We start from the raw sequence: 258,547 nt of genomic DNA on the forward strand, positions 1-258,547 counted from the left end.
TGTAGATCAGATACCCTCCTATTAAAATGCCTGAAGTCATTTTGATACACTGTTTATATACACAGAAGCAACCCCCCCCTTTCCCTCCTGATCTCACTAGATTTACTTCAGATTCAGTCCAAGTTAAAGGGGGGAGAACCTGAAGCCAATATTAATGTTCAAAGTAAGCAATGAACATCTGGCAGAGCCTGGGCTCTATGGCAGGCAAATACCATTTAGCATTGGTCTCCGGAGACGCACTCTGAGGGAAATTGCTCTTACCATTAAAAAAAGAAAAGAAAAAAGTGACTCAAATGGAAGATTTGACTATGCTGCTGCACAGAAACTATCCAGGCAGTAGAACATTTTATGGAGACTAAAGAGGTATTAAAATCCACAGTACTGTGTAATTCTCTCTATATGGAGTCTTGAGATTTAAATTCCAGTACATTTAACTTCATAATGTTTTCTCAAGACAGGGTCTCAATGATTTAGATAGAATGTGTGTCCCCATTGGCAACATACTACTAATTTCCTGCTGGGGTTTACCCCTGGGTAGTATCCTCTGTACTCTAGGGCAGAGGTTCTCACACATTTAGCACCTGGACCCACTTTTTAGAATGAGAATCTATCAGGACCCACCGGAAGTGATGTCATGCCCGGAAGTGACATAATCAAGCAGGAACATTTTAAAAAAACCTAGGCTGCAATTCTACCCACACTGACCCAGGAGTAAGTCCCATTTACTATGGTTGTTAAAAGAATATACATAGTAGCTTGTTAAAAGTACAAGTCTGTAACATTTCCCCAAATGCAGTCACATACCATGGTAGCATCCAGTCTAATATACTAAAAATAAAATATTGAAAAGAATGGGGACCCACCTGAAATTGACTCGCGACCCATCTAGTGGGTCCCAACCCACAGTTTGAGAAACACTGCTCTAGGGTGTTAATCCTGAAAGCTGTGTACTAGGCTAAGCTAGTGCGCTGTGATGTAACCCTACCATGCTGTGAAAAATGCATTAACAAAATAGTTTAAGTCCCCTGTGTACCCAAAGAAGCAATCTACAGAAGATACTGTCCACTATGATTGACTGATTAATTGCTTTGATTTGATTTCTTTCTAATCTAATCTTTCTAATCCAATTGTGTATTATTGTTTTTATGGTTTTAATTGTTTTATATTAATGTTTTTAGAATTGTTTTTTATTGAAATATTATTTTGTAAACTACCTTGAGGGCCCTTAGCAGGGTGGAAAAGCAGGATATAAATTTCTTAAATAAATAAATAAAATAAATAAATTATCTGTAACTGTTGGCTATGGAAAATTCTGCCATGTCTCTGCATCCTTCAATCTCTCATGATGAGAACAGCCAGCAGAATTTCCTGCCCCCAGAGAAGATATACTCAGACCAGTATTTCATACAGAAATGCAAGTGATTGACCCCTGAGAATTAGGTAGTTTGTACTCTTCCACACTCTAAAAGTTAATATTTCACATGTTTTAATTCAGAAAAAAGATGTACCTTAGCTGTCATAAGTTTGGGAAGCAGTGCTATAGAGTTTATACTCTTCCAGTGCTAATTCTCAGTGTTAAATCCATTTTAGATTCAGTTCATATAGTATTTCAGTACCAGGCTGGGACATGGTTTATAGCTCAGTGGTAGAGTACATATTTTGCCTGCAGAATAGCATCTCCTGGTAGAGCTGGGAAATTCTCCTAATTGAAACCCTGGAGAGTCACTCTAGCTGGTGATGCTGTTCTGTGGGCAAAACATGTGCTCTACCACTGAGCTATAATCCATGTTCTAGAAATGTAGCCTAGTACTCAGATGGTTAAAAGGGAAATTTACATATGTTGGTCTGCAGGTTTATTCATTGTTCTGCTCCTTGCCAGAATGTTAAACTGTGGTCAATGCCAGAATCCACATATCTGTTTGGCTTGTGGTATGTTGCGCCTCCAACACCCAGTATTTTAATATATCTCACGCTGTAGAACATTATGGTAAAGGATTGTGCCACAAATTTTCAGGGGTGGGTATGGGTGGGCAAGGGCAAAATGTGTGAATGCTGCTGAGGTAATCTATAAAATAAAATGCTTATTTCATCTTGATGTATCTTGTAGGTAAGCCTGTAAGGAAAGGATCTGGCTTGAATGAATTACTGAATATTGAAAATTCTGCAAAGGTAGTGAACATAAAAGATCCAGGGTCTGGAACATGGACAATTAAGGTAATTTTATTATAGTAAAAATCCAGTAAATTTTCTAAATGTATAATAGACTTCTATGTGAAAGGTATGTAGCAAATTTCATATACTAACATTTGCTCAGGTGTAAATCCTTATTATCATTCAGAGTAAAGTTTTTTTTGTTTTTTTTTTTTTGTTTTTACTTTCATGCACTGGATTGGGAACTAATGGGTAATGATTAAACAGAATTATTTTAGAATCTCATTTTGGGGAAGGCTGTGGTTGTTCTGACAGTAGACACATGAATATGTGTACCTTCTTGGTTTCTGAGCTATTCCAGGGCTAAAGCCAACACATTCTGGCTTTGAAGAGAGGTAGCTACTCTACTATTGGCAGCTTTCCTTAAGAAAAAGGACTAAACCACTGACAATCAAAGATGTCCAAACTTTTATGTGCTTAGCAAGGAGAATAGGAGATTAACTTAAGCTAATGAAGGCTTAGGACAAGAATTCTGATTCCATGCCACTTCAGTTTCTTTGACAAATAAAAACAGAAGTGTGGTCCTTCATCACCACAATGAAATAGTAACGATATATCTGAAGTGGGTATTCAATGAATCTGTATGTACTTTGCAAATGAGATATCCGCTACTATGTGTTGCTGAACAGTGTGGAGTCTTCTCCAGACAATAACTGTGGCTAGTGCAGGTCTCCAAAGGTGTGGTACAGCCATGATCAAATTATTTCAAGCTCCACTGTCAGGACATACAGCTTCACCAGCCAACTCTTGCAAACCATAATTACTTAAAAGCTCTTGTCACTATGCCTCCTGGCTTTCCCTTCTCTACACTTATCATGCTTGTTATTTGAAACATTCCTTTAGAAATCACTGCCACTTCCATAATAAACTGTGTACCTGGAGGATCTCATGTACATTTTAGAGGCAGTTTTTGCCACTGCTGAACATTTTTTTGTGAACTCATCCCCATGCGTAGATACTGGGAGTCTAGCCTTCTTCTCTTGCATGGGTCACAGAGCTGTGCCCTCTGCCTGTGTGCACCAGCTGTTGACCTCATGGACACTGGATTGGGGGACGTACACTCCTGGTCTGAGTATAGTACCACTCATGTTTGGCAGCCATTTTCTGTGTTTTTTCTGATGGCCATTATGGCTATTTTCTTTCTGAACTGTAAAAGTATTTAGCACCAGTGATCTGTAAGCAGCACACTGGCTAGATGCTTCACATGGAAGAATTATGCCACAGAGAATTATGGTAAAGCAAGAATCTGCTCACTTCCTGACTTTATAACTTCTGTAAATCTACCCTAATCAAGATCATGCATATGAAGGCTAATTACAAAATTTGTATTTAAAATTGTGGTCCTTGCAGGATTGAAAACAGTGTGTATATAGCGGTGGACATTTGACTATAGCCAAATTTTGCAAATGGTTAAGAATAAATGGTGCAAATTATTTCATGATTTGTAGCATGATTGTGCCACTATAGCAGCCTCACAAATTTCACATAATTATTCATCTCCTTCACCCTTGTTAGAACATCAAAATGAGTAAAGGGGTAGAATAAGCTTGTTACCATGGAACTACAAATGAACTCAATCCCTGAATGGCAAATATTGTAAATCAGAAAAGCTTTGCTTTTATTCTGTGAAAGATGATGCCGAAATCTTCCAGCCAGTTAAGTTTAAATGGAGCATCTGTTTAAGGACAGAAAAAAAGTAGGGAAAAAGAATTGAATCAGAAATCAACAGGAAGTTTTTGCGATTATTGGATACAGTTCAACACATAGTAACCATGTCCCTTTGATTTAAGTGGGAATTAGCCTTTGCAATTGTCTGTAGTTTTGTAATCATAATGACTAGTAGAGTTCTGTTAGATGTTGTATTTATTCAGATGGTGATTGTGATGGTAATGGTTCCTATTTCACACACAACCCTCCAAGCCAGTTCCAGATGGCTAGATGAGTATTAAGCAAGACCAAATCAATCCAATGTAATGAGCACATTCTTTGAAACTTCCTAGTAATATAAAGCCACTTGTAACTATAGTAACATATAACAAAATATACATATATTCTTGTAAGTAAGCACCCCCTGAAGTCAGATTGCAATTCTATAATAATTCAGCGTATCCAGGAAAACTTTAAAAAAAAAAACAGCCAGTAATTTAATTGCATATTTGTAGTTATTTAAAAACTCTACATTTCATTATAAAGAGGTGGGTTGCTGGTTTGTAAGACTGTTTTCAAGTCTTACATTCATGCATTATCAGTACTTACTTTGGAAAGAAACTTGAAAGGATTTAATTTCAAGCCAAGCATATTTCTCTGTCTGGTGCAATCAAGTTCAAGCTAAACTGAAATTAGCCTGACATTAGTTAAAGTAACAGTGTTCACATGAGGTCTGAATAAATTGAAATCTGCATCCACTGTTGAACATGGTCTCAGTTCAGACACTTTAAACCATGGTTAAGGAATCTTTAACTATGACTTGGCATGATGTCTCAACTGTTTGTATTGGCAACCTTCAGTCTCGAAAGACTATGGTATCGCGCTCTGAAAGGTGGTTCTGGCACAGCGTCTAGTGTGGCTGAAAAGGCCAATCCGGGAGTGACAATCCCTTCCACACCGGGAGCAAGTGCAGTCTGTCCCTGGTCTGTCTCCCCGGCTATGGGCCTTCCTTCTTTGCCTCTTAGCCTCAGACTGTTGGCAAAGTGTCTCTTCAAACTGGGAAAGGCCATGCTGCACAGCCTGCCTCCAAGCGGGCCGCTCAGAGGCCAGGGTTTCCCACTTGTTGAGGTCCATCCCTAAGGCCTTCAGATCCCTCTTGCAGATGTCCTTGTATCGCACTGTCTCAACTGACAGGCTGTCTCAACTGACAGCCTGTCTCAACTGACAGGCTAGTTATTGTTATTGCTTTAGCTCACCCCGGTACTGCTGCACCATGAAGACCTTTTGAAACTGACAGTGCAGTCCTAAAAAGATGACCCACCAGTGCAGTAGCTCCTGCATTGGCTGACGGTGTCACAAATGTGCCCTGAGACGTGTTCGTGACACTGTACAAGTAGGTAGTGCTGGCAGGGAGGCCTGTGGTGCCCCATTGGCACTGTATCCAGAGACCTGGCCACTGGTGGAAGTAAGTATGCTGCTGATCAGAACAGGGGCTGAGAGGGGGTGGTGGGAGGGCATTCTGGAAGTGAGGAGGGGGTATTCAGTGGAGGGAGGATGGAACGGGGGTGGTACAGACCTGGGAAGGGGGTGGGAATGACAGAGCAGGCCACAGCTGGCACAGACCTGAGGAGCTCCATAGGGTTGGGGCAGGTTGGGGCTTTACCCGGTGTAAGGGGATAAATATCCCATTACCCCAAGTAGACCTCCAGCCTCCTACTAACCAACGCTGGATACAGTGCAGGACATGTAGCATGGCTGCAGCCGTGCAGTTTAGGATTGCTCTGTGAGACTGAAAAGAAAAGCAGACTATCATCTGTCTAACCAGAGTTTCTTAACTGGTGGTACAAATAAAATGGATGGTACTTGAGGTGGCGTCTGGTGGTATGTGCTGGCCCCCTGCCACCTGCAGCGAGCCTAGCGATGTAACATGATAAAGAGTAGGCATGCTCCAAAGCATGCTTTTCTGCACTTGAAAAAGCCCTCCCATTCAAAGCCCTTCCTGAGCCTCTTACTGGTGTTTTTTGTGTTGTATCTGGCCTGCCAACCCAGAATTAACTGACAATGACATCATTGCAAGTTACTTCTGGACGGTGGTACTTCCAATAGGTGGACAGTACAAAGTGGTACGACAGAGGACAAATGTTGAGAAACACTGATCTAATTTGGAGATGGTATGTAATTCCTGTTAAATTTAATTAAACCAGTTATCCCAGCTCAATGTTGGAGATGTAAACAAGATTTAGGTACTTATCTGCATATGTGGCGGGGATGTAAAAATGTGAAGGAAATATGGACAGAGGTGTTTAAGGAAATTAGTGAAGTTGTTAGACAGGAGGTGAAAACAAATCCTAGAATTGCATTATTAAACGGTTTTGGGGATACATGTTTGAGCTGGGGGGAAAAAGGAATTGGTAATAATTATGGTGGCGGCAACAAGAATGATGATAGCAAAAAATTGGAAAGTTACGTTTAAGTTTAGTTGGGAGGGGAAATATGGGATATTGCAGTGAATGATAAATTAATGAATGAGATGAAATTGAAGGGATTTTGAAAATAAATTATTTTAAGGATGTTTGGAATGTATTTGTTAAACATGTTTTTGAAAAAGGAAAAGGGAAATACCCAAAAAGGGATTCATTATTTTTTTGGAGGGAAAGGGGATATGTGGATTTGGATGGATGATAGGAGTAAAAGAAAGAAAAGGAAATATGAATTATTTATTAATGAGTGATATCCCAAAGGTGGTGGATGCACAACTGTAAATATGTGTGTGTTGTAGTTGTTAGTAAAATAAAAAATTAAAATATAAAAAAATATTTAAAAAAAGAGAAACGCTGATCTAAACCAAAGTTTTCCCTTTTATTAATTTGGCAGCTCAAGCCCTAGTTGGGGTTGTAAACAATAGGGCAAACCATGGTTTGACATTATTTCTGAAGTGTCACTGTTTTACAAAGTATGCGAGTAAGGATTTTGTGAGCATCACTTTAATGAAAGGGATAGACAATAGAGTTGATATGATCAGGACATTGCTCTGCCATTTGCAAGGGTCAGGGGCAAGGTTGGACTTTGAAATCTCCTATACCTGAGCAGTCTGCACATGCCTCCCATGTGTTTATTCATAAAAGAAGAATCATGAATGGCCAACCTGTGTAAGGACACAAGTGGAATTTTGTGACAAGTCTGGTTAGGAGTAGCTTGTCCCACAGTTCTGACTGTGGCATAAGATTCAGGACTGCACTCTCACCTGCCTTTTCAGTGCTGCCCTTGTGTCTGTGCTTGGGCTCACTGTCACATCAAGGCAAGGCATGGCATGTGTACTATAGTGTGTTGTAGAGTGGCTCTATTTCACACTTTGTGTGACTTTTGTTGCACATGTCAAAGCAGTTGGTCATCAGTGCCACAAAGCCTATGGCATCACTCACCAAATGTGATGATAAATTTCAATCTGTTCATTTGTGTCCTAGTATTATAATACTAATAGTGTTATTTCCGTTATGTTGCACCTCTTAATTGGTGCTTTGAGAGTTTTATATGAGAAAAACTGTACACACATTGCTAGAATGACAAACAGGTTACTGAGGCAGAAATAATCAGTAGTCACAATACAATGTTGTTTTGTTTTTTTAAACTTGAATGGTTCTACAGAAGGGATATTTTAAATAACTAGTAATGCAATCCAATGCATGTCTATTCAAAAGTAAGCTTCAATGGGTTCGTTATTATTATGAATATTTATATACTGCTTTTCAGCAAAAAAACTCACAAAGCTGGGGTGAGGAGGGACAGTAACTGTTCCCCTGCTAAATATAAGGAGCATCACTTGAAAAAGTAACTCTCTGCCTAATTTCCAGGGGTGAAGTGGTAACACTGGGACTCACTCCTTGATAAGTGTATAATGGATTGGAGCCTTACAGCCCAATCCTGTGGTCCGCAGCACGGCTCCGTGCAGCGGACCACAGTCGCAAACGTGCCATAAGGCATGTTTGTGGGACTCACTGCTGGGCTCCCACCGGGGCTAGCCCAGCACTGGCCGGAGCTGGGCTGGTGTGCGGCGGTCGCCTGGGTTCCACAGCTTGGCGGTCTCCTGGACCGCCGGGCTGCGGAACTGGAGGTGGGGGCATGGCCAGGGGCGTGGGGCGTGGGGGAGGTGTTCCACAGAGGGGAGAGGCGTGCTGGGGTGGGCAGGAGGTGTGTCGGGGGGAGGGAGAGAGGCGGATCTGCGGAGCTGTGCTCTGCAGGATGCAGGGTGCTTGTGGAGGGCTGTGCACCCTGCGCAAGCGCCTTTACTTTAGCGCTGACCTTTTGGTCGGTGCTAAAGAGAGTAGCCCCATTGCGGGGCTGCTTCCCTTATTTGGGGGAAGGGGACGAACGTCCCATTCTCCCGAGGTGCCACCCACAGTAGCGCGGGAGGGGCAGGATCCGGCGGGAGCCCTCCACGGAGCCTCCACGGGCAGCTCAGGATTGGGCTGTTAGTCCTGACATTCATTCATTCGATTTATATTCTGCTTTTCTCCCCGAAGGGCACCCAAGGCGGCTTAACCTGAGTGACACTTTTTAAGTGCCCAGTCCTATCCAACTTGCCAGCACCAGTGCAGCTGCCATGCAGCCCCGAAGTAAGGGAACAAACATTCCTTTACCTTGAGGAGGCCTCTGCTATTCTCCCTGCCCCACTGCAGGATGCAGTGCATACGCTGTTGGGATGGCTGCATCGATGTTTGAAAGTTGGTTAGGATGGACTGTAAATGACATGTGCAGTAATGTGAAAAATTGATTTTTATATTTTCAAACAGCCACTTGGAGTTTCCTTTAAATATCCAAGCGTTTCCATAATATAATGATGAGAAAAAAATTGCCAAAATTGAAAAGAAGTTTGGTTGGGAACACACTTCACTGGTAATCTACTGTTGGAGTTGTTTCAATATTCACCACTTTAGGTATATCTACATGCACCGCTGAATCGGGGTGGTGGAAGTGCTGTGGTTCTTAGCGTGTGTCATATGCCCCCCCCCCCCAGGAGCCACACCAGACTTAGTTAAATAAAATGCCAATTATTGGACTAAAAGGTGCAGATGGAAAAGTACCTTTTCCCCCAACTAACAGTGGCTGGCGGAGTACAGATGTAAATTAGGCTCAGAATGGGACCAGGAACAGAAAAAGGGGTGAGAAATTCTGCCTTAGACTATTGAATGACTTATCATACAAAAAGTTTCCTGCAAGAAAGAAAGTAGCATGTTTGGAAGAGAAGTTCTCTTTCCGCAGGCTCTGTTATGCTTGGTTTCTGCCAACAGGGAGTACTTAAAAGAATCTGAAAGCAAGCATAACAGAGCAGGGAGCATTAAAAAAATACACCCCACTTGCTGCCTGAAGTAATACAGTCCATTCTACCACCTCAGGTTTCTGTCTCTCCTCATGTTCCTTACTCATTTCATTCCACTGCCATGTGTATACCTCAACCTGATAACAGAGAAATATGGGTGAGGACCCAAAGAGTTACTTTAGGTATGCCCAGTTACTTACATTCTAAAAAATTTGAAGAATGGATCCTGACCCACCAACTCCTGTCATATCACAAACTGTTTGGAAGTGATTTGCTTTGTGGCATAGCAACAGGTTGGATGATGGGTAGGGGCTAGTGTTTGAGAAATTATTGTAAATGACATGTAAATGGGTCCAAAACCCTCATGGGTATGAGGAAACAGTTGCATAGTTCTTTGGATCTTGGCCATTCTATCCAGGCTTCTTTCTCTGGTTTGTTTGCGATGAAACTGTACAGCTGCTGATGAAGAAAAAGGAAAGTTCTTCAAAATGTCGTAAATTTCCTATGCAGATGCTATAAAAAGTGATCTGTTCTAACTGTGTTTGCTCAACTCACTTTTAACAGTCAATTATCACTTGATAACAGAAGTCTTTTTGGCACTCTGTTAAAAAAGAAATAATTCTCTTTAATCCATTGATCTTGACAGCAGCTGGGCTTTGCCAGAAAGCCCTCTGTGGTGATTTTACAGAGGTGAAAGGTTAAGCAATAGAAACAAATAGCGGCCTTTCCAATAATGACACACTGATATTACAGGGAGAGGGTTGCCTAAGCAGTAATTCTATGGAAAACTGTTTGTTTTAATACCTTTGCTGAGCACAGTTTTTGCTAGACAAAACAAATTACGTATATGTGAACCCATGTGTTCTTTCTATGACTGAATAACACAGCCATCAGTGTTTGTCTATCTGTAAGAACTAGATAGGGATTTGTAGATTCAAATTTAATCTTAGCATGTCTTATTGGTTTTTCCTCTGTTCTTTCTTTGCTTGTAGCAAGTGAATATGCATTGATTAGTCTGTTAATTCTGGATGTTTCTTTTTTCAATTTAACTGTTCAGCTCAAGCTCTCAACAGTGGTTCCCATTGTGTAGTGCAGACCTGGATTTATATGATATTGTGATATTTACAGTCCTAGAGGTTGGCATAATTAAACATTCTTGTGAGCAAAATCGAGTGTTGCAGAAATATTGAGTGTTGCCACGCAGTGCTGCTTTTGGGACTGAAAATGTGAGCTGAATTGCTGGATCATCATACGATCTAGCTGTGGAGATCTGTGTGCATAAAGTCTTTCTGATTACCATGAGCAGAAAACATTGCAGGATACTGGATAACTCAATTTCTAAAGAACTACATGCAGAAAGCCTACAAGCTATCAAAATAGCTCCTTGATAAAATATGGGACATATTGCACATTTTAAATTTCTGATAATAGTAGGTCATAATGTTTGAAACCTGTGTAGTTGTGCTTACACCAAGTGTGCATCATTATATCAGTGGAACTTGCTTGTATGTTTAGGATCGCAGCCTTAATGTTTAGTGGGTCATTTGCTGACTGATGAAAATGCTCTCCTATACTGTTTTTCAGACGTCAAGTGGTGGGCGTCACTCTGTTCGTATCACAGGTCTCAGTACAATCGACTTCCGAGCTGGTTTTTCCAGAAAGCCAACATTAGACTTCAAAATGACTTCTAGTAGACCAGTGCAAGGTAAGTTGCTGCTTTACAGACAAATATTTTTTTAATGAAGTACACTAGTAGGAAGTACACAGTAAGGAAGGTCAGGTAACACTTCCTGCTCTGTTAAAAATCTTCTGGGTCAGACATCCTTGCTTGACTAAGCAACTAGGAGACTGTTTATGTTGGCTCCAGGACCATGTTTGTCTCTACTTTACTTCTGCTTTGCCTTGTCCCCCCTGAACTCAGCAGGAGCAGTAGTCATACAACCAAGGAAGTAGTGTATCTGAACAAAGCAAGGTGATTTCTCTAAGGATGCCCAGTTCAGACAAATCAGCACAATGGCACATAGGGAAGGATGCGTACCAAAAACGTGCAAAGTTATCTGTGCAAATGTGACTTTCGCTTCTTTGTATGAGAATATATCGAAGTGTTCTCCAATGTCAAAAGTGTCTCAGGTGTTCCTGTTTCTTAAAAAATGTAGACTTTGTATATCAAAATCTCTGGGTTATGTCCAGTCTCTTGCATGATGCTTGTTCGAAGCAATGTGGTGGAAAACAATATTACCATTTCTTTTCTCAGAGCAACCAAATTAAACTATGGTCTAAAAGGGACACTGAAAGTACTTGTGCTGCCTAGGACAACTGTCTGTTTTGAAAGGACTCAGTTTTATACTCCTATAATTTTCAATTTGTATTTTGTTAATAGGAATACCTACCTACATTCTACTAAATACTACAGGAATTCATCTTCCTGCTAGAGTCGACCGTCTAGAGCTGCTCAGTATCACTGGAGATCTTCTGAAGACCATTCCTGTGAAATATTTCCCTCATAGAAAACCTTATGGGATCTGGAATATTACAGAGTTTATTCCACCTAATGAAGCCTTCTTTATTAAAATAACTGGTTATGACAAAGATGACTATCTCTTCCAGAGAGTATCAAGTGTTTCATTTTCTAATATTATTCCCGGTAATTTATTTGAAGTTTAGTTTTCTTTGTGAATTATCTTTTCCTATTTATTTAGGTCCACTGGTGGGTGGGGAGGGGAGAGAATTTTTTGATCTCCACACCCCACCCCCAACCCTGTGGTTAATAAAGCACAGCATTTGTTTACTATTTACATGCATTATTTATGTTTCATCTCAGTGGATCCCAAGGTAGCTAACAAAATATATTTCAAATAATAAAAACAAGTTCCACTACCGGCACTCCTGGTCTTCCCATCGCCTCACAGTAATTAACTCATCCAAATTAGTTGTCCAGGCTATAACCCGCTTTTTCTTTTCTTGGGGTAACTCATTTATTCCAGCTGCTCTCCAAGCTTTTAATGCTAAAGTTGCACCTCAAATTTTGTATGGCATTCCTATATGGATGCCAGCATTAAATGATTTGATTGAAAAGATCCATTCAAATTTTCTATACAAAATCTTAGGTGTTCTGCATTGCGTTCCCTATGTGGCACTCTGCCTGGAGACAGGCCAATATAGGCTGGAGTTTCTAGCATGGTCCCGTTTCTTAAAATACTGGGCCAAAGTGTGCTTCAGGGCTGATCAAAACCCATTGCTAAAAGGGATACTGACTGACCCACTGTTATCTCCCTGCTTAGCTCTTTTCTATAAGAAAATCAGACAAATGGGCCTCGAGGCAGATCTACAAGGAGCTGCTACACCTGAGGTTTCTATTAGGCTCCTGATAACAAGATTAACTGATATAGAAAGGCAAGAGATTTTGGGTGCAGCACAAAAAAAAATGTTCGCCCCTGAATTTCCACCTAAGTAATACATTTGGTCAACAACCAAAGTATCTGACCTTCTTGGAGTGCCCCTTTGCAAGGAGGGCTTTTACATTAGCTCGCTGCAATGTGTTACCTTCTAAAGACCTACTTGGCAGGTTTAGAAATGCCCCGAAGGAAGAACGAGTCTGTAACTGTGGCCTTAGAGAGGTAGACTCTCTTTTACACATTGTTTTGCACTGTGTTAGCAATCAAGTGCCTAGAGACCAGTACCTTCTCCCATTATTAAGAACTAAAAAAGGTCTCTCTGAGAATGTTTGCCTACAATTTTTGTTAGCGGGAGATTCTAAACTTGTGACCCTTCCAGTTGCGAAATTTTTACACCTGAGTAACTTGAAGAGGGCTAATCTGTTGGTCCTAAGTAACCTGGAGTTACCGCACAAGTAAATTGTTGTGTTTTAACCTTTATCTTTATTCGCTTTTTAACATATATTTATTTATTGGATTGTTTAGAGATATTATGTGTTAATTTTTATGCCTAATAAAGGTTTGATTGAAAAAAAATTGAATAATAAAAACAATTCAGTAAAATTAAGAACAGTTTCAAATATCAGGGAAATAAAATACTCAGTGCTCTCATATTAGATTCATAATAACTTCATTTTTATTCACTTTTATTCTAGATGCACCTAAAGTAAGCATGCTCAAGAAAACCCCAGGATACTATCTGCAGCCAGGGAACATTCCTTGCCACATAGCCAGCCTCATCCCCTTTACTGTACGTTTTAGCAGAAATGGAATTAGACTGGGAATGGATCAGTTTTTCACGTAAGCAATCATTTCTCAATAGTATTGTTGAGTTTCTCTTTGTGTGCTTGTACCTGTGCACTTATGTGTGACGCAGAGAAAGCATATTGTGCGTTCATCTTCATTATACAATGGTGAAATTAGGGTGATAAAGGCCAGTGTTTCTCATATAGTTCATAGAGCAACTTGGGCTTTGCTTACATGGAAAGGAAGGACTGTGGATATCTGCAGAAAATACACATTTGGGTCCTTGTTCATTTTGATTAAAGCAATCTAATAATCTCAATGTAATTAGTAATATTTGTGAAAACGCTGGGTTGGGGGTTGTTTAACAGGCACTTCCATGAAACTCTAAATCTGGTTGAGTGAAAAATGATGTCAGTATCATCTGTGTGTAAACCTGTTTGTCTTCCAAGGCAATTTAATCTCTTTGTTGGATTGCATTTTATTGCAGTTTTTATACAGTGCTTTTTCAATCTAGGGAACTTGATTGAAACTTTAGAAGTTTTAATAGAATTTCTTCGAAAGCAAGGTCAATAATAAATATTCTTGATACACTGTACTGCTTTTCCACCACTACCGGTTTTGCACCTAACATGCACTGCCACAGGGGGATGCTGATTATGCTCTAAGGCAGGAGTAAGGAAACTTTTTATATAATGGAAGGCCCCTTTTTTATTTTACTTTTTTATATAATTCATTATTACTTTCCTTAACCAGAAAAGGCACACTTTTATTTTACATGTTACAATTTTTCCCCCTAAGAAGGTCTCAGGCCTATTACACGAGTCACTGGGCAATTGCCAGTTCACCAGTTGCTGAGTTCCCACTGACAGGAAAGAATAAATAGAAGTTACTGGGAAAAAAATACCCTGGCATTAGATCGTGAAATAAAAGGTGGATTTAGTATTTGTAGACTTAAGGCTGCAGGTTCCCCACTCTTGCTCTAGGGCAGGGGTGTCCAAAGATTTTGGCAGGAGGGCCACATCAGCTCTCTGACACTGTGTCGGGGGCTGGGGAAAAAAAAGAATTAATTTACATTTCAAATTTGAATAAATTTACATAAGTTTACATAAATGAATATATTAAAGATGAACTTATATGAATGAATGAAGGTCTTACAATAGCTCAAGGCCTATAAAAGGCCTTGCACCAAGCAAGGCTGACCTTTCCTTTGCTGCTGCTGCTGCATCACAGATGTGAAAGAGCAAGCAGTGGAGGGAGCTCTCATCCCACAGCTCACACGAGAGGTCAAACAGTCGCCCTCACGCTGACAGCAGTTGTGTTGGGCCAGTGTGGGCTTCAACAAATCTCCAGAGGGCCAGAGGCTCATTGGAGACTGGGGGCTCCCTGAGGGCCGCATTGAGAGGCCTTGAGGGCCGCAAGTGGCCCCAGGGCCGGGGTTTGGGCACCCCTGCTCTAGGGTATGCATTCAGTTCATAGAGTAAGGAATGAACTGGAGAACACAGCATAAGCTGAGTATGCAGCTGATAACACTTTTTAGACTCCTGCACAATGCATAAGGGTTTCTCTGAAGATAAACCAACATGGAAAATATTCCCTGAAACTAGATGCTTTAAAAATTAAGGGGACTGTATCTAATAATACCTCATGAAGAGCTCAATCCTCTCCTCTCCTCCCCCACACTGGTGTTGGCACTCTTAAAACAGGTGCCCTGTATCCAGTGGGGGAGTGGGTGGCATGGATCAGGAGGCTTCAAAGGAGAAAGGGAATTTAAATCTCCTTATATCTCTGTAAGCCTCCTGCTCTGCATTGGGTCTCCTTGGACTTGTGCTAGCAATTTTGCTAGTTCAAGTCCATGGAGAGAGAGGTGGTGGGGAGGTAAGAAGGGATAGAATCTGATGTGTGCTGTCACTGCTGGATTCACCCTCCTGCAGCCTCCTTCTTACATACCCCTCCCCACCCAGTTTACCCCCTCCCACCCTCATTTTGCACTCCCACACCCCTTCAGTCTCTCCCATTGACACTTGCTCCAGTGGTCAGCAGGAGAGCCAACAATGCACATGGGAAGGCTCTAGGCTTCCCACCAGTGTCCCTGGCAGTGTGCTACTCAGCTTGCCTCCAGAGATCCTTTTACTACTGGTGCTACTTCATGGTGGAAGAGGGGCTGCGACAACAGCCAACTTGGATAGGATTGGGCCATTAATTTGTTAACTGTATTTTATACAGTATTATTTAAAATGTAACAACATGAATGGGAAAGTGGCTTGCATACATACGCTTTATACATACCAAATGCAGATAGTATGCAGCCAAGATTCTGTAGTAAAGACATGTTAATGGGCAACCCAATCCTAACTTGCATTGGAACAGGCAGGCCAACCTCCTGTATCCAGCTCAGGTTAGAAGGTGTTTGCAGTACAACTCGGAGTGAGGGAATATTTATTCCCTTACCCCATGTCGCATGCCAGCCACTCCTATGGGGCTACTTGGGTCTGTGCCAGCAAAATCGCTGATGCAAATCTGAGTAGCAAGGAGTAATGCTGGGATGGCTGGGAGGGTGTAGGATCTGACCTAAGTTGCCGAGACCAGTCCCACCCCCTCCCAGGCCCAGTCTGCCTCTGTTCTGCCCTTCTGCCACCCTCTCCCACTGCCATGCTGCCTTCCCTTGGCTGACATGAGCTAACCTGCTGTGGTGGCATGGAGGCTGGATCATACCTCCAGGAACTGTTGTGGGCCTCTTTGCTGGACCAGCCAGCTCACGAGGAGGTGCAAATGTGCATTACCTTACAGGGGCCTGTGCCAACTCACAGCCCAATCCTGAGCTTCCTGGGTCCCTCAGCCTTGGTGGCACCGGGAACAGCTGCCAGCAGATCCTGTGTGCCTCGGGCTACTACTACAGGCAGTGCCTCAGGAGAAGGGAACCTTTGTCCCCTTCCCCCAGGTAAGGGAAGCAGCCCCGCAATGGGTCTACTCACTTTACCAAAGGCGTTCATGTAAGGTGCCGACCCCCTCATGACACCTTGGATCCGGTGGAGCAGAACTCCACAGACCCACCTCCCTCCCGCCCCCCTTCCCCCTCCCCATCCTGCCTCCCCCCCGCTGGCCTCCCTCCTCCCTGGAATGCCTCATCCCCGCCCCCACCCCGCCCCCGCTTACCGTGCCGCGGCTCAGCAGCCCGTGAGACTGCTGAGTGACGGCGGCTGGGCGCCTGTCCCGCACTAGCCTGGCGCTAGCCCGGCACTGACCGGTTTGCAACAGTGCACAGCGGCACGAAGCCACAGCGCCGAGCCCAGGATTGGGCTCTCAGCTGGCACTCAAAATTGCACTCAAAATTTAAATTAAATTTTGACTGCTATTAATTTAAAAATTGCCACAGTCTTTTAATCATTTCATAAAGGTTATACTAGTTCTGTAATCCCACTCAGACTTTAATGATCAAGCTGCTTGCTTTTTTTCTCCTGGTTTTCCTTTTATTTTGTTACACGTCTGTTAAACAGAGGAGAATATGTTGATGATTTCATAAATACTCTTCTAGCCAAGGGTTGCTGACTGAGCGCTTCATTTAATGAGATTTACCTTGGCTTCTCTCCTGTTGCCTAAAGAGTGTGTAGTTGTGTATGTGTTTAAAAGGACAGATCAAATTTCATTCTCTATTAATCTCTCTTGATTCAAACTGAAGGCAGACATAATACTTTAGTAGTGTGGTAATTGTGGGTCTTGCACAAATTATATAATGTGTATATATAAGCACTTTGGTCATTAAATAGATGTACCAAGTGGTATCATTAAATGTTATGTAAGATGTGAAAAATAGCATAACTGATCTTTAGTTCTGTAGTAGATCAGGCTAGGGTGTGCTTGACTGCTTGATAACACTTAAAGTATCGTGCATAGCTGGTGTATTTTGCTGTTTATGAAAGTTGCCTGAAAATGTTGGTGGAGGTTTCTCAGCTAGAAGGAATACGGCCATGACAATAGAGTAAAAGATCTTTGGTGGTGGAAAATGTGGATCTAGGCCATGAGTGTCAAACATAAGGACCACTGGCCTTAACAGGTCTGCGGAAGCTCTTTATTTGGCCCTTGTGACAATTGTGCTCTCTTAATTATTGGGGCATTATCTGCTCTCAGCTGATGAGCTTTAAAGTTGTAATAAGAATGCTGAAAGAAGTTGCCTGCTCTTACCTTGTTTTATTGTTCTCTAAGGAGAAGCCAGGCAGTGTGTGCAGATTTCTGACAAGTGATACTTGGTAGCCAGACATCAGTGCACTGATAGAAGTGGTGTAGGAATGTGTGCCATGCAGATAGAGTTGCACTTTTATTTGCCCCATCTCCAAAAAGTTTCATGGGAAAAGGTAAAAATAATCCTTTACCTTGTACAGAGGTGCAAAGAAGGGCTACCAAAATGATCAGGGGATCATTTTTTTAGCTTGGGGAAAAAAGGACTGGGAGAAGGCATGGTGAGGAAGAAGGCAGAGATTTATGGTTTGGACTGAGAAGCAGAAAGAGAGAAATGTCAATATAGTCATATCTCTATTAATACCTCCCAGAAAGACCCTCCATCTTAAAGAGTTTAATAGGTATAAAGTCCCACTCCCAGTTTCAATCGTTGGCATGCCCAGGTAGACTGGAATTTCTGGTAACGGACCCTGATTTATGATCTAAGAGCCCAATCCTGTGCCCCCCCCACCAATGCAGAGCATCAAAATGGCTACCACTGCATCCTGTGGGGGGACAGTTGCAGAAGTCTCCTCTGAGTAAGGGAACAATTATTCCCTTACAGCAGTCAGTGCCAGTGGAAGAGACACACTGCCATCACCTGGCTCAGGTAGGATTGGGCCGTAAGGCTGCAATCCTATACACATTTTAATAGGACTATTGTTCACAGTTGGGCTTAGTTTTGAGAAGACTGGTTTTGATAGTTTTGGTAGACTTAGTTTTGAGGTCTGTTACCTGATGTGTGAATAAGGAGTGGCTGTTTAGCAGTCAAAAGGAGCCTAAGACCTAGCTATTTCTCTTATCTTTCATGTAAACCCTCTGAAGAGTCTTTAAATTTTTTATTGCAGAGAATCAGCTAGTGTGAACTGGGAGATTGCGAAGGTCTCACTGCGGGATGAAGGTTACTATGAGTGTATTGCCACTAGTAGTGCAGGAACTGGACGCGCACAGACATTTCTTGATGTATCAGGTTAGTTCCGTTTATCATGCCCTGCCTAAAATGATCCATTTTACTTAAAACTGTGGAGATTTTGTTCTGTAAAATAAGCCAAATGATCCATTTTAGCACGTCCCCATTTGTGGAGTTATGATTCAAAGATATATCTGTCAACGGCTGTTAGCCATGTTAGCTGCATGTAGCCTTCGTGTCCAGAGGCATGGTGCATTTGAATGCCTGTTTTCTGGATGCAAAAAGATACTTGTTTCTCGGATCATCTGGCTGGCTGCAGTTTTAACCCACATGTGGAATGATCTTGGTGTGAGGAAGTGATGTCACCCATGATGGCTGTCATCTGTATTATAGTTATTGGCAGGGAATAGGCTTGAAAAACCATCTTATGACCCAGTCAAGAATAAAATTCACACAACGTCCCCTGGACTTCCTTGATGAGGTAGCTTCTCTGTTTGAGAACTAATGAACCAATCTGTTTGCTGGAAAACACAGTAATTATTTGAAGGGAAATTTCTTTAGTCAGCGTTCAGAAGTATCATCAGTGTGGAGTGATTTGCTAATTGTGATTTAAAATTATTTTCTTATTTCACATAAAATAGCAGATTAGTTTGGTGAAAGTGACCATAGAGTTCCACAGACAAATGGGAAAATTTGGAAACAATGATAGTATTGAAGTTTTCATTATTGATGAGATGAAGAAAAACATTTTTAAAACCATAGTGTGTTTTTTATTAACACATTTCCTTCAAACAGTCAAACAAAAAAACAGAGATAATTTAACGTTCTTTAACAGGAGCTTTAGCATGTGCTCAAAAATAGCTATAAATGTCTTGAAACCATCCAACAGTAAATGGAACTCCCCTACACCATGATAAATGGAAATGTGTAAATCAACTTTGGGATGAAAGTGTAGTGCCATTATGGGGCTTGTTTAATTTACAAATTGTAAATATTTCTAAAGGTAACTCATAAGGAACAATGATTGTGAAATAATAAAGGTTTTACAAAACAGGGTTCCTCTCATACCTATAATTTAGACATTGAGCTGTTAGTTGTGTTAAACAGATGTTAAATGGTGGGAATGTGGCGGATATGGTTCCATTTTATCAGAAAATATCCTTGGTGATACTCTGTTCAGGAGAGCAACAGGCATTTTCTCTGTAGTTTTAATAACCTGGTGAGAGTGGGATATTTTGACTAAAGGGAACAGGTCAACAAAAGGTCTGTTTTCATGGCTGCCTTGGTTTTAATTCCCACTACAATACCAGAACATGCACATAACCACTGTATTAAAAGACCCATTTGTCTGGGATCTTGCTGTGTGGTACACTCAATCCAGCCCTAAGGGTTGTGCTATGCATGAACATTTTGAGGTGAAAGCAAGTAGATACTGAGACTTCTCCTTTGCTTTCCTGGTGTGTTGATCTTGTAAATAATGTCTGTGTGTGTTCTTGTTTTTTCTTTTTGACAGAACCTCCACCTATCGTACAGGTCCCTAATAATGTTACTGTCACTCCTGGTGATCGAGCCATATTGACATGCTTAACTGTGAGCACAGTACGTTACAATCTCACCTGGTATAGAAACAGCAGAGATCTGAAACTTGTGGAGCCATCCCGGATACGGATGATGAGCAACCTCTCTCTGGAAGTCAAACTGGTAAAACTCTCAGATGCTGGAGAGTACAGTTGTATGGCTTCTAATGAAGGTGGTTCCACTGTGTCATCTGTATTCCTTACGGTGCAAGGTAACGTGGAAAGGAAATTTTCATTTCTACAAACAGCATTCTATTTAGTTTCCCTTCCTTTTGATTTCTTCTCTTTGTCCAGAAGATGAAGTGCTTTTGTGGACTTGTACAAATTCAGACATTGTTCTTCTGCATTGCTCCCATTTATTTGTATGACTTAGGGCCCAATCCCATACTTACCTTCTGATATCATGGTCGTACTCCACTGGTGCTGACTGCCGTAAAGCAGGTTCAGTGGCAGCTGTTTAGCTAGCACAGGTCCAAGTAGACCCCCTGCACCGCTGAGGCTTACCCAATTGTTCCCTTACCTTAGAAGAGGTCCCTTAGAGGAGACCTCTACCACTCCCCCTCCCACCATAGGATTCTGCGGTGGGATGGTGGAAATGAATAGGATTGGGCTGTTAGTTTTTTTGAATATGTATACATTGGGTTGGATGCCAGTTAGTACTTCTGTGAATGCAAACAGTTCCATTTGCACAAGGTCGGGAGAGACAATTCACACCTTGGTTCGTAGAAGTACTGGATAGAATCACACCCATTGCCTTTCTACTATTAAAGCTGTAATGGTGACATACAAAGCATAAAAAATGCACAGAAAAATTTCCTGAAAAATAATTAGGTAAAATCTGGAATCATTTTTCTATGAAGGAGTATGGCAAGGAAATGAGGATGTTTACAGAATGAATGATTGCCATTATTGCTCTTCCATTTCTTTTTTGTGATTACCCAGAATTCAGTGTGTCTGCCTTTCAAAAGAATGCTGTGTTGTCAAACTAGCACTGTAGTTTAGAACTGTTCATCACAATTGTATCCTACCCTTCTTCCAAAGATCCCAGGATGGGATACTTGGGGCCCCTCATATCCTTGGATCCTGAATCCCCAGATTCATTTATCCACGGATCGGGTCTGTGGGCCCCCCCTGCACACCTCGTCCAGAGGCAAAGGGAACTCCCTTGCCTCTGGAGGGTCCTCTGAGCCCATCAGAAGCCATGCATGTCTGTCCACAGCCTTTGCCAGTCTCAGACTGAACCTTAGATTTAAAAAAAAAACTCAATTCCATTTTCTTTGTAAAACCAGAAGTGATGTTTTTAATGCTTTATAAAGCATCGGTATGCCTGGGGAAGCTATCAGGATCACAGTCTCTGCTGGGCTCAGAGGTAAGGGAAGCACTTCTGGAGGGTGGGGGCATTCCCTGGTATCTGCAGTTTCAGTTAACCACGGGGGGGGGGGTTTCTGGAATGGAACCCCTGCAGATACCAGGGCATGCCTATACTTAGGTTTATCTACCACTATCCATTTTATTTTACAAAATAAAAGACCTGGCAATCAAAAGGCAATACAGCTGCCTTTGTTGTTGGAAGCTTGAAAGGACTTTAAAAAGAGTAATAATTGACTGAAAAAAGAGAGAGAATCTTGATAGCATATCCCTTCTTTCTTTTTAACTGGGAGCAAGGAAGATGGGATGAATCTTTTGCCAAACTGCTGCATTGTATGTAGAATCTTCATAAAGCTGTGTTGCCTGACAAAAAGTGATAAATATTGCAACAAAAATATTTGACATATTAATTATGATCCATGTTAGCACAAGCCAGATGCCATTTTTTATTAGTAACATATACAGTACTGCAACTGTAAGTGTCAGTACTTGTTGTCCTAGAAACGAGTTCAGTCGGGGTTTCATTACAGGAACTCAATTCAAAGCAGAAATCAGGAGGGAATGTATTGTATTGGCCTGGTGTTTTCTTTCTTGGCTCTCTGTCTGCAGTCTATGGAATTAAAATCACAGTTGTTGTGTTTTGCTCTTGTGGTTTGTTTTCCTCATATGCAATCCTAGGTACTAATGTATCACAGCACTCTTTAATGTCAGAGCTATTTTGAAGTCTCCTCTTATCCAAGAGTCAAACCAATGATGAATTAAAGAACTTTTAATAACCTCATGGCCTCACAAGATATCAGAATCATGATTCTGTGCCAAAATGCAGCTGCAGAACAACCTTTTTATTAGTTAGGGTGAGCCTTATGCTCCATGTGTAGGTTCTGCTCTCTGCTGGAACGTGGATATAGGTTTGACTTGGTTTTAGGCATGGCTAGTGGGACACAGTAACATCTGTTCATCATCCTTTTTTGATGATGCTATAGTGTTGTGTCCAGTCCATTGTGAATAGTGGTATTTCTCTAATAGTGATGAATGGCACATCAGGCTGGTGTTTCACTAATGATCAAACTCAGGTGGTTGACACAGAATATATTTTAATAGGATCTGTGTTTTGTTTTTTTTAAGTATTAGTAGCAGCTATATGAGGGAGGGATTTGGATTGCAGGAAAGGAAAGCTCAGAGGTGCTCAGGGAGTCTGTGCTACATATGGCCAGCATTTGCTCACTACCATTGCCAAAGGTTGTTGGTGTCAAGGCACCTCTGCTGAGCAGAGTTAAGCCCTATCCTGCTTCAGAGCAGAAGAGAAAAGCACTGGATCCAGGATGCCTTGGCTGAGTGCAGCCATTACAACCCCCTTCTTCACAAAAGGATTGAGCAGGGTTTGGTTGCATTTAGTGGAGGTGGCCAGGGCACCTCCTCTGAGTCTAACCAACATCTGCTCACTGTAATTGTCAAAAGTTGCCAGCCCACTTGCCATGGTGAGGGTGGAAACTGGAATTGTGGAAACCTGCTATTACCAGATGACCCATATGGAGACAACTGCATGGGAAGTGGTTTATGTGAAGCAACTGCCATATGGGGAAGATGATTTATCTTGGTTAATACACCACTTCATTTTTTAGAGTGGTGATGGGTGCGGGATATGAGTTATTAATTGCCTAAGCCACATGAAATCTATTTCACCCAAACGGCTTCCCACATACTTCCTGTTTGCATGTTGTTGTTGTTAAGAATATATATTGCATTTCAGTGACAACAACAAATTCACAGAGTGGTTTAAATAGCTAAACAAATAAGTAAGTGGTTCCCTGTACAAAGGGGCTCATAATCTAAAACGATGGAGAAGGAAGACCAGCAAACAGGCCCTAGAAGTGCTTCTGTGGTTTAGTTTCTTTTTCTCTATTATATGTAAAAGGAGATATAAAAAGACTTCTTTAACTTGTTATCAGGCAGTGAAAATTTTCATTTAGTAAAATGTCTCAAGTGTTGGTTCTAGGGACAGTTTGCTGGTCTGTTTGCTTCGAAAGGAAGATGACAGATTGGGGGTCCCCAGTGTTGTGGAGTCTGTGAGTACTGCTGGGATTCTGCAAAGAGGTTGCAGGTGTTAGCGCAGAATGGCTGCCCAGGGGTAGGGGACTCTGCCCAAATGCTTCTGAAGGGTTGAGGGGCTAGGCACACCAGGAGACTTCACACACAAAGATTGCTGATTTTAGAAGCTTTGCTTGGCTAAGTGTGTGCTTGTGTTTTGATGGTGAGGGAGCAGAAGAAGTGCAGATGGGAGAAGGCAGAGATGCTCTGCCGTCTGTTCTCGTTCTTAATTCAAGCCCATGGGTCAGGCAGTGACAGCAGTAGCAGGTGGGTGCCATGGGCACGGCCAGCTTTAGGCCAGTTTGGTGAAATTGGGCCCCACATCTAAGGAGGCTCCATGCTTGGCCAGCGGATCATGGCACTTGCCCAAGTCTGAGAGATCATTTCCAGGCAACACCACACCAAGCTGGCAGAAGATATTCTACCTGGACTGAACGAGCACTTGCAAAGCACGTGTATCCTGTCTGGCTCCAGAGTCAGGGCCGACTTTAGGGCAATTTGACCAAAGTGGTCCCTGAACTGGGGCAGTGAGCAGAGTGCCTGCAGACGGCACCTTGCTTTGTAGCCAATGCTCGGTCATGAAATCTTCCATACCAGGGTGTCAGGAGGAGAGCACAGTGAGCAGAACACTGCTGCCGGTTGGCCTGCCCATCTGCCCTTGAGTTCAGTTGGCTTGAAATAGGCCCCCTGGAAGCAGTTGGTGGTGATTTCACATCACCACCACCTATTTCTGAGTGCCATGCTTTGCATGGGGCACTATCAGGCCTGGTCTCGCAGCTGCCACTCATTCTTCTGAGTGGGGGGGGGTGCATTCAAAAATGTTTTGCATTGGGCCCTGCAGTTCCTAAGACTGGCCATGGGTACCACCTTGAGGACCATTGCCATAGACCAATGATACAATTTGAGGCTTCTCCATTGCTTCCTCTGTTCCAAAATCTTGGATCTTTGATGGGGAGGGGGAGGAGTTGTTGCTGGGATTGTGACCTGGGTAAAGAGCAATTAAAAACAAATAGCTCAAAGGTGTGTTTAAACATTTGGAGTAGTCCGTTTTGTGCTGTAGAATGTGTGATTAGAAAGCAAAATTACATGGGGATAAAATCATCCCCAATGGTTCTTAGTCCTTGTTGTGTCACGCTTTCTGCTGGGACAGAAAACAAAGCCAGTAAATGCTGCCAGATGTAGCTGCACTGGATTTTGCAGTACCTTCTCTTGACTTTTCCACAGGGCAATCCGCTATAATGTGCAAAGTATGTATCTTAATCAAAGACCGTTATTTCTGAGTGTCTCTTTTACTGTGTAATAAAATAACACTGAATTGTCAGAGAGGTGCTATTCAGGCACAGTGTGTCCTCCCATATGAGCCAATCTCAGTTTCCTCATGTCAACAGATGAGTAGATCCTCCTCAAAACCACAAAGCATTTAAAACATCCCCCGCTCTGTTTTGGCAGTGTTTGAAACAGAATAAAAATAGTCCAGGCAGCTGTGCACATGGCAGATCACTTCAGAACAATTCTGCCATATGCATTGAAATTTTTTTTTTAAAGTCTGGATTTGAGGCCTTTCCTTCCACAAGAACTGCATAGCCTATCAGATTTGCTGTCCTTTCCTGTCCTAGAGCAGTTTTATAACTACTTCATGTTTTACACGGTAATCCTGTGGGCTGCAGCTGTGCTGGAGTTCCATAGGTGTCTTCTCTATCAAATGTACAGAGTATGTGGAGCAGCCACATTCTCTGAAACACTTGGGGACATGGACAGCAATCTGAGGATTAGTGGATTCTCTTAGTATGGACTTATTTCTAGAAATGTGTGTTCGTGTTCGCTTCAGACATTTTGCTTCAGAAGAGCCCAGTATAATACCAGAGTTGCTGTGGTGTCTCTAACACTAAGAAGGCTTCATTTTGAACAGATCAGAATATATTTAGAAAGCTGGAGGCGGGGCTAAAAGCAACAGGAAATTAAAGTACATCACATTGGGCATTCTCCCTTGTTGCCTTGTTGCCTCATTTGCACCCTGCAACTTCAATTCTGGAACAACATAATAATGTTTCCATCAGATGCATGTTGGCTTGAAGTATATAAATTCATCAATGAATCAAAATTTTTTTGCATTGTTTAGTTAAAGACCATACTAATAAAAATTACAAGATTAAATAGGAAACATCCATACATATTGAATTATGTTGTCATAAGCATAATCACATCAACCTTACTTCTCATTAAAGTGCTTACTAGACTATCTGGGGGTCTATTTAACTGAAATTATCAGACAAGCATTGTTCAGTGGTGTAAAACACTTCAGTTAATCAAAGCCTTCAGCTAATTCATTATTCCAATAACATATCATTTTAATGGAATGTTTACTTAAATCTGTTATCCACCTTCAGCCAGAAGAATGGGACATGCTTAAAGTAAATATATGTAAAAGAAGAAAAATATAGTAAAAGAAGTAAATATATGTTCCTATCTTCGTAATCATGGATTGACTGGGCTTTCGCTTGAGTGACGTAATGGTTCATGGGCTCCTTAAATTGCTTTGTGTATTTCTCATCCTCAGCTGCCAATATGTGATATGGAAAACAATGATAGTGATCTGTTTTATAGCAAATTATTATTACCCCATTTGGCCCCACTGAATGAGAAACACAGAATATGAGAGAATATACCTTTAGATCAGCTAGTCTATAAAAATGCTGGAAACACGCTTTTGCATTTATCTGCCAATGGTTTTGTAATTTCATCATACCAGTGTTGCTGTTGAGGACGAAAGACTACATTCTCTTAAAATACGAGGCTGAGTGTTGGGAAGTTGATACTCCAGTGTCCTAAATGTAGGCTCCCAAGGAAGAGCCGTTTGAAGCTTAAGGAGAGACAACTCTTTCTATGACTTGTTTCTTTTGGCATTAGCACCGGCTAATTGTGGATGGAACCCTCAAGTGATTCTCAAGATGGAAAGCGTAGTTCAAGATGCCGAATTACAATATTCTGAATATGTGTGTTTTCAGAGATGAATATTTTGTTGCAAGTTGCTACCCAGAGAGATGTCCTAGAGAAAGTCAGGAAGTCTTGTCCCAGAAAGACTGGGACAGAAATGTTCACATTTGCCCTCCCCATTTCCCTATCCAAAAATTATGAGTTTGAATTGCAATCTTGTTCTGCCCCTGTGCCCATTTGCCACGTCGCTGAGCAGGGGACTGTGCTGGGCTGCAACTTCTGAAAGTAGATGGTACAGGCTGGATGTGTCTTGGATAAACATTTTTCTATTCCCCCTGGTAGGTGTGTGCCTTATACCAGTTCAGTTGTAGACTCATCCCACCTTTTAGACATCTCGGTCTTTGGCTGACTCCCATTAGGTTCCAGTGCTCTTCTGAACAACGAATAGTCACATACATAGGCAGACCCATAGGCCTTGCTCCTTTTTGCAATTGGCTGCCCTCCTTCATACAATCAGTGGACTGTTTACAGTTATACCTATGGGGCAATTGATGTGTTGCACGATTCCAGCAACTCTACCCAACTAGTGGCCCAATCCTAACCAACATTCCAGCACCAATGCACCTGCAGTGCAGCCCCAAGGTCAGGAAACAAACATTCCTTTACCTTGAGGAGGCCTCCATGACTGCCAACCCCCAACGCAGGGTGCGGGTAAGCCCCATTGGCATGGCTGCATTGGCGCTGGAAAGTTGGATAGGATTAGGATTACACAAGTTTCAGGGTATCCTTTTACACGATCAACTGACCAGTGTGGGACATCCATCTTTCCTTTTCCTTCTTTCTCTCAGACTCAGCTAGTCTTTTGGATGTCCTTGTACTTACACTGAGCTAATCCTAAATTGCATCATGCCATATTTATTTATTTATTTATTTGACTATTTGATTTGTTTGATTTCACCATATCATCTGTTTATAACTTCAGTAAGATGGTGTGTTTGAAAACTGTAGCAACTGACTTGTAATCTGTTTTACAGAACCACCCAAAGCTGTCGTCTCACCCAAGAATCAGTCATTTACTGAAGGATCTGATGTGTCTATAAGTTGTTCTGCAACTGGTCATCCGAAACCAATGATAGTGTGGACACACAATGATATGTTTATCATGGGCTCCCACAGGTATCCTGTCTTTGTCTTCTGTTGGTGAAAATGTTCAAGAGGTATAGTGAAAATGCCTTTGAGTGAAAAGATGGTATTGGATCCCAATGTCTGCTGTGAGATTTAGCAAACTGTGGTTTCCATTTCATAATTTCAAGCAGTGGAGACTCATCAAGGATCAACAACAGCACTACATACGTCAGTTGCATTTAATTATATTCCTTTTGATTAGCAAGAGCTCTGTCTGAGCACATCTTTGCCATCTTTTGTGGTAATAGTCTGTTCATCAGTGGTGGAAGGACAGAGAAGGGAGGGACCAAGAGTATTGGACAGAAGCAAAGACAGAATGGAAATGATCCCCATGTTAATACATTGTGTTTGTCAATATTACAGGCTCCACATGATTGTGGATAATTAGAACCAGCTTAGTGCTTGTGTTTTCTGAGGATTGCACTGAAAGACTATGGAAAAAGAAATTGCTTAGAGTTTCCTTTTTAAGACATGTGAATTTAATTTCTTCTTTTATCATGTATGAAAGGAAGTGCTGTTGAAAATCTAAATAGCAAATACACTGAGGGCCCTATCCTACCCAACTTTCCAGCACCGATGCAGCCGCAGTGCAGCCCCGAGATAAGGGAACAAATGTTCCCTGACCTTGAGGAATTCTCTATGACTGCCCTTCCCAACACAGGATGTAGTGCACACCACATTGGCATGGCTGCATCTGCACTGGAAAGTTGGATAGATTGGACCCTGAGTTCTCTTAAAATACTTTGACATTCTCTGAAGTTGCTTGTGTGAGTAATTTCCTATGTGAAAATGGGGGTTGTGCGTTCTTTGTATGTTGAAACTGCATGTGTACAATGAAGCCTCCTTTTATTATGTTCTTGTGGTGTACAACTCTTTCAAGAATGATGTTGTGAATGACAGGTACCGGTTGACATCTGAAGGCACTTTGATTATAAAAAATGCAATCCCCAAAGATATGGGAGCCTATGGCTGTTTGGCTAGTAATGCTGCTGGAACAGTTAAAGAGACATCTATTCTCACATACATTGGTAAGTCTTTTAAGAAACAGCATTTAGTTCCTTGTTCCATTAATATCTGATAAACATTATTAATCACAATGTTGAATATCAACCTATGAATACTTGAACAGAGAAGCTTGCTTTATATTGATTCAGGCTATTTGTTTTGGTAACTCAGTATTGTTTACAGTGCTGATAGGCAGCACTGAGTCATGCTGAATCTTGAGCAGGGGCAATATAACCTGGAACGTTGCCTAGTGCTGCTGCCTCTGCTACAGCACACCCTAGATCACAGATTTGAATATCTGCAAATGTGGAACCCATGGCTGGAGGGCTACAGGGACCTTGTGGATGCAACAGGAGGTGCCTTTCATAAGTGTCAGAGAGGCCTTCTGAGGTGCAGGGAAGGCCTCCTGGAGACTTCTGAAAGGCACTTCTGGTTTGCTAGGGTGTACCCCTATGAATTTCACTATCTTCAGAATTTGGTATCCCTGGGGGTCCTGGAACAGATTCCCTGTGGATACCAAGGGCACACTGTATTCATAATTATCTTTTACTGGGTTATTTAACTCTGATAACACTTATAAACCATAATTTGAACTGTGGTTTGATGGGGGTTTGGCTATAAAGTATCTTAGCTGACATCAAAACATGACTACTTTCACTGTACATGCAACTAACCTGTACCTAACATGTACCTATCAGTGAACATGGGTCTAAAATATGGTTAATGCCAACAAGGGACAGGAAGGGAGAATTTATTATAGAAAGGGGAGGAGAATGAGGGGAAGGAGTGTGTGTTCTTAGGGATACATCTTACTATGTTTGATTCATGGGGAACCAGCACCACGGATCTTAGGGGCAACCACTGCACTGGATCTTAGTGTTTCTCTACTTGTTCCCTTTCAGAGGTCCCGAAATTGACAGTAGTTCAGAATGAACTTCTCATTGCTCTTGGAGACACAACTTTAATGGAATGCAGAAGTACTGGAGTCCCACCTCCACAGGTTAAATGGTTTAAAGGTAGCTTTTAGCCAAAACCATTTATTGTTTTACTTGGTGGTGTGTTTTTTTTTTAAAGTTCTGCAACTCTTCTACAAGATTTTGTCTTGGTACCTGACTAACAGTGCAGTCCTATTCTTATCTACCCAGAAGATAAGCAGCTCTAAGTTTGATTAACCTGTGCATTTTTCCTGTGAAATAAAACTGTAATATTTTTGGACAACTTGAAATGGATTTTACATATTAGTTAAAAGAGTTAACTGGCTTAAAAAAAAACAGGAATGAAGAAGGAATGAGGGAGTGAGAAAATCCAGGACAACAGGGGAATATTAGACCAAATGGTTCTGTAAGAGACACTGAAATCCAAATGCAGCTGACCCTTTAAAGGAAACCAAATACTACACTCTACTGTCCCTTGAAAGATTCCTAAAGCCCAGTGCAAGGGATGCTAGCCCTTTAAGACGAACCAGCCCTGAAAAGCCTCTGGAAATAGGGGCTGCGGGGACCCAAGGTGGCTGCCCACACTGCAAAGGTAAGGGGAAACGGAAGCCCCAGAGACCCCTTCTTTTGCCCCTAAAGGGGGGGCCTCAGTGAAAGGAAGGAAGGGCACCCCCAGGGATATTCTATAAAGTTTCCTTGATGACTTCGACACTGCAATTGCTAGTGCTCAGCCAGGTGCCCCCCAACTGAGCACAGAACCCACAGAGCAGCTGACAGGCAGACCTTTCAGCTCCTCATGGGCTCTGAAACAGCTCAGTGAAGCTGCACCTGCCCTCCCAGCTCACAGTGAAGGCACGGACTGATGCTGGGCAGCCAAAATGGCCCCACCAACAGTCGCACCCCATTCCTACAATTCTGGGAAGCCAATAGGCAACCTGGATTTTCCCGCTTCTGCCCTAAGTGCTACCCTGGAGGGCAGTGTAAGTAGCACCAGGGCTCTAAGTACCCCAGCACCATTACAGTAGTCCACAGGTATCCTGCATGCCACTCCACACACCTCAGCTTGCCACTAAGTGGCACACGTGCTGCAGGTTGGCCACCTCTGGTTTAAAGCAACACACACACAAACACAGAGGGAATAAGGAGAGCTGCCAGTCATCCCAGGCGCTATGGTGGTTTGCAAGGGGAAAAATATATAGGAATGCCTATGCATTTAAACACTGAAGAGAAAGGGTATCAGGAAGAGCTGCTTCCATTTTCCCTGTAATAAATAAGGCAATGCTCGTGCCATCAGTCTCTGGGGAGGCATTAGGAAGCTACATTCTTAGCTAGTAGTCATCTGGAAGTTTACAATGTAATATTATGATTGCGGTTTCTCAAAAAGACATAAGACTTGAATAGGTTTGATTTTTAAAGATTCCCTCTTCCCTGTTGCTCCTTGCTTGTATCTAGGTGACTTAGAACTAAGGGCATCAGAATTCCTTATTATTGACTTACACCGGGGCCTATTGAAGATTCAGGAAACACAGGATCTTGATGCTGGTGACTACATGTGTGTTGCAACAAATGTTGCAGGAAGTGCATCTGGCAAAATAACTCTCGACGTTGGCTGTAAGCATAAGAACTTCAGATAAGGCGTGCAAATTGTATGAGCTTCTATTAAATAAATGCATTGGTGTACATTTTTGGTTTAGTATTAGTATTATTCATTAGAACAGTGGTTTCCAAACTGGTGGGTTTTGACCCACCAGCTAGAGAAGCATTTGTCCCTGCCCCTTTAAGGGGTGAGGGGAGGCAACAATGCAATCCCCAGGATTGAGCTGATACTGGGGGGGGGGCAGTTTAACCTTACCCGAGGGAATGCCGGCTTCTGGGGGATGCGGGGCACTGTGCAGATGCCTCTGCAAGGCTCCCTAAGCCTCTGTAACAGTAAAAAACACAACCAAAAACCATTTCCAGTTTTTGATCCTGGGGATCATGTTGCTACCATAGCCCCTCCCCTGCACACAGGTATAGTGCTCCCAGCTCCCCTATAGGAGTTTGGGAAGCATTGCATTAGAACATAATGAAAAAGCTCTGCTGTGTCAGGGCAAAGGCCCATCTACTCCAGCGTCCTGTTTCCCATAGTGGCCTCCCCTTTGTGTCCAAAAGGTCCACAAGCTAGAGAGAATAATATATTTTTCTCCTCATTGCTTCACTGCAGCTGATATTCAGTTGTATTACTGGGTTTTTTCTTTTCTACTATCTGATTTATGTTTTTCCTGTACTCCACTCATAGCATCTCCAGTTTTCACACAAGAGCCTAGTGATGAATCTGTGGATATTGGCTCCAACGTGACATTGGCTTGCTATGTTCAGGGTTACCCAGAACCGAAGGTGAAGTGGCAACGGTTGGATGGTGCCCCACTTTTCGCAAGACCATTTGCAGTTAGCTCCATCAGTCAACTCAAAACAGGCGCCCTTTCGATTAACAGTAGGTGGATAAAAATGTGTGTATAACTAGAAGCCAAGAAAGAAATCTGACAGATTTTTGTGCAAAGCTGATGTGCTAATTCTGTTCCTGTTTTTGTTTTTACCTTACAACAAATTTTAGATTTGTGGGTTAATGATGAAGGAACCTATACCTGCGAAGCTGAAAACCAGTTTGGGAAGATTGTTTCACGGTCAGCTACACTTACAGTGACAGGACTTGGTAATTAATTGATTATGTGGGTTTTCTAATAGTTGACTTATCTGGCTTCAAACTAGCTGTAATATTGTATCTTGAACAGGATTAAAATTGTGTTTGTGTGGGCCTTCTGCACACTGTAGGTTGAGATCTCCAAATCAAAACACATGCTAATAATTCTGTGCTCAAAGACCACACCTGTGCTAAATCCATTTAGGAGTTTATTTCTTAGTTGACAAGACTTTGGAAAAGCAAAACCAAAAAAAGTATCACAGTTAATTAGATTTCTCTCCTGCCATCTCCCTAGTGTTAAATCATTTTCTTTTTCCAAAGGATAAAATCCTTTGATAGATAACTTATAGACAATAGCAAGATCAAAAAGAACAAATCCTGTAACAGAAAGATTAAAATCTGAATCATAAAATGAAATAACTTAGTGCTAAGTAGTTGTTTAATGTTGGGTTTCTTTACAAGATGGGCTTGTGCATAAATTAATACATATTTTTGATAAAAAGCCTGGAAGAAATCATTGTAACACATAAGGACAAATATTTCCTTGGGCTTTCCTATTCCAGGATATTGCAAGTTTTATCAACTTTTCAGTGACTGTATATATTTGTAATCCATAAATGAAGTTAACTGTGATGTCAGAGCCGTTGACCAGATCTTCTTCAATGACAGGCAGAGCTCCCACCTTTTTATAGCTGAGCATTCTTTTTTGCCTTTTCATATGACCATGCACTATTATGTTATGCTTTCTTTGTTCCCACTCTTTGATATAGTCTCACCTCTAATTGGAATGAGCCCAGCTGTGACTAATGTCATTGAAGGTCAGCAGCTTACTTTGCCATGTGTGCTGCTGGCAGGGAACCCTATTCCAGAGCGAAAATGGATTAAAAACAGTATCATGGTAAGAGATTGTTGAATTATCTTGCATAAGGCCCAATCTTATACTTACCATGTGTCTGTGGTGAGCAGAGTGACCAGATGTCCTCTTCTTCCAGGACCTGTCCTCTTTTTTTAGTCTAGTGTCCTGGAAAAGAACTTAAATGTCCTACTTTTCCCTGAGTGGCCCCTGCAGAGGCAGCGCATAGCCTTCTTGTAATTATGAAATTATATGTAATAAATTGTATATAATGTAGTTTTCAATTTAATAGTAAGTAATCTAGTGTTTAAATTAACCACAATAAATTAATATATGAGTGTTTTTAGCTGTTACTTTGTCATGTCCTATGTTTTGGGGTATCTTATCCTCTTTTGTGGTTATGACATCTGGTCACCCTGGTGGTGAGGATCCTCCGTTGGTGCTGACTGCCATAAAGCAGTCATTGCCAGTTGCAAAAGGTGCTCTTTCAGCATGCTACAGAGCATGCTGGCAGGAAAGTCTGCATCTTTCCACCTGTGTTGGAGCTTCTCCTGCCAACTGATGTAGGTAAGTCAGCAGGAGATGCTGGAAGGGGTGGTAGGGGTGTGGAACAGAGGTGCGGAGAGGCCAAAATAGGACAGGGGAGGGGGCAGTGGCCAGGAAAGGCCAGGATAGGCGTATTGGGCCCAGGAGAGGGGCTGGATTACCAGTGCCACTGATATCCTAACTGTTTTCCTGGCCTGATCCTGTGGCACAGACTTGTGACAGTTGTTTAGCAGTTGTAGATTCAAGTAGACCCACCAGTGCTTCAGACTTACCCCCAGATAAGGGAAGATTATTCCCTTACCCAGAAGACCCCACCACATGATGCAGTGGCTGCCATTTTGGCACTACTGCATTGTTGGGGGGAGGGTAGTGGATAGAATTGGGCTGATAGTCTTCTGCTTGTTATGAGAGAGAAAAAATTGTGAAAGATGCAACATTGTAATAGAAAGCTTTCAAAAAGTTGTTGTCATCAATGTTCTTATTGTGAAATTTTTTTTGTTGGTTCTTCAAGTTCTAGGCAAAATTGGAGACAAAATTTTGAGGCATATTTCTATCCTGATGTGGGTGTCTGAGGATAATCAAGGTGATGTTTAGGAGGAGAAGGAGTGGGGAAGGGGACAGGGACTAACACCTCCTTCTGAAGTGTGTTAATTACCCTATGTTAAAAAAAAAAAGCCAAATGAACAAGGAAAAAAGTTGATCAGGTGGAATAAAAACCTGGCAACTGTGAATTTAAGGCAGCCCAAGTTTATTTCCAACTGTACCAGCCTTACCATGGGAGGGAGTTATATAATGCTCATCACCGAAATAATACCAATAAAAAGTAAGCAATAATGGTTATTTTTAATGCCAAAAAACTCAAGACACTGTACAATACAAAACATAAAACATTAAAAAGCAGAGAATTAAAAAAAACAAACTTAGAATCTTGCCTGTGGGCTGTACAGTAAATAGGTGTGAAAAGGGAAGGAATAAAGAAAGTCAATGGAGAGAGGCACTACATTAAAATACCTCAGGCGATTGAAGAAGACATGTGAACCTAAATACTGTATGTTTTGAAGCATTTCTTAGGACAGTATGAGTACCAGCGGCAAGAGATAAGAAGCTGCCAAATAAAATGGATACAGGCACGAAACAACAGATGTAATTATTTGATATCAAACAATGATTGATTGATATCAGACTTGAGAAGGAATATGAAAAGAAAATAGACTAAAGATGACTTACGTTATAATGCGGTTTCCAGTACTTAATGCCATCTTCCATGTATTATACTGAATCCCTCCGTAAGGCAGGAATAATGTTTTGGCGGCCATCGAGAGATGCTACCTGTTTGCTCGTGACCCTTGACAATTTCTTTGGCTTCTGTGGCTGTAGTATTGGCAGTAAAGTTCCTTTCACTTCCCCTCCATTTTGCTCAGAGGGAGGTGTTAATCTCCTTGGAAAGCAGTTCTTAAGTGCCTGTAGCTACAAAGCAGGTGACACATTTTGCACTCCAGAGGAAAAATTCATCATGGATTCTGTTTGGACAGAGTGCACCACTGGCTTGTGAGCTGCAGAACACAGCTTCCTAAGGACTTTAATCTATAATCATATGGATGTGTTGCAAGTGTGGAAGTGGGGCTTGGTGAAATTCAAACGCCATCCAGAAACCATGGGGACAGCCCCCTAAAATATCCTTCCTCATCACTAATAAAAACAGAGTAAATTATGCAAAATATGTATTTATTATTATTATTATTATTATTAACAGTATTTATATACTGCTTTTCAACTAAAAGTTCACAAAGCGGTTTACAGAGAAAAATCAAATAACTAAATGGCTCCCTGTCCCAAAAGGGCTCACAATCTAAAAAGATGCAAATGAATACCAGCAGACAGCCACTAGAACAGACAGTGCTGGGGTGAGGTGGGCCAGTTACTCTCCCCCTGCTAAAAGAAGGAGCACCCACTTGAAAAAGTGCTTCTTACCCAATTAGCAGGGGTAAAATTATTTAAAAAAAAATTGTTTTCCACCCTCTTAGAGTCTACTAGGGCAGCTTACAGAAATTAAAACAATAAATCCATTTAAAACAAAGGCAATTTAAACAAAAATATTTTTTTAAAACATGACAATAAAAACCAGGCAATAAAAACACGCCATCAAATGTGGGTTACCTTTATGTAGAACTTTGATTTTTGTTTGAAGTGAAAAGTACATGCACTCCTAGCCATCAATATCCAAGCTAGATCCAGAAGATAAATCTAATTTGTTTCTCATTTCCCGTTCAGGTGGTTCAGAATCCATATATAGGCATTCGTAGTGATGGAAGTCTTCACTTGGAAAGGGTTAGACTTCAGGATGCCGGAGACTACACTTGCATGGCAAGCAATGTTGCTGGGACAAGCAACAAAACAACCACCATCAATGTTTTTGGTGAGAGAAATATGCAAAAGTCAAAGATTGTTTATTGTATTAGCTAATAGCCATCACAATAAGATAAAACATGTAAATCCAAGAATACATCAAAGATACAAACAATGATAAAATGATAAAATGAGGTCAAAATCAAGCACAAAAGGCACCTACACCCATCATATTAAGGAATCTCCTTTACAATCTACCGCTATTTCCCCCGGTAGTTGACACGAATAGTTCTGGCAGCTTTGGCAAACAGCGCCACGCTATAGGTGACCGATGGGTCATAATCGGAAAGTAACCAATACAATTTCGTAAGTGTGTTCTCCCCTTGAAGGGTAGCCAAAATAGGCTCCAAAAATCTTATCCTAAGATTTTGATAAAGCTGACAATGAAGCAGGTAATGTACAATATCTTCAATCTGTCCTGCTCCGCAAATACAAAGCCTCAAATGCCTGGGAATGGACATATATCTGCCATCTAGAACTGCAGTTGGCATGGTTTGAAAACGCAGTTCAGTGAACGCCTTTCTCAAAGAGGCAAAGGTTAGTGAATATAAATATTGCACTCTTGAGTGACTTGGTTTCAAGAAACAGTACAACTGGGAGAAATTTGAAGATCTTACTATATCTAAATCCTGATCATTATCCAGTTTAAACATCCATTCCCTTAGCATTTGTTTTATTTCAGAAAAGACAAAAATGTCAGTAGAAAGGGCTTTAGATTTTAGGAGCATTTGCACCTGAGTGGCCCAGCCTCCTCTTCTCCACTGCTCAGCCAAACAGAGTTTAGGAAGACGATTTTCCAACATGTCCAGGACTCTCTTGTAATAAGAAATTATAGCCACGGCAGCCCTGGCCTTAATAGATACCATACCTGTCTCCATTCTAAGAAAAGCTGCCGGAGTAGATGGTGGAACAGATGAGAGAAATATGCAGCATTTTCATAGTCTTTCACTATTAGAATATATTGGAACTGGGAGAAAAGATGGAATAGTGTACTGTATTGTGTATTAAAAAAAAGATATGAGTTGTGAGTCATTGGGAAGTTTTTCCTGCTCATGCCCCATTATTTTCAATGGAGCTCACACACTGTCAATGAAGTTAGTGGGACTTGTGCCATAGAATCTCCTAGTGGGTTGTAGTTTCTGCCTTTATTGTATAAAAAGTTATACAGTAACTTGGTCTTGGAATAAAATGGGATGAGTGTTTTTTGTCAAACTGTGATGTGACCAAGAAAACAGATTCCAGGGTGGCTCTCAAATGCTAACATTGATTGTATGGGATAAAGAAAACAGGCTGCAATCTGAGACACATGTGATTGACAGGGGAAGCAAAATCTCCCTTTTCCCAGATGCTGGAGCATTGCTGATTCAGTTATGCCCCTGATTACAGTCTCTGTATTTTCTTGATTGCTTGGTGTCACAAATTGTACAAGAGTATGGGGATGAGGCTAAACTTACCACTGGCTCCAGGCTCTGAAGTCACCAGGGCCAGAGGGGAGGTTCCATTCTCCAGTAGAACTTTCAGATGAAACCCTTTTCTTTCACCTATATTGAACAATGACCTTCACTTCTCTGGGGGAAGTATGGCACTTGGGAACACCCAAGTCCTGTGTTGGGATCAAAATGTAATCTTGCTCCCGATTATTGGGTGGCCTGGCCTTTGTTGTCAAGGATTCTGCAGTGCACTGCAGTTCATCTGGGTGTACAGAGTACATGAGATGCATTGTGCTCCACCAAGGGGAGGTACAATGTATGTTCACCCATTCTGCTACCTTTCTGTCACAGTGTTGGGCACTTTGCTAATTAATAAATAAACATGAATCAACGTAGAGCACAATTCTATGCACTTGCTCAACTGAGAGTGCCGTGATTGTACCGTAAAGGACTTTTGCAGCACTTACAGAGTAGTCTGGGCTGGCAGGGAGGCCTGCACTGCTGTATCCTAACCCCCTTTCTGGGACAGGCAAACTTACATGGGGCTCCTTGGATTTCTGTCAGCTAAATAGCTGGCAGAGTTCCGAGGAGCCGCATAGGCTAGGCTGAGGTGTTACTCAGGGTAAGGGGAAAGAGAGAATGCTGCTTGTGCAGTTCGGAACATGGAAGTGAATGACTTTGCCAACACAATGTGTGTTAATTAACTACATGAAAGAGATTCTCTGAAAGTAGTTTGGATTTTCACATTCAGGGTTCATTGCATGAACTAGTCACACAAGAAAAGTAGTTGCTTCATATGTGGGAAAGGATCCTTGGATCTCAAACAAATGTTACAAATCCATTAAGATTTGTGAAGTGTTCTGGTTACAGGGTGGTATGGGTAGTGATGTGAAAAAAATGAACAGTATGAGTAAAAAAATTTATGGCTTCCAAAAATAATTTTCCCTGTGTAAATGTCTACAAGCAATGATAGTTTTTGCAGACTGTCTCACTTTATTAACAAAACAGACATGTGGGAGTTCTCAGCACACTGTTCTAAGAAGCCTGATAACGGTTAGGAAGCGACAGCCATAGGAGTATGGAGCATAAAAGAAGTGAATGTTTGGCAGAGGTCTGGCTGTTTCTGTTTTAATACTGGTACCATGACACGTGGCATGCCTGCTCACAGAAGGTGAAGAAGAATTGGCCTTTTAGCAATCCATCTATATTTCAGCAGCTTCAGCTATGTGTGAGGTCATGATTGCACTGTTGTTCACAAGCTGATAATTCCCTTGCATGTAAAATTAATCAGGGGACTCATGTTCGAAACTTCTCTACAAAATTGCTGAAACATCCCTTTTCTGCTTTACAAAAGAAGCCTTGTGCAGGTTTGTGTGTGCTGTGTTTTTGCAGGCCAAATTTCTCTCTGAAGTAGCACTTTGGGGTTATATGCCATCATGAGGAACTGATGAAAGAAAAAGCTGTGTTAGATGAGTGACTCAATGCTTCTGTGGAGCAAAAGATTTAGAAAAAGGAATGGAGAGTAAATGCATGCCTAATAAAAATGTGCACTGAAGAACACACTCTGCAAGGATGGGGCAATTCATGAAAGTGTTTTCTCAAACCCACTTGAAAATGTGTACATTTGGGGCAACAGCTCCTACAAAATTCAGACTGTCCTGCTTGACAGCGATGCTGCTGTATCAATGCTAAGTGATGTTGTCTTTCCCAGGCATTTTTCATGCTCTATGGAGGAATTGTGATGAATTAAAATGATTCTTTAAAAGAATGTGAACACATGCACATACACTTCACTGATACCACTAGTAATAAATTCTTAGAGTCCATGTTATAAAAGCAGTATCGATTACACAGGCCTACAAAGTTGAGGGTCAGAAAAGTTTTTCCCAAATTTTATGGTGGTTTGATATGAATTTGGGGTTCTGATTCAAAAAATGGCATCCGTTTTGCCCTATCACGTCTAGTTTGGGAGATATAGTATATATCTCTCTGTCACTCACTCTCACTCACACAGGGGTAGATGTGGTAGCAACAGAGGGGATTGCTTTAAAAAACCCAGGGAGTGTTTGCCAAACTCCTTCCCCCCATTGAGATGGTGCAGGCAATCACCTACACAAGCAAGCCTTCCCACCAAGCAAAGCATGAGATTTAGCCTACAATCCTCTCCACACTTTCCTGGGAGTAAGCCATTGACTACAATGGGGCTTACTTCGGAGTAGAAACGCATAGGGCTGGACTCTTAAAAGACTAGCGTCCCAACTGTGAAAGAAGCCGGGCAGCTGGCAACGGGGAGGGCTGAGTACAGAGGGGAGGGGATTGATAACAGCTGCCTTAGTTTCCTTCCATCCAGAAGTGTCAGGCTGCAGTGTATTTGCGTAACTCTATGGAATTTAGCACAACACGTTTTTTGTTAATCAAGCCAAGTCACGGAACAGAGCTAACGTGGATAAACAGGCTCCACCCGTACTTGCTTATAAGATAATGGAAGGCATGTTAACAGGCTTGTAGGCATCTGTGAACTGCGGTTTTTCATGCATATGGCCAAAGTATTATATAATATGTCATAATTCCTGTGTGTGTTTTTTCAGTTTTACCTATAATTCAGCATGGACAGCAGATATTCAGTACTATAGAAGGTGTTCCAGTTACAATACCTTGCAAAGCCAGTGGAGTTCCTAAGCCATCCATAGTCTGGTCCAAGGTAAATCTGATGTCTTAAGTTGTTTATAGTGAAAGATCAAGTGAGCATTTAGCTAAATAAGAACAATAATTATTTATTCAATTTAATTTAAATAAATGTGCATATTACCAAAATTTTAAGGCCGCCTTTAATGTTTTCCTTATACTTTCAAATACCATAACAAATCAGAACCAAAAGAGCCTAAGAAACAAATTGGACTTTACTCCCAGCCTCACTGATTCAAACTAACCCCCACCAGTGACTGGTTGTTCTTATATTGCTTTTGTTGATTTAGGGCCCAATCCTATCCAACTTTCCAGCACCAGTGCAGCCGCAATGCAGCCTTGAGACAAAGGAACAAATGTTTCCATACCTTGAGGAGGCCACTGTGGTTCCCTCCCTCACCACAGGATGCAGCGCACGTCCCATTGGCACGGCTGTACTGGCACTGGAAAACTGGATAGGATTGGGCCCTTAATCCACTAATTAAAGCAGTTCAAGTGAGCAGCCTTAATGGTATTTGGAAGTGGCTAAAGAAGTATGTAGATGAGCAGTCATGTTAGTGGCTCTTAGACAATAGCTGGAAATCAGTGTTTGTTGCTTATGATAGGGACTAACTGGGAATGAATGTCAATAATTGTGCCCTCTTCTGAACTTCCCTTGGAGCATTTGATTGACTGCCTTGGGGAGATAGAATATGGAGTAGTCAGGTCATTGTTCAAATCCAACATGTTTATTCGTGTGTGTTTTATCTAAGCAAGTTCATCATGTTGTTATTTTTACATCCTTCACAGAAAGGAGAGGTAATCTCTCCCAGCAATCCCAAATATTCTGCAGGGTCCGATGGCAGTCTGCATATAGTTTCTCCAGGAGGTGAAGAGTCTGGGGAATACATCTGCACTGCAACAAATGCGGCAGGCTATGCAACCCGGAAAGCACAACTGACTGTCTATGGTAAATAAACGTTAGAGCCCAAAATTAGTGTGTTATCAGGAGCAATGGTAGTGTACAGGAAATACCAGTACTTTGTTGTGGGGCTTGAGAGATGCTATTTCAGATTTGGCATGATGGCATTCTGCTTTCTTCATTGATCCTGCTGGCCTCCATGTGGTCTAGGTGTAGTCAACGTGCATTCAGAATGCTTGAACTGCAGGTGACTAACTGTGGGAGTCGGAGGATTGTTCACCAATGAAGTGTAAGCTTCCTTATAGGTTAGATTTAGAAGAATGAGAGATGGATGCATGGTTCATTGAAAATGCAAATGAAATCTATGGATTATGAAATGCACTTGATAATATTATGTGTCCTATTTTAGTAAAACCACGAGTGTCCAGACTTGAGGATCAGCAAGGAGCATCACTGGATAACCCACTGGAGATCTCAGTGACAGCTGGAGAAGATGTCACACTTCCCTGTGAGGTGCAGAGTTTACCACCTCCTATAATAACCTGGGCTAAAGAAATGCAGCTCATCTCTCCGTTCTCTCCAAGGTAACAGTTATTCCAATTCTTTGTTAGTTTTATCTTATATTGAAGTTGAAGTTAAATTGAATGCCTATGTTTTGTTTTTAGTAAATGTCTCTAGTGCTTGAGGGACCAGATACAAAATTAACAGAACAGCAATTTAAGTTTGCCTTTGTGTTGTCAAAATTTCAGTTTAGCAGTGTGATACTCAGTTTAAGATTCTTTTAGGATGTATCTGTGCTACAAGCCTAAACTGGTTAAACTAGCGGTATTCAGACTGGGGTGTCGCAATGCCCCAGCCTGAGGGCCCGGCCTCTGCCCCCTTAAGGGGCGGGGGCAGGGGGAAGGCAGTGATCCCTAGGATCATGTCACTGACAGGGCTGCAGGGACTAGGATGTACTCACCAGTCCCTGCAGTGGCCTACCCAGGGTGCCGGGGAGCTATGCTTGAGTGTCTGCAAGGCTCCCCAGCATGCAGAAAGTGAAAGTGGAGCGATCGCACCCCACTTCTGGTTTTGCAGAAGTGGAGCATGATGGTTCCACTTTCACTTTCTGGAGGCTGGGGAGCCCTGCAGACACTCGTGCAGGGCTCCCTGCACCCCCAGGACGCTGCTGCAGGGACGGGTGAGTCCATCCCAGTCCCTGCAGCCCCCCCCCAAGCAATGGGATCCTGGGGACCCCGTCGCTGCCTTCCCCTCGCCCCTGGTGCCTCCCCCCCCCTCCCAGCAAGGACTTGCAGTGGTTTTCAAACTCCCAGAGAGTTTGAAAACTGCTGGGTAAAAAAAATCATGCCCTCTTCATAGGGAACTCTAGTTCCAAGCAGGAAGAAGCAGGATATCTCTTATAGAGATTCCTTCACAAAACTGCGCCCAGAATTCTTTGGAGGAAGCCATGGCAGTTTAAACTGGTGTAAAAACCACTTCAAAGTTGTGCCCTTCTTGAGATCAGATGTTGTAAGTCTGCTTGTCTTCTTGTACACTTGCAGGTTTATAAAACCCAGAAGCGTGTAACATTTTATGAAAGATCTTTCTGAACTTTTTTTATAAATTTGCAAGGGTTCTGTTCTCAGAACTCATGTGGATAGCAAAAATTGCATTAAAGCGAATCCATTTAAAAAACAATGTCCCTTTGCTGGGCAATTTTAAAACAGCCTTGCTGACATTTGTGATGTAAAACAGAGACATTGCTTAATGTCTCTGTTTTACATCACAAATTGTGATTGTGATGCAGTCCATCACAATCACATCACTGCATCACATCACTGCATTGCAGACAGTCCGTCAATCAGTCTCTCTCCAGCTGCTTAGAAAGGCTACTGGGAAGGAATGCAAAGTAATTATCTTTCTTTCACATACTCAGGGGGAAGGGAGGGGTCACTTGCTTTGGAATGAAACTGTTCTGTGCCTGGAGAGAGAATGATTGATGGTCAGCTGGCTGCCCTCTCTCGAATTAATGAGGCTATTCTTAAATGACTTTTTCCCTTTAATTTAAAGGACCCCTCTCATCAGCACTGAGATAAAACTGCTGGTGAAAAATCCATGGATAATTAGGTTATACCTGTATGCTTTCTTGGCCTTTGTAACAAATGATTATTGTCTGGTCTTTATTCCTCTTGGTGTTACATATACCTTGGTTTCCCCCCCAACTCTTTTTGGTCCAAAAGCCATTTGTTGAAATTCTTAAGTTTATACTTAAATAAGCTTACACTGGTGTGTTTCATCAGGATTAACCTCCAACTGTGTGTGTTGCGGTTTGCCATGCTGAATACAGCACAGCAGTATGTATTGTCCTGCAAAATACACTTTGAACAAAACAAGAACACCTAATAGAACTAATAATGCTGTTTCCATCTTCCCTGGTTGCTTGTATTAGTAATGGTTATGTATTAGTAATGCTATGTACCCTTTTGTGGTATGTGGTTACAAGAACAAAGCAAGTTCCAAAGTTCCTTTCAAAGCTTAATTCCTCAGGGGCATATTAGCTCTGCAGAACAGCATTTAATAAAAGGACAGAAACCTAAAAGTTCCAACCCTTTATTTCCTTTGAAATGTTTCAGAGTTAGAAACATTCTAACTAGAATGTAGAGGCTTTCTGAGTCTTAGGTCCCAATCCTACCCAACTTAACGGCACTGATACAGCTGTGCCAGGGAAGCGTAGCTGCATCCTACTGTGTGGGGGGAGGTCACAGAGGCCTCCTCAAGGTAAGGGAATGTTTGTTCCCTTAACTCAGGGCTGCACTGCAGCTGCATTGGTGCAGGAAAACTGAATAGGTTTGGGTGCTTATAGTCCTACACAAGTCTACTCAGAAGTGGGTCTCATTGTATTCAGTAGGGCTTATTCCTAAGAAAGTGAGTATAGAATTGCAGCCTTGTATACTGTAGATACTCATGTATAGTACCTGCAAAGCAGGTCTGTTTTTTGAAACACCAGGATGGGACCCTCCTTCCCAGGCTACAATTCAGTGCACCATTACTTAAGAATAACACCCATGGAAAGCAGTGGGTCTACTTCTGAGTAAAAAGGGTTGCAAATATATGCAGCTGCATCTCTCTGATATGAATTGAATTGCACATTCTCAGTTATGTATGGGTTGTACGTTGTATGTAGAGCTTCTGGCTTAACACACCAGACACCTTAAGGATGTCTTTGATTCATAGTTCTCCTCATGTCCATCTTAAAGGTGGTTTTGATTCATGGATCTCCTGCAGTGGTTTCCAACCTTTTTCACTTGCATATCCCTTGGCAGCCCATTTCCATAAATTGTACCCTTCATATTAACAAAATATTTGTAATAATACAAGCCCTCATCTCCTCTCTATGAAAACCCAGACTTCATGTATTCATCACAGTGTTTTCTCTTTTTACCTGATTGAGGAACAGAAGACTGCCTTTGCACTGTTTTGCACCAGAAGTGTGCTGAGAAATTCTGGGTGATTGATCACTTTCCATATTATGTTTCAGCTTTTTTACTGTGCTGGTTTTCAATCACTGGTTCATCCATGAATTGATGACCAAAAACTAGCTATTGGTGGGGCTTTCACAGCCAACTAGCTACCTCCCTTCCTGCCTTGCTGGTCCTTGCAAGGCATTCTTGCCCTGCAAGGCATTCTGGAGCACGGCCTGCCTTTTTCTGCCATTCTTTTTCAAGTACCCCTAAAGGTCCTGTTGAGTGTCCCTGGGAGTTCATGAACCCCAGGTTGGGAACCACTGTTTTACTGGTATGTAGTTTATAGTGCTCTTACTCAGATAGTGTTTACAAAAAGGTGGTGAAGACTAGAATTTAAAAAGAATAAAAATGTATCTTATGATCTTGTACTATGTTTTTAATAAATTAGAGACTACAGTTCTTGGGTAACAATTAGTGGTAGGTTATTTTTCAGGATCTGGCCTGGGGTAAAATCAGGCAAAACTATAGTCAGACACCCCCCTAAGTTTAACTCCCGACTTGTCCGAGGGTCATAGAAAATTCCGTGACTGTTTGCTTAAAACCTGCCCTCGACTTGCCTGTGGGGTCGACTTATAGGCGAGTATCTGTGGTGGTTGCGTCCCATTCCCCCTCCCCCCCCGTAACTGAACTGGGGAAATTATTTATTTTTTTAGAAACCTACTATCTCAAACTCATGTTCAGCTATGCTAAGGCTAGGTATTATGGGCTTGTTGAAAATTTAAGTTGTACCACTGTGGTTTCCCATGTCTGAGACTCCTACCTCTTGGCCTTGTTTGTTGATGCCAGACTTGGAGTCAAAACACACTGTGAGCACGAGCCTGTGCGCATCTACTCGGAGATAAGTCCCATTGTGTTCAATGGGGCTTACTTGAAGGAAAGCGTGTATAGGATTTCAGACTGTGAGTAAAATATGGTGTAATCATACTGCTTCAGACTTGAGGTTGAAAAATCACATCTTTTGGATCACATCTACATTATCAATAATGTAACTAGGGTTAAGACATAGAGTTTGGGTACGACCTGGCAGAGGCACTAAATATATATATCAAAGGCCAGATATTTGTTAATTAACATATTTACAGTTATTAAAATAAATAAAATGTAATGGTTTTTTCTTTCAATTGAAGTAATTAGACCTGATTTTGGCTCTGGTTCTGCAGCCTAACACAGTAAACTACATTCAGTCACTAATTATCCAGGGCTAAGAGAAAAATCAAAAACATTCTCCTCAAATGTTACCAATCATTCTTCAATGGAAATGGTCTAGGTGTAAATACAGCCATAAGGATGGGAGGGGGTCCTCTTTGGGCATAGAAATGACAAGCTGTAGCACTTATTGTCCCATTTATAAAAGTACTAATATTAGTATGACTGGGAAAATGCTGGACTAGAACTTTCTCCTTGGCGTGATGTGTGTAGGAATTTTTTTTTTTAATTTCACGTGTGGGGGCACATTCAAATGTTCAGTCCCTCTTCTGCAGCCTGTAAGTGGTACACCTCAGCAACTCAGCAGATGTATAATTTTTTTTTGGGGGGGGGGGGGGGTGATTGTATAGTTTGGCTCATAGTCTCGTTTCATGCCCCAGTCCTGTTTCCTAGCCTTGTATTTTCCAGCTCTCATTCTTGTCTCTGCTTTGTCTATCAGCTGTTTAGCTTGGCTACACTCTCTCCCCACCACTTTCTGTTACTTTGATCATCTTGTTCCTCACCTGATTCAGATTATATGGCTCAGACATAGTGTCAGAATATGCAACTGGGAACCGCTGTTCAGAGATCTAGCTCTGTTTAGCCATATTTTCTAAGCCTATCTTTTCAGGACAACAGCCAGCAGTGCTGCTGGCCAAGCTCTCTGACTTTGTTTTGGCATGGTTACAAATAAGGAGACTCATTCTGACCCAGAAGAATCCCTCATTTTCAAGCATCATATTAAGTACAGAAAACTTTTTAAATACGTACTACTCTGCTTTCTGTGTCTGTCTTAGTTTTTGAATCTGTATGGCTGTATTGTACAACTCTTCTTCTGTAACATCTGTGCTTATTAATCAGTTCATCTTGATTTCTAGCCATGTTGGCATTCACTGAGCTGTTTCATGTATGGTGTTGCTTTGCACAGAAGCCTGTACAAACAAGCTTTTTGTATGTCATTCAACTGCTCAAAGACCAGCCGTTGTGATTCTGTGGTTTGTGAAGATTTTGGTGTGGTATTTGTGATCTGAAGCCTCCGCGGCTGCTGGTGTCCTGTCTGGGAATGAAGCTGGATTGGCATCAAAGCTGGTATGAAGTGGAAGCTACCACGATCCATCATCTGATGTTTTGAATTTGGTTGGCTTCAGTATGGCTTCGAAGCCATGTGGAGGGTTGGGAGCTTAACAGGCCCCCGGCCGTCCTCCTACTAGTGGTAGCCTCACAGCATTCAAAGATTGGCCTCCTTTACTTCATTTAGGACGCAATCCTATCCTGCGCTGTATCCAGTGCAAGATAGGGGCCCAAAGCAGCTCAACCAGAGGCAAGGGGAAACCCTTGCCCCTATAGGTCTCCTTGGATGACCGAGGAGAGCAAATCCGAGGAGAGCAGAGCGGCTTCAATCTGCTCCGAACACCCTGGAAACGGGGGTAGGAATCAGACATAACTGCCAGATCCCAGCCCCACATCCCGCTCCCTACCCACCCACCCCCAGGGCTGCCCACCACCCGCTCTCCCCCTACTCAGGAACACCTACTCCCCATGCACCTCAAAGCCTTGCGTTGGCCCAGCAGGGCCAATGCAAGGTTCACCTCAGCAGCCACCATGGAGGCTGGATTCAGCCTCCATGTGCCAGTGCACCTCTGTGTGCCAGCGCGGCTTACTCCCAAGGAGGCACAAATGTGCTTTATGGCACGTTTGCGACCCTCCTGGGCCAGCACAAGGGACTTGCGCCAGCCTATGTGTAGGGCAAGATTTCGCCCTTAGATTAGTAAGGAAACTCTCAGCCTCCAATATTCTCAAACAACCCTTCATCATTGGCTGGAGCTTTTAAAGCCCTTGCTATAGAGGGCACCTGCTCTGTCTGATCCTTCCTGCTCAAGGTCCTTTAGCTGTTGCCCCACCAGCACCATGGGTGCTGTGTTGGTGCGCTTAATGTGGTGCACAGGATGTCTGTTCACTGTTTCCTCTTTCAGTTGCTTTTGTGGCAAGGGCTGATGCACAAATACCCTTAACAAGGGGTGCCTGGAGCCAGGACACCCTGGGCTCACTGATGCTCTCTTATAGGGAGCTGCCTGTACCCCTTGTCTCTTGCAAGAATTTTTATTTCCATTGTTTGCTGTACATTGACATCATGTTGGGTTAGAGTTAATTTGATATTGGCACAAACAAAGTCAAAACAAACAAGATTCTCTTGTAACTATATATAAATGAAGTTGGTTTACAGGCCATGGTTTTCAGGGAATTTGAGCACAAGTGTTAGAATGCACCCTTGGCTTTGCAAACTGTTGTTTGCATCATGTCCCTGATGTCTATACTTCATATTACAATTAAAACAACTAAGTACACAATCCTAACCCCTTATGTCCTTGCTTTCCAGCACTGACTTAAGGGCAATACATCTTATCTCTGAGGTAAGGGAACAAACATTCCCTTACTTTGAGGAGGCCTCCGTGAGTGACACCCAACTGCAGGATGCAGCACACGTCCCATTGGTACCACTATGCCAGTGCTGGAAAGCCCTGACATAGGATCGCGCCCTAAGTTATATTGAATAACTAATCCATAGCACCAGGAAAATATTATGTTCTCTGAAGAACTGCAAAAGGAAGTAGACCCAGCCTTGTTTCTCATGTACAAAGACATGCAATTGCAGCCAGTGGCATCACTAGGATTTGCGTCACCTGCTGCGGGAAGCCTGCGTGTCACCCCATGCAGTGGGCAGGTTAAACACCCGAAGTGGTGGGCATGGTGTACCATCGCCCTGCCCCCACTGGTTTTTTGGCTGTACCTTTTGATAGAACACAGATATTTCAATGTAGTTTGTTTCACTTCAATGATTACGCATTGATTGATATATAACATGATGATATTATTCCTCCAAACTCTGATTTTAGTGATTTTGAAAACTTGTAGGGTCACACACACACACACACAAACCCCGTGTCAACTCACTAACACCTTATTGCAGCAGTTCTCAAACCGGGACCCACTTTTTAGAATGACAATCTGTTCAGGACCCATTAGAAGTGATGTCATGGCCAGAAGTGACATCATCAAGCAATTAAAATAAATAATTATAAATAAATAAATTAAAATAAAAGAAATAAAAGAAATATTTTAAATAAGGGGGAGCCAGTCCTGTTCCACCAAGTGAATTTTCTCTGTAGCCTGCCTGCAATAACAACCCCCCAAAAAGAATCGGTGAGATTTCCAGGCCTCACCAGTGCCCAGTTTGAAGTTCTTCTATTTCAAGCATATCAAGATAAAGACCCACCTGGCTTTACAAGTGCAAAATAGAAAACTTTCCCCTTTCCAGCTCAAGCCTTTTTTTTTTTCCTTTTTAGTGGGGGGGGGGGGGGGAAGGCTGCTTTCTGGAGCATTTGTTGTGCTCCAGTTCCATCGGATCGGGACCACTCTGGTGTCCTCACATTCCCCTTTGCCTGGCCTGATCACAAGCCAAGGCACGTCTGCGTACTTGTGAGTAAACGTGACCGTGAGACTGTTTCGATTTCCATAGGGCTCAATACTCTCGCAGCTGGGAGGGAGGGACCTCCTTCTTGGGTGTTTTTGGGGGGCTGCATTCATTGGATCAGAACCATTCTTGTGTCACTGAATTCTTCTCAGCCTGCCCTTTCCGACGGACTATGGCAAGTATGCCTACTCATGAGTAAATGTGCAGTACAGCTTGGTTAACATTCCATAGAGCTCCATGCATTTTTTTCTTTCCGGTTTTTTGGCCATAACATTTGAAAGAAAGGAGCTATTTCACTCTGGTTTTTTGCATTGCATTCCGCTGGAAATTCCACATCCAATGAGGTATGGCATGATGGGGTTGCTCCTAAAACCACGATTTTAGTGCTTCATCCCCCAGTGCGTGTCACCCCCCTTGCGCGTCACCTGGTGCGGCCCATAGCCCTTGCACCCCCTAGCAATGCCACTGATTGCAGCATTTACTTAACCAATCATATATCAAATAACAAGGGGAAAAGTCATTTGAGACTGACATGGGCGCTGTCACTCCATCTTCTGAAGACCTTATCCCAAGCATCCTTGAGTCTTCGCTCCAGAAAAAAAAACCTGTCCTCTAAAGGAAACTTTACTTCAGAAAGACTTGCAAGCCATTTGCTCATCATTTGTAACTTTTTCCATTAGCATGAATATTAAAGAAGACCAATTAAGGTCCATGGTAGAAACCTCACCTAATTAATTTGACGTACACTCTGTTTTGCTGGAAAGTCTGCAGACAAATTGGGACCTTTTTTATACCTAGAGGGAATGTCCCCACTACTCAACAGTTTTAAGGACTAGCAACTGACTTTTATTTTTTTGACAGAAACGTGTTCATTTTCAGCCAAGTGTTAACTCGAGCTTTTGAACAAAGCTGCCTTGGCTTCCTCTATGATGAACAAAGCTGCCTTGGCTTTGTTCTATGATGAAGGCTCTATGATGGCTTATTTGAAGTTCTAGAACTTCAGAGTTCCAGAACTTTTCATTGCTAAAATTGGAGGCTCCCCCACAACACATATAATATATACTGTACAACGCATATAATATATATCTGACCTCACTAGGAGAACATAATGATGACTTTTCTTCTCTTTATGAGTATATTCTTTAGCAGCCAATGAATGTAACTTTGCCAAGTAAAAAATTGTGCACTCTGTGTTTCCGATGAACATGTTTTACCTCTTGTCATCCTATCTCTTTGATTCTTTCCCTGCTCCTACTTAGCCTTGACAAAATTTACAGTAAGTAGATTCAATTCTTGTGCACGATTTTGATGATACTTTTTGTCCTTGTTTGCATTTTAGTACTCATAATGTACTTTTCATTTTGTTTCTATTCCTCCTTTTCCAGTGTATTTCTCTATTTAATTGTATAGTTTTGAATTTTTTTAAAAAATCCGTGTTAAAAGAAAACCTATTCAGCAAACTACTGAACTTAGAGGTGTATTGCAAGCTGTTATGCTATATAAAACTGCATAGAACTATGGTGTAATAGAAGATGTTACAGATGTGTTGGTATAAACTCTGTGCATTACTGGTATATATCTATGATGGAATTTGCAATGTACTGTAAGTATTTGTACATCATTTAGTTTCTCTTGTTTGATTGAACTCACCCCTACTTGGTGGGTTTCCAAATATTCATTTATTCATTCATTCAATTTATATTCCGCCTTTCTCCCCGAAGGGCACCCAAGGCAGCTAACAATCAGGTTAAAAATACAAAACAACAGATAAACATTAAAAATACAAAACAGTTAAAAACAAAATAAAATACATGGGTAAAATACATAGCACGCAGTAAAAGACAAATTTATAAAAATAGCCCTTATGGTGCCTCGAAGGCTTTCCTGAATAAAAAAGTCTTCAGGCCCCGCCGGAACGCTAATAATGAAGAAGCAGCTCTCAATTCAAAGGGGAGAGAATTCCATAGTGCAGGTGCCACCACCAAAAAGGCCCTGTTTCTGGCCGCCATTCCCTTCATCACTCTCAATGACGGCACAACCAACAGGGCCCCTTCTGATGACCTTAGAGAATGGACTGGATTATTCAGAAGAAGGCGGTCTCTCAAATACGCTGGTCCCAAGCCGTATCAAATATCAGATTATCATAAACATTTCTTATCCCCTTTGGTACTTTACTGCCTGGATAAAGCGTAAAGAAGAAATGTAAAACTGCCACAATCAATGATTTAGGCCCCAATCCTATCCAATTTTCCAATGCTGGTGTAGCTGTGCCAATGGGGTGTGCACTCCTGTGGTGGGGAGGCAGGATGCGCAAAGGCCTCCTCAAGGTATGGGAGCAAATGTTCCCTTGGGGCTGCATTACAGCTACACTGGTGCTGGAAAGTTGGATAGGATTGGGCCCATATACTCTACAAGCCCTAGCCCTTTAAGGGCTTTTAGACCTGGACTCTCAGATCTCCTTCAGGAAGGAATTTCTCAGGCAAAGGAACAACATTGAAAAGGCTGTGTTTGTAGTCCATGGCAGTCGGTCTGGTGGTGTCATCCAAAGGAGGTCTTTAATTTGAGATCTCAGGACGCATACCACATGGGCACATATGGGATAAGGTACTCCCACAGCCACACAGTAATGGTAGAATTTCAACTTTTCAGTAGATTGGATCTACTGGATGACATATCACGGAATTCTTGGGTCATTTTGAATCTCTTACTTAATTCATGAGCTGTGGCAAATGAAGAAATTGGTCAGATTACAGGCACAGCTTAAGTAAAAACCAGCCCAATTTGAGCAAGAATAATGTTGAACAGATGCTGTTTAGTACATGGTATTCATTACTAATGCTTAAGAAATGCTCATTCTCCTTGTGATAAATATTTATACAGTCATATCTGTTTCCTATTTTTCCAGACACACCTTCCTCCCTTCAGGATCAATGAGGATCATTGAGACACGGGTTTCAGACAGTGGCATGTATACATGTGTAGCCACAAACATTGCTGGGAATGCAACTCAGGCAGTGAAATTAAAAGTACATGGTAAGCTAGTTGAGCTACAATAAGAGCCTTTTTTTGTTTAGTATGGAAACAGCTTTGTCAAACTATTTTTTGTGGAAAGTAGTATATGAATATTCTTTTTTTCAAAAAAATATTTTTTTAAATTCTTTTTTTAAAAAAAATATTCTTAAAAAAAAAAATAGCACCCCCAAGCTGCTAACCTGCTCTTTCAGGGGGAGTGCAACTTCATTCAGAGCAGGGCGATAGTCCAGCACCCGCGTTGTGATTTTCCTTCCTACATTTTATAATATTGCTCCCAAATCTAGACAACCTGAAAAGAACCTGTGGTTTGGGCACAATCTATTGGGATGTTCTCCTGAAGATGTCTCATTTAATAAATGGGAGCTGCATCACAGCATGTACTCATGTACATATTTTGTACATGTACTGTGGAGACAAACATCAGCCAGGATGGGCACTTCCCAAGGACCCAATCCATCAGAGGGCCAACCTGTCCAGGCCAACCTTCACCCCCTCAGCAGTAGTGGTAGTGCCCAGTGTGCCATCAGATGGGTGAACTATTGTTGCGGGCCCAGGTTGAACTTTAGCCCTTGTCTCCCAGCAACTTGACACTTGTATTATATGTACCCTTAGGCCCTTTAATTTCCAGACAGCAAAATGTTCCAAAAATATTGGCTAATGGTCAAGATAAAGACAATACAAAAGCAGCATTAGCCACATGTACGTTAGCTGTTCAGTTTCTCTTAACAGAGCAAATTTCCTCTTATCTATTGTTCATTTTTCTTTTTGTGTAACACAGACTTCTACAGCAATAGGATCTGTTATGTGGACCCTGCCTTAGTGTATTCAGCTGTTTTAAGATCAAGATATGCTAGGAAAAAGAAAATAATTTCTGTCAGTAGACCACAGTACCTCTTTAAACCTATTCAGTTAAGAAGTCACACCAGGCAGGGTTACCACATTTTTTTTCAAGAAACCTGCCTGTATCTTTAAATAGCTGCACAGCAAACAGAAATTCAGCAGATCTTCACCAGATCTTCACCAGCATAACAATGAAGTGAAAGGAAAAGCTTCACCTGATGAATTTTCCATATCTATTAAAAGCACAGAAGCCCTCCTCTCCAAATGTTTGGCAGTCACAGGTAGAACATCAGGTTACCTCAACACATTTTTTTTGATGAAGTCAATTCACACATTTGTTATCAAGCACTGTGCAATCAAGTGGTGAGAAAACAAGAAACAAATGCATGTGGGAATTGGCTCACAGAATATTTAGATTTGCTGTTTTTGCTCAATAACAAAAATAATGGGTTCCCTCTCCCCCATGATTTCAGTCCCTCATGATTTTTTTTCCTTTCCTTTTGCTACTCCATTAAAAAAAGAAATATGAGGAATGGTTTTGAAATTTTCAATCCCTAGGGAACCAGATCCAAATTTATAACTGTTGAGGACCATTTGCTTGTTTGTTGTGGAACTCTTGGCCATTGTAGGGCCCAATCCTATCCAACTTTCCAGCACTGGTGCAACTGCAATGCAGCCCTGAGGCAAGGGAACAAATGTTCCCATACCTTCTGTGAATGCCTCCCCATCACAGGAAGCAGTGCATACCCCATTGGCACAGCAGTGCTGGCACTGGAAAATTGGAAAGGATTAGGCCCGTAGAAGTTTCTGGGTCATGTTTTAAGATGTGCAGTCTTTTCGCAAAGAGCATTGCCAGGCGTGTTGGCCCCCACTACTGACTACTACTGAGTGGTAATAGTAGTAGTGGGACCACTACTGAGTGGATTGAGTATATGGCCCAGTGCTGCCCTGTGACAGAATAAGATTGATTGTGGTGAACAAGTTGTCTTTTAAGGAAGCTTGTGCACCGTTAGTATTCTTTTCATTAAGGAATTCCTAATAAAGTTGCTGGGAACTCCAGCATTAACTGGAGCACAGTAAGAAATCCAGTGATTTAGACCAGGGGTGTCCAAAGTTTTTGGCAGGAGGGCCACATCAGCTCTTTGACACTGTGTCAGGGGCCAGGGGGGAAAAGGCTGGCCTTTCCTTTGCTGCTGCATCACAGACATGAAACAGCAAGCAGTGGAGGCAGCCCTCATCCCACAGCTCATGCGAGAGGTTAAACAGTCACCCTCACGCTGAGATCAGTTGTGTTGGGCCGGAGCGGGCTCCAACAAATCTCTGGAGGGCCAGAAGCTCATTGGAGGCTGGGGGCTCCCTGAGGACTTGAGGGACCTTGAGGGCCGCAAGTGGCCCCAGGGCCGGGGTTTGGGCACCCCTGATTTAGACAATGCCTATAGCAATGATTGTGCTGGTTATTTATCTTGCTTTTCCTCTGTGGAACCAGCAGTATCTCTTTCACCCCTGTATTATCTTTCTGGTTGAACTTCCATTAGTACCTGGAGATTTAAAAGACAGGAAGTGATAATATCAAAAAGAATAGGTAATGAACCTTCATCACAAAACATTCAGATTGTTTCACCCTGGATATGGCAAGTAACTGGAGTGTTTTTGAGAGAGTGAGAATGGAAAATAAAATGCACGCATTTCCAGTCTAGACTTGCAATATTTAATCAGCAAAAGCATTCTAAATGTCTTCACAATTGGAAGCATTCAATTCCAGTTTTAATGTTAAAGTGCACTGTATTTTGGACATACATGTATTTTCATTTGTCTCCTGCCGTCATCTTAGGATAGATAGGATAGATAGCACTTAAAAACAGGCCAGTTGGGGCTTCATTTCACACTTTAGTAGTAGGGGTTTCATTTGAAAAGTGGTAGAAAGTAGAAGGTCTGAAGACTAGCTTTTGGGTGCATTAAAGGATAAATTGCAAAATCGCAATCATTTGAAAGCATTTTTGGTGATGATCTTTCTCTCCCTTTCTCCTTTAAGCTGGTAATAATTTAAGAAACATTATCAAGAACTGGACAATTCACCTCAGTACTTTTACTTAAAACTAAAAGATTTTGACATGCATACATAGTGCATAGGTCCATCTAGTTGTTAATAGCAGTGATTTCCAAACTTTTTAGTACTGGGATCCACTTTTTTAAAATGACACCTTTTTGGGACCCACCTAGGTTTACCAGATTTTTTAAAAAGGATATTTAGAAAGAAAAATTTATTTATTTATATATAATAACCAGAAAAGACTCTCAAACATTTATTTTCCTAGATTTACACATACTTGCAAACTGTAGGAGCTGAGCTCTTTGCAGCGTAATTAGCAGCTACAGTGTCAGATTTTTGAACAGCCTCACAGCTTGGCAGTTAGTTATCTGATCTTTCCATCACCCTTTTGGTGACCCACCAAAAATCAGGTTGCTACCCACCAGTGGGTCCCGACCCATGTTTTGGGAACCACTGATTATAGTAATAGCCATTTGTTGCACTGGGAAAAATCACCTGTTCTAGATATTCCCAAGGAATAATCACAGGTGGGTTAAGAAAAGGGGGAAGGTCTTGTTCCTTCTTTCTCATCTCTAAAGATAATATAAAGGGGTTTTTTTGGGGTCTTTTTTGCAACTTACTGGTGTAATTTCAAGTAGCTCAAGAAAGATTTCAAACTACCGTAGGCACTCGCCTATTGATCCCATAGATAAGTCGAGGGCAGGCTTTGAGCCAACAATTATGGAATTTTCTATGACCCTCGGATAAGTCGGGCGTTAAACTTAGGGGAGTGTCTGACTATAGTTCCGTCTGATTTTATTCGAGGCCAGATCCTGAAAAATAACCCACCACTAATTGTTACCTAAGAACTGTAGTCTCTAATTTATTAAAAACATAGTACAAGATCATAAGATACATTTTTATTCTTTTTAAATTCTGGTCTTCATCACCTTTTTGTAAGCACTATCAGAGTAAGTGCACTGTAAACTACATACCAGTAAAACAGTGGTTTCCAACCTAGTATTCATGTACTCCCAGGGACACTCAACAGGACCTTTAGGGGTACTTGAAAAAGAATGGAATAATGGTAGAAAAAGGCAGGCCATGCTCCAGAATACCTTGCAAGGCAGGAATGCTTTGCAAGGACCAGCAAGGCAGGAAGGGAGGTAGCTAGTTGGCTGTGAAAGCCCCACCAATAGCTAGTTTTTGGTCATCAATTCATGTATGAACCAGTGATTGAAAACTAGCACAGTAAAAAAGCTGAAACATAATACGGAAAGTGCTCAATCACCCAAATTTTCTCAGCACACTTCTGTTGCAAAACAGTGCAAAGGCAGAGTCTTCTGTTCTTCAAACAGATAAAAAGAGAAAATATGTGATGAATACATGAAGTCTGAGCTTTCATATAGAGGAGATGAGGGCTTGTACTATTAATTACAAACATTTTGCTCGTACAAAGGGTACAATTTATGGAAATGGGCTGCCAAGGGATATGCAAGTGAAAGAGGTTGAACCATGAATCAAATCCACCTTTAAGGTGTCTGGTGTGTTAAGCCAGAACCTCTAAGTACAACATACAACCCATAACACATAACTGGGAGTGTGCAATTCAAGTCATATCAGAGAGATGCAGCTGCATCTATTTGCAACCCTTTTTACTCAGAAGTAGACCCACTGCTTTCAATGGGTGTTATTCTTAAGTAAGGGTGCATTGAATTGTAGCCTACTTCAGATGGAAAGGAGGATTCCCATCCTAGTGTTTCAAAAAACAGATCTGCTTTGCAAGCATTTGCCAAGCAGAACCAGGCTGTAGCAGAAGGAAGGAGAATAAAAGGTTAACAAATTGCTTCTAAGGAGCTGTGCATGCCTGCTGCTTGAGAAACTTGGTGCTTGTCTGCCCTTGAGAAAGGAAACTTTTCAGAGCTGAAAGGCTTTGCCCTCTGAGTGACCCGGAGATAAGGCAAAGTTATAATTAGAGCTTGATTACTTGGTAAAAATTTAATACAGTGTTCAAGCCATTTGCCTGGTGGTTCTCCAGCAATATAAATTTTGCCACAGTCATACCACAGTCATGTGCTGTAGCCATTAGAACTTGGGGTAGAGATTATTGCTAAAAAGAATCTTCTAGGTTCATGTTGCAGATGGCTTTGGGAATAATGGCAATGGGCAGGTGGTAGCCAGCAAAATATGTGCAAAATGCTGAATTATATGGATCATATTTTCCTGATCGACCTGCTAAACTGTTAGTGCTAATTAATTTGCTTTGCCTAGTTCCTCCAAAGATACAACGTGGGCCTCGAGTGATGAAAGCAAAAGTTGGTTATAGAATTGATATACCTTGCAATGCTCACGGGATCCCACCTCCAACAATCACTTGGTTTAAAGACCGAAATCCCATTTTGATAGACAACAGGCAGTACATCAGCTCTCCAGATGGAACTCTAATTATCAGCAAAGTCCTGGTTTCAGATTCTGGAATCTACAAATGTGTGGCAAGTAACATTGCTGGCCATGATGAAGCTGAGATAACGATACATGTCCAAGGTAACCATAGCGCTGATGTAGAATAATTTGAATCTTTTTGAGTTCTTTAATAAGGGACAATTATTTTAATTGTAGTGGAAAGCTGTTTAAGTGACACTAATTTTGAAAATTTTTTTCTGCTGTAGTGAAATATAAGTAAGAGGAGAAAAATAATCTCACTGTAGATCTCTGTGTGCTGAACCACACACACAGGCACACAGAGTGCATCAGACATGGCAAAAAACTTGGTGAGGGCATGGGGGTGCCAGAACCAATGAGTAATTAGAGAGCAACTGTTGCTAAAATGAATAGCAGCACAATCAAGGAACATGTAGGGTAAATGTGTATTAAGCTGAACTGTTTTTGCACAGGACTGGATGGTCTTTTTCAAGCCTTGCTGTTTAATAGGGTTATTTTTTCCATTCCTGCAGTGACAGAAGGGTTTATGCAACCATTCTGTGCATGATGCAGATGAAATTACTTTCTGGTGGTTCTTAACAGTATCCATTTCACTTCCTCATGGCAGGGAAGAAGATGTGTGAAAGACTGGTCAGGGGCTGCTAACAGCTGCAGGATTTCCTGTGCATTACTAACCTCGCCTTGAACAAGCATCCAGTAGTATATACATAAATGGGAAGATGACATGGCATATGGAATGGAAATAATTCTAAAAATACAAGAGGGATGTGGGTTTTTGATCAGAAAGGAAGGAGTTAAAGGCTTCAGTCATCAATTCAGTGTCTCTCTGGGCTGGGACAGTTGAATATCCCAGCAGGTGCCTTGGCCCAGCAGGTGGCAGTATTGCATTTCTAGTGCACCACTAATGCACTGAAGGTGTATTTCAGGCAAAAAGCCAAGCTTGCGCATTGGTTCATATTTTGTGCAATAAGCATGCTTGCCATGTGCACACTGATGTTTGCGATGCTGAACACTGTGAAGGAGAGGCACATATTTCCAAGTATTTGCTGGATATAGACCAAAGAGAGCTGTGTTCCACTTGGATTAATCTTGTGCATGTCTATCATGTGTCCCATTTAATTCTTGTGGTTTGTATTTAGAGAATGTATATTTTCCTCAGAACGCTCACAACAAATTCTAGCACATCATACCATCAAAGTTGTAAAAGGCAAATGTGAAACCCAAAACACAGCATCAAATTCTTGCATTTAAAAACTGTAATTGCAGCAGCACTTTGCAATTTGAATTTCGATTCACTTAGGATATTCTTGGTTTTGTTTTAGAACCTCCTACTGTAGGCGATCTTGACCCACCGTACAACACACCGTTTCAGGAAAGAGTAGCAAATCAGCGAATTGCCTTCCCATGTCCAATCAAAGGTATGGAATTGCATATTATTTGGAGAACAAGAGCCCTACTGAATCAAACCAAAGGCCTATACAGTCCAGCATCCTGTTTCCTACGGTGATCAACCAGATGCCCGGGAACTCTGCAGGAGTGCTTGAAGGCTAAATTCTTCCCCTTCTGTTATTTCTTTGCCACTGGTGTTCAGAATCTTACCTCATCTAAACCTACAGGTAGAATGTAGTCATCATCATTAGTATCCAGTACTTCATGGATTTTTATATCCTTTTAAAGCCATCCATGCCCTCACCATGCTGCATCATCTTGCAGCAGAGAATTCCAAAGAAGGAACTGGCCATCATTTTTATCTGACTGAGAACCACATAATTCCTTGTCATTTTACAACTTCACAGGAAGAGAGTCCCACTCCACAGTTTCTCAAGCTTGGCATTGTTTGCGGGCCTTGGTTTATTTGTCATCAATCCACCTAAGGAAAATAAAAAGAGAGGGGGTCATTTTGGTAAATCTAGCCTTGTGTTAGTACAATAGATTGGAATGTAGTCTATAATTAATTGAAGATTTCTGAACCTATTCTTAAATGCTACCTTCATTCTTTGAAATCACAATTCAAAAAGCATATAAATGGCCCTCAATCACTCTTTATAGGTACCCCAAAACCTGTTCTAAAGTGGTTACACAACAACAGGGAGCTAACTGGCAACGAACCCGGCATTTCAATCTTGGAAGATGGTACTCTGCTGGTCATTGCTTCAGTCACACCATACGACAATGGAGAGTATGTCTGTGTTGCAGTGAATGAAGCAGGAAGCACGGAAAAAACTTACAATCTGAAAGTTCATGGTAAATCACCAACTTGACATGATTTAATAGGAGGTATTTATGTAGGCATTTTTATGCCTTTTGGGTTTGTGCCATAGAACACTTTTCAGTGCCATTGAGCATTGAGCCATTGGCTCTTTTTTGCAAATTGGTGGTTGACTACTAGAGTCGAAGGGTTGATTGCACAAATATCAGAAACAAAAGTTTCTGAGGGTCTTTCTGAGTGGAAGTAAAGCAATGAGAAGGGCTGAGAATACTTTTTAAAAGTGAAATCAAGCATTGCACATTGTCCATAAATATTTATTGAGTATCTTTGATTGCAGTTCCACCTGAGATTAGAGATCAGGACAAAGTGACAAATGCATCTGTGACCATCAATCAGCCCATAAGTCTGTTCTGTGAGGTATCAGGCAATCCTTTTCCCATCATTACTTGGTATAAAGATGATGTCCAGGTATGTATAGCCGAGATCAAATTTTTGTCATCTTTAACCAATCGGATCTGTTCAAGTGAGAAGTCTACATTTTTTTTTGCCAGCTACTCTTTGAAGAGTGATTCAGACCACTGACGTACCTGGAGGGGGGCAAACGGGGCAAATACCCCAGGCGCCGACCCTCCAGGGGTGCCTCCTAAAGCCTCCCCCCACTGTTGCCTGCCAACCCGCCCACCTTTTTCCTTAAAGGGAGAGAAGCCAGCAGCTTCGCTGGCTTCTCTCCCTTTAAAAAAAGAGCCTCCATCCAATGGAGGAGGGACGCCTAGGAGCGCTCCTGGAAAGGCAGCAAGAAGCTACCGCTCTGGCAGCAGCTCAGCGCCAGAGTGGGCTGCCCTGAGCTCCTCCTTTATAGGAGGAGAGGGCAGGGGCGCCCTAGAGTATTGGCACAATGCCTGTCATGCTGACGCTCTAACCCAGGTGCCCCTTCCTTCTCACCTCCTCTGGAGAGGCCTCTGGAAGCAAGAGGGCAGCCTAGAGCATCAGCACTGACACTCTAGGCTTTCCGGGCCCGAATGGAGGCTTTAGCGCTGCTTGTAAGCGGCATGAAGGTCTCCTTTGGAGTGGTCTGGGGCTGCTGGAAGCCACAAACTGCTCCAATGGAGAACTCTGCGCCGCTTACAAGTGATGCAGAAGGCTCCATCAGAGCCTCGGCTGCCTCCATGTGGAGGTAGCCACATGGAAGTCCTTGTGGTGACGATGATGACAGCACATTGACTTCCGGGTCATGGGTGGGAGGGTGGAAAAGGGGTGGGGGAAGGGGTGTGGGTGCAGAAAACTGGGGGTTGCCCCAGATGCCGGGACCCCCAGGTACACCACTGATTCAGACAGATTGAGCTGGGTGTTGCAAGAGCAAAGACATTTGTTCCCAAAATGGCAGATTGTTATGTGGCCTGGTAATTTCAGTTGTTTCCTCCATGCAACCTTTTACAATGAATTGTACCTCTACTGGTACAATTGGGTTTAATTGTACCAGTAAACCCAATGTTAACGTGGCTTGCTGTTCTGCCAGGGCGCTATTGCATCACCCTGCCTACTTCCATCCTTTGCTAGCTCCTGTCCTTCAGTTGTAACTTTGCATCAGAAAGAAATGGTGGGGGTAGCAAGCAAGATATAGAATGGGCTCCTGAGGATGCAGAGTTTGTATCTGTTCATATCTGTATAATTGTAGACTCTTTCATCCAGTAAAATTTTGTCAGTTTGAAAATCTGTTTTAATTCTTTTAAAGTAAGAATCAAACTGTGCATTACATGGACGTGTGGCCGTACCACATAATATATAATGCAGTAGGTCATGTTTGCTTCTGCAGAAGATATCGCACACAGGGCGCAATCCTAACTTGCGCTGAAACCAGACAGGCCAGCGGGCCTGTGCTGCATCCAGCGCAAGTGTGGGGCCAAAAGCAGTGCAGCCAGAGGCAAGAGAAAGCCTTTCCCCTTATCCCATGTTGCGCTGCAGCGGCCCCAATGAGTCTGCTCGGATCTGCGCCACCACAAATCCAAGCAACCTGGAACCTCGCCGTGCTGCCTGGGAGTAGGGTCAGGATCCAGCATAACTGCTCAATCCTGGCCACGCCTCCTGCCTCCTGCTCCCTGCCTCCTTACCGCAGGAATGCCTGCTGCCTGCACTCCCTCTGCCCTGAAACGCCTCCTCCCCACCCTCCCCATGCTCCCCCTGACCGCTGCATCAGCTGAGCTCAACCAGTGCAACTCACCCTTCCTCTGGGAGTGTGTCGGCACAGGCAGGCCGGCACATATCTGTGTGCCAGCCTGTCTTCCCGGGAAGACACTTTCAGGCCAGCACAAGGGATTTGCGTTGGCCCAAGTGACATTTAGGATTGAGCCCTAAGTATAAAATAGGGACCAAAAATCTTTCCTAGTTTATTTAGCTATCACATTGGTTGCCGTATGGGATTACTTTCAGCCAAATTCTCAGTTTCCTACAGAAGTAGGAAGGGTTGCTACGTCTCAGAACTGCTCACTTCTCTCACAATGCTACCTGTTCCCTTCTTTTTCCAAAGGCATTTTAGGAGGATTTCCTGCTTCAGATGAGGTGGGCTAGATGATCCTGTGGATCCCTTCCAACTCTATGATTCTAGGTCCTGAAATAGGAATCTAAATTTTCCTACCCAGTGATGCTTGTGGAAGAACCTACCCCACTAAATTTGAAGGTTCATGATGATAATTTTACATATGGCAATAAAATTATCTAGTCTCTGTCCTTTCTCCTAATTGAAAGCCATGTGTTATAACTTGCAGGCGTGCTTTGAAAGCACCACTGGCCTAATTAAGGACAGGAAATTGAGTGGGTGAGTTACCCAGTTCAGATGCAGTATTTGGTGGATGTTGACATTATTTTTGGATCTTTTTCAGGTTGTGGAGAGCAGCACTCTGCAGATTTTGAACAATGGGAAGTTACTGAAGATTCTCAAAGCTGCTACTGATGATGCTGGCCAGTATTCCTGCAAAGTCACCAATATAGCAGGGAGCTCAGAGAAATTCTTCAGTGTAGATGTGCAAGGTTGGTACAGTGGTGTTACAGATTTGGTACTCTGAAAAAAGTTGCATTTGGTATTTCAAAAGCATCCTTGCCTAGACATATAATAGAAACACAAATGATAAAACAGTGAAAAGGAAATGTGATGTGATTCTACCATCTTTTACACTCTTATAAGAAGTTCTCTGTGATCCCTCAGAATTTTATCTGCACTATTCTTTTGTTGTGACCTGGTTCCATGTGAATAGACAATGGATCATGCCAGATTGTCCTATTGCAAAGTGCACTCTGTCTAACAATTTTGGATCAAGAAGACAGAAGTAGTTACTCTGAACCTGTCTGCTCTTTCTCCTAATAGCTGTTTACCTAGGAATGTTTGAATCAAGAACTGTTTTTACTATGCATTTATAAAAGTATTTTAGAGCAGCATTTCTCAAACTGTGGGTCAGGATCCACTAGGTGGGTTGCAAGTCAATTTCAGGTGGGTCCCCGTTCATTTCAATATTTTATTTTGAATATATTAGACGATGCTACCATTGTATGTGACTGCATTTGGGAAAATGTTGCAGTCCTGTACTTTTAACAGGCTACTCTTTATATGATTTTAACAATGATAGTAAATGGGACTTACTCCTGGATAAGTGTGGGTAGGATTGCAGCCTAGGATTGTTAAAAATTTTCCTACTTGATGATGTCGCTTCTGGTCATGACATCACTTTCAGTGGGTCCCAACAGATTCTCATTCTAAAAAGCGGGTCCCAGTGCTAAAAGTTTGAGAACCATTGCTTAAGTATCCAAAGCATATCATCTACATTATATCAGGGGTCTCCAAACCCCGGCCCAGAGGCCAGATGTGACCTGCAGCAAGCCTCTATCCGGTCCGTGGTCAACCTCATGTCCCCTGAAAGCCTCTGGCCCACTCAACTGAACATGACCAGAACTGGGCTCTGATTGTGTCTGGAGGGTGTTCTGAGGGCCAGAGAGGTTAAATGAATGAGCCCATTCATTCATTTATTCACTCATCTAAGTTCCATCTCTTATTTATTTAAATTTTATATTTAAATTTTTTTTCTGACCCTCAACACCACGCCAAATATTTGATGAGGCCCTCTGGTCAAAAGGTTTGGAGACCCCTGCATTATATCAACAATTCTTACTAACCCTGTGCAGTAGTTCACTCAGATGAAGAAAGAAGCTAAGAAACCTCAACTGAGGCTGAGAGAAACTAGCTTGCCCAAGGTCATGTTGAGTTCATAGCAGAGGTGAAATTTGGACAGTACCCTTTAGCTATTATCTATGCTATTATGCGGTCTCTCTCTGTAAAAATTATTGTCAGATCTTCCTGTTGAAATTAATCCCAAATAAGCATTGATCAAGTTTCAACCCTGTAGTTAAATATTTATTCTCACTGATATTCTTTTTTGCACATAGTGCCACCCACTATAAGAGGCACTGATACATCCAGTGAAGTTTCAGTCGTCCTCAACCAAAATGCAACGCTGGAATGCAAAGTCAGTGGCTCTCCCTTTCCTGTCATCCAGTGGTTCAAAGATGGCAAGTAAGTACCAGGCCTTAGGCTGAGCATGCACTTTTTACTGACCAATACAGAGATGGGAGAGCATGTTAGATTACTCTCTTTCAGTTGTTATAGTAAAATGTGTGTACATATCATGCATTAAGAATGGATTCTAGTAAGGAATGTTTGTATAACCTTTCACACTCTTTTATCTAAGTAGCTATTGCTACCAAAATGGGCCATTCTAACAAGACCCATTTAAACAAGACCCAAGTGGAGTGAGGAGGTTGTGCCCAGGGTGGTGGAAGCTGGAAGTAAGGAAAAGAGAGGGGGCTCTACCTCTTTATCTCCCAGCCCACTTGGCTGCTTTCTTAAACAGCCTGTGGGTTGGCAGATGGAGAGAGAGACACGTCATTTACCTCTCCCCTCCTCTGCTCCCTGGAGGAATAAGGAGGCTGCTTCTGCCTAGATTCTTTTTTCACTTGCTTCTTACAAGTGAAGAGGCAGACTTGGGGGCTCTGTCAGCATTGGGCCAAAAGGGGTGGTGAGAAGATCCCCCAAACTGGAAATGCAGCCTTCTGGCTGCATCACTGGTAGGCATAACCTGTACAAAGGACATTTAAACTGTTCTGAATGGAGTTTAAGGCTACAATCCTATTCATAGTTACATGGACAGAAGTCCTGTTGAATACAGTGGTACTTACTGAGCAGACATGCACCAGATTTTTTATTCCTGGGCTTTTACACTTAAGAACATAAATTAAGGGCACAGTCCTGGCTTTTGTTTAGGCCAGCGCAAGTCCCTTGCACTGGTCCAGGAGGGTTGCAGACGTAAAGCACGTTTGTGCCTCCTTGGGAGTCAACTGGGCTGGCCCGCGGAGGCTGGAAACAGCCTCCACACCGACTTGGGGAGGGAGGGTTGTGTCAGCTGAGCTCGGCCAACATAGGGGTCTAGGGAGGATGGGGAGGAGGCGGGGAATAGGCGGGAGGGAGGAGTTCCAGGGTGGGGCTGGGACCCGGCTATTATGTCGGATCCCAACCCCGTTCCCCAAGCAGTGTGGAGCGGCTTCAAGCTGCTCCATTCTCCTCTGACTCATGCCACCTCCTGAGGTGGTGCAAGTCCAATGAGACCCATTGGGGCCATAGTGGCTTACCTGGGGGTAAGGGGAAGAGTTTCCCCTTGCCTCTGGCTAAGCTACTTCTGGCCCCAATTTTGCGCTGGATACAGCACAGGCCTCCTGGCTTGCCTGTTCCAGTGCAAGACAGGATTGTGCTGTAATTTTAATAGACTTTCAGGAACCATTTCAAACTCACACCAGCAGATTGTTTGTTTGAGTTTGATGTTTCCAACGTCAGAAGTGCTATTCCATCTTAGAATATAGTAACTCTGAAAGAAAGCAAGAATCTATTCACACATACATGTTGTTTGCTTCCATCGTGTCTCAATAAATTGTGGATTGGTGGGGAAGGAACATACTCATGCTATGTAGTCACAAATGCAGTGGTGTTTTTTTCTTTGCAGACCCCTCTTCTTGGGTGATCCTAATATTGAGATTTTGGATAAAGGCCAGATCCTGCACATTAGTAATGTCCGGAGGATCGACAAAGGGCGCTATCAGTGCAGTGTAGCCAATTCTGCTGGAAAACAGATTAAGGAGCTCAAGCTCATCATCCATGGTAAGGGACTAAAAATCGTGAACCTTTTTTATTTATGACTTTGGTAATAAAATGGTGGAAAACCGTGAATTGTAGTTTGCTGTGCAGAAATCTGTGTTCTCATAGTGCAGTGCTTCTGTAAACTGACACTGTTGTCTCCGCAGGCCACTGCCAGGATCAGCACTGTCTTGCCCAGGTACTTACATCTTAGGCCAGCCTAATCATCCTCCTCCGTTATTTGAAGCTTCCTTTCTTGTCTGTTAATTACCTTTTTTTCTCCTCTCCTGTCTGGAAGTCTCTGGGGTTATACCTGCAGTTGCATTCACATTTAATTATCTTTAGTCTACTTGTAGTATCTTAGTGTGATTATATGAGTTAGACATACAGCGTAGATTTGGTCAACTTGGCCATAAATTGAATTTATGTGTGATGCAAAAGTGAGATCATGCCTTCCCATCCTGCTCACCATGTACACCTTTCCTGCCTCCCAAGCCCTGTGGATGTCCATGCATAAGGGCAAGGTTTGTATATGGTCTATGTATGTCAGATACAATGTGCTTGTACTTCATGTCATTCACATGTCAATCACATGTAGATTATTGATCACGTGGTTCAGGCCTACACATGCATTGCCCCCCCCCCCGCCAATGTTATGTGCATGCATGAATGTCCAGTAGGTGCAGCAGTCAGAGCCGGAAAGCATGGCTTTTATCTCGCTTCTATTTGTTTCCGCACTGTCCAATGAACACTCGAGACAACGGATATGGGAGAAAGGGCCACTTTATTTCACATTAGCAAGAGAAAAAGGAGGAAGAGGGCTGGGTCTCGTGCCCTTTTAAAAGGTCCGCCGTAGCTGCCAGACCCAGCCCCCTTCCCCTCCCCCTTGGGGAGGGACTCTCGTGTCCCGGCCAGGCCAAACAAACTCCGATCACCTCTTTAATTGGGCGATCGGGATTCTACTTACAGAAAATGTTATGTGAGTTAACTCAAAGGCAGATAGTTCAAGATATTGTTAAATTTTTTCTTTTTTGGGTGGAGTAGAAAGCAGTCTTGAAAGAAATGTTTAAACATGCCTGAAGAAGGCCAAATTGGTAAGGCAATTTTTAAAATTGAACCAGTTGGTCTCAGAACAGTTTCAAACTTCAAGGGGGTCTTTTTCAGGCAGAATTTTGCTGGAAGCAAAGTTTTACCTTAATTCTATACTGAAGTATAGCGTAGAGGGAATTAGCAGACATGCCGAACAAGCTAGGGCACAGATTGTGAGGATAGTACAAGGCAGGAAGATTGGTAGAAAAGAACAATGAGGATTTGTTTGGGAGTTATTATTTTTGTCTAGCCTTTACAAAAGCCAGGCCAAGCAACTTGAATCTCATATAGTAACTGAGACTGGAGAAGTTTGAAGGATGGCTGGAATACTTAAGATAAGGTCATTAGTGTCGTGGTCTTAAAGGCTAATTTGGAGTGCAGAGAGAACAAAGGCAGAAGGGCGGAAAAAAGGGGAAATATGTCTGTGGAATGAAAGTTCTAAGGATTCAAAATAAAACAGGATAGAGGGTGTAGGTTTGAACAGGGGTGGTATAGTCGATTACTTTTTCCAGCATCTTTGAAACCCAAATGCAGACAGTTCAGAGAGTGGGTGTGAGACCTAGACAAAAAAGAATCTTAATTTAGTCTGCTGTTGAGCTGTCTAACTTCTTAAAGGAAAGCAGAAGAAATAAAGAGATTCTACTTTGGAGCATGTGTGTGTACTCTTTGAATTGGTCTTGCTATCACCGTTGCTGTTATATATCAGTTTCATTTTAATGAAATTGAAAGAAAGTGTTTAAGTTCAGAAGTTTGGGAAACACCGCTTGCAGGGGCAGGGAGAAAGCAGCGACACAACCTCCAGGATTGCACTACTGCCAGAGAAAGAGGATTTTTTTCACTTACGACTATGCCAGCCTCCAGGGGGTGTGGAGAACAGGGCCTAGGAGAGGGGGCTAAAGGGGGTAATTTGTACCTGGGCCCAGGGTCAGAAAGGGGGTCCAGGAGCCAAAGGAGGGGGCCCAGAAAGTTCTTGGGGTCTGACATTTTCCTATCTTACCTGAACTCACTGCCAGCGCATAATGCTGGGGCGCAACCATGCATGCAGTATTAACTGCTGCTGCAAGCCATACGCACCAGGCCCAGGAAAGCATCCATGACCCTCCTTGACACAGTGTCAAATCTGGGAGGAAACTGGCCTGCTACAGTAGCTCTTTGGCTTGTGGATCCCATAACCATGAAGGAGTGTATAGAAGCTCAGGGACCCAGCTGTGCAGCTACAGTTGCTGCAGAAGTTCATTTTGATCCTAAAGTTCATTTTGAGCCTAAATGTGGTGATGCTAGTTTTCTGCAATGGATTTTCTACATATCAAAGATTTTAGAGAGACTTAGGAGCGTGTTTGGTTTTCCGTACTACTTTATCTAGCTGCCAATGCCACATGGTCAGGTAGACCTACGCTCTTCATCAAGCAGCCTAGTAGACCTGAGCTGTAAAGACTATTGTGGCTGTCAGCGCCCTCCCCTGTCCTATTTTGCCCCTCGTTCTGCCTGCCCCCATTGCCCCCCTTCCCCCTTGGGATGGGGCCCAGAGGAAACTTTGAACCATCTGCTAAAATTCCTCTCATAGGCCTTGGTGGAGAACCCCACACCCCCCAAGGTGTACATTGACGTGTGTGCACGTTATTTCCAATAGCAGTCAAGCGACTCATTTAGTGTTTGCTTGTTGTAGGGGTGTGTGTGGTGTCTTTTGTAAGCATCTGTAAATGATTAATTTACGTATGTTGTTGTTGGCTAGAAAAGTATATAACCTACTGTCTCCAGAGTAAGCAAAATTATTTTGCGTATTAAGGCATATTGAAGCCAGTAGGGTGTTGAAGTGATGCTTGCAATTCTCAAGGCAAGAGATAAATCTTCTGGGTAAGACACATTAGGTTTCAGGCATTCTCCCAAGCCAATCAGGGCCCAGTTAGATATATGATTTTGCAGCACCATCACTCTGTTCATCCAAGTTGAGCTGTTTAAATTTAAATTCTGTTTTAGCCCGTTTTTTTTTTTTTGCATCAATCAGATAGGGAAATGTGTAAAGCCCAGCATATCTAAGCCTCATACATACTCATACATTTATAAGTTATGTTTAGTTTCTCCCTTTAGTACGCAGTCTCCATAAACAGTAGGCAATGTGTTCCGTTTTTTCTTGGGTACCACTACAGAAAGCAAACAGGATATCACATCACTGACAATTCTCTTATGTCAAAACATTTTGCTGGTGGTGTAGAAAAAATATAGTAATCTGCCCAAATAAGGAGCACTGTTTTGTTCTCTGGTATTTTTCCCCCTTAATATTTGCTCTTGTTTGCATCTTGGTTTTACAGTTTTCTCCCCTTTTGCTTTTTTGTTAACAGTTCCACCTGCTATAAAAGGAGGAAATATGACCACTGAGGTGTCATCATTGCTAAATAGTGTAATAAAACTGGAGTGTGAGACTAGAGGAATCCCTGCTCCTGCAATAACATGGTACAAAGATGGACGCCCAGTCGTTTCTAGTCCGCAAGCACTTTATTTGGAAAGGGGACAATTTCTTCAAATTCCTCGTGCTCAAGTCTCTGACTCTGCTAAGTATACCTGCCAGGCAACCAACATAGCTGGCACTGCTGAAAAAATATTCCAAGTGGATGTCTATGGTATGAAGAGATGGGTTGCATTACCTTTTTGAATTAACTATTAGTTTTGTAACATAACAAAAGTAGGATCAGTAAGCTGGTCTGTGCAACTTGACAATGATTGAGCCTGACCAAAATGACCTTGTGCTTTCTTGACTTTAGTTCCTTTATCTCCTGCACTTCTCTCAAACCTTGAGCTGGTTTAGAGTCATGCTGGAACAACTCTGAGGTGTATTGTATGAGGGTTTTTAAACCCTCATGATGAGCATGAGGTGTGTGAGGGTGATTTAAAACACAACATGTGAGGGAGGGAGAAGAATTACAGCCCAAATCTAAGGCTCCTTGTGCCTGGAGGAACATTGGCGCCAAAATGGCAACTGCTGTATCCCATGGGTGCTGGGAAACCGCCGGACGTCTCCTCACTTTTGTCCCCTTCCCCCAAGAAAAGCCCCAGGCACCACAATGGGGCTTTTCATGTCTGCGTTGGCTATTTTGCCAAGAGAACCTCAGGCCTTGCAGCCCAATGTAGAGGATTGGATCTGGCAGAGCACGGCTCCGCCGGTCCCACCTCCTCCCACCCTGGTTCCCCCTCCCTCCCCCTATCCTGGAATGCCTCCCCCCTGCCCCGAAAGACCTCACAGCTGCCCAGAGTTCTTACCTTCCTCTGGCCAGCACCGTCTGGCACTGGGCCCAATGCTGGCACTCGCTACTCTGAGGGTTTCATAAACGTTCTTTATGGCATGTTTACGACACTCATATGGCCCGTTAGGATTGGGCTATTGAACCCTTTTCTCACCCATGCTTTTCTTCGTGAAACTACTTCTCCATAGCCATTTTTTTTTCTCCGTTTAAATGAAATCTCTTCTAGTCTCAGAGCACCATTGGGAGAGAAACAGCCAGGTGATGCATTTATTTGTGTGTGGATGTGGGGGGTGGTGGTCTTTGTTCCCTCCATTTACCCATGTTGTACTTTTAGATCTTTACCAACATCATTCACATTTTATGTGAATTGGCTGGCAATCCAACTCTTACATGCTATTGGTTTGACGCTGTGACATTTAGTTTGTCCTTAAGCAGCACTACCCCCAGGGAAAAGGCCGAAGGAAAAAGCTCAGGGAAAAGCTTCAAGTAGAGAACCATCCCTGAAAGATCTTTGTGTTGATTGTTCTCACCTGAAATGACTTAGGGTGCAATCCTAACCCCTTATGTCAGTGCTTTCCAGCACTGGCAGTGCAGCTCTGAGGTAAGGGAACAAGCATTCCTTTACTTTGAGGAGGCCTCAGTGAGTGACACCCAACTGCAGGGTGCAGCACATGTCCCGTTGGCACCGCTATGCCAGGGCTGGAAAGCACTGACATAAGGGGTTGGGATTGCGCCCTTAGGATGCTAATATGGGAAAAATCAACAACAAATGCCAGTTGAACCAGTAGAAATGCTCATTATTTTGTAGTTAGCCAGATAATGGTGATCATTGAGAAAATACATAGCATAAAATGTGGATGACTACAAAATAACGTTCCCTCAAGGTTGAGTTGGGTGGGAAAGAAGCAGATAAGATTAATTTTAGTAATACATTTTCTGGCTTGAGTTAAATCACTCAGAAAATATGTCTTTCTTCCTCTCCTCCAGTTCCTCCAGTTATTGAGGGAGACTCTGAAATAGTCCAGAACAGACAAGTGGTTGCTGGCAGTTCGCTGGTGTTGGAATGTAATGCTGCTGGCAACCCACCTCCCCTGCTGACTTGGCTAAAGGATGGGGTTCCTGTGAAAGCAAGCGACAATCTCCACATTGTGTTTGGTGGAAGGAAACTGGAGATCTTGAATGCTGGGGAGGCTGACCATGGCCAGTATGTATGTGTGGCTACCAGCATAGCAGGAGAAAAGGAAATAAAATACAATGTGGAAATTCTGGGTGCGTGAAAACAGAGGATTTATGTTGTTCTTTTTCTTTCATATACATTACCAAATCAATATTTCTACAAATAAAAAGTGAAACATTGGCATAGAGTAGACGGGATAATATTTTTTCCTGCCTCTAGTCTACAGTAAAAGTGTAACAAACCATTCCTGGCATTTTGTGTGCGCGCGTGAATGTTGCCATTGACAAAATGGACTCCAGTGGGCAATTTGGCTGGGTTTTGTCTACAACTCCCTGGAACTGGATTATCATAAATCAAACCTACTTATAGGGTTGTCAGATGCTGAAATTGGTTTTCCCAGTTTCTTATGTAAAGAGTATGTGCCAGGGGAACTGAGGTTTGGGAATCAGCTAGTTTAGAATTTTGAGGGTGGTGAAATTATGCAGCTTTGAAAAACTAGTGCTAGCTTTTATGCTTTAGTATTGCCTGTTCAGTCTGTAAATAAATGGATTCAGGCACTGTAAGTCTTGACATTGAGACACTCTGTAGAGCATGCCCCAAACTTCTTTCAAGAAAAGGATTGGGTTTTGAATTCTGGCAATATTTGGTTATTCTTCTTATGTTGACTTCCTTTCTAGTTCCACCAAATGTGGAAGGAAGTTCTGAATCTACAGGCCATATTGTGATTCTTCACAGCCCGCTAGAGTTGGACTGTCCAGCAACAGGAACACCTCCGCCGACAATCACGTAAGGGTCTGGAGGACAATTTTTCAAAAATGTATTTAAAAGACCCATTAGTTGTTTGAAATGTGATTAGGTTAAATGCAGATCTGATTATAGGCGAAACAAAATGGAAGTGTTAGAACCTTATTAGTGACCTTTTGCTTCCTTTAGGACAGCCATTTTCAACCACTGTGCCATGGCACATAGGCGTGCCATGAATGGTCCTCAGGTGTGCCATGAAAATTTGGGAGTCATTTATTAGTGGGCCACTGGGGGATGCAAGCCCCCCACGGGCAGCACAGTGTACCTTGTCAATGGTCCAAAACTTGTGGTGTGCCTTGACCATTTTAGTGCCCTGACAGTGTGCCGTGAGCTGAAAAAGGTTTAAAATCACAGCTGTAGGAGATATTGAGTAGGGGCTGTATTTTCCAATGCCTTTTTGCAAAAGGACTGGGTAAAGATAGCTTCAGGATGCAAGTCACAGATCCTGCCAAAATATCAACTGCCCCATTCTTCCAGCAGTTGTGAAATGTATGGTGCATCTTGCACTTTCAAAGATTTTTCTTTTCTTTTTTTCTTTTTCTTTCTTTACCATGGTCTAGAAAGCTAGCAACTGAAAGGGAACATTAGTTTGAATCTAGTACAACAGAAGTGTGAAGGGCATGTAGGCTAAGCAAAAGTAACGTTTCCCCATGGGGCAGGAACCTGGAATTTTCAGTCAAGTGCTAGTGTTGACCAAACACTTATACAAATCTAGCCAAATGGGAAACTTTTCATGATTCCTGCCATTCACAGGATTGAGGTAATGTACCTGTATCCCCTTCTGTGCTTGAAGAGTCTTTGAAGCCAAACACATGCACTCTAGGGTAGCTCACCTAAAATCCTAAAGTTCTCAATTCAAGCCTGGGGGCTCTTCAGTATGCAAATCAATTAACAGATGTTGTATGTTTTATGGCCTTGTGATCCCCCAGTGTATACCAGGCATTTTACAAATCTGTTTTCCATTCACTAGATGGTTGAAAAACGGCCAATCTATCGAAGGGGGATCTGGATATAAGATCTTACTGAATGGACGCAAGCTCCTCATCTCACAAGCGGAAGTATCAGACACTGGCCATTATCAATGTATAGCTACAAACAAGGCTGGCGATCACAAAAAGGAATTCAAAGTGACTGTACATGGTGTGTAATTTCTCCAGGAAGGAAAAGGATGAGATTTTTTGAGCTATTTGTTTAGCAAATATCCTTAAATAGTTGATTTGCTGAATTTCAGGATTTTGCATTGCACTAAGAAGGTTTGGGTTGTTTTATCAAACAAACATAGTGCAGCTTGTTACATGAAATACATGGGTGCAATCAAAAATGGCAAGTATATTTTTTTCCTGCTCCCTTCCCATAACATGTAGGTAGAGGGTGAGAGAAAACGAGGGCAACAAAATAAAAACATATAACACACTTTCTGCACTTCTCATTTTTGTAAAACAAACAAGAAATGAAATGTAAAAAACAAACACTCTTTTATTTATGTATTATTTAATGGGGGGGTGGTGTACCACCTACCTCAACTCCCTAGTACACTTTTAAAGTGATTATAATTATAATGTAAAATTTGAAAAAAAAAACAACAACCCACATAATACCACTTTCTGCACTTCTAACTTTCGGAAAACACAAAATATGTGAAAAAATAAAACAGTTTTCTCCCACCTCTACATAGAGGACAAGCTGCCTGTGTCTTTATAGGATTCGGTCGAGTTTCCCCATTAGTGGCAGCCAATGATGTGGAGCAGGAACAGGCAAACACACAACACTGTGATTATTTATTTAAGGGTTTTGTACTTGTCCTTTTCACCAGAAAATGGTGCCAACATGGCTTACAATAAAACTATTCAGATAAAGCACAATAAATAAGAAAACAATAGAATAAAAGCAATAAAACACAATAAAATTGCTAGAATGTGCCATTGTCTGTTTTAGTATGGGGATTAAAATACCCAGTTGTCATTTTCTGTGGCAGCTGAATGTTTAATGTATCACTGGAGTTGGCCCATCATTAAAAGACATTCTTTTTCAGTGGCTCCTTCTGAATACATCCAGGTATATAGCAGCTGGATACCACACAAGTTCTGATTTGAATGAGTGATTAGTTTAGCATGTTAATGAATCTTTTTTTAAAAAAAAAAAATTACAGTTGTGTAACTCCTTCACAAATTCTGTACTGATTTTTGCAGTCCCTCCAACAATCAAATCAACTGGGCCTTCTGAAAGATCTGTGGTGCTACACAAACCACTAACCCTGCAGTGCATTGCAAATGGCATACCCATTCCTTCTATTACATGGTTAAAAGACAGGAGGCCTGTAAACACAGCTAGAGAAAACATCAGAGTAAGTACCAAGCTTCAAATAATCCACCATTTAAAGACGGACATTTGTTACCATGTTGACATGAGGGATTCAGTGATAGGTAAGGTATTGGGATTGAATTTTATTTCTCAATGAAATGACTTAAGTTTCCAAATCACATGGAACTCTTCTGCTGCATTTAAAACAACTTTCTCAGATTTATATACACAGGGAAACCATTACTGGTGTAAATATTTGCAGACACTTTAGGTAATAGTCTCCTTTTTAAATGTATATAATACATTTTGTAGAATAACTTAAAAATGATGCACCACCAATACTATTAAATTGAAAACTTGCTATTGAGTTGTTCAATGATGAATCTGGTTGATAAGCTAGTATCTAATCTAAAGAGTGCGATCCTAACCAGCCGCGTGCCTGTGGAATGAGCACACGCACTGTCAAACATGCTGGAAAGCGTGTTGAAAAAGTGACAGGTGCTCGTGGTGCTAAGGCTTGCACTGGCCTGATAGTGCCAGATCCAAGTGGAACACCTGACAGAGAAGGTAAGCTCCGGTAGCAGCGGAGGGGGTCAGCAGGGAAAGAGCAGGATGGGGAGAATTTAATGGGGAAGGACAGGTGGGAGGGACCAGATTGGGTCTGGGAGGGTGGCAGGAACAGCAGCAGGGGCTACCACTGTATCCTATCCCCCTTCCTAGGTCTGATTTCCTAATACAGGGCTGCTTGGACTTGCACCCGTGATATTGCTGGAGCAAGCCTGAGTAGCCTCATAGCAGCTACTCAGGTGTTACCTGTGGGAGAGGACAAATGTCACCTTACCTTTGTGTGACCTCTAGCAGTCTCTCTTCCCGTGCTGGAAACAGTGAAAGCCATTTTGGCTCTGCTGCATTGCAGTGCAGAAAGTTAACTAGGATTGACCTGAACAAATCCTAATCTTTCTTCACGGAATTTGGAAGGGAGGGAAGCAAGGATCTACTGCAAGTAGTGACTGATAAGTCTGATCTAGGACTTGGAGATCCAGTTTTGATAATCAAGTGTCTCTGTCCCTGTAATAAAAGGGGCTGAAAGCCAAGAAAAATGCCCTAAATTGTCAAACTAGAGCACACCTTGCAATTATCTGCATTTATTCACTGTCTCATCATTCATCCTAACTGCTGAATTAGAATTTTGGTTGTAGAGTTTTAGATTTTTGAGCATTAAACAGTAATTCCTGGAATACTGTTGTGGCCTAGAAGGAAAATGGGATAGGACTTTTTGCAAATACATACTTTTTGCGTATGTATATTCTGTTGGAACTCTCAGCAGTTAATTAAGGATTGAATTAATCCTTTTGATGGTTTTCATGTTTGCTTTTATTTGTTGCTGCTGTTCTGGGTACAGCTGGAATCTTCAGGACGCATTCTGCAGATTGCTAGAGCCCTGATGGAAGATGCTGGCCGATATACCTGCGTAGCAACAAATGCAGCAGGAGAAGCCCAGCAGCACGTCCAGCTGCACGTGTATGGTAATGGCTTTTCTGACTTTGACTGGCAGCTGAATGTGCCCTGCTGATCATGATAACTGACCCCACGTCGCACACCCTTTTTTCTGCTCCTTCTTGTTTTTACAGACATTTCAGATGAGTGTGTTCCTAATGGAATAATTTTATTTATTTTTCACATTTTTGTACCACCCTTCCTCCAAGGAGTCCAGGGCAGTAAACATAGTTCCTCCCCTCCTCAATCCTGTGAGGTAGGTGAGATTGAGAGATAGTGACTGGCCCAAGGTCACCCAGGAAGCTTCAGGGCTGAGCGGGGATTTAAACCTGGATCTTCCAATTCTAAGTCCTACTCTCGAACCACTTCACCATCCTGGCTAATTTTTAGAGATTTTTCTGTTAATTCTTGTCATTTGTACAAGCACTGACTTTGTAGATGATGCACCAGAATTGTGTGAAGAAGATAATGAGTTGCACTTAATGAGTTGCACTTAAGTCAGATAATGAGTTGCACTTAAATAATGAGTTGCACAGATAATGAGTTAAGTGAAGAAGATAATGAGTTGCACTTAAGTCAGTTAGGGCTCAATCATAACCAACTTCCCAGCGAGGTAAGGGCAGTGCAGCTTCAAGGCAAGGGAACAAATATTCCCTTACCTTGAGGAGGCCTCCCTGACTGCCCCCCAACTGCAGGATACAATTAACCGCTTTGTGAACTTTTAGTTGAAAAGCGGTATATAAATACTGTTAATAATGATAATTTTGTACAGATTCAAGTTTTGATGTTTGCTGGACACAGGTTGTAGCAAGGAATCTTACTGGGCACAGATGCCCTTAATATAGGTGCAGATGTACCGATGCCTAATGAAGTAGTCAGTGACCTGCACGGCAGTGTAGGGGAGGAACAAGACTTTTGGAGAAGAAGGGTGTGGTTTAACAATTCATATATAATACACTGACGCTACTAGTTGAGCTTAATTCCATTATACAGGTTCTCAAAGTGTGTACTCTGACTGGAAACAGTCATGTTGAATTCTGTTCCATCAGATACTCTTGGTATGTTCTCAACCCATATTTCACACATTAGCCTTTTTTTGAGTCAGATAAATGTACCTTTGATGAGAGAACTTAATTTTTAAAAGTGCTGATCAACTCTAAAAATGCTAACAAGTCAGCTAAACTCAGAGAAGAGCCTGTATACTGTGCAGCTGAACCAGGGCCATAATTGTCCATTTCTTTGCAGAGCCACCAAGCTTGAAGGATGCAGGAAAAATGATAAATGAGACTGTGGTTGTGAACAATCCAATACAGCTAGAGTGTGAAGCATCTGGAAATCCTTTACCAGGTATGCACTCTCACAATGATCACATCTCATAAAGAAGATGGGGAAGATCAGGGATGTGCGGTCAGGGGGAGGCAGAGGAAGCAGAGCTTGTTCTGTCATATTTCAATGAAAATAGCCTCATGTGCCCGTTACTATATTAGAGCTTGTGGCAGCCAGAACTTAACCTCTGCTGTGATTGCACAGGTGGTGTGGCTTCTGGGTAGCCCCCAGATTGCTTTGTGTCGCCACAGCTAGTGCCTCCCCAACCATTCACTTCAGCACACATCACTGCCTAGCACGGTTGCACTTAAGTCAGTTAGGGCTCAGTCCTAACCAACTTTCCAGCGAAGTAAGGGCAGTGCGGCTTTGAGGCAAGGGAACAAATATTCCCTTACCTTGAGGAGGCCTCCCTGACTGCCCCCCAACTGCAGGATACAGCACGTGCCCCATTGGCACAGCTGTGTCAGTGCTGGAAAGTTGGTTAGGATTTGGGTCTTAGATTACTCCTCCATCTGATGTGTGGTATAGCTCACTTAATGCAAACCATCCACAGTGTGTTTCTTTTTGTTGTGGTGAAGCCCTTCAGGGTTTGATATTAGTTGGCTGAGCTGGTGTGGAAAGTGTGCAGATATTCCAACTTATCAGAAAGCAAACCTATCGTTATTTGCAGTCCTGCTTCTGTTGGAGAAGGGACAGTTGTGATTAAAGCCTCACATAGTTATTAGGAAGATAAGAAGTTTTGTAATGCATTCTGAAGATTAGGAAGAGTTTCCAGCAATTAGAGTAGCTAAGGGGCCCAGAGCCCAGAGGCAAGATGACAGAAAGAAGGATGCAGAGTAGGCAATGTATGCAGTCTGGCTGCATGTGAACATTTATCCTATCTTAAGCGTGCTGTTTTAACTGGGCTGGTTCCACCATGAATAGACTAGCAGAATCCCTTTTCCCCAGGAGCTTTTGTTCAGGAGCAGTTCATTTTAATTGTGGCCACTTCCTTGTGGCAAGAAACTATCCAGATTAAGTTTGCCAGCTAACTGTCTGATTTGCAAAAGGATGCTTCTTACTCACTGAAATCAAATACAGAGTTTGCAGGAATCAGCCAGAAAGGAAAGGAGAACTTTTAAAATGGCTTTCTTGATTGCCTTGGCAGAAGCTGTTGAACTGAATTTCCTTTGGAACATCCTCTGTCGACTCCTGTTCCTTATCATCCTTTCTCACTCTGTAAATGCAGAAACAGCTTTACATGAAGAGCTTGTTTACATATGTACCATCACTTGGTTACTCAACAGTTGATGACTTGCAGCTGAATTTGTGCATAGACATGATAGCATTTTGTCAGTGATGTTTCATCTGTAATGTCTCCTCACATGTGCAAGTGATCACTTCATGCTGCACTCATCAAGTGATATATACTACAAATCCTTCTCTCTCTCTTGTGTGTGTGGTATGTGTGTAAGTGAAAGCTGCTCTGAATATTGCACTGCTCCTTCAAGTTGAGAGCAAAGAAGAATTTTCATATGGTGTGAGTTTAGCTGGTATCTTGAAATTATCCCATGTAAGTAGTGTAAGCTGTCTTATGAATGGAATTCCTCAGTATCTGTGTGAGGGAATGAGCAAGTGGCTCAATGAAGATAATGTAGGAAGCTTCCTTGGACCAAGATAGATCATTGGTCCATCTAGCTAGCTCACTGTGGCCTAAATTTAAGATAGAGGTATTTCTCAGATGTATCTAGAGATGCCAGGGATTGAACCTGGGGTCATGGTGCATGTAAAGCAGGTGCTCTGCCTTTATGGTCCAAAGACTGCCTGAATAGACTCATGAGCCATTTGTCCTTGATCTTGTTTGTGTCTCAAAAGTGAGATAGAATTCCTTTTTGCCATTGTCTACTTTCTTCTCCAGTATAGGGCCAAACTAGATCATGATGCTTTGACCCTACATATTTTTTTAAAAGTTTAAATACTGTAGCGGCTGTAGGGGCTGCAATCTGAATTGGGACTGTCACAGAAATACCAGGGGTTTTATCCCTTTGCCTACGCTTAAGTTCTTACCCACATGCTCGCTCCTCGCATGCTGTTTGCCTCAAGACAGAAACTCTCATTGGCACTAATGGAAGAGTCCCTTCCTGAGCCTCATGGGCCCTGCAATATGAATCAAGACAGCAACATAGGCAAAGGGCTAAAACATCCTCCTTCCCCCTGCCATTGTCCCAATCCAGATTGCATCTCCCAAAGCTGCTTATAAAATTTTTAATGCAGCAAAAATGAAACCAAATTGCATGATTAATGTCTCACCTGGTTTGCCTTAAGAGTAGTGTAAGGGGGAACATTTTAATGTTTTCCTCATGGGCTGTCTGACTACATGATACAGAATCCCATAAAGTGTCTGTTTTACATCTGGGCTGCTATAATAACATGAGTGACATTTGAATAAAAGGTGACCAGACTTTTATGGTTTATTGTACTTCCCCTCCCCCAACATTTTTTTTTTTTTGGCATGCATTCATACAAAGTCCCTGATATTACATCTCCCGCATCCTGCACTCTCTTATTTCACTTTGCAGTTATCACATGGTACAAAGACAACCAGCTTCTTACCAACACTGTCAGAATCACTTTCTTGAATAGAGGGCAAGTTATACAGATTGATGGCACCCAGATTTCTGACACTGGTATTTATAAATGTGTCGTGGCTAACGCAGCAGGAGGAGCTGAACTGTTCTACAGTCTTCAGGTTCATGGTAAATATTGCCTCTCATAAAAAAAAAAAAAAAAGACAGCTTTGGGGGAAAACTGGTTTCTGTATTTCATCTGCTCTTTTCAAGTTTTATTGTAAGCACTTAATACCTTCCAGGTACTTGTTGAAATGATTTCCCATGGGGTTTTGGGGAAAAAGCAGAATACTCAGTTTTGTAGAGCTGACATAATTCAAAATGGGAAACCATTCAGTGCAGAAGTGTGTGCTCAACAGCACTGTGCAATGTTGTCCTGGCTGGAAGACAGATCTCAGTGTTGCTCTTTCAAGAAACTGAGATGCTATGTCTTTCATTGCTAATATGATTTCAGTTTAATAGTCTTCAATGTTTTTCAGAAATTTCCTTTAACCCCAACAAAGAATATGGGACTCAAGTTTTTAATTTCCATGTTTTTCTTAAATTCCTTGTCTTGTTTTCTTCTGTTTTCTCCTTGGCTTTTTCCCATTCTGTTAATGGAATGGGCACACTAGTACAGTGGTACCTCGCATAACAAATGCCCCGCGCAGCGAAAAACTCGCAGAACGAAAGCGTTTTGCGAAGTTTGGTAACTCGCACAACGAATTTTTATGACCGGTGCTTCGAAAGACAAATTTTTTTTTTTGTTTTGTTTTGGTTTGACTTAAGGGGCGGATCTTCATGTCAGTTTATGATCCCATTCACCCTAGTAAGGGGTGGATCTTCATGTCAGTTTATGATCCCGTTCACCCTAGTAAGGGGCGGATCTTCATGTCAGTTTATGATCCCGTTCACCCTAGTAAGGGGCGGATCTTCATGTCAGTTTATGATCCCGTTCACCCTAGTAAGGGGCGGATCTTTATGTAAGTAAGTCCCATTGTGCTTGCTCCCAGGAAAGTTTGCACAGGATTACAGCCTTCAAACTCCCCACTCAACATCCCCCCCATCGCTCATTCACCCTCTCACTGCCCCATTTCCTTCACGTTTCCCCCCATGATCATGGCAAAAGCAAGCAATTGAGTGCAGCTGCTCTGTCCTCCCCAGCTTAGAGCACAATCCTGTGCGTGTCTCCTCAGAAGTAAGTCCCATTGTGCTTACTCCCAGGAAAGTGTGCACAGGATTACAGCCTTCAAGCTCCCCACTCAGCATCCCCCCTTTTTGAAATCCTCTGTACAGTATGTATGCCTTTAAAGAGCACTTAATAAACACTTTGTAAACCAAATTTGACTTTGTTCTGACTTTTCTTGCCCATAGGAATGCATTAATTAAATTTCAATGCATTCCTATGGGAAAACGCGCTTCGCAAAACGAAAAACTCGCATAACAAAAGGACTCGCGGAACGGATTAATTTCGTTATGCGAGGCACCACTGTATTTATTCTTGCTCTCTGCTATTGGTGATTGGGTGAGGATAATGCATTGTTTTCACCATGCTCCATGAAACACCATAGTTTCTGTTCTACTTCCTGGTTTTGTTACAAGGATGATTGCTTTGTTTCAATCCCCCTTATCTTTATTACAAAACTTCTTTGTTTTTAAATTTTCTGGGTGAATTTGCAGTAAGTTCAGTATTAATCTGTAGTAGAATTGTGTGTGTATTTTACAAAAAATGTTTTTATACAGCACTGGAAAAATTAGGCTATGAATCAGACTATTTTTATGGAATCAGTGTAGTGCTTTTAAGTGCTGATTCTCTTTTATTGACTAGAGCAGTGTTTCTCAAACTGTGGGTTGGGACCCACTAGATGGGTCACGAGCCAATTTCAGGTGGGTCCCCATTCATTTCAATATTTTATTTTTTAATGTATTAGACTTGATGCTACCATAGGATGTGACTGCATTTGAGGAAATGTTACAGATCTGTACTTTTAACAGGCTACTATGTATATACTTTTAACAGTGATAGTAAAAGGGACACTCTTGGGTAAGTGTGGGTAGAATTGCAGCCTAGGATTGTTAAAATTTTCCTGCTTGATGATATCACTTCTGGTGGGTCCTGACAGATTCTCATTCTAAAAAGTGAGTCCCGGTGCTAAAAGTCTGCAAACCACTGAACTAGAGGGGATAGCAACTGTTCCTATTACTTCTAGATATATATTTCTTTCCAGGAACTGTTTGCTGGTGTCTCTTTTGAGATTGTGAGCCCCTGAGATAGGAACCGATATTTTCATTTACCTTACTTTGTAATTGAGTTGGAGAACATTTGTGCTGAAAAGTGGTATCTAAATCTCCCCCCCTCCCCGTACTTGCTTATGTTTCATTGCATTCTTATGTTGGAATTTGGCATGTTGACTTGCGAAGGCTACATTCTCCCAGTGAACTAAATAGAAACTGTATGAAGTTACTTTTAGCATTAATTGACTAATAATGACCCTAAGCAATACATTTCCTTGGGGACTGCTGATGGCCGGAGATTCAGCCAACAGCAATTAACTCCACCCAGTCATTAATTGCTTGGAAATGTTTGGTGCCAAGAATATTATCCGCAGTTTTAAGCCAGAAAAAAGAACAAATTTTTCCCAAATACTTGGAGTAAGATTTTTTTAAAGGGAAATGAAATTGATGTGCTGTTGCCAGCGTGATGTCTGTCATATCCTAGGCTTATCAAGCACAAAGGGGGGACACATCAGGACCCAGGCAACTCACCCAGTAATGTCTCTAGAGTAATGTAAAGAAACCCTGATCCATCAATCATAAAATGGCAACCTGATGTTAGTATAATGTCAGCCTGATATCAGGCCAACATCAGCCTGACATGCAGGGAGCCAGTCACCACACCTACCCATCTCCAATGCTGGTGGCCAGAGAAGTACCCTCAGGTTTAACTATGCTGGGGGTGGGAGTGCGTGCAGGGCCAATGAGCAACCATCACCACCATCCATGAGGAGATGCCCTTACACATGTTCACAGAGATGACAGAGGTATGCCACTGTACCCTCCCCCGGCCCTTACAAGAGCAACTGTGTTGTAAGCAACAAAGGGACAGAAACCAAGAACTGCTAGGAATCCCAGCACCCAAGGCTCAAGTCTCCTTATGCCACACACATGCAACTGGAAGCAACCATTTTGCCAAGGGTTGAGGGACTGGAACAAGTCACAAAGGGAGCCTCAACAGGACCCATATAAAGCAGGGTGCTGGTAGCATACTGTACAAACATGCAAGTTTGGAGCCAATCAGGACAGCTTTGAACCCAGCCAAGTAGCTTGCCCTAACCAGCAGGGCACTTACCATTTGCATGACTGACCAGAAATGCAAGAAGAGGGGGGAGGCAGAAAACCCTCATTGGCTACCCCCCAAAGCTGTTCTTTAACCACCCAGCTACATCAGGAGACAGAGGAAAAGCATCTCATGGGACATTTAACACCTTGCATCATTAGGTACATCTGGCGAAGGCTATAGCACGTGGGCCCATCCGAAGAACTGCTTTGGGCTTGCATGTGACACAGGGCACCTACTGCAACAGCAGTGCTGTGATTGTGCTGGTGTATGTGGACATATGCTGGTGTATCTCAAGTATAGGATTGGCCTATTGCAGCCCAGTCCTATCCTTTCCCTCCCTGCTGTGTGCAGCCATGCAAAAAAAAAAAAAAGGTTTGGATCAGGAGGCTTCAACAGAAAAGGGGGATTTAAATCCCTTTCCCCTTGCTATCGCATGTAGAAGCATTCATGCAGACTCCCTCTATAGGGATACCTTGCAAGTATCATGCTGATGTGTGGGTTACTCTACCACTTACTTCCTTTTAAGGTCACTCAGTGGCAGTGCCACTTTCATCTTCAGAAAGCTGCCAACCTTCCCAGGTTTGCAATAAATTATTTTCAATGAACCATTAATCTTTGATCAGCATTATCTAATGAATAAAAGAGCATGCACCTCTCCCCTCCTGCCTACAACTACAGAATGAACATTTCTTTATTTATTACATTACACTTATTCAGAAAAATGATGAATGACTAAAAAAAGTAATGTCTGGCTTTGTGTATTTAAAACACAATTAGTAGAGAAAGTTGGCTTTTCTTTTTTTTAAAAAAACCCTCAGACTTCAGACAGAAGAACTACTGGTTACTTGGAAACAACTGCAGGGAAACAACCATTGAAAACATGATTAGATTTTAACACAGTTAAGTTTTATGCAGCATGGATGTGTATTCTAATTTCATGTGAGTTTTATTAAATTATACTGGTATAAGCACTGACTTATAAGAAGCTTATCATTTTTTCTTAGTCCTATTACAACTGTCCTGTCACAAATGTACTGTATATGTCCAACATTTGTCATTATAGAAGAGAAAGAAGGTTCACACTATTAAATTAAAAAAAATCTCATTAAAATTGACATATGCACACACTTTTAAAAAAAGACATATGCCTTTACAACTCTATTTTTATTTTCACATTTGCTTCTGCTCTTAATTTTTCTTCCACTTATTTATCGTTTTTCAGTTCCACCCTCCATTTCTGGCAACAATGAAATGGTTACTGTTGTAGTAAATAACCCGGTAAGGTTGGAATGTGAAGCCCGTGGGATTCCTGTTCCCATTCTGACCTGGCTGAAAGATGGGAGTCCAGTCTCTAGTTTTTCAAATGGACTTCAGGTACTTCATGTTAATGTTTACTTGTATCTCACAGTATATTTAAACTCTTTATTTAATGGACAAATGAACTGGGCTGTCAGGTAGGCATGAACCCCACATTGGAAGTGGCCATAGGTATGTGAATGCCTATGGTGTGACTGCTGCATGGTGTGATCTGTTTGCAGCATTTTCCTTCTACTGGCGCCTTATTTTGATGAACTCAGATTAGCACTCATTGGAAATCCACATTAAGGACAAGACCATGGGTAGACAATAAGAAGTTGATCCAGGCTACCATCTTAAAGTTAGGTTAAGATTTACAGTGCTGTCGCTTATGGAAGCACCCATAGAGATACTGTGTTGCTAGTTCATAATGCACATGTTCAGGATATGAGTCTTGGCAGTTCATATTGCTTGCCTCCAAATTGTGGTGAACATCATTTGTGTCTTTACTTGGGTGTGGTAGTGGAGGTAGTGAGAGACATGTCTGTCTCCTTCTGGAGCTCTGCTGTAGCAGCATTCTATGTGGTGGGGAGGAAGCCATGTTCCTCTCTGCCTCTACTACCACTGTTGCTGGTAAGAAGAAAGGCCTGCTGTTGCCCCAGCAGCCGGGGGAGGATGTTTGAGGGGTTTGGGGCAAGGGATGGGAAGTCATGGGATCAATTGGGGCAGAGATTCTGGGCCCTCTTGCATTGCCAACCATGTCATCTGGAGTGCATTGGACTCTGAATTAGATTTGGTATAACCAAGCTATCTTCCAGCTCATTTAGCCAAGCCTAATTCCAAATTGAGTCTCAAGAGGCTTATCAATCACTAGGAATGGTTGGTTATTCAAATCTCCTATTAGTAAATGCAACGCAATAAGCCACTGAAGGGTCTTTTAGAAATGTTGACCAATACAATAATCATGAAGAACAGCTAGCATCAAAGAAGTTGCATTATGGTATCTTAGTACAGGATAATAGTTGTCAATTTTTTGATGTTCTGAATCTGAACTATTGAAGGTCATCCCTCCTATTATGACATCTACCTCTGTTTTAGATTCTTTCTGGAGGTCGCATCCTGGCACTGACGAGTGCACAAATCAGTGACACAGGAAGATATACCTGTGTTGCAATAAATGCTGCAGGAGAGAAACAAAGGGATATTGACCTCAGAGTTCATGGTGAGGACTCCTGAAAACTTCCTTAAATGTGAACATTGAAAGAAGTGTCAGGGACTGAAACACTGCTTCTTAATGGATTTTCAGCACTTTATCAGGTCTGTTAGAAGTTCCCAGTGTGGTCAATAGCAACCTAGAAATTACCAAATGATCCTTGTGTCTCGGATGGATGCACGCATTCCTCTTTTGGTAGCTGACTCTGCTGAGATTGAAGGGAGGGGAAGGAATGCTTTCTCTTGGGGTTCCCATTTCAGAGAGGCAAACTTGTGAATGCATAATAATATAATATTCATACTATACATTTTCAAATGGATAATTTGACAGAGCTATTGGATTTTTCTTTAGTGTCTAGAACTAATATTTTCATTGTGATGAAAACTAACATTTTCATTGTGGATTGTGAAGAAGGGAGTGGCTTGTGGGTATCAGCTGGATGGGTAATTTGGCTCTCATTTGGGTTTGATGGCCCTACAGTAAGAAGTCAGGTTTAAATGTCCCTTGTGCTTCTTACTATCTTAAACACATGAAACATTCAGCTGCCCTTTGAGCTATGCAATACAGATAAGCAAATGTTCCATGCAATTTATACTGTTACACAAGGAAGAATGTTAACATTATTCCACCATGTGACGCACAAGAAGGGTATCTTGATGATGAACACTTGTGGTGAGTTACATTTAAACACAGACCCTTAGTTTTCATAAATTGCAAGATTTGGAAATAAGAGGAGAAAATGTTTATATGATCGCTAAGCAATGTGTAGTAAAAGGTGTTAGCTAGAGACCTAATCTTAAACAAAGAAGAAAAAGGTGTGACTGTTTCAAAAGTGCCAGTGCCAGAATCTGGAGGGCCCTTGTGCCAAGTTGAATTTGGGGCTTCTCCTCTCCAGTGCTTGCAAGCATGCACGTGTGTGCCTGCTCCTTTCACTTGTGATGCAGTCTTGGAAGGTACTAAGTGTTGCCAGAATGCTGTGGGAGAAGTGTGCTTTCAGCAGATAACACCATTCCTTTGGTGCTCTGACAGCTCTGAAGAGCTGTCCAAGATTGTTCCTCCCTGTTTCCCTGGCCTGGTTGGCCCTGTCCTTCTTTTTCCTGCTGAGGATGCCCCTTCCTGATCACTCTGGTGGTGCTGAGGGAGGAATGCCCGAGCAGTTTCCTCTCTCACCCACTCCTATGCACAATTGGCCTCTTCAGAGATCCCAAATCACTGTGGTGTCCTCTGACAAAGTCCAGTGGCAGATGGGGAGGGCAGGGCAAGGCAGAAACAGCACAAGTTGCTCAGTTAACACGCTACTACTGCCTGCATTGGGGAACTTCAAGTTTCAGCTAGTTGGGACCTTGGGAGTCCATGGGCTCATGATCAGTGCCCAGCCTGGCCAACCTCTGGCACTAAAAGAGAACTTCATGTGGCTGGATCTCCTACTGCTCTGGTAGCATCTTTACAAAGGAACTACATAAATCTGCTAAATATGGCTCCATCTCACACAAGTACTGCCCCCCCCCACCCGGGACCCAGACAACTCTGCTGGCTGCTGACAATGTGTCATTCAGTAAATTTGTGCAGTTCCTTCCTATAGATGTTACTGGAGCAGGCCGGTACTCAGGCACACGGAAAGTTCTCACACTGTTCTGGTAATGCATGAATATTGCTTACATTTTTAGGTGATAATACATGTTATAGATGGCGGGAAGGCAAAATATTTGAAGGTTGCTACTCTATGTGGTTGTAAAGAACATAAAGACTGCAGAATGAGATGAAATTAAATTTTAAAATGTGTGTTCCTTTAGTTCCACCAAACATTATGGGAGAGGAACAGAATGTGTCTGTGCTCATGGGAGAAGTGATAGAACTGCAGTGCCAGAGCAATGCCATTCCCCCACCCACTCTGGTCTGGCTGAAGGATGGTCGGCCCTTGCTGGAGAAGCCAGGTCTCAGCGTGTCTGAAAGTGGAAGTATACTGAAGGTAAATCCATCTGGACTTCCTCCTAAGTCTTTTATCCATGTGATTCTTGACAGTAATTAAGCAAGAATCAATAGCTGTTAATGCCTGTCATTCAAACTTCCCCAGATCTCTAGAACTCTTTGGTGAGCCTTCAGTGAGCATTCCCTTATCCCTGGTTTCCAGCATGCCTCCTTGCCTCTTCTCAAAATATTATATGAATGCAGGGCTGGCCCAAGACTTCCTGACATAGTATGCCAAATGCTACCCCCCTATTTTATGATGTGTCAGCCTGCGCTGCTCCTCCCTAGTGGTCTAGTTTGGCACTCTCCTCCCCTTCACATGCCCTCTTCTCCTCTGTCTCCCTCTTCTTTTTCAATCCAGGGAGAGGAAGAAAGAAGTGGAACAGTTGAGGCAAATAGGTGGACAGACGACACCACCAATCTGCCTCCTGACACCACCATTTCAGGTGGCCTCCTGGATGGGCCAGAATGTCATTCTTCTGCTTTCTCTTTCCCCTTTAGCATGGAGATAGAGAAAGGGAAAGTTCTGGTGTCCTTTAAATGGTGCCCCATCCATCCAGAAACTACTCATCTATATGTATATCCTACCTGGCTAAGGGCTGCATTTAAATAACCCAGCTATGTGGGCAAGGGTGAAAGCATGTATCTTTACCACAAAATCAACACCTTGGGCTGGGAGAATGTTTAAAGGACACCTATGTAGTCTGCTGAAGAAGTAGAAACATCAGTTGTAGAGACTTGCAAAAGTATACTGCACTTTTGTACAAGAGTACTCTGTAAGAGACTTGGAAAAGTACTCATAACTGCTGGATTCTAACCCTGCTTCTGGTTCCCCGTTTGCCTGCCCAGGTACAGATGGGCCCACACAAACAGCGGAGGGGAAGCCGGCGCAGAGGCTTCTGTCAGCCTCCGCAGGCCGGCACTTCTTGGAGTGCCAGCCTGGTTTCCCCTTGAGGACTTGGGCCGGCTGAACTGCCGGTTTGGATTGCGCCCTTTGCCACTATATTGCACCAACGCTCTGCTTTACTTTAGGCTAAACTTTGTGGGAACTGTAATGAACTTTTGTCAGCAGTGAAATAATTACACAGGCCAACACGCATTTTGCTTCCTTAAACGTTACACCAATTCCTGGGTATATTTGGGAGTGCTGTTTCCAAAAATGGCATCTGTTTTGCCCTATCATGTCTAGTTTTGGAGACATGGCATAGCCTCTTTAGTGAATGGTTCAAGCAGCTTCCTCATGAGGAAGCCTGCACCATGGCTTCCTCATGAGGAAGCTGCTTGAACCATTCACTAATGAGGCTATACTATAGCTCCAAAACTAAATGTGATAGGGCAAAACAGATGTCATTTTTGGAATCAGCACCCCAAATTCATATCAAAACACCATAAAGTTTGGGAAAAACTTTTCTGATCCTCAATTTTGTAGGCCTGTATTATCAGGCCTGTGATGGTGGGATGGAGAGTGAGGAAAAAGAGTTTACCTCAGAACGTCAGGTACAGTGGCAACAGGATGCAGGTATCTTATTGTCTTGTGTGCTCCCAGAGGCATCTGATGGGCCACAGTGAGATACAGAAAGCTAGATGGGTCTTTGGCTTGATCCAGCAGGACTGTTCTTTTTATATACTGAATTAGGGAGGCAATGCTTTTCAAGAAGTCTACCCACTCACTAAATAATCCTTTGCTGCTCTTGCAGATATTGCGCTATAGAGTAGGGTTGTGATACCCAAAAAATTTTGTTTTCATTGCTAGATTGAAGGAGCACAAGCTCAAGATACTGGACGTTACACTTGTGAAGCCACCAATGTAGCTGGGAAAACAGAAAAGAACTACAATGTCAATGTATGGGGTAAGATTTGCAACCTCTGCAACTATTCTCATGAAGAGTGGAACTGTAGGCGTGAGTGTAAATAAATACTTCTGGAGTACCCTGACTGAATATTGGGCAAATTAATCTGCATGGCCAAAATCATACTGCAGTGAAGAGGCTTTCTTTCTCCTTTCTAAATACAGCACACAGTGATGATGGTATTTAATGCTTGATGCCCACTTTCATTGTGGTATAACCCTAGACATGGCTTGGATGTGCAAGAGAAGTGCCAGGGAAGAAGGCTGATTTAGAAGGCTGATAACAAATACCAACCTTTCACACATGTTTCTTAAATGCCTACATGACTAGGTCTCACCGATGTGAACCATTCACCCCATTTTTTTTTGCTGCAGATGGATTATTTAAAAGCTGGTTTACTCATTTAGAAATTTATTTATGGTACTACCTGTGGTGAGGGAGAGCAAATGAACCCAAGGACCAAACTTGGAGGCAATGAAATCTTTGTCATTCTCAAAAAGCAGCTGTGTAGGGGTGGATGAGTGAGTGATTTGGATGTGGGAACTGTGGATTAACCATTTGCAGCTGCACCAATTCCCATGCTTTAAACGACTCCCTGAAGCTGCTATTCACCATGGAGGAAAAAAATGTGTGGGGCATAATTTTTATCTGCATGTTTTCTCTTCCACAACTAATAACAGCTTTGGGGGAACTTGGAGTGGGACTGGGATACAGGAGGAAAAGGATTAGATGTCCTTGGTCCATGCTGAGGCCCAAGACACCCATGAGTGCTTTTTGAAAATGCAAAAGACACTGGGATTCCAGCTGTAGAATTCCTATCACAGTGAGTTTGGTCCAAAGGCTTGCTTGCATGACCTACCACAAGGGCAATTTGCATGCCGGGGCTGGGTGTGAACCGACCTGTAAATAGCACACAGTTCAGCACTTTCAGTGGCACTATATGCACCTCATTTTCTCTGTACTGCAGCCCTTGAAGATTTATTGTTTTGTAATGAGGACAAGGGGCAGTAATTGTTTCTATGACACTGTGGTGTGCTGAGTGGTGGGAATATGCATAGTGCTTGCTTGTTGTTGCTAGATCAGCACCCAGTCTAGAAAGAGGCCGTATTTAGAAGGCGGATATGATACAATTGAGGATGGAGGCAGAGGTGTCACTAGGATTTGCGTCACCCAGTGCAGGAGGCCTGCGCGTCACCCCATGCAGTGGGCGGGGCAACACCCCAGGCGGTAGGCGTGGTGATGTACCCCCACTTGTTCTTTGGCTGTACCTTTTGATAGAACACAGATATTTCAATGTGGTTTGTTTCATTCCATTCTGCATGAAATTACGCATTGATTGATATATAACATGATGGTATTATTCCTCCAAATTCTGATTTTAGTGATTTTGAAAACTTGTAGCATCACACACACCCACACACACACACACACACACACACACACACACACACACGTGTCAACTTACTAACACCTTATTGCAGCAGTTCTCATACTTTTAGCACCTGGACCCACTTTTTAGAATGACAGTCTTCCAGTACCCACTGGAAGTGATGTCATGGCCAGAAGTGACATCATCAAGCAAATTAAAATAAATAATTATAAATAGTTAAATTAAAATGAAAGAAATAATTAAATAAGGGGAAGCCAGTCCTGTTCCACCAAGTGAGTTTTCTCTGTAGCCTGCCTGCAATAACCACCCCCCAAAGAATCAGTGAGATTTCCAGCCCTCCCCAGTTCCCAGTTTAAAGTCCTTCTATTTCAAGCACATCAACACAAAGACCCACTTGGCTTTACAAGTCTGAGAGCCCAATCCTATGCCTGTCTACTCAGAAGTAAGTCCCATTAGAGTCAATGGGGCTTACTCCCAGGAAAGTGTGGGTAGGATTGGGCTGTGAGGGAAACTGCAAGTGCAAAATAGAAAACATTCCCCTTACCAGTTCAAGCCTCTTTGTTGGTCCTTTCTAGTGGGGGGGGGGGAGGCTGCCTTCTTGGGCTTTTGTTGCGCTCCAGTCCCATTGGATTGAGTAAAAGCGACTGTGAGGCTGCTTCGCTTCCCATAGGGCTTCATACACTCGCAACTGGGGGGAAGGGACCTCCTCCTCAGGTGTTTTTGGGGGTTGCATTCATTGGATTAGGACCATTCTGAATTGGAGTCCTCTCAGCCTGCCCTTTTCGACGGAGCAAGGCAAGATTGCTTACGCGTGAGTAAACACAGCCACATGGCTTCCTTTCCCTTCCCATAGAGCTGAATACACTCGCAGCTGGGAGGGGGAACCTTCTTCTCGGATGTTTTTGAGGGGCTGCACTCATTGGATCAGGAGCGTTCTGATGTCCTTGAAGTCCTTTCAGCCTGCCCATTCCAACGGACTAAGGCGAGTGCGCCTACTCATGAGTAAACGCGGCCACGTTGTTTCACTTGCTTTCCATAGGGCTGAATAGGGACCTCCTCCTTGGGTGCTTTTTGGGGGCTGCGTTTACTGGATCGGGACCATTCAGGTGTTGTTGGATTCCTCTCAGCCTGCCCTTTCTGATGTACTAAGGCATGTTCGCCTACTCGTGTGTGAACGCACGATACGGCTCACTTTCACTTTCCGTAGGGCTCCATGCATTTTTCCCTTCCGGTTTTTTGGCCATAACTTTTGAACGAAAGGAGCGATTTCAGTTCTGGTCTTTGCATTGCACTCCGCCAGCCATTCCACATCCAACAATTCATGGCACAACACGGTAGCTCCTAACGGCACGATTTTAGCGCGTCACCTCCCCTGGTGCGTCACCTCCCCTAGTGTGTCACCCGGTGCGCCTGCACCCCCTAGCTACGCCACTGGATGGATATGATACAAGTGCAAACTGATCCTTGAAAATCATTGTGAGTCAAGAGAATTATTCTTCCCAGTTGTTATGGAGACCGTGAGTTGCCTATGAAAATCATCCATGGGCAACTGTTTGTTAAAAATTATTCTTTGTTTACACACTGGGGCCAGAAGCAATGTTGGACAGCCTTTTGTGTTGCAAATCCAGGAAATCTGTCCATCTGATTTATGCTTGCAGTATCAGTCCATTCCCCTAAACTGTCTCCTGTTCCAGCAGCTGGCAGCATTCATCAGTGTGTGTTAATGGGTCTGCTCTTGGAGGATTTGAGTGAGCTTGCCAGTTTCAAACTGGAAAAACTGGAACCAACCTTTGAAATTTGTGTAACATAGTATAAGTCTTGCTGCTGCCAATGTTGAAACATACATATCTATATTGTGTTTAAAACACTGAGGCCCAAATCCTAACCAACTTTCCAGCACTGGCATAGCTGTGCCAATGGGACATGTGCTGCATCCTGCAGTTGGGTGGCACTCACAGAGGCTTCCTTAAGATAAGGGAATGTTTGTTCCTTTACATCAGAGCTGCACTGCCCTTATGTCGGTGCTAGAAAGTGGGTTAGGATTGCGCCCTATGAAAATCAGGAAGCCAAATGGGTATTTTTGAGTAAATTGAGACATTCATTTGTGTGTTGTACTTACCCCTTTTACTCTACAAAGAGTTCTTTACTTGAAATGAAGATCCATATCGGAATTTTTCTACTAAATTATTTAAGTGACTATCAGCAGTGTGTGTTTACTCCAAAGGAAGTGTCCATAGGATTGCAGCCCTAGTGTTAACCAATTTTATTCTTCTACAGGTTGTCAATTTTTTTTTTTGTATTTCTTCCCTGTAGTGCCACCAAGCATCTACAGTTCAGATATTCTTACTCAGTTGACTGTAATTGAAGGAAACCTCATTAGTATGATATGTGAATCTAGTGGAATTCCACCACCAGCTCTCAGCTGGAGAAAGAATGGTAAGTGACTGTTTTTAATGAGGGCATTTACAGGAGCATGCTACTCCTTTCCCTATTTCCTCTTGTGAGTTTAGGTATTTAACTGATTTGTTGTTGTTCTCCCCCCCCCCCCCCAAAAAAAAAAAAAAAGATTCCGGTTCTGACCTCTTAATCATGTATACTGTATTGTGGGCCCTCATTGCATTTTGACTGTCTTGAACTGACAAGGGCAGAATCAGTTTCTTTCTGTACAGTTACCTTTAAAGAACTCTGAACTATATTTAATATCTCCTTTATCATCTCTCATATATCAGTAGTATTTCTCTTGCAGGTTCTCCACTGTTGGTTGACCCTACAGGAAGGGTCAGAGTGTTATCTGGAGGAAGGCAGTTGCAAATTTCAATTGCTGAAAAATCAGATGCAGCCTCTTACATGTGTGTGGCTTCAAATGTAGCTGGAATGGCAAAGAAAGACTATAAATTGCTTGTGTACGGTAGGTCGTCATAAGAACTTAAGAACAGCCCTGCTGGATCAGGCCTTAGGCCCATCTAGTCCAGCTTCCTGTATCTCACAGTGGCCCACCAAATGTCCCAGGAGCATGTAAAATTGCATATAGACTTTATTGGTTTGGAAACCATTATCGCAAAAAGCCGTAATGAATAAAACAGTGTTTATTGTCAGAGAACTAGAGCAGACCATAAAGTTATCAAGTTCTGAAATAAGATAAACTAGTTCTCTCTTGTGAATCCCAGTTTTATTTATCTATAGATATAACTAGCATTGATGATTTTTGCTAAAGCTTAGAAAACAAACTCTAGTGCTGAAGCTTGTTATTTTGCTTCTCTGGATAGTTCATCCAACTATATTGGACAGTGGCAGCCGACAGTCAGATGTAACGGTGACCCAAGGGAATGATATTCTGTTAGAATGCAAGGCAGAAGGTACTCCGTGGCCAGCTGTAACCTGGATGAAGGATGGTCGGCCTTTAGTCAACGGGAGAGGAGTTGAAATACTCAATGAAGGACAACGTCTCCGACTTAAAAACACTCAGGTGTCAGACACTGGTCGCTATGTGTGCATTGCTGTGAATGTGGCAGGACTGACCGACAGAAAATATGACTTAAATGTTCATGGTGAGCAAGGGAAATGGAATGATATTCTTGTATTTATATTCTACATTCTATACATAAATCATGGTGTCTTAAAAGGTTTAAAATGAAGCAATTTCTAAAAGGGAAATTATGAGAAAGGACAGCATTTTATGTTTCTATTCCTAGCAACGGGAGAGGTGGTTCTGTGAAAAAGCACACAGAAAAAATGCCCTAACCCTTAATCTAACTCTAACCTATTGAATCCCCCTAATCCATGTGGACAGAGTTTGTGTGGGCTTTTTTCATGTGGGCTTTTTCTGGTTAGCGGGTAAGGTATATCATGGTCTCCTAGGCCAGTGTTTCCTAAACCTGTGAGATGTGACCCAATTTTGGTGTGTTGTGAAAAGCTTGGGTGGCGACGAGAAGAGGCAGCATAGGCTAATATCATAGGGCAAACTTTCAATTCCTGTTGTATTTGCGATCCATTCCATTCTATTTTTGATCAAGTTATAGACAAATAACTTTAACGTCAAGGGGCAAATAATGTGCAGACCTCTTATGCATCTGAGCAGCATCACAAGTTGTGGCACTGTCTCTAGATGTATGGTGGGTGATGTCATTAGGTCACCACCAAACTTCTGGGTTGCCAGGCTCTGTGCTGAAAGTGGGTCACATTGCTAACAAAGTTGGGAAGCACTGTACTAGATTGCCATAGTTATGCAAGGTCCTGAGAAGGAACCTGAAGCATTTCTGAAATGCAGATGAAAAAGCAATTCAGTAACATTTGGAACAGTTTATGGCAATATTTTATGACTTATGGCAAGCATTCAGAACTATTACAGAGCAAATGAAGCAAGCAAATGTCTGCTTTGCAAGTCCTGACTCTGCTCCTGAGAGTGCTCTCCAGGATGAGACAATGGCTGCAATCCTGCACACAGCTGTTCAAATCTCATTGTGGTCCATTGAATTTAAACAACTTTTTGAATTTAAACAACTGCGACCATAATCTTTTGTGGGTTTCAGAGGCCCTGTAATCCTCCTGTCCTATATTTGTGTCACCTCTGGAGGACATTCTAAGGGCCTTTTAAGGTCTTAAAATGTCACTTCCAGTTTTACTGTAAAACCAGAAGTGACCTGTTAAGGCCAAGGTTCTCAGGCTCCTCAGGACCAACTAACATAAGTGTATGTGTGGGGGAGAGGCTAACAGTGGCCAAAAGCAGTGGTCTGACAGAATCAAACTGCCTAGCTCCAGTAATCACCCTGGCCACTGCATTCTGCACTAATTGCAGCTTGTGAACTGTCTTCAAGGGAAGCCCCATGTAGAGCGTGTTACAGTAATCCACTTTAGCTGACCTCCTGCAATGAGAAGCACTGTTTGTTTATTGATTTTTTTAAAAAATTAATAAAATATTCTTTTTTAGGGTCATTAATAAAATATTCTTTTTTAGGGAGAGGGAGCAGGGAAACCTATGTGGCTGATCAGTATGACATTGTAGGCACTGTAAAAGCAGAGTCTCATTGTGAAGTTGTTATCCATAGAGTTGTGAAGTTGCTATCCAATGTCACAATGCAAGAACTTGCTGGTGTAGAACAAGACGCTCTCCAGCAAGCCTTAATCTCTGCACTGAGTACTGACAAAATGTGATTTCCTAGTGACAGGTGTGCACAGCTGTTGGATTGCCCCAAATAAGCAACTACTGCATTTTGTTATATAGAAAAACCCTTGTAGTGGCAGCTGATGCCTACACAGAAGAGGCAGCTCTTTCCCCATTCTTCCCTGTACTATATTCACCTTTTCTCCTGATGCTCCTCTGGATATTTCTTTTCTAGCTGTTTTTTGTTAATGCAGAAGTGGGTTTCAGCTGCTCCTAATCTAATCCAATAACTAGGAGTGGGAGAAAATGGTGATAACAAAATAAAAACAGATAACACCATTTTCTGCACTTCCCATTTTTGTAAAACAAACCAAAATTTGAGAAAAAATAAAATTGTTTTATTTGGTTTTTATTCATTTGGGGGGGGGGGTATGCATGGGTAATGACTGTGGCTGCATATGCTGACACTATACTAGGTATATCTCCTACCTAGTACATTTTTAAAGCAATTGTAATTTATAATTATAATGTAAATTTCGAGTAAGAACACCTAACACCACTTTCTGCACTTCTAACTTTGGAAAACACCGAAATCAGCAGAAAAATAAAACTGCTTTTTCCCACCTCTACTAATAACAAATTCTTGTGTTTTGCTTTTTCTGTGCGTATTTTCTTGCAGTCCCTCCAAATATTGCAGGTGAACAGTTTGTGCCTGAAAATATCAGTGTAGTAGAAAGGAATCCTGTCACCCTCATTTGTGAAGCTTCAGGAATTCCTCATCCATCAATAACATGGCTGAAGTATGGGCAGCCTGTCTCTTCAAGTAACTCTGTTAGAGTTCTGTCAGGTAAGGGGGAAACATAACTGAAGAAGAGGTTACTTTTTGTTTGAAGATAAAATGATGAAGATATTTTGCAGTGGATTTAGAATAAAATTACATAGAAGCATGTGGAAAAGCTCCTGAGGCACATGGTTGGCAAATAATGTGTAGCATCAGGAAAAAAAAAGGAGCCCTATATTCCCATAGGGACATGTTGGGCTCACATCATCATTTTATGTCAAAACTAAATATGAGCCAGTTTATGCATTTAGCAGAACTGCAATGGCTTTCTTTGACGGTGCCTTTTTGGAGGTGGGCAATATTATGTTACTGTTCAGCCTGGAGAAGAGAAGGCTGAGAGGGGATATGATAGCGCTCTTCAAATACCTGAAGGGCTGGCATATGGAAGAAGGGACAAATTTGTTCTCAGCTGCCTCTGAAGGTAGAACTAGAAGCAATGGGTACAAACTGCAAACTGTGTCAGATTGGACAACAGGAAAAAATTCCTGATGGTAAGGGCGGTTCGGTAGTGGAACAGATTGCCGAGGGAGGTGGTGGACTCTCCCTCAGTGGAGATCTTCAAGCAGAGGCTCGATAAGTACCTGTTGGAGATGCTCTAGGATGATTTCCTGCTACAGGCAGGGGGGTTGGACTAGATGATCTATTAGGCCCCTTCCAACTCATTCTATGAGTTTTAATGCCCCATCAATAGTATGACTGTCTGCACGCAGATAACTTAGCATGTCAGGGAGAAAGGTTCAGCCTGGAATTTCCCTGATGTGCTAATTTTTTTGTATGCAAGGAATTATTTTCATTGATGAAGACTTGGTGCTGATTCATATTCAAATCTTAGTTTAGCCATGGACTTGGGACCAAGCTATATGAGGTGGGTTAAAAGTCCTGATTTTTTTTTCTTTTTCAAAAAGCATCTACAGGGAGACTGGATTGCAGATGTGACTGTGGGGATCTAACTGTTTTCCTTTTCACTTTGACCCCAGCCCAGTTCATCCCTTGAAGCTGCTGTTTACGAGAAAATAAAAACATGGTGCATTGCTGGCATGCAGGAAGAGTTGGGCTTTATTGTATAATATATATTATAACGTACAAATTTATGGCTTGTCTCTTTAGGTGGCAGAATGCTGCGTTTGATGCAAGTGAATGTGGATGATGCAGGTCGGTACACCTGTGTAGTGACTAACATTGCAGGAGAGAAGAGGAAGAACTTTGACCTTTCTGTTCTAGGTAACCGTACAGGAGTTGTTAGAAGTGCCAAAAAATATAGCATTTTTCGTCCTAACATTAATAAGTAATTCCCCATGTTAAAATTCAAGCCTACTTAAAAGATGGTGGGCCATTTGGTGGCACTTCAACTGGGATTTTTCAGCAAGTAGTAGACCTAACGCACACAGGGGTGTCCCCCCCCCCCAAACAGTGTCTTGGTGTAGTAGTAGCAGTGTCAGAAACAGGAAGATGTTGTATGATCTGTTCTCTTTACAAATGTAAGAAGCTTCTAAAAACTGCTTCCCTACTAAAATTTCAAGTACCCAAGGGAATTTTAACCAGTTAATCTAGCTGACATAAATGTCATCATTCCAATGTAATCATCTAGTCATTTTAGGGTCTGTCTGGGCGAACTGTAATATAGTGACATTTTAATATTTTTTTAAGGTAGCACAAAACTGTGTGTTTATTCTATCCAAAGTGTTAGCTTTGCAAAAACTATCATTTTTTTCCATTCCAAAAAAGGATTCTTCTGGTCTCACCATGCACTTAGCCAAAGGTGTGACATTCATATCTTGTCCACTGCAGCTCAGCCTGTCAGTACAGGTGCAGCCTATTTATCCATGGATTTTTTATCTGCGGATTTGTCTCAACAAGAATGGGGTGGGGGAACTGAAAGTCACACACACCTTTGCCTCCACTGGCGTCTCGATCCATTTCCAGGCAGCCCAAAACACTGCAAAAAGGCTCTGCCTCACCCAGGCAGGGAAATAGCCCTGGAGCCCTGGAAGAGGTTCCCCTTGCAAAGGAACAGTAACACTCCTGGAGCCCCTGAGCCAGCAAAGAGACTGAGGAGTGGAAGGGGGGACTGAAAGTCTCTGTAGCCAGAACGGCTCAGCAAGGTGGAGAGCTCTCACTCACTCACTCACTCACTCACTCACTCACTCACTCACTCACTCACTCACTCACACACACACACACACACACACACACACACACAGGGGCAGGTGTGGCAGCAACAGAGGGGATTGCTTTAAAAAACCCAGGGAGTGTGCGCAAATCCCCCCCCCATAGAGATGGTGCAGGCAATCACCAACACAAGCAACCCCCCCCCCATGGTGCAGGCTATCGTGGACACAAGCAAGCCTTCCCACCAAGCAAAGCATGAGATATAGCCTACAATCCTCTCCACACTTTCCTGTAGTCCCCTTTGACTACAATGGGGCTTACTTCTGAGTAGAAATGCATAGGGCTGGAATCTTAAAAGATCAGCATCCCAACTATGAAAGAAGCCGGGTAGCTGGCAATGGGGAGGGCTGAGTACGAAGGGGGAGGCAGGAGGGGAAGGAGAGGGGATTGCTTTTAAAAACCCAGGGAGTGTTTGCCAAATCCCCCCCCCCAGATGATGCAGACTCTCCTGCTCCAGCAAGCCTTCCCAAGCAAGCCTTGGGAAGCCTTGGCAAGACAGGTGAGGGTGAGCAGAGAACCGGACTTCAAGTCCCAGAATGCTCTGGGGCAGAGGAGCTTCCATGATGGCGGTGGCCAGGGAGGGCTACAGGAGCAGCAGCAGCAAAGAGGAGGAGGAGAACCAGCTGTGCTGTCAGGAGGCTGCCTAGGACACAGAGGATGAGGCTTCCCAAGCAAGCTCAGGATCCCACCTGTGAAAGGGGAAGGAGGGGGAGGGGAAGGGTTTGATAACAGCTGCCTTAGTTTCCTTCCATCCAGAAGTGTCAGGCTGCAGTGTATTTGCGTAACTCTATGGGATTTAGCAGAATGCGTTTTTTGTTAATCGTGCCGAGTCACGGAACGGAACTAACACGGATAAACAGGCTCTACCTGTAGTCAATATGTGTTGAGAATGTGGCTGCTAACAATGGGTTACTATCTCTGATAGGAGCTGCAGTTGTCTTGTGCTTCTGCATTCTTATACTGACATATTTGTTTTGTTGTTTTGAATTTTAAAAAATACATAAGTTCCTCCAGGAATTGTGGGAGCGAATAAACTGGAAGATGTGAAAGTGAAAGAGAGACAGAGCATTATGCTAACATGTGAAGTGACAGGTAAGCCAAGGCAGGCTCTCCTTGGATGCAGTTGGCTGTGTTTCAAATGAACCTGAAGTAAGACTTGTCAGATGTTTCTGTTCACGTGCTAAGAGTCTATGTTAGGGGGGGAAACCAAAGTACTCTAGCAGGCTCCATTCCAATAATAATAATAATAATAATATTACAGGTATTTCTATACCGCCTTTCTTGGTCCTCAGATTTCTCCTTTGACTTTATTCAAGGCGGTTTACATAGGCAGGCTAATTAAATCCCTGTAGGGATTTTTTACAATTTGAAAGGTTCTATCTTTCAAGCAACCACAACATTCAGATGTTTCTTTCTGATCTGGTTTCACATTCTGGCCTCCATCCTCCCACGCTCAGAGCAGATGGAATAGCTCGGCTCAGCTTGTCAGCTGCTTCAAGGTCGCACTGTGCCTGTGGCCTTGAACTGGTGACCTGCGGATGTTATCTTCAGGCAAATGGAGGCTCTGCCCTCTAGACCAGACCTCCTGCCCACTTCCAAATACACTTCCAAAACCCTGTCCTGTCCCCGTGCTTGTACTATTTGTCTGCATTAACAAAAATTGATGGGGCGAAATCCTCTCTGTGATCTAAAATGCTGATTGTTAAAAGAGCTCCCCCTGTGTTCACAATGCACAGTCATTAATATTTATCAATATCTGTTGCTTTTTCAAAAAAGGGAACCCTATTCCAGAGATTACATGGTTAAAAGATGGGCAACCTTTCCCAGAGGATGATGGACACCAGTTAATGTCTAGTGGACGCTTTCTAGAGATTAAAAATGCACAAGTAGCGGACACAGGGAGATACACCTGTGTTGCATCCAATGCAGCTGGAGACAAGAGCAAAACCTTCAGTCTTAATGTACTTGGTAAGATTTCTGAAGTGGTAAATCAAAATCTTTTCTTTCCAAGGATGATGATGGATTAAATAACATCCCAATCGTATGCTTCCTGGTGCCCACCGGAGCAGTGGCACCAAAGCGGATACTGCTGTATCCAGCAGGTGCTGGGAAGCTGCCAGGAGTCTCTTTGGGGGAAAGGGACTCTGGGTATGAGTTTCTTCACATCTGCACTGGCTATTTTGCTTATGCAGATGCAAGAGCCTCTGTGTTGGGCCTTGTAGCCTGACACGGAGTCCAGAATCTGGCGGAGCAGCGCTCCACCAGTCCTACCGCATTCAAAACCAGTTTCCTCCCCTGCCCCGCCCTCATTCTGTTCTCATTCCACCCTCCACCCGACCCCCAGAGGCAGCACCTCTGCCCAGCAGTTTTGCTTACCCCTAGTGTGGGTACCTTCACTTACCTTCACTAGTGTGGGTCTAGCACTCCCTACTCTTCAGATGCTGTAAATGTGCTTTATGGAACATTTATGACACCCAGGGCCAGCGCTAGGTAAATATAGGATTGGGACATAGGTCAGAGGTGTATGTGATTACAGTTGTATCACCACTTGCAAGACTCCTGACAAGAGTGACGGGGCTTGGTACTGAACATCAGTGGGAGGTCAAAGGATGTGGGGCAAATATTTGAGTCTTGGCATGAAGATCTGAACAATGCAAGTTTGGAAGTTTGCAAGTGGTATACAAGTCTCCCAGGAATTCACCCCACTTAGTGGCCCACAGAAATCACAGTGTGCTCTACAGGACTTTGCAAACTACACGGGGGCACGTAGGGTCATGGTCTCATTCAGGACAGAAAGAGTACAGCTTAGCTGAAAGCAGTGTACAGCTCTATGGAATTACACCTTTAACTGGGCAGAGGCTCCTCCTTCCTGCACAGGAACAGTTTAAGGGCCCAATCCTATCCAATTTTCCAGTGCCAGTGCAGCCATACCAATGGGGCATGCACTGCATCCTATGGTGGGGACGCAGTCACAGAGGCCTCCTCAAGATATAGGAACACTTGTTCCCTTACCTTGGGGCTGTGTTGCGGTTGCACCAGTGCTGGAAAGTTGGATAGGATTGGGCCGTAAATCTCCTGTATAGGTATGTCCTTGAATCTAGCTGCAGATGTATTAGATATGCCTCCCTAGGGAAATTCATTTATTTCTTAAAGTTTGAATGTGGTCCAAGTATGCAGATTAGAAATGTGCAAATTAAATCCAGTAGGATCAGTAGCTCTTAAGTTGCCTTTTCTTTATGGTTGATTTTCTTGTTTCTCAACTTGCTCAGTGTCTCCAACTATTGTGGGTGCAGACAATGATGGGAGTCCAGAAGAAGTTACTGTAATCTTGAATAACCCCACATCTCTGGTTTGTGAAGCTTATTCATATCCCCCAGCTACAATCACATGGCTGAAAGATGGGTCTCTCATAGAACAAAATAGGAATATCAGGATTTTGCCAGGTAATTATTTATATACTTCTAACTGGCAATAAAATATTGTGCCTGTTGATTCTTACATTCATAAATCAGTTTTACTAACTATCACATTAGAGAAGCCTGGATAAAGATTTCTGTAGAATTAGGGAATGATGCGCAATAATTTTAGTAAATCACTATTTTAATATGAGCAGTGTCTAATGTGTTGTCTTCATAGATTTGCAAGCAAGGCTAATGCAGCTGGCATATGTATTGCAAACGTAGTACAAACTCATTTGTGTAAACAAGTAGGCAGAAACAAGCATTTCTATGGTTGAAAATGTAAGTTCAACTTTCAAGATGCAATTCAATTTTGGAATTGTGTTCCTATTGGGGGGGGAATCTAAATTTTCATGGAGGTGGTAAAATAAGTTTACTATTTCAGAGTGCAGGATGACTGTGAATGAACCTTCAGAAAATAAAATTGCCAGCACGTAGAGAACTAACACATTGGAGAGTAGGCTAGGCTAGAACCCTTCTCCTTAACATTCTCTGTGTGGTAGGGAAGTATTTGAAAGAGCACTGAGTCATGTAAATGCTCATGTGCACTCTGAAGCAGTAAAATCAAGTCATAAGTGTACCACTTTAGTGAGAATTTACCATGGAAAATTGGAGCTGTAATAAACAAGAGTTCCTTGTCTGATTATTTGGACAGCCTCACTTGAGATTAGGATGTTATTGTGGAATAATCTGCTCAAGACAGTTGATGATGCAGCCTACAGTTAATAGATATGTTGATTGATCTCTGCTTTGGATACCAACAACTACAGAAAGATGGTGTATCAGTTTTTTTTAAAATAAATAATAGTGTGATTCATCAAGGCAAGCTGTAAAAAAGCATAGAGGACTTTGGCAAACTGCCTTTGGAGGCCCCACAATTGGCGACATAGTTTCTAATTTTATTTGTGACATCAAAATTGGACTCCGTTGATTCATTCTGCAATGCAAAAACAATTCAGGAATGTGAAAATTCACACTTCCCAAACCATCTGATTAATTCCATCATAAGGAGATAGAACATCCCCTTATTTGGCTCAATTTCAGGGCCAATTCACATGAACACTGCAAGTGTAGTGAATGCATGGCTTGATTATTGCACATAGTAGCCTCTTGATTGTGATGTGTCAGCTTTCAACAAATGCAAAAATCTCACTTTTTCCCTGGCACTGCTAAACTCAGATTTGTGGTGGTTTATAAATTTCTCATTCCTGCTTGTGTTGGCTTCACTTGTTTGCTACAAGCAGGGAACAAAAGTCTGCAGGTGTTTTCCTTTTCTACCATTTTCCATTAATCTATAGCATGACATAGTTAGCATGCCAATTAATCAGGTCCTGTTGGTTTGTGAACATAAGAGTTCAAAATTTATTCCTGCTTTGTCAAACTAACTTGAGGATTCCCCTCATGTGCTCTATCTATTCTACAAGTTTAGCATGTGCTGAAATAAATGCAGTTGCTTCTTGCAGCCAATACATTCACATAGCAGACTATAAAATGTACAGTGTATACAGAAGCCTCTCTAACTCCAGAGAAAAATACAAAAACATCATCTTGGGGAAAAAACCTTTCGCAGGTGGTCGCACTCTACAGATTCTGAATGCACAGGAGGACAACACTGGTAGATATACTTGCATCGCTACAAATGAAGCTGGGGAAACATTAAAGCACTATGAAGTGAAAGTGTACAGTAAGTATGCTAACACCAGGTTTTACTTACCATCCCTCAAGATATTGTTTTGTTCTTGTACTCAGGGCCTAGGAGAGGGGGTTAAAGGGGGTAATTTGTACCTGGGCCCAGGATCAGAAAGGGGACCCAGTAACCAAAGGAGGGGGCACAGAAAGTTCTTGGGGTCTGACATTTTCCTATCTCACCTGAACTCGCTGCCAGTGCATAATGCTGGGGCACAACCACGGGCATGCAGTGTTAACTGCTGCTGCAAGCCATACACATCAGGCCCAGGAAATCATCCATGACCCTCCTTGACACAGTATCAAATCTTGGAGGAAACTGGCCTGCTTCAGTAGCTCTTTGGCTTGTGGATCCTATAACCATGAAGGAGTGTATAGAAGCTCAGGGACCCAACTGTGGGTCTATGGCTGCTGCAGAAGTTCATTTTGATCCATTCTGGCATGAGCCTAAATGTGATGATGCTAGTTTTCTGCAATGGATTTTCTACATTTCAAAGATTTTAGAGAGACTTAGGAGTGTGTTTGGTTTTCCATACTACTTTATCTAGCTGCCAATGCTTCATGGTCAGGTAGACCTGGGCTTTTCATCAAGCAGCCTGCCAGACCTGAGCTCTAAAGACTATTGTGGCTGTCAGTGCTCTCCCCTGCCCTGTTTTGCCCCTCATTCTGCCTGCCCCCGTTGTCTCCCTTCCCCTTTGGGATGGGGCCCAGAAGAAACTTTGTACCCCCTGCTGAAATTCCTCTCATAGACCCTGCTTGTACTTGCCTATTAAACAAAACCATGCGCTCTTTGTGTTTTTAGACATGTGCCATTTTGTGACATGTGCACCAGGATATGTTGGGGCCAAACTACTTGTGATAGGGGAGATGCCTGTAACAATCTGAGTGTGTCATGTAACTGACTTGTTTTTGTAATATGGACGACTGCTGGTGGCTGCGATTTGGAGGAGAGCAAGGACATGGGGAGGAACTGCTTAAACCTTGCCCTTCCAACAACTGTTTTTCTTCTCCTGTTTTATTATTTTCTCTCTGAACTGTCTAATTTCATTGTGCTTTTTGTTTTCCTCTATATCTACAATGGAATCTGGAAAAATGTAGTATTGTGGGCTTATTGTGTTCATGGGCAAAAACCATCTTAGAACATCTTAAAGCCAATTCTGTTGAAATGAAAGGACAAATTTGCATGATCAGAGGATAGTGTTTATCTGTAAAGACTTTGGGACATCTTGCATCCAGCACATGTCTCATTTCAATTTGCTGCACTTACTACACAATGGGCTAAGCAAGGGAGTAGTAGATACAGTGATGGCAGTGTAGAAAAGGTCACAGTTACCCTGATATCTCCACATCCCAATGTTGTGGTGCTTGTTCATATGCCCTTGATGTCTGATTTAAAGATGAAATTCTCTCAGAATCAAACATTGAATTTTTCTAGGAAATTGCTTTGTTTTCTATTAAATTAATTTAATATTAATTATTTGTTGATTTCTCCTACTTCTTCCTGATTTGAATTGTAAGCTGGTTGCATACCAAATCAGTTACGTACCATGTGCCAAATGCTTCACTCTGTGTGTAGATTCACACAACCCATCTCCCGTGACAGCAGTTTGGTTGCATGAACTGGCTACTTGAGCTCAATTGTCAGCTGCCAGATTTGTAAGACATTATATGCCAATTTTGTTAATGAAGCATAGGTAAACACACAAATGTCCCTTGGCCCTGTGACTAATAATTAATTCTTGGTATGTGCTATCATGTAGTGCAAGTCAGCTAACCTGGTTTAGCCCTATGCATGCACGTTCTCTTTCTGATAATGTTGGGGACATTAACTAAGTGAAACGAACAATCCATTTTTTGGCCTATCCAGTCCCGCCCACCATAAGCAGAGGAGACTTGTCAGGAGTGGGTTTCTCCCCTAAAGAAGTGAAGATTAGAGTGAACAACAGCCTTACCCTGGAATGTGAAGCTCATGCGGTTCCTGCTGCTGGCATCAGATGGTACAAGGATGGACAGGTCAGTCAAAAACTTAATTCCTTTCACCAAGTTGTTTTAAAGAAGCAAGCAAACTTCTTGACATTACTCTCTCTTCCCTACCCCTGCATCCCATCTTAAAACATGTGCTGATCCAGTCCAGAAAAAATCCTTTCTTCTTTCCAGGGAACAAATTAGTTGTCAACACACCACATCTCCATAATTGTGAGGTGGTATACGAGGAACTCTGTCTTTTTACTTGTCTTACAGTTCTGTAATGTGCCTCACTACTTTTTTAGTGTTTTGTACTTATGATATATTCCATATTTTTGCTACCCTAGTTTCCATTAGCACATGAAGTATTGCTCTTGGCTCCTACAGTGTTATAGGTGCTGACATAGGTGCAAATCTCATCAACACAGGATGCTCTAAATCAGTGGTTCTCACACATATAGCACTGGGACCCACTTTTTAGAATGAGAATCTGTCAGGACCAACCGGAAGTGATGTCATGACTGGAAGTGACATCATCCAGCAGGAAAATTTTTAACAATCCTAGACTGAAATTCTTCTCACACTTACCCAGGAGTAAGTCCCATTTACTATCATGGTTAAAAGCATATGCATAGTAGCCTGTTAAAAGTACAGGTCTACAACATTTTCCCAGATGCAGTCACATACCATAGTAGCATCAAGTCTAATATATTAAAAATAAAATATTGACATGAATGAAGACCCATCTGAAATTGGCTCATGACCCACCTAGTGGGTCCTGACGCACAGTTTGAGAAACACTGCTCTAAATTTTTCCAGAGCTGGTTGTTTGGTAAAAGTACTGGGAACTGCATTAATAGAGATATTGTTCTTGTTTCTGTTGGCAAAGCAGAGGAAGCTATAATACAATTGCATTTAAAACAACTTTCTGCATGTAAACAGTCAGAAATAGTGCATTTCATTTGGCTTTGGGTGAAAGTGTAAGGAAAATGTAAACAAATCAATAGTTATTTCAATCCTGCCTTCCATGTGGTCCCAGCACAGCCATGTGTGGTTTTTGATAAACTATCAGTTTTTGCTAGCATGTCAAGTTCTTGGCTGGTCATGCTATACAGTGTTTGATCTGATGGGTCACAAGTGGTGCAGGCCTGATGTATGAAATACCTTCTTTGTATATTCTTTGCAATGTTCATGTCTCTGTTTTGGAATTACATCACAGCCAGTTACATCAGATGATCACATAACAATCCAAGCCAATGGACGCATCCTACAAATAAAGGCAGCTCAGATATCTGACACTGGTCGTTATAGTTGTGTAGCTTCGAATATAGCTGGGGAGGATGAATTGGAGTTTGATGTCAACATCCAAGGTAAAGTGCATGTATAAATGTAATATATTTATTGGGGTTTAAATGTAATATAATTATCACTCCTATTAGTAAAGTGGGTAGTGAATATGCAAATGCATTGGGAGCAAAAATGGGAGGGGTGTTGCCCTTCCTCAGCCTTGGATGTCTTTGGTCCTTCTGAGCCTGGCCAACTTGACCCAAGGCACTTCTCCCCACTTTGGAGCATGGCCGACCATCTTAACTGGGCCTCACACGACACCCTCTTCTGGTGTGGCACTCAGGACAGACAGCCCCCTACCCCTGCTTGCTATGCCACTGTACTATATTGGTAGTGTCTCATTCTTTTCTCTCCATCTGTCACAGTTCCTCCTAGTTTCCGGAAAAGTTGGGAAGCTGGCAACACACTAAATATAGGAAAAGCAGGAGAAACCAAAGATGTGATCATAAACAATCCTCTTTCTCTATATTGTGAGACTAATGCTGTGCCACCCCCAGTACTCACCTGGTACAAGGATGGTCTTCCCCTGAGTTCTAGCAATAAAGTATTGATACTGCCAGGTTTGTATTAAATAGATGGGTTGATTATTTTAATTGATGAATACATTTAGGGTGCAATCCTAACCCACTTTCCAGCACTGTCATAAAGGCAATGCAGCTCTGAGATAAGGGAACAAATATTCCCTTACTTTGAGGAGGACTTGGTGAGTGCCATTCAACTGCAGGATGCAGCACACGTCCCATTGGCGCAGCTATGCCAGTGCTGGAAAGTTGGTTAGGATTTGGGCCTTAACTGATGAATTAGTTCATGTTTGAGGAATTTGTATGTAAATGCAAATAGTTCCTGGTGCAAGAAGTGCAGTGGTGTCACAGGGTCATGCCTGTGGTGGTGTCTCTGATTTTCTCACATGGAATATTCTTGGGATCATGTGTGTTCCAGTTCATGTTTAAGGAAGTTGCATGTGAACCAAGACAACTTTTTACATATTTATTTACAATCTTCAGGAGTTCTTGTTGTCATGGCAGCCCCAAAGAGCAAGGCCTAGGAGAGGGGGGTAAAGGGGGTAATTTGTACCCAGGCCCAGGGTCAAAAGGGGGGCCCAGGAGCCAAAGGAGGGGACCCATACATTTCCTGGGATCTTACGTTTTTCTATCTACTCAGACGTTGCCTGCATGGGATGCTGGGGACACTACAATGACTGGTGATGCCACATGGTTTGGTAGACTTGGGCTCCAGAGACTTTTCCAGGTGTCTCTAACCTCCCCCCACCCTGTTTTGCCCCCCTATGCCTATTTCTGCTTGCCTGTTTCACCCCTCTCCCTTTGCAAAGGGACCCAAAAGAAACTTTGCGCCCCCTGATAAAATTCCTCTCAGAGGCCCTGCCAAAGAGGTCTGTCAGAACTTGATAACCCCAACATATGTGTGAAACTGGGTGACTACTTGTACTTCTGACTCTCACCCTATTTCCTCCATAGACACACAGGCAGCCATGAGCCTGAGGACTTCCACATGCAGGAAAACAAGTTCTCAGAGCTTTTATTTTAGGTAACTAGAAGATCGACCAACCTCTTAAGAAAATGGGTCATTAGGAATACACTGTGGCAGTGCTCAAGGGCCTATGTTTCATCCCAGTTTCTTCTGAATACAGAATAAAACTAAAACTAGAACTAAGTCATAATAGTTTTGGTTCCCTATATACTTTAGCAATTCACATCTGGATTTCTCTATAGTTAACAAAAAGCATCCCCTTAGCTATGCTATCTGAGCCCCCAAACTACATAATGTTGTGACGTAGGGACATGTTTTAAAGTGGGTCCTCTTTGTTTTTCTTCCAGGTGGTCGTGTATTGCAGATTCCACGGGCTCAGAGTGAAGACGCTGGGCAGTATACGTGTGTGGCCATAAATGAAGCTGGAGAGGATTCCATCCAATATGATGTCAGCGTGCTTTGTGAGCCCACTTTAAATGGCTTCATTTTAGAAATATTCCCTTTTAGGTAGTGAAGGGGGCATCCTGTAAGTTTTAAAAAGAATAAGAAAGTTGTTTATCATTGTTGATGAAAATATAGCATATTTGTACCCCACCTTTCTAAACATAAATAGTAAGAACTAGGCCTGTGTATGCTGATTATATCATCTATGTGTGCCAGGACCTACAGACTCCCAGATAGACTGAGCAACAGGGACCAGGCTTTCTCTGCTGTTCTTGTTTTAAATTTTTGATGTAGTAGAGTTAAAGGTTAACAACCCTGAAGCTATGTTTTCAGACTGATGAGCCAATTCAGCAGAGGACTTTGTGTTTTGAAGTATTGAACAGCATTTGGTATGCCCTTAATTACTCCATAAGATAGCAGTAGTGGTAGTAGTAACAACCAGTAACACTATTTTAACAGCTCAATCCTGTATAAACTCCTTGTCCCCATTGATGGAGCTATGCATTGTGCTGAGCACACACTGCATTGTGCTGAGAGGGGGCAGTCCCAGAGGTCTTCTCTGAGTCAGGGGACATTTGTTCTCTTGCCCAAGGGTAAGCCGCTGCTTGAATGCGTCTGCGCAGAACTGTGCCTCTGATTTTGCTGGTGAAGGTCTAAGTGGACCCAGGAAGGTGGACTGAGGGTTGGAAGGGGGATGAGATATTGGTGATGCTGCTACCGTCAATATTGGCCCCTTCCTAGTCTTGTCACATACCCCTCCCTTCCCTGGTCTCCTTCCTGTTCCTCCCCTTTCCCATCCTGTTCCGGCAACTTTCTTTTATCACTGAAGAAGGAAAGGCACCCCTCTTTAAAAAACTAATCATACAAGAGTTATATATGGTAGCTTCAGTTTCGCAAATACCATTTAGCAAAACTGTTTATATTTCTTTGCAAAAAAAAAAAGTTGATGTTCATCTTTAGTTTTGCCTTCCATGCAGCAATCCACATGTAGAAAAGACTGCGTAACTTCTTGTCTTAACATTTGTATTCTCTCTAGTGCCTCCATCCATTAATGGAGCCAATGGTGACAAACCCGAAGAAGTGACGGTGCTTTTGAACAAGATGACGGTGATGGAATGTGTGGCAAATGGCAGCCCTGCTCCAAGTGTGACCTGGCAGAAAGATGGTCAGCTCTTAGTTGAAGATTCTCATCACAGATTATTAGCCAGTGGAAGAACACTTCAGGTAACAGTGAAGGTGCTTTGCTTCCAATAAGGATGGTGAACTGGTGGCCAGCAGGCTGGATTCAGCCCCTGGAGTAACTTCATCTGGCCCTGGTAGCTCTTCTTTTAGATATCTTGTAATTTAGGTATGAGGAATAAAATGTTTACTGGTGATTTTACTTGTAAGGAAAAGAGTTTAATTTTTTCAAGTTATAACTCTGAAATCATGTTATAACTTTGAAGTCAGCAAGATAGTGCTGACTCTATGAACATGACCATCTATGAAAGGATCGGTTTGTGTGGCAAAACATATTTCCAGTCTCTGGAAAATGGAGTGGCTCAAGGGAAAACAGAACTTTCATGTTTTTGCCCAAGTATGGGTGGCTTCCTTGGTCCCAGTTTATTTTCCCCTAGCCCAAACCTCTGTGGCACTTTAATTCTTATGTTCACTGTATTATGTTCACATTATTATGTGAACTGTAATCATTTTTTTTCCACTATCCTTTTTCTAATTCACTTCCCCACTAACCTGTTTATTCCAATGCATTTTTACCTTCGACATAGTGATGCCTATACTCCTTCTTATTGGCTTCTCCCAGTGGTGTAGCTAAGCCATTTGCTGCCCAGTGCAAAGAACATTTTGTAGCCCCGCCCCCCCGCAACAAAATCAAATTTAATTAATTAAATTGGGTCTTTTTTATTTGTTAAAGTGAGTGAAAAATGTGAGTTAATATTTTGAAAAAGCAAGGACGTTGAAAGCTAGGAAAGTCATAAGTTGTATGAATTAAAACTGTTATTATTTATTTATTTATTTATTTAATTAATTGACTGATTGATTGATTAATTAATTAATTAATTAATTTTTTGTCCCGCTTTTCTTCTGAGGGGCATCCAAAGTGGCTTACAACAATTTAAATATTTATACTAAAATAAAACTGTAAAATGCAAAGTGAAAAAAGCAGCAAGCAATCACAGGCATAATGGATGAACACACAAGCACATAAAATACAGTAATCAATAAATCATAAAACCATCAATAAAAGCAGCAGGTGTCAGGTGCTAAAGAAGACTAAAATCAGAAGGCTTGCTGAAATGGAAATGTTCTTAGAGATCACTGGAGGCTTCTAAAAAGGGAAAAACCAAAGGGACCCTCTGTCAAACCATCACCCCTCTTACTTCTGTAAGTGACCACTAATCTAAGAGGCTTATCTAATTTAGGCTGAAATCCTAACCTCACTTTCCTGGGAGTAAGTCCCATTGAAATCAATAGGACTTACTTCTGAGTAGACCTGGTTAGGATTGTGCCCTGAGAGCCCAATCCTGTGCCTGTCTATCAGAAGTAAGTCCCACTATAGTCAATTGAGCTTACTTCCAGGCAAGTGTGTATATACAGTTTGAGAGGTGCAGGGGACTGAAGACAATCATAAAAGACAGCAGCTTACCTTTAGGAACGGGAATAGAATAAGGATCGATGAATTACAAATAAATGATGAGATGCTGATTATTACTAAGAGGCCAGGCCAGGCCTGCTCTGGGTGCTAAGTGCTGCTCAGTGCTCCCACTGCAGCTCACCTTGCTTGCCTTGCCTGCTCCCCTCTTCAGGTTCCTGTGCAGGGAACTCATCACAGTCAGCCAGCCAGCCACCTGAGAACCCAATCCTGTATGATTATATGCCTCTGGGGCATAAGTCATGGGTGTGTCCTCGGTGCAAGGAGCTCCAGGCTCTCAGGGAACACCTCCGCTCCCTTGAAGCCTTGGTGGCCGACCTGGAGAAGCGCAGGCAGCCAGAGGAGGACCGTGGGGAGACTTCCGGGGACGATCAGGCTTCGTCCCAACCTCAGGCGTGCAGCTCCTCGGCTGCCCGGGTGGGAAGTCTCGGGACTGGAGGACGTCATCCTGGAGAGGAGGGAAACAATCCCCTAGGGGGGATCCCTTCTCCAGGGGATGGGCCCGTATCCGAGCGCACTCGGGATACTCCTCGGCGGGAGGGGGGTCGGGGGCTTCTTGTAGTGGGGGATTCGATTATTAGAAACATAGAGAGGGGGGTTTGCGACGGATGTGAGGACCGCATGGTGACTTGCCTGCCTGGTGCGAAGGTTGCGGACATCACTTCTCGTCTAGACAGGCTAGTAGACAGTGCTGGGGGAGAGGTAGCGGCTGTGGTGCATGTCGGCACCAACGACGTGGGCAAGTGTAGCTGGGAGGTCCTGGAGGCCAAATTTAGGCTTTTAGGCAGGAAGCTGAAAGCCAGGACCTCAAAGGTAGCGTTCTCTGAAGTGCTACCTGTTCCACGCGCAGGGCCAGCTAGGCAGGCGGAGATCAGGGGTCTCAATGTGTGGATGAGACGGTGGTGTAGGGAGGAGGGGTTTAGATTCGTTAGGCACTGGGGAACGTTTTGGGACAAGCGGGGCCTGTACAAGAGGGACGGGCTCCATTTGAACCAGAATGGAACCAGACTGCTGGCGCATAACATTAAAAAGGTGGCAGAGCAGCTTTTAAACTGATCCCTGGGGGAAGGCCGACAGGAGCCGAGGGGCATCCGGTTCGGGACTCCTCATCCCTATGGGATGAGGATGGGGAGGTTAGAGAACAACAAGACAAAGGCAGGGTAGGAGAAGAAATTGGGAAAGGTAGGGTGATGGGATGTGATAGACGGTTTGGCACAATGAGAGGATGCGGGGACAAAGGAGCGAATAAGCAGCCCATCCTGGGGCATTCCGTGTATAAATGCTTTTATGCGAATGCCCGAAGTCTACGAGCAAAGGTGGGAGAACTGGAATGTCTGGTGACAAGGGAAAATATTGACATAGTGGGCATAACGGAAACCTGGTGGAATGCGGAGAATCAGTGGGATACCGCAATCCCGGGCTATAAACTCTACAGGAGGGACAGGCAGGGGCGTGTTGGAGGTGGGGTGGCCCTTTATGTTAAGGAAGGGATAGAATCCAGCAAAGTAGAGATTGAAGGTGGGTCCGACTCCACCGTAGAATCTCTGTGGGTTAAATTACCAGGCTTGTGCAGCAATGTAATACTGGGGGTGTGCTATCGTCCTCCAGACCAGAAATCTGATGGGGACCTTGAAATGAGGAAACAGATCAGGGAGGTGACAAGGAAGGACAGGGTTGTAATCATGGGGGACTTCAATTATCCTCATATTGACTGGGTCAATTTGTGTTCTGGTCATGATAAGGAAACCGGATTTCTTGACGTGCTAAATGACTGTGGCTTAGATCAGCTAGTCAAGGAGCCCACCAGAGGACAGGTGACTCTGGATTTAATTTTGTGCGGTACGCAGGACCTGGTTAGAGATGTAAACGTTACTGAGCCATTGGGGAACAGTGATCATGCTGCGATACGTTTTGACGTGCACGTTGGGGGAAGAATACCAGGCAAATCTCTAACAAAAACCCTTGACTTCCGACGGGCGGACTTCCCTCAAATGAGGAGGCTGGTTAGAAGGAGGTTGAAAGGGAGGGTAAAAAGAGTCCAGTCTCTCCAGAGTGCATGGAGGCTGCTTAAAACAACAGTAATAGAGGCCCAGCAGAGGTGTATACCGCAAAGAAAGAAGGGTTCCACTAAATCCAGGAGGGTGCCCGCATGGCTAACCAGCCAAGTTAGAGAGGCTGTGAAAGGCAAGGAAGCTTCCTTCCGTAAATGGAAGTCTTGCCCTGATGAAGAGAATAAAAAGGAACATAAACTGTGGCAAAAGAAATGTAAGAAGGTGATAGGGGAGGCCAAGCGAGACTATGAGGAACGCATGGCCAGCAACATTAAGGGGAATAATAAAAGCTTCTTCAAATATGTTAGAAGCAGGAAACCCGCCAGAGAAGCGGTTGGCCCTCTGGATGGTGAGGGAGGGAAAGGGGAGATAAAAGGAGACTTAGAGATGGCAGAGAAATTAAATGAGTTCTTTGCATCTGTCTTCACGGCAGAAGACCTCGGGCAGATACCGCTGCCCGAACGGCCCCTCCTGACCGAGGAGTTAAGTCAGATAGAGGTTAAAAGAGAAGATGTTTCAGACCTCATTGATAAATTAAAGATCAATAAGTCACCGGGCCCTGATGGCATACACCCAAGGGTTATTAAGGAATTGAAGAATGAAGTTGCAGATCTCTTGACTAAGGTATGCAACTTGTCCCTCAAAACGGCCACGGTACCAGAAGATTGGAGGATAGCAAATGTCACGCCTATTTTTAAAAAGGGAAAGAGGGGGGACCCGGGAAACTATAGGCCGGTCAGCCTAACATCCATACCGGGTAAGATGGTGGAATGCCTCATCAAAGATAGGATCTCAAAACACATAGATGAACAGGCCTTGCTGAGGGAGAGTCAGCATGGCTTCTGTAAGGGTAAGTCTTGCCTCACAAACCTTATAGAATTCTTTGAAAAGGTCAACAGGCATGTGGATGCGGGAGAACCCGTGGACATTATATATCTGGACTTTCAGAAGGCATTTGACACGGTCCCTCACCAAAGGCTACTGAAAAAACTCCACAGTCAGGGAATTAGAGGACAGGTCCTCTCGTGGATTGAGAACTGGTTGGAGGCCAGGAAGCAGAGAGTGGGTGTCAATGGGCAATTTTCACAATGGAGAGAGGTGAAAAGCGGTGTGCCCCAAGGATCTGTCCTGGGACCGGTGCTTTTCAACCTCTTCATAAATGACCTGGAGACAGGGCTGAGCAGTGAAGTGGCTAAGTTTGCAGACGACACCAAACTTTTCCGAGTGGTGAAGACCAGAAGTGATTGTGAGGAGCTCCAGAAGGATCTCTCCAGACTGGCAGAATGGGCAGCAAAATGGCAGATGCGCTTCAATGTCAGTAAGTGTAAAGTCATGCACATTGGGGCAAAAAATCAAAACTTTAGATATAGGCTGATGGGTTCTGAGCTGTCTGTGACAGATCAGGAGAGAGATCTTGGGGTGGTGGTGGACAGGTCGATGAAAGTATCGACCCAATGTGCGGCGGCAGTGAAGAAGGCCAATTCTATGCTTGGGATCATTAGGAAGGGTATTGAGAACAAAACGGCTAATATTATAATGCCGTTGTACAAATCGATGGTAAGGCCACACCTGGAGTATTGTGTCCAGTTCTGGTCGCCGCATCTCAAAAAAGACATAGTGGAAATGGAAAAGGTGCAAAAGAGAGCGACTAAGCTGATTACGGGGCTGGGGCACCTTCCTTATGAGGAAAGGCTACGGCGTTTGGGCCTCTTCAGCCTAGAAAAGAGACGCTTGAGGGGGGACATGATTGAGACATACAAAATTATGCAGGGGATGGACAGAGTAGATAGGGAGATGCTCTTTACACTCTCACATAATACCAGAACCAGGGGACATCCACTAAAATTGAGTGTTGGGCGGGTTAGGACAGACAAAAGAAAATATTTCTTTACTCAGCGCGTGGTCGGTCTGTGGAACTCCTTGCCACAGGATGTGGTGCTGGCGTCTAGCCTAGACGCCTTTAAAAGGGGATTGGACGAGTTTCTGGAGGAAAAATCCATTATGGGGTACAAGCCATGATGTGTATGCGCAACCTCCTGATTTTAGGAATGGGTTAAGTCAGAATGCCAGATGTAGGGGAGAGCACCAGGACGAGGTCTCTTGTTATCTGGTGTGCTCCCTGGGGCATTTGGTGGGCCGCTGTGAGATACAGGAAGCTGGACTAGATGGGCCTATGGCCTGATCCAGTGGGGCTGTTCTTATGTTCTTATGTTCTTATGTGCATGCCTACTTGGAAGTAAGTCCCATTATAGTCAGTGGGGCTTACTCCCAGGAAAGCGTGCATATGATTGCAGCCTTAGAGCTCAATCCTATGCATGCCTACTTGGAAGTAAGTTCCATTATAGTCAATGGGGATTACTCCCAGGTAAGTGTGGGCAACTTAGATTGGGCTGCAGTTGTAGGTGCGCAGGGGCTTAACTGTTGCCCCCTCCCCCGCAGGTTCATGTGCTCATCCCAGCTCTGAATGGCAGGTTACTAGCTTTTCCCTCCCACCGGGACAATGTTTAGAGGGGAAGATTGTGGGGCCCAAGTCCACAGGACTGTTGCCCCCCATCTCCTCTCCCCTGCTGCGTGCCTGCAGCAGCCTCTCTCCTGTGAGCCTTGCAGCAGCCAGATAGTCTCATGCGGGCATTGCTGCCCTCACATTGTAGCCCCCTCCGTAGCCTGTGCATTGTAGCCCCCCAACCCTGTAACTCGGTGCATTTGTTATCCCCTGCACCCTCTTAGCTACGCCACTCCGCTCCCTTCCCAGGTCCATTATCTGAAGCATGCATTCACGTGAGCAGAATGTTAGCATGCCTTGTTTCCCGACATTTACAATCAATTGCAGAGATATGATAAAATGCTCCCCATCACCTGAGCAGGTGATTCTCTCTCCACATGGCCATATGTGCACCGTTGCATCACTATTCACCTAAAGAATAACTTTGTTCCTTGTCCTAGCACTAGTAATGATTTTCTTTGAGATTTTTGGACGGAAACATGCAGACAAGGAACTCAATACAGTACTAGAGTACCTGTTTTCACAATTGTGACATTAATTTGCTATAGAGTTGTTATGATCAGAGTATGACTGGAGAGCTACACTATTTTAACATTTATTTGGTATATTTGATGACAGATTTATTGAAAATGAACATCCCATTCTAATATCTTCATCTTTTCTCTTTAGATTCTCAGTTCTCAAATAACAGACATAGGCAGGTATGTCTGTGTGGTGGAGAATACAGCGGGAAGTGCTAAAAAATATTTTAATCTTAATGTTCATGGTAAGTTTACTATTTTCTGATATTGCTTGCATCCAATCAAGGGGCGATTTAATACAAAAAAATCTCCTCTTGTGTTTTATTGTGTATTTACAGAAATCAGAATGTATTACATTTTCCCTAGCTGAGTATTAAAGTACAGTACATTGAGGTTTTGGTTCACTGAGATACTAATGCATGTTCTAACAAAGAGCCTCTTTTCCCCTGAACCCAGTCCTTGGGGAACCTCTTTAGGACACAATCCTAAACCACTTTCCAGCACTGGCATAGCTGTGCCAATGGGGCATATGCTGCATCCTGCAGTTAGGGAGCAGTCATGGAGGCCTCCTCAAGGAAAGGCAATGTTTGTTCCCTTACCCCTGAGTTGTATTGCCCTTAAGTCAGTGCTGGAAAGTTGGTTAGGACTGTGGCCAAAGATGAACATCCAACAGTTGAAAGAAGCTGTGCTTGGCAGGGCAGTATGGAGAGCTCTCACCTATAAAGTCATCAAGAGTTGGACACAAATGAATGGATAAACCTACCTACCAAGAAATAGTGGCAGCACATCTAACTATGCACTCTTGCCCTAGAATTTATCAGTGTCTTGACATCATATAATGTTTCTCTACTTCTGTTCCACATTGCTGGTTGCTACTCAGGGTGGTGAAATCTAGAATTTCGTCTGTGAATTCTACACTCAGCTATATGTTTAGAGATAACATCTAGTTTGGCCCTTAATGTTTGACATTGACAGCCAATTCCCTCCTTTTTAAAGGCCTATGTATAGTTTCAAATGAAGAAATATCTTTATTTCAGCTCCATCTCTCTCTGAAAAATTATTTATGTGGGAAATTAATCCTTGGCTAGAACTTCCTTTGAAAAACAGTACAGAGGATCTTCCCAAGAAGGGCCACACAGCTTGTGGTTCTTATGCAAAAAGCATTATTGTCATTCACTGGCATGAGATATTGTCCTTTATTGCCAAGGAATGAAGCATTTCCAGCAGTTTCTTCCTGCTCTTAAAAAGTGGTTACTTTTCTAAATGAGGGATAAAGCAAAGTAATGCTGCTGGGAAAAGGAAGGGGAATGCATACTGCATTCAGTAAAATATCCAGTTATATCCAAAGCTTTTGAAGTGTGTTGGATTTCTTTGCCCCTGTTACACTCTCTCTCTCTCTCTCTCTCTCTCTCTCCATTCTCTCCTGATGTCTTCAAATCCCATGGCTTTCAATTATACTATATGTTGATGGTGCCCAGGTGTACCTCTCTACCACCTCCTCCTCCTCCTCGCAGTCTAGTCCTACATCTCTGCCTGCTTATGTCTGATACAGTCATTTAGATATCCCAATCCATCTCAAATGTAGTACGTCCAAGACTTACTTATTTCTCCCTCCAAGCCTTCCTTTCTTCAGACACTCTCCATATCAGTTGACACCACCAGTGTTATTCATGCAGTTGACCCGGCATTCAGCCTTGGCTTTATCTTCTATTCTTCTCTCTCCTTTTGCTCCCCACATTTGATCAGTTACCAAACTGTTGTTCAGCCTCTCTGTATTAGAAAACTCTGTCCATTCCTCCCAATCCCCTCTCCTTACACTCTGGTTCTTACTGTGGTCATCTGTTGCCTTAACTACTACAGCCTTATTCTCTCTAGTTTCCTACTGCATGTATCAGTCAACTCACCTGCACCCAAAACTTTGATGTCACCTTTTATGCTTCTTGGGCTATGTGATGCCCTTCCTCATTTCTTTTTACTACCTTTCTACTACCCTTTATGTATACAGTACAAACTCCTTGACCTTATACGTATTTGAAACTGTCCATATTCAAGCCCCATCCTATGTTTCTTATTACTGTGAACCCTCACTTTACAATGGTAATCTGTTCTGGAGACACCACTGTATTGTGAAAACATTGGAATGTGAACTCAATATCACCTTGTTTTTTGGTCATTCATTTCAAGACCTTGAATGTTGAAGTTTCTGCCACAGAATTAAGCTATTTCCCTCTCTAAAAGATGATTTTAAAAGGTGCCTACTACACTCTTTAGGGGCCATGGCTATCAGTTTACACAATGTTGTAATTATAAAACACACAAGGCTGTATCCGTCCCTCTTTACATATAGCCACAATATTTAAACTGCTGCTGGCTGAGGTGCTACCCAACACTTGCATTCACACAGTTGATTAGCTTATTTATCACTCATCAGATCCTATTGATACAGTTGTGAGCCCATTGTAAAGTGAATCTTGTTTGTATTGGGAACCTTGTTTTGTTATGGAGAAGCCATTGTAAAGTTATTTGATTGTAATGTAAACCCACTGTAAAATGGGGGTCCACTGTATATCGCTCATGACCTCTGCTTCTCCAGCTTTACTACTCTCAGCTGCCCAGATTTGGACTTGCTTTTCTTTCTACAGTTCCTCCAAGTATTGTTGGCATCAATCCTGAGAATTTGACTGTGGTGGTAAATAACTTCATCTCCTTGACTTGTGAGGTCACTGGCTTTCCACCTCCTGATATCAGCTGGCTCAAGGACAGCAAACCGATCAACTTGAATGCACATGCTCTTATTGTGCCTGGTGAGCAAGCATTATGAATGTTTTCTTTGAAGCATTTCTTTTCCCTCTGTCTTAACAAGACTGACAAGAAAAGCAGACAGGGCCAAATGGATGTTTGTATTGGTTTGGTAATTGCTGTAGTGCCAGTAATAAATTTGGCATAACCTTACATTGATACCATTTGGAGGGAAACACTGATTCTTAAAAATTTCCATGGAACCAGATCAAACTGAAAGGAAAATGTAATGGTTTGCAACAGCCAATTGGGCAGCTAATATTGCCGTGTTGCTTTATGTTTATAAGATGAATCCTTTTAATTTTACCATCAGAAAGAAGGAGAACAAACAATAGTTTTGTCAGAACAGATGCTACACAGCCATAACAAATAGCTGCTGTTAATTATTGGTGTGTATTGGATATGACAGTGGTTTGGGGTTCACTTCCATTTTTCCCTGGAAATTTGGACAGATTCCCCAAAACCAGCCTAAAAATTCTGTACCTAGTTTCAGGATACTTCAAAGCACTAGTAGCTGAATATAGTGATTTTTATCTACATGTGGATTTGCTACCCACAGGTATGCTTATCCTTATAGGATTGCCACCTACCTCTCAGTATTCACGGGGTGTTCTCGGCTATCCACAGTCTCCACACCATCCATGGCCATCCTGAAGTATCTGTGGCATCAGGAAGGCAGTGAAAATCTTAAAAATAACGTCTGCTGACATTCTGAAGTTTCCCACAATCATTTTAAAGTGCTCCAGTTTAAAGTGAGTGCCACTTTGAAGGTCTCCACTGCCTTGCTGAGGGTCTCCACTGCAGGCAGGTACCCATCCCCCTAGCTCCATTGATCCCATAAGATCTGTGACCCCATTAGATCAGTGACCCATAAGATCTGCGGATTTGATATCTGCTGGGGTTTCCAGGAACCTAACATCCATGGATACCAATTACTGATTGTGTTTGTTCAGTCCGGTTGCGTGAAAATCTGTTCCCCAGTGTTCTTTTGAACCTTTTGTTCAAGAATCCATTCTTATTCTTGAGCCTCCCAAAGTTGAACTAAGATTCAGGTGGTGATACTTGCTCATTCTAGCCTTTGAGTCATTCCAGTGAAAACTGAAGGAAATGAGGAAGACCATATGATGACATAACATATTTTAAAGCCAATTAGAGACTCTAAAGAAGTTGGAAATGCAAGAGGACACTGTGATGAGAGACAATCGTATGTCTCTCAAATGACAATCTCACTTGTGACAAACAGTGTTGTTTTTCTCTAGCCCTTTTTGTTGTTCTGTACAAAATTTATTTCTAAAAAACTATCTAAATGTTTTGGCAATTAAATAATCCATTCGAAATGGTTTTGTCATTCTTGCATAATTTCAGGTGGTCGTACACTGCAGATTGCTCGGGCCCGGCTGTTGGACGGTGGAGAATACATTTGCATAGCTAGAAACAGTGCTGGGGAAAGCAGCAGGAGGAGTATCCTTACTGTTTATGGTGTGTTTCCACATCTTTAAAATGAAAGAATATTGAAGATGACAAAAAGTTAACATCTAGTAATGCCTCTAAGGTTGCCATTCTTCCTGCTGGCAAAAGTCAAAGAAAGTAATATTTCTTATGTGTGTTTCCCACCCACCCCCAAGTTCCTCCTAGCATTAAGGACCACAGCGGCACAGCTCTTGCAGTAGTAAATGTGCGAGTGGGAATGCCAGTGACATTAGAGTGCGAATCCAATGCTGTTCCACCTCCCGTCATCACCTGGTACAAGAACGGGCGCATGATCACAGAATCATCTAATGTGAAGATTGTTGCAGGTGGACAAATGCTGCATATTGTGACTGCTGAGGTATATAAATATACCCTATTTCTTCATTTACTTTTAAATTTGTAGCTCATCTGCCACCTTGGCAGGGCCTTGAGGCTGGTGTATGACAACCCTAATTAAAATCACTGAAATGAGTCATTAAAACACAGCGGACAGATAAAATCTGTATTCATTTAGCTAGCCTACATTTCGCTGGCCTGCATTTAGCTATGCAGCCTATTAGCCCTTGAAAACGTTTTTGAAAAACATTATTTTAAATGCTATTTATAATACTAAAGGAGAGTATCTAATGCACCCCCATAGGTAATTTTCTGTTTGTCACACCATCATAAAAAGTCTGGTTTACACATTCGCTTTGTGGGCTCATTGTACCTTGTGGGGATGGAATTACAGGCACTGTCTTCAGTGATTGCTGTTATTCTAGAAGGGAATCCCAGAAGGTGATTGATATTGAGAGACTAATGTTCTCATGGCTTTTGCCTTGTGGAGTGCTGCAAGGTTCCCTCCTGTCTGCCTTGCTTTTTAATGGCAATCTGAAACCTCTGTGTAAGACTCTTTCAGTATGCTGATGCCATCCAGCTCTGTTTTTCTTTTCTATTTTCTGATCCCAGGGAGGTAGCGAGATTGATAAATTGGTACCTGTTCTTGGTGCAAGAATAGATATACGTAGAGAAAAAACTTAATCCAGATGAGGTGGAATTCTGATGCTAACGCACATCTCCTTCCTATACCTGAACTGAGTGGCTATCCAACACTAGTACTTCTAGTCAGGGAATCTGGGAGTGGGAGAGAATGAACAGCCTGGTTTGGATAGCACTGCTCTTCCCTTGCAGATAGGCAGCTTGGGGTTCTCCTGGACCAGCTCTCTCTTTGGATACACAGTGCCATCTTTGGATGGCAACAGTGACCACGCACACTTTTCAATATCTTTGCCAGGTTTGCCAGTTGCAGCTTTTTCTAGAGAAGGTGGACCTGGTATTTGTTCAACACCCATTTGTGGTCATTTTAGCAACAGTAACAAAAACAAACAAAAAAACCTATAAGCAAGGCTCATTTTTAGATCTAAAAGTTCTAATACTTTCAGCACTATTGTGCTAATCCTTTTTTTTTCCTTATGCTTTCAGGTATCTGATACAGGCCAGTATGTATGTAAAGCCATAAATATTGCAGGACGTGATGACAAAAATTTCCATCTTAACGTTCATGGTAAGGTTTCAGTTTTTAGGTTTTAGTTTTTAGCTTCTTGTTCCAGTCTTTTTGATTCTAGTTTTTTTTGTGTTTTTTTTGATGTTTAGTTTTCAGTTTTAATACTTAGTTATTTTAGCTTCAAGTGTGGTTTTGGTTTTTAGTTTTGTTTTTTTAAGACTTTTTAAGCTTGGTTTTAGTTTTTAGTTTTAGCTTTTTAGGTTGAGTTTTAGTTGTTATTTCTAGTTTTCAGTTTTTAACTTAGTTTTAGTGTAGTGATTGTTAGGCCCCCCCCCTTCAGGATTGGTTTAGCTCATAAGGTAAAAAAGCTAGACCATGGCACTCATCCCGAAAAACTGTTTATAGTTCAATATGGACTCCAGCCATGAAAGCCTTAGCATGTTCATGGTAAGCATATGACTGTATGAGCTTTCAGTGGCAAACATTAGACTGACATGTACTAGGCTTTGACTGCAATCTTATTGCACTTACTTGAGAATAAACTGAACTCAACAGGACTTACTGCTAAATAAATTTGCATAGGATTGCACTATTCGTTAATCAGACTCCATATAGGATACAAGTCTCTTTTATTCTGGGCTCTGGCCTTCTGGGGTTTTCCTTTGCTGTTTCTAGTGACTGGATAGTAAAGAGCAGGGGTGAGCTGGGAAAAGGTAGGGGGCCCAGAATTGGGGCCCCTGTCTAGAGCATCTCCTGGGACAGCCATGGTCCTCTCAGTAATTTTGTGTGTGTACTGCTGCTGTTCTCATCCACAGTTCCACCCAGCATTGAAGGTCCTGAGCAAGAGTGGGTCAATGAAACCATCAGTAACCCCGTGACCTTGACATGTGATGCTACTGGAATTCCTCCTCCAACTATCACATGGCTCAGGAATGGGAAGCCACTCGGTAACATATTCCTCATATCATCATCTATTGTTATATAAATTACCTGTTCAGTTTTTCAAGGAGTAATGGAATAAATTAATGGAATAAATTCAAGCATGGAATAAATACTCCAGCCAAACCCAGAAGGGCCAAATGACTATAAGATCACAAATTAAATGCATTTTTTCTCTCTCCTTTTATTTTCTGCAGTCAGTTATAATGGGAGACGGGTTAGGATTTGGCAGGCTGTGCTGTTTGTGAACCCACCCCTGTCCCAAGCCCAGCCCACCCTCCTCTCTGCCCATCTCTTCAGATTGAAATAAATGAAACCAGCTTGAAATAAATGGAAGATTCTGTAATTTTTTAATATTAACCACTTCCTTCTTATTCCTTGCATTTAGAAAATTTTGACTCCCTCGAAATGCATATTTTGTCCAGAGGTACCAAGATGCAAATTGCCAGGTCTCAGCATTCCGATAGTGGGAACTATTCTTGCATTGCCTCAAATGTAGAAGGCAAAGCTCAGAAATTTTATGTTCTTTCTGTTCAAGGTACGCTCTCTCTCTCTCTCTCTCTCTCTCTCTCTCTCTGGGTGTGTATGTGTGTGTATACATATGTATATATACATGCTCTCATGCCTCTCCTGCTGAAAAGGATGGTAATGATATTAGAGATTCTTGGAAAATTCACTGAATGTTGTCCCAGATGTGAGCTTTGGGAATTTGTAATATGTACCTCAAGAAAAGATAAGCACTAGGAGCTCTGAATTCTTTTCCAGAATGGATTGCAATGTGTGCTGGAGGAGGATTCTGGTTTTTCTATCTTGGCTCTCCAAAACTCTTCCACTCACCTATTACAACTTCCCTGTTTCTGACACCATGGTGTTCCTCACTGTCTACCAATCCTATGCCAACAGGAGCCACTAAAGTGGGTGGTAGTGGAAGCAGGATATGTAACACAATGTCTTGCTTGGCCCTCATGTATGAACACTTGAGAGCTTGTTATTGAGTTTACCTTTGCAGCTGTTTGAAGGTTAGCCATCATCTCCTTACTCTCAATTTGGGATGTTTGGATAGCATTCCACTGCATCCTGGAATGAACCAAAGGTTGTATAGGGATGTTAAATTCTGTATGTAGAATATATTCTGTGGCCTTTGGGGTCATTTGTAGCCCTATGATTCTAAACATCCTATGATTCTAAACATCCTATCATTGTTAAAAACATATAGGGAGTAGCTTGTTAAAAGTACAGAACTGTAACATTTCCCCACATGCAGTCACATAGCATGGTAGCATGTGGGCATGGTAGCATCAAGTCTAATATATTCAAAATAAACTATTAAAATGAATGGGGGCCCACCTGAAATTGACTCATGACCCACTATTGAGTCCAGATCCACAGTTTGAGAAACACTGATTTAGTAAGTTCAGGCACAAGCAATGGTTTATGCATTCCCTTTCCTCTCTCCCTCATGTCCTCCCTCATTTTCCTGGTTTTCCTTAACTGTGGCTTAACTGTACTAGCATTAACCATGGCTAGTGGTAATTACGGTTCCCATCTTAACCAAAGTTGAAGACTGGGGCTAGAATCACACCATCTTTGCACACCTGAGAGGGAAGGAGAAATTCCTACTAAAGAAGGGTGACAAACGGAGTGCAAAAGCCTGTGCCGTGTTCCTTGTCTTCTAAACATGTGCGTGTCCGCAATGCATGTCTGCAACAGGTATAACTAAGCAAAAACAAAACAACCCTTTAACCATTGCTAAATGATCTGCATCACACAGGTGTTACTAATTATACTGAAAATGCTTTAAAATATTTAAAGCTATTTTGTATTTTGTAGTACTCTGTGATCTTTGTATCTCCCAAAGTTGGTGAATTTATTCCTGAGTTATTGAGGAATATTGTATCTGACATATGTAGAGGTGTTGCTGATGTACATTTTTTTGTCCTCCCCAAGTTCCTCCAGATATTACTGGATCAGAAATGCCAAGCGAAGTTAGTGTAGTCCTTGGGGAAGACATCCAGCTTTCCTGTAAGGCCACTGGAATCCCCACACCCATAATTCAGTGGCTAAAAGATGGAAAACCAATCGGTAGTGATGAATCTCAGCGGATAAGGTGAAGTGTTGAATTCTCTCATTCTGAAGCAAACCAGAGTTAAAACAAGAAGGGAGAGAAAGATGAGGAAGAGAGGTGGGGGAAGTCTGGGGCAGTGAAAGAGCTTGCCAAAATGGTAAGAAAGGCCATATATTTATTATGGCCCAATCTTATCCTGGCCAAGTGATGTCAGTGCCTTTCTAATACTGGCACTGGCCACAGTAAAGCAATTAGCTGTAAAAGGTGCTCTAGTAGCATGTTAAGTTGCACACTGGTGGGAAGGTCAGAGCCTTCCCACTGACACCAGTGGATCTAGAGCTGCCCACTGGTGGGAAGGTCAGAGCCTTCCCACTGACACCAGTGGATCTAGAGCTGCTGAAGATAAGGTGGCGGGGGATGCAGAAATGGTGGGAGAAGGGCAGCATGGGGGTGAGGGAGGGTGAAACAACGTGGTGACAGGGACAGGGGGGAGCAGAACAGGGTGGGTAGATCTGGTTCGGGACAGGGGAGATTCAGCGGCAGCCACCGAATCCTAACACCTTCACAGACCTGATCTTGCAGCATGGGCCCATGTGGACCTGTGCCAGCTATTTAGCTAGCACAGGTTTGAGTAGATGCCCCCGTGCCGTGGAACATTACACTGGGTAATGAACAATTGTTCCCCTTACCCAGAAGATACCTCCCCCCCCCCATACAGCAGTAGCCATTTTGGCAGTAGCCATGTTGGCAGGGGGGAAAGAATAGGATTGGGCTCTTAAAAAGATTTATAAGCAATTAGAACAGTGCTTTCCAAACTCCTACAAGGGAGTTGGGAGCACTATATGTGTGTGCGAGGGAAGGGAGGAAGGCAGCAATGCGATCCTCAGGAACATGCTGCTGCTGGGAAGAGGGGCTTTTTCACCTTACCTGAGCAAATACTAGCCCCCTGGGGTGTGGGAAGCCTTGCAGATGGGCTTCCTGTTTTCCTGTGAAAACCCCCTCTCCCGGCAGCAGCATAATCCTGGGGATCGCATTGCTGTCTTTCCCCCTCCCCGCCCCTTAAAGGGACAGGGGCAAGTGCTTCCCTGAATGGTGGGTTGTGACCCACCTGTTTGGGAACCACTGAGTTAGCGTCATGCTGGTCTTAGCTATTGTTGCAGCTGAAGCAAAACACTAAAAAAACACACACACAACAGTTTTCTGAAGCATTTTGGGCACAGTTGTGAGACTTGTGTAACATAGTGGCATGCACTGCAATTCTAAAAATGTCTACTCAGAAGTAAAGTCCTCTGATTAAAATGCAACTCCCAATAAAGTCTGCATAGAGTTACCAACTGTGAGATATAAACCAAGAAGTCTCTGGTTCACATCATGCACCTATATCAAATTCATTAGGTGCCTTTTGGCAAATCTCTAACTCTTCATTCTTCTCTCACTCTTCATAGGGGATTATGTTATAGTGTTGGTGAAATGATTTCAAAGATACGATGTGAATGCTCTAAAGTGCTATACAAATGCCAGTTATTACTATTATACCGTACTACATTAAATACCCCAGAGTTTAAGATCCATATTCAGTCTGCTGTTCTTTGTATCAGGGTTGAGGCCATCTAAAAATTCCATGTTCATAATGTCTTTCTTTCTAGCCTGGCTCCAGATGGCAGCTTGTTAAATGTTTTTGGAGCCCTCTCAAGTGACGTGGGGAAATATACCTGCATAGCTACCAATCCTGCAGGGGAAGAAGACCGCGTTTTCAATGTGAATGTTTATGGTGAGTTGTGTTGTTGGTTTTTCAACTTGATAGAGGCTCCTCTTTTATAGCAGCTTTGTTGCTCTGTAAGACAGAAATTCTTAATGTGTGTTTTCATAGAAGATATAGCTATTGGTTGTAATGCTGCTACATAAATAGGCGTGGAACATGAAGCATTTTTAAAAGTGGCATTGGGCAATGTGGGCCTCATGAGGCCTTAGACAACTTTATGCAGTTCACAGATACTTGGATAAGAAAAAATTATCTCATTCAGAGTGGTTTCTTAAGAAGACCTATTTCTAGATCTCATGACTGTAAATATACATTTAAATGTATGATGACAATTTGCTAAAGATCAGAGATGCAGGTCTTAAAAAGTCTAAAAAATGGTTTTAAATTATGGTTTTAAATTATCTATTAATTTTAAAACTTTTTGAAAGCTCAGCCAACTTTTTCAGATTCATTGCCTTTCTATTTTAAAGAATATTCTAGAAGTAAAAACATTGTAATCCCCGCTCACTTCTGCTTTCCAGCCTTTTTCCTGCTTCTTGCACAACTGAAACTGCTGTGCCAGATTGGTTGGAGAGTCATCCTTTTGGGTTACCTTGCAAAGTGCGCCTTTCCTAGAAAGGCAGCTTTGGCTCCCTGCTTCCCTCTCTTGAGCCTGCTGAATTTCTGGGCAGAGCTCCTGAGCTTGCTCCAGATCACTCTTTTTGCTTCACTAACTCTGCTTTAAGACAGGAGAATTGCCTGATCTTGGCATTCTTGCTCTGTGATTCCTGCAGTGCACCCCATACAACAGAAATGGTAATCCTGGTCCTTCGGGCAGTTACACTGTTGGTCCACAAACTCTCCTCATTTACCTTGTTTGTGGTGTTTTTAGGATTTTTGTGCATTTTTCCACAGTTTTAATGGAAGCCTAAAATCAGCCTCTGGCCTCCTTTCCAGATAAACTTCTATAACCATCACTGCAGCTCCTCAAATAACTGAGTTGCTCTTCTAGCTGCTGCAGTAGTAATTAAGAAGGTTTACCAGATGGGAGAGAATAAGGGCCCAATCGTTAAGGAACGTAGAACCAGTGCTGGAGCTCAGTGCCAGTGCTGGGTGTTTCAAAAGTGCTGTGAGGCACGTGCGTGGCATCTAGGGTGTAGGGCCACTGGCTCTAGACCTCACTGCCGAATGGAGATGCTGTGGGAGTGCCTGGTGATAAGTTGCACCACCAAGTGGTGTAGGTTTTTGGGGTGGCGGGAGGTGTTCCAGAGCAAGGGGAGGGTGGTGCAGGGGTAATGACCGGCCTGGGAGGGGGTGGGACTGGCAGAACCCTGCTTTACCAGATCCTGTCTTCCATGTAGGGCTGCAAAGCTGAGGTTCTCCAGTCTGTGACTCAAGTAGCCCCATTTGTGAGGCCTGCACCCTTGCTTGGGGGAAGGGGATGAACGTCCCATTCCCCCTGAGAAGACCTCTGGCAGCTTCTGTAGGGCTGAAGGATACAGTGGTCACCATTTAGCCCCAACGTGAATAGGTTTGAGCTGTCCCACTGAAAGTGGGGGAAGTGACTGCACAGCCCACTGAGGGGCTCCCTCCTTGCTTCTGTCCCTAGCCCTTGGTTCAGGCTGTCCTCATCTTCTCTCTCTCTCTCTCTCTCTCCCCCCCCCCTTTACCTGGTATCTTGGGGCTGTAGTAAGGATGGATTTGTAAAGAGTTAACTTTAAAATCCATTTCTGTTCCTGAAAAGAGTTGAGAAGTGCAAGAATTGTGGCTTCCAAAAAGCAACTCATTAGGATAGTAAGGCGCCACACAACTACAGGATACAGATGATAAATGTTAAGACTTACTAGTTATCATTTGAGCTTCCTCTGATAGATTGAACAGGAATTGCTCCCTGGCTATGGACACGATTTTGAGAGTGATTTATAAAGAAATACAGCACTGCAATTGTCTGGCAAGGGGAATCGCATCGGCAGGGTTGCCGATTGCAACATTTGGATCTTGTTTGGTTTGGAACCAAACAGGAATGTTTCCTTGGATTAGCAAAGCTGTGTTATTGCCATCTTGAGGTTCAGGATAAGGTGAAAGACTTTGTGAGGAAACAGTCCACATTTCTACCATTTGATTTTTTTGTTTTGTTTTTGTCCTGTTTGGTTACAAAATTTAGTTCCACCAACTATAATTAACAATAAGGATGAACCCGAGTCCCTAACAGCCATACTGGGCACTTCGGTAAACATTGAATGCCAAGCTATGGGCACTCCACCTCCACAAATAAATTGGCTAAAGAATGGGCTCCCACTTTCTATCTCTTCACATATCAGGTTGTTGTCTGCTGGCCAGATTCTCAGGTAAGAGTTTCAGTGACTTAAACTGTACTCAGTTTTGATGATGATGATTAATAATCATTATATTAAGAATATTTCTATACTGCTTTAAGTTTCTGCTTCATTAATTATGCCAGGATGGAAAGCTCTGCCCATTTCATGTGACAATATTTCAAGGCACAGAACTATTTGTCTGGTGGGTGGGGTTACTCTGTTGTGTACCAACATACTGACTGAATCTGAGCCCCTGGCTGCCAGCGAAGGTGAGTTTTGTACTGACCAGTGCAGTGGCTGGGAGAAGATGATGGGAGGGCATTCTCGAGGCAGATAGGGGGTGTTTCTGAGTGACACGAGGGTGGAATGGGGGCGGATTAGGCCTGAGAGAGGGCAGGATCAGCAGCAGCGTCCTGCACTGTATGGTAACCCCCATCCTAGGCCAAGATGGCTGCTTGAACTTCCTCCAGCTGCATAGCTGGTGAGGGTCCAAGTAGCCCCATAGGACAGGCTGGGGCATTACTTGGGGTAAGGAGGAAAATATCCTCTTACCCCCCCCCCCCCAGGGAGACCTCCAGCTACTGCCTAACCTGTACTGGACACATCACAGGCCTTGAGGCCCTGCTGCGCCAGCACAGGTTAGGAATGAGCTGTCATATTTCTTAAGGAAACAAATGACATTTTGTCTTTATTTATCTTCACCTTCCATTCTTCTACTTTATTCTTCATAACCTCCAGCTGGTATTAAACAAAGGGTTAGGAGCAGGTGAAAGTAAAATCAATAAAACTTGTGTTTCTTGTCACACTTGTATCCTGCCCTGGTTCGGTTTTGACCTACTTTAATGGCTTGTAATATTCTAGGAATGCTCCTATCACAATTGTCTTGCTTTTTCTCAGTTGAGATGCAATACATTGTTTCCCAGAAAACACTTTGGTAACCCTGTAAAAGAAAAGGATTCATTTCTCTCTGGAGGGAAAGATGAGCAGCTAATGAAAATATTTGTGGGATATTGAAGGCTGCAACAAATGGTAATGAGATGTTCTCACATAAGGTTCCCGCAAATCCACTGTTCTGAGCTGAAGGAACACTTAATTTAGTTCTCAGAAAGCCTGATTGTGCTTATACCAGGCAGAATAACATATTTCATATTCTGCCCTTTTGAAAAAATATTATGGTTGTATCTTTCTAGAATTGTAAGAGCTCAGATAGCTGATGTTGGCATTTACACCTGTGTAGCCTCCAACAGAGCTGGAGTAACCAGTAAGCATCATAACCTTCAGATTTATGGTAAGGCTCCTTCTGTAGTGTAAAGTGAAATTATTGCATTCCCATGAATGAATTTCCTAATGTGTATTTGTATATTGTATTTTTGTTCTACTTCAGAAACAAATATTTCTTAAAAGCCTCATAACTTCTGTACTGTTGTCCTCTTGAAGATCTTTCTTTAAACACCTCGGTCCTTTGAAAGGAATGAGCTTTGGGCGTTTTCAACAATTCACTATTTTGCTAATACAGTGGAATGAAACTGCATACCTTCTTTAATTTTATGTTGAAAAGTGCCTCCTGTTTTGATGATTTCAGCACATTATTGTGTGTGACAGTGCTGTTCTTCTAGCACTATCTTCCATCATTCCCTCCCAGTCCTCCACAAATTTGATCATATTGCTGCTGTGATTTTTATGTCATAACACTATGTCTGATGTGATAATCCTGTAGAAGCACATCAAAATGAAATTGTGGCAGTGTGGGCAAATAAGCCTGAGAACTGTGAAGAGAAAAGAAGGAAAATAGCACCGAAGGGAAAAAGCAGCCGACCTTGTGAGACCTCCCCCCAGCATACTCCGCCCTGCTCCAGAGACAAGGAGTAAAGCAGTCATTGTCCGCTGGAGTGAGCAGCAGTACAGCTGCCCAGGGGGGTGGATGGGGGGCTGTATGGCACTCATGGGCTGCCAACACATGCCTCACAGGCTGCATGCGCTTTGTACCACCCTGACATAGAGCTATTTGAGGACAATTGATAAGAAAACTTTCAATTTGTGTAGATGCTTCTGTATTTTTATTGACCCAGGTCAGATACTTGATGCTTTTTCAGTTTGAAATCAGGCTAATGTTTTATTTCTATTGTGTTGGTTCACACACCACGAATTTACATTAATAGTTCTGTTATTCACTGTTCCATGAATGCCTAAATCACTTTAATGTTGCTGTTTCTCTGCAGTCCCACCAAGCATAGACAATGGTGGAGGAACAGAAGAAGTTACTATTGTAAAAGGGAACCCAGCCTCTTTGATGTGCTTGGCTGATGGAACACCAACCCCTAGAATGTCATGGCTTAAAGATGGCCAACCTTTAAACCTTGACCTCCACGTGACATTAGAAAACCAAGGAACGACCCTTCATATAGCAAACGCAGAGGCTGATGACACAGGCAAATATACATGTATAGCATCTAATGAAGCTGGGGAAGCCAACAAGCACTTTACTTTTAAAGTATTGGGTAAGGATTTTTATGTTTTTGGTAACACAGTGATGTAGAGATCCTGGAGTACTAATGAATCTGAGTCTATCATTAAGAGTGACTACTAAATTGAGGTTTTGAACAAGCCGCTTACATGACAGTTGCTTGTAAACCTTCCTTGTATAAAATGGGTTGGCAGTAGCTGCATGTGAATCCAGTTGGTCCTAGGCTACAGCAAAGTGGAGCCACCTGTACTTTCCTGTAGTAGGAAAGTAGGGAGCATAATGAAGTTTAGTTCACCATATAACCAATGCCTACCAATTACTGGCTTCCCATATGGTTATACGTATCATAAGGAAAGTTTCAAACTGTGATCATGTGATCGGTGGTCATTTTATTTGTTTTTACTATGTAACTGCTTAAAGTGCCTACAGCTGAGTAGGGAGGGGTGGCATCAGTCGTAGTCCAATCTTAGAGCTGATTCATACAGCCACATCATAGGAACTGGTTGTCCATGGCTTCTCCCGATGTCTCTGAAATAATACTCAGATGCATAATTGTACAACAGTTTGATTTTTCCCTTCTGCAGAACCCCCTCGTATTAATGGATCAGATCATCCAGAAGAAATTTCAATAGTGGTTAACAACCCACTAGAGCTCCTCTGTGTTTCTGATGGTATTCCAACCCCCAAAATCACATGGATGAAGGACGGGCGCCCCTTGCCCCAAAATGATGATATCCGTCTCCTGAGAGGAGGAGAAGTACTTCGGACATCAAGTGCTCAGGTAACTGAAACTCAATAATTACATTAAGGTCAGTGTAACCCGGGTGTTTTCCAACTATTGCCAGGTATTTCTTTATCTTAATATCTTGCGTTTTATTTCTGATTGAGGCTGTTTCATTGTCATGTAGGTAGAAGACACTGGACGGTATACTTGTTTAGCTTCTAGCCCTGCAGGAGATGATGACAAAGAATATTTAGTGAGAGTACATGGTAAGGTTAATTTGGAAGAGATCTTCCAGTGTTTTATAGCATAAATTTGGTAATGTAATTTTTGCCCACCTGCCTGAAATATCCATAATATCACTTGAAAGATGAAAAAATATTGAATATCATTTTCAACTGCATTTTCTTGCTTTGCACTGTGTCTCTCTGTTCTTTTTTCTCAGAAAGGTTTTAGTAAAATAGTAGAACTTTGTGAAAATGTGGTATTGCCAAATTATTAAAATCTGAAAGCTTGATCTCTCCCTTTATGAATTGACCTTTTTAGAAAGAAAGTTCACAAAAATGAACCAAAGGAAAACAAGCAATCACACTGACAACAGCACAGCTTGTGAACTTTTGGAATATTATACAGTACATATCAATTTGACCCACAGGTTACAATTCTGCTCTGTACCTGTGAGATTCATTCCTAGTTCATGGGCACAATGGATTTAGTCGAAACAATTAAAGAGAGAGGCAGTCATACAAACCAGACTATCCTGACCCGCTGAAGAGTTTGCAGGTTAGCAGAAAGAGTCGCCATTTGTTCAGGCAGGTTCATGAGGAATAGGTTTGCCAGTCTTTTAAGACTTGATACAACCATTTCAAAATGTGGCAGCTTTGGGAAAAGTCTTGCCTTAAATATAGGTTAATGGTGGTGTTCCAAAACCCAGATCTAGGCTGAATTCAGCTTGGATCAATGCAGGCACATTGCATCCACTCAGCACAGCCTAAAGAGTTTGGTAGATTGTATGAACTGTCTTTCAAATATAGAAGACCATACGTATCTTGTGCAAGTCACCTTGGGTGCCCTTCGGAGAGAAAGGCGGAATACAAATCAAATAAATAAATAAAGGTGTGACCTTCCTTTCGAGAATTGCTCAGAATGAATTAATTTACCTTGAGGCTCACCAAGGTGAACCATTGTGAGCACAAGCTAATCAACATCTGATAACTTTCCCCAAGTAAACAATTAACTTTCTTGTTTACTATAGTTTTTGTGCTTTGTCTCTAAAATAGTTCCCCCTAATATTGCTGGCACGAGTGGTCCTCAAAACCTCAGTGTGCTGCAGAATAGGCAGATGACACTGGAATGCAAATCAGATGCTGTGCCACCTCCTACAGTCACTTGGCTTAAAAATGGGGAACTGCTACAGGTATGTTCCTTGGGGTCTTCAGATTTTGTTGTGTTTTTGTGCCCACTAATCTAATCAATCGTAGTTTGTGCAGATTATTCAAACTGCAGTTGGCTGGATTATGCAAATACATGAGAAATTTTGTAATACAAAGTTAGTGAGATCAAGATTGGGCTGTTGTTTTGCAGCCTCAGAAGCTTGTTCATCATGTTTTCTTCAGTCTACAGGGTTGTTTTGTGCATGATGAACACCAGTGAACATCAGTTGCTTTTAATTGTTCTGGCATAAAACTTCTGTCTATAATTTTCAAAGAATTTATAGTGTTCTCATTATTTCATTACACTAATTTACTCAGTGCTTCCAAGCATACTATGTAAGAACCGTATGCCACTGACGCATGCATACACACACACACACAATAAATTATGTGACTTAAAAGTCCTACGCCTCTTCAAATTTATTTTTGCTGTAAATTCCATTTTCTTCAACCATTTTCTTTCACAGTCTGAAAAGGGCCTCCAGAGCTTGGTGGGGAGGGGGGGGAAGGGAGAAGAAAGAAAGCATTACTGGTGCATGACAATATTGATTCTAATTTCAGTTTGTGAATAATTTTCTTAGGCCACTCCCCGAGTTCGCATTTTATCCAGTGGGAGATACCTGCAAATCAATAATGCCAATCTAAGTGATGCAGCAAGCTACACCTGTGTGGCGAGTAATATTGCTGGCCAAACCAAGAGAGAGTTTGTTTTGGCTGTAAATGGTAAGAAAATAAATTAGTTTTTACATACATTTTAAGTGGTATATTCATGGGAGTAGAAAGGGTGACATGTAAAGCATATTCCTCACAGAAAAATACAGTTTGTATCCTGTTTACTTCATGGTGGAAATATGTTTGTCCATTTTAATCATAAATGGCTATGCTATCCATTTGGAGCATAACTGCATATGGGAATAAATAGTTACATAAAGGTACCTATGAGTAAGAGCAACATGGTCAGTAGGATCATGCAGTACAATTTTTGCTGCACTGTGTCACTTTAGACAGTAGGTGAGTTAAGTTTAATGTAAATACTAAGGCTTTCATGGCCAGCATTCATAATGTTAAAATTAACATTGTTCAGGATAATGGGCCACAGTCTAATAAAACAGTTGTCACCTAATGTTTCGCCTACTGCTATAGTAGGCATTTTCAGAAGGTGAAGATACAAGTGGCAATACAATCGTCAGAAAACTGATGGTGTGCCTTGACCATTTTAGTCCTGCCAAATCTTGAAATGGCATCACTGGCAGTGGAACAATCTTTAGCATTAAGCCAGGGAGCATCAAAGCATTAGGTATGCCTTATAAAAGCAGACAGGTTTTCTGTGGGGTCCAGTTTCTAACTTTAGGACTCAGACCCACTAAGCATATTTTGAATGTGTTTCCTGTCCCTATTGAGTTATTTTTAGCTCTCCATGTATATAACATTATTAATCACAATTTCTCTTGCAATTTCAAGATATAGAGTGCTTTACGATCTTTGTCTTGAGTATGCTCAGAGCAGCCTACCATGTGAGCCAATAGATGAGCCTAATAGATGAGCCAATATATCAAACTCAGTTCCAAGGCCAGCAGCATGTATCTGGGACTAATGTGACCATCAGACGTGCTATGCACTTAATACTGTGGGCTTCACACCTGAAATATAATTTGGAACAGAAATGTAAATGATTTTCTTTTTGTTTTTGAGCACCATGCCAGCATTTGTACTCTGGAATATATTAGAGGTTCATATAAAAATGTAATATATTTTTATGCAGTGTGTTAAAAGAGTTATATAATCCTACTGCCAAATTCTACAGAATGAAGCAGAGCTTGAGAAGCTGTTTTCGCATTCAAGCCCAAGTATTGTGGAACAGTAGAAAATCCCATACCTAATGGAAGGCAGATGCCCACATTTAAACACATCCCAGAGGAAATAGTCTTTCTGATGTTTTCTGGAATTCTTCCTTTATGCAGTTGCTCCTGTAATCAGAGGTGGTCCTCAAACTGTGACTGTGAATATTAATATGTCTGCTGTACTGGAGTGTGCTGCAGAAGGCATTCCAGCCCCAAGAGTTACATGGAGAAAGGATGGAACCCTTTTTTCTGGAAACAGTGCCAGGTATTTGCTAATTGCTAGAAGGAACAAACATTCTGCGGTACCCTCTGTTTTTTAATAACATGCCTATAACGTTGGAGTTAAAACCCAGCCTCTTGAAATCACTCATTGTGCTAAAGATGGGTTGAATCACTTAGCTCTACTCCAGAATTGTTTATATGTTTATAATTTTTATTGTGTTTTTGCATTCTTTTATTCAACAATAAATCAAGGATAATAAATAGAAAGGGGATTAAGTAGCAGGGTGGAGAAGGGGCACAGAGATTAAAAGCCCAGTCCTAACTAAATTCCTGCGTGGCGATGCAATGGTGCTGGCATGGGCTCTGCTGAATCTGCAGGGGAATTTCGGCTGCTGGAGATCTCCTCAAGGTAAGGAGACAATTGTCCCCTTGCCCCAGAGTAAGTGCCAGCAACCACAATGGGTCAACTCAGACCTGTGCCAACAACATCGCTGGCACAGGTCCAGTTTAATCTGTTTTGTCAGAGCAGGCCTGGGAAGGAGGAGAAGATATGGTGTGTGCCACTGATCCCCCCTCCAGGGCTTGATCTGCCCACATCCTGCCCCTGTTGCGCCTGCCACAAGAGGTTTGTAATGAAAGGGAAATGACATTCATTTTGATTCCCCAAATGCTTATTGAATGGGAAGAAGATCATCTACCTAGATCTGGTTTTTTTAATGAAAGTTTTCTTTAAAAGGTCTACAGCTACTAAAAGGTTCATTTTCTAGTGGAAATAGAATTCTCTGTTGCAATATGGGAGAGGAGAAAGATGGCCATATGAATAGAGAATAACTCTTGTGCATCTTTTTTTTTATCCTCCTTGTCTTGTACAGATATTCAATGTCAGACAATGGATCCCTTCATATTCATTCAGCACATGTCACTGACACTGGCCGCTATCTTTGTATGGCAACCAGTGTTGCTGGCTCTGAGCGAAAACGCATCGATCTGCACGTACATGGTAAGTATGTACTTTTAGAGATAAGAATGTCTCATAGAAGAGCTAGAATGAACCCTGAGTCATGTGGCTATTCATAAAGCTAAAAACTCTGAGTATGATCATTCTATGGGAACAGCCATGTGCAGAAAGGTTAGTATAGGATTCAACAGATCTTCATTTCCTCCTTTTCTGTTTTTGATGCATTCTCAGTAGGTCGTTATGGGATCAGAATGTTAGTGCATGCTTTCCATATCCCAATTCCTTGCTCATTTCTGAACCAGAGCTTGGAAAACTCATACCAGGGAAAGAGAAAAGACAGGAAGGGGATATGTGAGATGAGTGCAAGACCTCCCAGGCCTGTAAAGGCTTATAAGTTTTGTGTACACGTACCTGTGATTGAGGAAGAAATATGGTTGTGTGTGTGCTATGTTATTCTTTTGTATGCAAGTACTGTGCCTACACTAGTTATGCCTTGTTTGTTTGTTTCTACTAATTTGGAGGTAAAATCATATTTTTGATTCCCTGAAACAGACATTTAGATGCACTATGAGCACTATTGAAAAATATTCATTGGTATTTTTTCATGATCATTTGTTGAATTGGACAGAGATAAAATTATTTTTAAAGGCTCTCTTCTTTCTTTCTTTCTTTCTTTCTTTCTTTCTTTCTTTCTTTCTTTCTTTCTTTCTTTCTTTCTTTCTTTCTTTCTTTCTTTCTTTCTTACCTACCTACCTACCTACCTACCTACCTACCTACCTACCTACCTACCATTATTTGTATCTTGCTTGAGAGTAATAAGCCTGAGTTTTGAGGCAGCATTCTAATGCTTTAAACACAAGCAAGCAAACACAGCAATAGCAGTTTGGCTTGTGCGAGCATAACAACTTTTTTCAATTTGTTGTACAGAAGTGCTAAGAAGACTGCGTGCATGAATTGTTTGATTCCCAGTGGTCTCTGATATCAGAATAAGTAGAGTTGAGGATCTTTATTTTTCATGATTCGCTGCTGCTTCTCACATTAACGGTGTGGGATGACATTCACTATGTTGGGCCTGTGGCATGAACATTTCCTGTATGCAGCTTGAGCCATATGAGTTCCTTAGTGAATACTGTGTTATCTTTTCTACCTTGTTTCTAGTTCCTCCATCTATTGCTCCTGGGCCTGTCAATATTACTGTGACTGTGAATGTCCAAACCACCCTGCCATGTGAAACCACAGGAATTCCTAAACCTGCAATAACTTGGAAGAAGAATGGAAACCTCTTCAATGTGGATCAGAATCAGAACATATTCAGGTGAAAGATACTGTTTGCTGCAATTGTTATTTGGACAGCTTCATAATGAATGCAGTGTTTGCTAAAGAACAATAGCAAAAAAAAAAACAAACAACCAGATTCTTCTCTGAAGTGAGTACAATCTAAATTTTGATAGTGGGCATTTTATTTTTTTATGAATTTTACATGAAATTGGGTCACCTGTGACTTTGCCCATATGACAATGAAGACCTTAAAAATGATTTGGGAGCTAATCTTTTCCAATAATACCTTAGGCAATTTTTTGAGTCTCTTACAATGCAATCCTTACCATCTTTCCAGGGTTGATGGAGCCATGCCGATACGGCGCATGCTGCATTCTGTGGGGCAGTCACAGAGGCCTCCTCAAGATAAGAGAATGCATGTTCCCTTATCTCGGGTGCATTGCAGCTGCATTGGTGCTGGGAAATTGGTTAGGACTGGGCTGCTAATCTCAGAAGCCAATGTAGCAAACTGCTTCAGAAACTGATTTATCAAGCCAACTTGTCAAGTCTGGGAATTTGAAAGCTGCAGGCAGTGCTTGTAGGGGAGGGTAGCGGGGGCAAGGGGAAGGCAGCGACGCGATCCCCAGGATCGCATTGTTCGGGGGGGGGCTGCAGAGACTGGGATGTACCCAGTCCCTGCAACAACGTCCTGGGGGTGCAGGGAGCCCTGCACAAGAGTCTGCAGGGCTCCCAAGCCTGCAGAAAGTGAAAGTGGAGCGACTGTGCTCCACTTCCGGTTTTGCGAAAGTGGAGTGCGATCGCTCCACTTTCACTTTCTGCAAGCTTGGGGAGTCCTGCAGACGCTCGCACAGGGCTCCCCACGCCCCCAGGATGCTGCTGCAGGACTGGCGAGTACATCCCAGTCCCTGCAGCTCTGTTAGCAATGTGATCCTGGGGATCAAGTCGCTGCCTTCCCCCTGTCCCCGCCCCTTAAGGGGGCAGGGGCCAGGGTCCTCAGGCTGGGGCGTCACAACGCCCCAGTCTGAATACCACTGCCTTAAGGGATGCCTCTTTCACTTGTGGCACATCTAGTGCTGGAATCCTTGACAAAACTGTTCTTGATTAAGTAGATGAAGGACTCTTCCTCATAGGTTTTAAAGAAAAAGAAGACATTTGAGGGAGATATGCTGGAAGTGTGTGATATCGTCATTTTTCAGAGCAAGAGATGGCTGGACCCCTCATAATCCAATCCAGAAATAATTCAGTTTACCAGTGGATGTCCAAAATGATAACCCAGACTACAATCTATACAGATTTCTATCCAGAAACAAGTCTACCTTTTCACAGTCCCCCTCCCTTATTATGACTTCCTTTGTTGGGGTCCGAGAGGAGCCAGTTAAAGAATGAATAATGAAAGTGGCAGGGCCTTGACCCAGATTAATTCTGAATTGGGCACAGACCCTCTGGAGGAAGATCTAAAAGGAATTCATGGGTTTCCAGTCACCAACATAATCTGCCTCAAAGCAGAAAAAGGAAATAGCAGGAACAGCATGAAGTCCCTTGCCGCACTGTGATTCTACAGGGTTTTTTTTCTGATTGAGTGTTACGATTATTTAACATATACCCTCTACAATGGTGAGTTCAAGGACTACTGCAGCTTTCCCCAAACACTGCAGCGAACTATAACCAGTACTTCTCTCTTTCCCTCCCCTCTCCTCTCCCAGACTTTTGTCTTCAGGGTCACTAGTAATCATTTCTCCCACCGTAGATGACACAGCACTCTATGAATGTATTGTATCAAATGAAGCAGGCAAGGATCAAAGAGCAATTGCTCTCACTGTGCAAGGTACTGTAAATTTTATGTATCTGTGTACACTATATTCTGACACTATTAACAAGTCTCTGTGAAAGTTCTTTCAATGCTCGTTAGCTGTTAGTTGTTTGTGTTCCACTCTGAGCTCTTTTGGTCCATCCAGCTACAAATATTTGTTCCCCTTTTGCACGGAAAATGCACGCTAGAGCATCTCCAGAAGGAAACAACTAAGAAATCAAGACTGCTAATCAACCAGCTGGGTGTTATATCATTTGTCCAACATATCCTAGATTAGCTCAAACTGTTTTACTTTGTATCCCCTTCAAAAAAGGACACCACCACAATCTTGTAATATGCCTGTCAAACACATCAACCAGACCTGGATATTTAAACAAATAGAAGACTGATGTACAGCAGTGTTTTAAAGTGAATGTGTCTGGCTCTTACTACTATCTGCACTGGGTATCTGAACTAGTTCATAATTGGTCTCTGAGTTTCAGCCCTTCAGTCTTTCACAGAGTGTGGAAAAGAGAAGTTGGCCATCCTGTCTCCTTATACAATAAGACTTGGACTGGTTCAGCTCATTACATTGTGCATTCTCTTTTTTTTGCATGTATTGTAACATGTTCTGGGAAAGTCTGAGCGAGAACACATGCTCAGATTACTTTCTATCACACTTCTTTTTCTGCAATGTCTCCTTTGCCTACCCTTGTGGTTCCCAAACTGTGCACCATGGTGCAGCGAACTCACGGGGGTGCCATGGGATGTCCCAAGAGGCCTTCCAAGCTCTCCTGGATGCTGCCATTTTGGATCACATAAGATCTTGTGTGAGTCAAAAAGACAGCTCCCAGGAGAGCCAAGAAGAAGAGGCTGCTGCGAAAGAAAGGCACAGTGACAATAAGTTTGGGAACCACTGGCCTACACAATAAGGACTGTTTTGTTGCTCTGTAGTGATGAAATAGGTTCTGCATTGCAACTTTGTCAGGTTGTGATTATTCTGCTGGTCATTTTTTGTAGTTCGTTCAAAGATACGAGGACATTGTTGCATGCAATCAATGTGCATACTCAAGACTGTTTTTCTCTGCTCTGTTTTTTTAGTGCCACCCTCCTTAGCAGATGAAGCAGCAGATTTGCTGGTAACTAAGTTGTCTCCAGTAGTAATTCCTTGCACTGCATCAGGGGTTCCTTTACCCACAATCTACTGGACCAAGAATGGAATAAGACTACTTCCTCGAGGAGATGGCTACAGAATTCTGTCTTCAGGTTATGAGTTTACAATAGTCCAAAATACATTTTGGAGTATACAATTGATCCTCGCTACCCATGGATTTGCTACCTGCGGATTCACCTATCCGTGGGAAGCAGGAACATCACTTACCTTGAGCCTTTTGCGATCTGTTCGCAGCTTGTGGTCTGTTCTCAGCTATCTGAAGCTATCCGTATCATCTGCGGCCATTCCTAAGTGATTCTCGGCCATTCTGAAGCTATCTGCTATGGCCATTCATTATCCGCAGCAACCATTTTGTAGCTATTACTGCCATTATTCTTAAGGTAGTCAGTTACAAGGAGCACCCCAAAATGCCTTCTGGGGCTATGCTGAAGTGATCCTAGCATCCCCAGTGGCCATTTTGAATCATGTGGTGACCATTTTACCCCATTTTACCAGTGGTGGAAAAATGCACCAGTGGTTGAAGAGCTATCCGCAACCATTTTTGAAGCTATCCAAGCCATTCAGAAGCTATCTACGCTATTCTGAACTAACCATGTCATTCTGAAGATATTCATGCCAATTTGATTTTTATTTGATTTTCCCCCTAACCCCCTTGATCCCATAGGATCAATTATTGTATATCTACAGATTTGGTACCTGCTGGGTTTTCTAGGAACCTAAACCCCGCAGACACAAAGAATTAACTGTACATTCGTCTTTGGGAAGAATATTAATGAACAATTTGTTCTTGCTTTTAAAAGGCAATATCCTTTCTTTTATAGACTGAAACATTCTTGACTGGAACATGATGCTAGCCAGTTCATATTTCCAAGTGTTTGGCTGCCACTTCAACACTGCAAAGTGACATTAAGAGAGAGTAATTTGTAGGGGACAAGTGGTGGACACGGGAGTGGGTGGGTGCTAAACTCTTTCCATCATTTTCTCCTACTATTCCCACCCCATGTTGGAATTGGAAACGCAGGCCTTGAATCCTTCTGTGAGAGAAGTGGTAGAGAGCAGCTGCAGGAAGAAGGTTATGGGCAGGGGAAAGAGTAACAATAAACCTGCTTCTGCCCACCACCAATTAGTGGAAAAGTCAAACTCAACCATTTGAAAATGCAGTAACTTAAGAACATAACTTAATGCAGTAACTGAAGTACTTGAAGTGGCAGCCAGCCATTAACCAAAATCTTCACTTGGCTGAAACCACAAGATTTATTTAAAAGATTTACATCCCACCTTTCCAAAAAGGTCAACGTGGCTAACAAAATTAATAATAAAGACATAAATGAATAAAATCAGATACAAATTTTAATACAGGTGGGCTCTCTGTATCCACGGAATTTCAATTCCAAGGACTCCTGCAGATGCCGAAATCCGCAGATGATATCTGAAGATTTGGGCACCCAAAATCCTCCAAACGCAACTGGAGCTGTGCTCCAGTCATGTCCAGAGGACTTTCGGAGGGCTGGGAAACCTCCCTGGCCCTCAGAAGTCCTCCTGTGTCCTTGAAAGTCCAAAAATAGCGACTTCTGGTTTTGGGCCGAAAACTATGCACAGGCCTCAGAACAGTCTCTGGCGAGTACAGGTTCGACCCACCCTGCTGATTTGGAACCCACAGACAATCAAACCTGAGGGTAACACAGGCCGTCTGTATAATAAAGATACAGTTCATCTCTCTCTCTGCATCTAACAACATGATCCTATGCATGTCTACTCCATAATAAATCCCACTGAGTTTAATCGCTTAACAGCACACTTCTATGTATGTTTACTCAGAAGTAAGTCCCATTATATTCAACGGGTTTTTACTTCCAGGAAAGTGTGTGTAGGATTGCATCCTCAATTAATTTACTCCCATGTGAGTGTTATAGGATTGCAGCCGAAGAGACTGCCAACCAAGAACTTGGTCCCTGGTGATTCCCTCCATTGGGGTTCCAGTAGTCTGTGCTGCTCCATAGTTCAGGTGCGATAAAGAAATGGGAGGGTGGAAGATCAAGTTTCTATTTCACTTCTAATAAACACGTTCACTTCATTCAAGACTCAGCCGCAAGGGACTTTTCTGTGAAGGTGTCCTTTTAGCACTTCCATTGATTTTTTTTTTCCAGGTATTTATATACTACCTTTCTTGGTCTTTATTCAAGACTTTATTCAAGGCGGTTTACATAGGCAGGCTAATTTAAATCCCCGTAGGGATTTTTACAATTGAAAGAAGGCTCTATCTTTCAAGAGCCACAACAATTCAGATGTTTCATTCTGATCTGGCCTCCATCCTGGCCTCCATTCTCCCACGCTCAGAGCAGATGGAATAACTTGGCTCAGCTTGTCAGCTGCTTCAAGGTCGCACGGTGCCGGTGGCCTTGAACTGGCGACCTTGTGGATGTTATCTTCAGGCAAATGGAGGCTCTACCCTCTAGACCAGACCTCCTGCCTGATTTCAGTGCAGCTTGTGCTGAAGAAGTTCTCATTGGTTTGAGTACTGATGCTGCTTCATTGTCTTGATGTATCTGGAGCCTGATCTTGAACTGCAGCCTGTAGTTTTAGTCATCCCTCCTCCTGTGGCATAATTGTTAAAGTTTCCCACCTCTTCCTATAGGTGCTATTGACATAACTGCTGCTCAACTGCATCATGCAGGACGGTACACCTGTACAGCACGCAATGCTGCTGGCTCTGCGCACAGACATGTTGCTCTTCATGTTCAAGGTGAGGAGGGAACTTGTATGTTTCCTGTCTAATTCAAAACCAATGGTCACCACAGCCATGGATCTGAGAGTCAACCTACACTTTCAGAGTCATGTGGTACAATCCTGTTGAGAACGTACAATTTCAAACTGCAGTTGGGAGGCTGTGTGACTAATGCTCCCGCCTGAAAGCTGGATACCATGGGCCTTTGGTTTCTGTGGGGATCTGTTCCAGGTCACACGCACCCCCCTCCCATGGATACCAAAATCTGCAGATAATTAAGGGCCCAATTCTATCCAACATTCCTGCACCAGTGCAGCTGCAATGCAGTCCCAAACCAAGAGAACAAATAGTCCTTTGAGGAGGCCTCTGAGACTGCACCCTCCACTGCAGGATGTAGTGCGCATCCCACTGGCATGGCTGCACTGGTGCTGGAAAGTTGAATAGGATTGGACTGCAAATCTGTGGGAGGGGGGCCTTGTGCGGCACCATGATAACTTACCTGGAGGTCATGCCCAGCCTCCTTAAAAGCCTCCCAGACATGACTGGAAGTCCCTCAGAGCCTTGTAGAGTGTGAGCCCTGGCAACCTATGTGTAGCAGAAGAATGACAGCATGGGTTGGCATCAATGTCTCAGGGTCCAGGGTCGGGAACCACAAGACTTCCCCACAGTACCATTTATGAAATGGGAATTATCTGTTGCTAGGCTACCTTGTGAGGATACAATTACAATAAAGCAAAAAGACCTAGGCAGATCAGGAATCATCTCCCTTTATGTGCTCTTTCACATCTTAGAACCACCATCTATCCAAATCCAACCTGGAACACTTGATGTCATTCTCAACAACCCAGTTCTCTTACCATGTGAAGCAATAGGCTCACCTCGTCCTGTAATAACATGGCAGAAGGAAGGTGTCAGTGTGATCACAACAGGTATCTTGCTTTGCATTATAATTTTCAGTTTATCCAGTTTAAGGATATTTAGCAACATGGAATTGGGGATGAACCACAATTCTGTATACTAATAAAGGATATTTTATGCCCAAAGTCTCTCCCAGGGCTGGATCACACATGCATGTTTATCTCTTGATGACTGCAGGATTGAGTGATGACATAAATGCAAGGACTTCTCAGAAATTCATTTCATGTTCTTAATGGCCATATTGGACAAGCTTGCCTGACTCCGAAACACATGGTTCTTTCTGCTTTTCCTGCCTTTTGTCCAAGATTTAAATGGGCCTTCCTTTGTTTCTCTGTTATGCATACATTCCAGGTAACAGTTATACAGTTCTTCCCAGTGGCAGTTTGCAGATTGCGAGGGCTGCTGCTGAAGATGCTGGGACTTACATCTGCGTTGCTCAGAATCCAGCAGGCACTGCCCTTGGAAAGATCAAACTGAAAATTCAAGGTATGTTTTGCTGGTGAACTGCAAATTTGTTGTTAGAAATTATCCCATGTCAGCTCCATCTCCTCCCCTTGGGGGCTAGATCCATATCCATGAAACTTTTGAATACCACGTGGCAGGTAAGTAGGAATTGTGACAGACGACAAAGCACGATTTAGAATTGCAGTGTTGTTTAACAAACAGAAAGTCAGATTTCATCTAAGGAAAGAGGGCATTTCTGCTGTCTGCCCAGAGGATTACTTCACCTGGGTCCTGGTGCAGTTCTTTGGTCTTTGCCTGCTCTGATAGCAAAGGTGGCTTTGCCCAGGCGATGGGCATGCCTTCCTGGTATTCCTTGCTGGAGGATAAGGTTGTCCAGGGTAGCGGACAGCACACACAGTTCAGTGGTGCAGTAGGATTGCTGACTGCTCCTGAATCGGGAGCTGTGCTGGCCCTGGGTTCTTATCACAGTCGCCTCCTGGCCCATCATAGCAAAAGAGTAGATGGGGTGGTTTCCCATCCCTGGTGACCCCCAGTCTCCTCCCCTTTCTTCCTTGCTTCTCAAGCCTTCTCTCTTTCTGATTTCTCTCTCTTCCATCTCTCTCTTGTTCTTTCCTCCTCCTTTCTCTAGGACCTCTTCTCTCTATAGTTCTTTTCCTTCTTCTCTTCCTCCTTCTGTTCACCTCAGTTGTCTCTTCCGTCTGTTGCTTCCTTTTGGTGACAGAGCTTAGATGGGGCTGGTACCAATCATTAAAACAGCCAGAACATCGAAGTATGGAGGAGGAAAGGCAGAGGGAACCAAAATTGCCTCATTAGAGCGTCTTCAAGGGAAAGAAGAGAGAGATGGTAGAAATGTTCACCTAACAATGTTTGTTTTTGTCTCCCACCCAGGATGAAAGGAATAAATTGAAAGGGTTAGGGGGAACATGGTTCTCAGAAAAGCATGGTTAACATCTTGGGGAAATAAGAACCTATAAAAATAACAGGAAGCATCTCATTGGTCTTCTAGCTCTATGAGATCACACACATGAATTACTTACCTTTCAGTTCCTCCAGCTATCAAACTTCATCCTGAGGAATATGTGGTTGTTGTGGATAAGCCTGCCACTCTGATATGTGAAGCAGAAGGCTACCCAGTTCCTGAGATTGCATGGTATAAAGATGGGCAGCAGACCACAGAGTCTATGAGGCAGCGAATTCTCAGCACAGGAGCTTTACAATTTGCATTTACTCAACCTAGTGATACTGGCCGTTATACCTGCATGGCTACAAATGTGGCTGGATCAAGCAGCTCTAGCATGGAACTCACTGTGCATGGTAAGTAAGATCAGAACTGGAAAACATGAGTGGCCTGTGAACTACAGAGGAAGCTAGAGTGGTGACCCTGCTTCTATGATTCATATTTTAACTTCAATTTTATATGTAAACATCTAATTACAAGTGTGAACATATTCTTTCAAAATAAGTCTTCCAGCCATTAATTTAAGATGAATGATAATTAACAAATCCTTATGCAGTCATTCCTCTATAACTGTGCTCTTGGTTCCTGCAGATTTGATTGTGCATGAGAACACAATTGTTACTGTCATGCCATCTTGCTGTCTGTTCTCTGCTATCTGCAGCCAATTCATGATGACCATTCTGAATCCGCAGCTGTCGTTTTGAAGCTGTCCATGGCCATTTTTAAAAATCCAAGCCATTCTGATGCTATCCACACCATCCTGAAGCTATGTAGTGCTGGCATTAGCTATCCCTCCCCTGAACCCTATTGATCCCATAGGATCAATGATTCCATATCTGCTGCTTCGGTATCTGCTGGGTTTTCCAGGAACCTAATCCCAGCGGATAAGGAAAACTGACTGTACGAAAATTCTCCTTACAGATTTGCAAGAATGAGTCCCAGATTTCATATGGGATGGGTGCATATGCCGTTTATTGTGTTTTATATCTTCACACAGTCCCACCTAAGATACGCAGTACAGAGGCCCAGTTTACAGTTGTTGAAAATTCTCAAGTGGTTCTATCGTGCATTGCTGATGGAATCCCAGTTCCATCCATGAGCTGGAAGAAAGATGGTGTTCTTTTAACGGAAACAGCAGGAAGACATACTACTGTGCCATTTGGAGATCTCATTGTGGACAATGCTGTGGTAAGCATCAGTATATACAACATGCTGAAGATGGATGGGACAGAGGAGAGGGTTTGGTCCTTCTCCTAGGCAATAACAAATGTTAGAAATAAAATACCTCTGTATTTGGCTCTGTACTTGGGAAATATGTGGTACTCTGTTTAGGAAGAGCATGTACTATGTCCCAGCCTACATAATGGGGTAGATTGTTTTGCGAATTTCTTGGATTAGAGCCTGCTGGTACAAGCTTCAAGAAGTCCATCAGCATGGAGCCAGTGGTGGCCCTGTAACAGGAGAAAAACATTATATGCAAACCCCTTGAAATGCTTTCATTACAAATGAACTGGCAGTGTATTTATCATGAGTGCATATTAGGTTGCTGTCACAGGGCCTTAAGAAGCCTTTCCCTCCATAAACCTGATCACACAAAATATTTCTATCTACAGAGTATGCATATGTCTGACTTGGTCAGCTGAGAATTCTGAAGCTCTTCTGGAGAGAGGAAGAGAAGGCTGGAGGGGATTACAGGCAAACACACGAAAGCAGAAACCACCTTTTCCCTAGGTTATTCCTTCACTCTCCTTTTATCTAATTGTGCCAATTGGTTGAGATGGAGAGAGCAGGAACAATTCACCTTTAAGGGAAAGAGGATGAACAGGTATATATGCAAATAGGTGACTAGCAGTTTCTGCTTCCTTCTCTGTGTTGCCTTCAGTCCACTCCAGCATCTCTGCCTGGTGAACACAATGCTTAAAAAGATCTGTAGCCCATTTTATTTGCTTTAAATCATTAGCAAGTTGGTTTGGACATATTTAAAAGTTTCTACTTTTGCATTGTTACAACACCTGTGACAAATTCAAAACTCAAATGTAAAGCTCTACAATGTTTGGAGATGTCTCTCTAAGCATTTCTGTTTCGGGGCAAACAGAAAGCTACACTTTCCCAAAAATAATATCACAAACTGTTTCTATAGGTCTCCAGCAACATGCAAAAGTACGTAGATTACTGTTTTCTCCCTGAATTTTACTCTTTGGCTGTTTCAAAGCCAGTTATAGACATGCTCCTGTATCTGTGGGAGTTCCGTTCTGGAACCCCTCACAGATACCTGAATCTGTGGACAGAAGGGGATGCCTACCCTCACCCTCCAGAGGCAAGGGGAACGGAGCTGTTTTAATGTCTTTTAAGGAATTAAAAACATCCTGTTTTCTGAGAAAAAATGGAAGTGACTTTTTTTCCTCTAAGATTCAGTCTGAGCCCAGCATTCAGATTCAGGTAACTGTGGGGGGTTCCAGAACAGAACCCCCACAGATATGGGGGGCATGCCTGTATCTGGATTTGAAATAGCCAGAGAGTTAAATTCAGAGAGAAAAACAGTAATCTACTTTTGCGTGTGGTTGTAGACCCATAGAGAGGTCCAGAGGGGGCACATACCAGGAGGCACACATGGAGGGAGGGGTGCAGATCTGACCTGCAGATAAGTGAATTTGTATTCTTTTTTTTATAATCTTCAATAAGGATGTATAATATTGAATAAAATTCTTTCTATGTTGCCCCCAAGTGCAAGGGACCATTATGTTCATGATGGTACACTGCATTTTGTTTAAGTTTTAAAAGCCTTTCCTTTTTCCTGCTTACAGCCAGAAGATTCTGGTAGTTATACCTGTATTGCCAGCAATGTAGCTGGTGAAGACACCCACACTGTCAGTTTAATAGTCCATGTGCTCCCAACCTTTACCGAACTCCCTGGGGATGTGGCTTTAAACAAAGGAGAACAACTTCAGTTAACTTGCAAGGCAACTGGAATTCCTCTGCCCAGAATAACATGGACCTTTAACAACAATATTGTCCCAGGTAGGTTAATCCCTGGATACTAGTTTTCCAGCAATAGATGTTGCGATGTGTCATATCAGCAGTTTTACAGTATATTAAAAAATTACATGGAGAAAAATCTGGATGTTTTAGGATAATTGAATTCTTATTATGGAATTGCTATTTGCTATTTGAGAGCCTGGCTCAGCTCTGGCCGGGCTGCGGAACAGGGAATGGGGGCATTCCCGGGGGCATGGGGGAGGCGTTCTGGGGAGGGGGAGGCGTGGTTGGGGGCATTCCCGGGGGTGGGGGAGAGGCAGCTCCGCGGAGCCAAGCTCTGCAGGATCCAGGGCGCTCAGGTAGGGCTGCTTGCCCTACACGAGCACCTTCATAGTTGCCGCTAAAGTGAGTATTCCCATTGCGGGACTGCTTCCCTTACGGTCCCCTTCTCCTGAGGAGCCTCCCGTGGTAGCGTGGGAGGCTATGGATCTGGCGGTAGCCGTTTGTGGTGCCGCCGGGTCCTGCAGCTCCGGGCAGCTCAGGATTGGGCTGTGAGAGCTATATTCTTTGAATGGTTCAGTGAATAGTCCAAAATGTGTGAGTAAGCATTATCTCTGCCAATGACCATCTACCAATATATGGTACTGAATATCCAGATATACACCTCTAAAACACATTTTATTTATTTACTTATTTATACATAGATACATACATACATACATACGGTTTCTATATTGGCCCATACTGGGGCTGATTTAATTTTGTTGATTTTGTTGATTTCATTCCTTTTGCATCTCCTCTTGTCCTGTCAGCACAATATGATGGCACAAATGGACTCAGCGAACTTGTTATTGAAAGAGTGTCTAAAGAGGACTCGGGTACCTATGTGTGTACAGCAGAAAATACAGTTGGTTCTATCAAGGCTCTTGGTTTTGTGTATGTTAAAGGTATGTATTACTGGTAAGTTTGGGAATCACTTCATTGACTCCTAGTTTTACACTGTATCTAATGGTAATGCTGTAGAATGTTGAGGAATAATGGAAACAGATCTTTTGTTTTATGGAAATAAAGAGTGTCTGACTTCCATTAACAAATGGAGGTGAAATCTCATTTTCAAATTAGTACGGAAACAAAATTTCACATGGCTATGTGAAATTTCCTACAATAAATAAAACCAATAAATAAAACTAATAAATAAAGCCAATTATTTATAAATTTATATTTATTTATAAATAAATAATGCCAATAAATAAAGCTTCTGCTACTACTAACAATATTTCACATGCCTAAGTGAAATTTCCTACTTACAAAATTGTCAAATTCAAAAATAGTGGAAGGGCCTCGAAATTAGCAAAACTGGATTTTGTTTCAAAACATGGGGTGGGGGATTTATATTGGTGTGTGGAATTCACGCCTAAATTTCAATTTTTTGATAAAACCTGAAATTTGAGGTTTTAAAAAAATTTTCTTGCAATTTTTGCTATATTTAATAGTTGGTTGCTTACACACACACACACAAACAGAGATCTCAGCTTATGATATTACTTAATTTTTCCCCAGAGCCACCAGTCTTCATGGGAGATTATCATTCCAGTCGGATTGAGCCCCTAGGAGGCAATGCTGTTCTCAACTGTGAAGTCAGAGGAGATCCACCTCCAACAATCCAGTGGAGCAAAAAAGGTGTAGGCATTCAGATCAGCAATCGAATCAGACAGCTCAGCAATGGATCCCTTGCTATCTATGGCACAGTAGTGAGTTATTACTCGGATATGTACTTACGCATTATGCTTGCAGTGATTGAATTGAATAGTTATGAGGGGTTGTGTCCTTGATGCTTCTTCAATTTACAGAAGGAGCTCTCTTTGTGCAGAGTGGGCGAGGTTTTTACCAATCCCCTGTTCTTTCTGTGGAAAGATCCCTGTGCCTGATTCTACTCCTGAGATTGGGGTACCATCAGAAACAGCTGCTCAGGGATGCTGGGAGCTGGAGGGAATGGGAGATTTGTGAAAATCGCCCCTTCCCCCCCCCTTGTGTGAATGGAAAAAGCATGCTAAGATATAACCTACAGCAGTGGTTCTCACAACTTTTAGATCGGGACCCACTTTGCAGAATGACAATCTGTCCGGGACCCACCGGAAGTGATGTCATCAACCTGGAAGTTATGTCATGGCTGGAAGTGACATCAAGCAGGAAGTGACATCACTGTTCTCACCTAGTAGTTCATAAACTGCAAATGATAAGAGAAAATAGTCCAGCTCAGAAGCTTATTTCAATTCACACCGCACCCCCCCATTGCTACCAAGCATACCACCTGTTCACTGTATTAAAGGGAGAGTATCTCATGGTGTTTTATTAGCTTTCATTGGGTTATTTCTCAGCCATTTTCTAATAGCAAAGCATAAGGAGAAAAAACCTATTTAAACCTTGATACATATTTAAACCTATTTAAACCTTCCCCACTTCAGGTATCTACTGCGGTTTAAGTACCTGGAGGGAGAGGGAAGGGCAGAGCTGGGCTGGATGCAAGTGGGGGGGAGAGGGGAGCTGGATCACAGGGCAGAGCTTGAGCTGGAAGGAAGTGGTGAAAGAGAAAGCAAACAAACATGCCCCCATTTACAGGGAGAGGCTGCAGCCCACCTCAAGAGAATCCAGCAACACTCCCTGAAGGCACACTCATTCCTGTGCAAGCCGCTCTTTTGCTCCTGGAACAAGCTTTGAGTTCACACAGAAAGCTTAGGCAAAGGCAGTTCCAGCTTCCAAGATGGCGTCAGCTGCCTAATTTGCCAGTTTCCAAGATGGTGGTCAACATCTTTCTGCGACTCACCTGACCTCAGGTCGCAACCCACAGTTTGAGAAACCCTGACCTACAGGGTTTATCTGTTACATTTGTATGCCAGCTTTCTCCCACGTTGGTCAGGAGAGCAAGTTTAAGGCTATCCCATTTATGTTTACAACATCCTAAGAGGCTATTAATTAAACTACAGTTTTATTTTTAGTAACTGAAAATAGCTTTGTCATTTATTACATGTATTTATGGTATATTTTTATATAGTGCACTCCTGGAAATGTCATTTCACACAGTACTGAGACATGTTTTCTGTGTAGCTTGCTACGTTCTAATTCTTTGGTGTCTTTCCTAATGCTTCCTGCTACTATCCCACCTATTGGTACATCATGTTACCACAGAAGACAATCTGTACACTTAGCTTTTATGCAGCCTCTGTACAGTGCATTGAATCCCCACTAGAAAGAGTTCATGTACTGTTGTTAAGCCATATTTTCGCTTCCAGTGTAATTGGCACTTAGTTCTGAACAGATCACTCCTGTGACAACATTCTTATTTTTCTGCAGAATGAAGATGCTGCAGAATATACGTGCATAGCTACAAATGATGCAGGTGTTGTGGAACACCGTGTGACCCTAACACTACAGAGTAAGCCACAAAAGTATTTGGAAATTACGTTGGGAGCTCTAAAATTCTGCACTTGTACATAATGTAGGGCATAATGGAGTTAATGTAGGCAGTTGGTCATCCAAACAAAGCTTGTTTGTTACATATGAAACTGCCTCTTATTGAGACAGATCACTGGTTTGTCTAGATCTAGATTGGTCTGTCTGTGCTTACTGGCAGTGGCTGTCCAGGGTTTCAGACAAGGGTCTTTCCCAGCACTACATAGAAATGGCAGAGTCCTTCTGCATGCAAAATATGTGCTCTAATATGTGAGCTACAGCCTCTCCCCATTACAGCCACCCCCAGGTGTTCCCAACCTGATCTTTGTCAAATAATGTGTGTGTGGATGCTTAACCCATCCGCTGCCTGCCACTTTTCTCCTGCAGTCTTCCTCTCAACCTGGTTGACTTTGTCATAATAACAAAAGGTTCTCCAAGGAGCTGTAACTGAGAATACTGCCACAGATGGAACCCATCCAAACCCATAAGCTCCTAGGCTTGATTTCGCTGTCACTGTAAATCTATGAATTGCAATTGTACAATATGCAGCCTCAAAAAAAGGGGGGGAGGGAGACACTCTTTGCTCAGTGAATATTTAAAATATTTATAGTTACCTTTTTCCCTAATGGGAAATAATCGCAATTATATAATGAATGAATGAATGAAATATTTAACTTCTTCAAAATCTGAAAAAAGACATGAGAGAGTCTGTGGAGGGAGGGGAGTGTGAATGTAGGAAAATAATTTAATGTAAAAATTGCCAAACTGGGAATCTTCTGTTTATCTTAGGGGCACCTGTTATTACAGTGGAACCAGTAGAGACTATTGTTGATGCTGGAACCACCGCAGTGCTAAACTGCCAAGCAGAAGGAGAACCTTTCCCAACTATTGAATGGTCTCGCCAAGGCTGGCCTCTCCATAATCAGGACCGAATGACTGTGCTAAGTAATGGGTCCTTGCGAATTGCAGCTGCACAAAAAGAGGATACCTCTGAATATGAATGTGTAGCTAGGAACCTGATGGGCTCAGTCCTGATCAAAGTGCCATTCATTGTTCAAGGTGAGTGCTGAGCATTAGCTTACCTTTTCATTTTATCCAGTGCAGAATTATGTATAATTTAGAAGCTTGCCTGCTCTAAAGCAAAGATAGACCAGTAATGAGAAACCACCTTCTCTCTCCCTTATCTCTCAAATGGTAATTCCCAAATAGTGTGCCAAGTACTGTTACATTACTGTACTGTAACAAATGATTTTTTTTTAATTAATGGCTTTTGTGAATTCAAAATGTTTATGCACAGAGGAGGCTGCCTGCTGCATCTCTGCAAGATTCACTGTTCTGGCTTCACCTGCTTCCCATCAGCCTCCACTGGGAGCATGTGATTTTGCCTTGAACTAGTATTGGATGATGGTAGATCTTTAATCCCTTCCAAAGTAGAAATGCAGCAGAATTACCAGCCCTTGCACACACTGAGATATGCTCTAGAGCAGGGGTGTCAAACTCATTTCATCCTGGGGGGCCACATTGGATTCAGGGCACCTGCCGAGGGCCGAACTTCAAATGTAGCACCCAGAAGTGACCTGAACACAGGAAGTGATGTCACTTGTGACATCACTTCCTTTTTTTAAAAAAGCTGAGGCTTCCCCCTCACTCTGCTACTTCACCCCATCCCATTCCCCATCCTACCACAAAGCATCCCCTGCCTGCCAGCCAGCCAAGCCTCCCAGTCACCCCCAGCCCCCACCTGCCTGCCACTAGTCAGGGCCAGGGAAGCCACGCACAGCTGCTCCGGCTCCCAGGCCCCCTCTGGCTGCAGCTGGAAGGAGGACCGAAGACTGGGAACGCTGCGCACGGCTGCTCCAGCCCTAGGAACTCTCTTCGGCTGTGCGTGAGCCCTGATCACGCCCAGAGATGCTGCGCATGGGTGCTCCAGCCCTCAGTCGCCCCTTCCACCTGCGGGCGAGGCCCACTCGCAGCTGGAGGGAGGGCTGGAGACGCCACACGCGGCTGCTCTAGCCCTTGCAACTCTCTCCGGCCACAGGGGTGGGGCAGCCCCAAACCCCCGGGGGCCTGTCCAAAATGGCTCTGTGGGCCGGATCCGGCGTGCAGGCCTTATCGTTGACACCCCTGCTCTAGAGCAAACCTTTCTGAGTATAGGATCCAAACTAGACAGTGCCTGTTGAGTGAGTGGGGCTGTCCTGTTTGATTTTTCAAATGTAAAACCCTGATCCAGATCAGGAACACACCTGCTAGTTGCCAAGGAAGAAGAGCTAACATTGGCACCAGTGGGAACTAATCTCTTGGCGCAAATAGCAGCTCCATGGAGGGACCAGTGTGGGTCAGGACCATGTTTGGGGGCAAAAAGTTCAGGTCCCTTTCCTCTCCTGTCATAGTCCTCATCCAGATTGGGACCCCATGCACCCGGGCTTTACATCTGACAGATCACGTCTGGAGGCCACACACACACGATAGTCACATCATCAAGTGTGGCTGTAAGTGTGAAATCTGCCACCAATTTGAATTCAGAAAAAAGTGTGCTTCAGATAATAGCTAAACATTTCAACAACAGCGTTGTGCACTGTTGCAGCATGACTTAAGTTGGGTCACAGTCTAATTATTGGTCAAGAAGACTCATGACTGGGTCAGTCTTCATTCCTTTTTTAATCAAATGCATCACTTGGGTATTTTGACAGACAAAAAGAAATAATGTGCACGTGTCTGAGTATGACATGACTATTAACTAATTTAAGCGCCATTGTTCCACTTCAGTGCATGGCGGATTTTCTGACTGGCTTGATTGGCAACCGTGTAGTGTAACATGTGGCCAGGGCATCCAGAAGAGGGTCCGTCTGTGTAACAGTCCTCTCCCTGCAAATGGTGGGCGACGGTGTACGGAGCCCGATTCTGAAGAACGCAGCTGTCAGAACAAAGTGTGTCCAGGTAAGTCTGCTTCAGGACTTGGTGTAGTATGCCTTCATTCTTTGCATATTTGCTTATTTTATCTGTTGGAAACCCCGAAGCCTTCTGTTCATGCGACCTTTGTTTAAGGGCAGCTGCTTGTTACAGGAATACATTGCCACTGTAATTTCCACTCACTCCTTTTGTCCAGTTGGTTATTCACAGGAAGTTCATATATTACATTGTCAATGGTTTTTAAACTTTCTTCCTTCAGGAATCCTTTCCACATCAATTAGTCATGCAAGGCTCCTGGTCTGCACCATTGCCCTGTGCGAACTGAATGTGTCCTCCAATGTTGCCCTGCAGCTACATATTGCAGGGGGAAATCTGTATTGTCAGGCTAGTCGACCTTCTTGTTGCTCCCCAGTACCTGAATAGGGAGAATCTATTTAGCCATGATGGTGAGATAGATGATAGACCTCTCTTCCATGTATTTCCTATTAAAGCCAGTAGTCGTCACCATATCTTGTGGTAATTCCATAGATTAATTCTGTGTTGCATCCAAAAGTACTTCTTTTTGTGACTCCTGCATCTACTGCCCATCAGTTTCATTTAAAGCCCAATCTTACTTACATCCCCATATGGCAATGCATCAGTGTGATTCCACTATATCCTGTGGGAGATTTTCACCTGTTGGAAGTCTCCTCGGGATGAGGGAACATTTGTCCCCTTGCTCAGGGGTAAGCCACAACAACCATTATGGGGCAATGTGCACCAGCTCAGTTTCTGGCACAAGTCCACGTTGCTCTGTGCAGGCAGATCAGGCCCAGGAAGAGTCTTGGGATTTGGTGTGTGCCGCTGATCCTGCCCCCTCCTCAGTCTGATCCACCCTCTTCTCTACCCCTGTCACTGCCCCATTCAACCCACCCTTGTCTCCCACTAACCCCCGGAGTGAGCTTACCTGCTCTGGTGGTTGTCAATTGGCCCACGAGCATACAGGAGGCTACTGCAGCCTCCTAGTCAGTGGGCCCTCTGCACTCATTGGTGGAACTGCATTGCTAGTCATGCTGGTGGGGAAGAGGGATAGGATCAGCCCATAAATCACCCCAAGTTTTAGTATTGTGCAAGAGGAAGAAAAAAGTCTCAATCCACTTAGTTTTCCTATTCTGATGTAAACCTAACAGGTCCTGATTCTAAATACAGGTGGGGCATTGGTATCCACAGGGGATCCATTCTTGGACTCCCCATGAATGCCGAAATTCCTGGATAATCAAATCCATGATCGACCCCTTTAAGCCCTCTGAAGGGGACAGGAGCTGTGCTCCAGGTTTTCTGAAGCCTGCAGAGCAGTGTTTCTCAAAATGTGGGTCGGGACCCACTACGTGGGTTGCGAGCCTTCAGGTGGGTCCCCATTCGTTTCACTATTTTATTTTTAATAGACTTGATGCTGCTATGGTATGTGATTGCATTTGGGGAAATGTTACAGACCTGTACTTTTAACAAGCTACTACATATATTCTTTTAACAATGATGGTAAATGGGACTTACTCCTGGGTAAGTGTGTGTAGGATTACAGCCTAGGATTGTCAAAAATTTTCCTGCTTGATGATGTCACTTCCAGTGATGACATAACTTTTGGTGGGTCCTGACAGGTTCTCATTCTAAAAAGTGGGTCCCAGTGCTAAAGGAGTGAGAATCACTGCTGTAGAGGCAGCGCGCATCTGCCCTCTGCCTCTGCGGGCTTCAGAATGGCTGTTTGGGCCCGCCCGCCTGCTCAGGTGGGGACAAGTCTGGCTCCACACAGGTGTGGGAGACCCACATTGAGCCAGATCCGTAGGCTCCACCTGTACATGTTCTTGGAATTAAATCATGTCTGTGAAACCTTCTTTCAAGTAAGCTAGTTGAGCAGACTTGATAGCCTCACATACTGATAAGAAAAAAATTACTGTGAAACCCCTTTGAATAACAGGCAGTTTTGCCATTTCCCAGTGGCCCAGTTTACAGTGAATATCTGACAGTGTTTTTGCTTGTTCTAATTATCCTGATATGTAGTGTATTTCACAATGTATGTTAATATCTCTTGTATAATACTTTTCCTGTTTAGTGGATGGCAACTGGTCTGAGTGGGGGTCCTGGGAAGAGTGCTCTAAAACGTGCGGACAAGGCAACAAGACCAGAACCAGAACTTGTAGCAATCCTTCAGCTCAACATGGTGGAAGTCCATGTGATGGCAATGCTGTGGAGTCGGTCATGTGCAACATCAGACCCTGTCCAGGTGAGAATGCAGAGAGGTTGGTAGTAGCATACGCGAGCCAAACCTTATATAGGATCCTTTCTTTTTGAATTAAGACCCAGCTGAAATGCTTGTTTAGTTTTTGTGTCCTAAGTGCAAAAACCAAGTCCAAATATATAAATGTTTTCCTCTGTTGGTCTGAGAAAATATCAGTTGTCATGAATACAGAAATAGTGATTTGTCCATGGCCATGAGAGAGTCTATAGCAGAGATGGCAGTGAAATTTATCCTTTTCCATATACCCAGCTAGCACTTCCTTTTGTAAATGAATTGTGTTTGATCTGTATTTTGCTGATAACTATTGAAAAGGCAGATAAACTTTTCTGGCTTCTCAAAGAACAACCAGTGTAAATTTCACTGTGCAGCTACCTTGCAAATTTCCACTTCAAGAGCATTCGTTCAAATTGGTGACATTATAAATTAAAAAGCCTCATTTATAAATCCAGTTCATCTACCTGACAGGATCAGCATTCCGGGTTTGTGTGGCATGAGGAAATGCTCTTTTAAGGGTGGCGGAAAAGAAAGCATTATCTCTGTAAACGGCTTGACAATTTTTAAAAATCTGCTTCTAAAGTAGTGTTGATATATTCAGGGTATGTAGACAGTTAAATTTATAATTTGTGGACAAATAAAGATAATGTAATTTATGGACAAATTATAGACAGTACAGACTACTCGATTAAAAGAAGGTTTGTTCTTAATACTTGTTGGAACCTGTAAGTGGTTTTTTAAAGTCTAAGGTTAAATTGCACAGATTTCTAGACTATTCTTCGTAATGTCCTTTCTTATTATTAAACATTGAAAAATGCTTTTCAAAACAATAACAAAGTTCCAACTAGGCTTGATCTCTGTCTTCTAGTTGATGGTGCCTGGGGTTCTTGGCTGCCGTGGGGACCTTGTAGTGAGACTTGTGGCAAAGGCACTCATACCAGATTACGGCTATGCAATAACCCCTCTCCATCATTTGATGGCTCCTATTGCAATGGGCCGGATGAGCAGATGCAGGTCTGCAGTGAGAAAGATTGTCCAGGTAAGCTGCCAATAGAAAAGCAGTGGTGGGGTCATCAAACATCTGCTCTTGGGGGCATGAGGAAATACAGGGAAGTTCTAAAAAAATGTAAGCTTGAAGCTGCGACTGTGGTTCAAAAATTAGAATTGGCTGGGCAGGGTTTCCAGTGATTAAAGGTGAAGCATTTTAGCCCTACATTTTTTCAAGGCAAAATTACTCTTCTTTCTTCTCCAACACCCCACAAATTTCTTTTACTGCTTCACACTTTCCCTTTACTTAATCAAAAAGTCTTATGAGCTAAGAATTTGAGTTTTCTAGGGAACACAGAACCCTAGAATACAGTATCTAGAATAGACACTTCATACTCTTGCAGCAGATATGAACAAAGTCTTCCTTGTGAGCTGCTCCACGGCTCTAGGAACTCTTTCCCTCTCCCCAACTTTCCAGGACAACATGAGATTTTTCTACCAATAATGCAATGTGTGTTTAGTAGGGCAGGCATCCTGTAGCCAGAGGCAAATGGGCTAACCTAGGAAATTGTTTTTCTTTTCTTCCAACCATAGTTAGGGAAAAATAAACCAGGATTACACTGTGGTTTCAGCTCTTGGTTTGTTTTCTCATGTGCAGAAGAGGGTGAGGGTGGGAGCCCACAGCCTTCCAAGGTTCATTCATGCTGGAAACTACAGTTCCGTATTACATCTGAACCAAACCTCTATGTGTGCATGTGATATAACATCTCATCTTTCATACAATACAGAAAAAGAAACTGCTTTGCTTTTGATTAGAGTTAAGGAAGTTTTCTGCAATCGATTATATATTAAGTATAATTGAAAGACAGCTGCAAAAACAGTCTTGTGGTATCTTAAAGACAAACAGATTTATTGTGACAAATTTTCGGAGGCAGGTTTTCAACTTGAAACCTCTGGACTGCTACATTTGCATTTAAGTGGTGGGGAAGGGTGCCAAATGTCTTCCTTCTGAGGTTTACTTCTCCTGAATTCATTGCTCCAGGAGTTTTTCTTCCTTCCCAGTTCATTCCTGGTGGTATTATTATTATTATTATTATTTTATCAATTTATATCCCTCCTTTTTGCCCTATGGGCACACAAGGCGGCCTACAACAATTAGCTCCAAGAAATACAAAATTAAAAATTAACAATTAAAAGCAATAATTAAAACAATTTACAAATAATTAAAAATCTAAAACAAACCCCGTGGATTCTCATATAAAAAAACAAGAAAGCCAGCCAACCTGTCAACAATTAAAAGCTTTTTGAAATAAAAAGGTCTTCAGTCCACCCAGAAATATTAACGAAGAGGGAGCAGTTCTCAATTCTAAGGGGAGGGTATTCCAAAGTTCGGGGGCCACCACCGAGAAGGCCCTCTTCCTGGCCGCCGCCCCCTCACATCTCTTGGTGGCGGCACAGTCAGAAGGGCCCCCCCCAATGATCTAAGAGCACAGGCAGGATTGTAGGGAAGGAGGCGGTCCCTCAGATATCCCGGAACCGAGCCATAAAGGGCTTTAAAAGTCAAAACTAGCACCTTGAATTGGGCCCGGAACAGAACCGGCAGCCAGTGTAGCCGCCGAAGCAACAGCTTGATAGAGTCAAACCGACGTGCCCCAGCTACCACACGGGCAGCCACGTTCTGTACTAGTTGTAATTTCCGGACCATCTTCAAAGGCAGCCCCACATAGAGCGCATTGCAATAATCTAATCTAGATGTCACTAGGGCATGGGTTACTGTGGCCAGGTCCACGCAGCTCAGGTACGGTTGCAGCTGGCGAATCAGCCGAAGCTGAGCAAATGCTCCCCTGGCCACCGCCACCACCTGGGTCTCCAGGTGCAGCTGTGGATCCAGGAGAACCCCCCAAGCTGCGGACCTGCTCCTTCAGAGGGAGTGCAACCCCATTCAGAGCAGGACGATAGTCCAATACCAGAGCTGTGGATTTCCAAACCAAAAGCACCTCTGTCTTATCCGGATTTAATTTCAGCTTGTTCGCCCACATCCAGCCCCTAACCACCCCCAGACAGCGATCCAGGACCCCAACTGCCTCCTCAGAATCAGGGATAAAGCTGGGTGTCATCAGCATACTGATGGCAACCCACTCAAATCCCTGGATGACCTCTCCCAGCGGCTTCATATAGATGTTAAAAAGCATGGGGGATAAGCTGGAACCCTGCGGCACCCCAAACCTAAGAGGTCGGGGTGCCAAACAGGCATCCCCCAGCACCACCTTCAGGGATCTGTCAGGAAGGAAGGAGCGGAACCACTTCAAAACAGTGCCTCCAAGCCCCAACCCAGCCAGCCGACCCAGAAGGACACCATGGTCGATGGTGTCGAAAGCCGCCGAGAGGTCCAGCAGGACTAACAGGACTCCCCCTGTCCATTCCCCAGCAAAGGTCATCCACCAAGGCAACCGTCTCCGTCCCGAACCCTGGCCTGAAGCCCAATTGGAATGGGTCCAGATAATCCGTTTCCTCCAGTACCCTCTGAAGCTGGGACACCACCACCTGCTCAATCACCTTGCCCAGGAATGGGATATTTGAGACTGGCTGATTTAAATTAGTGGGATCCAGGGAGGGCTTCTTCAGGAGGGGGCGAACCATCGCCTGCTTCAAGGCAGGCGGGAGCACCTCCTCCCTCAGAGATGAATTCACCACCCTCCCCGTCCACTCGGCCAGCCCTTCCCGGGCAGCCCTAATTAGCCATGCTGGGCAAGGATCGAGCGGGCAAGCAGCAGGTCTCACACTCCAGAGAATCCTGTCCACATTCTCAGGCTCTACAAGCTGAAAAGAATCCCAAATAGCAAGATAGACAGGTTCCCAGGGGACACAACTAGATATGCCCACAGCAGCGTCCAAGTCATGCCGAATCTGATCGACCTTTTCTGCAAAGTATTTTGCGAACTCGTCACTCGTCACTTTATTATAGTAAAGTGTAGGAAAGGAGGACATTTCAGTGCCCCTCTCCTACATGCACCTTTTATTTTTAAAGTAAAGCTCCCGCCTCACTTTATATGTGAGTGGTCAGATACATGAATAATGGCCTCATGTCTAGGTTGTCTCTTTGATTCTGCTCCGATTCACATATCTTTTGGGATCCCACAGGTATATGAAATACAGACAAAAGCAGTATTTCAGTGTTGGAAATGAAGTTGTGTTCAAGAGTTTGTGAAATTCTCGTTTTTATCCAGTGCATGGAAAGTGGGCTTCCTGGTCCAGCTGGAGTGCCTGTACCATGTCGTGTGGAGGTGGTACTCGACAGAGATCAAGAGACTGCTCAGACCCACTCCCACAGTATGGTGGACACAAATGTGAAGGAAATGACTTGCAGATTGACTTTTGCAACAATGATCCTTGTCCCAGTAAGTGCCTTTGAGACTGGAACAATGGGTAAATGACATTTAACAAAGAATATGGATGCTTAGTGCCCCCTGGTGCTGGATGACAGAAGTCAGGTAACATTACAGCCCTCCAAACAATCATGCTAGCTTTTACCAAAGTCTCCATGGTCTAGCTCCAGAACTTTGACACCATAGGAAAATATAATTGAAATATTTTTATTATGTTAACATTCACACCTGACAACTGCCTTGGATGTTGTAATTTAAAGGCACTGGAGCACTGAAAGAAGAGGCTGATAGGGAACCTATATGCAGCTCCCAGAAGTGAGAAGTTGGTCAATTAGAACATTGACTTTAGAGATGCTGCTGCAATGATCGCCCTAATGTTTGATAGCTCTGTCCACTTTTTCACTTGCAAAATCCACATCAAATAATTAAAAGATGCAGGTTGGTATCAAAATGGTCTACAGCTGACACAGTGGGAGCTGGTAGCCTCGCTGGACCACATGTAAAATCTTCATCAAAGTGCAGTTGGGGGACCAGAGTCTACATACAACATGTAAGAAGCCATAAACTGCCCACTTCTAATGTAATGGACAAATAAGAGTACAATTAAGAGTTCTTCCTATACATAAGAGCATTATGCTCTCCTTAAAAAACCTCTTTTTTAGCATTGGGCAAAATGGATCCATTGGACTTCAGAATGTCTTCTGTACTGTTAAAGCAATGTATTACTGATTTGTAAACTTTGGCTTTTTCTAGCACATGGAAACTGGGGACCCTGGAGCAGTTGGGGATCTTGCAGCCGAACATGTAACAATGGCCAGATGAGGAGATACCGGAGTTGTGACAACCCTCGTCCACTCAGTGGAGGAAGAGCCTGTGCAGGGGCTGATACACAGATACAGAGGTGTAATACAGAACTGTGTCCTGGTGAGTTAGCTATATATATGGTTACTATGTGCTTCAGACACATGCAAAGCAAAGAACCAGGTTTCCATCAACAACTGAGATGATGAAGAACCCAACACACGTGTTGTTGCTATAAACAAAAAAAAGTCAAAGATAGCAGAAGAAAAAGTCTGTCTTAAAGGAACTGCTCTTTATTCATGGATATGAGTCCATCAGCAAGCTAACTTGACATGTAGAATCTGATCAATGAACTGGCAGCTAGCAGCCCTTTTAGGCCTAAAACCACTTGGGAGAGGAGCAGATTTGTATGTTCGAATGCAGAAGTACCCCAAACACATTAAAGTAGGGTAGTGATACAGTTTTAGGAATAAAGGAATACAGCTATGAGTGCTGAACCCTTCCTTTCACTAACTGCTTTTCCCTCTGCCTTCCTTCCACCTAGTGCCTTTATTCCCAACCAGGCCTCCTTCCAAAGCCTGGCTGAAGGAAAAAATACATGGGGGACAGACTGTAGGTTGTATGCTGAAAGTAGAGTACAGTACCAGCTCCTTGCCTACCTTTTCTGTGCTTTAATCTAGCACTTATGCCTGGCTTTAGACACTGGGATAAACTCATGGTGTAGATCTGCTGCTGTTATCTGTAGTTTAGGGATTAAAACAACTGTCAGGTGCTGCATTGCTTATTATGTCGTACTGGGCAGAAATGGAGTGTGTGGCTTGAGCTGGCAGATCCTCCCCAGAGATCCTTGCAGGGCAACTGAGTAATATACAGCTGCTGTCTTTCCCACACCCATCCTCCTTTCCTGTCTGCTGTTGCAGGCAGGATTCGAATTTTACCCCAAGATTGCATGCATTTCACTTTGCACTTAACATTTGCACATGTTGTTAATTAACGGCATGAGCAGCATTGATGACACATTGTTAGTGCTTGTCTCAACTTTCTGTGCTGGTTTACAGCGGATGGAAATTGGGGTGCATGGCATCCTTGGAGCACCTGTTCTGCTTCTTGTGGAGGAGGCGAGCAGACGCGAACACGTCTGTGCAGTAATCCATTCCCATCTAACGGTGGACGTCCTTGTCCTGGAGACAACTCCCAGTTATCCAGGTGTAATATTCAAGCTTGTCCAGGTAGGTGGGTGGACCCAAGAGTATCAAATGTGAAGAAACAAAAAAAGAAAAGTAAACCTACTATAAATTCAACAATTTTATTTTTCATCAGTGCATATACCTGGGCTTCTTTGGCTTAGGATGTTGTTCCATTTGCAAGTTGGTCTCTCAGAATATCACATCTCATGAAATAAATATGAATCACAACACTGTCAATTTCAACCACAAGATAGTCACTCAAGATGGCCTGAGGAGCAGGCCTGAGAAGGTCTGTCTAAGCTCCTAGGGCCCAATCCTATCCAATTTTCCAGTGCTGGTACTGCTGTGCTTATGGGGTATGCACTATTTCCTGTGTTGGGGATGCAGTCACAGAGGCCTCAAGGTATGGGAACATTTGTTCTCTTGCCTCGGGGCTGCACTGTGGTTGCACCAGTGCTGGAAAGTTGGATAGGATTGGGCCCCTAGTTATTAACAGTGGGCACGTTTTCCAGACTCACAAAGAGAGTCTGGTCCAACAAGAAGCTGATGGAACATACCAAGATCCAGGTCTACAGAGCTTGTGTCCTGAGTACACTTCTGTACTGCAGCGAGTCATGGACTCTCCGCTCACAACAGGAGAGGAAACTGAACGCTTTCCACATGCACTGCCTCCGACGCATCCTCGGCATCACCTGGCAGAACAAAGTTCCAAACAATACAGTCCTGGAACGTGCTGGAATCCCTAGCATGTATGCACTGCTGAAACAGAGACGCCTGTGTTGGCTCGGTTATGTCGTGAGAATGGATGATGGCCGGATCCCAAAGGATCTGCTCTATGGAGAACTCGTGCAAGGAAAGCGCCCTATGGGTAGACCACAGCTGCGATACAAGGACATCTGCAAGAGGGATCTGAAGGCCTTAGGAGTGGACCTCAACAGGTGGGAAACCCTGGCCTCTGAGCGGCCCGCTTGGAGGCAGGCTGTGCAGCATGGCCTTTCCCAGTTTGAAGAGACACTTGGCCAACAGACTGAGGCAAAGAGGCAAAGAAGGAAGGCCCATAGCCAGGGAGACAGACCAGGGACAGACTGCACTTGCTCCCAGTGTGGAAAGGATTATCACTCCCGAATTGGCCTTTTCAGCCACACTAGACGCTGTTCCAGAACCACCATTCAGAGCGCGATACCAGTCTTTCGAGACTGAAGGTTGCCAACTACTACTTGAAATCCAGGTTCTAGAAACACACCTCTGTTCAGTGCAGAGTTCCAGTGCATAAATACTGACAATATTTCCAAAAGATTAAATTTAAAAAAAATTTACATTGTTTTCTCATATTAGTTGCTAGGTTATTCATTTAGCTCTGTAAATTGCTTTGAAGTTGAAAAGTGGCATATAAATATTCTTAATAATTGGTGAATTTAGAACTAATAACAATTTATTCAGCATTCTCTGGTTTCTTTTTAAACATTTCTATATTTGCAGTTGAATGCTTGTCCTACAATTTTTCACTGCCCTTGGCAACACTATGGTTAGTGATGTGCAAACGCAAATATCATATGCCCTGTCTACTAGCAACACAGGTTTAACTGTTGAATTCTAAGAACCAATTAGACGTTATAAGAAAACCTACTGCTATTGCATGCCCCATGCTCCCCCTTTCTTGTAACACCTATTAAGAACAACATATGATATCACCAAATTGCACATCTCCTCATGCCTGCTGCATGTCATTGGCCAACAGGGGCATAAGAAAGGAGATGCGCATCACAAATGAAGTCAAATCACCTGCTTTTGTATTATATGTTACAAGGAAGAGAGATAATGGAGCAGAGGAAGCTGTGAGTGTTTTATGACCTCTAGATTGGAGGTAAGACACATCATAGCTCAGTGATAGAGCACATGCTTTGCATGCACAAGATTCCAGGTTCAATCCACAGCATTTCTATTTAATAGAAGGTCAGAGTGATTGGGAAGATCTCTGCCAATAGATAGATAATGTTCTGTGGGTACGGACTGGCATCCGTTCCTGGGAAGTGGAATGAGGCCCATCAGAAGACTTCAGAAGGGCCCCAGAAAGCCTTAGAAGTGCACTTTCAGTTTTCAGAAAAACTGGAAGTGTATTTCTGAGATCCTCCAAAGACTTTCTGCAACTCGGAGAAACCACACAGGCCTCCCCAGGCCTCAGACCATCTCCTGGCATTACCAGAAGACTCTTCCAGTTGTATCTGGGAGGTACAGTTCAGGCTTCTGGACAGAACCTACGGTCAAATGAGCAGGTTGGAAGCGGGTCCTGAATCAGCAGATAAGGAGGACCGACCTGTACTGGACTAGATCAATCAACAATCTGCCTCAGGAGATAGAAGCTTCATGCGCTCTAGGGCAGAGAGGCAACTCAACAATACAGTAATTGCCTGCCACTGCTGGGGGTTACTTCTCACTGACTCACAACCATGGAATTGCTAGCTGTCTGTGTACTTGGCTAGATGGACCAGTGGTTGGCTAAGACAGTTTTCACATCTTCAGCTAGACTCAGTGAATAATTTTAACATTGTTTGCCCAAACTACAACGCAAATAACTGCAAATGAATCAAACAATTTCTTTTTCCTGTGTCAGAGACATGTATCTACATTTTGAAGACTGGACATAATTAAAAATGCAGAGTAATACCGAGGAAATTTCTTTATGGCTCTTCCCATCTGAAAGCACACAAATATGCAGAAGTCTGGTCAAATGTTTTGAAAACAAACTTTTAAAATTACAGGTGTCTCTCACTGCTAAGACTTGCAATATTTTAAGTTGTTGTTTCCTTAAAATATGGCACCAGAACAGAGAGATGTTTCACACTTCAGTATGACTAATATACTCTGGTGTTCTGTCCAAAATCCTAACCAAATAATGGCATAGAGCCTGCCCAAATTCAGCCAATAGTTGATCTTTTCCTTTCCTGCCATGATTGATTGTGTTAACACTGTCATGCATTGCAAAACAGTAGTTGCTTTTCACTCAGAGGATTCCTCATCTCATAAAAAGGCTCTGAGTATGCCTCTAGGAACACGTGACCTTATAGAAGTCTGGTCAACTTCGCCATTCAGATGTGTTATTTCATGTTATGGGTCTGTGAACATAGAGGGTTCTGTGATCTCACAGCAGTACCAAATAAAAATCATTTGCATCTGTTCCCACTTGTAGTTGTGTACAGAGCATACTAGATGCATCTTTTGCTCTATTTCTGTATTGATACCTTTTGGTTCATTCTATTGAGGACACAGACAGGTTTCTGGGGACCCTTATTTTTCCTGACTGATAAACTGCCCGATCATAACTAACACCCTGGACAATGATGCAGCAGCACCAGTGAGGCTACACAGTATTTCTGATATAAAACAAGTGATAAGGCCTCAGGCCATTTTAAGCCATTTTCCTCATTTATGTTTGGAAGGCAAATCTTAAGATCAAAGTTTTTTGCTCTAATTTACCACTACTCTGTGGGTGATGAACTGATATTAGATATTTAAAACCTGGCGTATCTTACTGAACACTTTTCCTGTGAAGTTGAACCCTTGATCTGAGTCCATATGAACTGTGGAGTGAACATGCCTAGCATAATCCTGTCACTATAAGGGTGTCTACCCTTCTGCATGCATAAGCTTTAACCCTACCTGAGAAAAGACAAAAAGGTAAAGGTTTCCCCTGTGCAGTCGTATCCAACTCTAGGGGGCGGTACTCATCTCCGTCTCTAAGCCAAGGGAGCCAGCATTGTCTGAAGACATCTTCTGTGATCATGTGGCCAGCATAATTAAACGCTGACGCGCATGGAGCACTGTTACCTTCTTACCGAAGTCGTACCTATTAATCTATTTGCACACACCCTCTGCACACATTTGCACACATGCTCTGACTGCAGTGCTATATGCTGTGAGTAGGCAGGGGATAGGATTGAGTTGTAGTTTTTAATGCATACAGTGGGTTTTAGTACATGGTTTATTTTAATGGCTTTTGAACTGCTAGGTTGGCAGGAGCTGAGGCAAGTAACAGGAGCTCACCCTGTTCCACAGCACCAGGGTCTCAAACTCCTGGGCTGCTGACCTTCCAGCTGACAGTTCAGTGTCAAACAGCCACCAAATCATACCTATATCCCTTCTTAAGGTGGCAGTTCAACAAAGTTGATTTGCAAATGAGAAAAAGGAAATTTCCCTTTGGGGTGATGGAAAGGCACAGCCTTAACACTTTTCCCCTGGACTGTAGTTTAGACAAAAGAGATATGTAGGATAGTCATGTGTAGCTATAAAGGAAAATCCAGGAGCAAACCAGTGCTTAGTGAGATCACGTAACACACATTGCGAATGGAAACATTATAAAGAAACAAAAACTTTCTCATGTTCTTGTTCTTAAGGTTGAAGATCTGAAACAGCATTATGAGTAAGATCAGTTAGATTTGGCAATAGCAATAAAATTTGGGATCCACTGCCTGTAATAGTGAGCGGTTCCCACAAAACCCATGAAGCTTTTCTTATTGACAAGTCCAATAAAGTCCAGGCAAATTCAGAGCTGACTATACCTGCTCATTGAGGTGATGCTGCCCTTTAGAAATAATATGATCCACATACTGAACCAAAGGAAGATCAAATTATTTTTGGAGTAGCTTGTAACTTACTGAGGAATTTGAGTTATGTTTCAGTGGGGGAAGGGGGAATACTATCAGAATTGGAAATGTTGCAGTAACACAGTGCCAAAGCCCTCATAATCCCCCCCAGCACAGTTTAAATTGTATTTTTCATGCAGTGCTCCCATGCTGTTTTGGAAAAAGCAAAGAAATGGGTCACATGCAGACATGAAAAGTAGTATGCAGTGGCATAGCTAATGAACATGTGGCCTGGTGCAGAGCTCAAAATGATGCCCCGGAAGTGATTTCACAACCGGAAGTGACATCACACTCGGCTTTTTAAAAAGTGCAAATTGGGGGGAAACCTGCCTTCTCCCTCCAGCAGTTCACCACACACTTGATCTGCCACCTCTCCCCAGCCAGTGGCATAGCTAAAACATCTATATGCTACCTGGAATCAAAAAAGATTTTGTAGCCTGCTCCATGACAAAATCAAATTTAATTAAGTAAATAAATAAAAGTGTGCCCCTTATTGGTTAGAGACACTGAGTTGGGGTGATGGTTGTTCTCCCCCTGCTAAATATAAGAGGAGCACCACTTGAAAAAGTGCCCCTTTACCAGTTAGCAGGAGTAGCTGTGTTATGATTCATGGAAATGAAAGCTGACTCATATTACCATCTTAGTGGTTCCATGCTGTATCATAACAACATCTCATTGGCTCTTGGAACAATCAATCTCAAGGGTCAGTTTTGAGTTATGAAAAGCCACTTTTTGTTCCATAAGGCAATTACGTTTTTGTTTTCTGGTTAAATGGCCATAACTTTTGATAGAATACAGATATTCAAATGGGGTTTCATTGCATTCTGCTTTAAATTACCTTTCCAATGATATATAACATGATGGTATTATTCATACATACCAAATTTTTTTTACAATTTTGTCACAACACACTGGTGACAAGCTCAGCGTGTTGCCTCCCTAAAGCTTATTGCCCAGTGTGACTGCTACCCCCTGTATCCCCTTAGCTACGCCACTGGTAGTATGTATTTTTGTGTTCCGAAAGAATGCTCCTTGAGCCAGTGCTGCTTTGGATGTTTCAGTGGCAGCAGTGACTATGATTGCATTTCACCAGCTTGGCTGGTATGCTAGCTATGCCCTTTCCTAGAGAAGTCAGAATTTGCTAAGGTAATTTATGTTTGCTTAGCTGATTGTTGTAACATGCAGTCTGTATGCAGCATACTCTTCAAAAAGCATCCAGAAACTGAAATTGGTAGAAAATGCGGCAGTAGCCACTGGATGGAATAAATTGCACAAGTATAATTTAATCCATTTCTGGCCTGTATTTAAGGTGCTGTTTGGACCCTACATGGGCTTGGGAACTGGGTTCTTGATGAATCAACTTTCTCATATGTTTGCACCCAGATGCTTTGTTCAGCATTTGAGGCCCTGCTCCAGATTCCTTTACCAGCAGAAGTACATAAAGAGCAGAGCCTTGACAGTTGTACCATCAACTTCATGACATGCCCACCCAGTGATGTTGCTAGGGGAGTGCAGGTGGTGTAGGCCACACTGGGTGACGCGCAAGGGGGGGTGATGTGCACTGGGGAGGTGACCTGTTAAAATTGCAGTGGTTAGGAATAATAATCATGTTATATACTGTTGGATGTGGAATCCACCATAGAATGCAATGAAAAAGCCGGAGTGAAATATCTCCGTTTTATCAAAAGTTATCACCAAAAAAACCAGAAAACAAACAAAAAAATGCATGGAGCCCTATAGAAAGTGAAACAGCTATACCACGCGTTACTTGAGAGAAGGCAAACTTGCTGCAGTCCATTGGAAAGGGCAGGCTGAGAGGGATTCAAAGACAACTGAATGGTCCTGATCTAATTAATGCAGCCCTCCCCCCAAAACACCTGAGAAGGAGGTCCCTCCCTCCAAGCTGGTGAATGTATTGAGTCGTATGGATAGCGAAACTAAGCCAAACTGTTGCATTTACTTGTGAGTAAGCAAACATGTCTTGGCTTATGGTCAGGCTAGGCAAAGGGGAATGTGAGGCCACCAGAATGGTCCCAATTTGATGAAACTGGAGCTCAGCAAATGCTCCAGAAGACAACCCCCCCCCCCGCATAAAAAGAATAAAAACAGAGGCTTCAGCTGGTAAGGTGAACTTTTTTGTTTTTTAGACTTGCAAAACCAGCTGGATCCTGACAGTGATCTCTTTTAAACAGAAGATCTTAAATTGAACTGGGCACTGGGTAGGGCTGAAAATCTTACTCATTTTGGGGGGGGGAAGGGAAGATACAGCAGGCAGGCAACAGAGAAAATTATCTTAGTGGAACAGAATTTTTTGTAAGCCCCACTGGTTTCTTTCGAAGAAACGTTTTACAACTCTTCCCCCCCCCTCCCAATATTGCAAAGTAAAAGTTTTTACAGATTGGCTTTTCCTCTACTTTCCTGGCAATAGGTGGGCCTCCACGTGCTAGAGGAAGCATCATTGGAAATATTAATGATGTTGAGTTTGGAATAGCTTTCCTGAATGCCACCATACTAGATAATCCAGATTCGGACACTAGAAAAATACAAGCCAAGATTACAAATGTTCCTCGGAATCTTGGTAAGTCTATTTCTTTAACACAGAGATTTCCCTGAAGCTTGTCAAAATTCCACAATTCTATTATGTTTGAATACTGGATCATAACTGGTAAGAATGGCCTGTATGCATCATGATTAAGAGATAGCACTGTTTCTTTTTATTTTACTACCATTACATGTCATGTCTTGCATTTGTTATATGGGCACGTTCATATGTCCTCCCATATGAGACAATGTAAAACTGTTGTATGAACGTCAAGGCATATAGCCATTTCAGACTAATGAATTGTGAATTTATCTAATGTTGCGATTGCACATGATTTTCAAATAGGATAGTAAGTACTGATGTGATTACCTTGTGTCTCTAGGGAGAGGAATTTAAAGCAAAATAAGCAGATTTCAGTTTGCTTTTACCATCACTAGGATCATAAGAACAGCCCCGCTGGATCAGACCATAGGCCCATCTAGTCCAGCTTCCTGTATCTCACAGTGGCCCACCAAATGCCCAAAGGAGCACACAAGACAACAAGAGACCTGCATCCTTGTGCCCTCTGCATCACTCTTTGTATCACTCTTTGTAAACTTTGAGATTATGCTGTTTTCATAACATATTTGACTGTAATCAATAATGAAGCTTATACAAGGTTCATTGGGCTGGGCTGGGGCATCTCTCTTTTGAGGAAAGCCTGCAGCATTTGGGGCTCTTCAGTCTAGAAAGAAAGTGCTGGGGGGGGGGGGGAGAAATGATTGAGACAAAATTATGCAGGGGAAGGATAGAGTGGATAGAGAGATGTTCTTTTCCCTCTCGCATAACACCAGAACCAGGGGACATCCACTACAACTGAGTGTTGGAAGAGTTAGGACAGAGAAAAGAAAATATTTTTTTACTCAACATGTAGTTAGTCTGTGGAACTCCTTGCCACAGGATGTGGTAATGGAATCTGGCCTAGATGCCTTTAAAAGGGGATTGGACAAATTTCTGGAGGAAAAGTTCATAACGGGTTACAAGCCATGATGTGTATGTGCAAGCTCCTGATTTTAGAAGTGGGATACCTCAGAATGTCAGCTGCAAGGGATGGCACCAGAATGCAAGTCTCTTGTTGTCTTGTGTGCTCCCTGAGGCATTTGGTGGGCCACTGTGAAATATAGGAAGCTGGACTAGATGAGCCTATGGCCTGATCCAGCGGGGCTATTCTTCAGTTCTTATAAGGTTGTGCAATGTTGTAAGTCAAACTGGGGCTTTCTGGAAGCTACATGGTAGGCTATAAAACAAAAAAAATTGCTGTACTTATTGTGGTTTTTTCCCCCCTTAAGGTCCAGCAATGAGAACACTAGTATCTGTTCTAAGTCCTGTTTATTGGACGACCGCCAAAGAAATTGGGGAAGCTGTGAATGGTTTTTCACTCACTAATGCAGTTTTCAAGAGAGAGACCCAAGTGGAATTTGCTACTGGTTAGTAAAAATAGGGGATTCGTGTTTCTGCTTTGTATAACTAACAAACAAGATTTGTTTAAAACTATTTTGAGCTGTTGACACCCTGCCTCTTGGCACAAAATGAAGTCCTGGGGAAGGGATAGAAAGAAGTTTGGCAGAAAGAGAACATCAAACTATAAGAGTACGAGAACAGACTGAGGTGTTGGACGTTTTGAAAACATAATTTTGGCAAATATTGGATATGTGTTTTTATGTAACTTGTATCAACTATCCATTCCAAGAAACTGACTTTAAAAAAATTGTATGCAAATTTTGATGACTGTCAGTAAGTTTTGGACTTGGGCTTGCTTATGAAAATAAATCTGTTTGATGCATTAGCATCTGATGGGAGGAGAATGTGCAGGATATAAATATTTTAATAAATGAATAAAATAAAATGTATTAAAATTCACAGGGGAGATCTTGAGAATGACTCACATTGCCCGTGGTTTGGACTCAGATGGTGCTTTACTCTTGGATGTTGTCATTAGTGGCTATATGTTACAGCTTCAATCGTCAGCTGATGTTAATGTAAAGGTAAATTATGTAAAGAAATGGCTTCAGTTATACTATTGTTTAGGAAATCTTCCCCCAACTAAACTAAAATAGTTGGCCACCTTGAGTCATGATTCTCTAGTTTCACTGGTGTGAAGAATGGCTTGGACAAGCTAGTAGAAGCATGACTTTAGTCCTGGTTCAGATGTAATACTAAACCAGTGCTTAAAAGGACAAGTAGGAGTCTAAGCCCAGTCCTGAGCTGGGCCAGTGCTGGCACTGACCTCCAGTGCCCGTGCTGGGTGTCTCAAACGTGCCATAAGGCATGCCCGCAACATTCTGTGCTGAGTCAGTGCTTGTGATGGCACTGTGCCAGTCAGTGCTAAGCCCAGCACTGGCTGGATGCTGCCCAGAGCTAGATAAGAGCTCTGGGTAGCAGTGAGAGCTTTGGGGTGGGAGGAGGGTGTGCCAGGGGGAGGAACTGAGGCAGTAAGAGGTGGGACCTCCTACTGGTGCCACTGGATGCACTGATAGCTGCTTTGGCACCTCTGTACCTGATGTTGCCACTGCCTTTAGGACTGGGCTGTAAGGGCGCCCTGAATTAAAATGTCCTGTCTCCTCTCTTTTGCACAAAAGGAGGAGTGTGAAAATATCTGCTGTTGCTTTAAGAACAAAGCAGAGTTACTTGTTGTCAAAAAAGGGTCTCTGTTTAAAAGCACCTGATGGCCAAGGATTGTCTTGGTTTGGATAGCTTAATGGTTCAGGTCAAGATTTATCACTAGGCTTTTAATAATAATTTTGTACCATATTGCTAACAGGCACTTTTCTCTCACCTGCACTCTGCTAGCATTAAAACTGCAGCTTTACTCTCCACTTTTCCATTTTTTAAGGAAGTTTTTTTTCTTCTTTTCTTCTACTTTCACTCCAGTAAGCTGTTATGTGGTGTTCTGATGTTCATTTCAGGATTATACAGAAGATTATATTCAGACAGGCCCTGGTCAGCTCTATGCTTATTCTACACGGCTCTTCACCATAGATGGAGTTAGTGTACCATATACATGGAACCATACTATTACTTATGATCAGAATCGTGGAAGAATGCCCTTCTTGGTGGAAACACTGCAAGCCTCTTCTGTTGAAATAGAATACAATCCACTGGAAGAATCACTAACTTTTAAAATCCGTGCTTCCATTATGAAAGGTATTGTTTGGGGGAAACTGTTTAAATAGAAAGAGATGCCTTATCCTTTTCTGTTGTGGCAACCTCTGAAATGGTTTATATCTTGGAAAGTTAGGAAATTTCTTTAGATTTCAAGACTCTAGAGCTCAGGTTAGGACACACCATCTGTAACCAGCCAATAAAATAAACCTTGTACTAAAACCCATTGTATGCGTTCAAAACTTACAGCCCAATCCTATCCCCTGCCTACGCATAGCATATAGCACTGCAGTCAGAGCATGTGCTGAATCCATGGTCAAAGGGTGTGTGTGACCAGACAAACCAGGTAAGCAAGTAATTTTACTCCACTGCCATATGCTTGACTGTTGGGCACTCAAGCCCAAGCAGGATGACCAAGAACCAATCATCTAGAAGCACAGAGAGAGAGAGAGAGAGAGAGAGAGAGAGAGAGAGGGAGAGTCGGTGTCGGTGGTCTTCCTTAGTGATGTTGCCCAGACTACGGGAAGGTAGAAAAATGGGAACCAGTAGATGCAGAGTTGTTTTGAGGATGTCCCTGCTAAAATTACTTGCAGTTGCCTCCTCTAGCAGGCTGAGATGTGCAGGCATTTTATTGAGACACATAGAACTCAATAAAAGTTGCTTATAGAAAGATAAGTACTAATAAGGGCAAAAACAGAGCAGTGAGGGGAGAAAACTACTAGAATGGTATCTCAGTAAAATCACAGATTTGGAACCTGTCACAGATTCATTGAGTCCAGAACTACAATAATCTTTCAGATTTTATGAGCCTCATTGAAATAGTGCCCATGATCATTCTGCCCTGACATAGGAAATCCTATACTTAAAGTATGCTTGATCATCATGTTACCTCCAACCTTGGCCTCTGAGCGGCCCGCTTGGAGGCAGGCTGTGCAGCATGGCCTTTCCCAGTTTGAAGAGACGCTTGGCCAACAGACTGAGGCAAAGAGGCAAAGAAGGAAGGCCCATAGCCAGGGAGACAGACCAGGGACAGACTGCACTTGCTCCCAGTGTGGAAGGGATTGTCACTCCCGAATCAGCCTTTTCAGCCACACTAGACGCTGTTCCAGAACCATCATTCAGAGCGTGATACCATAGTCTTTCGATACTGAAGGTCGCCAACACATGTTACCTAGCTCTTTTAAACAATAACTTACTGACAGTGATTTCACCTGTGAATTATTCTATAAATTAGCTATTTCAGGGCATGGACATTCAAATAACCTAAACTGTTCTTTGCAACATAGTCAATATTTCAATAATGAAGCACATGTGGCCTATGGATTAATCACAATAGTTTGAATATTTTTTAATTTTCAATTTGGACTTTATTTTCATTTTTATACACAAGCATTTTGATTTAGTACTTCCACCGTTAGGGACTCTTAATGGAGGAGGTTGGATACTACCCAATTTATGTTCCACAAGGACACTACATTTATTGCATACTGAATATAGTTGTTTCATTTTGAATAGGAAAACATTTAAATCAAGATGCATGACGGGCTTCTGAAAAGAAATGTAATCTTTTACTGTTCTTGTTCTTACACTAATTCACAGGAGACCAAAGTAATCAGTGTCCTCATGGGTTTAGTTTGGACTCTGCTGGACCCTACTGCTCAGGTAAAGGAATAACCTGTCAATTTGATTTTATATTGACCATTCCGATTGCTATCTTGTCACTGCACTTTGTACTATTGAGTCTTACTGTCTTCCGAGCCTTAGCCCTGTGTAAGTGTAGATAGGATTGCAGCCTTTGGGATGCTTGGGGAATTTTTTAAAAGCAGATCAGCAACTGCTTGGGAGGATTAAGGGCCCAATCCTATCCAAATTTCCAGCACTGCTGCAGCCGCAATGCAGCCCTGAGGTTAGGGAACAAATGTTCCCATACCTTGAGGAGCCCTCTATGACTGCCTCCCCACCACAGGATGCAGTGCACATGCCCCATTGGCACAGCTGCACTGGCACTGGAAAATCGGATAGGATTGGGTCCTAAGAGGGCTCTTTATTTTCAATAAATTTTTCAACTTATACTTACTGTAAGCTTTTATCTTAATTTTAACCTACTTAATTGATTAGATTTTTGTTGTATGGGAGTGTTAAAAATTTTCCTGCTTGATGATGTCACTTCTGGCCATGACATCCCTTCCAGGTTAATGACATCACTTCCGATGGGTCCCAACAGATTGTCATTCTAAAAAGTGAGTCCCAGTACTGAAATGTTTGAGAGCCACTGCTATAGAGCATTATCAAGAGACTAAAAATAGAAATAAAAACTAAGCTAACACCTGAGAAATACTGAAAAACTAGGAGAGGGAAGTTAAAGCTCCACTATGTGTAGACAAAAAGCTAAAACAAATATCCCTGCCAGAAGTTCAATAGACCCCTAACCCTTGTGACCTGATTTCAGCGAAGCCCACTCCCATCTGAGTGTCAGGACAAGACAAGGGTATTTATAGCCAGGCTTTTCTGATCCAAGAACACAGCTAATCAGCTTCCTGATTGATCTGGTCCCTCCCCTAGTCACCCATCCCCCACCAGTTCCATCCACTTGTTGTTCAGTTCCTTTTTCTTATTGGCACCTGCTGTTCCATCCTGCTCTCTTTTAAATTTTAAAATTCTGGTGTTTCTGATCACCAGAATGCAAGCATGGCTGAGGCTGAGTTTTTATTTCTGTTTTTAATCCCTTGACAATAAATGCTCTACATACAGATTATAGGGCAAAATGTTGGGCTAAAATCTAAACAGTGAATGTGGCCTTGAAACCCGGGAACTGAACCTCTAATTATGTGAAAAGCAGTTGTTTTTTTTAAAATGAATACTGAAATGATAAAGGTTCCAGCATGTATGTATGAGTGAATGGCAATTTTGCTTAATTTTCTTTACCTTTATTCTTAGATGAAGATGAATGCACATCTGGAAATCCATGTTCCCACACATGTCACAATGCCATAGGGACCTATTATTGCTCATGCCCCAAAGGCCTAACCATATCAGCAGATGGAAGAGCATGCCAAGGTAAGTGTCATTTTAGTTCTCACTCAGTAGCCCAATGAGAGAAATTCATTTTCTATCACAAAGGTCACAACGCAAGAGAAAATTAGACTCATTTTAATCAATTCTAGAAATTAGTTGGCTTCAGTCTGCTTTGGGTTCTGGCCACAAACTTTTTTCTAGCAGTTTTTGCTTAATAGCTACTGTATATCCTGACTTTCTGCCATGATGGAACTCAAGGTGGCATCCATGGAGTTCCCAGGTGGTCTTTCATTCTGGTACTAGTTAGACCTGGACCTGCTTAGCTGTCCCAAGATTACTGACCATGTGCCATCTTCAGACCACAGATTTATTTATTTATTTATTTATCTATCTATTTATTTATTTATTTATTAAATTTGTATTCCACCTTTCTTCCCGAAGGGCACCCAAGGCGGATCTCAGGAAATGTTTTCTGATGAAATGAATCATGGTTCTCTTGTGCTGAAATATGGATTTTTCTTTATTGTAGATATTGATGAGTGTGCTTTAGGGAGGCATTCCTGCCATGCTGGCCAAGACTGTGAGAACATCATTGGTTCCTATCACTGTGTAGTTAGATGTGGAAGTGGTTTCAAAAGGACATCCAATGGACTGAGTTGCCAAGGTGTGAAGAGATGGGTTTATCTGTCAGCAATAATTGCTACTTAGAGCAAGGATGGTTAACTGGTGGTCTATGAACTAGAGCCAGCCCCAAAAACAATTTTATCTGTCCCTTGGTATTCCTCCAAGCTTTAATCAAGCTAATCTAAAACGTTTGCCCAGAGTTTCACTCATACAGATAATTATTCCAGGTGGGAAAAAACAACTAGATTCTGCATGCTAATATTACAGCTGTTTTTTGGATTTAATAAATAATGCCTTGGCTATGTGTCTGAGAACACATGCTCCTTAATTATGAAGCCCTTTGTGGTAGTTGGCACCAACTTTATTACAAAGCCTGGCCATTAAGGATTAAGTAACACTTCTCTCATTTCAAACTGCACCCTCCCCTACCACTTAGCCTCTGTTTTGTAAAATCTCTATGAATGAGTATGGCAAAAATTCAAGGTAAGAAATATTTAATGATATCTTTATTACTCAACAGATGTTGACGAATGCCAAGAGTCTAGCCCCTGTCATCAACGCTGCTTCAACACTATTGGAAGCTTCCAGTGTGGATGTGATCCAGGATACCAGCTGAAGGGCAGAAAGTGCATGGGTATGAGTTGGACTTCAGGGAAACTGAGAATGAACAAAACTATTTATAAAGTTTCTTTTTGGGGGACACACACACAACATCTCTTCTAAATAAGGACTCCTTTAACTCTTGCGTACGTTTTCTTTATAAATATATTTATAAATTCTTTTATCTTTATAAAGATGTGAATGAATGCAGACAAAATATATGCAGACCTGATCAGCTGTGCAAAAATACACGAGGTGGCTATAAATGTATTGATCTGTGTCCGAATGGCATGACCAAGGCTGAGAATGGAACATGTATAGGTAGGTACTTTTTTATAATATTTTTTTCACCCAAAATGCTGTAGCAGAGAATCAGGGAGATCTCCAGCTGTTTCAAGGTTATATTTATTCTCCCATAATTTTTACAAATATTAGTCATGAACTGATGGGGTGAGGGCCACAGTTGAGGCAGGGAGGCAATGAAACAGGGCAGGGAGGGGGAGGAACAGGGGAGGGGAGTGAATCTGGTGGCAGTGGTGCATGCCAGATACTATCCTCTGGCAGCAGCAATCTGAGAAATCCCTTCTCAGACTTGTGCGAACTAAAGAGCTGATGTAGGTTCAAGGAGACCCATCGCAGAGTGGGAGGCTTAGGGAGGGGAAAGCAGGTATAAGTCCTCTTTCCCGAAGCCTCCTGCTCCACCACCTCCCTCTCCCAGCTGGATACAGTGCACAGCTTTTTGGCACAGCTGTACCAGCAGGGAGAGGAAAGGACAGGATTGGGCTATTAGCCATTCATGCAGCTAGGTCCTAAAAATTGCTAAGTACAGAGAGCAGGAGAAGGAAGAGGAAACCCTTAGAGGAAAGAGGAAGAGGGAAAGGTACACATAATGACATAAGCATGGAAGGAAAAAATAAGAGGAAGAGAAGACCATAGAGAAATTAGGTGGGTAAAGCGGGGGAACTGGGACTGAAAAACTGGGGATTTGATTGTAGTGGGAAGGAGGAGAGCTGGAGGGGGAAAAAAGGAGTGGGAGAGGTTTCCACAGTTCTGGTCTCAGAGAAAAAGCATGGCTGAATTTGCTTCTCTGTTAGCGTGAACCAAGGGCTTTAGGTAAGGCCCATGAAATCCCTTGTGGTGGGGGAGCTAGTCTCTTCCACACGACAAACCCTTCTAACTGCACTGCAACTGCTCAAAGGGAGCCCACTACATGCAGCCCACTTGTTTGAGGAGCTGTAGTGATAGTTATGGTGTCTACCTAACAGCCTAGGGCTGCTCTCAGGGCTCCACAAAACAGTATCTGAACTGCAGAGTTTTAACCCACAAAAAATTAGATTCAGTTGCAGAAAACTTTGGCCAGCTTGGTAGAGAAGCATTACATTAATAAGAAATAGCTGCTTTTAAATGTTCATTTACATTTTGATTGATTACCTCCAAGCATTTGTGTTCCTTGTTAGATGTAGATGAATGCAGAGACGGTACACATCAGTGTCGATACAACCAGATATGTGAAAATTCACGAGGAAGCTACCGTTGTGTGTGCCCCAGAGGTTACCGATCCCAGGGAGTAGGAAGACCCTGTATGGGTAAGCCAGAATTAGATAAACATTATTGCCAATTGTGCTGCTTATTGTTTGAGATGCTATACTTCAGGAAGTCAGTGTGGGCTCTAGGGACAATTAGACTTCTAAGACTGCCTAATGAAAAAGGAAAAAGAAAATGACTGATTTAAAATACAAATAATTTCCAGTCATTGTTCAACTCATTTTTATTGCACCACAGAAAGTATGTTTGTACGCATCAGGATGGAGACATATGCCCCAACAATGGAGGAGGATATCCTTGCCTATCTTGTCCCTCCTACTCACTCTTTGAGACAGGGCCATGTGATTAGATCAACTTTCCATCCTCCTGGGGTGGCCATTCCCAGTTCCAGTCCTGTCTCACCCCAATCTGCAGGGTTGCAATGTTGTTCATCTCCATTCACCCTCTTATCTCTCAAAAGGCAACAGTACTTTTGCCAACAGTGGCTTTAGCCTAACAGGTTAAAAACCTACCAGGGTGGATAACATTCAGACCAAGAAAAACAGGCTGTACAATGCCAGCAAAATCTGTGGCTTGCAGAAAATCTGTGGCTTGCAGGAGCCAGTGGATTATATCAGTAAGCCCTCAAAAGATGACAAGGGAAAAAGGAACCACAGACACTGGCCAGCTCTCCCACCATGCCAGATGCCACACAGGCTGTCCCCCATTCTCTAACTGAGCTTCTTTCAGCTGGTGACCAAAGCTCTAGGCATCATTTGGAGCCAGTGGATCAACCAGTCTCTGATAATCATTTGCGTGATGGACCAACAGAGCAAGTCCCTATGCAAGTGGTTCTGATGGGCGGCAGGAACCTGTGACTCATTTGGGTGTAAGGCAGTGGGCACAAATCTGGGGGTATCCTGGGCATGAACATTCTCCCAAATCAAGTCAGGGGCCTAAGTTCCTCTTCCCCCTAACCCCCATATAGTGAAGAGCAAAGAGCACTCTTATACAATCTGCTGTTAGTTCAAGTAGAATTGGCAGCAGAATTGCACAAAACAGCCTCCTCTCTCCTCAAGATACAGCAAAATGGCAATCCTAACCAGGTCTACTCAAAAGTAAGTCCTATTTTGTTCAATGGGGCTTACTCTCAGGAAAGTGTGGTTAGGATTGCAGCCTTAGCCATGTTGGTGTTGGGTACAGTAATGGCCAAAGACAGGGACGGTCTCCAAAATCAAGTCAATAGAAGAAGCAACTTTGCCTTGCATAAGTCTCACGAAACTTCTGTCCTTGCCTCTCAAGCCTCTGCTTCTTTATCCTCTGGGCTGGAAAACCATCTTGGAGATGTCCCAAGGCTCTACACATCTGAGACAAAGTCTTGAAAAGCTATATATATATATATATATATATATATATATATATATATATATATATATATATATATATGTTGCCAGTTTTATTGCAAGCACTACTCTAGACTCCCTTCATTTTTATCAGATTGAGCAGAATATCACTCTCAATCAGAGAGATGTCAAAAGATCTGAGATTAAATCAACGAAAACAAAAAAGGCCGCAGTACTAGCACATCTTCTGAGTTCCATGATCACCTCCATCCACTGCATACCCTGGGCCATTTCCATTCCAGGCATATACAGAGGATTCTTCTTCCATTCCCCATTACACAGCAGAAAGGTTGGCTGTGAAAAGTTGCCTGAACTTTCTCAAGCTTAGTGAAGACAAAGGAAAGCTGAGCTGCTCAAAAGTGCAGTGTCCCAAACTTAAGGCAGTGAACAAAGGGATATGACTAAAACATTATGGAATTTCTAATCTGTGAAAACAAACATTGTTTATTGAAAATAATTAAAAATCAATGGCCTTAAATATCTTTGAAGTAGTTAAACAAACCAGTTGTCACACACCTAAAAGTTAGCCAAAACAATTGAGAAAATGCCTGTACTACCTGTCAAAAGCCAGCTATTGTACAAAAAGTGAGGCTGAATTTCAACACAAAATGCAGCTTTAAATACTAAGTAGGGTCAAATGGGCTTTGTATGTCTTAAGCAGGGGGGTCGTAATGTTAAAAGGGGAATTAATGATGAATGCCTGTTTCAGAATGATATCCCTCAGGTATTCAGCGTGTTGTTTTACATGAGGGTTTAACAAAGAACAAGAGTACTATGCATGTCATTGCTTCTTTCACAGGTTGGCAGTCGTCTCAGTGTTAGATGCCTGAAACCGACTGCCATAACCTTCTGTTACCCCGTTAATTTCTCACAGTCATTTTGGGGGGTCACAAGAGCTCATTCTTTCTTTTTTTGTGCAGAAGTAAAAACATGAGATAATTGAACAGTCACATTACAATACAAACACTTGCAACTCTTAAAGGTTCAGAAACTCGCTCAGGGTCTGGACTTGGCAAATCTAGGGAATAGAGCACCAAAATGACAGATAACTGTGTGCTCTGGAAAAATCTAGAACAAAGAGAAGCCAAATAGGCAGGCCTTTAATTGACACCATATTTATTACATGTATAGGTCACTCAGTTTGCCTTGAGTCTTCTTGTTGAGCTGGTGTAAGGCAAATCTCTTGGTATGTGCAGCCAAGATGATTTTATGGTTTTCATGCTCTGTTTCACCAGAAGACTAATGCATGAACTATGTTCTAGCCCAGCAAAACTGAACTTTGTGATTTAAAATCACATTTGTAATTTCAGTTTGTTCTACAGACTGATGTGCTTTATGTTTTGTGTTTTTTCCCACCCTTCCCCTTGTCACATGGTTTGCTGCTTTGGAATCATGTGACCTGAGCAGACATTAATGAATGTGAACAAGTGCCTAAACCTTGTGCATATCAGTGCGCCAACAGCCCCGGCAGCTTCAAGTGTATCTGTCCCCCTGGACAACATTTATTAGGTGATGGCAAATCTTGCGCTGGATTGGAGAGGTTGCCCAATTATGGCTCCTATTACAATAGCTATAACTATGCTCAGTTCTCCCCCGCGAGAGACAACTATCGACCTCAACAGTATTTCAGGCACTCTTCCAATCTCTACAACTCCTACTCAGAGTATAGGAACAGCAGAGTTCCAATCTCCAGGACTAAAAGGAATGTTAGAAAAACTTGCCCTGGAGGCTATGAGGCAAGAAATAACAAATGTGTAGGTAAATGTCACAATTACGTATATGTCTGTGTGTGTGTGTGTGTGTGTGTATAATGCATATTCCATTTTTTTGGCTGTTCATTCATCTTGCTGATGGATTACATTTATACAGAGCTATAGATGATGGCATGCTCTACAACAGGGGTGTTGGGGGCCAGGAACAAGAGAATTGATTTATGTTTTTAAATTGTATAAATTTACATAAATTTACGTAAATGAATATATTAAGAGATGGAACTTATATGAATGACGGAATGAAAGTCTTGCAATAGCTCAAGGCCTATAAAAGGCCTTGCACAAAGCAAGGCTGGCCTTTCCTTCACTGCCCCTGCTGCATCACAGATATAAAACAGCAGGCAGTGGAGGAAGCCCTCGGTCTGCAACTCATGCAAGAGGTTGAACAGTCGCCCTCACACTGAGAGCAGTTTTGTCAGGCCAGCATAGGCTCCAGCAAGTCTCCAGAGCGCAGGGGCTCATTGGAGACTGATTGGGTGTCCCTGAGGGCCACAAATGGTCCCCAGGCCAGGATTTGGGCACCCCTGCTCTACAATGATGCCTCTCTATATTGCCTCCATTGCTTCCCAATTAACTGATAAACATCTTGCAGAAACTACCCACACCATGCCAGATTTGTGCATCCTTATTTACTGTATATATCAGGTGTATCAAACACAAGGCCCAGGGGCTGAATGCAGCCCGTGGAAGCTCTTTTTCTGGCCTCAGGCTCTCCAAGCACCATTATGAGCTGCTGCCAGCTGCTGAGCTGTACTAAGGTTCACTGCTGAAAGGGCAGCCAGCATGATAATTGGGCTCTCCCATATTGCAAATGTGGTCAAGATTTGCGTATTTTCTCTTCTGTCATTTGAGTTCCTGAGAGAAAAACATGTTTATTTCTGGCCATGTCACATGCTTAATGTCACTTCCAGCCCTCAGCAGGCATCATGAATGCTGTTTGGCCCACTGTATGAAACAAGTTTGACACCCCTGGTATATATTGCTAGGCTACCCATGAGATATATCAACTTCCCTCCATTTTGTTTTCGAGATGGAAAAAACTATTCTAATGTGATCTGCAGGCTCCATAACTTTGCTTGCACTTAATTACTACCAATCTCTGTGGAAATGGGGTCAGAGCAAGTTTGAAATAGTGATTGTTGGTTTATGGCACACTGGAGACATTTATCAGTGATGTGGACCAAAAACTAGGTCCATCATGTCCTTAAATGCAGTATATAAAACACATATGTTGGATGAATCCTGCTTTCTGAAACAATTTTCCGCTGAGTTGGATGGGGATAACAGACAGTTTATTACCAATGAAATATCACACACTTAGCCCAGACCATTCTGGCTTTCTTGCCCATGCTCACAGGCACACAACTTGATGACTTCAGGATCGACATAGCTCAGACCAACCAATGCTTTTCTACATAGTCAGTTCATAATCACGCTGCCAGTCATTCAGTGATGTCTATTCATCCCATTGATCCATTCTCCAAACTGGAGATCACTGTGTAATGAAAACTCCCTCCCTGTCCCAAGTAGCACTTACAGTTCCACTGCACTTACTCTTCTAGAAAGGGGCATGAATCAATCCCTAGCAGGAAGAGGTGTGATTTCTCAATGGTCCAGTCAGGTGGGCCCTCTGATTCCACCCATGTTTTCTCCAATCTCACTAACACACCTGCTTTCATAATTCTTTTTGAACAGAGACTGAAGCAAGCATGTTAACAGCAAACTGTGCTAGAACCTGCCCTTTCTCACGCTAAGCAGTGTGACACATAATGTTTACATTCCCTTAAGCAGATGAACAATTATCTCCCTAAAATATATAACATGATTTTAGGTGTAATCTTAAACACATTTAAATACAGTGGGATTTACTTCTGAGTAACATGCTTGGGATTGCACTGCTGAAGTACAGTCAAACTGGGAAGTGACAAAGAATAGCAGAGCCTTGCTTCATATGTGTGTATGTATTTCCTTGTGTTTGAGAAAAATACTTCCCCTCCTGCGCTTCACATTTAACATAGATAAGCACCATGACACTGGTGTATAAACTTTAAAAGCATATTGCGTGAAGTGTGATTTGGTCCCTATACAGATCAAAGTCCATAACTAATAATTTAACTTTCTCTGGTTGCTAAATTTCAACATCACAACCATGCAGACTGAATTCTTCTGCTTTATTTCAGTACCCACCCAACCCAAAAGATGCTAGATCCAATAATAATAGTGTTTAATTTTTTGGGTGTAAATAAGCTGAGCTCATTAAGGGCATTAGGGATGTATTTGTACCCAGTGAGGGATTTACCCCTGGGGAGCCATAAATCAGTCTAGTTGTTCCCTGAAGACATGTGTTATGACTTTATTCTTGGTAATTCAGTCCCTTTCCTGCTAGCCTTCTGAGTTATGTTGACTTGTTCTTAGACCTAGAGAAGTTGCCCTATAACTTCTCAAGTGACTGTGCTTGCCACCCCTCTGTTGCCTGCAGACCATAATTGGAAGGTATCAATTTTCATTTGCCCTCCTTCCTGTTTAGAAGGACTTGACAAGCGATTCCTCTTCTAATAGTTCAGGGGCTGGCAACACATGGCAATCCAGCCATTAAAAAAGCTACATGCAACAGTCTCAAGAGTGCTGAATATGACGGAATTCTTCCTGCAGCTCCCACATGCTGCTTATGTTCTTATATGGCTCAGGGTATTTGTGCATGTGTGTAAAAATTTCAATTTCTGGAGTTTTGCATCAAAATGTTAAATTAGATGAGCTGTTCAGTGTTAGTAAGAAATTATCTATCTGTATTTTAAGGTTAAGTTTCATGCATTTTACAGATATTGATGAATGTGAAAACAGAGATGTTTGTCAGCACGAGTGCAGGAACACTCTAGGAAGTTACCAATGTTTCTGTCCAGCCGGCTACCGAGTAATGCCCAATGGCAAGACATGCCAAGGTAAGAATATCAAGAAATCTCCAAGTCAAGGGAGATGTCATGGAAAAGCTCTTTGTACCTTTGGGAAGTATAGCAGTTCCTCCCAAAGCCAAAAATTGTCAAAATGTAACAATGCCAATTTAAAAAAATGCCTGATCAAAAATCAGATGAAACATGTCTGCCATGTTCATCAGTGATTGTCGGGGTTCAGATCCCACCACTGCCATGATCTGTCATGAAAGGGGGGCCTTCTAGTAAGCACCTGCTGATCCAGGGCAGTGATGCCTAGTGCCAAGCACTCACTTCCTTCCCATCCCCCACTCTCTCAATCAGGTTAGACATGCAACTACCTGTCACTCTCTGGGGACCTGGTTGTTTCGTACCTAATAACTTAATTTGAAATAAATAAGCTGTTTATGTGATGAGTTTTGTCCTTTTACTTTCAATCAGATATAGATGAATGCCTTGAACAAAACATCCACTGTGGACCAAATCGCATGTGCTTCAACATGAGAGGAAGTTATCAGTGTATAGATACACCTTGTCCTCCAAATTATCAGCGAGATCCCATTTCTGGGTAAGTTTAAGTTTCAACCTTCCTAGCTGTTTCAGTTTTCATTTTCACTCTTGTACAGAATTACAGAATATAGGTCCACCTTGTTACACATGGATTTTTTAATATCCAGATTTGACTCAACACGAATGGCCACTGAAAATGAAAAGGAATGTGCTGATCCCTGGAGAAGGGGAAAAATGCAACCCATTAAAATCACAATTTTAAAAACTGCTTTTCTTACTATTGTAGAGAGACGGTCACGCAAGCCATTACAGGTGTAACCTAATTATCTATGGATTTTTCTATCTTAACATAATGAAAAGAGCCCTTTATATTAAAGAAAAACAGTTTAACAATAGCCTCATTAATGTGAGAGAACAGCTGGCTGATAATTCATCAATCATTCTCTCTCTAGGCACTTAGAACAGTTTCACTCCCAGGCAAGCAACCTCTCCCTTCTCCCTCAGCACATGAAAGAAAGATAATCACTTTGTATTGGTGAAGGGAGGGATCCCTGGCTTGAAGTGAAGCCTTTCTAAGTGCCTAGAAAGAGACTGATTGATGGATTGTCTGCTTAATGACTCTGTCTTACATCACAAAGGTCAGCAAGGCTGTTTTTAAATTGCCCAGCGAAGGGACATTGTTTTTTTAAATAGATTTGCTTTAATCAATTTTTGCCATCCATGTGAGTTCTGGGAATGGAATCTTCATGAATAATGAGACTCAACCTGTATTGAGATTCACCCAGTGCATAAGAGACTAGACCAGATATATGCTCCAAAATAAATCACCACTTCTTCCTCCCCAACTCTCCCACAATTAGACAGTTCAAATCAAGAATCATCCAAATTCCTTGCATTACTTTCTACATACGGAAGTTCACCACTACCATCTTTAAAGTGCCTCATATTGCTCCAAAGGAACTCGATGATTCTAGTATCTGCCTCAGCTTTCCTAAATATATTTAATGGCTAGGGCTCAATAGATTTGATAGATTCCTTCTATAGTCAAATCTAGTCTTAAAACTGCTTATTATATATTATCATAAAAACAGTTCCAGGCAAGCTGACACTAGACATGGCTGCTAGTGTGGTGGCTATGGCTCAAGTTTCCCCTTCCACTTCCTTTTCCTCCTCAAGCCTAGCTACCACCACAGTTTACTATTTGCTTGGTCCCCAAAAACGAGGAAGAAGGAACAAGATCACGACACCAGGTACCCCGGTAAGAAGAGACACAGGGCTGGCAAAAGTGGCAGCAGGTTCAGAGTATGTGCAGGACCCTCCATCAGTTCACTGCCACTCCAAGCAGTCATTTTACCCCATCTCATGAGTGGGCCAGCCCTGTAAAGCTTTTAGCTATTTTGATGTTCTAATGCAATCAGAGCCTTGACTTGTTGTACTTTTTTAGGTTTTGTCTTAAGAACTGTCCACCCAATGATTTGGAGTGTGCCTTGAGCCCCTATGCCTTGGAATACAAACTTGTTTCCCTTCCATTTGGGATTGCTGCCAATCAGGATTTAATCCGATTAGTTGCTTACACTGAAGATGGAGTGATGCATCCGAGGACAACTTTCCTCATGGTGAATGAGGATGTGACAATCCCTTTTGCACTCAGGGATGAGAACTTGAAAGGAGTGGTGTATACAACCAGGCCTCTGCGAGAGCCAGAGACCTATAGAATGAGAGTCAGGGCTCTGTCGTATAGTGTTGATGGAGCTATTGAGTATCAGACCACCTTCATTGTCTATATAGCTGTGTCTGCATATCCGTACTAGGAAAGCACTGCTGACAGTAATCAAAGTATGTTAACCACATGCATACATGCCGCTGGGTGTCACCACTTCCAGAATGACTGCTGCCTCATCTTCAAACAGTTGCAGATCTTGCAACTCAGGGGGAAAATGGTGCTATGTTCTGTCCTTGTGTCTTCTTTCTGACTGCCAATCTATTGCTATTGTTCCATCTTGACAAAAATGGCCATAATCAACGGTTCCTCCGAATCTTAACCACTTGCTTTATTTATTACACTGGAGCAGTCACTTTTCAAAGATTGTTCTGATGACTCTTCATAACCAGTCAGAGATACTAAATAGGTAATTTAGTGGTCAGAAGTAGCAAAAGATGATTTGCTTTCATCGCAGAAAAGAATATTGGAAGTAATGTTGCCATTTTTTGAAAAAATATATCTTGTTTAATACTTTAACTTTTTTAACTTTTGAGGGAGATTCAGGTGCCTTTTCTGAAAAAAAAAAAAACAGACGTGAGAAATGTCACTGTTCTGACATTTGCACACTTTAAATTAAGATACCACTGTCTCCAGTGATAAACAGGTATCTTTAAAAGGAGTGTGTGAATGCTCTTAGGGCCGAGGCTCATGTAAGTACTTCTGATTTTGCACAATACACAGCAGCAAACCTGGGCACCAGCTATACAGGTGCCAGAGAAGCTACAGCCATTCCCAGCTCTCTGGTGCATATATTTTAGGATATAGCCATTTTCAACCATCTAATTGTCACATTCACACTTTACTTTGTTACGTGTACACTTGAAAATGTGGGAAAAAATCCTATATTGTACAACTGTTTCCTTCTTTCACAAACATTAAAGCTATTTATTCTGATGATTTATTGCAGGGCTGCCCAAACCCCGGCCTGGGGGCCATTTGCAGTCCTTGGGGACCCCCAATCAGGCCAGCAGGGATCCTCCAGTCTCCAGTGAGCCTATGCCCTCTGGTGACTAGGTGGAGCCTGTGCTGGCCTGATACAACTGCTCTCAGCATGAGGGCGACTGTTCAACCTTGCATGAACTGCGGGCCGAGGGCTCTCTTCATCTCTAATATATACATTTATGTAAATTAATTCAATTTTTAAACATAAATTAATTTTTTCCCCTGGACCCTGACTCAGTGCCAGAGAGATCATATGGCCCTCCTTCCAAGAAGTTTGGACACCCTGATTTATGGCCACTAAGTTCTACATTCCACAACTCCCGATGATGTTATCACCCCTTTTTCTCTGGACAATCTGATTTGGTGCATAAGCCGATAACATCTGCTTAGTTTTCGTTACCTACAACCAGAAGTCTATGCTGTTACCCTTTCTTGGCCCCTCCCACTGCACACAACAGAGTCCCAGACAGCAGCTTCAGACAAAAAGGGAAAGGAATTCTACTATCTCCTTTAAAATAACGAACTTTAACTTAAAATGGTATTTTGCCTAACCCCAACTGAAGATGGTTCAAAAATAAAAAGGAAAAGAAAAACACACTCTAGCAAGTTTGGTCAAGCAATGTGTTAAGTGTCAATACACTGTATAGGGTGGTAACAAACTCTGGAAGTAATTTTTGCCAAGATGTATTCTATTTTTATGAAAATATTATGTGTATATATATATATAAAGTTTTGTTTGCTTGTGTGTATTTTCAATGCCATATTAAGAGTTTTTTTATCAAGAAAAGTGTTTTTACAAAAGAGTGTTGTTTACACAGTGAAATAACCAAAAGTAAAAGTTCACATTCTTTTTTGTAATTAAACATGGCAAAACTGCTAAAAGGTGTTTGTTGTTTGAAATATTCACAGGGAATTGAGGGAAAACCTGATAGCTTGTTATGTCAAGTTAACTGATGCACAGTTCTCAATAGGTTTCACCTGCTGGATCAGTTTGCATTGTTAAAGCAACAGATTCAACATAAAGACAGGATACCTTGGGGCCAGGGCCAGCTTCCCATGCATGCAGTGAGCAATAGGCAAATGCTCTGCATTTGGGGATTAATGGCATTGTAGTCTTAACGTAACAAGAGCTACATACACTCTCTCTCTCTCTCTCTCTCTCTCTCTCTCTCTCAATGACCTACACCAGTGGTTCTCAAACCTTTTGGTCTCTGGAGCCCTTTTCACTCCTAACAATGGTATCAGGGCTCCTAGGGGGACACATTGAGAAACACTGGTCTAGACCTTATCAACTGCCCATAAGGAGATTTCTCAGTGTGCCTTCTGCTGAGCCTGTCTCTTCTTAGCTAAGAGCCTTTGAATAAAAGTATTGAAAGCAGCACTGGAGCATACCTGCTGATATCACCACTCTTGATGCAGGCAACATCCTAGATATCTCTCCCCCTTTCCCCCACATCCCTGTCCTTCCAATCCAAGCATTTAGACAGTGATTTTCAACCAGTATGCCACAAGCCATGGCTTCTATTTCTGATACTCAAACTTATTGCAAAGGTGGGACTGAAATTAAAGCTTTCCATGCCAGTGCTTTTTGGCTTGAATCTGTACTACACTGGGCATGAAACATCCTCTTTCCTGTTAAGTCCAGCCTATGCCATGCTGACTCATCAACAATATGCAACACAGGCCAAGCCAGGACAAATATTCTTAATTTAGACATAGCTTTCAGCAACAGTTCTCCACCAATGTTATCCAATGATGTCAGAACATAACACAACTGTTGCGGGGAGGTTTAGGGGTGGAGTGTGTAGGAGTCTCCAGCAGAGCAAAATCAAACGGCAGCACAACAGAAACTCAAGGCTGATGTCCAAGGCAAACTCTCAGAAGGCAAAGAGGCACTTGACATGAGAGTTAGGTTCCATCACCAAGATATATTATATACAAGGATATTTACAGCAACACTGGTCAGTCATACAGCAACACACATATACGGCATCCTGATTCCTATTCCTTAACACTCACCACCCTACACGCTCACCCCCTCACTCACCGAGGAGTGTTTGTCTTCGGCCTTGTTATATGCACAAGGCACACCCACAATCAGCTGCACAGAGTCAGCAATCAGGAACAGCTGCTCCCTGTTACTTGCTACAAACAGACTGTTCACCACAGCGTTTGTTGCATTCCCTCCTGTGCACAGGACCTGAGTGATTTCCTGGGTTCAGACCTCAACACCCCTCCAAATCATTCTGGTCCTGTCCCAGTGCACAATCTTTTATACTTAACTGATAACAGAGTTTTTCATGTTTTGTTACAGACAATGGTTTTGTCAATACATCTGCCAGCTGTGCCTCCGTAGGGCAATAGTTTAATACAATTAAACAGTTTCGTATTGCCTCCCTTACATTAGCATGTCTCAGCTCTATATGCTTCGTTCTGTTTTTAATTCTATCAGAGTTAGCCATGGCAATACAGGTTTCGTTGTCTTCCAGAATTTGGATTGGTACACTCATGTTAAGCCCTAGATCTAGCAACAGTTGTTTGTACCATATTACCTCGGTACAGGCCAAGGATAGACTACCGTATTCTGCTTCTGATGAGGATAGCGCAACGTAGGTCTGCTTTACGCAACGCTAGCCGATCAGAGCACCTGCAAACAATATAGCTAGTCCAGAAATAGACTTTCTTGTGTCTGGACAATTGCCCCAGTCTGCATCAGCATATATGAGTAGTTCTTCTGGACCTTGTGGATGAAGAACTAGCCCATGATGTAGAGTACCCTTCAGGTATCTTAGCAGTCTTTTTAGTGCTTGGAAATGTTGCTGTGTAGGAGCGGATACAAACCTGCTCAGTATATTAATGGCACAAGCAACATCAGGTCTAGTCCACTGAGAAAGATACTGCACGCTGCCCACTACTGATTGATACATTTCTCGATCACAAGGTGGACTTTCTGCACTTGCAGTTTGCATGAAATTAGGGACCATAGGTGTTTTGCAACCTTTGCACTCATTCATGTTGCACCTCTCTAGCAACTCTACTATTTTCTGTGCCTGGTGTAATTTGTACCCTCCAGGAGTGGGTATTACATTCACTCCGAGATATTTGCTAATGGGACCAAGGGTTCTTAGAGTGAGGTGTTTCCTTAACTCTATTAATACCTCCTCAATTTTCTGCTGAGTCTTAGCCATAACAATAAGATCATCCACAAACACAGTCACAAGTATCTGGTTTTCTCCATGATCTTTTATATACAATTTCAGCCTTCATGGCCTCCTCCCAGCGTATCCTCTCAGCTCTAGGGAGCTTCTGAACTTGGGAGTAATCCCGGGGCTCCGGCCCTACAGTCTGACACATTGAAATTGACTTGGGCACATAACGATCAGGGGGTTTTGTCACTCGTGTGGTTCTGCGTAAGACAGGTGAAACAGGATCCTGTGTAGTTATTTCAGTTTCCTGCCTACTTTCAATTTTGGGTTCACATAGTCCCTCTTCTCTCCTACTCTGTTGTACCTGTTGCCTAGGCGACACCCCTCTAGGCGATTGAGAAGCATTCTCCCTTTCATCAATCCCAGTTGCGAGAGGTATAAACACAGAGGGAGTTTGTTCTACTGAAGTCCACTTAGGGTTATAAAATTTCACAGACCTGGATATTATTAACTTGCCTGACTTGGTCATCAACCTCTATCCCTTACTTCCAGGTTCATAACCTAGCAGGGTAACAGGCTGAGCTCTGGGAGCTCGCTTTCTGCGTCTTCTCTGCACCAGTACTTCCCCACATGTACCAAATGGGTATAAATGTTTTAAAGAGGGAGGTTCCCCATGTAACATTTGATAGGGAGTCATTCCAACTACAGAGGAGTAGGTACGATTAAAGACATAGCAGGCACATTTTGCAGCCTCCGCCCAATAGCCATAAGGAAGTTGGCTATCTGTTAGAAGAGCGCGTATCTTGGTCTGCAACGTTCTGCCATATCTTTCCACAACACCATTCTCCTGAGGACAATTAGGATTTGACAAACGATGGTGCACACCTTTTCTCTCTAGCCAAGTCATAAAAGGTTCGTTTAAATATTCAGTGCCACGATCTGTTTGCAGACTAATTAGCTTGTGGCCAAACCTACGTTCTGCATAAGCCGCCCATCTTTTAAACATAGAAAACACCTGTGTTTTAGACCTTAGTGGAAAACAGAACATATATTTTGAATATCTGTCAAGCACAAGCAGTAGGAACCTGGCACCACCAATGGATTTATCCATGGGTCCTATTAGATCTGAGTCAACAAGCTCTAGGGGTTTACTAGCTACCCGCTCACTCCTATTTGCCACAGGAGCTGCTGTTATATTAACCTTTTTACAAACAGCACAGTCCAGGAACTCTTTACAAGGGGTTAAATTCAAGCCCTTTGAATGCTTTACAGTTTGCAAAACAGCCTTAAAGCTTGGATGTCCTAAGGACCTATGCAAGACATGGATGCAACCATGATGCTTAGGGTGGATAGCATGTGTAACATGTGCCTCAGCCCTAGGCTGGACAACAAACAGGCCATCTTTTTCAATTCCCAGCATACATTTCTTCCCTTGTTTGGACACTGTGCAATGCTTCCCAGCAAAAACAACATGATAGCCCTTTTTGCACAACGCTGATACACTGAGCAAACCGTGTTGTAAATTCGGAGCATATAGGACCCCTTCCAAAGGTTCACACAGTTCTGGCAAGCGAACCACCCCACATCCTTCCACAGGAGAGGACAGCCCGTCTGCCAATACCACGTAAGACCTATCAGGTGATCCTAAAGTGGAAAAAACACTCTTAGAATTTGCTACATGCTCAGTTGCACCACTGTCCAATATCCATACAATGAAGGTTGACTCCTTTTCAGTTGCATGTACCAGAGAAATATCTGGTCTATGTCTGCTGGGTGGCCCTTGCCTTCAAGGCTTCCTGGAGCCCCTCCTCGCAGGGCAGGCCCTTTGTAAATGATCCTCTGCACCACAGGAAAAACACTTCCTCACATAGTGCAGTGCAGGCACGGGGGAGGACACACCCATAACGCAAGTTGCACCTGCAGAAACAGGGCAGACATAGTCCTTCCTCTGGAGTTGTTTTCCAGACGTCGCTCTTGCTCCTGCTGCAGCCGGCCAGTAATGTAAGCAAGAGTCAATTGAGCCTCTGGTAAACATTCCAAGGCAGTGACCAAATGGTCAAAGGTCTGATCCAAGGAAGATAACACAATATAGGCTTTCTGCACCTCTGGAAAAGTCATATTTTGCTCCTGCAACCTCAGGAACAAGTTTTTCATGTAGAGCATGTGCTCTGTAACACTGGCTCCTGCCCGCATCCGAGCACGATACAACTGCTGTGTGAGAGCAATTTTTGAGGCCACAGTTGTTTGTATATGAATCTGTCTCAAGGTCTCCCAACACACAGCTGCAGAGGTGATGCCACGAACATGCACAATCTGACTCTCTCCCACACATAACACAATGGTAGCCAGCGCAAGTTCCACCAACCTCCTTTCAGCAGCATCCGGTTGGGGTGGGGGGTTCACCACCACAGTCCATAGCCCCTCCTTACGTAGGAACATTTCCACATGGGTAGCCCAGGTGAGGTAATTTGTCTCATTGAGCTTTATAATAGGAAAGCCAGTCGACGTCATCTCGGTGCCAGCAGCCTGCATTCTGCCTTACAGCAACAACAGATAAGACACACGCCTCCAGGCAGCAAAAGAAAACAGGAACAGCCTTGGAAACATCAACAACCTGGGCCCATAACCTGTTGCGGGGAGGTTTAGGGGTGGAGTGTGTAGGAGTCTCCAGCAGAGCAAAATCAAACGGCAGCACAACAGAAACTCAAGGCTGATGTCCAAGGCAAACTCTCAGAAGGCAAAGAGGCACTTGACATGAGAGTTAGGTTCCATCACCAAGATATATTATATACAAGGATATTTACAGCAACACTGGTCAGTCATACAGCAACACACATATACGGCATCCTGATTCCTATTCCTTAACACTCACCACCCTACACGCTCACCCCCTCACTCACCGAGGAGTGTTTGTCTTCGGCCTTGTTATATGCACAAGGCACACCCACAATCAGCTGCACAGAGTCAGCAATCAGGAACAGCTGCTCCCTGTTACTTGCTACAAACAGACTGTTCACCACAGCGTTTGTTGCATTCCCTCCTGTGCACAGGACCTGAGTGATTTCCTGGGTTCAGACCTCAACAACAACAGCACAGGGATGAGACCCAGCAGGATGGAATGACGAGCTTGAGACATACACCAGGTGCCGGTGGCTGACCAAGGGAAGCTTTAGACTTTACAGAGAAGCACAGGGACCTAAAAGTGCTGTATCTACTTCTCTGTAACTCCCCCCCCCCCCCATGAATCACGCTATCAATCATATGGGCACAAAATATTAGTGTATTTTCCTGCCTTTACCTCACCATCAACTAATCCGCTGAAGGTGCTGGATGCAAATGACAACCTGGAGATGCTAATGACAACCTGGAGACCCACAAGCTGCAATCCTATGCACTCTTACTTGGGAGAAATTCCCCCTGAAGGCACTCGAAGTTGCTTCTAGGTAACTGTTCATAGGGCCAATCTGCAAAGTACAGTAAATTAAGAACCATTGAACATCCACATGTAATTCTAAATGTTCCCGTTTTGTGAAAGGTTTGGTAGTGCGAGGGGGACATCCTGTGGCATGACAAGTGCACTGCACAAAGGTGCTCCCGCATCAACCAGTTCACTGTACCAAAGATGATGATTAAGCTGTCCACAAAGTAAACTCTGGTTCATTCACAGTTATGATTCTAAGGATCTCCAGCCCCAGGAACAAGGAATGTTCAGGTGTTTCCACTAGTCATGCTGCAAAAACTGGTAGAGTTGTTGCTTCAAGCAAGATTCAAACTCATGGCAAGATTATCAAAAGAATCTGGAGGAAAGAAGTTAGAAGTTCAATAAGAGCAGAGAAATTGTACTGGGGAGTATGCAGGGCTTTTTTTCTAATGGAACGCGGGGGAACGGAGTTCCGGCACCTTTTTGCAGTGGCCCCTCCCCTTTGGAGGCATTCCAGGAGGAGGGGGAGCAAAACAGAGGCATTCATTGGGTGGGTGCTGGGGGGTGCAGGGTGGGCGGGCGCCTTGCCCCTGCCTGACTGCACAACGCCCCCCTCCTGCCTCCATCTCCAAGCTCTCGCCTGAGCCCAGCCCGCCTCCCTTCCCCCCACGCTCTGCTTCCCCGCGCAGCTTCCAAGCCGGTGGAGGGCGCGGGGGGCATGCGCTGACACCGAGGAGGAGGACGGACAGCCAGCCAGCCAGGGAGATGGGCTGCAGCACCCACGGAATGCCCAGGTACTGGCTTGGTGGAGGAGGAGGAGGGGAAGGAAGCTGGCTGGTGCAGCCCCCGTGCCAATCTGCAGCATGAGTCTAGACATGTCTACTCAGAAGTAAGTCTCATTGTGCTCAATGGGGCTTGCTCCTGGGAAAGAGTGCATAGCCTTGCAGCCTGAGTAGACAGGCAGAGGAGGGGCTCGGAGGCTGCAGTCCTCTCCACACCTTCCTGGGAGGAAGCCCCACTGCCTCTAGTGGGACTGACTTCTGAGGAGACAGGCACAGGATTGGACTCTAAGGCTGCAATCCTATCCACAGTAAGCCCCATTCACTAAAGTGGACTTCTGAGTAGACACGCATAGGATTGGGCTCTTAGGCTGCAATCCTAGGCACTTTCCTGGGAGTAAGTTCCATTGACTAGAACAAGACTTACTTCAGAGTAGACATACCTAGGATTGGGCTCTTAATCCTGGCAGAGATATATATCTGCACCCGTTTTCACATGCTAAGGGCAGATGAAAAGGGATTCTACATGTGTACAACGTGCAGTCCAGCCTTGCCAGAGATCCTCCTCATCCTTCCCCCACAAGCATGCCCTCCGACAGCCAGAGTTTGCAGCTCCTCTCCAGCAATGCACAGCAGCTGCTCAGGGCAGCAGAGCACATACAATTGCATGCCAAGCGCCTTCCCAAAGACACAGAGTATTCTGATACCTGAATTAAACCATATTTAATCGCTTATTTGCAAACATAGCTGTTTCTGTGTGCACCTAAGGACCCCTCTTGTGTAAGAATTCCTTGTTTTTACTCCCATAGTTGCTTAGAGTAATTTTACTACATGGAACTCATGTAAGCCATTTGTCAGAATCCATTCACTGCTTCCTCTCCTCAAAGTAGTGCCACACTACATACTACATGCTACAAGTGCACCTGTACAGTATTTTTCCCCATGTGTAGAAAAAGTAGCTAGGGGGAAGGGGATGTGGAGATTGGCAGCCCAATCCTATGCATGTCTACTCAGAAGTAAGTTCATCTTTAGGGGGGAAGCACATAAAAAATGACTCAAGTCATGAAAATGCATGATTTGGGGTTAACTCGTGAATCGCATTTGTGGAAGACTCTGAAAAAGATTCAAGTCAGAGCCCCCCCTGAATCAGCACACGTCCCCCTGGGTGCTGACACGAGTCTGCCTGTGTCTGGGGGGTGTCTGCTTACTACTTGTGCTGCATGGAAAACCTTGTGGGGTACGCATTCTGATAGTAAGCAGCAGGAAGTTCCACCCAGGAGGCAGGAAAGGGTTAATGCGAGCAGTAGCAGGGAGGCGAGACTGTGCTCTCTTTTCCTGTCTCTGATAGGAAGGAAAGAATGGATTGTCATTGGACAAAGGATGGGCATTCTCATATTTCCATTGGCTGAGGGAGGGCAGGAGGAGTAAGCCTCATTGAATGAGCAGCTACAGGGGGTCTACTTCTGAACAGAGCTACAAGGATGAGGTCGTCCTCACAAGCCTCCCAGCTGCTGCGCATGACCCTCTCGCCACATCTGTCCCTGTTCTCTTGCAGTCCCTCCCACCTCTCTTGCCCTCTTTGCAGAAGGCGGAGATAGCAGGGGAGTGAGTAAAGGGAACTCCGACACACACACACACACACACACACACACACACACACACACACACACTCTCCAGCAGTTTTTTTCCATGGTGGACTTTTTAAGGGAGAGTGCCTTGACTTGAGTCCTTTAAAGTCACTAAAGCAGCCATTTTCAACCACTGTGCCATGGCACACTGGTGTGCCGCAAGTGGTCCACAGGTGTGCCACAGGAATTTGACAAAAGGTCATTTATTAGTAGGGCCAATGGGGGATGTGCCATGTCTACTCTAATTAGGTACAAAGTGGTGGTGCAGGCTGGAGAAATTTGCCATTGTGTGGGGTTGCTGAGAAATACACATGTCATAGATACATAGTCTGGCACAAGCGCAGTCTGGTTATAGTTGGTACAGTTGGCTAAAATTGAATCAGTACTAAAGGAAGTCCAGAGAATGCCAACAGAAGTAGTTTACAGAAATGGTTCAGTGACCACTGCATCAGGTTTTGTCTTCTGTTTAGGAAGGTGCCTGTGTTTGGTAAATGTTGTTGTGGGCTCTTGCAAGGCAGATCTTTCCTCTAGGTCAGACTCTGGAATAGTCGCACAACCACCTAGTAGAGCTGCACTTTGTTGAGCATCAACATCCATACTTAGAGACATATGACCACCTTTGGCCAATCGATCATTGAGCAAGATTATATGTTACTTCAGCTTTTAGTATCCTTGGGGATACTCAACTGATTGGTAAGAGTCAGAGCATGTTCTTTTGAACTCTTAGACAAACATGTTTTCAGCAAGTGAGAGACAGAAGCATCCACATTTTCTTCCCAACCCAGCTCTTGAGTATCCTGTATTAATGGCAAAAATGTGGCTTCCAGAATAGCAACTTGATCAGCATTCAGCTTCTGCCACAGGCTAATCAGGAGAATTTCCAGCTGGGTGGCACTTTTTAACTTTGTGAACGCCTGGAACATATTGGCTTGGTTTTCTACCGCTGCATTTGCTAGAGCTATTATCTGTCTGTAAGTTCCTTCTAACAAGGTGTCCGGATGTTGAAGAGGAACTAGAGTTTTATCTTTAAATTGTGCCAGCAGATGTCGTTCAATAGCTCTAAACTGTATGGTTCTTTCAGATAATAGTTACTCATATTTTGCAGCATTTGAGCACAACTCAAAATGTTGATCAATTATCTCAAAATATTCCTGTAAAGGGACTGGGCCAGAAAAACTACATGTGAAGTCTTCGCCATTTAGCTTTTTGAAGTGTTCTTTAAGAGAAAGAGTGAGCTCTTTCGCAATTAGCCAAATATCCTCTAACAGGTCACTTTGAATTCTGTAAGGCTGTGATGTTTTTGAAACGAGTAACATCACCTTTGACCCAGCTAATAACCGGAATCCTAAAGCATTTTGTTGATCTCCATCACTCTGATCAGCAAAGTCTGGAAAAAGTGTAACAAGGCTGACTGGAGGCTTGTTGGTGTCCATAGTTAATCTCTGGTTTGCGGTTTTTGATGGCTGAGCTAAAATGCATACTAACTACAAGGGTAATTGAAATCTGCACTGGGCAAATTTTGGTATACCTGTTGGTGTGCTATATGAAACTAAAGCATTACCATCCAGATCCGCTGGTGAGCAGTTCCTCTTTAGAAAGGCAGAGAGTGCCATTGTCTTAGATATACCTAATTCGAGGATAAACTTGTCATGAGTCAATGCTAATGAAGATTGTACATGCACTGATAATTTGGTCTTTAGTGCTGTCTCCTGCTTGATCTTTACTGTCACTGAAAGAACCAACTCTGCTCTTACTTTCGTGTCAGCAACTTAAGATACTGAATCGAGATCAGACAAAACTTCCACAAGAGCCAAATCTTCATTTTTTTATTTTTTATTTTATTTTATTTTTTTTCAGGTTTAGGTAAAATGTCTTTGGTTTTTGTGGCTTCTTTGATTATTTTTGGAAGTTTATTCATTTCAGCATCATAGTCTTCATAATTTATATCCCTTGCTTCAACTCTGGGAGCTTGAAATAAAGAAGTATCTGTAGCAAGGTGAGAGCATTGTAGGTGACCATCATCACTCAGTGTGACTATCACACCTTTCAAATCTCTGCTTCTCCCAGCTGTTAATTCGTGTTATTTTCAACATTTATCGTGGAAAGTTCAGGGGCATCCGAAGAAACAATCACATTGGACCTTAATGCGCTTCTGTTGGTTGTAACAGTTGGTTCCAACAGGGGTTGAGGCCCCTCCACAGAGGACAGTCCCTTATTCTTTAAGGTCTGCTTTGACAGATTGTAAGCAGAAGAAGTAGAAGTAGGCAGGTGAATAATAATAATAATAATAATAATAATAATAATAATAATAATAATAATAATAATAATAATAATAATAAAACTTTATTTTTATCCCGCCCTTCTCCCAAAAAGGGACCCAGGGCGGCTAACAACATATAAAACAAATTAAAACATAATTTCACAGATAAAAACATATTAAAAAACACATTAGCAGAACCCATAAAAACAGTAGTCAGAAGAGTCAGAATAAAAGAGCATAAAACAGCAGTTCTTAGAGGAATCGGGCCTGTAAAAAAGCAACTAAAAGATATATAAAAGATGTTAAAAAGGCCAGAACGTCAGAAGGCTTGGTTAAACAACAAGGTCTTCAGGCCTCGCCGAAAGGACTCAAGAGAGGGAGCCATTCTCAAGTCAAGGGGAAGGGAGTTCCACAACGTTGGTGCCACTACTGAGAAGGCCCTATTTCTTGCCACCGCCCCACGTACCTCCTTAGGCGGCGGCACTTGTAAAAAGGCCTTCTCTGATGACCTGAGAGGACGAGCCGAATTGTACGGGAGTAGGCGATCTCTAAGATAACCTGGCCCAGAGCAGTATAGGGCTTTAAAGGTCAAAACCAGCACCTTGAATTGGGCCCGGAAACAAATGGGCAGCCAATGTAGCCCCCGGAGAAGCGGGCTGACAGAGTCAAACCGCCTAGCTCCAGTGACCACACGGGCCGCCGCATTCTGCACTAATTGCAGTTTCCGAACCGTCTTCAGGGGCAGCCCTACATAAAGCGCATTACAATAATCTAACCTCGATGTCACCGTAGCATGGATCACCGTGGCCAGGTCTGCACGATCCAAGTACAGACGCAGCTGGCGCACCAGCCGAAGCTGAGCAAAGGCCCCTCTAGCCACAGCCGCCACCTGGGAATCCAGGAGCAGCTGCGAGTCCAGGTGGACCCCCAAGCTGCGGACCTGCTCCTTCAGAGGGAGTGCAACCCCATTCAGAGCAAGCTGATAATCCAGCACCTGCATCGAGGATTTCCGAACCAGGAGAGCCTCTGTCTTATCCGGATTTAATTTCAGCTTGTTAGCCCCCATCCAGATCCTCACTGCTTCCAGACAGCACTCCAGGCCCTCAACCGCCACCCTGGAGTCTGGAGGAAAGGAGAGATAAAGCTGGGTGTCATCAGCATATTGATGACACCCCACTCCAAACCCCCGGATGACCTCTCCCAGCGGTTTCATGTAGATATTAAATAGCATGGGGGACAGAATTGAGCCCTGCAGCACCCCGCACCTCAATGGCCAGGGTGTCGAACAGGCATCCCCCAGCACCACCATCTGGGACCGACCTTCCAAGTAGGAGCGGAACCACCGCAAAACAGTGCCTCCAACTCCCAACTCGGCCAATCGGCCCAGAAGGATACCATGGTCGATGGTATCGAAAGCCGCCGAGAGGTCCAGCAGGACCAACAGGGACGCACTCCCCCTGTCCAGTCCCCGGCGTAGGTCATCCACCAAGGCGACCAAGGCAGTTTCCGTCCCAAAGCCTAGGTGAACACTAGCAGTAGATGACTGTTTGATATCTTTGAGGGGAAAAACCAAAGATACCAGTCTTGTGATCATAGTATCTTGTTCTTCAGGAGGTAGGAAATCAAATGAAGACAGAAGTTTAGCATCCATCTCATCTTCTGTCATGCCAGGTTGGAAGTTAATCTTATCAAGTTTGTCATTAGAAATTAGGGGGGATGACTTAACCAGAGTGGCAGGAGGGTTTGAGAGTTTTACATTAGTCAGCTCCATTGGCGAGGATGAATCTAATGGTGCAGGTTGATCTAATAGACTCCACAGGGTTCCAGATTTCTCATTTGAGGTCCACCTTGAATCTTCAGTTGACTCTTTATGGCTCTCTTCTTTTCTCTTGAAATTTGGAAGAGCAAGTTTCTGCAATGAGGAATCATAAAAGTGTCGTTGTAGCCTGATCCCAAAGCCAATTAACTCAGGAGCCTGTGCAAAAAGCAACCTTGGATCACTATTCATGTGAAAGTAAAGGAGAAAACGCTCCTGGCTTCTCATGCTGGGCAGTCTTTCCAGCTTCTGGAGATCTATCACTGAAGGCAGCTGATACAGATGCTCTGTGAGGAGCTCTGAGGCCTTTTTAATATTATTTTCCTTCTTAATAAGAGCAGAAGAAGCTTCTTTCATCTGCTGCCAGGTGTTGTCTTATAAGAATAGCACAGAGGAACGGAAAAAACCAGAATGACCTTGATACAGGAAAAACAGTGATAAGAGTTTGCGGCTGGCTACAATCTTTGTCTGAAGACTCTGCGGCACGTGACAGATAATTAATTGTAAGTTATTCCAACTGAAAACAAAGAGATAGAAGTATCATGGGACAGAAGAGGACCTACCTTCAGGAGGGTGGGGAGGGAGAAAAGTTATTTCCATCAAGCAAACAATCCAAGCTTGATTTCTTTATACCAGCAAAGTCGCCATTAAAGAAGCAGAACAGCTTTGACCATCTGGAGGCTGTTCTCACAGAGAGTCTGGGCTCTTTAAGGCAAACTTCCCCCAAGGTTACCCAGGTGGCTAGTTGCTCATCAAGCATTAATAAATTTAGGGAAAATAAGGACATTGATTTTTTAATACACCAGACTTTCCTCATGGCTGAGATACTTCAGGTAATAACTACTCAGCTTGAGTGTATTACAGACTTGCTCCAGGAGAAGGATGAAAACATTGAGCCAGACAACTTGTTGAAACCTTTGGCGTGTGATAGGGAGAAAAGATCTACAAATAGAAGGGTTACTCCCGATGTGCAGCCAGATGGTGACATCTTACAGACAGCTTCTGGTAAAGACTCTGTCACTCTCATTGATGATACAAAGAGCCTAGCCATCAATATCTCCATATTTAGGGGGAAACACATTGATTGGTCCACCAAATGGAGGACTAGACAACATCTTGCATTTCTCCTCAGGAAGGCTCCTTCAGTGATGAAAAAGGTTGAAAATCATTGCACTAAAGGGTGACTCGGAGACTTGGAAAGTATCCCCGTTAGGACTCTTTTTTTGAGTCGCGTTGTGGGTGGTGGTGACTTGGCGAGTCAAGCTCCACTGGGTTTTTCCAACACTGCTTCTATGTATAAACCAAGCTTTAATTTGGAGGGGAGAAAACAAACACACATACACACAGAGATACTATTTGCGAGATCAAATAGCCCATCTGAAGTGACACCCCCCGTGTCATAAAAAGGAAGTCTCTTTGACAACAAGGGCTAAGAATGACTTTCATGACATTATAACTTGTGAACTCAACTGATATGAGGAAGACATGGGAAAAAATGTGCTTATTCTGTGATTCTGAGTACTCTCTAGTTGTGCACGTAAGTAGTTGTATTCAGGTACAAATAACGTGCATAAATACTATTAGTAGGGAGGAGTACTGTAACAGTTGTGTAGCTGAAGTAGGGGTCACAGGGATGCTGTGACCTCATGTGGCACACCACCACTGGGGGCCTGCCCCCTTGCTTGCAGATGATCACTGCCCCTGTGCCCCCTCCAAATGCAATTGGAGCTCTGCTCTGGTCACATCTGGAGGGTGTTCTGAGGCCCAGGGAGGCTGCATGCAGCTTCTATAGGCCTCAGAAGGCTTTCCAAAGGCTTTCCAAATATTGCTTCCAATTTTCCCCAGAAAACCAGAAGTGAAGGCCTTCTGGTGGCCTCAGAACACTCTCCGGACACAACCGGTCACGCTTGGTTGGGTCAGGTAAGGGGGAGGCACAGGTCAGGAAGTGGCCCTGGAAGGTGTGCCCCATGGCAATACTCCTTGCAGCTATGCTACTGTACTATTATAAACTATAATCTTTATACGGGTTTGTGTGTGCGCGCACGATTTTTCCATTGCTTGGCTATGATGAGCATGGTGACATTTAAGAATTTCTGCTGAATCCAATCTTTCTTGTCCTCCTTTGCATTCTTCTTTTCCCATGCCTGCATTTGCTCCCCCCCCCCCACCTACCCACTTCTGAGGATTGGGGGATCCATGAGAATTAGATGGAGATTATTATTAGTATTTATATCAGCAACAGACCCAGGGGGCTACAAGAGAAGGGAGAAATTGCCCTTAAAGGCCTGACATTCCTAATAGTCAATTTGTAGAGGTGGGAGAAAGCAGGCTTTGGGGGGGGGGGTTGGTTGGATTTCTGTGTTTCCCAAAGTTAGAAGCGCAAAAGGGGTGTTTTATGTGTTTTTATTCAAAATTTATATTATAATTATAATCACTTTTAAAGTGTACTAGGTAGGTAATCAGCAGATACAGCAACAGTTGTAAGCCTTGCACCATTCCATAAATAATAAAAACCAAATAAAACTTTTTTTTTTTTTGCAGATTTTGGTGCTTTTCTTTGTTTTTTTACAAAAATGAAAAGTGCAGAAAGCAGTGTTATGTGTTTTTATTTCGTTTTCTCCCACCTCTGCCAATTGGCAACAAGCCTACTCTCCCCTCCCCCTAAGTTGTAACAAAGAACACAATTTTCACTCCCCAAGATCTACTCTCCCAAGATCACGGAACAACATTTCCAAAATCTGATCAACAGCAAGAAGGGACCACAGCAATTAATAAGTAGGCAAAATGAGCATACAGTACCCCAATCACACACACTCCAGTCCAACTAGAGATTGCATATAATCAGGAGTAGGTTTCCACGGTTCCAAGGTTTCCCCACTTGATGGAGAATCACGTGCATATGTGGCAGAGATGCCCTGAGACCTCCTGACACCTGACGTGGCATGCCAAATGTTGTTCCCCCTTACCTGAAGATGTGGCAGTCTCTTCTCCTCCCACTGTTCAGTGTTCTAGCTCAGCAGTCTCCTCCCCTCCACATTCCACCTTCCTCTCTATCTCTTTTCCAATTCAGAGAGTGGGAGAAGGAGGAGAAGCAGTGTAGGCAAGACAGAGATGGGCTGTCTGAAGCAACCTCTTCAACATACTCAGGGACAGGCCAGCCCTGATATATGGGTGCTGTGCATCCAATTCCCTTTCCTGACCCAACGGTCAAGATTGCATGCACATAGCCCTTTGATGATAGCAGCAACTGTTACCCTGCACATGCCCGATCTCATCTGATCTCAGAAGCTAAGCAGGGTCAGGCCTGGTTAGTACTTGGATGGGAGACCGCTTGGGAATACCGGGTGCTGTAGACTTATACCAGTCTTTCGAGACTGAAGGTTGCCAACCAGCCCTTTGATGGAAATCCTACCAACTGGCTCTTTGAGACTGCAAGCAGCCCTCTCTCCTCTGCTTCCCTATCCCCACTTAACCCCCAATTAGCCAGACTGCAGCTTTTGAAAAGGGCTGCCTGAGCACAGTCTCTGCTTGTCCAGCAGAATGGAATTGAACATGTGGCATGTTAAAAGGACCAAATTCTCCATCTCCTGGCTCTGTTCCAAATTCCAGGCATGCGGACTGAGGCAGTGATGGGTGACAAATCTTAAACGCCAATCTAGAAAGCGAAGCTTGGAATAATTGTAAATAATTATATATAATTAGAATCAAACATGAAAACACAGTGATGAAATCATTAGCTCAGATTGAACTCTACAGGCTTCAGTGAGAACTCTATTTGCTGTAGTGAACTGTCCCATGAGGCTTAATTTGGCATAATATTTTCACAGTAGAGAAAACAAAAAGAATGTTTTCTTACTGGGTCTGTCACAATGTCCCAGCAGCCTGCTTGCTCTTATTCATCCCTTTAAGTTCATCCATCTATTAGCAGAGAAGTGCAACATATTAAAATGATAATTGCTACCTAAATTTATGAAGTGGTAGGACCAGATAATTCCAAAGATAATTATTTTTTACAAATAGTTCAGAATTGCCCTGGCGAGTCACCAGGCAGGGACACTTTCCTTATTTGCAAATAAGAGTGATTGACCAACCAAAGCCAAAATCTGGAATTTGTATGCTTACAATTAACACCCAGAGGCACTCTGGGATTGGCCATGACCCATCCAAGGAATAAGAGATGGCCATCAACAATGGGATGCCTGAGACCTGTTACCAGTGCACATGTTATGGACAATACAGCTATCAGAAGGAGGGGAACCTCACAGTAGTGCCTGCAGAGCAAAAAGAAGAGACAATTCAGGAGGTCTGGTCTAGAGGGCAGGAGGTCTGGTCTAGAGGGTAGAGCCTCCATTTGCCTGAAGATTAACATCCACAAGGTCGCCAGTTCGAGGCCACCGGCACCGTGCGAACTTGAAGCAGCTGGCAAGCTGCAGCTGAGCTGTTCCATCTGCTCGGAGCGTGGGAGGATGGAGGCCAGAATGTTAAACCAGATCGGAGTGTAACGCCTTGAATGTAGTGGTTCTTGAAAGAAAGAACCTTCTTTCAATTTGTAAAAATCCCTGCGTGGATTTAATAAGCCTGCCTATGTAAACCGCCTTGAATAAAGTCTTGAATAAAGACCAAGAAAGGCGGTATATAAATACTGTATATTATTATTATTATATTACTTTCCCAGCCAAATACCAGGAAGACTCAGGGTTAAAATACAAAAAGTTTATTAAAAGTTTAACCAAAAAAGGACAAACAAAATGGGCAAGAAAAGTGAGTAAAGAAGAAAAAAGTTGCAATAATAAATGGTGCTAGCAGATGGAGCTGAGGTGCTGTGGGTCCTCAACCATTAAACCAGAATGGTTGCAAGTTAAACCAGAGGCTTTGTATACATGCTGGAACAACTGCAAACAGGCAAACATAACATAAGCCTTTAGCTAGCTAGCTAGCTAGCTAGACTTGGAGTACTAGCCTATGTGTGTCTACTCAGAAATAAGCCTCATTGAGTTGAATGGAAGTTACTTCCATGTAAGTGTGTATAGGATTGTAGCCTTATTCCCTGTCTTAATTATCTGAAGAATGGAGATGTCCAGCCCTTTTCATTTGCTTCCCTCCAAGTAGATCTCTTCTACCTGGAGCTCACTGCTTGAGCTTTGAGTAGCTGGAATGAAGAACAACTCCTTCCTTCCTGTAATGATGGCATCTGTCTACCTAACTGGAGAAGGGAGCCTGGTCAGGTATCTCCCTCCCTTCTCCCAGGAGAACTGCTGGCAGTAACATGCACCAACCAGCAAGTTCATTCCTGACTCTGGTGGGAATTCTGACTCAAACAGAACAGAGAGGCTCTTCTCCCCCTTGTAGCTTTCGCAAAACAAACAAGGGCTGCAAAACGGCTGCGTTCAGCATCTGAATCCACAGAAGCTGCTGCGGAGCCAAAACTACCCAAAATTACCGGAAAATAGAAAATACACAGAAAGAAACCAGGGAATTACAAAACACAGAGATTCGTAACAACAGTCATTTATGGTGCATGGAAAATGAGGAGGGATTTGCTTCTGGAGACCACCATATAATTACAGTTGTCTAGTAATACTATGTGATATTTATATTGTGCTTTGGACTCTCTAGCAATGGTTCTCACCGGGACCCACTTTTTAGAATGATAATCTGTTGTGACCCATTGGAAGTGATGTCATGACAAGTGACATCATCAGGCAGGAAAATTTTTAACAATCCTAGCCACAATTCTACCCACACTTACCCAGGAGTAAGTCCCATTTACTATCATGGTTAAAAGCATATACAGAATAGCTTGTTCAAAGTACAGGTCTGTAACATTTCCCCAAATGCAGTCACATACCATGGTAGCATCAAGTCTATTAAAAATAAAATATTGAAATGAATGGGGACCTGAAATTGGCTCATGACCCACAATTTGAGAAACACTGTTCTAAAGTGCTTCACATACATTTTTGCATGGGCTGTTGACGATCTCTGCAGGATCAACTAGTAAAGTTTTGCTAAAGCATTCCTGCATTCGGGCACGAAGTCCAACAGGTCAGTAAAAATCTAAAATACAATTCTAAAGGCTTGTTTACACAATCCCAAACTAGAAATACTACTCATGGTGGAGCAATGAGTCCCATGGGCATATATTACAGAGATACTCATGTATATCCACCTGAGTGATGTCTTGAAATTTCATGACCTTCAACCCCAAAACTACATGCTTATACATTTGTGCACATACCTGCATCTCACATTAGGTTGCAAGCGCAGTGTGTGGGGAACAAAGACCTTAGTCCTGCCACCTGTAAACTGTGTCCACTTTGTCATTATATGAACTATAACTGTATGAGCAATAAACAACTCTCTTTCTGTTTCAAGTTATCTGACTTTACTATAATATGTTTTTTAAAACTGCCTGTGAGCTGCTCTGGAGGCCTTTGGTCGAAAAGTGGCATAAAAATAAATAATAATTGGTCCTTGAGTTACAAAAACAAACATAAGAACATAAGAACATAAGAACAGCCCCACTGGATCAGGCCATAGGCCCATCTAGTCCAGCTTCCTGTATCTCACAGCGGCCCACCAAATGCCCCAGAGAGCACACCAGATAACAAGAGACCTCATCCTGGTGCCCTCCCTTGCATCTGGCATTCTGACTTAACCCATTCCTAAAATCAGGAGGTTGCGCATACACATCATGGCTTGTACCCCATAATGGATTTTTCCTCCAGAAACTCGTCCAATCCCCTTTTAAAGGCGTCTAGGCTACACGCCAGCACCACATCCTGTGGCAAGGAGTTCCACAGACCAACCACACGCTGAGTAAAGAAATATTTTCTTTTGTCTGTCCTAACCCGCACAACACTCAATTTTAGTGGATGTCCCCTGGTTCTGGTATTATTTGAGAGTGTAAAGAGCATCTCCCTATCCACTCTGTCCATCCCCTGCATAATTTTGTATGTCTCAATCATGTCCCCCCTCAAGCGTCTCTTTTCTAGGCTGAAGAGACCCAAACGCCGTAGCCTTTCCTCATAAGGAAGGTGCCCCAGCCCTGTAATCATCTTAGTCGCTCTCTTTTGCACCTTTTCCATTTCCACTATGTCTTTTTTGAGATGCGGCGACCAGAACTGGACACAATACTCCAGGTGTGGCCTTACCATCGATTTGTACAACGGCATTATAATACTAGCCGTTTTGTTCTCAATACCCTTCCTAATGATCCCAAGCATAGAATTGGCCTTCTTCACTGCTGCCGCACATTGGGTCGACACTTTCATCGACCTGTCCACCACCACCCCAAGATCTCTCTCCTGATCTGTCACAGACAGCTCAGAACCCATCAGCCTATATCTAAAGTTTTGATTTTTTGCCCCAATGTGCATGACTTTACACTTACTGACATTGAAGCGCATCTGCCATTTTGCTGCCCATTCTGCCAGTCTGGAGAGATCCTTCTGGAGCTCCTCACAATCACTTCTGGTCTTTACCACTCGGAAAAGTTTGATGTCGTCTGCAAACTTAGCCACTTCACTGCTCAACCCTGTCTCCAGGTCATTTATGAAGAGGTTGAAAAGCACCGGTCCCAGGACAGATCCTTGGGGCACACCGCTTTTCACCTCTCTCCATTGTGAAAATTGCCCATTGACACCCACTCTCTGCTTCCTGGCCTCCAACCAGTTCTCAATCCACGAGAGGACCTGTCCTCTAATTCCCTGACTGTGGAGTTTTTTCAGTAGCCTTTGGTGAGGGACTGTGTCAAACACATTCTGAAAGTCCAGATATATAATGTCCACGGGTTCTCCCGCATCCACATGCCTGTTGACCTTTTCAAAGAATTCTATAAGGTTTGTGAGGCAAGACTTACCCTTACAGAAGCCATGCTGACTCTCCCTCAGCAAGGCCTGTTCGTCTATGTGTTTTGAGATCCTATCTTTGATGAGGCATTCCACCATCTTACCCGGTATGGATGTTAGGCTGACCGGCCTATAGTTTCCCGGGTCCCCCCTCTTTCCCTTTTTAAAAATAGGCGTGACATTTGCTATCCTCCAATCTTCTGGCACCGTGGCCGTTTTGAGGGACAAGTTGCATACCTTAGTCAAGAGATCTGCAACTTCATTCTTCAATTCCTTAACAACCCTTGGGTGGATGCCATCAGGGCCCGGTGACTTATTGATCTTTAATTTATCAATGAGGTCTGAAACATCTTCTCTTTTAACCTCTATCTGACTTAACTCCTCGGTTAGGAGGGGCCGTTCGGGCAGCGGTATCTGCCCGAGGTCTTCTGCCGTGAAGACAGATGCAAAGAACTCATTTAATTTCTCTGCCATCTCTAAGTCTCCTTTTATCTCCCCTTTCCCTCCCTCACCATCCAGAGGGCCAACCGCTTCTCTGGCGGGTTTCCTGCTTCTAACATATTTGAAGAAGCTTTTATTATTCCCCTTAATGTTGCTGGCCATGCGTTCCTCATAGTCTCGCTTGGCCTCCCATATCACCTTCTTACATTTCTTTTGCCACAGTTTATGTTCCTTTTTATTCTCCTCATTAGGGCAAGACTTCCATTTACGGAAGGAAGCTTCCTTGCCCTTCACAGCCTCTCTAACTTGGCTGGTTAGCCATGCGGGCACCCTCCTGGATTTAGTGGAACCCTTCTTTCTTTGCGGTATACACCTCTGCTGGGCCTCTATTACTGTTGTTTTAAGCAGCCTCCATGCACTCTGGAGAGATTGGACTCTTTTTACCCTCCCTTTCAACCTCCTTCTAACCAGCCTCCTCATTTGAGGGAAGTCCGCCCGTCGGAAGTCAAGGGTTTTTGTTAGAGATTTGCCTGGTATTCTTCCCCCAACGTGCACGTCAAAACGGATCGCAGCATGATCACTGTTCCCCAATGGCTCAGTAACGTTTACATCTCTAACCAGGTCCTGCGTACCGCACAAAATTAAATCCAGAGTCACCTGTCCTCTGGTGGGCTCCGTGACTAGCTGATCTAAGCCACAGTCATTTAGCACGTCAAGAAATCCGGTTTCCTTATCGTGACCAGAACACAAATTGACCCAGTCAATATGAGGATAATAGAAGTCCCCCATGATTACAACCCTGTCCCTCCTTGTCACCTCCCTGATCCATTTCCTCATTTCAAGGTCCCCATCAGATTTCTGGTCTGGAGGACGATAGCACGCCCCCAGTATTACATCGCTGCACAAGCCTGGTAATTTAACCCACAGAGATTCTACGGTGGAGTCGGACCCACCTTCAATCTCTACTTTGCTGGATTCTATCCCTTCCTTAACATAAAGGGCCACCCCACCTCCAACACGCCCCTGCCTGTCCCTCCTGTAGAGTTTATAGCCGGGATTGCGGTATCCCACTGATTCTCCGCATTCCACCAGGTTTCCGTTATGCCCACTATGTCAATATTTTCCCTTGTCACCAGACATTCCAGTTCTCCCACCTTTGCTCGTAGACTTCGGGCATTCGCATAAAAGCATTTATACATGGAATGCCCCAGGATGGGCTGCTTATTCGCTCCTTTGTCCCCGCATCCTCTCATTGTGCCAAACCGTCTATCACATCCCATCACCCTACATTTCCCAATTTCTTCTCCTACCCTGCCTTTGTCTTGTTGTTCTCTAACCTCCCCATCCTCATCCCATAGGGATGAGGAGTCCCGAACCGGATGCCCCTCGGCTCCTGTCGGCCTTCCCCCAGGGTTCAGTTTAAAAGCTGCTTTGCCACCTTTTTAATGTTATGCGCCAGCAGTCTGGTTCCATTCTGGTTCAAATGGAGCCCGTCCCTCTTGTACAGGCCCCACTTGTCCCAAAACGTTCCCCAGTGCCTAACGAATCTAAACCCCTCCTCCCTACACCACCATCTCATCCACGCATTGAGACCCCTGATCTCCGCCTGCCTAGCTAGCCCTGCGCGTGGAACAGGTAGCACTTCAGAGAACGCTACCTTTGAGGTCCTGGCTTTCAGCTTCCTGCCTAAAAGCCTAAATTTGGCCTCCAGGACCTCCCAGCTACACTTGCCCACGTCGTTGGTGCCGACATGCACCACAGCCGCTACCTCTCCCCCAGCACTGTCTACTAGTTCATCTACTTCTGTTGAAGAGCAAAAGGAAATGACCTCTTCAATTGCAGATGTACTCAGAAGTGGTCAATCCATGTGTTTTCCCCCAAACTTGTTTGTGCCGTTTCAATCTTAACAATTACGCATTATTAGTATAGTTGGGTCAGCGAAGCATCCATTATGAATTCCCCGTGGAGACATTTTGGGACTAAGTGAAAGTGCTTGGTTAAGCCAGCTCACCCATGATTTGAGCTGGAAAGTGGGATTTTAAATGCACCATGAAATTTAATCTTCCATTTAAAGAGGCATAAAAGCATTTGTCATGAGAACATCTGGGGAAATCCACCAGTGCACTCATATTTATGTTACTTCTCATTCTGCCAGGCATTTCTGAAAAGCTTCATGGAAAATAAATGATTTTTCTATAGTACTTTGACATTAATCGACATGTGGGGACCATTAAAATGTAAAAGGCTGAACAAGAGAGAAACATGGATATACTGTATTCTTGAAAAACAATTACTCGATACACAGTTACAGAAAACACATGCATGTGCCACAGATTAACTACTACTGTATTTTGGCACCATCAAAAAAAAGGGTGGGGAAGAGTCCTCACATGTAAGAGAAGACCATGAAAAATAGAGCTGAATTCGATTTGACTTACTTTAAAGATATGTCAGCTTTACTTCACAGTCTGGTCCTACAGATCATGCAGTGGCAGCAAGGCACAGAAAAGAGATGCTAAGCTGAGCTCTCAGCACTGGCCTGAGATACCATTTCTCCCTTCTGTGGTACGGTGTCACCCTTGCACTTGAACTCCTGTGGGTTCCCAAACTGTGTGCCATGGCAAACTCACAGGGGCACCTTGGGATGTCCTGGACAGGCATCCTCTTCTTCTTGGCTCCTTCAAGCACCACCATCTTGGATCATGTGATTATTACACAAGACCTTGTATGATCCAAGATGGCAGGTCCCAGGAGAGCAAGGAAGAAGAGGCCATCGTGAAAGACTACGGTAAGTTTGGGAACCACCAATATACACTTTGGACAGCCCTAGCTTGCAAGAACGGATTATATGATTGGTAAGGGAAACCCATATGCATAAGCAACATTTTGTACATGTTGCAGATGTGCATCTGGGTGCACATCATTGTCAATATCATAATAGTTGTCTGTCACCTGGCTGCATCCTGCTTTGCAAATGGGGATCAGCACCTGCATTCAAGGTCACCACTTGTCATCCATGACAAATTGCCTACAGCTACAGAAGGATCACAGCCTGAGAACTCTTGGAGAGTGGGACGTGGCACATCAGCTTCCTATGAATGAAACAGTCTGTAGAATATTGTGAGGAACACAAACAACTGTTTGCAAAGATCATGTGGCTGAAAACCTGTTTTTTATCACAACAGCCTTTTAACACTCAATATAGTATAATGCCCATATAGTAGTCAGAACTGTACTTATGATTTCTTTTCAAGGCTGTGGTATTGTGGGTGTTATACACAGTTAGTTTTACATAAGGAGTTTTACAAAAAGAGCATCTTTAAAATTGCTACTAGTTTTAAACAGTCATCATTTGTGATCATTTTCAGTGTTCCTAAAGAATGTGATGCATCCAAAATCATTGGGCAATTCTATTGACAACTAAACTTATCAACTTCCTTTCCACAACATTCTGAGACTTTGTCTTCCCTTTTTTCAGATTTGTAGCATATGCAGTACTTCCCTTTCTTTTTTCTGGCAAATTCTGGATAACATTCAAGAATAGGGAATTGTCAGGGCATCATTCACTATGTTGTATTTTTGATTTAACAAGTTTCATCAGCAGGAACCAATTTTAATAGGTTCTATTTAATCAGTGGCCTAGGGATACCCTGTATACCCCTGATGCTTATGAACACCTAAGCAAAGGAAGCTGCCTTATACAGAGTGAGACCACTGGTCCATCTCTATCAAAATTGTTGTCCACACTGAGACGCAACAGCTCTTTGGGTTTCAGACATGGGTCTTTTTCAGACCTCACCTGGAGATGCTCTTTTTTGGTTCTAGTTAGTTTCTATAACATAGAATCTCCCCCCCCCCCAAAAAAAAAAATTAAAAAAAAAATTAAAGATGGCAAGACAACCCCAACAATTAGTAGTAGCTTTTGGGTGTAATCCTAACCAACTTCCCAGAACCGAGGTAAGCGCGATGCAACTCTGAGGTAAGGGAACAAACATTGCCCTACCTTGAGGAGGGCTCCGTGACTGCCCCCAACTGCAGGATGCAGCACATGCCCCACTGGCACAGCTATGCTAGCGCTGGAAATTTGGTTACGATTGTGCCCTTTGTTTACTAAATTTTAAGTTATTGTATATCCTTTTCTATTTTCAAAAGTCATCAATATTGAAGCACTGGTGATATATAAATGTTTTTAAATTTAATTGCTTAATTAATCAAGCCCATTCATGAAAGTGATTTATCGCAGAAGAATTCTTTAATTGACAGATGGCCATAACTCTTCCGCTCTCAAGAGGCATCCCTTGGGTTTTCCACTTTAGGTGGCAAAATGATTCAGGTGCACAGGTGATTCCTGTGCATCAGATGCGAAAAACATGGTGAATAAAGATTTGAACTCAAACATCACTTTTGGTGGGTCCCAACAGATTGTCATTCTGGGATGACAGATTGGCATCCCAGTGCTAAAAAGTTGGAGAACCACTGATTTAGAATATTTCTGTCCTCAAACCTCATAGGACAAAGCCCAATTATCCTCCACAGTGGACTTACTATTTGCAACTGCATGGCTGGGAAGTTGGGAAATGACTGTGTTGTTGTCTCCCCGTGCCAATTATGTAATGGCAAAATTGTATTGACTGCCTGAAAACAAGACTCTTCAACAGATGTGCATGATACTCATGATTTAGCAAACGGAAACGAATCACGGCCTGATCCATTTATAATGAGGTAATGTCTCCCAAGCAACTGTCAGCTCTCTACCTTATTTCATTAAAATCCCTGTAAAACTATGAAAGCTCAAAAGAGCAAGTGTATTTTATCGTTTGGAGGCAAGCGGTAAAGAGGGGAGAAGCTGAGGTTACTACACTCCATTCACTCCTTTCTTATAATTTCATTCTTGTGGTTTAATTAGCTTAAGAGAGTTATGCCACAGGAAGATAACCACTCCACTGCCAGATTGAGGGGGTTCTGGTGCAAAGCCCTGCACTGAATTCCCATGATTGTCCCCACTCATCCCCAATGATGCACTGGGCACTACTGCTGCCTCCAGGGCCAAAGATTCAGGGGATGCTCCAGCTGAGAGGGCATTCTGATGGGCATAGACCTTACCCAGTGCCTGTTTTGGCAGCCAGGGCTGGGAGAAAACAGCCCCCTTAAAGAGGTGATAGTTGCACTAATCAGCTGTTTGGTGGGCAGAAGTGGGCAGTAACTTCAGTTCCCTGTTACCCCAGACAGCCAACAGAAGTAATTACCAATTGAAGAAGAGAGCAGCACATATGCAACTTCAGCTGCTGGATCAGGGCCTGGAACTGTGGGCACTGCCTGTTAGAATGTGGGAGTTAGAGAGAGAGAGATTAAGAACAGTAGATAGTTCTTAGTAAAAGTATGCAAACTTCAGAAGGGCACGTGTATATCAGTAAGCAGAGCAAAGATGAAACATGATAAATTAGTATAATAAAAACATAAAAGTGTATTTAAACTCCTGGGATTTTAAACTGAATAATATATGAATCAAGCAGCTGCCTTACAATTTATCAGCCTCTTTTGCTAGGTGCTTAGAATGGCCAAACTTTTCCAAACTATTTTCCTTTTTAATCAATTTAAGGTGAAATTATGTGGTTTTTGTTTGTACTCCCAGAGTGGAAACAGATGTGAAAATCAAAGGGGAATTTAAAAGTTGGTACTCACATCTGCTTCCACTCTCTGGGAGTACCACATAATTTCATCTTAAATTGATTAAAAAGGGGATTAATTCTTCCCCCGATTCTGTAAACTCAACTAAAACATTTGTTCCCTTATCCCATATCAAGCCCCAGCCTATGCAATGGGGTTACTTGGGTCCACGCCAGCTCAATTACTTCCACAGAACTGAGTACCCCTGCGTGGGACTTTTAGGCCTGGGATGGAGGTTAGGATGTGACAGAGGCCTCCTCTGCCGTCCCCATCCTGGGACTGAACCACCTGCCCTCCCCCAGTCTGTAACACCCCTCCCCTCCCCCTCTAGGCACAGCACTTACTTGCCCTGGTGGTTGTTGGGCATGATGTGGCGCCCACAGGACAATACAGGCCTTCCTGCCGGCACTGTTGCGTAGTGTCAAAAAGCATTTTATGGTGCTTTTACAACACCCAGCACCAGCACAGTGGCACAGCACTAGTGCCGCCCAGCAGTAGAATTGGGCTCTTAATTTGTATCATTTCATAGGTGATGTATTTTTTTTCCTTTCCAGTAACAAATACTGAAGATGCATCTTTTTCTCATTGCAGTGCATAGGAGAATCTCAACAAGCCTATTAAGCTGAATTCCTGTTGATTTCACTTAGCTCACTGTTAATTTTGTTACCCCTCACAGTTCAACTTTAACCACCCGCCTTTCTTGGCAACTTATCTGTGTTGCAGCTATTTAAAACAGATGACAAATGCAGTTAGTATGTCCTGGAGGCAACAGGGTTGCACTACACAAGGAGGGTGGCTAACAGGCCATATGATGACCACAGGCTTGAGTCAAATACTTTTATCATTTCATTCATAATCATGAACATTGTTCTTGGGGGCAAATTGTGAACTAACTTCCCTGCCTGGGAGTCTGTCCTTTTATCAGATGAAGCACGCTAGACTTGTCATTTTGGGCAGCTCCTTTCTAGTGGCTAGATTGGGATAAGCTGCAAGTGTTTCAAAAAGGGTGGGACAGGTTTCTAAATAAATAATTATTCCAGTATTTCTTTTACTCACTGTCTACAATCTGTGACTCATTCTAAAAATGTAAGGAAAAAAAACAACCCAAATCCTTAAGAAGTTTTTCCTTCGCACATTTCATCAAAATTGAGACTTTGCATTTTATTCTCCGCATTGCACGCACTAAAACATCTGAGCCAAAAATAATACATTTTCCCAATATAATAGGCTAAAAAATCTTTGTATGTACATATAGAGCGTAACTATGAATCTTTTCCCATCTGCTTTCAGCTACAGTCTTGGTCTCATGACTGAAATGGCCTTGATTGCCCTGGATAGTGATCAATACTGGCAAAAACTAACAGTGCCTGTCTAGGACCTCTGGAGGCCTTTCTGAAGCCCGTGGAGGCTGCGCGCGGCTTCCACAATTCTCAGAAGAGCCTCTGGAGGTGAATGGAGCACAGCCTCTGAGGTTTTGGGGGGGCCTTTCTGAGGCCTGAAAACCAGAAGTGCCCTTCTAGGACTTCTGTAGGTTATTTTGAGGCCCATGGAGGCTGTGCGCGGCCTCCAAGGGCCTCAGAACAGTTCTGGGTGCAACCAGAGGCAGGCTCGTGTGACTTGGTTTCACACGAATTTCGTGTGACTTGGTTTCACGCGAGTTTCTGAATTCATGTGGGTTCCAGGAACGGAAACTTCGTGAATAACAAGGAACCACCTTTAGTTATATTATACTAGAGCAATATGGTGTTCAACTTGTAACCTCATCAAATTTTAGGTGCTTATTTTATTATGTGTATATCCCACCTTTTCTCCAAGGAGTTCATGGTGGTATACATTGTACCTCCCTCACTCACCCATTTTATCCTCACAACCACCCTGTGAGACTGATAAGGCTGACTGATCCAAGGTCACCCAGTGAGCTTCATGGCTGAGTAAGGATCCTTTGAACCTGGATGTTCCCTGGTCCAAGTCTGAACTCTACCAATTGCATCACACCTTGTTTCTTGCTAGAGTGAGCAGGGCACTGGGAGTTTTAACTAAATCTGCATGAATGGAATGTATTTCCATCCATGCAGGATGGGAGGCAATTTCTGCTGATTCTGCCTCACTTGGCAGAACCCCTATGCTGCATTCCATCTCAAGGTCCCCCAACCATCAGCAATGGACTTTTGGATGCCATGGGGGATGTGTTGTTGCAAGAAGGGGCCAAGGAAATTCTAAAGTGAGAATTTTCTTCCATATGTATTATGTTGGGATTCGACCCTAATTTTGCTCCATTATAGGCGAGGGGGGTGAGGGGAGAGCAAACAGGATCTGCAGGGTGAATGGGACAGGAGAAGCCACAGCTGCATGTTTTTTTGTGGCTGAAAGACAGAAAAGAATGGTTGGCAACCTTCAGTCTCGAAAGACTATGGTATAAGCCTACAGCACCCAGTATTCCCAGGCGGTCTCCCATCCAAGTACTAACCAGGCCTGACCCTGCTTAGCTTTTGAAATCAGACGAGATCAGGCATGTGCAGGGTAACAGTTGCTGCAAAGACAGAAAGATCGGCTGTTATATGATATCCCTAATACTAGATATATAAAAAGAGGCTAGAGTTACTGAGTGATAGTTACTCTGCACTTGTTGAGAGGCTTCGTCACTACTATTTTTGTTCTAGAGCGGATCCTTGCCATGCAAAGTTTGTACCATCCTGGACTGGCCACAAACAGAGGACTGGCCGTGAGTCCAATGAAGAAATTAGTGCAGTACTGAAAAAGAAATAAGGGAGAAGAATAGGATTAGGTAAAGCTTGTAGCCTGGGGAAAGGTGGTACAGAAATATTCTAAATCAGTGGTTCTCCAACTTTTTAGCACTGGGATGCCAATCTGTCATCCCAGAATGACAATCTGTCGGGACCCACCAAAAGTGATGTTATTAACCTGAATGTGATATCATAGCCGGAAGTGACATCACCGATTTAGGCTTCAAGATGTGATCAGCCAAAGGTCCAATCACATCACATGCTTGTGCTGTTATTTTGCATAACTCAGAATGCAAACATTCCAGCTTGGAAGTCAAAGCAGAATGCAGACTTGGATCCTTCTCCAAACACACAGCCCTCCCCTCTTTACAGCGTCCCATCTTCCCACCCATTCAGGGCAAAGCACCATGCTTCTCTCCCACCGTGAGCCCATGCTGCCTAGCAGCTCTGTACCCTGTATTTTCAATGGCGGCTGAGCAAGGTGCAACTGAAACTGGCTTGTGACCCACCTATTGGGTCCCAACCCACGGTTTGAGAAACACTGTCTAAATAAATAAGAAGCAAAAGCATCAAGCTCAATTGAGTGTTATAAAAAAACAACAACAGGGAATATGGAAGAGTAAAGGAAAGAGAATAATCATCAGACAGAGGGGAGCTGTAAATCAATCAGAGAAGAAGAAATGATAGCAGATCAAGAAAGAGGCCAGTCGAATGAAGAAAAGAGCGATGAACCAATATTCCAAATAGTTAAGAAAAGATGGTCAGCTTACAGAGGTGCTGAATACAGTGTGCTGTCCAGCAGATGATAGGAGAAAGATGTCACTTCTATAAAAGATAGATGCAGATTAGTTGGAATTCTTACCTTGTGGAAAAAGCCACTGTATCACAACAGACTTGAAGCAAAGCAAAAAAGGGAGGGGAATCTGAAAATTGCATGCTAGCCTGAAGTATCATATGGTTATTTGGTTTCCTTGATAATCAGGCTGAGTGATGCACACAGCAGGTGGAGTGAGGATTCAGAACATCCTGAAGGACCACACCCTTTTTAAATGTCAAAGATGGGATTTCCAGTCCGTGACCACAGGCAGTTGGAAAATTATTCGTGTCTATACTTTAAAGTTTCACAATCTGGACAGATTGTGCCGTTCTTTTGCTTCCAACTGCAAAATACATGCCATACAAACCAAGTGTGGATGGTATCTAATACCTTTCCTATTTCAAATTAGACAGTAACGGCACTAACAAATCTAACCCACAGCGACTACTTTCTACACTCCTACAAAGCAACTAGTGTGATCACATTATACATGGTTCTTTTGCACTGGTAGTCTTTACACTTTACACCAGCCCCACTTTCCATTCCCTGCCCACCCGCCCACCATCTTGGAACACCTTGCCCCCACCTCCTCCTCGCCTCCTTTTTGCCCTCCCCAGACCCATGCATCAGCTGAGCTTGGCCGACGCAACCTTCCCCTCCCCAAGTCAGCGCAGAGCCTGGATGTAGCCTTTTTCCAAGTAGGCACAAACGTGCTTTATGGCATGTTTGTGACCCTCCTGGGCTGGCATAAGGGACTTGCGCCGGCCTAATGGGGAGTTAGGATTGCGCCCTTAAAGTTATTAATAGCCCAATCCTATTCTGTGCTGGAATAGGCAGGCCAACTGGCCTATGCCATATCCAGTAACCCACAGTAAGGGGATATTTATCCCCTTATCCTGAAAAATGCCCCAGCCACCCCAGTGGGGCTACTAGGATCTGCACCAGCTAAATCACTGGTACAGATCCAAGCAGCCTGGTGTAACACCAGGCTGCTCAGGGGAGGGGGGGTTAGGATCTGGCCCCTTAAGGCCAGACCCACCGCCCTTCTGAGTTGTTGTCAGGATCACTGAGATAGTATTTATAATCTCTGTGAGTACTATAATACAATTTAAATGCTAGGTATTATTGTAATTTAATTTTTAAAGAGCAATATGAACTGGACATCTTGTCAGACAAAAAAGTAAGGGCATGATCAATCTCTACAGTCATGGTTATATATGCAGATAGGGCTTCCTGCCTGCTGCCCCCAGCTGGACTTCATGCCGGGCTGTAATGCCAAACAAGGCATCTGCCTTTTGGCACTCTACAAATAAGTCAGAGAAATGCATGTGTGTTTCTTTTTATAGCCTCATATTGTACTTCTCTGCTCCAGCTGTGCACCATTCAGGCATACCAGGGTTCCCGTTGTGCGATTTCTCTCCTTTCAAACTGCTTGAATTGCAACATCTCAGCAAAATTGCTTTTTGCATCAAGAGAAAGTTACTTCACACCCAGCGTGAGGGAAAAAATGCAATACATTCCAAATACTGTATATGTTTTGGTTGTTTCCCCCCCCCCCCCCCACACACTAGGATTCTGCCAAAGGAAGGGTGTTTTTTTCACAACCATTTCTGGGAATGCTTATTCATCTAAGTCAGAGAGGTGGTGGAGGGACTATTACACTATATTAAAATGGAGTAAAAGAAACAGCCAAATGCATGCAAAACTTTTACAAAGTGCTCCTTTAAGCCACAGGAGAGTTTGTCCTGCTGAGTGCAGCAGAGGAGAAACCTCAGGTGCTACAAATTAATGTCCTGTTGTCCATACTCATGTTGTGAGTTGCCAGCTTGCAACCTGGAGATTTGGAGTGCAATCCTATCCTGCGCTGGAACAGGCAAGACAGGAGGCTTGCACTGTATACGGCGCAGGATAGGGGCCAAAAGCAGCTCAGCCAGAGGCAAGGGGAAACTTTTCCCCTTACCTCTGGGAAAGGCGCCCTTTTCTCTATGGGTCTCCTCGAACTTGTGCCACCTCTTGAGGTTGCACAAGTCCAAGGAGAGTGGAGCGGCTTGCATCAGCCTCCGCAGGCCAGTGCTTCTCAGTGCGCCAGCCCGGCTTCCTCCTGAGAAGGTGCAAACGTGCCTTATGGCGCAAACGTGCAAGGGACTTGCAATGGCCCAAGTCGAGGGCTGGATTGCGCCCTTGTTCAGTCCCTTTTTAAAAAGGGAACATATCTCACCAGTCTTAAATGGCTGCATAGAATTCCACACCATTTCCAGCCACAGTGCTGTGCTGACATTTAAAAGCAGTTCATGGATACCTGAAGGACTCACCTCCACATCTGCCCTTACACTAAGGTTCTCACTGGAGGCGCTTCACCAACTGCCTCTGTCAAATGAGGTGTGACCTGTAACAACTGGAAAGAAGGCCTTCTCAGTGCTGGCACCCAATCTCTGGAATGTTTTCCCCAAAGAGAATTGCCTGATCCTTATTCTATATTCTTTCTGATGCCTGGTGAAGACTTCTTTTTTTTAATTTCCCCCAGCTTTTAAAGAATTTTTTTTCTGAATTTATATTGACTTTATGCTGCATTATTTTATCTTGTTTATTTGACTTGGAACATTATTTTTATTTTGTGTGGAAACACACAAAATTTGCTATGGAAAGTTTTGCCTGAGAGGTAGAATATATACATCTAAAATTACATAAAATAAAGGATTAAGTAGGAGATGCAGCATCTCAACCTTCTGTCTGTGCCCTTTCCTTCTCTGTGGCAAGCGTTGACCCTTGCTTGCTACAACACAGTTGTTTCCCAAACTGTGGGTTGGGACCCACTAGTGGGTTGCAAGCCGATTTTTGGTGGGTCATGAAAAGTTTCTGAAATATACATATATATTTTTTTAATTTTGTAAGCACCCTTGTCCAGTTGGCAGAAGAAAATTGCAGGAGAAGGAAATTCAGATTCCCTTCTGCTGCAATTTTCTTACAGAGATGAGCAGTCTCTCGTGGCTGGAATGCTACCCTGTGGCATAAGGTAAAATTCATACCCCCAAAATAAATTGTCACATTTTCCAGTTTTCTCTAGAAATTGTCATGCCGTAGATCACATGTGAACACCAGTTTCAGCCTTTTGTCTGGCCTGGAAGTCCCTAACTGCATATTTTGCATTATAGTTCAGCCTTCTAGGTACCCTGGATTGACTGTAAAAAGGTTTGGGGAGCAGTTCCTAAACTTCATTTCTAGGGAGTCTAGCAAATATCTACATATTTGATTTTTTTTTCTTTCTAGATCTCTTTTTTTGTCTAGGAAAGCTATGTGAGTTGTGATAGATTGTAGTTTTAAGAAGTGGGTCCTGATGCTTAAAAGTTTGGGAATCACTGCTATAACAGATGAAGGAGGGGTGGACAAAAGGACTGGAGGAGGAACAGGTAGGAGAAGCTATGGCTACTGAACTGCCATTTCTGATTTCAGTATAGAGCAGGGGTGCCTTGGGGCCACTTGCAACACTTAAAAACTCCCAATCCAGCTCTCAGGGAGCCCCCAGTCTCCAATGAGCCTCTGGCCCTCCGGAGACTTGCTGGAGCCCGCACTGGCCTGATGCAACTGCTCTCAGCATGACAGCCAAACTGTTCAACCTCTCATGTGAGCTGTGAGATGAGGGCTCTCTCCACTGCTTGCTGTTTCACATCTGTGATGCAGCAGCAGCAGCAAAGGAAAGGAAAGGCTGGCCTTGCTTTGAGCAAGGCCTTTTATAGACCTTGAGCTATTGCAAGACCTTCATTCATTCATATAAGTTCCATCTCTAATATATTCGTTTATGTAAATTTATTCAAATTTGAAATGAAGATTAATTCTCTTTTTTCCCCGGCCTCCAACACAGTGCAGAGAGATGATGTGACCCTCCTGCCAAAAAGTTTGGACACCCCTGGTATAGAAGAACAAATAGGTTTCCATGAAAGAAACCCTAGTTTCAGACATTCATACAGCTCACTCTCTGGGGACCACTTTCAGTTTTTCCAAGCTACAGCTTGGAAAAATATAGACAACCCCTTTGACTATACATGGCTCAGAGTGGGAGAAAAAAAAAATGAAGTGGATCATGTATGCATTTCAAATAACACCAACATAGGATTGTTTGAGTTACATGGTTTTACATCCACCTGAAAATAAGTGGGATGGCATACTGCTATGAGAACAGTGAATAGAAACTGCAGTGGAACAGGAAAAAACACAGTGACAGCTCTGTATTATCACCCTTTATTCTCTCAGAAGCTATCTGCACAGAACTTATATCCACAGCCTAACTTCTTATCTGTCACTAATCCAATACCTAATTAAAATGTCAGCATTCCTTAAAAGCAGCAAATATGTCAATCTCACAAAATTATGGTACTGTCATTTGCTTCCTATTCAAAATGCATTCCAAAGAACATGAGCTCTCTCACAGATTACTTTTCATCCCCTCAACAGAGACTTCTTTCCCAGCCCATGATTTCCTTACCCTTTTCCTTCTCCCTATAATATATTGAATAGTGTTAATCTACTGCCCCATTGAGTCAGTGGCACTGCCAGGAAAAGCAGGTCAGACTCTACATTCCCAGCTTAAACCAGGCTAATGATTTGTCCAGATTTCCTCTCTGCTTTTTTGCAGAACACCTCTAACTCAACAACAACAGATATGGGAAAAGCGATGGAAAAATGAATGTTTGTGTTAGTGGTGGATCAGCTGGAGGCCACTCATCTTCAGAAAAGAGCCAGTACTGTACATATATATATATTTGGGCAGGGTGCAGCAGCTACTTCCTAATAATAGCCTCATTACTATCTATGCTCAAATGCAACTTCACCAATGCCCAACACAACACAAAGGCCAAGTGTTAGTAGCTGGTTTAATACAAGGTGGAAGCCACAGATTCAAATCTTACCTCTGCCATAAAGTTTCTGGTTGACCTTTGGTAACCTACAATTGGTTAAACCTCAGTGCTGCATCTGCAAACTGGGAACAACTGCATGACATTTTAAATGTGTACCCCACCTTACTAGGCACATAAAAATCAGTAGAATCAACTATTTCAGCTGAATTTTAGAAGTGCTTATTAAGTTTATAAAAGAACATGTTCTAAAATACACAAAAGATTATAGAGAATAATGCAGGTCTCATAAAACCAACGTTCTGTGAAGACAAGGAAGTCTTTGCCAACTTCTGAAATCCTTCCAATGAGATGGTCAACAGGGTCCATCTTGGCAGTGTTCGTAAGGATGGTATTTTAGAGAGAGCCCTCATAACCACCAGCCATTTCTAGACTGATTTGGTGAGGGTATGCAGAGCACAGCCTAATCAGCAGACCAGAGTTCAAGCCACTGGCCTACCTTACACAGTCATTGGAAGCATGATGTGAAGCACCCAAAGCCTATGTGCACTCTTGCTGGTCACACCCTTTAACTCTTTGAATAATAGTCCTTGCCTTTTCACCTCTGTTGCTCAATTTCCCTGTGCAGACTAAAACACCTACTTTGCAGCATGTAAAATGAAATGCAGCTGTTTTCCACAGCAAGAACCTGCATTAGGCAGGCATCACCAGTAGCCTCACGTGCCACACACACCTCACACCCTTGAGAATATTCACACAGGACAACACGACCATGCTATTTTTCATACATTGCGACACACAAGCTTGCATTCAAAAGTTCCTTGCATGCGAGTAAATGCAATTCTGCTTAATGCATGGTAGCCTTTCTCCTTGCAATGTCAGGGCCTCTGAGAGAAACATTATCAGGCGGTACAAAGTTTCTTTTGGGCCTCTTTGCAAGGGGGGAGGGGTGAAACAGAGTAGGGGAGGGTGGTGATGTGCAAGCAGAATGGGGCAGGGAGGGGCAAAACAGGGTGGGGGAGGGTGGAGGCAGCTGGAAACATCTGTGGAGCCCAGGTTTACCCACCCATGTGGCATTAGCAGCTATATACGAGAATAGGGAAAACCAAACACACTCCGAAGTCTCTCTAAAATCTTTTAAATATAGAAAATAATTGCAGAAAATTAGCATCATTATATTTAGGCTCAGACTAGAATGGAAAGTGTCCCGTGTGCACCAAAACCTGCTTCTGCAGCAGCTGTAGGCTGTAGTCTTGCAGCTGTGTCCCTGAGCACCTACACACGCCTTCATGGCAAGCAGATTCACAAGTCAAAGAGCTACTGTATAGCCAGCCAGTTTCCTTTCAGATTTAACACTGTGTTAAGGAGGGTCATGTATGCATTCCTCGCCCAACAGATATGGCTTGCCAGTAGCTGCAGCCACACGCTCGTGGTAGTGTGATCCCATGTGGGCAACAAGTCTGAGTAGATGGGGAAAATATAAGATCACAGGAACTTTCTGGGCCCCCTTTTTGACCCTGGGCCCAGGTACAAATTACCCCCTTTACCCCCCTCTTCTAGGCCCTGTACACCACTTCCTCCCTCCTGCACTGTTCTGCAGGCCACCTGATTCTCTAAAGTGGATTTTCAGGAGAGACAAAGGAAAAAGGGGAGCAGGGAAACCCTGTTGCACAAACAGAACTCTGTTTTGGATACCATATTACCCCCTTGCATAATCATATCACCCAGGAGCAGTAGGATTGGGTTTTAATTGGTGCTCAAATTACAGGAGGGATCCAGCCATCTTACCTTTTGGTCTGAAAGCCAGGGAACCTGAGGAGTAATACTCGGAATGAAGAATACTCTTAACATGTAAAGGATTTGACATATTGAGTTCTTTCTCTGCACACACCAGGTTTCCTTCCTGACCCAGTCTAAGTTCTGATGGACTTGTGTATGATTCACCCAGGAAATTCTAAAACACTGGCCTGGCTCCAGGAATGGATTAGTCTGAAACTTCACATCAGGGGTCCTTGATGCGGCCAAAACTGAAGGGGAAGGGGGGACATCAGGCTTGTGGAGTTCAGTAAGGTCCTCCCTCTTTTTCTCTCATAATCTGAGAACTGTTTTAAATATACTTTGATATAGAGTCATATCTGTGGATTGATTTCCAGCCTGCCTGAATAACTTGTAAAATTATATATCTGAGATAGAGGTGCACAGATTAGACGGAACAACTGCAAAAAAAGGTAAGGTTTCACCTTTTCTCTGCCCCTGTTCCTGTGCCTGTAAACAGCAGCCCAGTGCACAAAAGTTAAGCAGGGGAAGCTCAATAATATGGGGATAAATTGCTGGGAAAATGTCATCCCCTTAATGTCTCTAGGTCAGTTTGCTGTTAAAGGGAAAGTTAACAAATTGTGGAAAATCTGTGAGTAGATACACAAGCTTATTTATTTATACGTACTCTTCCCAAAAATGATTCTCCTGTAATTCATTAGCATGTTAGGGAAAAAACCAATGTTGTTCCAGAATTCAGATTTAATTTACAATTTAAAAGTAAATTTAGATTTAGGTTTAAAGAGAGAGTAACCACAGTCTGAATGCAATTGAACTTATGAATCCATTGAGCTGCCACAATCTTGTGCATAACACGCAAGTACAATACTAACATCATACTTCCTGTTTATTTTCAGTAGGAAGGCATTTCTTGGAAGAATTTTGTATAGGATTAAACAAGTTTGGACTCACCAACCATGTATGGTAGTCCACCATGGGCTGAATACGCCCTCTGTGTTTGACTGCCTGTATCTGCAAAAACAATGGGTGTTAAGCTCTTTGCAGGCTTCATACAAGGCTGGTGGGCTGTTTGGCTTGGTGGTTCATATAGCGTGCTGTTATTCAGGCCTGGATCATACAGTGTATTGAAATGGGCCGCTATAGGATTGGGTTGCCCTGTAAGCCTCACAGCTGCTGTATGTGACTCTTGCAGCTTCTGTCCCTGCTCTCAGTCCCTCCCATCCCTTCCTGCCCTGTTTACAGATGGAATGGGGCAGCAGGGAAGTGTTTAAAGAGAACTCACACACACACACACACCGGCAGTTGACCTGATTTTTCTGTGGAGCCACAGCGGGCTTTTTAAAGGGGGCGACTTGAGTCTTTTAGAGTCACAAAAAGATTACTCAGCAGTTCAGAGAGTGCCCCTGTTATGACCTGTTTTTGAGTCGAGTTGCAGGGGACAGTGACTTATGACTCGATTCGAGTCAAGCTGCACTGGATTTGCCGATCCCTGCCAATTTCTCTTCCTTCATGACATTTCAGGAAAGCCCATCACTATTTTTTTTTTTTAAACAGAGGTTGGAATTGCATCCAATGCACATCTGTCCCCCACAATCTTTTGCACAATCTCCTTTGGAACTTTCTGGTCCACTGCTCATCTGCACTGCATGTAGAGTCCATGGGAGACGATGCCAACATAGAAGGCCATGTGATGTCTCCTTTTTAAGGAACATTTTGTTTTAGCACACTAGTGCCAAGTCAGAAGTATGGGAAGCTCCCGCCCACACGTGCTTGTATCCTGTTCAGATTTTTGAAGGAAAAACCAGTTATACTGGGAAATTAATATGGATAATTACAGAACAAGTTTGCATCAAGGTATTTAGTATAAAAGGAATGTGCTGCATAAAATAATATTGAACCCTGTTGTTTCAGCCTTCTACCACACACAATAAACAATAACTTCGTGCCATAGACAGACTTGTAAAAGAAGTAAATTGTGATTTTTAAAAATATATTGTTGGGTCATTCTGCAGGAGATATTTTTATTCCCTGTATACTTAAGGTGAGCCAGCCTTTTCACAGTAAAAAGTATATTTAATAGGCTTGAGAGGGCACTGAATGAGTGTCCTCAAATGTCATAGACCCAAACCTTGTTATGGTTGCCCTTGCCTTCCAAGGTACAGCAGGCACCAACTAGGAGCAGGCCTTCTTAGTGGTGGTGACACCAACTTTGTGGAATGCTCTCTCCTGGGGCCTGATTAACCCCTTCCCAAAACTTCTTTGAAAATCTGTTAAACACTGTGTTAAAACCTGGTGCATTTTGGGTTACGATGGAGGTGGTGGTATTTTTTTTCCATTTTGAGGCTGCTTTTATCAATATTATTATTTTCTTTGTTAGCTTATTCTGTTTTATTTTACTGTAAACTGCCTTGGGCTGCTTACCAATTTACCTTCTCCTTAAGATTATACTTACAACAACAACTAAACTTACACTACTCAAACTTATGAACGTTTACCCAGAAGTTAGTCCCATTGGGACTGTCAAGCACTGGGAATTATTCCCAATATATGCACATAGGACTGCAGCCCTCGTCTCCAAAGAAGGAACTAGAACAGTGGTTCCCAAAGTCCTCCTGAGGAAGAGGGAACCACTTAAGTCATTGCAGGGGTGGGAGATGGCAGCAATGTGATCCGCAGAATCATGCTGCTGCTATGGAAATGGGGGGTTTTCTGGCTTACCTGAAGCCAGCGCCAGCCTCCGGGAGATGTGGGGATCCCTATGGATTGCCTCCACAAGGCTCCCCAAGCCTCAAAATGAGTAAAAATTGTGATCAGAAGCCACTTCCATTATTGTGATTGAAAACCAGAAGTGGCTTCCAATTCCGATGTTTATTCTTTGCGTTGCTGTAATCCCCTTGCCCCTTAATGGGCCACTGGCTGGTGGGTCACAACCCACCAGTTTGGGAACCACTGAATGAGAAGAATCAGATGGTTCATTAGTGTCTATGGAAATCTGGCAGACATGGAACTTTACTCCCATCCAGTTAAACCCTATGATGTCAGATCTACACAAACATTTTGCTCATTGCTTATTTTGTCAGTCCAGATTATATTTCACTTCCAGTTTTTCTCATGCTGAAGAAATTGAAGCCTACCATCACAGACTCAGGTCACAGTCAATTGCTATAAAAAATAACCCCTCAAGAGGAAAGATAGAGACAATTATGGTACTAAGTGTGCTGTCCATGTGACTTTTCACAAGACCAGAGAATGAAGATACTGGGGATCTTGGTGGCAAGGGGGCTATGACATGGACTCAGGTTACCTGTCTGTAAACCTCCTGCCCCTCAATCGATCTCCTCAGACCTGCACCAGTGAGGAGAGAAAAGCTGTAGGGGACTTTGCCAGACGGGATCCAGCAAGCATCATCCACTGCACTGCCACTGCTGATCCTGCCCCCCCGTCTGCTCTACCCTCCTCCCCGCCCCATCTCCATCCCATTCTGTACATCCCATCCTCCATTATGCCCTCCTCCTACCTGTTCAACCCTCTCCCTGCCTCCTTTCAACACCCTGCTTCAGCAGGTGTCTGTGGGTCCACCAGCACATGAGAGGCTGCTGTGGCCTCCCTGTCAGAAGGCCCACTGCAATAAACAGTGGAGGTTTCTTTACAACAGCTGTAAAGCAGTCTCTGCTAATGCAACAGTAGTTACACAAGCAGGGGAAGGGATTAAGACTGGTGCATCAGTCTTTCAGTTTGGGTTCCCCCAATGACATCTTATAAAACAAATATGTTTCAGCACATTTGAAGGTGTCCCTGGGTAAGCAGAAGCCCCTCTACATTGGCAGCAGTCTGTTAAGTTTTTCTGCTCCATTGGTTGACATTGCCCCTCCAAATCTGCTATAAGTGAGAATGGTTCAGTTAATCTAATGATGGCATACCTGTATATAACTTACAGCACAATTCTATATTGTACATATTTATGTGGGAGTAAGGGTGCAATCCTAACCAATTTTCCAGCATTGACATAAGAGCAATGCAGCTTTGAGGTAAGGGAACAAATATCCCCTTACCTTGAGGAGGCCTCTGTGATTACCAACCAAATGCAGGATGCAGCACATGCCCCACTGGCATGTCATTGTGGGAAATTTGGTTAGGATTTGGGCCTATGTTGCACAGTGTTCATTGAGTCTTATCTCTGGTGTCTATAGAATTTCAGCCTTTCAGTCCAATCTTATCCAGTGCTGGTGCAGTGGGCCCACTGGGCTTATACTGTATGTAGCATTGGAGTTGAGCAGGTGAGTCTTTTCGAGGTAAGGGAACATTTGCTCCCTTAGTGCCCCCATAGTGCCCCATATTGCCCAGCCTCCTCAGTGGGGCTGCTTGGACCTGCATCGGCTATTTAGCTGGTACAAAACTAAGTAGCCCTGTGTCAGGCATTAAGGCCAGGGATAAAGGTTAGGAGGTGGCAGAGGCCTGCCCTGCCATCCCTGTCACCCGCCTGGCAGGGCCTAGGAGAGGGGGGTAAAAGGGGGTAATTTGTACACGGGCCCAGAGTCAGAAAGGGGGCCCAGGAGCCAAAGGAGGGGGCCCAGAAAGTTCTTGGGGGTCTGACATTTTCCTATCTCACTTGAACTTGCTGCCAGCACATAATGCTGGGGCACAACCACGTGCATGCAGTGTTAACTGCTGCTGCAAGCCATACACACCAGGCCCAGGAAAGCATCCATGACGCTCCTTGACACAGTATCAAATCTTGGAGGAAACTGGCCTGCTTCAGTAGCCCTTTGGCTTGTGGATCCCATAACCATGAAGGAGTGTATAGAAGCTCAGGGACCCAGCTGTGGGTCTACGGCTGCTGCAGAAGTTCATTTTGATCCATTCTGGCATGAGCCTAAATGTGATGATGCTAGTTTTCTGCAATGGATTTTCTATATTTCAAAGATTTTAGAGAGACTTAGGAGTGTGTTTGGTTTTCCATACTACTTTATCTAGCTGCCAATGCCTCATGGTCAGGTTGACCTGGGCTCTTCATCAAGCAGCCTAGTAGACCTGAGCTCTAAAGACTATTGTGGCTGTCAGTGCTCTCCCCTGCCCTATTTTGCCCCTCGTTCTGCCTGCCCCTGTTGCCCCCCTTCCCCTTTGGGATGGGGTCCAGAAGAAACTTTGTACCACCTGCTAAAATTCCTCCCATAGGCCCTGCCTCCTTGGCCTGAACTGTTCCCTCCCCACCCTTCCCCTGCCCTGAAACATCCCCTCACCTCCTCTGGAATGCTCTCCGACCACCACATTCCCTTTCCTGCCTGGTACAACATGGCTGATGGAAAGGATGAGGCACCTGCAGGATGGCGCAGGTCTTCCCACCAGCGCCGCTTACTCACTGGGTTTGAAAAGCACTTTTGATACTTTTTCAACACCCAGTGACAGAGCAGCAGCCACAGCGCCAGTTCTGCCTGAACATAGGATCAGGCTCTAATCTGATAAAAAGTTTTGGACCATTTCTGAACATAAAACCCCTAACTGGCCTCCCCAACTGCTAAGTCACTGGCGCAAATGTACCTTACAGCATGTTTGCAACACCTCCAGGTCGGCACAAGTGACTTGTACCAGCCAAACCCAGGGGTTAGGATTGCACCCTAAATTGTCCAGATTTGCTCAATTTTCATAATTTATTCAATCACAGAATCTGGCTTTCCTTTCTAAAACAGAATTTTAATTATGTGGGCTCAGAATTTTAATTTTTTTTAGTGCAGCATGCACCAGTCCTTCTCTTAATATATCTCCTTAGTCTGAATGGATACTGAAAGAACAGGATTTGTCCAAAGCCCAGCAAAATTCATGGATACTACCCCATCAGAAAAGACAGGGATGGTTCCAGTGACCTTAAGAGGGATTATGGTGGACCACCAATTAACTTCCATTAACCTTCCCCCAAACACTCACCAGCTTTTTTTTTTCTGGGTTTCTCTGTGTATTTTTTTTTTTAAACTTCTCTTTTCAGGGTTTTATTTGGCATGAAAAAGCATATACCCCAAGTCAGTCAATTTTAACTATCTGCTACTGCCATTTAATGCTATCTCACGCCTGCCAGATACATCTGATCACAGGACAGTCTGTTCATTTAACTAAAATATTAGAAATGTGTTTTGACTAATAAGTCTAAATTTATATTTTTTTTTCATAGTCATTTTTCTTAATGGGAGTGTTTTCCAGATGTTGCTGTCTAGTCTTCTGGGATGTGTTCCAATAGATGTGGAAAATTTGCTGTCATTGGCTGTCACAGTTGGTTTTGTCTAACATGTTGCTTAATTAGTTCATCCCAATATACTCTCACCAATATATATAAGCATCTGGAGAATCTTTGCTAACAGACATCTCCATTGGAGGGTAAGTAGAATGCCTATTTCTGTACACAGAACTTTGTTGAAAGGGTGCATACCCCTCAAATGACGCTCAGGAATAAAATGTAATACAAGATTACAATGATCAAATGTAGAAAACGATGGCAGACTCTTAGGTTTTGTTTGATTTTTAAACATTGTTATATTGTTGAGAATGGACTTGTGGTTTTGTGTGAAAGGACTATGGATACATTTTTTGTACAGTATTGGATTTTAAAGAACAATAATAATTTGAGCAGTCTGTATGTGAGCTGCCCTAAGATACATATAAAACAGACCAACATTTTTATATAAATAATTAAAATATTCTTTTGGAAGCAACATTTTCTTGAATACCCCATAGGACACCTTTATATTGATAAGCATTATGAATACTAATATTTTATGAAATATAAGTAATTTTATATGTGAATATAATATATACTCAGACTGCCATACTCACTTTCCTGGGAGTAAGCCCTATTGAATACAATGGGACTTACTTCTGAGTAGACATGCCTAGGATTGCAGTCAGTTGTGAAATATGAGGTAATTTTACTATAGTCATGAAGGTGATAGGAGATGAAATATATTTCATTTTAACGTTATTCGGCTTAGTGAAAGATTCATGTTTATACTGTGTCATCTTGAGAAGGGGTTGAAAAGGGGATAAATTGAGTTTCCAATATTCTTCATTTTATATAGTTGACAGCCCAATCCTAACCAACTTTCCAGGTATGCCAGCGGGGCACAGGCTGCAGGGCAGTCATGGAGGCCTCTTCAAGGTAAGGGAACATTTGTTCCCTTACCTTGTGGCATTGTGGAAAGTTGGTTAGGGTTGGGCAATGAGGCTGCAATCCTAACCACACTTGCCTGAGAGTAAGCCCCATTGAACAAAATAGTACTTCTGAGTAGACCTGGTTAGGATTGTGCCCTCAGTCTACCAGTTAATTTTATGTACACAATTATCCATAATTTATGTAGTACTTGTTTCATCAAGTGAAACATTTTATAATTCTATCTTGTGTGTCTATGCTGATTTTAGAAATCAAGGGGGGGGGCACCAGGATGCAGGTCTCTTGTTATCTGGTGTGCTCCCTGGGGCATTTGGTGGGCTGCTGTGATATACAGGAAGCTGGACTAGATGGGCCTATGGCCTGATCCAGTGGGGCTGTTCTCTTATGTTCTACATATTATGGTCGAGATGAAAAATATAACTAGGAAGAATGATAATTTGTTAGTGCAATGCTAAGCATATAAACATTTAATTTGAAGGTAATTTTGAGCAGATAATTTTGAATATTACAATCACAATGACATATTACTTGCTTAATAATAAATAAATAAGATTTTTTTTTTTTAAGGAAGGATGCAGTCCCTGAAAAGCAATATGATGTGGAACATATGTTGGATCTCCCTGTATTTTCTTTCATTGTGCTTGATACAACAAGTTTCTGCACAAGGTAATGTAAAATTTAACCAAATAGCATTCTGACTGTTAAGCATAAGAGGGGCAGTTTAGTATACAGCCCAGTTAAGATGAAATACAAAGCTGGGTAAACACACATCTAGGCAACCTAAAAGGCTAGAATATGTTCATGGTAACTACAGGGATTTCATCAGAAATAATCTCACCGTGTGGTTCTGATTTTCCTCTCCACTGTAATGTTTGGAAGGACTTACTGCATGGATTGGGACCATCATGTTGCGAGTCATCTATAGAGAGCATGGAAGTGACTGTGATCCACTTGGTGAATAATTCTACATGTTATAGTATGGAAAGAGATCAATAACATTGAGAAGATATTTTTGGTCAAATTTCCAGTAGCAACTGGTCAGATTTAAGGGCTTTGATTTGGTGTGCAGTCATGAAATCCACAGATACCAAATCTGCAGATAATGAGGACTGCAGCCTGTATAGGTTTGTAGTCTTAATTCTCTGTCATGAATGATCCTTAAAAATATTTTAACTTTGGCCTGATTGTGCGGCTGTGGCTAGTTAAATTTGGGCAGATGCTTTATCGGTTTTCATTTGATTCACTAACAATCTGCCCCCCACCCCATTCTCTTACTCATTGTTCTTTTTTGCCACATTTCATCCATGGTAGGAAAGATGTAGTACATTGAGGACTGTACACCTGGCTAAAAGTTAAGGATTGTATGTTATATTGATGCATGTAATGCTTCAGTGACTTGCAAGAACTTTTAAACTTTTCTTCAGCCACCCTCCTTGTAAAAACTAGATACAAGTGATGCCTGTGAAGGATCTGTTCTCAGACCCTGGCTCAACATGAGTCTAGGGGACCCAAGCTGAGTCAGATCCTCCGATGGAAAATCTGCAGATAAATAGGCTCAACCTGTAATGTATATTCATGCTTATAGAATGGTTGACTGAAACTTTCTACATCATTTTTTGCTCTGAAATGTTGATGTCATATATGTGTTCAAGATGTGTTGCTTGAAAAATTATGATTGTCTTCTGTTTTGTATACATGTCTTCTGTGCTGTATACCTGTTCTTGTTTTTTGTTGTGTCTAGAAATTTCAATTCCTTGTGTTGAGTAATTTCTTTTAGTTTGTGCACTAAATGTTTGGTCTTCTTTGTTCAGAGGGAAGGATGCCTTGGTGCGTTGAACTGCACTGAAATCAATAGGATGTAAAGCTGTATTGTCTACTCCCATGATCCATGGGCTAGGATCTTGCTATTTAAACTAGCCCTGAATGTTTTATTTCAAACAAAAAAACCTGAATGTACATGATCATATCATGGGATATCATGCAGTGAATCTTAGTATAAAACAGGGGTGGCCACCCTGTCAACTTTAGGGCTTCTTTACCTTTAACAATTGCATAGAGGAGATAATTTCAGCAGGTGCAGCTTGTAATCTGTGAGATAATAAGCTGCATCTGCTAAAATCCCTTCTTCTACATAAAGGTCCAGGAGCCAAAGTTGGCCACCCTTTGTAGAAAAATAGTTACTCCACCTGGCATAGAAATGGAAATGTTTTGTCTGATTCACAACATTCATCCATGATACCTGGGTGAATGATTCTGTGAACACAAGCTGGATTTTTTTTTAAACTGTGGCTCCTGGGGTTGTAGGTGATGCTGCTTTTACAGGTATACCTCCTTGGAATTGTTGGGAGCTATATTGTGGATGCCAATGGTGTGTTCAGGTAGCTATCCCTGATTTAGAGGGACTCCTTTTTAAAATCAAAATATTTATTTTTGGACACACCTAAAAGGGTCACTTTTGCACAATCATAAATTCTGACACATTAAGTACTCTTTTGCCTAAAACTGGATTCAGCGTGATTTAGTGTCATCATATCTCAGAACATGTACACAACCACGTCCACCTGCTCTGTGGTTCTAACAGTGGCTGTTATTTAAGAAATGAAGATGATGATGAGTTTAACATCATGTTTTGTTTGACTCTTATTAGATAAGATATAGATCATTCCAATGTATCCTTACAATAGGTAATGTAGGTTAGGATGAGAAAGAGAGTGAAGTGCCTAAAGCCATCCATAGGCTTTGACTGAAAACTTGAACATGGGTCTCTGTAGTCTGAGTCCAACACAACATCCATGACATCAGAATTTCTGCAAGTGCTCTATTTTTTCTGCATTTTCCATTGACAAATTAGTTGCAGCCAAAATGTCTACCTGTGCCTTAGACTAGTTGCTTGCTTGTAGATTCACCAACTCAACTTTTGCTCTCCAAAATTATGGCTTGGCAAGGTCCAATGAAATAGGAGGTCCCTATAAATCAATAGGCAAATAAAGCCAGGAAATATGGATATGGCCCTAGCCAGCTCCATTTTTAGCTGAAGGATAGTTTAATTTGGCTAATCTTGCAATGTACAAAATTACCTTTAAGACCAGCCCAGCCCTGCCCAATAAACTCTGTTTGCATGTGTTGTTCAGGCATCAGAGCCAGCTGTTATGTACTTGTGTGGATCAAGTGTTTCAATGAGATAAGTGTTGCACAGGGTACGTCACTGGAAAAAGTTCTACATGAGTCAATATAATATATTGTATTCATTTATATAGTGTATGTAATGCATCAAACTCTTATCACATTTTCTGGTAGTGAACTCTTCCCTATCCTCAGGCAAGACACATTATGCTTCAGATTGCTATTTTGAAGTTGACCCCATAAAACCTCAAGGACCCTGAGGTCAATTTGGCTCATTCAGTAGAGGTTTCGCATTAAAGTTGAGAACAAAAAAAACTCCTCTGCCAATATTTAACTATGTTTGATTTATCCAAATTTACCGAATATCTTCTAACTTAAAAAAAAATGATAATAACCTAGACAAGAAGCAGAGATTCTACGATATGCCTGGCATGCATGCTCACACCCAAGCACTTCTATATGTACGTGAAGGGATTTATGCATTTCCCTTCCACCTGCAGTCTCTAATTTTGCACTGAATATCTCCCTAAACATTAGCAGGGGCGTTTTAGAATCATGGTGGTTAGCAGAGGATGGCACATCCAAACAGCTCCAGTGCGCGCATGTCAACTTTTTGATCCCAGTCTATTTTTTTAACATTTCAATTTTTTCAAGTGTTTTGTTGATTTTAGGGATATGTTAGCTGTCTTGGGCAGTCTTTGGAGCAGGAAGCTGGGCTGAAAATTCCCTAATAAAAATAAATGCTAATATATTGTCTTTTGAGACTGAAGGTTGCCAACAACAACAACTATATTGTCCCCTTCTAGAGGGTCCCGTGCACCCTTCTTGCCTCTCATCAGCTGCTGTTCATGAATAATTGCTCCTGTGCACTTCCATTCCTGTTGATGACATTTACATTGGAGAGAATGGAGTTTACCCTAAAACAATAGATAAATTTGAATAGCACAGAAAGTCTTACTGATTGTGGCAGATGTGAGAGTTAGGTTTGTGTAATGATGGGTATGATGAAACATTTTAAAGGCAAGAACCACCACCACCCTTACCATGCTTTGCCATTCATTGTTCCTAATACCATTCTGGTCCGGCAATATTTACAGCAGTCTTGTGTGATTTTAGATATATCAAGCTGTGCGGGGAGATGTGGGGAAGGGTATTCTAGGAAGCATGACTGCCAATGTGATAGTAACTGCCATCTCCACATGGAGTGTTGTCCAGATTACAAGACAAGCTGCATTTCAGGTAAGTCCTTAACCACAGTCAACATTTTTGGACAAATAAGCATTGTTTGGTTTCATTAAGATAGTGGTTTACAAATGGGAAGTACTGAACTTCTCCTGCCACGCAAAGCTGCTGGGGTTTTGGGCACATTCTAGGGTGTGTTATCAGTTTACATGAGAGAAACATGTAGCCCCTTCCCAGACTTGATCACAGATTCTGTGGCAGATATGCTGGGATGCCTCATTCACATAAAATAATGTGGATTCCATAATGGCAATAAGTTTGGAAACCACTGCCTTAAGATCCTTCCCTTTGGCACCTGTTGCTTGTTGTCTCAATGTTTATCACATTTCTTTCGTGTCTTGTCTCTCTCACTCTTTTTTTCCTGTGAGTTTTGTTTTGTGAGTCTACAAAGTCAGTGCTAATAATCCTGGCACAATTTCTGGATGCCCATGAGTCATTCCTGTGGATAGTAGAAACTTGTCATGTGAATGGTTTATACATGCAATTTGTTCTTGATTAATGTTGACAAGATCACTGTGAAATAAATGAAAGCATCATGACAAAGCATGTTTCATGTAGATATCTGGACATGGGAATTACCCAGGGGGAATAATCTTGCTTCTGAAAGTTTGCAGAAACTTATCATTCAAAAAGGTTAAGTATGGCAATTCAAACGTCCTGTATTTTTCTCATACATTATCAAGACACCAGATCAAACTGGCACACTTGGCAGAGTTAACTGTTAAGGCCACAGAAGCAAGCAATCCAGTTCGTAAACTCTTTTAGCCACATCATATGTGAAACCTGAAGCAATCCAAAGCAATGTCTGTATGTCATATATACTATACTTTGTGATGGTCTAGTTTGGTGCCAATAACTGCACCACAATGTTTTGTGAGCATGCTTCTCAAGCATCTTAGATTAAAAAGGCAAAGCTATACATATTGTGTCATTGTGTTTTACTTGCTGATCACCTGCAAACTTCCAGCAAAAGAGCGAAGACAAGGTATGGAAATTGAGTGCATTTTTGCAATTATCTTTCTTGGAAACAAAAAGGGGGGGAATTAAATAGCCCCTCTCTGCCTTCCATCAGTGCTGGTGCCAGATTGCTTGTGGCCTCGGGAATCACCATGGTTCCTTCTGCCTGCCCCAATTGTATGCTGGGCACTGTCACTCATACTGTAGGTTCAGGGATGATCCTGGGCCCTGTGATGAGCATGGGCCCTTAGTCATTGCCCAAACTGACTAACACCTGACCACCCCTCCACAGAACTAACACTATACTTAAATAATGGACTATTAGAATATACCATCCATTTTTAAGTGACCTAAAATAAAAAAAGAATTTAATTTTGGTCTTAGGGTTTTATTATTATAGTAACCCAGGAATAATGAAAGCATAAGAGACCACAATAAATAGTCAGTGCAATGCTGTGCATGTTTACTCAGATGTAAGTCCCATTCTGTTCAGTGAGGCTTACTCCCAGGAAAGTGTGTATAGGATTGCAGCTTAAATTATATCTAATGTGCTAAATGGCCTAGTACTATCCTCAGCTAGCCTGTGGGTTGAAATACTGGTGACACAACCTCCGCTACATCCTATGGAGTGGCTGGGGAGTAGCCCAGCAGGGAGAGGCTAGGTAAGTAACAAAAATTTTAAATCATCTCCTCTGCTGCTCCATTACCCCCTATAGGCCTACGCCTACTCATACCTATGCCAAGGTCTGAACCGCTGCAAGAGGTGTGCCAGATCCAGGAGCTCCAAATCCTGCTACTGCAGAGATTAGCCCTATTATTCCCCCAATCTGCCCCTAGCATACCTCCATCAGTTGCTGGTCTGCATAGCATCCTGGCATCCTATCCTTTGCACCAGTAACCACATTCTGCAGACTGTTGGAGAGGCAGCTGCGATGACAGGCACAGCATTGGGCCCAAAATGAGTGGACCTCAATTGAATTATACAAAGCTATATAGAGGTCATAAATTAATTCTGTGGATTTTGATCCATGCCTGAAACAACCCCTCCCTTTAGAAGCAAGTGTTCCACATATATGCTGAATAATAGCCTTTAAATTTCATTCTCAAGTGCAAAGAAAACAGTCCTGACCTTCTTCCATCATCCTTTGTAGTGCTTAAAGAACTCTCCTGTAGAGGACGCTGCTCTGAACCCTTTATAAGAGGGAGACTGTGTGACTGTGATGACGATTGTGAGGCATTTGAGAAGTGCTGTTCAGACTACGAAGAGGCATGCTTAGGTAAGTGTCATACATCCTTCTTTGTCTTTCAGCACTTTTTTCTAGTTAGCATGTTGCCTGAGCCATGTGTTTTATCAAAGGATCAACTCAGTAACCTATTTTCATTTTCAGTGCCAAGATTCAGGTCTTGTTCTCACTAAGGGCCCAATCCTATCCAACTTTCCAGCTCCGGTGTAGCTACAATGCAGCCCTGTAGTAAGGGAATACATCTTCCCATACCTTGAGAAGCCCCCAGTGCCTGCCCCTCCACCACAAGATGTAGCGCACACCCCACTGACACACCAGCACCAGCACTGGAAAACTGAATAGGATTGGGCCCTCAGCTAGTAATCTGTGTCTGATCTGTATCACATTGGGGTGAGGTGGGGTGGGGTGCGAGGGAGCTCACGTACTTGAATGCAAGAATATTCTCTCCACATCAAAAACTGGCAAGTTACAGAAAAAGCTAGGATAGTTTTCCTTGACATTCCAGTTTTCTGTTTCAAAGCAATTGTTTTGCGTGCAGGCACTTTCAATTACGTGAGCCCCATCTGGAGTGATACAACCCAGGCACAGGTATACCACCTCAATATAAACTAGACTGATATCTATATCTATTTAACAGCCAGTTCCCAACATGCTTTCTTTTTGTCTAAGTGCCTTCCCATATGTTCCAAACATTATCTGACACTTCCCTATAGGTGCCCTAGCCATGTGAGATGTAATGGCCATCCATTTCATTGCTGACACTGGTCTTATGGAATGTACTCCCCATCTGGGCTCAGTTGACTCTGCAATCCTTCAGGCACTGTTTTGTGGGAGTTTGATATACTGGTGGATGCATGAATGTTGAGTGCTGGGCTTTAATTGGGATTATGGTTTTATATTTGGCTACTTGTTTCTGGTTAATATTTATCATATTTTCTGAATTTTTCTTATTGCTGTTCTTCTTTTCTGCTTGTGAACCACCTTGGGTTGACTTTGTCAAGTAATGCAGGATATGGTTTTTAAAAAGAAAGAAAATAAAGAAATTAAAATTGAGAAACTGGCTTTGAGAAGGGAACTGATTTTGGGGTGGTTGGTTGGTTAGGCAAGAGACACCTTGGTGGGGATACAGATTAGCTCAGAGCATCTCTCCAGGCCAGCATCACTCCAGGGTTAGATTGGGAGTCACTTTGGGCATTGCAGGGAAAGGAGAAAAACCGTAACCCAAACAGATCTCCGAGAAAGTTCACTGGATCTTGGCTAATGGGATCACATCAAGAAACAAAACCCAGAGCTTTGCAGTTTTCAGGGTCTGGCACTATTCTCATTAACACCTTTTAAGTTCTGTGGGACACCGTGAACTGCGAACTGCCTACTGCCTCTGTGAAGAGAAGAAAAGTCAGCAAGGCAGAAACTGTCATTACCTCCTTCACCTGCTGAACTCTTTAAAACTGTATAGTGCCCCTCCCTCCTCACAGGGAACTTTGGTGAGGAGGAGAGGTGAGAGATCCAGTGGGGCGGGAATCACCATTGCAACTGCCACCTGCTTCCCCTCACAGACAACTGCCAACTATCTCTGTGAGGAAAAGGAAAGCCAGCGGGACAGGAGCCACCATCATCTTCCCCACCTGCTATGCTTTTAAAGCTGAACTGTTTTAAAACTGAATTTGAATTGTCTTGAGGGCCTCTTAGGAAAAAGCAGCATACCAAAGTCCTGATAAATAATGAAGTAGTAGGCCTTATCCCAAACACTTCATTGGTATCACCTGAGGCAAGCAGCTGGTTTGGCCTTAAACCCAGTGGTGTTCCCGAATGACCCCTTTCATTTCTCCCATCTATGTGAAGGATTGCCATTTTCTTCCATGGGTACAAATACTTGACCACATTTCAAGACACTGCTGTGGTGAGGGCAAAATGTACCTGCCACTTCAGACACTGGGTAGTCCAGCCATGATTGTCATAGATAAGAGGTTTCCAAACTTTTTGGTACAAGGGCCTCATAGTATATTTTTAAAATTTTTGCAGGCTGGAAAAAACATCAGTTTTATAAATGAATGAATGAAATTTAGATGAATGAATGTGTTTTACCTGGGATTTTTTTTGTTTGTTTTTGTAATCAACATGATATGATTCAGAACAAAAAAAATGACAATTACAAAGAAACAATGCCATGCTTAAACTGAGAAATGATATATAAGGAGTAAAAACGTAAAACTTCAGCAAATGCTCTGACAAAAAGAAGTTGCTGGGGGCTGGATTAAATCTTGTGGTGGGGCCTCTGGGCCATAGTTTGGAGACTCTTAGATCCTGCAGGAAGATGTAATGTGTCTCCGTACAGAACATATAAAGACACAATACCCCCCCCCACACACACACACACTTCCAGGGAGCCTTGTGGTATACAAGTTGCCTTTCCACACAAGTCTTCCCCCTTATAAGGATGTGCATTTAATGTAAAATAAACGCAGGAAGTGCCAAAGCCCAACAGAGAATTACAAGTGTGTAGAGAATTGTTTGTTTATTTTTAAATTATTTTTAGTCTTTATATCCACCACCCACACCCACATTTACTGCCTCTTGTTTATTATGCAGAGTCTAGCTTTTCATCAGACGTAACTTCATTTGCCTGCAGTGGAGTTATGCCAGGGTAGAATTTGGTCCCTGTGAAGGTTTGTCATAAAGGGGTAATAAAAGTGCCATGGCAGAATACTGTGGAAAACCTGCCTTGCTCATCTCCAAGATAGTACAGATGGAACAAATGCTCAATGAGTTTCCATTCTGGACAAGAAAAACCTTGCCTTTTAAAATAAAGGACCATTTCTTTGAAGAATAATAAACACACAACTGTATATTCAGTGGCAGACCCCACTCTGAGAACCCAGGCCTCTGTTGAACAAAGCGGGGGGGGGGCACAGACAATTTGCAGTCGAAAAGTGACAGGCAGGGGAGGGCTGTTTCCCCCACCTGCCCCTTTGCTTCTGCCATCCTTTCAGTCTCAGTTGCTTTTCCTCAAACTGAGGTCCTGAAAGCGACCAGCTCAGAGTTGGGGACTAGTTGGAATCAGCCACCCACTATTTATCCTATGAAAATCACACACCCTTCTCCATGCCGAATCTTCTTCTACTTTTCCTTCTACTGTAGTAGAAGGAACATTATGCAATTCCACATGTCACTGCAAGTGGAAATGCAGCAACTGACAGGTGCTACAAGGAGCATGCTGGCAGCCATGGGAGCTCTAATTTTTTTTTTTTGGGGGGGGGGGGGCTAGGACAAAAGCCCTGCAAGAGCCTCCCAATGGTGTGCCCCCGTGCTCTGGAAAGCACATGCTCCTGTCAGCTACCCCTTCCCCATGGTGCCCAGGAACCATGTAGCAGACAGATGTGAAGCCTCCTTCATGCTGCCGTAGTGAGGCAGTAGTGAAGAACTCTCACCCTTCCACTGTCTGGTTCCCCATTAGCTTTTCTGGATGAGCACTGGTGATGCTTGACTGGGGAAGCTAAACAGACAGTGGTTGGGTGATGGTCACTTCACTGCTGCTGTTGTAAACATGGGTGTGATGCAAAAGAGGACTTGCATCTGCTGCTGCTGTCTCCTCCCCACCACCTCCTGGTAAGCCTCACCATTGAGCCCTTGGTGCCTCAGGGCTTGCCAGGCATGGCTGTGAGCCATTGCATGGGCCAGCTTATGCCCCACCGGGCCCCAACTGTGAAGTCACCCCTGTCTGGAAGTGCCCAAGGTGGAGATGGGGGAGGAATGGAGCATGGCTACTTCAAATATACCATACTACAAAATATACAGGTCCAACCTTGTTATACATGGATTTTGTATACATGGATTTGACTCAAGACAAAAGACTCAAGACACTGCAAATGAGAAGGAATGTGCTGATCCCTGGAGAAGGGGAAAAATGCATTCCTTTAAAATCAAAGTTTAAAAAAAAACTTTTTCTTACTGTTGTAGAGAGACAGTCATGCAAACAATCATTCCATTTTTCAACTTAGCCAGGCAAAGGCAGAGGGTCCTTTGTATTTCTAATTGCTGACTGCCTCTCTACAACAGTAAGAAAAGCTGTTTTTAAACCACAATTGTAAAGGGACACACTTTTTAATTTTTTAAACTGCTTTTATTTAACACATATTATGGTATCAGCGGGGAATCCCAGAATCAAACCCCTGCGAATGTTGAGACATGAACCTTATTCCATTAGGAGCAACGGAGAGGCAAGAAACCTGGAAGTGGGTCTTTAAATCTATTTTTCCACTGTTTTTAATCCATTGATTTTTTTTTTAATCCACCAGGGGTTCTGGAACAGAACCCCAGTGGATAACGAGGGATGACCTGTACTTGAATATGCCAGGTCATTTATCTTTGTATAACACCATGTTTTTTTGTTTAAATGGCATTGCTGTTGTTCCATGTATAGGCCATTCGTGGCATCAGGACTAACGACTGAACAGTCTCACAGCTTACTGGAATGCCAAATTGAAGTAAACAGGAAGCACATTTTAGGACCTAGAGCTGCCAATCATCTGCCCGCTTCCTTAAATTGACTGAAGTCCTGGAATGATTGTTCCTTCCTGCTGTTCTAGACATATTCTATGTCACTGTCTCTGTTTCACTACTGCTAAAGAAAACAAACAAACCCAACACTTTAGTGATGAAAGTGATGGATGATTTAAAAGTAAATATGGACTGCGAGTTAGTGGTGGGTCATAGAAACAAACCACTGCAAAAATCACTGTTATACTAGACACTGTTATTATAATATAATAGACCGTAAGGTCTATTGAGATTAGTATGCAGGCTTCTCCCTCCCTCTCTTCTAAGACATGCCTTTTTAGGGTGCAGTCCTAACTCCTTATGTCAGTACTTTCCAGCACTGATATAAAGCCAATGCAGCTCTGAGGTAAGGGAACGAAAATTCCCTTACTTTGAGGAGGACTTTGAGAGCGTTACCCAACTGCAGGATGCAGCACACATCCCATTGGCACCACTGTGCCAGTGCTGGAAAGCACTGACATAAGGGGTTAGGATTGCACCCTTAGGAGGTGAAACTATGAACATTTTCCTGGGAGTAAGTTCCATTGAACACAATAGAACTTGCTTCTCAGTAGATATGCTGATTGTGTAGGATTGTGCTGTTAGAACACATATTATGCTATCTTAATAAGTCCCAACTTGAGATTAAATGAAAACAGATAGTCATGTTTCATTTGCCAAAAATTGAACACTAGCCCTTAGTTCAGTATGATGAGTCCCTAGTTCCAGAATGCTTCAGGAGGTTTTTGACATCCATTTTGACATTATTTTTACATCCATTTACTGTTGCCCTGTTTACGCTGATCCTATGAGATTTATTACATGGCAACCTGAAATTGGCATACTATAACTGTAGAGCAATATATGGATGAGAGATTAGAGCTTGGTTGCCAACTTTTGCTGTAAAAAAAATCGGCTCCTAGGTGAGGCAAAGAAGCAGAGCCAAAGCAGCACCTAGCAGATTGGGTAAAGCTGTTACGGAGCCTGAGAGTTAATAGTTGAGTGTTTGACATGGTGAAAGGTTTATGGAAATTAGCTGTGGCAAAGAAGCCATTTTGAAAAGATGAGCTACTTTAGTTTCAAATTGTAAGGCAACTATGCTTGTTTGCATCATGTTCAAAGAACCCCCAACTGAGATGAACTTTATGTCTGGTTGCAGATCCCACTATCATCCCACCACCAACCAACACTACTTCACCAACAACGATTATGACGACCACCACCAAACCATCAACCACAATAGCAAAACCAAAGTCGACAACCAAACGCTCACCCAAACTCAATCCCAAACCGAAACCTAAACCCAAACCCAAGCCCAAATTTAAACCTAAACTCAAACAGAAGCTTTTAAAGAAGAAAAAGAAGCAAAAGAAAATATCTCATGAAGTTATGGAAGGTAGGTAAAAATGTTCATGTTGTGAATGGGTAAGTGCTCCACCTAAATTATTTATTTTTCCAGTTTGTGTCTTGGCTCTTTCTACTATTGTGTGAGCTTTGGGAATGATGGGCAGGGTTGCAGAAGAAAGAAACAAGCATGGGACTGAATACTTTTAAAAATCCACCTGTGTTGACAAATTTCATAGATCCTAGTTGACAATCATGCTTAGTACACTACCATGTTGGGCCCCTGCCAAATGGAAGCCCCTACTATAGGACAATCCTCTGCTGCATAGAAGGCAAACTTTGCTCTTTGGGCTCTTTACTCTACTTGTTCTTTACTCTGGGCTCTCTGAATATGGAACAGGAGTGTGTTGTCTTTATCATGATCTTTTTTCCAGTAAGATTGACAATTACCCATTACTTTAACAGCAGAAGGAAATGATTTTGATGTCACTTCTGACTTGAAAATGATTCTAGCTTTCAAATGGAAGGTCTCTTTATTGCTGACTTGGTACATAAGAAAAAAAAAATCCAGTAGGGGCTGATTTTCGACAGAGAAAGTAATATGTGAAATTTACATAGCTTGTTATATCACAAATGGCCAAACAGGAACTTGCCCCACTAGAATGCTCATCCTGGCAACCTTTACAGCTGTTGCAAAAGGCAACAAGTCATTTGGTGTGACATGGTAAATGGTGAATCATTGGGCAAGCAAATTTGCACAGGGGGTTAAGAGGGAAGCAGGAAAGGGGGGAATGGGGTGAGGAAGAAAGTGGATTTGGGTCAGGAAGGGGGCAGTATTGTTGGCTGTGGTGCACACCAATATTCTAACCTTCTTCCTGGCCTTGATCCCCCAATCCAGTTCTTCACAGACTTGCGCCAACTATAGAGCTGGCACAAGTTCAAGTGGACCCAGCTGGCCAGTGCTGGCTTACTCTGGGGCAAGGGAACAAATGTTCCCTTTCCCCAAGGAGGCCTCCAGAGGCTAGTACCTCCTGCCGGATTCAGCCAGTGCTAGGTTGGTGCTGCTGCAATGCTGAATGTAAGTAGATTGGGCTGAAAGTCTCCTTAAGATGGAGACTTTTGCTTATATCCACCTGAACTAATTGTATATGAGAACATCCTAACCAGTTGTAATTTTCACTGGGGTGTATTCACTGAGCGTGTACATGTGGGACTATTATATGTGTAAAAAATAACATTAAAAGAAAAAATAAAGAACATTTTTAAAAGACAGAGAATATAAGTGTGATTGCAACAAGTGGATGTGATAGTGCAGCAGGTATCAGTATTTGTGGATACAGAAGACATTTTCAGATTAGGAGCGTCAACTTTTTCCAAAGTGGCAGCCCGTGATAAAAAGGTACTCTGAGCTTCAGGTCCACTGCTGAGTTTCATATCACTTTTGCACATTATTTGCCAAAACTATTCAAAACTATGTTTGAGGCTTCTTAAATTAATAATTTAGGCTGTAAAACAATAAGGTTTGAACAATCTGCCTCTCCCCTTCCCAGGATCCACCCAAGACTTCCTGGCACCTGAGGCACTGTGTCAAATACTTGCCCCTCATCTAATGAGGTACCAGCCTCTGTTCCTCCAACTTCGTGGATTGGAAAAGAAATAGGGGAACAGAAGAGTCCCTTAGTCTCCTATCCTCCACACTTCTGTTCCATTCCCCCTTCCATTTCCAATTCAGGGAGTAGGAGGATGAGCAGTGGAAATGAGTGAGCACCCTCTGCCAGCCTGCTGTCTGAGGCAACTGCTCAGCTGGCCTCATTGATGAACCGCCCTGTCTCTTTCATAGTGATTGCTTTCATGGGAAAATTGCTACAGAGGCTCCGTCCATGAAGATGTCAGCCCTGCACAATGTTCTGTACAGCTTTCTCTTTTTGCTGATTATTTTACTTGATTGCAGAACATTTGAAGCAGTCTTCATCTTCCTCCTCTTCCTCAAAAATTCGGAGAACTATGGCTTCATCAATCAATTCTGGTGATAAGCGCAGGAAGAAGACAAATAATAAAAGTGATAAGGATGTAGAAGAAGAAAAAAAGAGAGGTATGCTTTGTGATCATTTTTAAATTTGCATGACTACAAACTGAAAATAAAGTGAAACAAATTATGGTAAGTCAAATTTAATGCATTTTCATCTGTTGAAAACAATTTGGAAAAAAGGCTATCCTGAATTACCCTAAGAGGCTAAGATCCAGACACAGCTAAGTACATATAAGTACTGGTGGTTTCAGTAGGAGAGCTAAATACTTATAGTACTCCTACTGAAGTTAATAGAACTTAGTGCTCAGCTTTGGCTAGATTTTGCCCATAATGCACAAAGGGTTGTGTTCTAAAGAGTGGTTGCACAAAGGCACGCACATGCACCATCTACCCCACTCCCTTTTTCCATGGCACATGAAGAAGCCACATGAAAAACCATCTCCTGCCCCCTCTCTGCCTTCTCCCTGCCCCTTTACACCTCTCTGCCCTCTCCCCACCCCCATGGTCACAGACAATTGGAAATGATGGAGGATGAGACATAGGGGGCTGTGGTGGGAGGGCGTAATCACCAAAAACCATGTGAGAAAGGAGCTACCATGAATGAAACAGAACTCATGAAAACTGCCCTTTGCGCTGTTTTCAGCCATCCCCCCTCCCATAGCAGCTCACCATACCACATCCTACACAATTCCCAAGTGTCCCCAATCCTCAGGAATGGCTTTTCAGGGGGCTTGGGGAGCTACCATAGGGAGGAAGGAACTGAAAAGTAGCTTGCATAAGTGGTCCATAGGATATACTATACTAAACTCAAAAGATTTAATCCAGAGCCAACACACTGTCCTGCATTAGTTAGATCAGCAGACCACTGTATCCTGAAAAAGCCCTCCCCACCCAAGCTGCGCTTACTGTTCCGTCGCATCGCCACTTATTTTTCTAGCTGATCTGTGCAAAGGCTCGCTCTGGGCAGTCACATCTATTGCCCAGCATCCCAGCAGGGTGTGCAGCAGGATGTCCAGGCAGAGGTGACTGCCCAGGGCATCCCTGTGCACAGATTGGCTGGAAAGATAAACAGCAATGTGGCAGAACGGTAAGCACCATTCACGGGGTGTGTGTGTGTGGCTTTTTCTAAACTCTGGATCCGGCCCATAGTCCGGGGTTTGGAAAGCCATGGCTTATATCAATGTAAAAGAGATAAACTCTCTGGTGCTGATCCAACTGTAGTTTTGAACACCACACATGCAACTAATAATGGTCTTGAATGGAGGTGCATATCCCCAACTGTACTCCTAACATTGAGTGTTGGGAGAGTTAGGACAGACAAAATAAAATATTTCTTTACCCAGAATGTAATTAGTCTGTGGAACTCCTTGCCACAGAAAGTAGTGATGGCATCTTGTCTAGATGCCTTTAAGAGGGGATTGGACAAATTTCTGGAGGAAAAGTTCATTACAGGTTATAAGTCATGGTAGGTATTTGCAAGCTCCTGGTTTTAGAGGTAGGCTACCTCAGATTACCAGATGCAGGGGAGGGCACCAGGACGCAGGTTGTGTCTTCTTGTCTTGTGTGTTCCCTGAAGCACTTGGTGGGCCACTGTGAGATACAGGAAGCTGGACTAGATGGGCCTGTGACCTGATCCAGTGGGACTCTTCTATGTTCTTATGTACTAAGAGATGAACTGAACCTGTTCAACAGGGTCTAAAATGATGAGCATTGCACTGCAGATGTGAATGTGCATGGATACACATCTCTATCCATTTGGCTGTGTGTGAGGAACCCTTCTTCCACAGGAACTCTCTTGCCGGGTTAGGGTATCCTTATTGCAGAGTATATTTCAGAGCAAGGATGGTTATTTGCTATTTTCCTGATAATATAATGTAACCAATTATTTAAAAAATAATTTAAATGTAATACATCCAAGGACTAGAAACAAATTAGAGTAACCTATTACCTTCACTAAATACCTTTTAGATCATGTTTGAGTTAGATCTGATGGGATAAACATGTTTGATTTAGATAAAATATACACAGTGGTGGTAAAATGATTCCATCTCCATTTGTTCTGGTCATGTGAATCCATTCAAATATTTTGAGTTTAATATTGAGTGTGGGTTGAGGACACAATATGGATATCAAGATATGTCTACCTTTCTCTGTTTTAGCTCAAGAATCATCAAAGAAATTATCAAAGTCTTCAAAATCCAAAGCAGTGAGAGTGATTTCAGAGGAAGATGGCAGTGGGGTAGACAATGCAGTGACAATGATACCTACCACAACCACTACAACTTCTACTACAAATCAACCTTCTACTGCAACCATGAAGCCTTCCACTACAGCCACAACAAAACAACCTACTACGACCATTACGCGACTGCCGTCTACTACATCCACAACAACACTGCCATCTACTGTGACCATGACGACGCTGCCATCTACTACAACTACGACCACGACGCGGCCGCCATCTACCACAACCACGACGCAGCCGCCATCTACCACAACCACGACGCGGCCGCCATCTACCACAACCACGACGTGGCCGCCATCTACCACGACCACGACACGGCCGCCATCTACTACAACCACGACACAGCCGCCATCTACTACGACCACAACACAGCAGCCTTCTACTACAACCACAACAACACCACCTTCAACAACTACAAAGCAACCTGGCAAGGAGCTTACAACTCAAGGAAATAAAGGTACTGAAGCAACTTCTTTGTCTGAAGATCATATTATCCAAACCCCATCTCCCCTATCTGCAAAAATGACCACATCCTTTGGAATTACTACTACAAAACCATTAAGGCCACACACTAGCTTGCCATCTAGTGCTACTTCAAGCATCAGTAATGTACTGACATTATCAACTGCTGCTACTGCCAGTATAAACAAAGACACAAGCTCTGCTGCTGTGAAAACCACAGCTATTCCAGCTAAAGGGACAACAACAATATTCAAAAGAGACACTACTACTGTAGCTATGGAAGCAACAACAGTAACCAATAGAGTCAAAACCAACGCAGACAGTCAGGCTGCAACAACAATAGAAAAAAGTGAAGCTGAAACTGATAAAACAACAACAAACGTTAAAGACAGAACCAGTAATTCAAATACTGCAGCTACCATAGCAACAGCAGATATTACACCCATAGGGACTGTAACAACTGATAAATCAGAAGTAGCTGACATAAACAGAGCCACTAAAGTGAGTAAAACAACCACAGATAAAAAAGACAACATAACACCAGATAAAGGAGACACTGCTACCACCCTTGGAGAGACTGCAACAACAGAAAAAGGAAGCGAAAACACAGCAGGCAGTGAGACCTTAGTAACCCCAGATGCAAATGTTCTAACAACAATCAGCACAAAGATTAACACTGCAGATCTCAAAGAGACACCTTTGAGTAAAAAAACCTCCTCTGCGGAAAGCATGGAATCTGTATCTGTTAGTCAGGTGGCAACTATGGATGATAATAAAGACAGTCATACTGATGAAGCCACCGGTGTTTCCACTGCTGGCAGAAAAGAGGACACTACACTTTCCACAAATTCAGCTACAACTGATGAAAATCAAACTGCTGGCTCTGATAAAGAGACAATCATATCTGTCGATCAAGAGTCAGCTAAGGAGGATAATCAAGAGACAGCACGCTCTGAAAAGACATCCGTTACCAGTAAAGAGATCACCACTAGAATCAAAGAAAAAAATACTCCTGATGAAATGGAACCTTCAGATAATAAAAAAGATTCAAGTACAATTGTTACTACTAAGAGAATGCTGACTTCAGAACTGGCAACTGTAGCTGATGGCTCTGAAAAAGATATGGTTCCATCATCAGGCACAAACCACAGAGATACTACAAACCCAATAAAACTGGGAATTACATCCAGGACCATCAGAGAGACTGACCTAACTGAGAAACCAACTAATGAACCACTTATATCAGAACCACTCACAGCTCAAGATAATTCAGATTTCACACCACCTACCACTTTTTCAGACAGTCCTGTCAGAGACCCTTTAGAAGAACTCGATGAATATGTCAATCCTCCTACATCGGTCAAACCCAAAGAACAACAAACAGATTTATTCCCAAGTTCTGGCACTGTGTTCACAGGTACATCACAAACTGAAGATAATTACGGAAGTGATGGACCAGAAAAGAGCATGACAGTCACAGCTACAGCAATAACACAGGCTGATCCAACAAATGATGCAAGTAACATTGGTGCTGATGATATAGTTGACAAACCAGAAAGTAGAACTTCTAGCACAGTGACAATGACACAGACAGATTCTTCTAGTAGTAGTATATTGAGTCCTAATATAGATGGTGATGTTAAAAATGAGAAACCCGAAGAGACTACTACAGTGGATGAGACAGTGACAATACAGACAGATAGCTTGAGTGACATATCTACTCCTGATTATGATAACAGTCAGAAAAATTCAGGAAGTAGTACTGTAGTCACAGGGTCAACAACACAGACAGATTTAGGTGACACAGTCAATTCTGATGGTGATGCTTACATTAAAAACCCAGAAAGTAGCACTACAGTCACAGGGTCAACAGCAACACAGACTGTTCCAGGTGACACAACCAATGCTGATGGTGGTGATAACAAAGACCCACAAAGTAGTACAACAGTCACAGGGATGACAGAAACAACAAAAACAACACAGACAGACCTAGGTGATATATCCAGTCCTGATGGTGTTGATAAAACTGACAAACCAGAAGGGACTACTGAAATTATGGAGACAGGTGACACGTCTAATTCTGACAAGCCAGAAGGGACAACTACTGTCACAGAGACTGTAAAAATTGAAACAGATCCCTCACGTGATTCATCTACTCCTGGCAGTGCTGATAAAATTGACAGACCAGAAGGGACTACAACAGTCATAGAGACAATAATAACTGAGTCTGATACAAGAAGCAGCACTCCAAGTCCTGACAGTACTGATAAAATTGACAGTCCGGAAGACATTACAACAGTCACAGAGACAATTATATTGACTGATCCCTCAAGTGATTTGTCCACTACTGGCAGTGCTGACAAAAATGACAGACCAGAAGGGACTACAACAGTCACAGAGACAATAATATCTGAGTCTGATCCAAGAAGCAGCACTCCAAGCCTTGATGGTACTGATAAAATTGACAGACCGGAAGAAATTACAACAGGCACAGAGACAGTAACTCTGATTGATCCCTCAAGTGATTCACCTACTCCTGGTAGTACTGATAAAAATGACAAACCAGAAGGGACTACAACAGTCACTGAGACAATATCCGAGTCTGATTCAAGAAGCAGCACTCCAAGTCCTGAGGGTACTGATAAAATTGACAGACAGGAAGACATTATAACAGTTACAGAGACAATAATATTGACTGATCCTACAAGTGATTTGTCCACTCCTGGCACTGTTGACAAAAATGACAGACCAGAAGGGACTACAACAGTCACAGAGACAATAATAACTGAGTCTGATCCAAGAAGCAGCACTCCAAACCTTGATGGTACTGATAAAATTGACAGACCGGAAGACATTACAACGGTTACAGAGACATTAACTCTGACTGATCCCTCAAGTGATTCACCTACTCCTGGTAGTACTGATAAAAATGACAGACCAGAAGGGACTACAACAATCACAGAGATATTAATATCCGAGTCTGATCCGAGAAGCAACACTCCGAGTCCTGAGGGTACTGATAAAATAGACAGACCAGAAGACATTACAACGGTCACAGAGACAGTAACATTGACTGATACCCCAAGTGAGTCACCTACTCCTGGCTCTGCTGATAAAAATGACAGACCAGAAGGGACTACAACAGTCACAGAGACAATAATAATTGAGTCCGATCCAAGAAGTAGCACTCCGAGCCCTGATGTTGTTGATAAAATTGGCAGACCAGAAGGAACAACTACGGTCACAAAGACAGTAATAACACAGACTGATCCAAACAGTCCTACTGGTGCTGATGAAAGTATTCCTTCAGCACGGAATCCATCAACACCAGAAACAACATCACAGACGAAGCCACCAAATGATGAACCTATTCCCCGTGGCAGTGATAACCGTGACAGACCAAACGATACTACGAAAGTCATAGAGACAACAATAATTACACAGACACCAAGTCCTGATCAAAGTGACAAGCCAGACAACACAGCTATAAGCACACAGACAACTACCACCATCACAACAGAATCCAGTCCATTGAGTGATTCCCCTATTCCTGATGAAAGTGTCAGCACGAACAGTAGCACTATAGTCACAAAAACAACTAAAATCACCACTACAGAATCAAATTCTAGTTCACCTCTCCCGAAAGACAATGATAAAAATGAGAAGTCAGAAGTCATCACTAAAATTGTACGGACAGTTACAACTACTACTACAACCACCACCACCCAAACAAATACAACTGAACATCCAGAAACAACCACACGTGATGTTACAACTAATACAAAAATTGATCTTGTTTCAGATAGAGAACCCATCAAGGAAAATCCAAGTAACAAGAATACAAATACTACAGTAACACAGGTAACTACATCATCAAAAGCAACCAAACGTCCCAACACTCCACCTTCTACAGCTGACAGCTCTACTTTGCCCACCACGCTTATAACGACAACAAGAAGACGGGTGACAAATTACCCCACTACAATATATACTACAACTAGACTTCCTGAGAGAATTACCAACATAACCACAGAGTATGTTCGACCAGAAAGGATTGTCTCACCTTTATTGTACCAAGGTATATTTATTCCTTTATATGGTTTCCATCAGTCCCATTAGGTAGCATTATGTTTGTCATATTACACAAATGGGACATGCAGCTAAATATTAATAGCCTTAATGTTGCCAGCCTTCAGGATACTGTAAGAAACTGTTAGCAGGCTAATGTACTTTCCCCACCTACCCCACTGTGCTCTTCTACTGTTTTTTCCTATAGACACCATCAACATTCCATGACTCCCAGGTGGCCACCAAGCTCGGTTATTGTTGGGATGCTTGCTTCCCTTCCTCTTTCCTTTCCATTTGCTTTTAATTCGCAAACTTATTTATCTCACGCAGGACAATTCCCTCCTCCCCCACATCCCGCCATCACCTGGTGTTCTGATGTTTTCTTCATCGTTCCATGGCTTCTGAGGCTATTGAGCATGCTCAATCCACATCAGGGCTATTGTGTGTGTCTTTTTTTTTTCCTTCTTTCAATTTTTTTTTTTAAATTTACAAAGGAATCAACTCCCCCTGAGTATGTAAAATTCACTACCTTTTCTGTGGGGACCCCCAGTTTTGCTTGAAAGTGACAGGCACTCTGCCACTCAATTTGGCTATTAATTTATTTACACTATCCAGAGAAAATGTAGGTTTTGCATGAACACAATTTATGCAGTTGATCATAGGCTAAGGTGTGATATAGGGAGGCATGGATGCAGCTTGCATCAAGTGATGCATTGTAGGGAGCAGCAAACAGATTCAGGATGCATTTTACACTGTGTCTATTGTCATCTCCTCTAGCCCACCATGGACAAATTCCCTTTCAGTTTGCTAAAAGAAAGCAGAAAGTGGATTGGAAGGCAGTGATCCAGTCTCCTGTCTCCTCATCTTGCTCCCTTCCTGTATTTCCCCTTTCAAGAAAACAGGAAGTTCGGAACACTTAGGAGGACTTCTGGCATGTCCCACATTTTCTGATTTGTTTAAAGGAACTATATGAGGAAGGAGCAACATTTAGAAGTGGGTGCTGGATCACTGCTGTCCTTGCTGGTTTTTGACGGCAGAGTGCAGCAGTGAGTTAGGGGTGGCGTCAATGGGGGCTTTGGGTTAACCCATTTCTTCAGTGAGGGGGAGAGGTTCTGTGTTTCAGACCGCATATGATTATTGTTCAGGAGTATCTATGTGCATTTTCCATGCATCTGTATGCACTTTTAACTCAAATGAATCTGAGGTGGCCACTTGCCACTGAACTCAATATATTGGTATCATGAAGGAAGTTTGATGTAATCAGCTCCTTAGGTTTGACTGTGTTGCACCATGATGTGTATCTCTAGGTACCAGCTAGAGTGGTATGGAAGTGCCCTGCTGGGGTTGTATGTATACAGTTTAGAAATATCTTCTAGCTGATGAATTTCTTAACATTTCCCCCTTTTTCTATTTCATGCTCAACTAGGAAGAGCACAGGAATGTGAAACACTGCAGAAGAGAAAACAGAGAATAATTATTTTTGCCCACATATTTCTGTAAAATAATAATAATAAAAGAAAATTCAGCTAAAGGTTGAGTTTGGGCAAAATATTTAAAAGGCTGTAGAAATATCTGGTCACCCCCATGCCTGATGGAATAACATCTCCCTGGATCACCTGGTGGCATGACTTTAATAGCAACATGTAATCAAACAATATTGTATCTTAACAATCTATTATAGGAAAGTTTTTTGTTTTTTTTTCAGTTTAGTCTTGAAAGCTAATAAGTGACTGCAGGGAGTGGGATGGGGAACCAATAATTTCAAACACTTCCAGAGATAGAGACTGCTAGATAGCCTCAGGAAAATTGGGCTGAACTCACCTGTGTTTTTAATATGTTGAAATCCTATTGCATTGTTAATAGATGCCCGATCTCATCTGAACTCGGAAGCTAAGCAGGGTCAGGCCTGGTTAGTACTTGGATGGGAGACTGCCTGGGAATACTGGGTGCTGTAGGCTTATACCATAGTCTTTTGAGACTGAAGGTTGCCAAGCATTTTTTATATCCCATGCTTCCTCCAAAAAGCTCAAGGCAGTCTATGTGGTCTCCCCACCCCTATTTATTTTAATGGCAATCCAGTGAGATAGAGCAGAGGTTTCCAAACTCTGGGAGAGTTTAGACCCTGTAAATCTTTACAGGGGTTTTATGACCTTGTAAGTCTCTCATGATTGCACCGCCATGAAAGCGGCAGAAAAGGGTTTTACTGACTGGAGAATGTGCTGGTCCTCCAGAAAGTTCAGGGAACATACATACCCCTCTGCATGCCTCCCCCGTACCTCAGAACCGCTGCTGAATATGATCGCACTTCTGGTTTTCGGGAGCGCTGTCATAGCCGCCACAAAGTCACCACTCCTCTTCAGGGGGTAGTGACAGGTTTCCCTGGCTGGGGTATCACAATGCCCCAGTTTGGGAAATTGTGGCATTAGAGTGAGGAAGAGTGAATCATCCAAGATCACCTATGGCCCAATCCTACTGGGTCTAGCTGCCAATGGAATGCTCATTCTGCTGGCAGCAACTGCCATAAAATGACCATAAAGCGCTCTCTGGCAGCACATTAAGTAGCCA

General features: G+C 42.9%; 1 protein-coding gene and 3 pseudogenes across 2 annotated transcripts; 2 read left to right on the forward strand and 2 right to left on the reverse strand.

The window, feature by feature from the left end:
• Nucleotides 1-10,800: 10,800 nt before the first annotated feature.
• Nucleotides 10,801-191,177, forward strand: LOC136649750 (hemicentin-1-like). 2 transcript variants are annotated; one of them, XM_066626612.1, is made up of 101 exons: nt 10,801-10,880; nt 11,556-11,819; nt 13,266-13,410; nt 18,417-18,538; nt 19,992-20,267; nt 27,480-27,621; nt 28,531-28,658; nt 29,538-29,651; nt 31,023-31,181; nt 31,849-32,043; nt 32,164-32,262; nt 33,021-33,148; nt 35,921-36,065; nt 40,074-40,186; nt 40,960-41,119; nt 41,481-41,655; nt 52,137-52,264; nt 57,405-57,677; nt 58,898-58,993; nt 59,625-59,819; nt 60,122-60,252; nt 62,661-62,808; nt 64,216-64,342; nt 65,823-65,977; nt 69,382-69,660; nt 71,269-71,550; nt 72,136-72,244; nt 73,233-73,402; nt 74,452-74,606; nt 75,966-76,089; nt 77,306-77,407; nt 79,945-80,121; nt 84,534-84,685; nt 85,706-85,829; nt 87,614-87,789; nt 89,542-89,638; nt 93,342-93,464; nt 93,775-93,936; nt 94,295-94,576; nt 96,809-96,976; nt 98,078-98,191; nt 100,145-100,231; nt 100,916-101,107; nt 102,409-102,582; nt 104,168-104,281; nt 106,151-106,296; nt 107,468-107,618; nt 107,961-108,155; nt 109,431-109,544; nt 110,564-110,751; nt 117,401-117,497; nt 119,895-120,056; nt 121,417-121,530; nt 121,677-121,879; nt 122,983-123,064; nt 123,820-123,951; nt 124,332-124,481; nt 125,891-126,050; nt 127,655-127,779; nt 129,914-130,097; nt 131,258-131,355; nt 132,287-132,565; nt 133,116-133,312; nt 133,440-133,521; nt 134,533-134,669; nt 135,267-135,408; nt 136,647-136,791; nt 137,621-137,748; nt 138,865-139,021; nt 140,688-140,809; nt 141,875-142,039; nt 144,583-144,690; nt 145,464-145,601; nt 145,942-146,076; nt 147,100-147,369; nt 148,011-148,201; nt 149,818-150,031; nt 150,802-150,936; nt 151,550-151,740; nt 153,341-153,422; nt 154,229-154,498; nt 156,206-156,376; nt 158,439-158,609; nt 159,487-159,657; nt 162,833-163,003; nt 163,745-163,915; nt 164,851-165,021; nt 172,048-172,197; nt 173,490-173,627; nt 174,064-174,185; nt 175,107-175,344; nt 176,902-176,964; nt 178,240-178,359; nt 178,847-178,981; nt 179,462-179,575; nt 179,737-179,862; nt 180,999-181,127; nt 183,876-184,226; nt 187,060-187,179; nt 187,609-187,735; nt 189,122-191,177. In XM_066626612.1, the coding sequence occupies exons 1-101, from the start codon at nt 10,856-10,858 to the stop codon at nt 189,486-189,488; spliced, it is 15,921 nt and encodes a 5,306-aa protein (XP_066482709.1). In that variant the 5' UTR covers nt 10,801-10,855; the 3' UTR covers nt 189,489-191,177. The 2 variants fall into 2 exon arrangements, with proteins under 2 accessions (XP_066482709.1, XP_066482711.1); XM_066626614.1 differs by lacking the exon at nt 183,876-184,226.
• Nucleotides 191,178-199,775: 8,598 nt separating this feature from the next.
• LOC136648429 (protein PTHB1-like) lies at nt 199,776-203,788 on the reverse strand (annotated as a pseudogene).
• A 2,879-nt stretch (nt 203,789-206,667) lies between these two features.
• LOC136650430 (5S ribosomal RNA) lies at nt 206,668-206,787 on the forward strand (annotated as a pseudogene).
• A 13,020-nt stretch (nt 206,788-219,807) lies between these two features.
• On the reverse strand, nt 219,808-219,927 carry LOC136650014 (5S ribosomal RNA; annotated as a pseudogene).
• Between the last annotated feature and the right edge of the window lie 38,620 nt (nt 219,928-258,547).

Source organism: Tiliqua scincoides, chromosome 4, assembly GCF_035046505.1.
Source record: "Tiliqua scincoides isolate rTilSci1 chromosome 4, rTilSci1.hap2, whole genome shotgun sequence".
Lineage (NCBI taxonomy): Eukaryota > Metazoa > Chordata > Lepidosauria > Squamata > Scincidae > Tiliqua > Tiliqua scincoides.

Coding starts and splice junctions, on each gene's coding strand:
- LOC136649750 (XM_066626612.1), top strand. CDS start 10,856: ATGACTTCTAGTAGACCAGTGCAAG. Junction 107,619..107,960: donor GTTTGATGTCAACATCCAAG/GTAAAGTGCATG, acceptor CATCTGTCACAG/TTCCTCCTAGTTTCCGGAAA. Junction 121,531..121,676: donor GAGTATCCTTACTGTTTATG/GTGTGTTTCCAC, acceptor CCCACCCCCAAG/TTCCTCCTAGCATTAAGGAC.